General features: G+C 36.5%; 1 protein-coding gene across 2 annotated transcripts; it reads right to left on the minus strand.

Annotated features, from left to right (window-relative positions):
- Window positions 1-88,228: 88,228 nt before the first annotated feature.
- HHIP (hedgehog interacting protein) lies at window positions 88,229-221,889 on the minus strand. 2 transcript variants are annotated; one of them, XM_074229225.1, is made up of 14 exons: window positions 221,150-221,889; window positions 214,788-214,983; window positions 205,642-205,798; window positions 204,794-204,995; window positions 134,188-134,339; window positions 133,640-133,813; window positions 131,751-131,894; window positions 129,201-129,322; window positions 126,854-126,977; window positions 125,474-125,604; window positions 123,835-123,916; window positions 97,958-98,106; window positions 94,978-95,106; window positions 88,229-94,033 (listed from the first exon to the last, which is right to left on the minus strand). In XM_074229225.1, exons 1-14 carry the CDS (start codon window positions 221,429-221,431, stop codon window positions 94,023-94,025), a joined length of 2,055 nt encoding a protein of 684 aa, XP_074085326.1. In that variant the 5' UTR covers window positions 221,432-221,889; the 3' UTR covers window positions 88,229-94,022. The 2 variants fall into 2 exon arrangements, with proteins under 2 accessions (XP_074085326.1, XP_074085325.1); XM_074229224.1 differs by having other exon boundaries at window positions 88,229-95,106.
- Window positions 221,890-288,358: the final 66,469 nt, after the last annotated feature.

Raw genomic sequence — 288,358 nt, forward strand, 5'->3', positions numbered from 1 at the left:
TTTTTTCCCCCAAATTACAGACTTTTAAAAAATATTTGAGTAATACTTTCTTTCACATCACAATCGGTTCCCAATAGCTACTCCCCACAAGGAATCCTTATTTATGTAACCCTAAAAATCACTACATTAGACTTGAATCTAATGGTGCAGATTTAAAAATCCCCAAGTTTTTAATAATTCTGCCACTGGAAATAAATTTATGAAACATATGAATAGCTTGTATTTATGCCCCTAGCTACATCAGGATGTTTCTAATAAGCGACTAGGATATTGATATCTCAGTCCTGGGTTAGAAAAAGGCAGTCTCTCATATGGTTGTCTCACTGCCTTATGACACTAAGGTCCCCCAGAAAATACAAGGATAGTGTTAAGCACAGATATTTAGGAGAAATAAAATTAGATCATCAGATGCAGTCTTTAACAGAATTAAAGGACACCACACCCATATGAAATAAGACAGGAGGTTGGGACCACCAGTTGCTCCATGTCTGTTTTTTCCCCCTGAGCAGTTCAGTTACCTGAGCAAATTTTTAAAAAAATAGTCACATACCACTATGCCCATTTTGTATTTACCTCTCATGAACTCTGATGGAGGCATGGGTTTGAAGAAGAGAAGTTCAGGGGCTGGTCATGCTACTGTTCCAAGTGTCAAGGGTCCACCCCTACCTCTTGTCCTTATGTCCTCTCTTCTCACTCTCAAGAGATTAAACAAAAACTCCCACTGTAGGGGGGAAAACTGGCAGACCAGTTCTGATCTTGGTTAGTTTCCTGTCTTCCCACACTGGGAAGAACTGCAGCTCTGAAGTGATATTAAGTCCCTTTGCAGACAGCGTGCCCAACCCTTACTTAAGGACTGTTACAGTCATAACAAAGAAAAACATTTGAGTAAAACCAGTTGCCAGTGGTCAGATCTGATAATTTGTGGTACTTCATGCCTGTAATCTACCATTTTTCTATGGAAAAAAAGAAAGTGTATTTCATTATCACTCTTTTGGGACCAAAGATGTTGACAGTTTTAGAGAGACCTAAGTGTGATGGACAAATACTTTGACATGTGATGATCTTTAAAAGTTGAAAATTATTCAAGGAATACATAAAATAACACTTGGCAAAAATCAATGTAACAAAAAAAGGAAATCTAAAAATACCTTTCTCTTTTATATAACTGACCTGCTTTTGTCCTTCTAAGTTCTATATGAATCCCCTTTTCCATCTCTGTCCCACTCTCTTGGTGATCTCATCAATCTCCATGGGTTAATTGATCATTTTTAGGCAGATGAAATAAAAAACTATCTCTACTCTAATCTTTCTCTTGGATTTTAGTCTTACATTACCATTTAGATGTTCTGTAGTCATTTGTGGTAGTCTGAACTTGACTCAGACTGGTTTCCTGATAGTTAAAATAAAATGAGATGATCTTGGTCATTTTAATACTTTAAAAAAAGGAAATTTAATTCTCCTTAGCATAGAAGGCTATGCAACAAAGTCACAGTAGCTTTATTTCCAAAGGGAACAATCTGGTCAGCAGGGAAGACTTTGGTGACTTGGGCAATGTGGGGATATCCCTCACATCTGAAAGACTACATCTCTATGTTGTTGGGCTTTTTTATACCTCTAAGTGAATAAGAAGCCATGGCCTGAGACCACCAAGAAACTGTATTAGAAATTGGGTGGCTTACACCTCAGCCCAGGGGTAAATTAACCCTGGGGACAACTTTGGCTTTTAGGAATTGAAATAGGGTATCCTACCTGGCAGGATATGAGAGGAAACCCTAGTTTAATAACGTATCTCAGACACATCAAAAATAGAATTCATTTTTATTTTCCCCTAAAACTTTCCTTTTTTTCATTGCAAATTGACTCCTCTATTTCTACTGTGGGTACAACTATCTTTCCAGTTATCCAAATTTGTCACCATGGAGTCATTCCCTTTCTCCCCTCTCTCAATTTCTCTACACAATTGGTGTCCAAGTCTTATTGATTCTATTGTTATAACACTTCTCATGAAATTCTTGTCTCAATGCTAGTTTAGGTTCTAGAGTACTGCAATTGACTCCTAATTGGTATACCTACTGCTTTTTTCCTTTCTCCAATTCATTCTCTAAAGGGCTACCCATTGACATTCCTAAAGCATCCATCAGACCAAAACTATTGCCCTACTCAAAAATCTTCAGTCTCCTATTGCTTCCAATTTAAAATATATGCTCTGCTGCCTTGCTTTTTAAAAGTCCCCCAAAATATGGCTCTCACCTACCTTTGTAGGCTTTTTTTCTTATTTTTTTCCCTCATCTATTTGACAAAACATTTAACTGACCTACAAGTTCTGGACAACATTCTGTCTCACCCTCACCTCGTTCTCTTGTAATTGCTGACTTTCTTCAAAACAGCACAAACCTCATCTCCCACATGGGCCTTTCCTGATCTGTTCTCTGAACTAATCTTCCCTCTTCCATTGATTAGAGTTGTCTTAATATTGCCATTTATATACTTTTTATTGTACATATTGTATATTTTCCCTTTCTTCCCAATAGAATGTAAATAAGGGCATGAATTGATTTCATTTATTCTTTGTAGCTCCAGTGTCTAACATTGTGACTTTGCATAGTTATTCCATAATATGTATTTGATGAATTTCAATGAATTCAAGGATGAAGATCAGATGGCAACAAAAAATTATGACATTGCCCTGATATTCAGTGGAATATACACACACAAATATGACTAGCTAGGAAGGCATGTGAAGCAAATGAGGACTTCTCCCTGGAGGAATGGTTAGATGAGAACAATTTGTTCTGATGACCATGAAGGTGACTGAGGCAGGATTGTGGAGTGCTTAGAGTTTAGTCAGATGTCGAAGAAGTAAAGGGCATCCACTGCATCTTGGATCATTGCCATTCATCTTGACTTTAGTTATGCTACTGGACTTCATGACTTAGAGGAGAGAGTAAGGCTGCCAATTTTGTGCAAATCTACCTCACAAATCCAACTAATGGTGAAGCCTATGATGTCATTGATGCTCTTTGAAAATGAAGAACAGGGGCGGCTAGGTGGTGCAGTGGATAAAGCACTGGCCCTGGAGTCAGGAGTACCTGGGTTCAAATCCGGTCTCAGACACTTAATAATTACCTAGCTGTGTGGTCTTGGGCAAGTCACTTAACCCCATTTGCCTTGCAAAAACCTAAAAAAAAAATGAAGAACAAACAAGCACAGATAGAAAGGCAAGGTGGTATAATGAAGTTTTGCCTCTGACATAAACCAACTGGGAAATTCTCAGGAAATCGTTGAACTTCTCAGTCACCCAGGAAGCTCTTGAAGACCCTAAGTTTCAGAGAAGTTATCTATCTGCCCAGACAGAAGAAACTTCCTCACTGAGCAACTCCTTACACAGATGAAATCTTGTCTATTGTACAAAAAAAGAAATTAAATTAAATTAAAAACATTATCTGAGTATGTATCTATTTAAAACTCCTAGAAAAATATAGATAGAAGAATATCTATTTAAACAGTTCATATAGTCTGGCAAATAACAAACTTTTTTCCTTATTCCAAATTTCACTCCGTGCTGTGGTTTAGACAGCTGATTTTTTGACAATTCTGAAGTAATCCACCAAGTTCCCCTGTGGAACGCACTTCACACATTATCATCCACATTTGCATATGACTGAGACGGAAATTTTTGGCAAGAGTAGAAGTTTTCATGGCGGCCTTGTGTGTTTTCTAAAAACAAACAAATAGAAGAAATGAGGCCTCAGGTCTTGGTTCAAAGATTCCAGGCATCTCTGCATCATTTTAGTGGGCGTAGGTCAAAGGCTGCATGTTTTGATAGTGTTTTTCAGAGAGAGAAAGGAATGACTTCCCCCCCACTCCCCCAATGCTGAGTGAGAAAGAAAACTCACAGAGGCACTTTATGGTGAACCTTGCTCCAACAGCAAGCCATGGGGTGAGAGGTTGCTGTGGCAATGACCTGTATTACATAATGCCTCCCATCTGTCCACAGATGTGTGAGTTTGCTTAAATGTTTTATTAGGTTTTTATTACACTATAATATGGCTCTAGCCCTTCTGCTGCTGCCAGTTTGGTCACAAATTTTAAAATACCTAATCCTTTAGCTATTCAATATATACAGATATATGTTTTCTGACAAGGGCCCCAGTACCATTTGAGTATTGCTAAGATCCTATAATTTTGAGTATAGGACTGGGTGGAGAGCCCTGTTAGATTTATGATGATGATGATTATGTTGATGATGATGATGATGTCTGTCTGGCCCAGTTCATTGCCAAGAACACAGGAAAGGAATCATTCTTCTGTTTTTGATATTTTTTACTCCATCTGTCATTTGAGTTATAAATATAAGCAGCCCAGCAAACAGGAACAGGACACTGGGTTTGTGAGGTCTTCATTCTTTATTTTTTGGATCAGTAATGTTATGGAAACATTGGTGGACTGAATTCATAATAATAGAGACCAGTTGACTTAAGAGCCTACTAGAAATTTTGACACCTAGACCAAGCATTACAAATTTTATGCTCATATTAATTTGGGGGATAGGGAGACATACTGGGCTGCAAGATCCTGTGGAGGGGAAGACAGAGACCATGAGACATCAGGCCTTGTTGGTGGAGATTATAGAACAGTGTAAGTTGTTGCTAGGAAGGTCACCTCTGGAGAGAGAGTGGAGTAAGGTCAGGGAGTAGTTTCAAGTACATAACTGGGGGTAGGAACTATGCCATTGTCTAACTTCTTAATTTAATTAACTATTCTTGATAAATGGATACTGTGCTCCATAGTTTCTAAGGGACTGATGGAATGAAAATGTCAATACCTGTTAAATATTGATGCTCTGGAACAAATCCCAACGAACTTGCAATGATTTTAGCTCTGATTGGAATGGTTGGCATTGTGTTTTCTAATTTCCGTATTAGAACAGATAAAATTCCTTTCTGATTCTAAAATGTTAGCGCCATTTTGAAAATGATATGTGTGATGATGGAAATTAAACTATTATAAAGTACATAAAGTATGTTTCCATAAAGAGTCCTAGATCTAAAGTCAGAGAATCTGCCTTAAAATTCAAGTTCATATTGTTACATATTAAATCTTTGGACAATTAATTCAATCAATCTTTCTGGGTCTCAATTTCTTCATGTGTAAAATGAAGGAATTAGACTAGGTGATACCTAAACTCTAAGCCATATTACCCTAAATCTATGATCCCATGTTCTATTGCTTTCAAGAGATTTGAACTTTAAACTCTCTGCTGTGCTACTAAAATTTAAATAATTTTAAGTTTATAGAACTCAGTTATTTCTATGTAAATTTTTATTTCTTTCCCAAAAGTTGCCAATCTGATTCATCTAAAGAAAAGGTTGTATTACATAACTTAGGATCATGGATTTGAGATCTGTGGTCTAGAACAGTGGTCTCTGAAGTGGGGGTTTGTTCATCCCAAGTGATCATAACATCAGTTGAAGGAGAGTATGTGATTAATTTAAGAATGAGCAGTTGGATCGCATCCCTAGGTCCTCTTGGAAGTCAATGTTTTGCTTGTCTCTAACAAAACTCCATCCACTCATTCACCTATTATTTTTAACAGCTTCTCTTCTCCCATCCCCCAAACCATCTTGTTCTATTTCTGGTCTCTTCTAGCTCTACCTGCATATTGATTCCTTAGGGTGAATGTAACCTAACCTCACTCCAGAAACCTGCAACAACTGCTCACTCAGGTAAAATCCCCTGTCAGGGCAAAATCTCTTGTCCATTCCTTATTTCCACCCCAGCAGTACCCCCCCACCCCCGCAGCAGTGTGTGTGTGTGTGTGTGTGTGTGTGTGTGTGTGTGTGTGTGTGTGTGTATGTGTATGTCTGTGTGTCTGTGTGTTTATTTGGTGGTACGAGAGGAGAAGGTGGTGGGTACTAGGCTCTATGGCCAGGGGGTAAATCTGTCCTTTCTCTTCTCTTTTTGGTAGGATGGTCTGCTATCATGGATCACCTTACATTATCTTTCCTTTCCAATTCACCTCTTTTAAACTTCCCTCTTACTGCCCAGGCCACCATCATCTCTCCACTTATTCAGGTCCTCAGCCTTGCTGCCATAGCTTCCTCATTTGCCATCACCATTCTCCTGCCAAAGACTCCCATAATAAAGGGTGCAGAATTTTCCAGTCAAATTCTTTTCCCAACAGCTGCTCTGCTTAGTTTTGACTCTACAGAAACATTATGGCCCTGCAGCCTCAGTACCCTCTTATGACCCCACACCTTTTCGGATTCCTTTCCTGTATTGTCTTTCACCATTAGATTGTGAACTTATGGAGGGCAGGTATTGTCTTTTTTAAAATTTATATCACAGCCCTTAGCACAGTGCTTAATAAATATTTATTGACTGTATCTAGTAAATTGTCAAATCCTGACATTTCTCCCTTCAAATTTCTCTACAAGTATCATTCTTTTTACTCAAATAGTTACCTGCCTAGCCTATCAGATCTTCCTTAGACCTCAGACCTTCTAGCCTGGACTTTTGTAATAGCCTCCAAATTATTTTCCTTGCCTGAAGTCTAATCACTTCAATCCCTTTTTCTCACAAATATCACAACAATTTTCCCGTTAGCACAGGTCTTACCATGTCACTTATCCCTTTTCTTCACCCTACTCAGTAAACTGTAAGAGTTTCCTATGGAGTTGAATATTATTTCATTTTTATCATGCTAGTATATACAAATAGTCATATACATACTGGGTGGATGTGTTCAGTTGTTTTTTTAAACAAAAACTTGGAGACCACTTACCTAGAGAATACTTTCAGGTCAATTATATGGATTTTATCTCTGTTCCAATAATACAAGACCTAGATACTTAGGTTTGGTGTTAGGCACACCCTTTAACCCCCTTTCTTTTGGAGGTGTAGGAGAGACTGAGAAGTAGACCTTCCAGGAGAATAACTTTATTCCACTAGAATGTAAACTTTTTGAGATCAGGAATGTTTCTTTTTTATCTTTATATAATACAATTAGTCAAGTAGGTATCTTGCATTAAAATAAATTCCTTGATTTTAGCTGAAAGACTTTTGATTTTTGAAATCTGTTTCTGACCTTCTAATGTCAATAGAAATTTCTCTTCACTCTTAGTCATGTAGGTACTTGTTTTACTCAGACCTTGTGTGCAAAAGTAATATATTTTCAAGTTGTTTGTTCCAGTACAAAATGTGTTTCACATATATTGGATGTCAGGAAATAATGTCTTTCCATTTATATTTTAGCATGTGCTAAATTCATTGTGGTGTTATCCTGTGATTCATTAGTTCATTTTTACTTAAAAGGAAAACAACAATAACTTGAGACATCCTGAAATAGCTGTTGTTTGGTGAATATGGCCCCAACTTTCCAGCTCTCATTCCATGATCAACTGTGCCAAGGACAGCCAAGGGGGTGGGGGCAAGGAGAGAAATGGTTTGCAGGTGCCATGGAAGCCCAGAGTTTCATTGCTATTCAGTAACTCTAGGAAGGAGAAATTCCATAAGGGAAGCCAGACTTGATGTGTCCAAAGAAAGCAACTAAGAATCTCAGACACTGAAAATACAAGTATTTGGTTTTGTGAGAGGATGAGTCTGTATTGGGTCACTTAATTGGAGATACAACACTGGGAAATTGTGACTACATACAAAGACAAGGAAAGACAAATAGATGAAGTTTCCAAATCCCTGTCTTTACTAAACATATCCACCAGAAGCAATCTACTTTCATCATAGAAATAGGGTCTAAGGAGACTTAGAAGATATGCTTTTTGAAAACCAACCCTCTTTCCCTCACATTTATTCATATCATCTTTTCATGAATATAATTTGTACTCCCAATCTCTTCTTTTTTTATTTGTTTGCAAGGCAATGTGGTTAAATGACGTACCCAAGGTCACACAGCTAGGTAATGATTAAAATGTCTGAGGTTGAATTTGAACTCAGGTCCTCCTGACTCCAGGGTCAGTGTTCTATCAGTACCACCTAGCTGCCCCATACTCCCAATCTCTTAATCAACAATAGTGTCTAAAAGTCTTCAGACTTACAGGATGGGGTATTCTGAAGGGCTTGAGGAGGTTCAGAGAGAAAGGAGACAGCCATTATGATCAAATGAACAGTTCTGCCCATTTATTACTCCAAACTTGATTTACGTCTGGATGAAATTCTGTAATGTTACTTTTCTGGAAAGTCTTTAACTCATTATGAGGTACTCATTAAGATCATTGTCATTTTTGGTATAAAATCCAATATATAAATATCATATATAATATGTAATATAATATATAATAAATTATCAATGGTATAACATTATATTAATTTTATATAAAATATTAATCTTATTAGTTTTGGATGACCTAAATGTCTGATTAACCTTATACTGATTAATCCCAGAGATTGATTTGGATCTTGACTCTGAGGAGGTCTTAGTATATTTCTATTTTTTTTTGTCCTTTAATTTTTTTTCAGTCACATGCAAAGGTAGCTTTCAACATTCATCCATTTACAAGTTTATGAGATCCATATTTTGCTACCACTCTTTCTTTTCTCCCTTCCCCCCGACATCAAACAATCTGGTAAAACTTGTATATGTGCAATCGTGTTTAACTTATTTCCATTGATATAATTCTTGACTCAATGGCCAGCTACTGTTTTTCTTCCTTCTCTATTCTTGAATACTTCACTTACTTTTCCTTCTACCTTCCACCTTGCTAATGTCAAATTCTGGGTTATTCTCACTCTCTCCATTTTCCTTGCTGTTCCTTTAATGTATTCCATCAATCCTGTTTTTGACTTCCCATCTCATACTTCATTGTCTGAACTGTATAGGTCAACAAAATAGTCTCCTTCCCTCTGAATTTCTTGTCCTCAGAACGTTCTCTGTTTCCCATCCTGATAATTCCTAACACTAAGTGACTTGGACTCATCTTTACCCAATCTACTCATTGAGTAGCAGAGCTACTGGAAAAAAGTCACAAAGCCATGACGATGTTATCCACTTACAGATTCATATGATCTACCCTCTACTGAGTAACCACTCATTTTATAACTATTCTTTGTTGATTTGTTGGTTATATTCCCATAAAAATTTACTCAAAGTTTCTTTTCTGTCCTCAAGCCTTCAACTTCATTCCAATTCAACTCCTTAGTAGAAAATCTTCCTACTTTAGAGACTAAACTTAGACAACTTTTTAATTCTCCTCCTCCACACCTTGGAATCTATCTATGTCTTCCCCTTCCCTCCAATTTTAGGGGATGCAATAGCCTTACTCCTTGCCAAGGTTAATTCTGCTTCTCTGTACCTTTATTCAAATCCCCCTTTTTCCCTCTCTGAGAACATGATCCTTCAATCATCCTTCTACTTCTTACATTTTCATCCTTTCCCTTTCTACTAGATCCTTCCTCTGACTACAAACATGCTGGAAGATCTCTTTTCTCAGAAAACAAAACGAAGAACTTTTCTATGTAGACTCTTCTATATTTTCACCAAACTATTATCCTTTATCTTCTCCTTTGTCACTAAATTTCTTTTTTTTAAATTTATTTTTATTAAAGATATTATTTGAGTTTTACAATTTTCCCCCCAATCTTGCTCCCCCCCCCCCCCCCACGGAGAGCACTCTGTCAATCTTTACTTTGTTTCCATGTTGTACCTTGATACAAATTGGGTGTGATGAGAGAGAAATCATATCCTTAAAGAAGAGAAGAGAAGTCTAAGAGGTACCAAGATCAGACAATAAGATATCTGTTTTTTTCTAAATTAAAGGGAATAGTCCTTGCACTTTGTTCAAACTTCACAGCTCCTTATCTGGATACAGATGGCACTCTCCTTTGCAGACAGCCCAAAATTGTTCCTGATTGTTGCACTGATGGAATGAGCAAGTCCTTCAAGGTTGAACATCACTCCCATGCTGCTGTTAGGATGTACAGTGTTTTTCTGGTTCTGCTCATCTCACTCAGCATCAGTTCATGCAAATCCCTCCAGGCTTCCCTGAAATCCCGTCCCTCCTGGTTTCTAATAGAACAATAGCGTTCCATGACATACATATACCACCTAAGCCATTCCCCAAATGAAGGACATTTACTTGATTTCCAATTCTTTGCCACCACAAACAGGGCTACTATAAATACTTTTGTACAAGTAATGTTTTTATTGCTGGGTCAAAGGGTATGCACATTTTTGTTGCCCTTTGGGCATAGTTCCAAATAGCTCTCCAGAAGGGTTGGATGAGTTCACAGCTCCACCAACAGTATAATAGTGTCCCAGATTTCCCACAACCCTTCCAACAATGATCATTATCCTTCCTGGTCATATTGGCCAATCTGAGAGGTGTGAGGTGGTACCTCAGAGAAGCTTTAATTTGCATTTCTCTAACAATTTGTCACCAAATTTCTAGAAATATTTGTCTTATATTTTTTACCCTCCTTTTTCATATCACCCACTCATTCTTTAACTCAAATCAATCTAATACATTAATCTGTTAATCAACCAGCACACATTAATTAAGCATATTCTATCTGGTAGGTCCTGGAACCCGAGTCCATGTCTCTGATATGCTTACATTCTCTTGGCAAGGAAATAACACATTCATGTATCAATAAGTATTAAGTATAAACAAGGAAAATACAAATATTTTTAATGGGTGGAGACCAGGTAAGGTCTCAAGTAGGTAATACTTAAATCAAGTCAACAAGTATTAAGGATCTACTATGGGCCAGGCCCTTGCTAAGTGCTGGGAAGACAAAAAACCCCCCTAATGTCAAAATGCTTACAATCTAATGAGCTGAGATTTGAAGGGAATTAGGGGATTCTAGGCATGGGGTGGAGGGTATAATCACCCCTAATACTTGAACGAGAGAGGTGGCCATAGGAATAAAGAGGAGATAGATGTGTTGTGATTTGTCCTTTGTTCTCAAAGAGAACATCAGGGAGGTGAAGCCATGACTTGAATTTAAGTGAGGGAGGCCTGTGCAAAGTTGCCAGCTTCATTTTCTCCTCCAGAGTTATCTGGGATGGATGAAGAAAGAAAGAAAGAAGGAAAGAAACAAAGAAAGATCTGTGTTACCCAAATGGTCAGTTGGGTCCCCCCAGTGGACAGCTTCTTTTGCTAGTCATAGAGTTTGTTACATTGTGGAAGGAGAATATACAACAACTCATTGAATAGGATGATTGACAAAGAGAAAATAATTGACTGATTTTGGGGTTGAAACTGGGTGACTGAAAGTATGGTGATCCCACAGCACTGAACAAAAACTGGTGTGTCTAAGCTTTCCATTGGTAATGGAAGAGATCACCAGTATAATAAGAAAATGATTGTATGGTAGAATTTCCTAGGACAGGGGATTATCAGTGTGGAAAGTAGGAAATCTTAATTAAGCAAAGGTTGTGGAGAGTATATTGGTGAAGTGTTTCTCATTTTAGCTTCCCTATTTCTATTCATGGTACAATCAGACCCCTAGTAACTTAGGCTCAAAAGCTTGGCATCATTTTTGATCCTTCTCTTTCTTACCTCTCATATTCAATGATTCCCAAATCCTGTCAATTCTGACTGAAATATTTCACCAATCCATCCACTCCTTTTCTACTTCCAAAGCTGCTACCCTTCTTTAAATCCTTACTGTCTCTTACCTGGACTATTGTAATAGCCTTCTGATTAGACTTACTGCTTCTGCACTCCAGGTGTCCTTCATACCACTGTCAAAGTAATTTTCCTCATGCTTGGAGTTGATTGTACATGCTCAGACCACAGATGTAGCAAACAACTACCATTAGTGTTAGAAGGGGCTAGTTCACTTAAGGTTGAACCCATCAAAATGTCTGGCTTGAGCAATCAGCTTCAGGGGACAGAAATGGATGAGGTGAGAAAGGTGAGTAACTTCTGTCAGGGTTAGAATGTACAGGTCTCCAAGATGGAAGGAGGGAGATGCCAAGGCTTAAACCTGGAAAAGATAGCACTAAATGAATGAATTAAAGAGAATTTAGTAGGCAGTTAAGTAGTATAGTGAATAGAGGGCTGGGCCTGGAGTTAGGAAGATTCATCTCCTGAGTTCAAATGTGATTCAGCCACTTCCTAGCTGTCTGGCCACAGGCAAGCTTACTCAACCCTGTTTGCCTCAGTTTCTTCATCTTCTAAAGAAGAAAATGGCAAACCACTCCATTGTCTTTGCCAAGAAAACCTCAAATGGGATCACGAAGAGTCAGACAAGACTGAAACAATTGAACAGGGAGTAGGCATTTACTTCGAGCTGAGTACAGTGCTAAGAGATGTAGATGTAATGGGCTTATATTCTAACTGGAAAGACCACATATAAAGAGTAGTAGAAAAGGGAGTTTTGTTCTGGGGAGGGGGTGGTAATCAAAACAAGCTTACCTTTGAGATCCAGGTGAGAAGATTAATATTAAAGTTTTATTGATGCTTCTTTTGTTTTTTAATATGACAGTCCTTTTCTGTTATTTCCCCTCATCCTTTGCACATCGAACCCTCACTTGTAGCAAAACAATATAGTATCACAAAAATGTTTTATCATTAGAATTTATTTCTAAGATGATGGAACAAAAACTGATTTAATATCAAGATCTAAATGAAGAATTTTGGCCAGAGGGCACTAAAGGAAATAGCAAATCAATCAATCAGCTAGCATTTATTAGGTGCCCACCACACTTCAGGTCCCATACTTCATTCTAAGGATACAAATATAGTACATGAAAGAATCTCTCCTTGCAAGAAGATCAAATATCTTACAGTTGCCTTAGGAACAATTTAGTTGTAAGCCAAACTTAATCTTTTCATCTGCTCATCTGTTACTGTTAATTCTTCCTCCCAAACTCTCATTGTAAGTTCCTCTGTGGTACTTTAGAGTAAATCTCCTTTATCCATGGTGTCCCCAAATTCTTAGTACAGTTTTAAGTGGTAAAAGATTAAAACTGTTCTAATCCTTTTGGAATACTCTGTGAACCTAAAAGATTGGTTATGATCAATCAAAGAAGAGGGCAGTAAGTGGAATGAAGGAAAAGCTGGTTTTTTTCCTCTCCATAGTGACCTGGAGACTTGGGATTTCTTGTTTGTGAATATATTTTGTAGTAGTTTGACTCTTGAAGGGGAAATCTGAAAATTATTGGTGGGGAAAAAATAGGATGGGACTGCATGTTAATCTAAGGGGTTCCTAGGGGCATGCATGTCATGTTATAATGCTGGCTACTGAGCATTCCTTCTAGGGGACAGAAAATTGAGCTCTGAAAAAATCAGATCATCTGATACCTAATGTGTCATTGGATTCCACGTAGACATGCCATCACCACAAGAATCAATTTTTGATTTACTTCCTGTACAAGTTTTTAAAAAGCTCAATTTCAGACTTATAATCAATGCACAGACATTCAGGGCAATCTGGGTATAGTCTGCAAATTTCTTAATGCCTTTCCTATAAGATTAGCAGCAAAAGTGCTACAAGTTTAGGAATAAACTAAAGGAAACAGGAAGGAATACAATATTGTCATAGCCAAGATATTGTGAGCTCCACAGAGCCTGGTCTGGTTGTTTATTCCTTTGTTTTCCCACATACTCAGCTAGTAGAGTCTATTCAGCTTATGAGAGATGATTGTTAAATTTTTAGAATGAGCATTTATGCACTGGAAATTGGTAAATACTACAAATCAGGACTTGATTTGCTGTTTTGTTGATTATCTGATGGAGAGAAAATTAATAATGCTGATTAAATTTAAAAATTGTTTTGTGTATACATTTCTTTTCCAGAGAACCAGCTGTTAAAACTTTTACCAGATGACCCAGCACACACTGCATAATAAATGAGATATTTGCACAAATATAGGCTATTTGTATACCAGCACTAATCACCACATGAATTTACTTAAATGCTATAGTAATTTCTCCTTTCTGATATATGTGTAGGGGGAACTTCCAAAACTCATTTTTGGGCATTGATTCAGCTGTATTCTTTTTTTTTTTTTTTAAATGTTTTTGCAAGGCCACACAGCTAGGTAATTATTAAGTGTCTGAGATCGGATTTGAACCCAAGTACTCCTGACTCCAAGGCCAGTGCTTTATCCACTACACCACCTAGCCGCCCCTCAGATGTATTCTTTTACCACCACTACCCCCCTCCATACCTATTTTTAATGTAGTGGATTCAAGATAAGGATTCAAGAAGGGTTAGGTTTGAGCTGAATTGAGATATAAAGAGAGAAAGACAGGCAGATAGAAAGGGACAGAGCGAGAGAGAGAGAGAAAGAGATGAGACAGAGAGATAGAGGAGAGAGGATAGATAGACAGAGACAGAGACAGAGACAGAGACAGAGGGATAGATAGAGAGCTGAAGAAAATAATTTATATCTATTCTAGTGAACATTCTGAATAGTGGAGATAAGGTTGGGAGACAGGAGGAATTTGAGTGAGTTAGGGTAGAGGAAACACCAAGGAGAAATCAGGTAGTAGAATGAATTGTTTGTAATATTCTAGATAGAATACTATATACAGTGGAAAGCCCTGCAGATTATATCCATTAGAAGCCTCTCCATAGGTAAGATTACTGTTATCTTAACTTGATGGTTTTAATGTGGGAGGTGGCTGACTTTTAAGGACCACCATTCTTATGAATTCCTGTAGCTAATCACTCATTGTCAGGAACAATTTTTGAATGTCTAACTTAAATACTTCATGTTTCATTTTTTTTTTTTTTTAGGTTTTTGCAAGGCAAATGGGGTTAAGTGGCTTGCCTAAGGCCACACAGCTAGGTAATTATTAAGTGTCTGAGACCGGATTTGAACCCAGGTACTCCTGACTCCAAGGCCAGTGCTTTATCCACTACGCCACCTAGCCGCCCCTATGTTTCATCTTAAGACCATTTCCTCTTGTTCACAATCATGAGAAATAGCACTTACACATTTGAAGACCATTGTTAAGTTTTCCCTTCAACTGAACTTCATCAAACTACATGATATTGCCAAGACAACACTCCTTACAATAATTAGCACATTTAAAGCCTGTAGGGCAATATAATGACTCCTAAGGATCATGTGATTCTCTCCTCTCCAGCTTTTAGGGAGTTTATTTTAGATGAAAAGTTATGATTTCGGTCATAGTTGCTCCAAGTCCCCAGTTAGGAAAACCTCTAACATATAGGCAGAAATTGGGCTTTTTGCCTAACTTTACATTTATCTCTAGTTAATCCTTGGCCTCTTTGTGGTAGAGACAAAATTCAATTTACTGAAAATGTTTGGGTAATGAAACAGCAGATTCTGTTATAGTTTTTTGTGGATAGTCAGCAGTAGGGGAAATTGACAGAAAATTTTGGAATTTTCCTCAACCTGAGTTTTCTGTTTTAAGATACATATAGAGCTGATGGACTTTTATATCAGCTCAGTTCTACCTTTCTCCTAAGGGGTGTATTAGAATGACAATTCTTGTTCTAGCTTCTTGAATAAATATGGTTCTAGTTAGCTTGGTAATTTGTAGGTAAGCCCTGTGTGTGTCCAAATTTCCTCAGTATGAACAGGATTTTTCTAAACATCAGGACAATTCCATATTTAGGCCTGTGAGTGAGAATGGTTGATTGGGAGTATTATTACTTCCTTTAGGTGAGGTAGAGTTTGGTTAATTAAGTCACTCCACCTTTACATCAGGAAGACTCCAAACTCTTTCATTTTTCTGGGGAAATAAAAGACCCAAATTTGGCAATATTAATAGATCCTTTTCCACCATGGTCAAAGTATCCTCATGAGAAGGTAGAGATTCTCTGTATGTCATTTCTCTCCAGCCAATTTTATAATTTTAATAAAATGATTGAAAAGTAATGGCATAGTCAATATTACAGCATCCTGTAAGAAGGTATAAAGAATAATCATTCTTATCTCATTGTCTTGTCCACAATTATCAGCTATGAAAGGAGAGCTTTTCATAATTCTCATATATTTTCAGTTCTTGATATGACTATGCTCACATTTGCCAAATGACCTTTGGATATTGCACTCTTCTATACATGGACTATCTTTGTGGTTGGATTGAGACTACCCTTTTATACTTGTTTTGGTGGAGGATGATCAGTAGGAACCAAGAACTACATATGAACTTTAGTTCCATCACAAAGCAAGACTGGACAGCCTGAGTTAACCCAGATCTGATTCTCAGTTGTAGGGGTGTGGAATTAGTATTGGTTTTCAGTCTCTTCAAGAATGTTGCTCCAGTAAGTCTTGTCCCCGTCTTCCCACCAGTGGTATGAATCATACATACAAAAGGTAGTGTTAAGCCAGTTGATATGCAGCCAATGAAGGGCCCATTCCTCCCCCCCAGTACCCCCCCCAAGGCCTCATCTCCCTTATAACCTTCTTCTCCAGTGGGGTAGATATAAATTCTATTTGGAAGCAGGCAATGCAGATGGCACTCTTGAGGGAAACAGGGAGGTTCTGAATCTGATCAAATTGGACAGCAAATTCGAGACTATGATGGGAGAGTGAAAGATTACATCAAATGTTTGCTTAAGGATCAGGAGGTTGGGCCCATCCTCTTTGTATAGCCAAATGTTACATGGAGCATTGTAAAATCAAATTCTCACATCTTATTGTCCTCCCATTAGATCACATTAAACTCTGGCAGGATTTTCTGATTTGTGGTTTGCACTTGGCGCTCCTTGCAGGCTTTAAAACCAATTTTATTTTGCAAATAGCCAGTGATAGTCAGAGTCTGGAGTAAACTTGCCTGGGCCAAAATTTTCAGTAATAACATTTCATATTATCAAGAGTTTCTTGAAGGACAGTAAAAGAATGAAAACAAAGATTGACACAGAATCTACCAGCACATGTTTTAAGAATAGGCAAGTGTCCCTGGGGATTGATATATTTTTTTCTTTTGCTTCTGGTGAATTTTGGATCTACGATATTGTGATCCTCACAAGGAGATGCTGCTTCTTGTTTTTAAGGACAGGAAACAAGAGACCAACTAGTGATTAGGAATGTGGCAACATTTCAAGATTTTCTGTTTATCTGGGACACAAGTGTCCTATCCTGACAGAAAGAGAACTACTACACAACAGAGAGTAAAGAGTCCTTGGAGGAGGATGCTTGCAGAAGACTTATAACTCCTTCAAAGTGATGTTGGGATGTTGAATTCTGAGGAGGTACTGTAGAACTGACCACAAAAATATAGCAAGTCAGGGACGGCTAGGTGGCGCAGTGGATAGAGCACTGGCCCTGAAGTCAGGAGTACTTGAGTTTAAATCCGGCCTCAGACACTTAATAATTACCTAGCTGTGTGGCCTTGGGTAAGCTACTTAATACCAGTACCCTGCAAAAACTAAAAAAAAAAAATAGTAAGTCACATTAAGGTTTAATGTAGATAGGGACTTTTCCTATATTTTGGTAGGGGACTATGATTGGGGAGGTATTCTCTGTTTTGGGGTTTTTTTGCATCAGGATAGGGAAAATGTATGAATAGGAGGTATGAATGAAATTTTGCATGCATGTATGAGAAGGAAGGTTACATTTGATTGAAATCATAAGCATCATCCTTCCTTTTATAAAGGGCTTCTGCCTTCAACTTTTGTAGCTACCTCTTTCTATGGGCATTGACTGTGACTGGAACCAATGTCAGGGTTCCAACTTCATTACTCAAATCTGGTAGTCTAGATATGGAAGCCTTGGTCAGACTACTGGTCAATTTTAGACCACAGGCTCTAACTCATTGAATATGAGCAAGGAACTTACCTGAACCTGTTTTCTCATTTGCAAAATAAAGTGTTTAACATGTTAGATGGCTATTATCATCTAGTTCTTAAATCTGTTATCCTATGTTTTTATGAACTGTCTTAAGGCTTTTTTTTTTTTTTGCTATGTAATCCATTCCCCTTTATTTCCTAGCCAAAATGTGCTTTTTTGGTATTGATTATCTTCATTCTAGAGGGGGGAAAAAAAGAAGGAAATGTTAAATTTGTGTTGGTACAACAAAATACAAAATACAAGATGCTACAATCAGGCATTCTTCCAATGCTTTGATAATTAGATATACTGTTTATAGAAATAGTAGGAAAGAAAAAGTCACATTCAAAGTAAAGACCATAAAAGAAAAGAAACAATATCCATTTTAATTGTTTCCTGAATAAAATCACAAATCAGTTAATGGAATAAGTAAACCAAAATTCTGGTGTGGCAGAAAGCATTAGAAGTCAGTGCATATTAGGGGCCAGCACAAACTAGTTACAGATAGCTGATTGTTAAATTTTCAGTTTAAACATTTGCATCTTGGAAATTGGCAAACTAAAATCAAGTTGATTGCCTAAACTTAGGAAATTGATGGAGAAAATTTTAATAAATGCATATTAAACTTAAAAGTGTGCCTTGTGAAATTTTTTTTCTCAGAAGGCTTGTTGGTAATATTTACCGGAATACTAGTGGCTAGATTCTAGGTTCAAAGGGCTAGAGGTAAATTGCAGGAAAATCTCTTGGGACTTCTAAAGTATCCTGGAAATATCTATTCATCTCTCTGTGTCCTTGTATTCTCATGGGTAAAATCAGGGAGTTGGAAGAGAAGACCTCTGAGCTTTCTTTAAGTTCTAAAATTATGATCCTATGACAATTCAAGATACAAGTATAGTATGTTGCAGATTCAGTTTTAGAAGCCAGATAAGGATAAGTGATTGCTTAAGTATTTCCAGGTTGAATTTTCTGGAAATATTTTTGGCAGATTAGATTTTGTCAATCAATTTTCAACAGCAAGAATTTAAAAAGTCTCTCCTATCTACTAATAACTATGTGATTTTTGTTTTTTAGGTTTTTGCAAGGCAAATGGGGTTAAGTGACTTGCCCAAGGCCACACAGCTAGGTAATTTATTAAGTGTCTGAGGCCAGATTTGAACACAGGTACTACTGACTCCAGGGCCAGTGCTCTATTCACTATGTCACTTAGGCGCCCCTAATAACTCTGTGAAATACCAATACAAAATAATATGGAGAGGGAAGCATTATCAATTGGGGAATACAGTGAATATTCATTATATATTCTAATTAAAATAAAAATTCTGGTCTTCTTTGGTGAACAATTCCAGTATGTTACAATCTTTATAACATTTGTTCTTTTTTCTGTCAGTCTCTCCTCTTGTTCAAAAGGGCAGGAATTTAAATGTCATGGTAGATGATGCTTACACCAAGTGCTGAGAGACTTTAGGGTTGTAAAAATAGCATGTGTTTCTTCAAGGATTTAAGGATTTTGGATCTCTCTCTCTCCGATTGTCAAGAAGGGGATGATTTCTAAACAAAGAAAAAGGAAATGACTCAAATATCTTCTTTCAATACCATCTTTTCCTGGTTGTTAGAACTAGCTAACATTCATGATTAAAGCTAAAGGTTTCTAACCCTATTTGAATTTTGTAGAATGCCTAGCTATCTTCAGGAAGACTCTCCAAGTTAATAACTTCTTAATTTCAACCAAATCACTTGGCATAATAATTGACTTGACTGAAAAAAATGGATCTGTCATGTTAAAGAAAATAATCCCATTTGCTTGTCTAGACTCTGTGGATGCTAAGGAGTAGTTTCTAAATTCGCTGTATGTTGATCTAGTTAGGAAGAAAGGACAAAGATAAATTGAAAACAATGAACTTTATTTCAGAGGCATACATGTAATAACTATTGGTAGGAGGAGTGCTTTTGCAATTACTGAAGGGTTTGAAATGAAAACAAGCAAGGTGAGTTCAACAAAATTTCTGGGAATCACAAGTCTAGTGGATCTAGAGTGGAAAGGGATCTTAGAGGGTCTTCTCATTTTAAACATGAAGGCTCTGGGACCCAGAGTATAGGCCTTAGAGTCAAGAAGACCTGAGTTCAAATCCAGTCTTAGATACTTACCAGCTATGTGACCCTGGGCAGTTAAACCTCTATCTGCCTCAGTTTTCTCTTACGTAAAATAAGGATAAAAATAGGACCCCCAGGGTTGTTTTGAGGATTAAATGTGATACTATTTGTAAAGTGCTTTGGCAAACCCTTGATGACTTACATAAATGCTAGATGGCTATTATTATGACACAGACTAGCAGTGAAGTCATAGGCAAATAGCCTTTTTGTTTCCTAGGCAGCTCTTAATTAATTATTGATTAATGGCAGACTGGTTGCTGGTCTGCTTGAATTGAGGCTGTTTCCACACCTCCCCTGTTTTCCTTATCCCATCCCTCTCTTCTCATTGTTTTCTAGGGTAAGATAGATTTCTATACCCTATTGAGTGTCATAGATGTTTTAAACTAAATATGTCCAAACCAGAACTCATTTCTCTCCCTAAATCTGAACTCCTTCCTAATATTCCATTTTTATTAATGATACCATTATCCTTTCAGTTACTCGGGTTTATAGTTAAAGTGATTCTAGATTTTATTCTCCTTCAACCCCCATTCTGCTTCTATTCAGTTCTTAGGTCTTTTTTTTTAAGGTTTTTGAAAGGCAAATGAGGTTAAGTGACTTGCCCAAGGCCACATAGCTAGGTAATTATTAAGTGTCTGAGTTTGGATTTGAACTCAGGTACTCCAGGGTTGGTGCTCTATCCACTGTGCCACCTAGCCTGCCCCCGTTCTTAGGTCTTCTTGATTCTCCCTCCACATGTCTTGCATATATCCCCTTCTCTCCAAGCACAAGGCCACTATCTAGTTTAGGCCTTTCTCACCTCTTATTTCCTTACCATGGACACTCTTCTCTTACCTGGGCTATTGCTGTAGTAGAAGATTGATTGGTGTCTCTGACTCTAGTCTCAATCTTTTTTAATCCATCCTTAATAATTTGCCAAAGTGATATTTTAAAAGCACTCTGACCATGGACAACTACTTTGTTCAGAAGAATAGAGTGGTTGAGGAAGATCTGAGTTCAAATTTTACACATTTTCTTAGCTATGTGACCCTGAGCAAGTTATTTAACCTCTTATTGGTCTCATTTTCTTCAACTGTAAAATGAAGATAATAATAATAGCACCTGCCTCACATTTTTATTGAAAAGATTAAATGAATTAATGTATGTAGAGTATTATATAGAGTATGGGCAGCTAGGTGTTACAGTGGATAGAGTAGATAGTAGAATGGACAGAGGGCTTGAAGTCAGGAAGACCTGAGTTCAAATCTGGACTCAAACACTTACTAGTTGCATGACTCTCAGAAAGTCACTTTACTTGTTTGCCTCAGTTTCTTCATCTGAGAAGGAAATGGTAAACCACTCCAATGTCTTTTCAAAGAAAATCCTAAAAGGGGTCACAAAGAGTTGGACATGATTGAAAGTGACTTATCAACAACATTTTTTTTTGCACTTTATGTTTCAGCCAAACTTATCTAGGTGTTGTTCCCTTCACACCACATTCCATTTCCTCCTTGAATCTTTGCACAACTGTCCCCTAGAATGCATCACCATCTTACTTCCCTGAGTATTCTTTGAAGCTCAACTCAAATTCCCCCTCCTGCAATAGGAGGCTGATCCTGATTCCACCTGTTGCTATTGCTATCTATGGTACCTCTCTGACCCCCCCATTACTTTATATATATTTTGTATTTGCTTTTCATGTTCATTTTGTTTTCCCAGAAGTAATGTTAGATCCTTACATGGACTATTTGTGTTTGTCTCTTATATCACAGACACTTAAACAAGTACATTTAATGTGTTCTTAAGAACACCTCAAAGGAATGCTAAAAACTATATATGTAACTGTAGAAAAAATAATATATATATATACATATTTTTAAAGTAAGATTTTATTTACTTTGAATTTTATAAGTTTTTCCCTAATCTTGCTTCCCTCCCCCCACCCCCCACAGAAGGCAGTCTGTTAGTCTTTACATTGTTTCCATGGTATACATTGATCTAAGTTGAATGTGATGAGAGAGAAATCATATCCTTAAGGAAGAAACAAAGTATAAGAGATAGCAAGAAAAAATAAAATATTATAAAAAAAGAATGCATCAAAGGACAAATATGTTTTTTTGTAGTAGTTATGGGGTCAGAACCATGTGAGTAGAGAGGAAAGAGATATTATGGGGGTAGGAATGATGGGGTTTGCCAACTGATAAGATGAGGTGACAGATCAGAGAAAGGGGACCAACAAGATAAAACAATAAAAGTCACTGTCACTGGGGAGGATGGTTCAAAAACATTTTGCTTCTCCATTTTCTAATCTCAATCATTAGGATTTAGTTAGTAATGTTATTTTCTGCCAGTCATTCAAAACCTTCTCCCATATAACATCATCCTGCCTCTCTAGCCTCTTCACATGTCAAATGGAAGAGCTCATTTTCTTTTTTCCCTCCTCCATGTTTTTGTTCAGGCTGTTCCCTATGTCTAGAATGACCTCCCTCTCTGTGAATTGAATTCCTACTCATCCTTTGAAACCCAAATAAAATATCCTTTTCTCCAAGAAGTATTCTCTTTGAACGCCCCACATTTTTGAAATAACCTCTCCACATCTTATTTATTCTCTGTACTATACTTATATGATAGTATATATTTATATATATGATAATAATCTTTGTGTCTTGTCTCACTATAAGACCAAAAAGTACCATTTAGATCTCTTACCTAAACTTTGAATCCTCTCCAGACTCTAGCACAATGCTTTGTACACAGCAGGTGCTTAATAAATGTATATTGTATATTTTGCTCCATTCTTCCCTGTGCCCATCTCATTAGCTTCCAGATGTTTATCTAAAGGAGAACCAAACTCCCAACTTCTTAGGAGGTCACCAGTCTCTAAATACAGGTGTGACTAAAAAGGCTGACAAAGCTGAGCCTTCCACTGGGCCACCACTCTTGCTGAACTCTCATTAGGCCCCTGCTCTGTTTGCTTTTCATGGCTCTCTGGAAGTCTAACAGGCTTTTTAGAGACACCTGTGGAGACTGCTGATTTTACATGGAGACCCACGTTTTCAGAGTGTTTTTAAGTGTACCTTGGGGTAAAAAGAGGAGGGGAGGGTTGGTGAGGATGACAAAATCCATGCCCAGATAAATAGAATTATGTCCACCAGAGCAACGAAATCCAACATCCACATTGCCTTCTATTTTTGCACTGATATGCCCAGTTGCAATACCTACACCATCTCCTTCATCTGCAGGAGCCTCTGTGCTAGCAAAAGCATTATAGTTGGCAAGAGCTGAATTGGCAGCTGCTCCTGAAATGGTTTTTAATTTATGTTTAAATGTAAAGAGCTGTTTTCCAGGTCCCCTCTGAATACTTCACAAAGTGAAGCTTAGTTTTTCAAAGCCCAGCCTAATAAAAGAAGCTCTCTCAAAGACTTAAGAAAATCTTTCCTTTCAGTTTTTGCTACACTAAAAGAACTCTTTGCTTCCTACCTACAGGTCTCAGCTATCTGGTTAGCAGTAGCAAAGACTGTGTTCTGACTGATCCTGGGTTAGAATCTAGAACTCTGAGACCTTGTTCAGATTTTGTTGTTATTATACTTTATCACAGACATTCAGCTGGAAGGGTGAATAGAGGTCATTTAAACTAACATGCCCATAACTCCAGTTTACAGATGAGGAACTGAGACCCAGAAAAGTTACATGACTCATCCACAGTCTCATAGCTAGTAAGTAGCACAGCTAGGATTTTGAGCCAAGATTCTCTGACTGCAAATCTCATTGCTCTGGAGTCCTTGAGAAATAACTAATTTAATGCTAAGTGATATGGAATAGACCATAAACAGTGCAGAAGCAGGTGAGATCAGTATGGGGGGGATGTGATTCATGGGGAGATTTCCCGGATGAAATGAGGTTTGAGCATGACCTTGAAGAATGGGATAGATTAGGGGAGGCTAGGTGGTGCAGTGAATAGAGCACCAGCCTTGGAGTCAGGAGTACCTGGGTTCAAATCCAACCTCAGACACTTAATAATTACCTAGCCATGTGGCCTTGGGCAAGCCACTTAACCCCATTGCCTTGAAAAAAATCTAAAAAAAAAAGAATGGGATAGATTAGGTCAAGAATAAGAGAGAACTTGCATTAGGCTAGGGAAATAGCAAAGGCAAAGGTGTGGAGGCAGGAATTAAAGACTCAAAGAATATCAGAGTTGGAAGGGACCTCAGATACTTTCTTCAGTCTATTGTTGCTGTTCAATCATGTCTGAGTCTCGGTGACCCCATTTGAGGCTTCCTTAGCAACAATACTTCTGTGGTTCATCATTTCCTTGTCCCTCTCATTTTGCAGATTAGGAAAGTGAGGCAAATAGGATTAAGTGATTTGCCCAGAATCACAGTTATTAATTGCCTGAGGTCAGATTTGAACTCATGAAGATGAATCTTCCTCATTCAAAGCTTACCACTCTATGAACTATAGTACCCTATTTCAATATGTACCTGTAAAAAATCCAAAAACCAACAAAACTCTAAACATACTCAAAAAGATTCATTTGACCTTCTCTTGAAATAAAACAAGAATAAGTTAGCTTTGTGATCCTGGGCAAGTCACTTAATCCTGATTGCCTTGCCAAAATACAAAGAAAAACACCAAAAAGAAGAAACACTATGGTAAAAGGAAATTCATCCTATTTCTGGATATTTTCCAATATGAGGAATTTCTTGCTATGTAATTTGGCTTCCACTCAATCCTTGGGGTTCATTAAGGGAGTTTCCTGACTGGTAGAGAGATTGCTGGATAAAATAATAAGGACCTGTGTAAGGAACTCACTGGATTTGTTCTAGAGAAATTTATCGGAAAGATATGTGAACAGAAGGCTCTCCAGGGAGGGGTCACAATAGAGACTTTGGAATATCATATTTATATATATACAAATATATATATATATATATATATATATATATATATATATGTATATGTCCCATCATGTGGATTTGCCTGAAATTCTAGAGACTACTGAAAATGGGCACCCTCTGGAAGAGATTCCTCCTCCTCCTCTTCCTCCTCCTCCTCTTCCTCCTCCTCCTCCTCCTTCTTCTTCCTCTCTCTCTCTCTCTCTCTCTCTCTCTCTCTCTCTCTCTCTCTCACACACACACACACACACACACACACACACATCTTTTTTTGTCTCTGACTCTCTCTTTCATCTCTGTTTTCTTCTCTATACCCCATTCTCAAAATCTCTCTCTCTCTCTTCTGGTTTGAGTTGGGATTTTATCTTCCTCCAATTTGAAGAGTTAGTTCACTGTGTGCTTTTTATTACATTCTAATTGTATAACCTTTCCAATTTCTGTTTTCTATTTTGCTTGAAAAAATGGGTTTACTCCATATTTGCTCTTTGTGATGGTCTTTTGCATAGCCAGCATTTGTTGGGAAGGAGCCAAGTAGTGATTTTCAGCTAAGGACTCTCTTTCTCCTTAAGAGCAATCAGGGAAGTAGTTTTTGTTCAGAACCTTTTATCCCACACTTCCATAAATGAACACTTTCTGGTAAAGAACTTGCATTCAATTCAGCAAACATTTATCTAAAATTTCTTCCGTTCAAGGCATTCTACTAGAAGACACTAAGGTAAAAATACAAAAATGAAAGATTCTCTATCCTTGAGGACCTTACCTTTCTAATGACTGTAAGGAGTGGGTGGTTAATAAAATGCACAGATAAGTCCAAAATAAATTCGGGAGGAAGCTGGGAGTATCAGATAAAGACAAAAACTGTTGAAGTTTTTGTCTCCCCTTCAAAATGTTTTCCTGAGCTATGTTAATTCTATGGCCATAACTGTTGCTATGAATTCCTTCTGTTGTTTGCCTAGACCTCAAATTTGGTTGCCCTGAGAACTCTGGCTTGACCAAGTATTGTTCTGTTTATTTTCCCTAATCACATCAAAAATATTATCTCCCCCAGGCCCTGATAGTGCCCTAAATAACCAACATGGATTTTTTCCCCTATTCTCTCAATTTCTCAAATCTGGATCAGAATTCATTTTATCTTCCTCCTAGTCCTGATAACAACCTTCTTGTATTGGTTTCTACCAAAAAAAAAAAAATCCCTTTTGTTCATCCCTTTGAGCAAACATCCTTTGGCATGCCACTCAATGCAAAAATATCAGCATAAGTTTGCTTTGCTTTCACATGAGATGTGCCTTTTTTTGTCACATTCAATAAAGGTACCTAGACTGAGGAAAGACAAATGAATACCGATTCCTGGACAGGTTAATTGAAGAATATTTTCTGAACTCTTAATTGTTCGATTATGCATCAAATGCTGGGAAGAAATAAAAAAGAAAGTCATTAAGTAGATCATTGATTGACAATATCATTTTTCATCTCTGGGATACTTCAGGACTGATAAAGTAAAGTTTGCTTTATTGCCTCTGACATTTCAAAATAGCAGGAGAATATGTATTGTATTCATGTATATAGAGTGTCCTCCACCCATTGAGGGGAACCAATGCAAATTCTGTGGCCAAACAGAATTTCTGAAAGACTTACATAATGCCTCGGTCCTTTGAATTCTCTTTACATAATTCTTGTGACATTATCTTATGGTGATTCCCCACCTTTAAAATAGGGATCAGAAAGTTCAATAACTAATGCAATCAAAATATCATCCCTCTGTCACCATTTTCTTCTATGCTGTTTCTTTCCATTATGTTGTAGAAGAAATCCAAGTTTATCACCTCTACTTCAAAATTTTCTGCAAAATTTTTTGGATGTCTTGGGATTTGTCATTTCTTATCTTTTCTTCACAACTATTTTGTATTTGTATATCTTTTAGCCTTTCATAAACATTCTCTTATGCATCTTCATATTAATTCAGTGAGATACACAGGGCAGCTCTTATTAACACCCTTGAATGAATTAATGAATAAGAAAGCAGTTATTAAATTCCTACTGTGTGATGAACTATGCTAGGCAATAGAAATACTGATATGAAAAATGAGGGAACCTCAAATTCTAATAAAGGCATTAAAACACATACATATAGGGGAATGGTGGCTATGGAAAATAGTTTTGATCTGGAGAGTTGAAGAATATCTGAACCATTGCTGGTCATGCTAGAGAATATTAGTGGATTGATCTCAAAATCTAAAGGGATATTTAGTGGACAAGGAAGGCAAATAATGTTTACAAAGCCAATATGGCTTCCTCAAGAATTGATCATGCCACACCATCAGCCATTATCATAGTTTCTTCCAATAATCTTTCCCTGACTACTGTCTGCTTCTCTGCTGCCTACTAACATGCCCTTGTATCCACTTTTTCCAAAACCATTCACTTGATCCTTTTCTCCATGCTAGCTATTGATTTATATCTCCCTTTTAATGGATGTTGCTGTTTATTCTTCAGTTTTGAAAAGGATCAATGATATTTTGGGACAATGTTTTGATGTGTGTAAATCGGATTGAAGTGAGACAGAGTTGCATATTTTTATGACTAAAAGTCTTAAGAAGGTTTTCTATAATTGACACCTTCAATTCCTTTCCTCACTTTCCTTTGAACTTTGCAGGCTGGCTTCTCACCTCATCATCCAACTGAAACTCCCCTTTCCTAACTGCCAAATCTAATGATTTTTTTTTCAGTCCTCAACCATCTTAACCCCTCTGTAGTCCTTGACAGTGCTGCTCATCATCCCTTCCTTGATACTCTCTTCTCTCTAGGTTTTTGTGGTTACTACTATCTTCTGGTTCTCTTCCTACCTGTCTGATTGTACTTTCATTCATATTGTGCCTACAACTTAAGTTCTGTATAACTGTTGAGGAAACCATTATCCAGTCACCTAGGTTTGCAGCTTAGGGTGTTCTCAACTCTTCATTCTCTCTCACATCTAATTTGTTACTACATTCTCTCAATTCTTCCATTGTATAATCTCTCACATGAACCCTCTTCTCTGATATTGTGAACACCATGGGGCAGGTCCTCACTACCTCATACTTGGATTATTACAATAGCAGGCCTCCCTGCCACAAGTCTCTTACCATTTTAGTTCATCTTTCACTCAGCTGTCCAAGAGATATTCCTAAAGTATACATCTGATCATGCTATCCCTCTATTCACCAGATTCCCATTACCTCTGGGCCCCTTCCTACCTTTCCAATATGCCTTACTCCTTCCATGGGGTCTACAATCAATTGACACTTACCTTGCCATTCTTAACACATTTTCCAACTCAGAGGTTCCTGTTTTACTGAAAAAGTTGAGGCTATTTGCTGAAAACTCTCTTTTTCTCACCTCTTCATCTTAATTATCCAATGCCATTTGCTACTTTCTTTTCCTTCCCCTTAATTCCTTCACATAATTATGTTAAAAACTTCTTGCAAAGATTAATCCCTCCTTGCAAAGATAAATCCAATTCCATTTCAGAAGTAGATTGAAAGAAAACTAGAGAAGACTCCAGTTGATTGTCCCTTCTATCATCCTTACTCTCTCACTTATCTTTAATTTTTCCCTGACTCAGACTGTATGCTTCTTTACTGCCTTCATGCTCATGTCTTTCTCATTCTCAAAACCTTCTCACTTAATCTATCCCTACTTACTAGCTATAACCCATATATCTTACCTCCTTTGTGTCTAAACTCTGAGAAAGTTTTCTACAATTAATCCTTTCCTCTCACTTTCTCTTTTTATAAAACTTTATTTAAGGCAATGGGGTTAAGTGATTTGCTCAAGGTCACAAAGCTAGGCAATTATTAAATGTCTGAGGCTAGATTTGAACTCAGGTCCCCCTGACTGCAGGACTCTGTCCACTGCACCACCTAGATGCCCCCACTCTCACTCTCTTCTTACCTTTCTACATTCTGACATCTGACTTCATAATTCAACCAAGACTGCTCTCTCCTAAGTTACTAATGATCTCTTAACACCCAAATTTCAGGGCTCATCCTTTATAACCCCTCTTTAACATTTGACATTGTTGATTATTCTCTTTTTTCTTGATATTTTCTTATCTCTAAGTTTTTATGACCCTGCAATTTCCTGGTTCTTCTGTCTCTCTGACTGTTTCTTCTCAGTCACTTTTGTTGGATCTGGATCCAGCTTCTCCTATCCACTAACTGTAGTTCATGAATCCTACTTACCCTATTGTTATTGCAGGTATACCTTAAGGCTTTGTTCTAGGCCCTCTTCTCTTTTTTTTTCTACTATTTCACTTGGGATTTTGTCAACTGCCATAGTTTCAATTATTATCTTTATGCATAAAATCTTCAGATCAGCTTTTCTAGCCTCAATCTCTCTCCTGACCTCCAGTCATAAAGATCTTAAACTCACTATGTCCAAAACTGAATTCATTATCTTCACCTTAAATTCTTCCCTCTTCTTACCTTGCCTATAAGAAAATTGTGTATCCATGTATTGAAGTTATCTTTGATGAATAAATGAAATAATTTAGTATCAGGAGGCTTTCAACAATTATATTTTATAAGAGATCAAATCTTTCAACTTACCCAATTGACTAAAATATGTGCAGGACACAACATCCTGTTATGTTTGTTTTTTCTTTCTTTCTGAAGTTGTCCCAAATGAAGCATTATTAGACCCTTATCAGATCCTTGTGCAGTTTATTGTTTTGTCCTAATTTTTTCTGCATCTATTCTTATTTAGTATCATCTTATTGGTAAGGCTCATTATTCCATCTTGTTGAGATTTGTTTAATTCTAGTTAGATTATTTGTCATATTAGCTATCTTATGATTGTGTTATCATTTGATAAACTTTTCATTTGTTATATAAATTGCTTAAAATAATATTAAATAAGAAAGATGACCTTGGTCCTGGAAGTGAGGTAATCAAGGTTAAGTGACTTGACCAAGGTCACACAGCTAGTAAGAGTCTGACACTGGAATTAAACTCCTGTCCTCCTGACTCGAAGGCCAGTGCTCTATTCACTGTACCACCTAGCTGCCCAGGGCCATCTCCAGTTGTCCTGATTCATATCTAGGCACTGAACCCAGTTGACTCTGGAGAAGAAAGTGAGGCTGGTGATTTAGCATAGTACCTCTTCACTCAAATCCAATTCATGTGCTTGTCATGGCATAATTTCCTGATGTCACAGTCTCCTTCGAGGTTGAATGACAAACATCATTAAATTAAAAAAAAATGGTTTTTCACTAAAAACCTCTCTCTCTCTCTCTCTCTCTCTCTCCAGATTCATATTAATCCTTAATTAGATAGAATTGTTTAACTAGCCATGCATTTACCTTAATGCATTAACAATTCACATTTCTTCTTTTCCTCTATGATTTTATTAGATATATTGATGAAAATATAAATGACACCCTTGTATTACTTTGTTGAAAACTTAGATGATGTGGAATTTTCTTGATCTGACTGTCTCACCTTATAAAAAAGAGGAAATAATTTTGATTTTCTATTCTTCTGGCTTGAGAGGCAAAAGCACTTAGGGACTCTCTTATTAATGTCAATCATTTAATTTTTTTCTTACTTATGTTTGCCTTATCTTCTCCAGTTTGAAGAGTAGAGTAGTTCTGCTTTTTTCCTTTATTAATTTTTAACATTCCACCATTTACTACTAAGCAACCTTTCCCTGGTTGCATTGTTCAGAACAAAATTAAAAGAACTCTTGTACTATAGTACAGGGTAGGATAAATTTCTAAACCCAGTTGGGAATGTATATCATTCCCTTTTTGAATTGAATCTGTTGAGAGTAAGATTTACTCAGTGTTTATACTCTCCCTATTTTCCCTCTACTATAATAGGTCCTTTGTACCTTCTCATGTGGTGTTGATTATCCTCTAATGCTTCTACCTTCTTTTCCAAGTATAATCCTTTTTCAAGTCTTACTTGTTTTATACCTGTCTTGTACCTACTTCCTTTGACAAAAACACCTTTCAACAGTCTTGATAGAAATACAATTTTCAAGAGCTATAAACATCATTGCATCATAATAATTTATATCTTAACCCTCTGTTTGAGTACCCTCCCTCTAGCTGTCCCAATAGAAACACCATCTTCATGAGCTAAAGAACATTACATTTTGATCATTTTATCTCTTCCAGTACCGCCTTCCAGTTCTCAAAAGAAATATTCACATTCTCTAATTATATTTCTTTCAATTGTCATAACAGAAATATAGCTCTCAAGAGTTCCAGGTATTGTCTTCCCATTTAGTCTTATTGATTAACAATTTTTTAGTCTTATTGACTTATTTTTTTCTTTTCTGTTTACCTTTTTATGCAAGTGTGAAGAGCAAATTTTCTGTTCAGTTCTTTTTTTTAAAAAAATTAGGTAACTTTGAAAGTCTTCTATTTTGTTGAAAATCCATCTTTTCCCCTGAAAGAATATGTTGAATTTTTCAGGGCAGGTGTTTCTTGGTTGTAATTCAAGCTCATTTGCCCTCCAGATTATCATATTCTAGGACCTTCCATCTTTTAATGTTGTAGTTGATAAGTCCTGTGTAACCCCTGACTGTGGTTCCCTGCTATTTAAATTGCTTCTTTTTGTCATCTTGCAGTATTGTCTCCTTTATCCGAGAATTCTGAAATTTTATTATAATATTCCTTGGAGTTTTTATTTTGGGAGAGCAGCTAGGTGGCATAGTGGATAGAACACTGGCCTTGTAGTCAGGAGGACAGGAGTTTGAATCCATCCTCAGACACTTGAAACTTACTAGCTGTATGACCTTGGGCAAGTCACTTAATCCTGATTTGCCTTGCATCCAGGGCCATCTCCAGTCATCCTGATTTATATCTGGCTATTGTACCAAGGTGACTGTGGAGGAGAAAGTACAACACCCCTCACCCAAATTCTTCATGTTCTTTTGATGGCATCACCTTCCCAGTGTCATGATTCTTTTTGAGAATGAAAGAGTAACACCATCATTTTGAGATCTTTGTCTGAGAGTGATCAATTGATTCTTTCAAGGACTATTTTATCTTCTTGTTCTAGGATATCAGGGCAGTTTTCCATGATAAGTTCCTTCATAATATTGTCCAGGTTCTTTTTGTGATCATGGCTTTCAGATAGACCAATAATTTGTAAATTATCTCTTCTTGCTCTATTTTCCAGATCAATTGTTTTTCCTAAGAGGTACTTTGCATTTTCTTCTATTTTTTCAGTCTTTTGATTTTGTTTCATGGAATCTTGTTGTCTCATAAAGTCATTAGTTTGCATTTGTTAAATTTTAATTTTTAGGGTTTTATTTTATACAGTCAGTTTTTGTGTTTCCTTTTCCAGTTGATCAATTTTAGTTTTTGATGACTTAATTCCTTTTCCCATTGGTCAGTTTTGCTTTTTTATGAGTTACATTCCCTTTCCAATTGGCTCTTTTTAGTTTTAAAGGAGCTGATTTCTTTTTCCATTTGACCAATTTTACTTTTAAAGATATTTTCTTCAGTCAATTTTTTATAATTCTCCTGAATGACTCTCCTATTTTTCCTCTATTTTTCTTCTTCTCTTCTTTGGTTTTTAAATTTTTTTCTAAGGTCTTTTTAGATTTAAGACCAATTTGAAAACCCCTATGAGTCTTCACATGTAGACATTTTGTCATTGCTTTTCTCTTCTGAGATGACATTTTTTTAATCATTCCTCTTAGAATAGTAACTTTTTATGTTTTTCATTTTTTTGTTTTTTGCTCTTTTTGATATTTGAACTCTTCTCCTGGGGCAAAGAGGGTACAATTCTCAAGCTTTTTGTGGGTTGGGTTGGGGGTCTTGCTGCTTGCCTATGGTATTGCCTGTGGTGTTTCAGGTGCTAGTGGTTTGTTCTCCAAGTTGGGTAATCCAACCCAGTTCCACCCATTGCTTCACCATTCCTAGGCCTTGAACTTATCTTCCAAGCTGAGTTGGGACCCTCACTGTTGACCTGCTGCACTGATGGTTTGTTGAGGCTGAACCTAAGCTGTACTGTGGCCAAGAGTCTCCTATTAGCTTTCCAGCTTTCCCACCTATACTAGCTATACTCTTCTTTTACCCAATGTGTTACAGACTTTTACTGAAGTTCCTTCTTGATATCTTGAGTTGAAAATTTGTTTCACTCTGTTTTTTTATGGGTTCTGTAGCTTTAGAGTCTATTTAGGGTCTTCATTTAAAGTTGTTTTTGAAAAAATTCTCAAAACTTTCTAACTTCACACTGCCATCTTGGTTTTCTTTCATGCTGTTGTGAAAAATAGAGAAATGTAGAGCAGACAATAGTTTAATTAAGTATATTTTGAAATGATTGACTGCCCAGTCCTGAAAAATGATCATTAGTGGCTTGATGTTAGCTTGCAAGGATGTCTCTTGTGAAATGACCTAGGGATATGTGTTGTTGAACATGTTTTTTCAATGACTTGGATAAAGGCATAAATGATATGGTCATAAAATTTGCAGATAATACAGAACTGGACTGAGCTTAGTAGCTAACAAATTGAAAGATAGAATCAGAATTCAAAAAGATCCTGATAGATTATTACTGGTAGATGGTTTTTCCTGAAGAAAGATCTGGGAGATTTAGCTCAATGTGGGTGAACAATATGATATAGCCCAGAGAGTCAGTGTGAATTTTGGCTATATTGGCAGAGACATTTCCAGAGGTAAGAAGCCAGCTGTATTGTACCTTGATCAGTTCTGGATAGGGCCAAAAGACACCAATAAATTGGAGATTTTACAGAGGAAAGTGTTCAGGATATTGAGGAAGCTAAAGATTATAAAATATGAGGACAAGTTGAAGGAACTAAAGGTGTCTAATCTGATTAAGAAAAGTCTGAGGGAGAAAATTATAATCATCATTGAGTTTTTGTCATGAAGAAGAGGGATAAATTCTGTTCTGTTTGGTTTCAGAAAGCAAAATCTTTAGCAAAGGGGAGAAATTACAAAGGGGTAAAATTCAGGCTTGTCATAAGGAAATTCTCAGCAATTAGAGCTATCCCAAAGTGGAGTGGATTGTTCTAGTTCATAGTGGGTTCTTCCTCATTGGAGTCCTCCAAACAGATGAATAAGCTAGGTGATCACTTGCTGGATATTTGTAGATGGAGTTTTTGTTCAGATACAGGTTGGACTAGGTCATCTTTAAAATCCCTTATACTTTGAGATTTTCTTTATCTTGGATAGGTACTATGGATGGATAATGAATGAAGAACAAGATTTAATTGTGGTAGGTTCCACCGCACTGGATATTTTCAAGCAGAGATTCATGGACCACTTGCCAGGTAAAAAGTAGTGGGGACCCTGTTTTGGTATATAAGATGTCCTCCAAATCCTTTCAGTTCTATATGTTATTCTATTCCTGCCTCCAACTTTGAAATAAATCAACAAACATTTAGTAAGTGCCTATTATCATCTTATATGTCAGATACTACACCAGTTTGATGGTCCAGAGAATTCAACAGGTGGGAAGAAGATACCTGGGATGGACAACTGGACATCTAGTGGTGAATGCTACTAAAATAGTAAATCTAGCTCTGATCTCTCTCTTAAGCTCCAGAAGTGAGATTTCAACCATTAAGTAGGATCATTTCTATGTATAATCTTAATATGTCTAAAACCTGTGTTATTTTCTTTTCAAAAGCTCTATTCTTCCTTTAACTTTGTTTCTCATGTTTAAAACCACTAAATTGAATCATTTGCCAATTTCTGCCACATTACTCTCAAAATATTGATTATCTGCCTCTTTTCTGTTACTGTTGCTACTACCCTAGATGCTTTTATTACCATATTCTTGGGTTATAATAATGGCCTGCTGATTTTCATGATTCTAGACTCTTCTCTTGCTAAGGTTAAAGATTTATTAAACTCCTATGGGCTAGGCCACTGGGAAAATGCCACTCACTTATGTGTGTCAAGAAAGGTCTCACCTAGGAGATGGCAACTGAACTGTGTTTGGAAAGCATCTAGGGATTCTAATAGTTGAGGTGAGGATTCAGTTCAATTCAGGCATCAAGGACTCTAAATCATGGGTGTCCAATCTTTTAGCTTTTCTGAGCCACATTGCCCAACAAAAACTTTTCAAGAGTTGCATATGGAACTTAGTATTTATTTATTGCTGCAATGTAATTCATATTACAATCAGGTATAATAATAAAAAGTAATTATTTAATAAAGTATAATAATGAAAATGAGTATAAAAATAAAGCATTTATTTTTAAGTAAAAAATAAGAACATGACATTTTTATTGTGAATACTGAGCCTGTTTCTTCAATATCAGTGCATCTATATCTGGTATAACAGGTTGTAACAATGTGAAGAATGTTTTCCTGATGCTCTTCAGAAATTTTTGTTCTATTTTTCATTTTTGAAAAAAGTTGCTCACAAATATACATAATCCCCCAAAGAGACATCATAAACAGGACATGTTCTTAAAATGCTAGAAATTTTTTCTTTTGGCAGTTACAATTTATGAAAGATCAATAATAATATGTGAATACATTTAAGTTGCATATCTAATTGCAACTCTATGCATGCTATCTGCAAGTCTGTGAACACCATATTGCTATCAGTTGAAACTGCAATAGCAAATATACTGTAATGCAATTGGCATTTTTATAAAATCTTGAACTCTATTATAAAAGTCCTGTGAAAAAATAGCAATTAATGTTGCATATTATACAGTTATCTGTTACAATTATGATGAGTCAAATAACATTTCAAAAAAAGATCCTAATTCCTATATACATATCTTTTGTAAAAAAACAAAAAAATTCAAACAAACACAAAAAACTCTGGACCATCCAATATTAGTTACATGGAAAAGTTGAGTTGTGTTAGGGGCTAAGCTGGTCTGTGGTACATTCACTTATCTGTTCCTTCATTTTCCTATTAGGCAATGTCTACTGCATGAATGGGCTTTAAGGGTGGATGCCGTCTGTGGTTCAAGATTGGACACACCTGCTTTAAATAAAGGTACAGATAATACATCATGTGGGCAACAGCTAATAAGTTAGTCTGACTGGAAAGGAGAGTGCGTGATCCTTGGAGATAATGTTCTGTTAAGTTGGAGCACTGGAGCTAAACAGAGATGTATTATCTATACATAATGTATATCATATTATACCTTAGGAATAGATCTAGCCATATCTCTCTTGTGCTCCAAAGTTCTGTACTTGACTCCTCACCTGTTGTCAATTTAACAAACATTAATTCAGCACTTACTTTGTGTAACAACAACCATGTTATTAGGTGCCAGAGTCATGGAGATGAAGAATAAGACAATTCCTGTAGTCAAGGGGCTTGTAATTTAATAATGTTTTCCTTTTATTTTTGTTTTCTATAATTTAAAAACAGACATTTTTTAAATATATCCAGTGTGTAAATTTGACTTGCTTGATTGTGTATATTTGTTATGATGTTTTATTTTGCTTTATCCCCTCTTCTCAGTGTGTTGGGGGCTGGTGGGAGGAAGAGAAAAATGAATGCTTGTTAGTTGGAGGAAAAATAGATGGTGAAAAGACAATAAATTGGGACAGCTAGGTGGCACAGTGGATAGAGCAGTGGCCTTGGAGTCAGGAGTGTCTGAGTTCAAATTTGACCTCAGACACTTAATAATTACCTAGCTGTGTGGCCTTGGGCAAGCCACTTAACCCCATTGCCTTGCAAAAACTTAAAAAAAAAAGACAGTGAATCTTACCACAGTACTTGCACTCAGAAAAAGATTTGGGTCCTATCATGCTACTTAGCTTTTTTTGCTTGGAGTCTTCCCAAAGGGCTAGATGGGAATATATCTATGTAAAGAGTATCCCTGTGGTTGGAGAAGACTCACAATTTTTAATTCAAACTGCTAGCATGACCTGATCTCATAGATCTTCAATTTTCTTCCTTATGGAAGTAAGACTTGAGTTCCCAGTTTTCTGAGAGCATGGGGTATTTTGCTTATGAATGATTATGTTGTAGGCTTTGAAGATCAAGTGTTGGGTTAGAGTTAAGCAATGACAGCCTATTACTATACAATTCTTGTTTTTTGTTCAGCCATTGTGTCTGGCCTCAGAACACCACTTAAGTGGGATTTTGTTTTCATCTGGCTTTTCTTGAAGTCTTATACACATCAGTCTCCTATTAATTCAGAAACCATTAACACCACATATTCATCAGGGAAAAACCACAAAAATTAGATTTAAATAAGTCTTCCTGTTGATTCCCTCTAATCTTCGTCCAGCCTTACTATTTCCTTCTTTTCCCCTCTCTTTTGTTTGTCTCTGTCTTCTTTTCATTTTGACATGATTTCTTTCTTTTTATTTTTTTCTTCCCTCCTCACACGTCCTCTTGTACATTCCCTGGTCACTTGGGCATGATTTCTCACATCTTTATTTTCTAGCCTCAAATTCTTCCCATTCTTGTTCTTTAACTTCTTGAGGAAGATTTTTTTCCTTTTGCAAAACCAGAGAAACCAAAATCCCTTGATGTCTTAGTTTTGTCTGTCTCCAGATCCAGGACTGTTGAAAAATGTCAAAATATGAGAGGTGGGGTAGTCTGTCCTCATCTCTTCTAAAGTTGGTTTTATATTCCTATTACTCTTGTGCCCTCTTCTGCCTGAAACTTATTATTATTAATCATAATTTTAAAAACTTTATTATTATTAACATAACCTATGATCTCAAACTAAACTCTTGGTTTTTTGGACCTGATTCAGTCTTGTAGGCATCTCATTAAATCTCTTTTTAGCTCATGCTTTGCTCTAGAGTGTTCCTTAGGAGTATCAGACTATTTACTCATAACTTAGCACTACCAAAATACTGTGTATCCTCAGCTCCCTAAAAAAGACTCAAGCTAATAATACATTGAATATAGGATAGAGTTTATTTAATTTTTCAAAAAATGCAGAAAAGGAAAAGATTTTCATATGATACTATAAATAGATATAGCAACTCTTTTTCTCATTTTGTTGGGTCTCTGCCTCCTCAGGGAGCTGTACAGTATTCCAGACTCATATTACTACTCTAGGGTTACCATTATTCTCCTTATTCGATTTTACTCCCCTTCCCTCCTGTACCGCCTTTCCACCCCTCATTCCCCACCTCCCCCCCCCCACTCCCCCAACCATCACCATATACATTCCTCACTTGTTAAAAGTTAGAAACTGGGAAGCTAGGTGGCATAGTGGATAAAGCACTGGCTTTGGAGTCAGGAGTACCTGGGTTCAAATCTGGTCTCAGACACTTAATAATTACCTAGCTGTGTGGCCTTGGGCAAGTCACTTAACCCTGTTTGCCTTGCAAAAACCTAAAAAAAAAAAAGTTAAAAACCTTGGGGTTGCAAGAGATTGCAACCTGACAAATACTAATTTCTTAGTCATTTCCAGATTCACCATGGTACCCTGGGTTTAGGTTCCCTGGTTGGGAAAAGCATTCAAGGTTGCTAGATAACCAAGCAACTTTTTCTTCCAAGTAATTTTAACTTACCAGGGAGTTATTTTCCTTCAGAATTAGAGCTCTTGAGATCACATCCTCTGGACATGAGCAGTTTACAAATTCAAAATACTAAGGTAAAATCTATGAGTTATAAAGTGACTTCTACTTGGTCTGGGAACTCCTCCTCTTGGTCTATGAATTCAGTATTGTCTAGGGATTGCTCCATTATTTCACCACTGCCCTGGTTGTGGTTCACAGATTGACCCAGAAACTTCTTGTTATTCTCCTGCTACCTTTGACCATTGTGACCACATGATGCCCATGAAGGACTTTGAAGACACATAGAATTTTGTTCTCATCCAAATTGATGCAGAGAAATCTGGGCATGGGAGTGATGAGATCAGTAGGAGACAAACTTTGTAAATCTTTTGTTTGCATTGTAAAGGGAATCTTCTTTCTTCCTTTATCATCTAATTTAGACCACACCTGAGGGCCTGACCTTCAACCTGATTTGGATTGCATAGTCTTCTGGTAGTACAGCCTGGAAACACCCAAGAGCACCCAAAAGAGACCCCTCCTTAAAGACAAAATCTCCAATATGGGCCTTGGGTCACTCCCAGGTCACCACCCCCTCCCATAGACTCTGAGGGAGAATTTAAGGAGGGGCTCTTCTCTTTTTACCTTTCAGCCTCCTGCAGAACCCTGGTCAATTCAATCAGCAATCCATGTGGTCTTCTCTTTAAACTCTTTTTAACTTTTCTATTACTTTCTTAATATGTTGTAATTTCCTTTAATAAATCTCTATTTTCTTTCCAAAACCTGCATTCATTGTGGGGCAAAACTGAACCCAAGAAACAAATCACCCACAACAAGATCACTATGGAGGGCCTCTCCTTTCTGGGCTTCTCTATCTTTGGTATTTTCTACCTGTATTTACTTTCCTTCATAAAGGTCTCTTGCCAAAATGGAGGATCCTCTGTGACTATAATAATTACATATACATATATATATGTATATATATATGTGTATATAATACAAATATATAATATAATAATGTATTATATAAAATACAGATGTATAATATAGTTATATATATATGAAAAAGATAAATAGTGATAATATAACAATCAATAAATCCTTCTCAAATGTGGTATCAGTTGAGGTAGAGAGATATCACTGACATTGAACAAAATTCTCATTGGTAATGGGATGCAGGATTTTACCAGGGCCCACTCCCCATGTTATAGCTATTTGAATTTCTAATGGTTCTGATGGTTTGCACAACTCTGAGGGATAGCTATTACTAGATTCATTATTCTTCATTTTAGAGATTAAACAATTGAAACACAGAGAGGTAAAGTCACTTGTCCAAGCTCACATGGATATTAAACAACAGAGCTGGAATAGACATCATGTCCTTTTATTACAAATTCAGTGATTTCTAAAAGTCAAAAGGTTCTTAAATTGGGTTGTACATTTAAAAAATATTTTGGTAACTGCATTTCAAAATAATTAGTTTGTTTTGTGATCTTATGAATTTTATTTTGTGTATTAAAATCGTTTTTTTTCCCCTGAGGAGTCTATAGGCTTCACCATATTGCCAAAGGGTATATGACCCAACAAAGGTTCAGAATTCTAGTCCTAGTCCATGCTATGTCTACATGGGTGACCTTTTGCCTCTGTTGATCATACTGGGAATTCTCTCCCCTCACCTATCTTTTTGAATTTCTAGCTTCCCTCAAGACTAATTTCATGTGTCAGTCTAAGAGCCTGGTGCTCTTAGTCTAATCTCAGTGCTCTACCATCACAAATTATATTTCATTACATATATGGGGAAGTATGGCATTGTCTAATAGAACATAAACTCCATGAAATTGGTGACTGTTTACTCTTTTGATCTTTTTATTTCTGGCATGAACACTACTTGGCATGTAATGGACATGAAACAAATGATTTTTGGATTGAATTAAAAGTTTCATAATGATACATTATACCCACCATAGACACAATAGTCCATTGGTGGAGATAGTGGAAACTGACATACCTTTGCATTTTTTTTCCTGATTTTACTTTTCTTCTGACTTGTCTCAAACACCAGAATTGAATATATTCTCAATTAAGGGTTAGCGGTATTGTTGATGCCACTACAATCTGTTCCTGGACATAGCTTATGTAATGCAATGATTAAATTATTTACCAATTTTTTTTTCATAAAAAATAGCCATGCCCATGTCTTCTTTACCTTCAAAAACATTTATGTGATCCATCTATCTACATTTTTATCTCTCCTTTCTTTCATAGCCAAACTTCTTCAGAAAGTCAACTACAATTTGTGCCTTTTTTTCTTTTCTGAACTCTGCAGTCTTACTAACAGTTTCATCATTCAATTGAAACTACTACCAGTGTTCTCTTAGTTGCCAGCTAATGGTCTTTTCTCGATCCTCATTGTTCTTGACCTCTTTCATTCTTTGACTCTGTAAATCTGCCCTCTCCTGTTTCTTCTTTTAGCTGTTTGACTATTTCTTCAGTATCTCCTTTGCTTAATTTTTTTTTTTTAGGTTTTGTTTTCTTTTGTTTTTGCAAAGCAAATGGGGTTAAGTGGCTTGCCCAAGGTCACACAGCTAGGTAATTATTAAGTGTCTGAGGTTGGATTTGAACTCGGGTACTCTTGACTCCAGGGCCGGTGCTCTATCCACTGCACCACCTAGCCGTCCCTACCTTTGCTTAATTTTTATTTAGGTTGTGTCTGCTAACCTGAAGTATCCCCCCAAACTCTGTTTAGAGCCCTCTTTTCCCTTTATATAATTTCATCAGTTCTCATGGACTGTATTATCTTAATGCGAATTTTTCCAATCTATTTATCTAGCCCTAAACTTTTGTGGTCATGGATCTTCAAATGTTTATTGGACATTTCAAATTGATGTTCATGGAGATCTTAAACTTAACATGTCCAAAACTGAACTTGTTATCTCTGACCTCTATTCCCTATTAAGTGTCAAGGATATCACCATCCTTCCCAACACTCAGGTTTCCATCTTAAATGTTTTCCTGGACTCCTCATTCTCACTTCTCTCCCTAGATCCAATCAGTTGTTAAGAACTTTTGATTTAATTTTGATAACATCATCACATATGCTCCTTTCTCTCCTTTAATACTGACTGTAAGTATCTTACCTCAGATACTTATTAGCTGTGTGACCCTGGGTAAGTATCTTAATCCTATTTGCCTCAGTTTCCTCATCTGTAAGAGGATCTTTGTCAAAAAAAAAAAACCCTAAATAGGGTCCTGAAGAGTCAGACACAACTGAACAATAATCTTGGTGTAGGTATAATCTTTCCTAAACTGTTAGAGTAGCCTGGCTAGTATCCTTGCCACATGTTTTTCCTCACCCCAGTCCACCCTCTACTCAGTAAGCAAACTGATCTTCTTAAAGTGTAAATCTAACAGTGTCTCTTCCCACTTCATTCAGCAAACACCAGTGATGCCCTATTGTTCCAGGATCAACTATAAAACCCTCTGTTTGGTTTTTGTAGTCCTCTATAACCTGGTCCTTTTCTACCTTTCTAGTCTTCTTACACCTTGCATTCCACCTGCTATACTCTGTGATCCTTTAACACTGATTTCTTCTTGTTCCTTGTACATGCTACTCTGTCTCCTAACTAGGCATTTTAACTTGCATATTCCATGTTTGGAAAGTTTGGATCATGAAGAGTCAGATATAACAACAAAGGTAAAAAAATAATACATCCAATGTACTAACTTCCAAAAGTATTTTTCAAGGAATGTTCATGTGAGTTATTTTTAAGATAACATCTTTTAAAAGATGATTGAGTAAAATTCATGCACAAATCTACAATTCCAGATGCAAAGTCAGTACTGTAAATTTGCCCATTGTTAACTTTTAATGTCACTGACAATGTTTAATGCAGGATTTTGAAGTATCATCTTTGCAAGGTCTATTCTAGGATCATTGATTTTTCATTATTATTCATATAATATTTATTGATCAAGCCCAAAACATTTTTTATAATCTATAACATTTTCTTCAAATTCTGAAGAGTACTATTCTTTATTCTTTAATTTAAAAAAAATTTTATTTATTTGTTTTTTCCAACTACATGCAATGGTAATTTTTATCGAACTTTTTTTGACAAGGTTTTGAATTGTATATTTTTCCCTTCTTCCCTTCCCTTCCCCCTCCCCCTGACAGAAAGCAACTTGATAGACGCTCTACATTTATAACCATATTAAACATAGATCTATATTTATTATGTTGTGAGAAAAGAATCAGATTCAAATGGAAGAAAGAAAACTTTAGAGAGAAAAAAAATGACATACAACTACATAAGACAACTTTTAAAAACTGAAGATACCATCTTTCCCCATGTATGAGACATAACCTTTTTCAAAAAATTTGGGGTCTAAAATTGAGAGCTTCTTATATGGTGGTTGTAGATTTTTTTTTTTTTTACTTGCCTTTCCCACTTTTTCCTGCTTGCTGTCTTTGTGCTCATCGTTTCTCATTTGTCACTGGTACATTAGGTTATGTTTTGCCATGTTCTGCCCATAAATGGCTTAGAAAAGATTTTCAGTGCTGAATTCAAGTTCAAAGTGATCCAGTTTGCAAAAGTGAATGGAAATCGAGCTGCTGAAGATCAGTTTGGTCCTCTTCTAACTGAGAAAACAATCCAGACTGGCTATGGGAAGAAGAAATGCCCCAGCAGAAGGAGGCCATGAGAGACAAGTCAGCAAAATGGCCTGAGTTAGAGAGGGAATTGAAGAAATGGATTGAAGAGCAAAGGGCAAAGTAGAATTCCTGGGTCCACAAAGATGGTTCATCATGAGGCAAGAAGAATTGCTGATGAAAAAGAAGTAACTGATTTCAAAGGATGACACAACTGATGTTTCAGGTTCATGAAACAAAATGAACTAAGCATGCATCCATGCACTAGACTTGCCCAGGGAGTGCTTGTGGTCAACCAGAGACCAAAGCACAGGTAGGAGAGCAGGCAGAGCCTCCCCTATAACAGGGATTCTTCATCAAACAGCTAATGGATGGGAGTTTTGACAGTGATGAGGAATTGAATGAGTTTGATGATGAATAAAACTTGAATTCAAAAACTTTATGTAATAAATTTATTTCAAATTATGGGCCCCCAAAATTAAGGTGCATTTTATACATGGGAGTGTCTTATACATGGTATGATAATAAACTTTGATCTTCATTTAAACTCCACCATTCCTTCTCTGAATATGCTTGGTCATTTAAAGTTGACTTTGAATATTGTATTACTGAAATGAACAAATCCATCATGGTTGATCATCACTCCATGTTGTTGTTAATGTGTATAATATTCTTCTGGTTCTGCTCATTTCATTTAGTATTAGTTCATGTAAGTTTTTCCAGGCTTTTCTGAAATCCCATTCCTCATGATTACTTATAGAATAATAGTGTTCCATCACATACATATAACACAATTTGTTCCACTACTCCCCAATTGATTGAAGAGTACTATTCTTTAAGCGTAATAGATCTTAAGAGAAAACAGGATAATATACCACATTTATTAAGTCATTTCTGAGCCACCACAATAATCTAAAGTGGACTTAAAAACCCCAGGAAAAGAGGAGGAAAAAAATCTGTAATAGATGGCATGAAATCTGTGATGCCACAGGCTCACAGACAAAATTTTTGAGTGAGAAATTAGATACCATATGACCGAAACTTGTAATTTTATAGACTCAGAAATGGAGGCTTCTGGGAGACTGGTGATTTGCTCATATTCTAAAACTGACTTCAGTACTCAAATATCCTCATCTTCCAACCTCACCTAAGGGTCCTCCCCTATATTACACAGCCTCCATTTTATAGAAGAAGGCTTCATCCAAAGCTAATTGACAATTTTCTAAACTATTCTAATAAATTTGGTTATCTGTTTTCTCAGTCTAAAACAGATTAGGTGTCACAAACTTGAGGGAAAATGCTAAGAAGAAAAAACCACAACAACATTCTTAAGAGCTAGAAAGACACCATTGTTAAAATCAATTTACTGGAGAGATTCCAATATTTTATGGCCCAGGACAGTCCCTGATGCTTGTAAAGATGGACCTGAGCCATCAGGAAGAGATGAAATAGAATGGAAGCATCTAAAGGGCTGGGTTAGATCTCCTTTTTGTCTTTGTATCCCTTTGTATATTGTCTAGATCAGGGTCGGTACGTAAAAATGAACTGAACTGACTTCAAGCTCAGCTGGGACATTCACTTAGGCTCAGAACCCATAGAAGTTGAAATACCTGGAAGTTGAGCATACCCCCGCGTTCAGAAATGGGTGGAGGAATAGACTGGGGAGGGACTGAGTTAAAATAGCATGTTGGGAGGTCCAGTGACAGAGGCTGGCTACCTTCCAGTGAAATAAATGATTACAATGATTTGTAGCAGCTATTACTAATTATTATAAAACAGAACAAAACAAAGTCCCAAACCTGAACATGAAAAAATCATGACACACTGCTCAAGTGTGAGTTTAGTTTTTGGTGGAACTGAACTCTCATCCTAACAACAGATCCAAACATAATGAGGGAAATTTCTCCCTTGCCCCAACCTGTTAACCGCAGGGATTTTTATTTTTATCTTTATATCCCTAGCATCTAGGACAGACCTGACAGATACTATGCATTTAATAGATGATTTTTGAATTGATACCATTGAATAACTTGGTAGAACACATGAATAATCTTAGGAAGATTTGTACCAAAAAGGCAAAATAAACAAGAAAACAATTAAACAAGTAAATAAAAATAAATGAATAACTAAATAAAACGTGTTTTTTTTAAAAGGGTACAGTTATAGTTATCTGGAAAATTCAGTTATGTGTAATATATTTTCATGTGCTACTGAAGCCTGAAAAAGGAAGTACTTCTATAGAAGACAATATGGCAGCTTCTTTTTAGCATTTCACATCTTTGATACTGCTGAATAATAATTTTTAATGGTGCTGGCTTGCTTTCTTGACATTTGCACAAAGAGATTATAAAAAAAAGCTCTAAAACAAACTGTGGTTTTGACTTTAAGGGCCTAGTGAATTTACTTGCCCCTCTGGGAAGTTTGCACAATAGACTTTGACTCTGCTCTTGCCCAAACCTCAAAAGGATACAGCTATGGGTTGGGATCGAAACTTGGAAGTGGCTCATTCTTTGGGCCAACATGGGTGAAAAAAGAAAAAGCAGAGTAAACTCAGTTAGGGTGGATATCGGGGTGGACTGACTTAAGAGGGGCATAGGGGTGTGGTGGGGGAAAGGAAGAGCCAACTAAAGGGAGTGTAATTCAGAGCAGGTTTCTTCTAGAGCTTGCCTTGGTATGGAAGACAAAGGGGGTGGCACTGAAGGGAATTGTGCAGTTCAGGAAAGCATCCAATGTACTGAAAATAAACGAATAAGCAACAACATCTGGAAGTTGACGGAAAAGAGGAAATGACTGGAAGTGTAACTGGGGGAAAGGAAAACAGGATCCAGATTGTGTCCGATCTGGAAAGATCAAGAGAACCCTGAAAAAGATCTTGCAGCAGAGTGACATGTAATAGGAGGCAAACAAATGCTGTGGGATGTCCAGGCCAAGAAATTGGATCGTGCATTTCACCATGCCTTCACCACCATGAAATAAAGGCAAGAATGACGGCCCAGAAGAGCCAGAAATTCTGGTGATTAAGCAAAGATGGCAATACTGTAACAAAAGAGGAAAATCTGCTGAGATGAGTGGAGATGGTCTATGCAAGCAGCAGATCATTTGTTAAATAGGGAACAAGCTGATTTCATTGCCTCTTTAATCATTGTTTCATGTCTTCACATTCTGCACTTTCCACCATGGAATCTTTTCAGGAGGCCTTGGGTCACAACATCTCTGAGCCATTTAGATGACACATGACACACTTGTGTGATGTGCCGCTAAAGAAACATCTCACAGAACCCTTTAGCTAGAATAAAGATAGTACTGAATAATGGCTGCATCAGCACAACCAGTCATAAATCATGCTATCATCACACTTTCCAATCATATGGAGCCAATCATAACTTTCCCTCTCTGTTTCAAAAGAATGCAGAATGAGTACTTCAACACAGTCCTTCACACATGGGTTTTGAACATTACCCACTGGCTTCTTTCCTCTGTCTCATTAAAATCACCAAAGAATGAACCCATGGTGGTATCTGAAGCTATAATGGAGATCCTTGTCATGTACAACTTACTAGTGGTGAAAAGGCAAAGACTACTAGCATTATTGGCTAGATCTTTTAGTCAGAAATGACATAAATTGTTAGGAAAACTATGGGCCATTTGTTTTGCAACAAGCCATGCATTGTGATTCCTTTCTCCCTCTATTTTCTTTCAAGACCTGTTACTCAACTCTTCCAAGAAAGGTAGAACTACACATGCTTTGGTGGGTTCATTTAGCAGGACTGGATCTTGGAGTCTGATGATGATCACCTTTTGTGAGAACTAGTTATACTGATCTACAATGGAAGCTGGTCATTTCTAAGAATGTATCCTGCATCTGGGAGAAAAGAACAGGAAGCACTAGCTTGACTTTAGCATCTGTCTTGAGCATTCTTAATCGACTTTAGTAAAAACTAAACTCAGAACTCTTCAATCTTAAAAGAGGAAAAGTGTCTCCTCTTGCATCTTCAATTTCCTCAGCTTTTTAAATTTGATAATAAACATTAAGTACTAGTATGGTGAAGCATTATGCTAACCACTTGAGATAAGAAAGATAGTCCCTACCCTCAAGGAGATTACCATCTAAAGATTAATGAACTTTACCTAGTTTTCTATAATCATGCCTTCCCCAACACTCTCTTCAACTTCTTAAAATATGAATTATCTATACTGTTCCTAGCATTTTAGATCTGGGCTGAAAGGGATTTCTTAGGTCTCCCAGTTCACCCTAATACTATCCAAAATCCCAGTTTTCCAGATGATGAAACCAAGGTTAGGACAAATTGAGGACAAATAACTTCCTCAAAGTCTCATTATATAGTATATACTAAATTCAGGTCTGTGTATATTTGCTTCAAGGATTTTTTTTTTCTTATTTAGTTGAGGGCAAAGGGGAGTGTGTATAAGGGTATAAGAGAGGGAAAATAAAATTAAATTTTTTAAAGCAGTCATGAAAAATAGATCTTAGACATCTATAGAGGTTACAAGCCTTTAGCCTTTTTCATTTCTTGATACTAGTGCTTGTTCCTTCCACTGATTCCCCTTTGCTCCTATCTCCATTGAAGCAAAAGATTTTAAATAGACCAGTCTTATCTTTTTGGGTAATGATGTGGAGAATGGATTTATGTTGCATGTTTAATGGTATTTCACTCAGCTATCAATAGCAGGATAAAGGGTAGATTTCTACATTACATGGAGGAAAAAACACAGAATTTTTGATTTTTTGAATATATCGGGGGCATCCTCAAAATCTTAGTGTAATTTTAATAGAACTTTGAGGATTCACTGTTTTTAAACTAATCTGAATGATTTTATTCACTTAATTTACATATTTCAAATATTTCTTATATTTTTCCACTTTTTTGTTGTTTCAAGAATTGAGGTCAAAGATAGCAATAACTACAATACCTGCCTTCAGAGGGCTTATAGTCTATTGGAAGGAAATAGCAAATACACAGATAAAGAAATACAAAATAAATATAAAATGAAAGCAAAATAATTTGGGGGAGAGTGGGAATACACTAACAATTATCTCACTTGATAACCTCGGTACAACCAAAATTTTCTCAAGAGAAAGAAATTTTCAGGCTATTGAAAAAAAAGATCATGTTGACTGATTTTTTAAAAACTGCAGGTGCATTAAAAAAATCTCTTAAGGGACTGGAAAGTTGGTATCTATGCAGGATACTAGGTTTTCATTTGTCTTTTCCCTAAGAAATGAGAACATGAGGCAGAAGTAGTTGTGCATATGATCATGGATTATTATTTGACAAAATGAAAAAAGCACAGAAGGATTTTCTACTCTTAGCTCATCAAAAACTTTCATAGTGTTTTTGAAAGATTCTAGATCTTTTCTTAAAGTGGCTTTCTTTTTTGTTTTGTTGTCGTTTTGGGGAGGTGGAGTGGGTTGGTGGAATTCTTCTTGTGTGGCAACACTAATAATTGAATTATGAAAAGCATTTGGGTCTGAAAATTATGAAATAAATTCTTTGTGAAATCAGATCTGTGCCTATAAACAGTGGTGTTTGTTAAATATCTTTATAAATATTAGAAGACTTGGATGAAGGCACAGGACATTTCTGGACTAATAAGTGGCAGTATTGACTTTCATAACTCTTTTCACTGGAAAAGCTCAGAATGTTTTATACACATGACTTGAACCTCATGTGCAAGTCTAGCCAAGAGGCAGGAAATAAGGAAATACAGTTGAAAATGCAACTTAAGAATCAGAGAAAATTAGAGCTTGGAAGGGTCCTGAGAAATCATTTTGTTCAACCCCCCTCATTTTACAGACTGTGGAAAGAGTGGAGTGGGCTGGGTTCCTGCTCACTGGAGGTCTTTTAGCAAAAACTTGATGGCCACTTGAGTGTGTTGTACTGGGGATTTGTTTTTCAAGTATAAGGCCACTGAGGTCACTTCCAGATCTATAATTCTAAGATTCTGTGATGATTCTAATTTTTTATCCAGAAGTAAATACCATAGCCTCTAAGAAGGTCTAGACTTCTCTCAAGGAATCATTAAATATTTTATCTAATGGCTAATCAGGTAAAATGTACCTTTTATACTTGAACAGAGACAAAAGTAGATATATAACTGGCTAATAACCATTGAAAATTTTATGTAAATCAAGTTATCAAGTGTTTGATAATACACTTATTTGTGCAAGGCACTATGCTAAATTCTAGGAAAACAAATGCAAGCTGAGAGTCATCCCCAAGGAGCTTGCATTCTAATTTGTTGTTTGGTCATTTCAATCGTATCTGACTTTTCCTGTTCCCATTGGGGATTTTCTTAGTAAAACTACTAGAGTAATTAGCTATTTCATACTCCAGCTCATTTTACAGATGAGGAAACTGAGACTTGCCCTGGATCACACAGCTAGTCAGTATCTGAGTCAGTGCTCTATCCACTGCAACACATAGCTGCATAATAGGGGAAGACAGTTCAAAAGGAAGCTGAAAAGGGGTTTGGGACATGGGGTACCTTCATGGGTGGAGGGTTGCGTACAGAGAAAGTTGGAAGGACTTGAAGAAGAGAAATGAAGACAATGCTGTCTTAAAATGGCTTTCTCTAAAATGGAGATTCAGTGAGAAATTAGCCAATCAGAGGAAGTAAACCATAAGGGCAGAATGAATTTCCAGAGTAAGGTGGCCCCTATCAAATTGGAGTGAAAGTCAGAGGAATGAGATCTGCTAAGGAATGAAGTTCTGATAGCTTTACATCCTATGAAATATGCCCAGGCTAGCCTTATGGGGGTAATCATACATTATTTCTGATCTTACTCCACTGGGTTCTCATTTCTCATTTGCTTTACTCCTACTTCCCATAAATTCATCAGAAATGGAGGCAATTTACTCTTTTAGATAACTGAGGAACCATCTGGTGCTTTTGTGGGATAATAAATAAAGTCCTAGGAGTACCTGGTGAATGGAGATTGCATTCAAGTATCTTGGTCCAGATAAATGCTTTCCTCAAAGCCTTCCTTGTGCCTAGTGAATATCACTGATTACAATGACTCTACTGTCTGATGTGCCTGGAACTTATCTCAAAATTGTGGATATACCTAAGAGACATCCCTAGGCTAACATCACTTTTTGGGAGCTAACAGACTACAGAAATGAGCACTGGAAGTGACTTTAGAAATCATCTAATTTAACATGATAATTTTACAGATGAAGAAGTGGGTCCAAAAGGAGATGAAATAACTCACTGACAGAGCTGAGATCAAACCAAGATTCTAATATCCAAATTATGAGTGTCCTTTCATAAAGAGATCCCGATGAAGAACTCTTAATTAATTAATCAAAAATTAATCAAAAAGTTTGCTTTATTCATTAATTTAGGACATACTTCTACTTCATTTACTCTTTACTGATAGCATTCTTTTGCTCCTCATTGTTCTTTTCCCACCACCATCCCCCAATATCAGAAACTCCTTGAGGGAAGGAACTGATTTTTTTTTTCTGTCCTTAAATTTGTAATGCCTAGCATATGGGAGTAAATATACACTAAAATGAAATGAAAAAAATTGCACAAAGTATATGAACCTCATCTTTAGGTTAAGCCATTTATGGATTCCATTAATATTCTGAGGGTTAATGACAGCAACTGTTATTTGTAATGGCTTTTTACAACTATTAACCCTTTGGAGTTTTTTTAAACAGTACTGTAAGGTCAATACTAAGGGCTCTATTATCTCCATTTTCTAGATAGAAATTGAGATTCAGGGAGCTCGATAGAAGGTCACACAACTTGAACATAAAAAAAATGGCAGTGTGGTCAATTAGAGCATTGAATTTAGAGTTAGGAAGATGGTTTTGAATCTTGCTTCAGATACTTGCTAGCTGTGGGCAAATGACTTAATGTCTCTGGACCTTGGCTTCCTTGTTTGTACAAGGGTGGGATTGGACTTTGACTTGTAATGTGCTTTCCGATTTTAATGCTGGGATCCTATGAAGGGGGTATGGTGTGAGTCAGGGTGTTTCTGACTCTTAGCCCTGGATGCCATCCGTTATACTAAATAGCTTTAATTTATTCCTCTTCTGAAACAAAGGCTCGAGGCAGAGAGGATCAGAAGCCATCCATTTGAAATAATTCAGGGAAAAGAAATACCTTCAAAAGCTACCCTAATCAGGTTAGGCGGGGCAGCCTAACCCTGGCAGGAGGGAAAAACTACCAACTACTCTGGTTGAACTAAGGGGTCCACTAGGTGGCAGGATTTTTAAGCAATCGGAAACCTCATGTCCCAAAACCTGGAGAGGGATTGTCGGGAATCCTCTCCATGGACTACTTGGAGAAGGTGTTTAACAAGCACATGTATGGGGTTCCATTTGATCACCTTGTTACTACTTTCTCCCCCACATGAAGTTTATTTTTCCAAGCAAACAATGTATTAAGAATGTGTCTTAACTTTTGGCCTCATGTCCCAGCTGCAGAGATGATTTTAATCCTAGGTCTTTGAACTGAAACACATGTTGCTCCTTGCCTCTAGGAGAGAGAAAAAAAGGGGTATGTTCCAGCATTTAAACCTAAAGAGATTGGAGCTTCCCCAGCTGTATGAAATCTTTGAGTATCACTAGAGACATGGCCAGGAGACATCTGATTAAGACACTGTCACTATGGAATTAGGTATTGACCTGAGGTAGACTGGAATTCTAGAACTGGGTCTTCTCTTGAGTGAACATTAGTCCAGCGTTTTCATTTTGCAGAAGGGACTGGAGTGAGGGAATTCATTCAAGGTCACACAGTTATTCTGTCATTAAGTTCAAACTAAGACCCAGGTGGATCTTTGGCTCCCAGTTCAATAGTTCTTTCAATATTACATACATAGCCATCCATATCCTATACCCCAATCTTCTTGAATCCAACTCAAGAAGAAATGGGGCCACAAAATCATATAGAAAGATCCATGAAGGTCACATAGTGACTTGGAAAACTATATCTTAAAATTATCTGTATTTTATTATATTTTTATTTATTTTCTTAAATATTTCCCAATTATATTTTAATGTGGTTTGGACCAAATTTGGAAATGTCAGTGGTGTGCTATCTCTGTTTTAGCTCAATGTATCGTATCCCTTTCCTTTCAAGGAAATGGGTGCAACCTTTAGAATTGACCAAAATATGAGGAAAGAAAGATGAATCATTGCCCTTTATTTCTGTAAAATCGTATTAAAAGGAAAATACAAAATCCTTAGTCTTTCATTTAACCTGATTCTCCCCTCCCTTTCCAGTCTCATTTTATCTTACTCCCCTTCACGTGTCCCTGTTCAAGTCAGATTGGCCCAATAACTGGTCCCCATTGGTGATATGCCATTCCTGTCTTCATTTCATTTTATAGGCTGACTCACATGATTTGTATGTTCTTTTTCCTCATATTTACCTTTCAGAATTTCTGTTTTCCATCAAGGAGTAGAAAGGACCTGCTTCCTACAAGAGGCATTTCCTGATCTTTTATACTTCTTGAAATTATATTGTATGTACTATGTATATAATTGGTATTTATATGTCAATAGATTGTTTCTCTTTGGAAGCATGGAAGCCTCATGAGGGAAGATATTGTTTCACTTGATATCTTTCCCTAGAACCTACTCATATGCTGGTGTACCTTTCATAAAATCGACATTGAATATATCTTTATTCAATCAAATAGTGTTGAATTGTGGTCCATTCAAGCAGTCGGTAGAGAGGTCAGTTTAATTTCATTGCTTCTCTAAACAAGGAGAACGTGCAATTATTGGTTTCTGAAGCAAATGGCTTTCTAGGAGTAATGCAGAGAAATTCCAAATAAATCAATTAGATTGGATGGAAAGAAAACATTTCATAGCAATGAGAATTGTCCCAAAAGGATAATGGGCTGGCTTGGGAGAGAATAGGTTCTCTCTCATTCCTCTTTCAGAGACTGGATGACCACTTTTCAGCAAAGTTGTATTAGGGAATCCTTTTGTATATGGAGCATTGTAATCCATCTAACTCTCAAATGCTGCAATTTTGTGATGGTAGTTTTAAAATTGTAAGGAACTAGGTCTAACATCATTTTACAGATAAGGAATTGAGGCACAGAGAGGTCAAGTGATTGACCCAAGTTCACACAGGATATGTTTGTGAATAGAAAACTTACCTCAGAGGTAGGAGAAAGATCTGGGTTCAAGTCTCACCTTTGGCACATACTCGATATGTGATATTAGGCAAATCACTTAATCTTTCTATGCTCTAGACAACTCTCTAAGATTAGAAATTGCAGAAAAAAATACCTACCTGCTTTGGTGAAGGGAAATAACTCATCATGAATTTCCTTATGCCTCTGAAATCATTAACCTGGTCTTTCTCTTAATCCTTTTTCCTTTGAGACATGTAGCACACTGAGTGTGCCATAATTAATTCAATACAAGATTGGTACATCTGATAAGTCTAGGTAAGTTGGAAATTAGTTAAAGAAGCATTTGAAGTGACTTTATTAAGTACAAATGAAAAAAACAAAACAATTTTTGATTATCTGATAATAACAACACAAAATGACAGGCAGATCCAGAAAGAGACTTCAGTTAAAAATATGTGGATTCAAATTCTCCTTTTGGCACTTATTAACTGAATGAACATGGGCAAAATACTTTATCTCTTCTTCAGTTTCCTAATCTGTAAAGTGGAAGTAATATCACTTGTCTCTGGGGGTTATTTTAAGGATAATGTATATATCTCTATCTTTATCTCTATCGCTATCTCTATCTCTATATCTATCACATTGTCAAATTTAAAGTTCTGTACAAATTAGCTATAAATAGATTGATATTAGGGCAGTTAGGTGTGGCAGTGAGTGAAGAGTGCTTGGATAAGAGTCAGAAAGCCCTGAGTTCAAAATGTGACTTCAGATATTTATTTGTCATCTGGTCAATTAACCCTGATTTCCTCAGTTTCCTCACCTGAAAAATGAACTGGAGAAGGAAATGGCAAACCATTCCAGTATCTTTGCCAAGGAAACCCCAGATGGGGTCACAAAGAAGTCAGACATGACTGAAACGACTCAACAACAAAATTGATATTACTAAAGTAATAATTGTAAATAGATCTAATAATAGCTCAAAATAATAGGATATTAATAGATTGCTATAACTGTGTATGTGTGTGTGTGTATATGTATGTATTATAGGCCACAATGACAGGTCCTAACTGTTTATATTACGTTAATTAAGCCTTTGGAATAAAATTGAAGGGTGATCCTCACTTTAGCTCACCACTTCCACCTTTTGGTACTGTTAATTAATATTCATAAATAGATCCAAGAAAAAGATTCCCACCCAGAAGGTGACTTCTGTTGAGAGAAGGATCCCTTTCAATTGAAAGTGAAGAACACAATGCATATAACTCCCTCTTCCCCTTCCCAAGTCCCTCTGTTTTGGATTTAGATATCAAACACCATGAAGTATTTACTTTTTGGCTAACCTGACTTTTGGTATTGAATAGAATGTGAAGGATTTGAAAGATATGCTTCCAGGTTGAAGACAAGGAATCAATCTTTTCAAAACCAAGGAACAAATCATCATAGGAGTCTCCCAAGCCTGTCTCTGGTAGTAGGTTGTCTTGTTCAGGCCATGTGACTGTCTTATTGATACTATGCAAAGCATAGCCATTCTAAATGCACTTCAAGATTACAAAGGGAGGAAGGGAATACTGTTAGGCTGAGTGATGATTGCAGGGTGAATGGGCAAAGTGGTAGAAGTGGCAGTGGGGTTGAAACCTGAGTTATTCCAGTCCCTTGGAGTAGGACACCTGAAGTGGCCCATACTTTCCAACTTAATACTTCTTTGTTTCTGTAGTTGAGTTGTTTCAGGCATGTTCAACTCTGAGATTTCATTTGGGGTTTTCTTGGCAAAGAGAATGGAATGGCTTGCAATTTTTTTTCTCCAACTCATTTTATAGATGAAGAAATTGAGACAGATAAGAGTTAAATGACTTGCCCAGAGTCACACAACTAGTTCATATCTGAGGCTAGATTTGAAAGCAGACCTTCCTGACTCCAGATCAGGTACTGTGACACCTGGCCCTCCATATCCTTTTTTGTGTACTGTTCAGTGTGCAGTATCTCTTTCCCTCTGCCTTCTTCCCTGAAAGCTATCTTTCTCCTCCCTGATTTTGTTCCTCATGATGGACTTTTGATAAAAACAGAGGAGAAAGGTTGCTCAAAAGGATTTTGCATCTGATAGGGCCTTGCACTACTATTGGTACACTATTATTGGTGCAAGGTACCATCATGCTTTGCACTTATTAAGGACTCAACGAATGCTTTTTGAATTGAATTGAATAAGAGTATAAAAAGGAGGATATAGTGCAGTGGAGAGATTGCCAAATTTGAAGATAGAAGAACTGAGTTCAAATCTCAGCTCTGGAAGTTACTAACCATGCAATCTTAGAGTAATCACTTCTCAGGTAGTATCAGAGCAAAAATATGCATGCAGACCCTCTGATTTCAGCACCTTTTCTGCTCTAACACATAACTTCTGGAAATTTGTTTATTAACTATGAATCTTTAGAAGATACAATGGCATCCTGTGTGTGTCAGACTAGAAAAGATGCTGAAATCAGAGGGTCTGCATGCACATTTTTTGCTCTGATACTTATTGTCTATGTGACTTTGAGAAAATCTTCAACTCTGGGAACTCAATTTTCTCATTCCTAAAAATGAATAGAGAAGCAATATGGCAAAGTAGATAGAAGGGCAGACTTGGAAGTGGGAAGACCAGGGTTCAGGTCCTTCCTTTTCCTCCTCAGAAATTTTTCCAATGACTGGGTTGCATTATACAATACATGAGTTCCCTTCTATCCCTAAATCATATGATTGGATTCTTAATGAAATTGGTGGTAAGATGGAAATATGAGTCCAATATGATTTCCTCCTCATTTTGCAACAACTTAGGATGATATTATGAAGAGCTAGACAAGTGATTCTCCTGTGGAAACATTTGACCCATCCAAACCTAGCATCTGACCTACTCCATGTCCAGGAAGCTGATCTATCTTTACAGTCTTTTTCACAGATAATTCAATTCAATAAGCGTTTATTAAAGGACCAAGTAACCGTGCTAGATGCTGCAAGATATAAAGACAAAACAAAATGATTCCAGTCTTTGAGAAACTTCTATTTTATTGGGGGGGAAATATAAATACCACAGTTTCTATTGAAGGAGGGAGGAGTACCTTTCATTCACATTCACAGCAACTAATATGTCTTAGGCATCTAACTTGTGACCCATGGAACAAATTTTTTTCTTACTCAACAAATAGCCATGGTCCAGGAGGGCACAATACTTCCTATGCCAACTATTGAATAAAAGATTACCACTAGCTGTCATGCTACTCTCCTCCCCTCATTCTATGATCTAGTCCTACTAGACTGCTTGAGTCTTCTAGTCTTGGTGATTTTTGCCCTCATGGGCTCCATTGACTGAGATGCACTTCCTCACTTCCAGTTCTTAGAATCCATCTCTAGAATCCTTAAAAATTCTACTGAAGTGTCATCTTCTACTTGGAAACTATCTTTCTCTACCCCAAGCCATTAATGCCTCCCCATTTTCTTATTTATCATATATATATTATACATACATATAAATTATATTTAAAACAAATTTGTGTGTCTATGTATATTATTTTCATATATACACATACATATAAATTATATTTTCCACATATTTGTGTATCTATGTATATTGTTTTCACACACACATATTTTGTTCTTACCAATAGAATGTAAACTCTTTGAGGACAGGGACTATTCCATTTTATTTTTATACCCTTAGATGATCATCCTAAAATGTGAGAGATGGGAAGCAGGTAATTTAGTTCTGTGAGAAAGGGATAGTCAAGTATTATCTTCCCAGTTTTGAGCTCTAGACCAGCATAGGTTTGTATGTCAGGAACATTCATCTGAATAATGAATCTGGAGTTTATAATTCTTCTTTAGCAGAGTGTAAGCATCACAATGGCAGAGACAGTTTCATTTTGTATTCCTAACACATAGTAGATATATGGTAAGTACGCATGGGATTGAATTGAATTTTCATCAGGTATCCCAGAATACCATGGCCTTAACAAATATCCTTTATTAGTAATCCATAGATAAATGTTTTGGGTTAGAACGCCTGAGGATCTTTGAAGTTGGACTGAAGCTCAGACTTATAAAACACAGGGAACCTTCTCTGTCTCTATGAATGTGAAAAAAAAAGTTAAATCATCTCCAGCCACAATCTCCTGTCCAACATGCACTCTGATGAATCTTGTTCCAAGGGTAGGGTATATTGCCAAGCATATTGGATGGGAGATCTGCTATGCGGATTGGAAAGGACAGTTTTGTCCTAAGTTGGGAGGTGTTATTTTTCCCATGGTTTGATTTGCCTGGCATTCTTTGCCTGGCATTTTTCCTCCCTTTTCCTTTGCAAGGAAGAGGAGAAGAGAGGAGGGCAGGTTGCTGACGAAGTCAAGAGGGTGCTTGGGCTGGCTGGGTTTATTGCTTTTGGCAGATGGAGCACATGATGTGGTTTTACTTCCTATTTGTAGAGCCTTTCTAGAAACCTATACTCCAATCTTCATTGAATCCTCCTTGTTCATATATATATATATATATACATATATATATATATATATATATTATGCATGTATGCATGTTTATATCCATGAAAACACATGAACACACACATTTATGTATGTTATACACAGTCATTTTGCATTTTATCTGCTTCCTGGCAAGCACAAGTAGGCCTCATGAGAAAATTGAGCAGTTGGATGAGGGAACAGAAGGAGGACTTCACATATGATGACTATCTTCTTTAAATTCAGACTCTGCTTTTCAAAATGGTACTCTTGAGTAGGGTCACAGATTTAAAATTGGAAGGGTCCTAAAAGATCATCAGGTCCAATCTCAGTCTCTCTCTCTCTCTCTCCAACTTTACAGTTGAGAAAACTGAGACCCGAAGAGATTTGTCCAAGGTCACATAGTAAATATCAGAAATGGGGGTTTAAATCCTGGTCCTCTGACTCCAAGCCATCTTCTTTCCAGTTCATCTGCTTGCCTCTTTCCTTTGGTTCCCAGGTAGTGAGAAGAACACTTTGTGCACATTCATATTGGAATGTTGGATTTTTTGAATCTTAGGAAGATGGTTTAGACATTTGATTGGGTTAACTTCCTAACTTTCACAAAGGCACAATTTCACAGTCAAACTGGTTGATTTCTATTCCCCAAGAAAGCATCTCATTCAAAGGTTCACACTTGGTTCACAAAATCATTATCTTTGCAAGCATCCAGCTTGCTGGGAAAATATTGCTCTTTTTGCCAACATTTCTATTTTGAAAACAGAAAAAGGCTCTAGGAAAAGGTTGAAATAGTTGTGTGGAGTGCAAGTATTGTATAACGGCCCCACTGTGTTACAAGTCTAAGGAAAACAAGAACCACTTACTTAGCAAAGAGAGAAATGCCAAAGCTTGAATGTAGCTTTAAGCCAGGAATGTCTCCAATTTGCACACGAACAAAAAAAAGTGTCCTGTTAATTCAAGGGGAGTTTCTAACAGGCTGTGGAAATAGGGGAAAATAAAGAAGAGGTAACCATATCTGCAGACAGGAAAGAACCATTTAGTTATGTTTAAACAATGATCTGATGATTGGGAGTCTGGGTGGGGTGGGGTGGTAGAAGACTGAAGAGGGTAGGAATGGTTGAAAGCACCAGTGTTTAAGCCAGGCAGATTTTTAATGAAGAAATGAAATGATGGGAATCATGTTTCTTCAACACACAGTCCACTTTCCCACACACCTTCCAGCAGGGGATTGTCACTGGAGAGGGAGAGCCAGGGAATGGGAAAGTTGGGGCAATGCAGGGGAGGGGAGGGGTCCTTTGAGGTCTTCAGCCTCAAGGCTCTCATTCCTTTCAGGGGCCAAGAGGGTGTCCTTTCTTAGTTTCAACATAGCATTGTGGAGTACTGTGTTCCTAGGACCACTGGACTTAGAACTGGAAGAGATCTTAAAGATCATATTTTCTTTTTTATATTTTATTTTAAAATTCAACTGTATTTTATTTTCAGACTCAAATTCTTCCCACCTCTCTAGCATCCATTGAGAAGGCAAGAAATTAAAAAAAATATTATTACAAACATGAAGTCAAGCAAAACAAATTTTCCCATTAGATATTTCAGGGAGGGGGAAGAAAAAATGAAAGGAAAAAATATCCTCAGAATATATCTCTTTTCATCATGTATCCTTTGGAATTGTGGTGAATCATTATGTTGATTAGAGTTACTATAATTTTCACAGTTAATTATCTTTATAATATTTTTGTTACTATGTAAATTGTTTCCGCTTCTGCTTACTTCATTTTGCATCAGTTTATATATCTAATCCAGTTTTGCTGAATCTATCCCCTTCATCATTTCTTACAGCACAATAGCTTTCTATAATTAAAGTCACATACCACAAACTTGTTTAGCCATCCAAATGAGGCGATCACCTCAGTTTCCAATTCTTTGCTACCCCAAAAAGGACTGCTAAAAGGATTTTTATACATATAGGTCAGAGATAAATTTTTTAAAAACCCTTCCATTTTAGAGCTAATGAAACTGAGACCCAGGTAAACTAAGTAATTTGCTCAAATCACTCAGGATTTGATTTCAGGTCTCTGAAAAAAGCATTGGATTTGGAATCAGAAGACAGGTTTGAATTTCTCTCATGTGTATTATGATTAAGTCATTTGACCTCTTGAGGTCTCAGTTTTATCATAAAAAATTGGAGATTGGGTTAGATGTCTCTTCCAGCTCTAAATCCAATGCTCTTTCCACCATATATCACATCAGAGACACTCAACACTGGAATTATACTTGGGCTTATATGGTTTCCTATAGGAATTGGGACAATGACCTGGAATTGGAGTGGGGAGACCTCATTCAAAGTTGAATAAGTTAAAAAGAAAAGACAAGATGTAACCTGGCCAGAAGAACACCAATAGAGGCAATGAATGCTATGGTTGGCAAAGTGAGTGTTTCTGCAATGACTTCTGCCTTCAAAGTCCCCACCCAGGTAGTGGCTCTTCCCAATGAGGTCAAGGGCAACGTCTCTCCAGCTGAGCCTGTTGGGGGGGGGGCTTTTAGTTCCTCTCAGCTGGAAGTTGCTCTTCACTATATCACACCTGGCTGTATTTCAGAGATTAATGAGCAGCATCTTGTCAGGTTTGATATATCACACGGGGGGTGTGGACTTGGACGATGTCAACATAAATTCCCTGAGCTGCGAAATCTACCTTAAGGACTTTACAGGAGGTTCGTTCGGGTGAGAACTGAAGAAGCGGGAATGACCGTAAAATGTGGAAAGTGCCAGTTTTGAGAGAAAACTGTAAATTTTCTAGGACATTAGGTTTCAAAAGAAGGATTACACACAGACTAAACAAAGTAGAAGTCATAAAAAATTTAAAGACACCACAAAACATAACAGAACTAAGATCCTTTTTAGGTATGACAGAATCCGAAGAGGAAACTTATACCAAATTATGCCACCCAGGCAGGGCCATTAATTAACCTAATGAGAAAATATGTTCCATTTCCATGGGCCTAAGCGTGTCAGGAAGCTTTTGACATTTTAAGACGGAAAAAAAAAGGCAATTGCTCCATTCTGAAAACTTCCAAATGTTAAACTTATCGGTTCAAATTCCCTGAGGTACTCCTGATAATGGCCTTCTGGGTTCTCTAGGGGGATATGGTAATTGGGGCGTAAGTAGAATGGGAATTAGAAAAGCAGGGGAGGGAAGAGGAAGTTAGAATTAAGGGAAAGATCAGGGAACCAGGAATCAGAAATCCTGAGTGGAGTTAGTTGCCGATTTCCCAGCCTACAGAGCATCCCCTGAATAATCCAGTGGAGGGGAAAAGTGTAGACAGACAAACAAAATGATTCTGGCTCTTTACCACCCCTTCCCCCTTTGTTGACCTAAATTAAGCTGTGTTGATGTAGGCTGAGGTAATCATTGGATTTTTTTAGTCTAGAAGAATTTGTCTGAATTATGCAGATGGTTTCTTTGTGGGGGAGGGCAGGGAATGTGATTTTTCTTTGGATTTAATTGTTTATGGGTTCTCATAAACAAGAGATCTGGAAGAAGTCCCCTCCTCACTCACTCCCTTGGGATTTATGAGATAGTATGGACAAGGAAGGAAAGAAACAAGTATTTATTAAGATCCTACTCTGTGTCAACCACTAAAGTTAAGTCCCTTAAAAAATATCTCATTTGATTCTCACAACATCTCTGGGAGGTTGGGAGGTATGTATCCTCATTTTACAGATGAGTAAACTGAGGCAAAATAGAGGTCCTTTGGTTTTCCCAGGCTCCTGCAGCTAGAATGTTTCTGAGGTTGGATTTGGTCTTCCCAACTCCAGACCTAGAACTCTATCTACCCCCCCCCCCCACACACACACAAGGGTTGCACTGATTAAGCAAACATGGATGGATTACCATCAATATTGATGAATGGACTATACATTATCTTCTAGATCACAGTTGTACTGGTGTTTTTAATTGTTGGATAGTTCAGTTCATTATTTCACTATGCATGTGTGGACATGACCTTCCAAAAGCTCTCCAATTAGCATTATATTCAAATTCTTGGTTTTGGGGACTGGTTTTCTATAGTATTAGGGCTCATGGTGAAATTGACAACCCTCCTTTCTTGTCTTCTGGAATTTTATCTTCTTTGCTTGTTGCATGCAAAGTCGATGCTACATCAGAGTTCATCCTCTACCTCATTCCTTTTCCTTCTCATTGGGACCATTCTAAAACATAAATTAAGCCTATGCCTTCTGCCTGAGAATGGTCAACTCTGGATTTCACATTAACTGTGTAGTCAAGGCTTCTAGGTGACTACTCATATAAACCCTCTGTTCCTCTGTTTTTTCCATCTGTGAAATGAAGATAATAATCCTTCCCATCTTTTTCATTGAAGTAATTTCAAGGATTACTGAGATTATGTGGGTAAAGGACTTTGAGGTCTTCAGATAAAAGGGACTGGAGATGTACAACATATTATTAATCAATTTTATTTAAATTGTTGCATAGTCTTGTAATACCAAAGTTGGAGTTATAGGTGAGAAGGTAGTAGTCAGTTATTTATGTATTTCCACCTCATATTATTTTCAGAGCTGAAATTTCAGTTTTTCCAGGTGCATAGGAAACTGATGGTGGTGGTGTGGAGTTTTTTGCTCTACTCTGGAGCTGTCCTAGGAGGGATTATAGCTCCAGGATTAGGTGTCTGCCTGACAGCTTGTAGGAATGACTTTTTACATTTCCAGAGGTGACAGAAGGGTTCTTGAGGCCCTGGGGATGGATCCAGTCTACTTTGGGGAGGTGGGCTAATCTTGACTGGTTTTATTAATTCTGAAGTTCTTTTCCAAAGCTCTTCAGGTCACCAGGGAGAGAAACTGAGTCTCCTGGGATTCACCTGGTGTTCTGTCTCATCCATATTGTGAAACCCAGCATATTCTTATGCCTCTGGAAGGCCCTGGTATTATGTACCCTTATTCCAGTGCTAAATAGCTTGTTGCTCACTGCTGAAATACGGAGAGCCAATTTGAAATGTGAGCTCTTTAAGAGTACTGAAATACCATTTCAAAGCTTCTGGGATCTGTGATTTCTTTGGTGTGAATTTTCCCTCTCCCTACATAGATCAAAACCTCTCTACAATTTCACTGACTTGTCTTTAAGAATTATTCTGGCCAAAAAAAATAACCCTTGAGCCAAGCTGGTGATGAGCTTCCTAACTTTCCCAGACTATTATTAGGTGATATCATTATCTCCATTTTACAGATAGCACTGAGGCAACACAGAAGTGAAGTGACTTACTCAGGGTCATCAATTCATTATGCTAACTTGCATTCCTTTCCTTCACAGACTCTACTTTCCAGTCAAACTGGGCATTCTTATAGGTCCCCTAACCATGATGTGAGAAATTCCTAGCTTCCTTCAAGGCTTAGTTCAAGCACTACTTTTAACATGATCCATAGCCTCAGAATTTTCTTCTCTATTTCTAAGTATCCTCTTTGTTGATCCTCCCCAGCTGGAAATCATTTTGAATGGGTTTTGTATTTATTTGTTTATATACATTTTAACATTTTTATATTCACCTGTAGCCTCCTTGAAGGGTATTTTTTTCTGTTGTTTTTCAGTAGAATTCATCTCTTCATGACTCCATTTGGACTTTTCTTGGCAAAGGTACAGAAGAGTTTGTCGTTTCCTTCTTCAACTCATTTTACGGATGGGAAAACTGAGGTAAGCAGAGTTAAGTGACTTGCCCAGGGTCACATAGTTAATAAGCATCTGATACTAGATTTGAATTCATGAAGATGAGCCTTTCTAACCCCAGGACCAATATTCTTTTCACTGTATTAACCTAACTGCCCTTCATTAATACTTTAAGAATAAGGAAGGCTGGTATTGTTTTATTTCCATCTTTGTTTCAGTATTGTTTAGCACAGTTCCTGGTAGATAGATGCTTTAGTAGCATTAGCTAGCATTTATACAGCACTTTGAAAATATCTGAAAAACTGAGACAGAGGCAAATGATATATCCAGGACAAAATGGCCAATAAACATCTGAGACAGGATTTGAACCCAGATCTTGTTTCTAGGTCTATTGCTCTATCTACTTAGAAGCTTCATAAAAGTGACTGGCTGACTGACTGACTGAATGAATGAATTGCATCACCAGGTCAATGCTGTGACTCTGAAATGATATGCTAGAAAATAGAGTGTTTATAGGAAGACATGAGAAATTTGTTTTTCTTGAAGAAGAAGATAGGATGAGGGAGGTTGGGGGAGAAGAAGAGGACAGGATCAAGGATTTTATCATAATGAAGATGTGTCTCTCTGAATCAAGGATAGAGAGATGAAATGGATTAAACAATGGGGCACAATATTTAGGTTAAATTTGAAAAAGTGACTTGATCCAAGAGGTCATAAATCACTTGAACAGATTCTGATTATTGTTGCTGGAGCCATTTAAGGACAGGGACCAATCCATCTGAATGAGTGAAGCCTGTCAGAGGCAAGGAAGGCAGATCTCTGGGGGTCCCTTGCCTCCCTGTGATTATTTCATAGCCTGAAGGATTGGACTCTGAACTCTGAAGTAAGTGGCACTCACCTCTGAGAGTCCTGTGGCCTCTAAACCTCTGGCAGTTCTGGGGCCCCTAACTTTCAACTCTGCTACAATGCTGGATGAATGTGAGAGCCAGGTGGCCAAGTGGGCCTCACACTGAGACTCAGCTTCACATATTGCCATCCAGGCTTTTACTGCCAGCTGCTCATCAAAACAGCTACAAAAAGTGGGAGTGAGTGAAATTAAGCGGAATAAACATATGAACACACTTCCTGCAGGAACTGGAAGGACAAGAGCAGGAGGGAGAGACAGACAGATGAAAACAGAGACAGAGGCGTAGGACATGAAGTAAGAGAGAAAGAAACAGGAGCAAAAAGTGAGAAAGAGTGAACTAATGGGAAACATACAAAGAAAGAGAAAATGAGAAGCAGGAACAGACAGAAAGACAATCAGAATCAGAGAGAGAGAGAGAGAGAGAGAGAGAGAGAGAGAGAGAGAGAGAGAGAGAGAGAGAGAGAGAGAGAGAGAGAGAGAGAGAGAGAGAGAGAGAGAGAGAGAGAGAGAGAGAGAGAGAGAGAGAGAAAGAGAGAGAGAGAGAGAGAGAGAGAGAGAGAGAGAGAGAGAGAGAGAGAGAGAGAGAGAGAGGAAAGGAGAAGAAAGGAGGAAGAGTGAAAAAAGGAGGAAAGGAAGAAGAGTCATGAGAGCATAGGAGACTTTGTCCCTGCAAGGCCAGAATAAACAAGAGTAAGCATAGAAGGCATCCTCTTTTTGGACCTTTCGAGTGTTAGTAGATAACCTAAATATAAATATCATATTTGGTGAGGTTTGCTGCATTACTCAACCAGGTGTCCAGCATCAAATTACATTGCCCTTGATCTAAAAATATTAAATAAAATTTTAAATTTTAAACAGTTATGATAAGAATAAGTCAGCTATCTTGCTTCCCCTACAGGTCTCCTCTCCAACCCTGAGGACCCTGGGCTTGTATGAATAACTCATAACTTTCAGGAACTAAAGCAGAACCATTGAAATCTCCCCCCCTCCCCTGTGTTTGTATATCTGTAGGGTTGAACTGCTGTCTATGACTCCACATGCAAAGTAAGTATTCTGTGGGTCAGGTGTCTCATCTATAAATTGACCCAGGCTATACCACCTGATCTTTAAGGGTCCTTCCAAGTTGAAATCCTATGATCCTGTACAGTCCAGAGCACATTTATTAACTGCCTAATATGTTCAAGAAGGAATTGTGACATAGAGGCTGGAGGACCAGACTCGGAGAAAGAAAGTCTGTATCTGGGACATGTTTGCTGGGTGATCATCAGCAAGTGTCAGAACCCTAGAGAACCCTCTAATATTTTTAAATCACAGAGATATTTCTATTCTACATAGGTAGATGGGATTTCCACAAGAGGAATTTCTTACAAGTTGAAATAGATGTCTAAGACCCCTTTCTTTTTCCTCCTACCTCCTCCCCCCAAAGTAAAGCCAACTACAAAACACCATGCAAGGCACTGCTCCAGTGTTGGGAATGCAAACAATATACAAAACAATCTCTGTCCTTAAGGGTCTTACATTCCATTGGAGGAACCCAGTAGGAATGCAGATAAGTATTTACTTGTTTTGAAGAGGGATAGAACAACCATTTGATGGATAAGCATCATATATATATGGAAAGATACTAGGTGCTGGGCATATAAAGTAAAGAATGAATCAACCCCTACCTTCAAAATAATCCCATCCTATGCAAAGAAATGAATATGAAGTATCTTCTCAGGATGGTACCAGCCTTGGAAACAGGCTTTATTTTGAAGGTAGCACCAGAACTGAATTTTGAAGGAAACTAGGGATTTTGAGAAGTGAAGATGGAGAACACTCGCTGCAGGCAGGCAGCCTGTGCAGATAGCAATGTGGAATGCAATGTTATGAAAAGATAATGAAAAGAACAGCAGAGAGGCTAATTGGGCTTCAGATGGTCTGTGGAGCATATGAAACAGATTATTGTATAAGATTGGAAAGGTAGTTTGTAATTCAGCTGAGGACTTAAAATGCCAACCAGAAGACTGTGTTGGATACTAAAAGCACACTTATAGAAACATGGGGAGCTACTACAGTTTATTAAACAGAGGAGACATGGTCAGACATGTGCTTTAGAAATGCCATTTTGACGAGTGGTATAGAGGATGGATGGTTGAAGGGTGAAGAAAATTGAAGAAGGGAGAATAATTTGGGTACTTTTGCAGTAATCCAGATAAGAGGTAAATAGTGATTTACACAGGGCAGCTGTAGTGAAGAGGGAGCAGGGAATATACATAAAAGATGTGAAAATAGAACCTACAACATTTGGCAATGAGCTGGATACATGGCATACATGTGAAGAACAGAGAATAATTTCTGGGTAGTGAGCTGTCTTGCAGGGAGTATGGCAGTGCCCTCAAGAGAAATAAGGAAGTTTGGAAGAGGGATGGATTTGAGGGGGGAAAAGAATTAATTCTGTTCTGAGTATGATGATGATGTTTATGATACTGATGGGGCATCCAGATCAAAATACCTAATAGGCAGTTGGTGGTGTCAGATTGCGGTTCATGAGAAGACTAGAACTGGAAATCATCTTCAAAGAAATGATAACTGAACCCATGGAACTTAAGAGATCATCAAGAGAATATGTAGTGAAAGAAACATCTCTAGGATGGGAAGTTTGGAAGATGCCCATAGTTATTAAGGAGTTTGAAGAGCACACAAAGTTATATTCCCGTTTCATTGATGATTATAATCACCAACTTATCACTACTGAATGTTCCATTTTGACATGAGTTTTGTACTGTTTTGCTCTTTGTTAGGGTAATTAATGACATCCTGAGAGTACTGCATAGTATTCCTGCAATTAATGACCTTCAGAGAGAGGCAAGCACAGGCTTTCTAGATTCTGTTTCTCCAGGTTGGTTGGCTTAAGTCCTCCTTGTGAAGAAGACTTCACTTTTAGCCTTTTGGTGGCACCAGAGGAAAGCAAGTTACCATAAATATTGACCAATGGTGATATCAATAAATTAATTGATTCACAAGCAAATATCGAAGATACTAAGTGTCAGTGCACAAATCATCATATTGGGGATACAAAGACAAAAATTTAAATGTGTTTCCCCTCAAGAAGCTATATTCCAGGGAGGCATAGCATGAACTTAGGCCAAATGAGCTGCAGTGTAGCGATAGAAAGTGCCTTAAATCCAAAGAAACTCTATGAAAGAATTAAGGGGTGGGGTGCAACTGGGTGGATAGAGCACTGGCCTTCAAGTCAGGAGTGCAAATTCAGCCTCTGACACTTAATAATTGCCTAGCTGTGTGACCTTGGGAGAGTCACTTAACTCCACTGTCTTAAATAAATTTTAAAAAATTTTTAAAAAGAGAGAAAGAATTAAGGGGCCTTTACTCTGTATCCCTAAATACTAGATGGGCTCCAGAAATCAGTCAGAAGTAGAAATATTATGTAATATATTCATTCAAATTAATTTCATTTTTTTCTTTTTGTCTATTAATACTATTTTGGATTGATATCTTATAGATAAAGAAAATTTTGAAGTTCACAGTAGTAGCAAGATATAAGAATAGCTTTTTTGTTATTGATTTTAAATTGTGACTTTTCTCTGAATCTTTTCCATTTTAGGCAAAGTTGTAACTAAGGTGGAGTGATCAGACTTCTGAATTTAGAAGGCACCGATTTCAGAGGGTGTCAATAGTATTTTCAGTTCTTTAAGGTCATAAAAACACTAGAATTTAGTAGTTATGTTAGTTAGTAAGAGTAATCAGTTAAATTAGCAAGCAACCAGATGGCAAACTGAGGTGGGCTCCACCTTGACAGCATCCAGCTCCCCAGAACCTAAAAGCCTGACCCCATAAATGGCCTTAAGAAAGTCCATCTTATCCATCATTGGGTCCTTGGGATATTTGTCTCTTCCTCCTCCATATTTCACTAAGGACTAGCTTCATATTGTTTCACCTGGGTTATAATTCTGATTCTGATTATTTAGAGACATTCATTTGGTGATTGTTAACTTTGATTTCATTCTGTAACCTGGACCCTTTCCCTCAGATCTAATTATTGCTGCTACTTACTGAGATAATACATCATTTCTTCCATTTCCCATCTCCATGCCTTTGCATAAACTGTTCTGAAGGCCTGGAATAATTTTCCTCCTCTTTTTGGAAACTTGAGCTCACTTCAAGGCTCAGCTCAAGTAGCAACTCTTATAAGAAGTCTTTTAAGCTTCTGTTGGTTTTTAGTACTCATCTATTTCTATGTATTTTCTATTTCCTTATCTAAATAAATGTTCTTTTTCCCATTTCCCTCCCTCTCCAGAATGTAACTGCTTTGAAAGCAGGCACTGTCCACTTTTTGTCTTTATATCTCTAGCACCTAGCCCAACATTTGGCAAATTAAAATAACTACTTACTTAATTGAATAGAATTGAATTCCATTCCTTATTTCCCTACCCCATCATACACCTCCCCCACCCCAGTCTTTAATTATTGTAGAATTTTTTCTCTAGAACTGTAGGGCTGAAGTATTGGAATAGGAAGGGAGCCCTCCTCCACTAATTCCTAATAAAGCAATGCCTAATGGACATTGTAGAAAGGCAGAGTGAGACATTGGGTCCTGCTAACCTACAGAAAATTTCAGGCCCTGATCTTAAAGTCTACGGGAAATGAGTATGATGTTTTGGCTCTTTCTGACCCTGAGTCTTCAAGTAGCTGAATTTTCTGTTGCATGCATCTCATCTGTTGATTCGACCTGCTTAGAAAAACGATATTAGGCTAAATGGAACTAGCTTTAATCGTTCCAGACTTGGCTTTCTCACTGGGCCTTTTTTCTGTGAGATGGGGATTGCATGGGCTGCTCCTCCGGAATGCCTGTAATGAAATGAACCCTGTCTGTCTCCTTAATGAATAGCAGTGATGTGCCCTCACACAGAGCTTTTCATACGAAGATTTCTTCCAAATATGAACCTCCCCACATCTCCTCTATAACGAGGGGAGAAGTGAGCTGGATCACGTAGTGAGCCTGGCAGAGTATGCTGCTCAGTCCCCCAGACCAATCGCGGGAGCCCACATCCTCCTGTTTCAACATCTGTAACTATCTTCAGTTTGTATCTCGGGATCCATGTGCCAGAGATCATTGACTGGGCCTATTATGCTTGAACTGCATTCTCATCAAATGCCATCCTGTTCCTGGCCCAGGGTGGGCTGGGGGTGGGGGGGTTTATGAGGCAGTTTCTAAGTTTGGGCCTGTTTTTTGCTACTACCACTGGCATGGAGTTCAATTAGAACAAAATGGAAGCAATGGACCAAAGGATTTAAAATGAGGAGTTTTGTGACATCAGCACTGGTGGTAGAAAGATATTGTATGATAGATATAGGAATTTGATAAGGGCATATATATATATAATATATCTATTATATGTAATCATATATATCTATATCTATGAGAAAACAATGTGGTGGAGTAGATAGAGAGCAGGATAGGAATGAAGATGACCTGAGTTCATGTCCCACAGCTGAACTATACAGGTTGTGTGACCCTGGGTCTTCCCCCTTTCCTATTCCTTTTCCTCTTCCTCCTTCTCTTCCCTCCTTTCCTTCTCTTCTTCCCCCTCTCCTACTCCTTCTTTTCTCCCCTCTTTCTTCTTCTCTTCCTTCTTCTCTCCTTTTCTTCCTCCTCTTCTTTTTCTCTTTCTCTCCCTCCTCTTCCTTCTATTTCTCCTTTCTCTTCAGCTCTACTTTTCCCCTCCCCCTTCTCCTCTCCTCCTCCTCCTCTTCATCCTCTTCTCATCTTCTTCCTCTCTGTCTCTTCCTTCTTTCTCTTTTCTCCTTTTTCCTCTTCCTCCTCCTTTTCCCCCTCTCCTTCTCTTCCTCTCCTCTTTCTCCCCTTCTTTTTGCCCTTTTCCTCCTCCTCCTCTTCTTCTTCTCTTAATCCTTCTGCTCTTTACCTTCTCCTTTTTTACTCCATTCTTCTTCTTTTCATCGATAACATTTTTAGAACAACTATTATGTAGAAGATACAATGCTTTACTAATATGATTTCATTTGACCCTCACAAAACTCTGGGAAATCAGTTCTACTATCCTCATTTTAAAATTGAGAAAACTGAGGCAGAAGGAGTTTAAATGATTTAAAAGAATCATATAACTAGTAAGTGTCTATGCTGAATTTGAACTCAAGTCTTCCTGAGTATAGGTCCAGCACCACTTAGTTGCCTCTACTTTAGTACTACTCACACTCATTATCTGTGTGACCTTAGACAACTCACATTACTTCTCTGGGCCTCAGTTTTCTCATCTCTAAATGGGGGGATTGGACCCAATTATCCCTCAAATTACTTATCGACAATGATTTTATTCTATTCTCTTTTAATGGATTATGTAGTAATTCCCATCCCTCTCTCTCTCCCCTCCCTCCCCCTCTCTCATCTATTTCTCTTTCATCTATGTCTATCTATCCAACCATCTATCCATCCATTCATCCACCATCATCCATTCATCCATTCATCCATCCATCCATCCATCCATCCATCCATCCATCCATCCATCTATCCATAAAGTTGACACTGTCTCAAAGTCAGATGCCCAGATTTGAGCTCGTTGTTATTTTATCCTACCTAACCAGGCAGGAATGAAAAATGTGTTTTTCTTAATTTTCCAGTCAGATTTTAGACTCTCTCAGGACAGGGACTGTGTTTTGCGTTTTATTTGTTGTTATCTACCATTTTCCTCAGCTTTCATAGTAAATACATTGATTAGGTACCCACTGTGACTTGGACCTAGACACACAGTAGCTGCCTAAACAATGCATTTGCTTCTTTAATGGGTCATTTTTTATTCGCTTTATTGGTGACAGAAATGGTAGATCTAAATAGAGCTATAACTAGAAGAATTTTCATTTAAGATTAAAATAATTTGAGGAGAATGAAGTGGAGGGGGAGATGATAGTGATAGTGGTGCAGAAGATAGTCCAACTGTGGGAGGTCCTTCTCATGACTATGTAGACATAAAGGAAGAAAGACATTGATGTGGGCCTATGAACTGAGACACTGGGATGATAGTTCCCAAGGTGGAGGAAGCACACTTACCCCCACCTTGGTATCAGTACCCTGGGACAAAGTTCAGCTCTCCCTACTAGTTTGAACTAAGCTCTCATTTGTCTCTATTGTTTGAATGATGAATTTCCAAGCATATCTAGAGTCTGTCCAAATTGCTTTGGAGCAGTGTAGACACTGTAGACCTATAGTGCCAGAGAGACTTTTACGAATTTTGAGAATCCAGCTCCCCTGTCACATTAGTAATTGCCATCACACATTTGTAAGACTTTCGTGGTCAGTCTAGTTAAGTTTTATAGGAAATCAATTATTTTTGTAAATTGTATAAAACATGAAATGTTATATGTTGGATCAGGATATAAATCATAAAACAAGCACTTAAAAGAAAGTATGAAGGAAGAAGTGTGGTTTTTATTCCATTAAATCTTAAAATTATAGGATTTAGCACTGGAAAGGATTTTAGAGATTATTTCATACTAACCCAATCATTTTACAGAAAAAGAGACAGTCAGGTGGTGCAGTAGCTAGAGCACTGACCCTGGAGCCAAGAAGATTTGGGCTTAAATCCTGACTTCAACACTTCCTAACTGTGTGACCCTGGGCAAGTAACTTAACTTCCATCTGCCTCAGTTTCCCTCTCTATAAAAGTAAGGATAATGTCACCATTTCCTAAGGTTGTTTGGGAAATAAAATGAGATAATATTTGTATCACACTTTGTAAACTTAAAGCATTTAAACACTTTGATGATGATTGATGATGATGATGATGATGATGAAACAGGCTCAAAAATGTGAAAATCCTGCCTCTGTCACTTAATAACTGTATTACCTCTTGAAGTTTATTGCCTCCTTGGGTCTCAGTTACCTTCTCTGCAAGATGAGGGGTTTGGGTTGGATGGTCCTTAATGTCCTTTAGGACCCTATGGCCCTTATGATTTCTATGAAAACTAGCTCGCTCAAGGTCATATACTCAAGCTCCTATCAGAGAAAGAGCTGATATTTAAGTCCAGGTTCTCTGACTCAACTTTCTTTTATGGAGAAGGAATCAAAGCTCAAATATATCCATTGTAAGGTTAAAAATATGGAATTTTCATGATATCAATTCATCTAAAGAGAAGCCATCAGTAGGAGGCAGCATGGTATAGATAGTAGAAAGTATAAGGAACTTGACAGTTCAGTTTTGAGATCTAATCCTGCCTTAGTTGGTGTGTGACCTTGGGCTAGACATTTACTCACTTTGGGCTTCCAGTTCATCACCTATAAAATGATTAAGGTGAACTTGATGAAACCAAAAGTCTCTTCCATCCCTAGGTCTCTGATCCTAAGAAATGGTCCTTAGATTAGATAACCCATGGACATATGGCAACTCTCTATGGACTTATTTTATTCTATTTTATTTTTACCAAAGTTAGTAGCATATTGAGTCAAGCTCAGTAAAGACGTGCCTTCCTGACAACAGTAACAACATTGTTAGGCAAAGTTTTAAAAATAAATGTTTGAAAACAAAATGGGAATAAATATTACCATTAACTTGGCCATCCCATTGTTGGAAGAAACACAGTCTTGGCATTTGGGGAAAATGAAGTCACTCTATAATTCAAATGTTTGTTTTTTAGGAATGTATCAACTTAAATGCATTCCAAAGTTCCATTTTCCATTTGCCTATTTCTTAGGGTTATGGTAGTCATAGCTATTGTCATTATTGTTTCTTTTTATGGTTATTCAGTTGTTTTCAGTCATGTCCAACTTTTCATGACCCCATTTAGAGTTTTCCTGCAAAAGGTACTAGAGTGGTTTGCCATTTCCTTCTCCAGATTATTTTACAGATGAGAAAACTGAGGTAAATAGGGTAAGGTGACTTTCCCAGGGTCACAAAATTAGTGGCTGAAGTCAGATTTGAATGATTTCCTGATTTTAGACATCTAATTGTTCTGTAATTTTTTTTTAATAGCCCAACTCAAATACCTCCTCCTTTGGAAGGTTTCCCTGATCTACCTTGTTTACAATGACCTTTTCCTTTGTATATTTCTAACAGTCTTTAGTTTTCATCTCTCTCGGTCTTATCATATGTTAACAGTTCTCAGCGTACATTCCTGATTCTGCTACTAGACTGTGAACTGCTTCAGAGCAATGACTGAGTATGTCTTCTTTAACATATGTATCTCTCTCAGTATAAGTCTCTAGAGTAGGAAATCTAATAATTATTTGAAGCCTAGCTCTACATCAACTGTTTATTGGCTATTTATAATTAGATATACATAGGCATCTCAAAACTCAACATGTCCATAAAAGAACTCATGCCCTTTTCTCCCAAACTCATTCCTGGCCTTTCCTTTTCCTAATGAGGGTACTATCATTCTTCCAGACACAGCTTCCCAGTCTTAGAGTCGTTCTCAACTCCTTAATTTCCTTTGCCCCATATATCCTAATGTTTGCCAAGTCCTGTTGATGCAACTTCCACAACATTTCTCCCATCTGTTTCCTTCTGTGTACTCACATGTCTACCACTTAGTTCAAACCTTTATTACCACTCACCTGAATGGTCTCTCAGACTCTCCTCCATCTGACATTTACATAGCTATCACAAACTCCAAAAGCATAGATCTGACTATGTACCTTCCTTGCTGAAGAAGCTTCAGTGGTTCCCATATTTATTCTAATATAAAATACAAACTCTGTTTTGTCATTTAAATTACAAATCTAGTTCCAACATATCTGTACATATTGTTTTAAGCAATAAATGAGAGAATGATTACATATCTATTAGATGCCTACTTTGTGCCAAACACAAAATCAAAGATAGCCCCTGCCTTCAAAGTTTATATTCTAATAGAATAGGTAATTCAGAAAGGCCAATAGTAGTTTGATAACAATATTTTAGAATGCTACAGGGATGATTATAGGGACTACAGAGGAATATAACTGACTCACTCCATTTATGAACAGTGGCAAAATTGATCTGATGATAGTTTATGATTTTAGAACTAGGGGCAAGAGCTGGGGGGGGGGGCGGAGCTAAGACTGCTAAGACTGAAACTCATTCCTCCCAAAACTCCAAAAGCTGTCAAATTATGACTCTAGCCAAAATTTAGAGGGGAAGAACTCACAGAAAGACTGAGTGATACAAATTCCCAGTCCAAGACAAATTAGAAGATCTTACAGGAAAGGTGTGTTTCACCAGGGCTGGGGGTTGGAAAAAAGCTGGGGCCACAGCACAGCCCAGGAATCACCAGAAACAGCTTGAAGGGAGGGTGAGAGAACTCTGCTGCACCAGAGGACTACACTGGCTTCAGAACCTGCAGCCAGAATTGGGGAAGCCAGCTGGCAGCCCACAAATGGTAAGAAGGTCAGAGGAGATTGCAGAAATCTCTCTACTCCCCCTGGGGCAGAACTCAGCTGTTTGCCCGCACTCAGATCCAGGTTATGATTTGGGCTTCTATACTAAGATAGCTGAGGTGCGGCTAGGTGGTGTAGTGGATAAAGGACCAACCCTGGAGTCAGGAGTACCTGGGTTCAAATCTAGTCTCAGACACTTAATAATTACCTAGCTGTGTGGTCTTGGGCAAACCACTTAACTCCATTGCCTTGCAAAAATCTAAAAAAAAAAAAACATACTAAGATAGCTGAGTAGGGATCCTCCTCACAGCTCTAGGGCAGAGGAGAGGGCTTATGGTCATCTACATATCAAAGCACAGGCAAGAGTCCATAAGACCTTGAAGGAATAAAGGTCACAGTGGGGTGTCCCAACCCCCCCCCCCCCAAACCTGGGAAGTGTGGTAAATTAGTCTTGGACTGAGTAAATGAGCAAACAACAGAAAATGAAGAATTTGACCATAGAAAATTACTTTGGTCCCATGGAAGATTCAGAAGATGACAAACTTGAAGCTTCTGTATTGAAAATCTCTAAGAGAAATAGAAAGTGGGCTCAGGCTATGGATGAGCTCAAAAAAAGACTTTGAAAAGCAATTAAGGGAGGTGGAAGAAAAATTGGGAGGAGAAATGAGAGTGATGCAGATAAATCATGAAAACCAAATCAGTAGCTTGGTGAAATACAAAAAAATACTGAAGCAAATAATATATTAAAAACCAATTTAATGGGGGCAGCTAGGTGGTGTAATGGGGGGCGGCTAGGTGGCATAATGGATAAAGCACCAGCCTTGGAGTCAGGAGTACCTGGGTTCAAATCTGGGTTCAGACACTTAATAATTACCTAGCTGTGTGGCCTTGGGCAAGCCACTTAACCGCATTTGCCTTGCAAAAAAAAAAAAGAAAAAACTAAAAAAACCCTAAAAACCAATTTAGGCCAAATAGAAAAAAGCAAAACAAAAGTCAAATGAGGAGAAGAATGCCTTAAAAAGCAGAATTGGCCAGCTGGAAAAGGAGATAAAAAAGCTCTCTGAAGAAAATAATTCAAATGCAGAATGAAATTAAAAGAAGTTGATGACTTTTCAAGAAATCAGGAAGAAATAAAACTCTTCCAAAAAAGCCAAAAATTAGAAGAAAATGTGAAATATCTCATTGTAAAAACAACTGATCTCGAAAACAGATCCAGAAGAAATAATTAAAAAAATATTGGGCTACCTGAAAGTCATGACTGGGAAAAGAAGCTAGACTTCATTTTTCAAGAAATAATACAGAAAAATTGCCCTGAGATCCTAGAAGCAGAGGGTAAAATAGAAATTGAGGGAATTTACCAGTCACCTCCTGGAAAAGATCCCCCCCAAAAAACTTTGAGGAATATTATAGTCAAATTCCAAAACTCCTAAGTCAAAGAGAAAATACTAAAAGCTTCCAGAAACACACAATTCAACTACTGTGGCTCTATAGTCAGGATTACACAGGATCTGTCAACATCTACATTAAGGGATCGTAGGGATGGGAATATGATATTCTGGAAGACAAAAGATCTCAGTTTACAACAGAGAATCAACTACCCAGCAAAACTGAACATCCTCTTTCAGGGGAAAAGATAGATTTTCAATAAAACAGGGGCCTTTCAGACTTTCCTATTGAAACAACCAGGGCTTAACAGAAAGTTTGATCTCCAAGAACAGGACTCTGGTGAACCATAGAGGGGGTGGGATAGAAGGACTAACTATGAGAAACTTGATGTTGAACTGTTTGTATTCCTCCATGAGAAGAAGATATTGATAACTCATATGAACTTTCTCATTTATAAGAGCTGTTAGAAGGAGCATATATAGACAGGGCACAGGAAGGAATGGAATATAATGATATAATATAGTAAAAAGATGGAGTCAGTGGGTGATAAAGGAAAGTACTGGGAGGAAGAGAAGGGAGAGGAAGAAGGGGCTAAGGTATTTTACATAAGAGTTTAGAAAAAGCTTTTTCAATGGAGTGGAATAGGGGAAGGTGAGGGGGAATGAGTGAACATTCCTTCTCATCAGAAATGGCTCAGAGAGGAAATAATATACACACTTAATAGGGTGAGGAAATCTATCTTACCCTAGAGAAAAATAAGAAGAAAGAGATGGGATAAGGGGGAAAAGGGGGGGAAGGGAAGGAAGGGGGGAATAGGTGATAACAGAGAGGGAAGACTGAGGTAGAGGGTACTCAAATACAACACATTTTTGGACAGGGCCCGGATGAAAAGAGAGAGAGAGAATAGAGTAAATGAGAGTGGGGAGGAACAGAGTGGTGGTAAATACAGCTTATAATAACAGCTGTGGGAGAAATATTGAAGCAACTTTTCTGGTGGATTTATGATAAAGAAAGCAACTCACCCCAGAGACAGAGCCTTGGAATTTGAACACAGACTGAAGTACATTTTTTCTTTCTCACTATTCTTGAGGTTTCTCATCTTCTTGGGGGGAGTGGGGTTTATGTTTACTCTTATAACAAGATTATTGTAATAATATAAAAAAAAGAAAGCAAAAAATCCAACCAGTTTTACTTATTAATTCAGTGGGTTTCAATTAATTCAATTGCTTTCAATTTTGTTAATTCCTTTTCAAGATTTCTTTATTGGTGTTTGATTCAAGGTTTTTAATTGGGTAAGTTCCTTTTATTTATTTGTTTGGTCAATTCATTGATTTGTTCTTTCTAACTTTTATCGCTGAAAGTATTTAGAGATATAAATTTTCAGCTAAGCACTACTTTGACTGTATTCCAAAAAATGTCTCATTTTTGTCATTATCTTTAATAAAATTATTTATTGCCTCTAAAATAAAGAGGTGAGTCAGGAAAGGGAAAACATGTGGTATGGCAAGGTGGATTACAAGGAGGTGATCATTAAAGAGTAGGAGATGAAGTGCAATATGGAATCTGGATCTTTCCTGATACAGTGGTCTGAAAGAGGCAAGCATCAGTAAGAATAGCAAGGCCACAGTGTGGAGTGTTTTAATCTTACTCCCCATCTTGCACTTTATGTTCAAACCAGTCTCAATGATTACTTTCATGACTTTGTAAATAGCATGCCTGATTACTGAAATTTTATACCTCTTTAATTCTGCTTCTCAGAATCACTATATCATTTCAAGGCTAACTCAGGAACTAGGTATTTCTTGATTTTGTCAATTGTTAGTTCTCTGCTCTCCTTTACTTTGTATCTTTGTATATTTATTTGCTAATTTGCTATTTGCTAATTTAGTTTTGTATATAATCTATATGTATGTTTGTTTTTTCCCTTATAGAATGAAAGTTTCCTGATGGCAGGAATAACCTCATTTTTTTAAGAAAAAATAATTCTATCTAGTACAACAGCACTTGGTAGGTGCTTAGTAAATATTGGCTGAATTTAATTTAAATTGTTACCACCATTTTCATTTTTCTGAATGTTTTGTGATAACAAAGTTCTTTTAAATATGTTATCCCAGCACATTTTGCCAAGAGGTAGCAGTGAAAAAAATGGACATAAAAGTCAGTAAACCTTATTGGCATCAAAATAGTACTTTCCACTTTTCCAAGAACTTTCACACACACTATTTTATTTGATCTTCACAGCTACCCAGTGGGACATTTATTCATTCATCTATTCAATAAACATTTCTTGTGTCTACTGTGTATGGACCTTTGTGTTAGGTGCAGAAAAAAAATAATTGCTAGAATTTCTATAGAGATGGTCTGGAGGGATAAATCAATAAGACAGGGCAATGGACTGAATATGGGGGTGGAGAGGTGGAGACATTAACATTTAAATCCCTAAGGAAGGGATAAATCAAGACATGACAACTGATTGAAGGTGGGGGGGTGATGAGATGGAGACATTAGCATATTGAAACTCTATGAGATAGACTGTGTAAGTATTATCATTTCCTAGTTTTGCAGAAGGGGGAACAAAGAAGCATCCTTAGATTACTCATCTAAGATTTCACAGTCATTGGAATTGGAACCCAGGTCTCCTGAGTTCAGAAATCTTTCCAGTACACCTTGATATCATAACCTGGCTTACCCCACTTTTCTTTTGCTCTTTTGCTCTTGTTCTCTTCTTTTGTCATTTAATCTGAGGCAGACAGTAAAGTCTAGTTCAAGATGTTCACGCATAGGAAGGGTGTAAATTTGTATAGCAACTTTAATTACCAGATATGTGTGCATATTTTATATAAATAGATATATGTAATGCCAGGCAATATGACTTACAAAGAGCTTGCCTTGAAGCTAGGAAAATCTGAATTCAAGTGTTGCCTCTGGCATATATTGACTGTGTGAACCTGGATAATTCTTTTAACCATGAAAAACAACACAATTCTAAGATTATCAGTTACTGGACATCTGATTTCATTATCATAAGAAACTCTACCAATGAAATCAGAGGTCTATTCCTATGCACATATGTTTATATATACTGAGATTAAGCAGAGGACATTGAGGTCATTTTGCTGAGAAAACAGTCAGTTAGCCCATGGCCTGCAGAGGGACAATGGCATCCTCATCTTGCTTGATATCATCCAACCAGGCTAGCTCTGTCTTTCCCAGCTTTTCTTCATAACCATTTATAGCTCTCTCATTCTCGAATTTGTCCAAATCTCATTGAACTGGGATGGAAGTGACTTTAGTATGTGTTGAATCCTTTAGCCAGAACCTGAAAATAGTCTTTTCAAATAGGCTATAGTAAGAATTGGGGAAATGAGGCAGTTGTGTTAATGCAGGGGAAAGATGAAGAATGTAGAAATTGGGTGGAGATGTAAATTGACTACCATTAACTCTTGATATGTAAATTATCTAGATGTAGAGAATTATAATTGTAACAGAAACAATTTGTAATCTCAAATTGGGTGGAGATCACCATTATCAATGATTCATTGTTTAATACAAAATTTGTATCCTGATCTCCTTAGGTTTTACCCTGTACCTAATTCTGGGTCCAATATAGGGTAAGGGAGCTCACCTTTTGCCCTCTGGATGAGAGGCAAGACAGAAAAACCTGGGTTGAACTAGAGCTCAGTCTTCTCTGGCCATGGCCCAGCCAACATTGCTTGGCTGTTCTTTAATCTCTCTCTCTCTCTCCCTAGCTCTTCCTATGTCTTGTAACCTTTTAAATAAATTTTTGTTTTATTTCCACCCCTGCTTTCCTCAGTCTGAACAATGATTCCTCTAGGCAGAATTGAACTCAAGTAGCCAGTGGCTATAGTGTCACCAGTAGGAAAAATCAGTGGGCTCATGTTTACATGATCTTGGTCTGAGTCCTCAGATTTGCTCCTTAGTAGCTATGGAACCCTGAGTAAGCCACTGGATCTTAATGATTCATTCTTGCATTTTTTCTATCTTAGTATTTCTGTGAGTAGTTGCTTAAGTAACTTCTCAGAAGTATTTTAGAAACTATACAGTACTCTTTCAATTTCATCTTATTTTTATACTTCCCAAGTTTGTTCTTGGTTTCAGTGTGAAGACAAAGGCTTTTCATTTATCTGGTTTCTGTGGTGAATATTTTTATATCCCTTTCAGATTTACTTAGACCTGGACCTCAGTTTCTTTAAGCAGCCTGCAACACTTCTTGAGTGTAAGAACCAGATTAGAATGTAGTATTTGGGGAAATATTTAGCAAAATAAATAAAAATATATCAAAACATAGGTAATATTAATATGTGGTTTTTCTAAGTCATTTTCCCACAACCTACAGGGATCCTTGTGTATGTTTTATGGCCCTATTTTTTTTAATTTGATGCTATTCTTTTAAATATTAAAATGAGGGGATTGTATTAGATGACCTTTGAGCTCTCTCATAGCTCTAGGACTATGGTCCTTTGATCTTGTGACTTCTGATAGTTAAGGAATCATGACAATTTTTAATTGTTGGTGGATTCTAGACTTAGAATAGTTCTGAGATTTACTGCAAGGTTTTAGAAAGGAGAGAAGGCAAAACAAAAACAAAATTGCTTTGACCTTGGCCGGAACTCAATTAAGGTAATAATGAAATATTGACTTCAATGGCAAATAGAATTAATTAGTTCCCATTAGTTCTTGAGGAGAGAGGTTCTACTCTGGGATTTTACCACAGTGATGAAATCACACATAAAGGCCAAAAATTGCATGTGATTTTTTTTAAATGAATGCTAGGCCTCATGGTTTAATTTAATGTATAGGCCTACCAACCAAAGGTTAGTAGATTAATGTTTGTCAAATTGAATGATTGTAAAATTTTTACCCAGATATATAGACTCTGTATCAGTATAAACTGTGATTCCTTTTCTTTTTCTCATTCTTCCACAGCTCCCAAGTAGTACTCCAAACTGGAAAGTCATCAGTCAACACCTACATAAACCACCCAAGCATAGCTGTCCCAGGGATCCTATCTCTGGGTGTTTGGGAAGGTGAAAGTGTCTAGTTATATAGTCCCTTCTTCATGGAGTCCATTAATCAATCAATCAATCAATCAATATTTATTAAGTGCCTAGGTACCAGGCACTGTCAAGTTATACTATAATTCTGTGATAGAAGGTACTAAATAACTATATTGATAGAATTGTAATTAAGGCAGTTGGAAGACCACTAGCATTTCCTCCTAGGGAATTGACATCTATCCAGGTGTATTTCTGTTGGTGGACCCTAATCAATAAAACTCTTGTTACCTGGTCTTAGGCCTGGATCCTTTTAATGACCCATTTCCTCCTAGAGGTTAAGGTTTTAAGGTAATATAACATGATATGGGACTTGAACATGGGCTTTTCTAGAGCATCAGCTTTTCTCAGTGGGACCACACCAGGGTCAAACTGTCTTCTGCCCCAAATCCTTACTCAGTGAATTCATCTCAGACACCAGATTCCTTGTTGGCACTACATGCCAATCTTTCTTTGGATGAGTGGAGACTCTAGTTGAGACATTTCCCTTCTGAGCCTGTCACTTTTCTTTTTTCTATCATCATTAATTGTGACTAAAAAGTCTAGATGTTTATATTCCTGTGCCGATCAAGATAGATTTTTTTTTTTAAGATATCATTTTGGGGAATGGCAGAAAGATATATAATCAAATGAAAATTTCAGTCAAAGATGTGGAAATAGGAATGAAGAAATATTTTAGGTTAGCTCTCTTGTGTTAACAGTTAATAAAAAAGCATATGGTATCATAGGCTTAAGTTGGCTGCCAAGTATTATCAATAATGATTTTTCAGAGTGACATAAAAGATATGGAAGATATGCATATCTGATGCTCCAGTGGCTCCCACTGCTTCTAGGATCAAAAACATATTCCTCAGTGTGGCTTCTAGAACTTCTAGCTTATCTTCTTAGATTTATTACATTATTCCATTTGAGCTCTTAAGTCAGCCAACTTGATTTACTTATTGCTGCTCACATATGACATGTCTCCTGTCACTGTGTCTAAAATGCTATCCATCATCATTTCTGCCATCCCATAGACTTTTAAGTGTCCTGTAGGGCTCAGCTAAAGCACCCCTAAGTGTTAGTGCCTTTCTTGTTGAAATACCTTGTATTATATGTGTGTATAAATATATACATATATATATATATAAACAGAAAAATACATATATGCATTATACATACACACACATTTGTATCTATTCATTTTTGTGAATATTATTTCTCCTAAAGGAATGTAAATTTCAGAATAGAAATTCTTTTGTTTTTGTCTTTGCACACCACCTGATTCTCTGCATGATCCCTGGAAAATGGTAGGTGTTTAATAAATGCTTATTAGTTGATTGTAAAAGGAGGTGGGCTCATCACAGTCAGAGTGATGAGACAATCTTAGGGATACACAAAGAATATTAAAAGGTCCAGTGAAGGGGCTCCAGTCTTTTGGGTAAATACTCCAGGAAGGATTTAAGTAATGGTGTGAACAAGAATAATGCAGAATTAGAAGGTACATAGGCTAAATCAGAGGAAGGGCACCCATACCAATGAAGTGATAACTTTTTTTGCAATTAAAATATTAATAGAATAATAGAGTTTCAAAACATGAGATCATATAGTCTAAGTCTTTTTTTAATGTAAAGGAAAGTTTCCCTTCCCATAGCCATTGATTTAACGTCTCAAAGGCATTCTCTCCCTCTTGCTCTCCATTATTTCTTTCCCTTCCTCCCTCTCTCTTTCTCTTGCTAGTTATCTGTTTCTGTCTCTGTCTCTCTCTCTGTCTTTGTCTGTCTCTCTGTCTCTCTTAATGTGGGAATTGCTGTAAGATAAGAAATAGGTCATTCATATATAGTATCTGAAAAGGTCCTTTCATTACTTTTCCTAGATATTGTATTTTCTGTTTTAGGTACTGTTTTAGGAACTAGTGTCCCAGATGAGGATATACCCTAACCCTCAGTTTCTTCATGCTCTCTCAGACTGTGTTCCTCCTCAAGGCAAACTCATTCCTTTGTGGGTCCATACCTGAACACACCCACATCTTGGGGCTCTAGACTCATTTAGACTTGGTTAGGAGTCAGCACCAAAGGCACCTTTAAACAAACACATGGATTAACTCACACAGCTTTAGCTCCACGGAGTAGAGTCACTCTAGTGATTCTCTGACTCAGCCCACTAATTACAGATCCTAACACTTACTGTCTCCACATCATTCTCTGCACTTTGTAGATCACATAACTAGAGAATAATGTCTTAGCCACATCTACTATATTGATGACCAGTGTCAGGAGAATGACTTGACCATTCTTTTTATATCCTAGGGAGGGAGGATAATTAGCAATTGTTTTATTCTTCTTCTTGGGCATAGTGGTTTTCTGTTGTTAGGATAATAGATTGAGAGCTAAAAGGGATTTTAGAAGTTTTCCAGTACAAGCTGTTAATTTTATAGAATAGGGAGCCAAGAGCCCAGAAATTAAGCGGCCAAGATTACATTGTGGCAGAATTGGGATCTAGACCCAAGTCTTCTGAGTCACAATCCAACATCCACTACCCTTAATTAGCTGATAGTCTCCAAGTTTTGGTAGTATTCTCTTGATCTTTTTGTACAGTAATCCTAGCAAAAAAGGAAATGAGCCAGTCTAGCATGACTGACTCTAAATAAACCCATCATGATGATCACTTGATGATCATTCTTGTTCTTTTGAAATATTCTGAAACCATCCATTTTAATAATTCTTTATGGGGATTTAAGGTTTCTTGGAATCCAGTTTTTGGAAGCACAGTATTCTGATACTCACTTCTTTCCTCTGCCCTGCAAAGATTACTGAATGTGTTTTGGGACCACATTTGAAAATTCTTTAAGTAACTTTAGTTATTATTCATCTGGACCAGGGGAAATGAACTTTTAGAACAGTTAGGTGCACTTTTCCTATCTCCTCATCTATCTTGGAATGCAATTTGAAATCCAAATGAGCTTATGATACAATCTCCTCTGTGAAGATCATTTGCTTTGTCGACTAAATAGTTTTGCTTTTTCCCCATCATTTCCAATGTGTGCCCCATTCATTTGGGTTTTCCATCCTTTTTCTTCTGATTCTTGTTTAAAAAATGAATTTATTTTAAAAATTAAAATCCTTCTTGTCCTTCCATTTCAAACCCCTTCCCAAATGAGAGAGAATACATCTTCATTTTACTCTTAATGTATCTTTAAAAATGCCTTCCTTATTGTTATCCATTAAAGATGATCTTTCATTAGCTTTAATGCATTCTGGGTTTTGGATTTTAATCTTTTTGTTATTTTTTACAGAACCACATGAGTTTTTTAGTATTTTATTTATTTTTAGTTTTTGCAACGCAGTGGGGTTGTGATTTGCCCAAGGTCACACAGTTAGGTAATTATTATGCATCTGCAACTGGATTTGAATTTAGGTCTCCTGACTCCAGGGCCAGTGCTCTATCCACTGTACCACCTAGCTGCCCCTGGTATCTTTGGATATATATATATGTCTCTGTTTTTACCTTTTGGCATGTCCATTAAAAATTTAAGCTAATCTGGCAACTTTCCAATGAAACCCCATCATTTTAAAAGATGTTTTCCTCCTTTCCCTCATTATAATCATTTCCTTTTTGCGTACTACTTAAGTCATCTTCCGTGTTCAAATTTCAGGCCATAGGTTCACACCTATACTTTTTCTTAACTTTCTCCTGTCACTAATATAATATGGCCATTTTCACTCAGCTTTCTTGCCACTTGCATGTTAAACATTCTGTATGAACTGAATATTGCTTGTCCTAGTATCTTCCTTTAATCTTTGGAGAAGCGATGCCCTTCAGTAGAAAACTTTGTTCCATCGATTACTTGGCCATAGAAATGGGTGTCCATAATGTCCTCATGATTGTACATGAGCCACATGGATTTTGAATCAGGGACTAGTTTAATTATAAGACTATAAATGTGTCAAAGGAATCTGGCAACATCTTACTAAGTTACAAGGGTGAGCTCAAGCACTTTCTAATGCTGGCACAGCCACAAGAAGAACAAATTTTTATAGTAAAGAGCTACACAGGCTTTAAAAAGTTTTTTGGGTATTCATGATACAAAATGCTCTATGGAAACATGAATATAAATCAGGTTGTGAAAATATAGAAAAAAAACATTTAATGTGTCTTGTTCTTCTGTACACTGTGTACTGTTTTTCTTATAAATGCCTCCCCTCATTTCTTTGAATAAATGCAGAATTAGGCTTCTTTGGGACTTTTTTGGGGTCTTTAAGTAGGAGAATCAGTGCTTGTCCTGAGGAAAGATGAAGTGCAGCTGTTACTTTAAGAAATCAGTATTGAAAAATGGCAAAAAGTAAAGCTCTAAGATTCTAATGCAATGAGTAAATATGTCATGAAGTTCTCTCCCTCCCTCCTTCTCCCTCCCTTTCTCTCCCTTCTTCCTTCCCTCTCTCCCTCCATCTATATCTTTTTTCTCATACATACAAATACACACACAGACATACACACAGACTCATACAGACATATCCCTTGGGACTGATTGAGCAGTCTTAGCCAATTACCTGGACAGAGATACAGCGAATTCAGTCTCAGGATGACTAAATCACACTGATGTACTTCGGCCAGAGAATTGACTCTCATCCACCAGAGAGATTCCCAGCATAAGACATATTGAGAGAAGGGAAAAAAGACCCATCATTCTTTTCTTCTAATACTCTGCCCCCTGATTACTTTCTCATGGGTCAGAATTAAAGAGTAACACTAGTTGGATCACAAATAGTGCAGATATAGTCTTTTTTGAGGCTTATTTGGGTACAAATTCCTCTTGAAAATAATCAGCTATCAAAAAGTTCCTCAGCTGAGGACAGTCTAATTATTTTCAACCACCAGTAGCAATTACTTCTACCTCTTAGCTACATACACCACTAATTGTGAAGTGTAGCCCAATGCATTTCACTGACTCCAGTGTATTTTACTAGCCACTGTACTGACCCCTATAGATCCTAATGGCTCTCCTGCCTTCCCTGACCTTGGTGCTGACAGTTTATGAAGGCTCAACTCCACCTCCCATCCCTACCCCCAACCCCGCAATTAATTCCTTACTCATCTGCCTCATTATTCACTAGTCTGAGAGATCAGATTTCTAAATCTGGAGCTCATAGCACTTCAGAGTTCATCTATTCTAACTCCTTCATTTTACAGATGAAGAAACTAAAGTCCCGCACACTTTGTTTATAACTGTGTATGAGAATAATAATAATGGCATATTTATGGAGAATTGTAAGATTTCCAAAACACTTTCCTCACAAAAGTCCTGTGACGTATGTATTTTTAATCCTCATCTTATGGTTGCGGAAACTGTCTCTAAAGGCTATGAGATTTGCCCCCAATTTAGTAAGCATTATTATCTTTTCTTAGATTTGAGTTAACAAAATATTCTGATAGCATTGATTGCTTTTTTGATTCCTAAAAAGCCTGAATATTACAGACTTAATATGAAAGTCAGATTCCTGTCATCATGCACTTTACAGAATATAACATAAGGGGGATTTATAAAGATTATACTTGCAGTCTTTAATAGACTTCATCCTGATATGAGTTGCTCGATCTCCTGAATGGTTCATTCATCCAATCAGTCAATTGGCATTATTAAATATGTATCAAGTATTGTGCTAAATCCCTAGCTATACCAAGATGGCAAAAGATAGCTCTGCAGTTCAGAAGATCACAATATGGGGGATGAGGGAGATAACATACGAATGACTACATATAAACAATATATACATATATGTATATTCACTTGCATATATGTATAAATGTGCACATTTATGTAGATATAAATGTTATATATGTGTGTGTGTATACACACACACACACACACACGCAGGGTAAATTGGGGGGTAACCTCAGAGGGAAGGCACCAAGGATAAGGGAAGGTTTTTTGGGAAAGGCTGAGTTTTATTTAAGACTTGAAAGAAGCCAGGGGCACCAGGAGGTAGAAATTAGGAAAGTGTTCCAGGGATGGGAAACAGTTTGTGGAAAGCTTCTCATTTGAGAATGCCTTTCACTAGGGAAGGCTGAAATCATTCTATTACTTAGGAGATAAACCCTAGAAAGTTAATCAAGCCACACAGAGTTGAAGTGCTTTGTCTAGATCACAAAGCTTTTAAGAGAAGGGACCTGAGTCTAGGTTTTCTCAGAACTAGATAACTCTTTATCAATTGCTGTCTGTACATTTAGTATAATTGATTGCTGGGTACTCTAAGGGATATCAAAGAAGTAGAAAAACACAACCCTTACCTTGCAGGAAGCTTACAATCTCTTTAGAGAAAACAAGATACTATAGCTAACTCTGTATCTGTGTATAAATACAGTATATGTAAACTATATATATATGTATATATAATATACATATATTTACAGAAACATATAAAAAAGGAAACAATACAATATAGAACTAAATTGTGTAGCACATAACTCCAAATGTTAGGAATATAGTTCAGGAAATTAAATTCTGGTACCATGGAGGTCTATGTAATGGTACACTTAAGTGATATCTGCAGGAATTGGGAAAAGTGAAATTGCCTCACTTGTCACATAGCAATTCTTGTTGTACATGAAGCAACATTTACCTACCCCTTACAAGGACCTCCCATTATCCCCAATTAGATTCCTAGGTTTAATCCAAATTGTATTTTATGACTTAACTGGGAATAAAGGAAAAGAGGTTAGATATTTTACTTTTTCAAAGAATGGATTTTGGATTCATGCTTATATGAACAATTTTGTCTTATGTCCAACCCTCTCATCCATTCCTTCTCTTTTCCAGATCTTTTTTCTCATCCATGTAATTCCTGGTATTTTAGGCATTCAATACTCTACTGTCTTTTGTTCTACACTTCTATCAGGTATGACTCTTGTGCAAAGATCTCTTAATGACTAAATATAAATCTCTGGGTGTTTCTCCCATTGTATTTGCATTTTAAAAATTAAGCTTAATTGTGGATGGGAGCACTTTATTTTCCCTAAAAGGAATCTTAGCTATCAGCTAGTAGGTAGGGAATGTCTTTTTTGAGGGATTAAAGAAGAGTCAGGGGAGGATGGCAAGAAGGATCCTACCAGAACCTTTAAAACCATATGATCTCTACTTTAGATCTACTCTACCTAATCACTAACCAGCTCTCAATGATGGTAACCATTTTTGTGAATAAAACTTCTAAGTTTGGGCATGAAAAATAATTACATTACAGAAGGCAAGGATGATTGTGAAGAAGTAAATTGGATATAGACTACTTTCAAAATGGTTGTTTATAAAGTTGGTGCAAATAGGAAACACTTTAATGCACTTCAAATTATTCATTTTACCAGTTTTTAAAATTACTGGAACAAAAATAATTTAAAAATAGCACATGTACATTAGCTCATAAGATAAAGTTTAATACATTTTATCAGTTTAAAGGACAACAACATCACCAATCTAACCAGAATTCCAGGCATGCATTTACATAAATATATTAAATTAAGGAAAGAAATTATACACTTAAACATCCTTTTTTGTCCAGAAATCATTAAATCCACAGATCAACAATAAAACCAGTTCTCTGCATTTACCACTTCAAGATACAACTGTTCCATTTTCCAGATAACACAAATACAATTGTTAGAATTTATATGCATTATACATATATATTACATAGATAGTGTGTATACATATATAGTGTTTGTACAGGTAGATAAATACATACATATACATGGGTGTGCGTCCGCATACAAATCCACACTGATGTACTGTATGCAGTATATACTGGTCTTGCTGGATGCTAATAGAGAGCTATAGTGGAGATAGTTGGATGTATATTCTCAATCTTTTCCAATGGACTTTTGAGCATAAGAATCCCAGCCTCTATGATCTTACATCTCTTCATCTCCCCTATAGGGCTTAGCCCTGTGCCTCTTCCAATAGTAGGCACTTAAGAAACACTTATTGAAAAAAGTAATGCTGTTTTATGGAATATTATGCACACTATTTTTCCTTGATTAAATTTGAACAACAGACGCAGAAGTTGAAGTAATGAAACTGTGGGGTTCTTTAAAAAAAAGTTGCATCTTGAGTGTATGAACCTTGATCCCTTCAACATGCACCTGCCTTCTCTGCTGTTGTCACAGCTGTCTGCCTTTTATTGACAAAGATGTTAACGTGGATTGGTAACCATAGCTTCTGGGAAAAAGAGTCCAGAGAAATTATTCTCACTACCTCTGTTTACTCAAAAGAAAGTTAAAGTGAGGAAATATGTTAGAAGAATTATGAAACAATCATTCTGTAATTCAGTAATAGTGTAACAAATCTGTCAGTTCATAGAGAAAGCTAGGAGACTCAAGTAATATTCTTGTCATGATTTCATTTTTATGTTTATTAATCCTCATCACATTTTGTGATGTTTACTTTTAAAAAAACTACTATTTAACAACTGAATAGTCAAATGTCACATTGATAGAAAAAATACAGTAGGATCCCATTAGAATTACCCCTGTCATATGACTTTAAATACCATATAGGACAGACTGTCCCTTAAAGTATAATTATCTATTGATGCCTGTAGTTTGAATGTTGGTTCTGACTCTTGTAAATAGTCTTTAAAAAGGGCTCTACTGCTTAAAAATTATGATTTATCTCAAGAAATGTATGATTGAAAACTGCTGAATTAATGACATGCCCAATCTATATCACTATCCAAATAGAAAGGTTGATTTTATGGCAGAAACTGAAATTGCACTCACATTCCTCTTGAGAGCAGGATGTTGCTGACTGATTTTTCATAAATGGAAGAGGAGAAAAATAAAGGGATCTGGTCTCTCTTGTGGAGAGAGAATTTTGTCTCTTATCTAAATCATTTTGAGCCTCCTACTCTTACCCTTGGTCCCAGAAAATAAGGTATATTTACTACTGGGTCATAAACAAAATTCATCACTGTCCACACTCCAACATTGATACTTAGACTTTCTGAGGAAAACTATTGTAAAGAGTTGCAACTGCTCATTACTTATATATATTGTCTCTTACTTATGTATACTCTGCCTACATATCTATACACACATTTTGGAATCTAGTGATATATCATTCTTATCCCATATGTAAAGAAAAAAAGAGCATTTAATTGGCAACTTCATATGCCAGCCTTTACAATTCATGACAGATCTGATATCACATCTATGTTTTGGGCAGAATTTATGAAAATACTGTTGGATAAAGATGGTAGGCACTATGGTTTATACTGATAAAATGGGACCATTCTTCTTTGAGTATTTTTCTGTCCCTATATCCTCAATATCTTACCTCTATTTTTTAAAAAAGTTTGAGGAATGAAACTAAATAAGTATATGTCAACTTCATGCAATTTAAAAGATATATTTAATTTTATAAACCATGAACTTGATAATTGGATATATCTGGTCTAGAAGCTTTGAAAGAAATACACTTGTAAGAACTTGTGCATTGCTGGAAGGCAAAATAAGTCTCTTTTCGTGGCCTAATAGACGAAAGTATAACTCTTTTCAATTGTCCTTAGAATTTCTTACTTTTCAGCAGGTCTCATTTATTACCTGTGTGACTAGTTTGTATGTGAAAGGTAGAGGAAAAATCTGAAACGAAGTGCATTCATTCATTGCTCCCTTTCCCTCTTATTTTAAGGAAAAGTATTTTAACTATTGCAAGCCTTCACCACAGCACTCTCAAATTTCTGGGGTTGTACTTATCAATACAGGAGTTCATTGATATACCTGAGTGTGTGTTTTCCTTTCCCCCTCAGATGCCTTTGTAATCCAAAATGTATCTATGAAGTTCCTACTATGGAAACACTTTCATCTCCTTCTCCTCTTCTTTCAATGTCCATACTTATTACTCTTGGAACAATATTCTTTAAAATTGATTCCTGTGTGACAACTGCATTTTAGTTGGGAAACAGCTGGTAATTTTTCTTTCTGTAGCTTCCTCCAGCTGAACCCTATAAGTAGAATATTTGAGACTGTTGCCCTTGACCTAGAGGATATGGATCTGTGGTGAAATGACCAGTTGAGCTAGGACATCAAGACTTCATTTCATTCCCCAAGCTTGATTGGCTACAACAATAATCTTTTAAAATGACACTTGACTGCTATCCTTCATTGTGGAGAACTGACTTGGGAATGCTGAGCTTGCCATCACATATGGGATAATTTGTAGTGAAAATGTTGAATGAAATTAGATGCAGCAAAATTTGGAGCTGAAGACCCTGAACTAAGACTATGGGGAGAAAACAGAAGAGAGTGAAGAAAGGATGGAGGGCAAAGAAGAGAAGAAGATACTACTGGTAGATTTCCACATAGGCTTGCAATAAAAATCAACTGCATTGATCTGATGCCCAACAATTGACTACAACTCACCAGTACTGGTCTGGTCTGTTCACTTCTGCTTTGTGGTTGATTTCTCTTTTGGTTTGATGCATACCAAAGACAATTCTATTTATATAAGTTGGCCCAGTTCAGGGGTTTGCAAGCTAAAATCTGGGAACTTGTTTTTAAAAAGTATTTTAGTATCTGAACTTTAATAAAATTGGTTTCTTTTGTAATTCTGTATGTTATTTAAAAAGATCATTTGGAGAAGAGATTGGTATGCTTCACCAGTACTCCAAAGGGATCCATGACACTAAAAGGGTTAAGGACCCATGGCTTAATGGGACAAATAAGTAAACTAATATGTATTTCACAAGACTGAACAGACAGCTCATTGGATGGTGCCATAAATATTATAAAGAACAGATGGTGTAAAAAGATAACTTAAGTACTGGGTAATTATTATGTTAGTCATCTTATTACTATGAATTTTGATTTTTTTAGATGGGAAAGAAATGACAGGAAATAATACCTTTAATTCATGTGATGAGAACTAGTGTGTATTAGCTCAGGGTAAAGTTCTCACAAATTGGAAATTTTGTTTGTCAATGTGGGAGGGTTGGATGGCAAGGGGATGTTAATAAAGTATTGCATTTTTTTCCACATTGGGCAATTGCAATACTAGACCCTCAAGTCAAACTTATTTTAAGTTAAAGTTAATGACCTGGGAGAAATATTTGATATATAATTATTTTCATATAGTTTTTCTTTATTTGTAGATATTTCCTCATTTCCCCTTTAAAATATGAGCTGCAGGAACAAAGTGATGATTGACTTATATAGGGTAAACCTTTTTATGACATACCTCTTAACCACCTCCAACCTGCTTTCTACCATAAACCAGATGAGATTTCTTACAGATATTTATGAAAAGTTGCTCTAAAAGAAATGTCCATTGGATTAAAAAAACCAACTGAGTGGCAAGTTTAAATTTTTGGTCATTAACTAGTTATTGATATCTCCTCCCCCACAGACAAAAAGAGGTGACAGGAACTTGATGTGTTTAAATTTGAAATCCATGAGACTTAGGGACTAGTTTTCTTTTAGAGTTTCATATTCTATTCTGAAAATCCACAGCAAACAAGGCAGCGACAACTGGGACCTATGGGGATTTCTAAAGCTACTTGGAACTCTTTCAGCTTGGGGAAAAAGAAACTCCCTTCATTTAATGGAAATTTAACTGACAGAAGTGTTGACCAAATGATATCTTTTTGGAAATATGTTAAATATGTAAGAAGAAAGTTTGAATGATTCACATTTTGCTGAAAATATGGCAGTGTTCCTACTGTTTTTTAGCAAAACCTATGAAGAGTTTAACATGAAATAAAACTGCATGATTTGACAGATTTAGACAGCTGGTTTATTCACGAGAAGTTCACATTTTGTTAATGTCACCCACGTTGACTAGGGGAAGATTAGATGGTAAGGTCAATTGACAAAAAAATGGTTGTCAGGACATTTTCTTAATTGTCAAACTTTTTTTGTGATGGAATTTAGCACAGGGGCTAGGAAGAGAAAGCAACAGAGACAAAAGACTGCTCTTAACCTACAGATGCAAGCCGCTGCAGGGTTCATTGCAAGATTTGTCACACCACTGGGCCAATGAAGTGTTGGTGAGACTAGCGAGGACCACCCCTTTTCTGGGGTAAGAGGGCAATTTGGTCTCCATGCTCATTTAATCCCAAGACTTCTTTGAATAGACTGTCAATTGAATCTAAATCGTGCAAAATTATGCATGCACTTTTTAATGCAGGGTATTGTTCACAAAGCACTGGACCAAGATTTCTCAACCAATTTCCATTTGCCATGAGGTCACTGGAAACTGAAGCAATCATATATGGAAGACAAATGTGGTGGACTTAACGCATCCTTTTGCATTGTGGTCTGGTTATAAATGCTCCCTGGCTTTAATTACAGAGCTCTCACTTAAAATAACAGTGAAATACCGCCTACTAAGATACTGTTCCTCACTCTCCCCTCCTCCTCCTCCTCCTCCTCCTCCTTCTTCACTACCCCCTTTCTACCCCAATCAAGGCTTATTTTTCTAAAGGTGAGAAATGGAGCACATTTGAAAAGCCAGTCTGTATTGCCTAATTTACAATACTGTACGCAGGACTCAGAAGGAACAGGTGTTTGCAAGAACACCAAGGTGGGAGAGTGCTCATCATGAGTAGATTTTTTTTTTTCAGTAGTGCAAAGAAACCTAATCTATTATTACAATCCAAACATGGCAAACCAGCCACTTAAAAACCATTATGAAAAGGCCAACCAGTCAGAAGATGTCTGTCTCAGGTTTAAATTAGAGTATTTCATTTCTTTAAAAATCTGAACAATACATTTACAGAATATTTCTTGATACATTAACCAAAGTGAAGGTTTCCATGGCATCCTGGAGGGACACTTAGATGAAAAGTCATATTTGGCAAGAATTCGTTATGGAAAGAGCTTTCCAAGACTGGTTTCAGGACAAGCTCTTCTCCAGGAGAGTTCCATGCAGGGTGAAATCGGCACCATTCTAATCCCATACAATCTGGGCAGTCCTGCTATGGTGAAAAGCACTTTACAAATGTTTAATGCTGGATTTTTATAATAACTGGTTGTTTTCTTGCTTTTTTTCATCCCGTCGTGAATGATTACATGTTGACCCAAGGATACATGGCTAGCTTAGATCCACAGCACATTATAGAGCGTGCTTGCTCTCTCACTCCCCGTCATTCCAATTAAGTTGGTGAAAAATGTAACTTTAGTATTTTACAGGACATGGGAAAGCGGTTTCATCTAGGTGATGTCTATATTATAAAAATAAAATAAAATAATATAAATATGTAACATGAAACCAGTGCCTATTGTTAAATAAAATATACAATAAAAACAGACCTTTTAGGATGATTGGTTTTGAAATATGCTGATATAATTTAATTATAAAACACTGGAAAACAATCTTGAGATTAAGCTGGGGGGTAACCCGATTTCTATGCCAATAAAAAGGTAAGTGCATAACATTCTGTAATGCAAATACATTGATGAAGGTGAAGATTACAATTTTATATCAAGTCGCCCAGTTAGAAATACATAAAGGAGTTCTGAAACATTATCGCATCATATAGTCTTTCTATTTTAAAATGTTATTTTTTTAAAAAAGGATTAAATCCAGCAGTTTATATACAGTGTAATGTTTCAAAACTCCATCTTAAAAATTGTTCTTAATTATTACAGACACAAAATGATTGGGATGTCAATCTATTCTGGTGACATAAAAAATGTCCTTTCTTGGTGTACAGTGGATTCACTGTGTAAACTACTCCAAATAAAGAAAATGTAGTTTAAAAATCCACCAGGAAGCAGCCACACTTGTGGGGATGAGAGTAGGGGATAGATGAGTGTGTGTACACACATGTATGTGTATATATATATGTATATATACATAGACACATATATTATAACATATATAACATATATTATATATACACATACACATACACAGACAGGTCTACATACACACAGTATCTGCAGGTTTGTGGAAATGATTTTTAAATTAATAAAAAAGAAAATGAAATCACAGGAATTTGTAGCAGGATAACAGTCTTTTCATTTTGTTTCTTTTTTTTAAATGACAGGATTAAAAATAAATGCCCATCAGGAAGGAGAATCCAAAAAAGTCCCCGAAACTATACAATGTAACTTGTTAGATCCAGCAAATAGGATGTCATGTCAATGATCTGATCAAGAATACCTGCCCTGGTCACTCTGCGGATGTTTCTATCCACTTGTTCACATTGAGGTCCCAAGTATCCTTTTTTACATAGGCACTTATTTGGTCTAACGCAAACCCCTCCATGGCGACAGGCTGGTTCACATTTTGCTAGAAAATAAAAGGAAGAAAAGCAAATTCTATGAATGTAGAAATTGAGGAACAGAAACTCACTGTTGATAACTGTATGTTTTATGATTTGAAATTATTTTACCTTTTTTTTAAAAGGCTGGATCTACAGGGACTACTCATAGGCCTGATACCCCTGATTAGTATGGGAGCTTTAATCTGCTACTCTCTTCACTTCTCTTTAGTAATCCGGTGGCCAACTGGCCACCTGGGACTTTCCATATTAATTCTCAACTGACATAGGCCACTGTAGCTCAGAAATCCTTAGCTCAAAGGATTCACCAGCCTCAGCTTCCCTAGGTAGTGGAATTACAAGACATGTGCCACCATGCCCAGAAAAAAAAAAAGTATTTAAGAGACACAAAGCTATTTCTAAAGAAGCAAAATTCACTGAGGAACCTCTTTCCTCCTAAAAAATAAATCCCCCTAATAACAACTCCTTTTCTTTTGTTTTTCAACTTTTCTTTCTTCTTCTTCTTCTTCTTCTTCTTCTTCTTCTTCTTCTTCTTCTTCTTCTTCTTCTTCTTCTTCTTCTTTTTTTGCAAGGTAAATGGAGTTAAGTGGCTTGCCCAAGGCCATACAGCTAGATAATTATTAAGTGTCTGAGGCCGGATTTGAATTCAGGTACTCCTGACTTAAGAGCCTGTGCTCTATCCACTGGGCCACCTAGCCACCCCCTCAACTCCTTTTCTAATGGGGGGTTTAGATTTCCTTCCCAAATTCCTCTTTTCTCCCTTTTGGGACACTGAGGGACTAGTTAGGTGCTGATTTTTCACATTAAATTTTAAAGCCCAAAGCAGAGGAGTTTATATATCTTCAGACTTCTGTTCCCATTTCCTTTTGGGTAGACAAAAATTGGCTGTGATAGGATCATCTAGCCAATCAGTAACATACAGAATTAACTTCTTTCTGTATCCTTTCCTAACCCTGATCTTAACCTTCAAATATTTCACTATTCATAGTTAATATGGAAAAAAGGTAACTACTTCCTTCCCCCAAATTTGGAGAAGATGAGCATATTGGGTCATATTTATACAAACTTTTTCTCCTTGGAACAAGAATATGCAGGTTTGTTTACATATAACAGCTGAATATAACTGGTTCAGCCTATCAGTCTTTTAAATACTATTTGTCATTATATCTACAGAAGTTAAATGTTTTGTGGATAAAGTCATAATGATGAACTTCACTGGATGAATATATTAACTAAAATTTTGAAATTCATGACTTTAGGCATTCTAAAATTTAGAATTTATTCCTTCTTGTTTTTAAAACAATTTTGAGGTGGTTTACCACTATTAGCATGATGTAAACCAGGGAGATAAAGGGAGCAGAGCCAATATATCCTAACAGACACTGAATATAAATGAATTACTGCTATAGGTAGTGAAACTGATTCTGACAGAGAAAACAAAATGCAAAATATGGTGGCCAATTTAAGGTTGTTTTGAATATCAGCTTAACTGTATAACCTTTATTAGTTAGTCACCAAGCATTTATTAAGTACTTTTTTGTTTGCCAGGGTCTGTAAGCCTATGGAAGTCAAGAATGTAGGATGAAAGAAATATTTAGAAGAAAAAAAATTTTAGACAGAAATGGAAAAATCAGACTTTTGTATCCTTGTTGCTTATTAAGTCATTTGTTTCTGCTTTGTTAAATGCCAAGAAATTATGCAAAATTTTCTTTCTTACTGTATATTTATTTATTTTTATTAATAGTAATTAAATTTATAATGTATTTAAAAATAAAAGTTATATAATTCTAAATATTAGGTTAACATTGACTGAAACCAAAAGGATCTTTAAAATAAATGAAAAAGACATTCTTTGAGGTTTTCAGTAATAGGAAATTTCATGAGTTTTCTATTTGAAATAAATGTAAAATCCAATTTAAATTAGGAACTTTCTTTTTGTTGGCAAAACTTAATATCAATATTTGGATTCCTTTTCCCCCTTGTAGTTTGTTTTTCTTTTCTAAGTCATATATGACTTCAAGTCTAACATAAATGCATACATTTCTTCAAATCTCTGAGTTTTAGCTAATTTATCCTTGCACATAAATTAAAACAAAATTAAATTAATTTGATCAGAAAGAAAGAAGTGAAATGCAGGAAGGAAGGTAAGAAAGCAGGAGAAAAAAACCTATCCAGAGGCAACCCTTTCTCATGTATAAAATCACAAGATATCACATTTGTGAATTTTCCCTCAATTTCCCACCATTAATATTAGCCCACAACTTTTAAAACTTCTTTATGCAACTCCCCTTCCCACACCAACCCTCTCCCCAAGTTCAAGTTAAATATCACTTTGTGGCAATGAATGATTGGATTTATGGGAGGGTCAATTTAGGGATGTACCATTTGTGCTCTCTCTCTAAATCTCTAAATGGAAGAGAAACTAACAGGTAGGAAATTGGCAAGTTCACAGATGAAGGATGCTATGCCAAAGTATTGAATTTCCTACCTTTTGAAGTAGAAGTTGACCTCTATAGGAAATATTAAAATTTGTAATGGAAAAGACTTTAAAAGTCATCTTATCGTCAGATTCCATCCTCTATAAATTCTCTCATAATACATAAGGCTAGCTTATAGAAATGGAGAATTCAGCACATGAAAATAAGGGGAAAAGGTTCCTTTTAAAGTTTCGAAAATGAATGTCCTTTGATGATTTTGAAATCGGCAAATGTCATTTAAACTTTTGAAATTTCTAGGGAAAAATGATTGGAGTGAAATTATTGAGTATATGAGAGTTCTGTTTCCCACACAAACCTCACCTATTACTCCTACCCCCCAATTCCTATTCCAAACACTTTGCTGTTATGATGAAATACTAACCAATTCTGCAGAAGTCACCCTCCCAACCTGGACTACAGCAGCATCTTCCTGTGGGAGTACAGTAGCCATTTCGACAAAGCCGAGAACATTCTGATGTTAGGGGCTCTACAGGCTGGATGGTGGTTCTGCACTCTTCAGGAACTAAAGGTCTGTATAAAACAAATAAACAAATAAGAGCCAAATTTGTATTTCCTTTACAGAGTCAGTCTTATAAAGAAAGCCAATGATTTCATAACTCCAAAAAAATAGGACTTTTAAAATTTGCTCTCCATAGAAAAAACTTTGTTTTCAGGAAACTATTCATAAAGATTTAAAGCTTTTCATTAAAAAACAAATATACATACCAGCAGGGAGAAACAAAGCTGTTTTGAAAAATATGAACATTTTTTTGTAAATATATTAAGAATTTTAAAGATTTTTTTATTCTTGTTTCATTTTTCATGTTTTAATGGCATATTCATGGCATCATATTCATACATTTTTATTTAGTAACCAAGAACATTCAGGGAATTTTACTTATTAAAACTGAAATTTGGAGAAAATTAGAAAAATAAAACCCCAACTTCAGGCCTCCAAGTATCTTGTCTGTATCCTGTGAAACTTTTACCAGTCACTGTTACCTTAATGTCTAATAAGAAATGAAAAGTAAAAATGAGCCCTGTATGTTTGGATAAATTTTGATTTGTTATCTTTGAAAATTACTTGCTTTCTTTCAGTCTCATCATGGTTTAACTCAGTGGGGTATCAGGTCTCCACTAACTTGCATGATTATTTTTAACCATGATCAGGCAATGCAAAAACAATCAATGGAAATACTAACTTGTTTCAGTGTTAATACTGTATTATTATATTTATGTTAAAAGGCAGTCCAATATTAGTCATAATGGGTATAATATTATTTCACCATTCTGGAATAGAGAAAGATCTGTGGTTTTATAAGTGCAATGAACTTCTGGGGTGAGAAATTCCTTCTCTAAAGCAGATTACAATCTTTTCAGCACTTAGCAAATAGTTCTCTGAAGCTGCCTTAGGCACTTAAGAAATAAAATGACTTGCTGGGACCTGGTAAACTTCAGAGGCTGAATCTGAACCCAGTTCTTCCAGGTGTCAAACCCATACTTTATCTATATTGTTCTAATATTAATACCACATAATTATTAATTATTATAAATGATAGCATAATTACAATCATTCAAGCTATATGTACTAGTTAATGGTTACTATGATTAATAATAATAACAGAGGCAGGAGAATTTTGGGAGTAAGAACATTTTTATTTCTAAAGTTGTAGACTTTTTTTGCATTTCTCAGCCATCACCTTTATTTATGGATAAAACCAGGACATCTTAGGAAAACTTTTTAACAGAAAATCCCCCTGCTGCTGAAATAAGATGGAGTCATCGTCTCTGAGTCAGCCTTGGAATCATCTTTTATAACTACCTAACCTTTGAAACAAAATAAGCAGCCCTCTTTACCCCCCCCCCCCTTATCAGTCCCTGCAACCTGGCCCCCCACTCTGGTAAGAATGCGGCATTCATTTAACTAATATAAACAAGAAGTTTTCATCACTCTCCCAAATGACCACCCCCGGGATGACCAGCCCTGTTGCCATGACTCCTGGAGTACCATAACAAAGAAAACACACAAGGTGATAATTATAGGTCAAAACTCCCACAAGAGGTAAATTATAGAGCCGTGCAGAGATAAGCAAGCCAATTAAACCAGGCCGACTCAGTTCCCTTAAGACATGTTACTTTTTTATGTTCCTGTGGCAATATTAACAGCAGCGATAATAGCACTTCAGAATAATATGGAATTTAAATGATGCCTCTGGGCTATTTCTTTACTGGCTCAGAGGATTGTATTATTTGCAAAATTGCTTAAGATCATGGGGCTCTTCCCTTCCCCCAAATGTCCACCACATTGAAGGCATTCTATTTCTGGTGTGTTTTTCAAGTAAAATATTTGATGTTCTTATTGGACTTTTAGATCCTGTGCTTTTACAATTGGAGCTCTAGATGAAAAACACTAAGGAATTCCCTAGCATTAATTACATTTTCATTCTCAAGTCCTTCCTAAACATTTTCTCTTTGTTGTTGTTATTGGCAAGGCAATGGGATTAAATGACTTGCCCAAGGTCACACAGATAGGTAAATATTCAATGTTTGAGTGCGAATTTGAACTGAGGTCCTCCAGACTTCAGGGCCAATGCTTTATCCATTGCACCACCTAACTGCTCCCCAAACACCTTCTCTGTGATTCCTCAGAGAAGCAACTTCCTATTGGGATGGAAAAAGAATAAAGTGCCCATTATGCCAAGAAAAGATTTGGATTGGCCAATAGAAGATACCAATCATATGGTTTAATATTTGAGATATTTTTCTGTCTGCTGAATATCTCAAGGGGCTTGTGAACTACTGGAATACAGTCTGAAATCTTTCTTGACATGTTGAGCACTCCATCCTCCTTTGGATTTCTCTTTCTTCCTTCTCCAGTCTTCTTTGCAGGTTCATGATCCATGTCCTTCCTCCTATGTGTGGGTGTATTCTTTTCTTCCTACACTTTCAGTATCTCATCTGTCCCTATGGATTCAATTCTCATCTTCATGTAGATTATTCCCACATAAACATTTACAGCTCTTATTTCGAGCCAGAGTTCCACATCTCCATCTACCTGCTTGATATCTCCATCTGAGTATTCCATAGACATCTGAAACTAAGCATATCTTAAAAAAAATCCCTCATTATCTCTCCCAACAGTCAGTAATGTATGACTTTTTGAGATCCCAATTGAGGTTTTCTTGGCAAAGGTATCAGAATGGTTTGCCATTTCTTTATCCATCTCATTTTACAGATGAAGAAACTGAGGCAGACAGGGTTAAGTGACTTGCCCAGTCACACAGATAAGTGTCTGTGACTGTATTTGAACTCAGAAAGAGTAGTCTTCTTGATCCACACACCAGTGTTCTTTCCATTGTACTACCCATTAGTCCTAACTATTTTTTTTGCTGAGGGTGTCACCTCTTGTCCCTCAAATTCATGAACCTAGGGTTAACCTATAGTCATCACTTTCACTTACTTATTTCCCACCCAACCTCCAAAATTGTAGTCTTATAGATTCACCCTCTAATGCAATCTCTCACATCTGTCCCCTTCACATACTCATTTAGACCTTTGTTCCTTACTTTCCTGGGTTATTGAAATAACCTCATAAGTGGTCTCTCTTTTGTCTCTCCCTGCTTCGATCCATTGTCCACATCTGCCAAAAAAGTGATATCCCTAAAGAACAGGTCTTTCCCTTGCTCAAGAAATTCCGGTAGCTCCATCTATTTCCAGGATAAAGTATATCCTTCAGCTTGATGTTTAAGTCCTTCACAATCTGTCTCTAGCCCACCTTTACAGGCTGTTCAAACATTGTTTTTTATGTACCCTAAACTCCAGCCAGATTGGTTCACCTGCCAGTCCCTGTTCTCTTCATTCACCTTCCACTTCTGTGCTTTTGAATGGCTCGTCCCTTAAGGTGGAAATGCTCTCCATCCTGATTCATACTTCCTGAAACCCCTCTCTAGCTTTCTTCACAGTTTAATTTAAAGGCTACCTTGATCAAGAAACCTCTTTGGATCCTCCCAGTTTTTAGTACTCACTATTCTCCATTAATGTATATTTGTTTTGCATATAGCTTATGTTTATCTAACTATGGAGATATGTAGTAGACCTGCAATAGAACATAAGACCTTTCAATCAGTGTCAAACAGCCTAGAAAAGTGAACCAGAGAATGTTAAGTTGAAGGATGTATTTGTATATCTAGCATAAAGCACAGTATCTGGATAGGAGTGTGATATTTAAAAAGTTCAAAAGACTTCATTTCTGGGTAATTTAATCAATTTTGTTAATAATGCCAGCATGTTTATTAATAATAGGGTGATCATTTGACCGTCTCTCTTAGATCAAAATTCCCTCATGGTGATGGGTTCACAGTTTATATGTCCTTGGTAAAGTGTGTGTTCCAGAGGGTGGCCATCAACTCTGATTGGTTAACAATTGAGAGAGTGGATATTACAATGAGAGGATGGCTATATTATCATGAGTGTCTTGGGTCAGTTGACTTGGATCACTCAAATCTTGGCTAGAGACTTCTCAATTTTTACACCAACTGACAAAATTGAGAATCAATATTTACCCAGATCTGTCTGGGCAGAGAGAAATAATGACTTTTCTTAGCTGGTACTTAATTGACATGTTGAAGTATGGTTCTAATGAAGATTCTTTTATATTTGTTATAGAAGAGTAATTAGAATATAGACTATGATATCTTCTGAATTATCCCCCTCCCTTTTTTTAATCTAAAAAGACTTTCCATCAGTCCATGATTATCTATCTTTATATATTTAACCTTGCAAATGGGAATCCCCCCAAAATTTATGATTTCCACAGTTTAGGGAATTTATTTAATAATGGCCTTCTTAAAATGAAAATAATCTGAGAGAGATTTACAGTACATTGGATGGGTCTTGTGTGATGAACTCATGGTAAGACATGGACAAAATTTGGAAAGGAGAGGTAGGGAAGAATGAGTCCTGTACTGCTGGAGGGATTACTCTTGTCACTGAGATCATAGATGAGACTACATTTAATTAATAATCACAGACTCAATGAATTCCTAAAAAATTACTAGAGTAGTCCTAGGAATAGTCAGAGGCATGCTGAGGTTAACTGATTTGCCTAGGGACACAAAGGTATAAGGAGAGAAAGCTGGACTGTAACCCAGGTCTTCCTAGTCCAAGCCTGACCACTCTATCTCCCATGTCATTGTGATCTTTTAGATATATTTGTCTCCCACTAATATCTTTCTCTGATGCTTCATCAAGATGTAGAGGATACCATGGATTATAAACTCTGGCAGGTCCTAGCAAGCAAAAAGAGCTTTGAGTATAGAACCAGTAATTGTCTTTATGTCTGTGACCAAAAGGATTAGTCTAGCCAAGTGTGGATAGGTCCAGCACTGTAATATTAAATCTACTATTATTAATAATAATAACAAATACTAATAGCAGCTACTATATCTGAAAACAATTAAGGTTTTGCAAAGCCCTTTATTAAGGCTGACATCTAGCAAAACACAAAAGACAGCTATGCAAGTAATTTATCCAGGCTTATACATCTAGTTAATGTCTGAGCACAAGGAATTGAACTCATCTTTCTGACTGAGTTCAAGGGGGCGGCTAGGTGGTGCAGTGAATAAAGCACCAGCCCTGGAGTCAGGAGTACCTGGGTTCAAATCCAGTCTCAGACACTTAATAATTACCTAGCTGTGTGGCCTTGGGCAAGCCACTTAACCCTGTTTGCCTTGCAAAAAAAAAAAAACTGAAAAAAAAAACCTGACTGAGTTCAGTGTTTTCCATCTAATTTGCCACCTAACTGCCTATATACAAATCATTATATTTGCATCATACTTAAAGGGTGATTGCTCTAATCAGACCTGGGGCAAGTTCCAAACTCTTTATGACTGGATACAATTTAGTGCTATTTTAGATGAGTAGATGTTGTAATGGCCAAAAAATATTCACCTTTTCATAGTCAACCTTCTGGATAAGAACTTCTCTCCTCATTTAAAGAGGCCCCAGGTTAGCTCAGAGATTAGGTATGGTCTATCGTCAGAACAATATTGGAAAAATTTCTGACTTGGTAGGACCTAGTTGAACTTGTATTCTGCTAGAGTAGCCTTCAAGAATCCAGTCACTTTCTTACCTAGAAAATTAGATGGTCTAGTGGATAGAGAGTGATAGGCCAGAACTCAGAATGGCCCAAGGTCAAATCCTACCTACCTCAGACATTTTGTAGTTTTTTTACTCTGTGAACAAGTCACTTCACTGCTCTCAATTTTCTCATCTGTAAAATGAAGTTAATAACAGTGCTGTCCTGACAGGATTGTGATGAGGGTCAAATAATATACATAGGGCATTTAATGAACTGCTATTGCTAGATCTTTGTTTTTGAAGACCAATGACTTCCCAGGTTGATGTTCTGACTTATTCGTGGATTGGATTTAAGTAAGCAGAATTGCACAAAGTCATCATCCTCAATCTTTTTTTCTGGAGTCATCAAAGTCTGGTGGCAGAACAAAAGTCAGGACAACTGGTGATGGCTTTGGCATCTTTGATACCTGACCAGGTGCTCTCCACAGTGGCTACTTAGCTGCCTTCATGACTGTTGGCACAAAATATCTGTCCATTCCATTTTGTGAAGTCTTTACATGGTTGGGATAGACATTTCCCTACCTTACCAATGGTTTCAAGGTCCTATAAATGGTGACTAGCTATGTAGCACCTAGTGGGATTTCTACGGGGGTGATCAATAAGTCACATACATAGTTGGCTCTTCTATATTTTCCTAGATGCATCATGGCCAAAGGTGCAGAGTAGATTACAGGTGATACTAGATGAGCAATCCATTTAGCTTGTGGTACAAATAACATTTTAAAGCTTATACCTGAGTGAAGCTCAGGGGATATAAAGCATCACTTAGGAGATGTGGATTGTGGTGGGAGATCATGGATGAAATCAAACTAGATAGGTTTGTAGCATAAACTTGCAATTGTGGTTGGAAAGATGAGATTAAGTCAGAGAGAAAGATGGAATCCCACAGAACATTTTCCTGTAGAGTTCTCTTGTCTCTTCCAGTATCCTGATCTTCCCTGATGCTTCATCTGTATCAAGCATCCAATTATTTAGATTCATACAGGTAAGTAAATAATTTGTCTCTGATTTTGTCTGTTACTTAATGCCCAAGATCTGGTGAATCTACACCCATTTGTATACATAGGAGCATAAATTTAGAGACTGTGAGGACCTTAAAGGATATTTAACCAGCCATCCTCATCACACAGATGAGGAAATTGAGGTCCAGAGAAGAACAGCACTTAGGTAGTTTAAAATAAGAGGTCCTCTTATTCTTAATCTGGTGCTTTTCCCATTGTATCAAACTGTTTCTTCTGTTCATAAATTTTTATTTATGAAAGTGTGGCTTCCCTTCTTACTGATTGGTGCCTCATCATGGCTATGGCCTGTGGAGTAGAAGTCTTGGAAGGTCCTACTAAGATGGAAGGATTTTAAGAACAGCAACTGCTGCGGAGAACTCAGTTCAACATGGGTGGGCTCACCAACAGGTGATCAATTCTTTGGCTATGACAACTCATAAAATAGAAAAATGCAGAATGACTCTCAGTCTTGGGTGGCCTCTTTCCAGTTTTGAAGTGATAGGAGCAGAGTAGTAGAAAAAAGATGCAGAAGTACTAAGAATAACAGAATTTTTATACAATTTATACATATTAATATATCTAGTTAGGGGGATTCTTAACTTTTTCAGTGTCATGGAACATTTTAGATGTTTGGGGAAGCCTGTGAACTCCTTTCTTAAAAGTATGTAGAAAATTCATATAATATTTCAAAGCAAACCAATTACATTAGAAAAGTAATGGAAATATTTTCAAAATTTAAGATATATATATGTATACATATATATGTATATGTATGGCATATATCTAGCAACAGGTCTAATAATTACAGTAATTTTGAAGTAGTGATGAGCTTAAATGATGTTTTGAGATCTCTGACAACTGACAATCTTGATTTCTATTTGTTTGATGCCTTTGTTCAGAATAGAAGAAAATGCTAAATTTCTGTTTGAGATTAATGAAAATAAAGATTTTTCCTTCATCCATGGAACCCTTGTGGATACCAGGTTAAGAACTACTAATCTGAGGTAAGTCCTCTTAGCACATAGGATAGACACCTTGTGAAGGATTATTTGTGAAGGATTAATAGGAAGACATGGGTGAGAATCACACAGGATAAGGAAGCAATGGATGACCTGTTTATATCACCACAATTCTTTTTCATAGAATGTGATTCAATTCAATAGGTATAATTCAACTCAAATCAATTTAGCTCAACAAATGCTAAGCACCCTACAATTTGCAAAAACTTGGTTCAAAAAGATTTTAAAAAATGATATGCTTCTTGACATTAGTCCCGGGTAATAATATTCCTTCCTTTCTGAGATCAGCTCCTGTCTCTCTGGACTTCTTTCTTTCCAATGACCTGGCAAGCAGCCTTCTTATTCTTAGCCTCCATTACTCCCCTGCAGTTCCCTTCCTCTTCTTGAGCCACCATTTCAAGGAAAGTTCCCTGGTCAGCCTTGTTCACATATTTATTCCTTTTTGGATTCTCTTTTTTGACCCTAAATTTCTTGTTTGCCTCACTCTTTCCCTGCTGCTCATATTTCAGCTTCCATTTATGTTTAATCTCCCCACGTTTTATAGTAAGCTTCTTGAGGACAGAAACTGTCTTTCTTTTTGTTTGAATTTGTATTCCCTTAGGACATTGCCAGATATATAAATACTTAATAAGTGTTCATTGACTTGATTGAACATGTACATGACTAAGTACACTTAACATGTAGTTATACTAATTTATATTTCAACATTCATTCAGGGACTGGACCAGGCTGAATGGTTTAATGAGTATTATGGTCCAATGAAAAACTCTCTTTTAACATTTAAACAAAAGCCCCTAAATCTTTATTTCTATTATTTGAAATCATTAGACAGTTTTCTAGTCAGACATGTTTCTAGACTTGAAGTCTGATGTCTAATAGTTTATTACTACCCCTATAATCCTTACATTTATTACGTCAGGAATATGTTTTTCTTAATCTCATTGAATATGAAAAACAGACAAGACTTTCTGTAGAAAATTGTGCAAGTCTCTTATTTTTTCTCTCTCATTTCCTTCCTTTCTCTCTCTCTGTTCTTGTCTACCTTCCTTATGTTTTCAATAATTCAGATCTCTCTTTTGAGAAAACTTGTCTTGGACTGCAATGTAGAGGATCAAAGCAATTGTAAAATTTTTTTTGAAATGAGGGAAGTGACAGTCTTCTAATTTTTACCATGGCCATGAAGAGGAAAGACTGGAAACATGGAAAATATAGCAAAGTATGTGCTCAAATGTATGTATGCCAACACAGAGAGATCTCAGCTATTGTGTCCTTTTTGGTAAAGACAAACAAACAAACAAACAAAACTAAACTACAAACCAAAAAAACCCCCAATTCAATTTCATTTATAAAGATTTTCATTAAAATATCTAGTGTCCTGGATCACTGGATTAAAGTTAGCAAGGACCTTAGAAGCCAATATGTCCAGTCACAAACTGAAATCACTGAGATATTATTTATCCAAGGTCAAAGACAGTAAATAGGAGACATGGGATTTGAACACAGGTCCTCAGGCTCTGAGCATTCTTTCTCTGGAACCACATTCCTTCCCTAGAATCATTTCCTAGCAAAGTTATTAAAAACAGACATTGTTATAAAGTAGTTGGAAATTTATTTTTAGTAATGATTGAGAAATGGCAACTCACCTTCCTACTTTACTTCCTCTTTTTTGGGATATGTTACGTTATTCTACCAAAAATATCAAGAGGTTTATAAACAGTTTAAAGGAAGAAAGGAGAAAAGAGTTATAATCAAATGTAAAATCTATGGAAAAACACCAATATCATCATAAATACTGACTAAGCAGAATTTACAGTACAGAATGAAGCATAAGGGGTGAAAAGATGAAACTTTCCCAGAACTCAAACTATATTATAATGTAGCTCTCACCAAAACCATCTGACATTAGTTAAAATATAGGGAGATAGATCAATGGAAGACACTAAATAAGGGAGAATTACAAACAATGGAATTCAAAAACTGGGTTTGATAAACTGAAAGACATAAATTACTCAGGAAAAAAATCCCTATTTTATTAAAAACTTCTGGGAAAACTGGAAAGTCATTTATCAAAATTGGGCTTAAACCAACACCTTATATCATTTCTACAATATACTCTAAATGAATAGATAATGCTATTTAAAAAGTAGTTAAGAAATAGATCATATGCCACTCACAGCTATGGTAAGAGATGTGTTCTTCCCCAAACAGAGGATGGAGGCAATTATAAAAAATAAAATAACTTTTATTAATGTGAAACTAAAAGGTTTCTACACAAGTGAAATTAATGCACCTAGGATAAGAGTGGAAATGGTCAAAAGGGAAAAAATTCTGTATCGTATTTCTCTGGTTATAGGTTTGGTATCCAATTAGAATAATTAATAAATATATATATATATATGCATATACACATACATAAATGTGAATTTCCTAATAGATAAGTGGTCAAAGTGTAGGAATGTTTTCAAAATAATTGCAAAATATTAGCAATTTTTATAGATGTTTCATTTTCCAAGGAAGATAGTGAGGTAAAAAAGCCATTCCTACTATAATAAGGAACATGAAATGGTCACAAGCACAAAGAGAATTCTTGCAAGAATTCAAAAATCAAATAAAAGAGATTGAGTAAAATTAAGGGGAAAAATAAAAGCAATCCAAGAAAATTATGAAAAGAAAATTAGCCAACCGGAAAAAAGAGATTTAAAAACTCTTAAGAAAATAAATCCTAGAATTGGGCAAGAGGAATTGAATGACATTATAAGGCACCAAGAAATAATAAAACTAAATATCTCATTAGAAAAAAACAACTGATCTGAAGAATAGAGAGAGAAGAAACAATATAAACATTGTTGTATTACCTGAAAGTTATGGTCAATTATTACTTTTTAATGAATATGAGTTCAGTATTAAAATGTGAAGGGAAAAAAAAAACTTTCCCAGGATGACTTCACTGTGGAGGTCACTATCACAGCACTTATTGAGTGACAAATCTTCCTTGTGTTAATTTTATTTCCTTTCTATCTAATACATAAGGTGAATTCTATCTGAAGTTCTTTTCATCTCTTCTCCACCTCTTCCCTTGGGATTTTATCAGGTCTATATAAGTCTTGCCAAGTTTTCTTCTTGTAAATCATTTACCAGTGAAAATAAGAGTTTAGGAGTCCTCAGCCTTCACATTTTCTATGAGGCCACTTTGTAACATCCATCAACTTTCTTTTGGCTGTCAGAAATCTTAGCCATTCTAAACTGCTCTAGTGGAGAGGACAAGGTGACAGCAGGGCTACCTGGAGAGCTGGCCATGGTTATGTGACCTTGGATTTGCACTCATCTCCACTGTTTGATCTTGTTATGATTTTGTAGTACAGTACCACAAAACAGTTTTACTGTCAGTTTCTTTCAAGTAATATTTAAAATGCCACAAGAAATTCAATATTTCCAAAGGCACTACATGCATTCTGCACTTGTGGAATGTCCTACTTTTCATTGTAGTTCCTGCATAAAGTCAGAGTTAAAATGTTTTCTGTCATGTCTTTAAGGTGAAGATGAATTGAAAATCCAGGGTATCTATAAATTACAGGGATTCTTTACCAAGGGTCTTTGAACTTGTCTTTAAGATATTTGAAAAACTACATTTCAAAATAACTGCTTTCCTTCACAATCCTATGTGTTTCATCTTATACATATAAAATCATTATTCTGGGAAGAGGAGTCACAGACCTCACCAAACTACCAAAGGGGTCCATGACATTAATAAAAAAGCCAAGGATGATTAAGAATGTCTTTCCTGCTATGATATTAGAAAATCTTTAAGTATACAATTAAAGATGAATTAACTCACATTAAACAGAAAGATTAGTTTGTTATATAGTTCTTATATAGTCATTTATAATGTGTTATGTTACATGATATCATATTATGTTATATTATAGTTAGTCATAGGCATTCTATAACTCCATTCCACTGAGTGGTATAGACTTATTCTTCTTTGTTTGAACTATATAATTTCTGTGTTCTAAAATTGCATTGCAGCGCCAAGCTAGACACCAGTTTGGAGGCACACACATAAAAGTTATTGCTTAATGGTCTTAAATCACAAAATCTCTTGCACTGAAGTGGTGTTCAGTCCCCAGCTCATGCTATTGTCTGACAATGACCACTTATACTTGGGCATGTAAAAGGAACTTTATAAATCCTAATGATGGAGAAAACATTCTCAAAAGTAGAGAGCTTGGGCGCTGACTATGGTAGTAATAAGAAGGAGGCAATTTGGCAAGAGCAAATTATATACAGATTTAATGCTAAAATGCAGGGGTTTGATAAATATATGCAAATGAAATAAGAAATTATTAATATATGTGACTACAACTTCAGGATCAGGCTTAAAGAATAAATGGAAATATATGGTGATACAGTCCTAATGCTCATAGCTACTCCATAGACAAAAATGTAACTAAGGATTTTTGTACTTAGGGAAAATAGCATGAAGCATTTCCTCAGTAGAAATAGAGGATTGTGAAGCCTTTGGTAAGCACAGAGACCTCAGAACACCATTTGAAATTGCTGCTGGGGAAACTGAGTGAGGGAGGGAAGAGGAAGAATACTGTTGAACAGGGAAGGAAAGTAGGAAGCTTTCTGCTTTAACTGAATTATATTCTTCCAAACTAGATACCAAACTATTCATTGTATGATAGTAAAAGACTGCAAATGTTATCAGAGTCCTGTAACACAGGATGTGGGGCAGGCTCTAAATTCAGCATTCTGGGACAAAGTTGCCTTTCTTCAGCTATGGCTCTGAATGTTGACTAGTGAGTTTCTGAACCAAAAACATTAGAATGATTTTTTTTTTAGGTTTTTGCAAGGCAAACGGGGTTAAGTGGCTTGCCCAAGGCCACACAACTAGGTAATTATTAAGTGTCTGAGAACCCAGGTACTCCTGACTCCAGGGCCAGTGCTTTATCCACTGCGCCACCTAGCCACCCCAGAATGATTTCTTAGCAAGATGAGAAACTGCCAAATACTTTATTTTAAAGTTTTCTATTTTATATCTTATATAAATTATCTAGAAATAGATGATCTATTTCTATTTTAACAAAGGTTTCAGTAAATACAAGGATGACAATATTTTATATTATATAATAATCTCTGAAATTCAATTCAACATAATACAATTAGATGGATATTTATTAAAATTGTCTATGTGCCAGGCACTTTGCTAAAAGCTGGAGATACAAAAGAGGCAAAAAACAGTCCTGTCTTCAAAAGCCTTATGGTTGAATTAGGGAAAGCAGAAACAGATTTTCAATGTTTATATCACTTGATTATTCTCTAGTAATTCATTATTGCTCATAGTATCATATCCTAAAATTAATGTTAAACTGAAACTAGCAATAATTAATTTTAAAAAATAGAATTATTTTAATTATTTCACATAAAAATTTGAAAACTTCAGTTGCAGTGGTTATTTTTCTTTCTGAAGATCACAATGCTAGGATTCTAACAGATAATTATGATTAACAGGTAGTATGTTGCTGTGGAAAGTATATAGATCTGGATCCTATCTTGGCTCACCTCTCTGACTTTGAGAAAATTGTTGAGCTCACCAAGTGCTTCAGTTTTCTCCTTTTTAAATTGGGAGTGGGAGATTGGATTTATGGTCCACAAGGTCCTCTTTCCATTTAAAATATATGAAACTATGGGGGAGGGGACTGGAGGAAGGAAATTTTAGGGGACTTGATTTGAAATTTTTCTTTTTATTATGAAGGAAAAATAAAACATTCTGTCTTTCACCTGAATGAGCTCTCTGGAACAGATTTTTATAATCACACGTTCCTATGGATGTTTTGTTATTATTCTTTTTTTTTTTTTTTTTTGGTTTTTGCAAGGCAAATGGAGTTAAGTGGCTTGCCCAAGGCCACACAGCTAGGTAATTATTAAGTGTCTGAGACCGGATTTGAACCCAGGTACTCCTGACGACAGGGCGGGTGCTTTATCCACTGCGCCAGCTAGCCGCCCGTTTGCTATCATTCTTAAACTGGCTAAGAGTAGCACAAGGGCAGCTAGGTGGTGCAGTGGATAGAGCCCTTGGCCTTGGATTCAGGAGGATGAGAGTTAGAATCTGGCCTCAGGTACTTGCCACTTGTTTGGCAAGTCACTTAACGTTGACTGCCTAGCATCCAGGGTCATCTTCACTTGTCCTGATTCATATCTGACCACTGGACCCAGATGGCCCTGGAGGAGAAAGGGAGGCTGGTGACTTAACTTCATCCCTCATTCAAATCTAATCCATGTACTTGTCATGACATCACCTTCCTGATGACGTGGTCTTCTCTGAATATGAAGAACAAATATTAAAAGTAGTTCATTTATTCACCAATAGATAAATTAAATTTTTTTTAAAATTTATGGCCTACTATATCTCAGATACTGAGCTGTGTCCTGGGGATGCCAAGTCAGAAATAAAAAAAAGTCCCTGATTTCAGAAGCTTACTTTCTATGAGAGGAGGGAAGGGGAGAAAATTAACATGTGCATAGAAAAATACAAGGGGTAGGAAGAATAGGATAAGGATATAGGAGATATTAGGCTGGTGTAAATGAGTAAACATGAACTGAGAGTGAAGGCCAGAGAAAGGGAGTTTGGTCTCAGCAGTCCATGACTGAATTAAGAGGATTTCGAGTGGAACCACAAGGCAGTAGATTGAGCCATCCTTTGTGGAAGGCAGAGGTAGAACAAGTTGTTTCAGATACGGCCTAGTCAAAATTTACATACATTGGTATGTTGCAAGAATTTATTCCACTTTAAATGGAAACTCAGTACTCCTGTTTTGAGTCTGCTCTTGTTCCAACAATGGCCAAGAAAAGTTCAATGACTTTCCAGTTTGTAAGCAAACTGATTCTGAATGAACATGTTTGACTGAGCAGTCAGTTCAAAGAATGACCAAACAGGTAGACCATGACTAGTTGGCTGTGACACTTTTGATGGATAAATTATCATATGGAACAAGACAGTAATAGGAGAAAGGAGAAAGAAGAGAGAGAAATTTCTTGCCCAGATAGAATTATGTATCAAAAATTCACAAAATAAGATAAGTATCAAAGTGGTTCTTAGGAATGGAACATTATTTAATTATTTTGTTTTGGGAGACATAAGCCAGGCAGAGCATAGTCCCCTATCAGAGAGGCTGTGAAGCCTTATTAAAACCAGTGGAGAGACTGCGAAGCAGATATAGAAAAAGAATACTGGGACTTTATTACTGGTAAACTTCATACACAGAATTGGAAACATTTGTCTGAAAAATGCTTTCTCTCCATCCTGCAGATAGAGCAGCAGATTTCAAAGTGGATTAATCCTTGGTTGTTTAAGACTTCACTGATATTTGCAATAGGAAATAAAAACATTGCCTATAAGTCACAAAGAAAGGAAGCAAATGACTATACTTGAAAAAGGCACATAAATGTATCCCAAAAGCCATTTTTAAAGTCCAAAAACACTGTTACAAATCCTCCAATTTTGAGACAACCCTCTCAGTTTCATTTGATAATATTAGCAATAATAAGCCATTCACTCAAAGTATTTTCTCTTATTCCTCCAGGGAAGCAGCCTGAAAAGAGATGGTTATGTGCCTTAGGACTATTTGTTTTCCTTACTAAAAGGTATTTTCACAAAACATGTGGTTTACTTTCAACGTGTGGGATGGAAAGGCAAATCTGCACTCCAACCCAGGGACTGCATTGTCTTATGATGCGTTGACTTCCAGTATAATCCCAAGACATTCAGGGGGTGTAATACCAGATTTTCTTTATTGTACCACAAAGAGGAATCATGGCAGGTTCTTTATAATGCTACTAAGAGTTCTGAACAATGAGGCCAGTTTTCAGAACACCAATGGGGCCTCATTTGAGAAGGAGAAAATTCCCACTAGCATCATGTTCTTCATTTCATGCCCTCTTTAACAAATGCATTTTGACAAGAACAACTCAATCATATTCACGTAGTCAGCCAGACAATTACTATATGAACCAATGTCTTCTTATAGAATTTGAAATGAATGAGATGGTTGAAAAGAACCTCTAAGTGGTATGAAACAGTGGTTTCACCCTTCGGCTGTGATGGTCAGATGTCACAGCTCCAAGAAATCAGATATGACCTTGAAAAGCTTCACTTTAACATTTCTCATAACCTAATGGACATGCATGGGATGTCTTTCTTTGAAACTGGGATGTCTTTGTGTAAATAGTCTAGGCATCTCAGCACATACATGCATACCTATATGTATAAATGAATATACATAAAAATTTTAAAATAGATATACTACTATAGACATGTATGTTATTATATATGTATAATAATTCTTAGGTTATTATCCCATTATAGATATATAAACACACACACATATATTATATATCTGTGTAAATTTATATCTAAAATCTACCAACAGGTATGACTATTTCATTAGAGATACAGACAGACACAAATATATATATATATATACATTTAATATGTATATCTCATATATATGTAATTCATTCATGCAAAAAATTCTGATCTGTTGGGGATGCAAGTCAATTATTCTGAATGTCAGAAAACATCTGGAGAACATTTGGTTCCTTAGAACAAAATCTTCCTCATGGCATCATCTCTATTTTTAAAAAATAAAACTTTATGAACTGTCAGAGATGCTAAAAGAGATTTCGATAGTTGGTGAAAAGAATAGTGAAGCACACATTCTTTTGCCTTTTAGACCTGAAATCGACCACTCTGAATGTATTCTTATAGGATCTATATTTGCTTATGACCTCTGGTCTTCAGAAATCCTGTCATGTTTGAAAATGAGTCCCTCGTGGACCCTGTATCCCTGCTAATAGCTGAGAGGTCAATGGAGCTGTGAAACAGTTTGTATTACTGCCAGGGTGGTCATGAAAACAACACCTGCTGCGGGAGTCCTTGGCAGCTGGGTCAACAGGCACTGTGGGAATTTATCAACCTAGGGGAGGCCACTTGCATAAAACTTTGACTGATGAATTGGGAGAGACTGGCTTATTGGGCTAAAGCTGCTCTATTATGTATGACTTTTCTTTAGGATGGCAGGGCTGCCTGCCTGCCGGCCCCAGATCACAGAAACTAAACTGGTTTCCCCTTGGAAAATGAAGGGAAAAAAAGTGCTCTATTAGTGATCAGCCCTGGGAGCAAGTATAAGATGAAGCAAATAGAGAAATAAGTCAACTGCAAACTGGTGGGCTTTCGTGAGAGAATCCATTTTCTATATTGGTCACAAAAGGCTTTTGGGATGCAGCATTTCTGTTAAGTGAAATTCAAGCCTCAAATGTGCAAGGAGTTAATATCTATCCATCTTATGGGACTGGTCATTGCAATAAAGTTAAATAACAATAGCAATATGTTAAAAATTTGTCATTCTGAAAATAAAGCAAGCACAAGTTAAAAAATAATGCTGTTTTGCAAATGCTGAAAAAGACTAATAATGAAAATATTTCAAGATCAAAGATGATCATTTGGTTTGCCTAGATCTGTCCATCTAAAACAGAACAAAGCAAAAATACCATAAAGTGTATTTTGTCCACAGCTGTGACAAAATCTTGCTCTGAAGGAATGCCTTTGAACAGTTAGTATTGTGCCGCAGTTCTTCTGTTTCCATTCTCCAAGAACTTGACAATGGTTTCATGTGATATTTGTTTTAATTTAGAAAAAAATCTGTAAACTGTGAGACTTTGGGCCATGGAAAGGTCCTTTTAAAAAATTATGTATTCTGAGGGGCAGCTAGGTGGCGCAGTGGATAAAGCACCGGCCCTGGAGTCAGGAGTACCTGGGTTCAAATCTGGTCTCAGACACTTAATAATTACCTAGCTGTTTGGCCATGGGCAAGCCACTTAACCCCATTTGCCTTGCAAAAACCTAAAAAAAAAATTATGTATTCTTAACTACTCAAAACTCTTTTGCCCTAATTTCAAAACTTTTATTAAAAAGGTGAGGAAAAACCACCTAGATTATGATCTTTGAAAGTTTGGCCTGACAATAATACTTCAATCTTGGATATGTAGAGTGTCTTTCTTCTGCAGAATTCAGGGAACTCAAAGTATATTATTTCACCGACAGTCACAACACATGGTAAGGGGAGGCAGGTGCACATTTTATAGACTGAGACTTGAAGAAAGGGAAAGGTAAAGCAAAGTGTCTTCATCTGACTTCTGCTAAAAGCATCTTTAATTCAGAAAAAAAATCCTATGTACCATTTGCTTCTCATTAAGAGCTTTCTAGAATAGAGAAGCTAATTTATGTCTTATCTAAGACTTTTAAGCATCTCATCATTTATTGTCTTCCTAAGGAATTTGATGACAAGGAAGGTATATAAAGAGTTCTTTGAATGTTCATTCAGAGGAGCATAAATTTAGGGCTGGAAAGTCAGGTGATCTAAACCTCTCATTTTAAATTTGAGAAAAGTAAGACCCAGTACAATAAGCTAAATGATTTGCCTGAGATCATATAAATGGCAAAACTGGCATTCAAACCCAGGTCCTCTGCCTCAGTACGTTTTCTGCTGTATATGATGGACATTGAGTAGATAAGATGGTATAGAAAACAGTTAAGACTTGTAAAATTCGTTCTAATCAGCTTTCCAGTTTACCACTTTGTGGTGGTACTAAATTCAGAAGCTCAGGGTTCAGTTTTATTAGAAAAGACAGTTTTCCATTTTCAGCCAAGTCCTTTAATACAAAATTAAGGAAAAATTCAAATTGCTACTCACCCTTTAGAGGTGAGGGTCAGGAAAGAGCTTTTGTGCTTGATTCAGCTTGTTTTCTAAGATTGCTGGACTTGGGAAGCTCCTACACAGGCCAGGGCTTGTCTGATGGTCTTGGAGGCTGATGGGAATCCTAAGTGTGGTCAGACCTTATCCCTAATACTTTTGGATACCTTCTTCCCTAAGTCCATTTGGTCATATATCATCATATGACATTTGAGAATGAGGGTGATTCCATTGCCCACCAACCAGAAGTATCCTGAGTTTTTTGCTCCAGAAAGAGCTTTTGCTTAAAGTCAGAATTGTACTGACCATGACTAATAAAACTGAGAGGATCCTTGGTGCCTTATATCACTTCTGGGTGCACTGCTTCTATCTTTCTGAGGTAATTCTGGATTTACTTTTACATTGAACTTTATAGTTTAAATACAAAATAAAATTAAGCAATTCAATTTTAAATCTTAGAATTTTATAGTAAAACATTTAACCAGTATTCCCTTCTGTGGTAAAACTCTTCTTTTTTTTTTTTTTAAGGTTTTTTTTTTTTTTTTTTTTTTGCAAGGCAATGGGGTTAAGTGGCTTGCCCAAGGCCACACAGCTAGGTAATTATTAAGTGTCTGAGACTGGATTTGAACCTAGGTACTCCTGGCTCCAGGGCTGGTGCTTTATCCACTGCGCCACCTAGCTGCCCCTGGTAAAACTCTTCTAACCCTTACCAAGGAGTCACTTGATGGTAATCATTTATAGACAAAGACCTAAGAATAGTCTATGTAGCCTGTTGTTTGGGAGGTGGGCTTCCTATTTTTTTCTGATGTAACTTTAAATGTTGCTGTAGGTTTAGAGGTTTTCTCATCTTTTCTTTTTTTTACATGCATGAAAACATGAAAAAAGAAGCTTACCTATCATTTAAAGTCACCATTTTCCTTTGAAGACATTGACCATTGTTTTGTGGAGGTTAGATTATACTGATAATTTAATGGGGAATGTGGGGTTGATGGCCAACCCACTTGGAGTCCTGGGGGAATCTGGGTGCCAGTTCTGCTTCTCACATTTGCATATTAGTGGAGAGATCTAATTATGTTCATGATGCTGATGAAATCACAAATCTGGACCAAAAAATAAAATAATCTACATCTCATTTTTATCCAGAACTATTTTTTTTGGATTTGCAAGGCAATAGAGCTAAATGACTTGCCCAGGGTCATACAGCTAGATAATTATTAAGTATCTAAGGCTGAAGTTGAACTCAGGTCCTCCTGACTCCAGGGCTGGTGCTCTATCTATTGTGTCACCTAGCTGCCCCTATCCAGAACTATTAATCAATCTTCATTTAGAGGTTATTCTGAAACTATCAGTTACTATAATAAGCCAAAAGATAAAAGCTGTGTAGCAGAAAAATGGCAAGATCTAGAGGAAGGAGAGATCTGGCTTCAAATTTCACCTCTAGAACTTCCTCTCTGGGTAATGGTTTGCAACTTACTTTATATCTGTAAGCCACAGTCTCTTCCTCTGTAAAATGGTGATATTAATATTACTTCATGGATGATCTATGATTATCAATCTCTTCCTCTGAAAAATGGCAATATTAATATTTATTTAATGCATAGTCTATGATTATTGAATGGAATAATGTCTGCAAACTGCTTTGTAAATTGTAAAGCACTGCAGTCTGATAATTATAAAGAAAACCAGACAATGAAGTTGATGGAACACTGGACCTGGAGTCAGGAAGACTTGAGTTCAAATCTAGTCTCAAGATACTGAGTAGCTATGGGTTCTTGGGCAAATCATTTAATCTGTGCTTGCCTTGAAGTTCCTCATCAGTAAAGTTGAGATAATATTACCTACCTCAAAGGGTTGTTGTGAAGATCAAATGAAATATTTAAAATATTTTGAAAACACTAAAGCACTATGTAACTGTTAGCTCTATAAATGTCAGTTCTTATGATTACCTACTAGAAGCCAATTTAAACTAAGGCTTTAATGTGGATAGATTTCTGTGGTAACAAGAGAGGCCACTGAAAAAAATAGCCAGGTTTTCTTCAAATTTTGCTAATAATGAATTTCTCAGTGTGGGGTTTTTTTTCTTCCTAGGCAGGAAACCTGTACAAGACAGTGCTGATGATTAGCTAATGTTTCAGGGGTAATGCTGAGCACATGCCGAAGTGTATGCTTATATAGAACTTCAACTCCTCAGCAGAGAAATACTACAATAATAAACTTCTGGCCCCAAATCAAAACAGCATGACGTTTCTGACCGATGTTTATGCAAACGAGGGTACTGTGCCACAAGCCAGGGAAGTTTTAATTGATGCCTTTGCCTAAGTACAAGGACAGTGTCTTTCAGTCTCTGGTTACTTCCCTCCTGAAACCAAACACACAACTTAACCCTGGCCCCACACATGAAAAAACTCACCAGTAACAGCAATCTAATGGGAAGGCAGGCCTTTCAGGTATGTCACTTGGAGACCACCCGACTAGCAGAGACCCGAAGAACACAAAACCAAGGTCACACTGGTAATTAGATACTAATAATGGATTTAAGGTGTAAAATTCACTTTGACTCACACACCAACAGACTAAACAACCCAAATGAAGAGCACAAGATCTTGTTTTTCCCTTTGGTATGGGAGAATATTACATGAATACCTGCAAGCAAACATGGACTCTTAAAAGGGAGCAGGAACATCCATCAAGAATTAAAATTGATCTAAAAGCATAATCATTGAAATGACAAAGAATAACAGAACTTACATCTCTAAGTAATGGATATATTACTACTAATTTATTCTGTCTTAATCATTTCCTCTACTGGAACAGGTTACCAAGAAGCTGATTTTTCAATTCTATCAAATGATATGCTGCTATTCCCCTAAAAAGGGGGGGGGACAAGAGACTTTTCTGCTGCAATAGGGAAGCAATCTCACTGAATGTACAGTGACTGACAAATTAAGCATGCCAACAGATGATAAATGAGTGATATTACAGATGTTATCAGTACCATTAAAATGGATTAATCAGGACCAATTATTTTCATTAGCCATATCCAAGAACTTCCTGGCAAGCAGGGCTCTATGCACCTCTCTTTTTTTTTTTTTGAGAAAAGGTGCTGTGGATTCATTATGTTAGCTTCTTTCTACACCAGACCTTGCCCAGTGCCTCAAGTTGCTAAAGCCAGCCCACTGAAACTGTATATAATTTGCATACATTTTCAATTGACTTACCAATAATTATTTATACTAGCACAGAACAGACATTTCTTGAAGGTAGGAAATGTTTCTTCTTTTGTCTTTACATTCCCTGTGTCCAGTGCAGTATGTGGCACATGCTTACTAAATGTTATTTAAATAAATGAACCAGTGAATGAAAAGGAAGAGAAATGCCCATCTTGTGAACAGGGAAATATCTTTAAGTATATACCACTTTTTTCTTGTGAGCAGTTATTCAGAGAAGAGAAACTAGTCAATATTTCTATGAGATTTGTCGGTTTCTAGTCATTTATTGTCATGTAAAGAATCTTGAAATTGAGAAAGGTAAAAGACAGTTCTTCCTCCATTTAGCTGAAAGGTCTATACAGAAAAGATGATGCAGAATGCAGAATAGGTATGTTCTAGCTAAAATCTGTCAATCACTGAGGCCCAACAAGAATTGGCTAACTAGGGCTTTGTGCTTTTGTTGCTATTGGTTGTTTTGTGTTATGGGCTATTGTAGTGATCTGAATAACAAGGTTAGTTAGGAACAAGGTCAGGAGTAAAAAACCCAGAATGATCTAAGGCTAGTGAGGAATTCTAAGGACAACAAAAAGGGGTTTTGAATTGTTGTTTGTGTTAGGTTCAAGACAAGGATCAGATTACAGATAGGATCACTGTTATTGGATGATGCAAATGGACAAAGTTAAGAAGGGTGAACTACTCAAGACTTTTTTTTCTATTTTCTCTGAGGGGAAAATCAATCTTTGGACTGGGAAAGATAGAACAAAAAATGTTTAGAAAGGAATGAAAACCATAGGTAAGAGAAGAGACTATCTTTGTTGTTTAGTCATTTTTCAATTGGGTCTAACTTTTTGTGAACCCATTTGGGTTTTTCTGGGCAAAGATACTAGAATGGTTTGCTATTTCCTTCTCAGCTCATAGGATTAGTGTCTGAGGTCATATCTGAACTCAGGAAGATGAGTTCCTAATTACCAAGCCTAGTGCTCTGTCCACTGTACCATCTAGCTGTCCCAAAGAAACTATCTAGTTGCACACAATAAGAAATAGTAACTTGGTTTGGACAAACCATGTCTTAGAATGCAGAGATCATGGCAAATTAAAGAGCTTTTGAAGATATGGAAAAGGACAAACACTACCCCCATTTTCATAAAATGGAAAAGAGCGGAGTCTGGAAATTCTCATCCAGTGATTTTGACTTTTGATTCAGGGAAAAAATTCTAGAACTCATCATTAGAATGATGGTCTGTGAACAACTAGAAAAGCAAGGCAGCAGAGATATATCAGCAAAATGTCATGTCAGACTAATCTCACCTTTCCTAATAATAGCATTGTAGACAGAATATACTTGAATTTTGGCATAAAACTTTGGTGTTTCTTCCACATTATGTTTAAAGATAAGATGGAGAGATATGTAAATGAATGGATACAAAAATCATCCATAGTGGGTTAACTTCAGCATGGAGTGAGTTCTTCAGTAAGGCAACGTTTTCCTTAGGTTTTTCAACTTTTTTTTAATCAGTGAATTAGATGAAGGCATGAATGACTTATTGGTTTGAAGATCACACCAAATTTAGAGGAACTGCTAATGCAATGAAGATTAGAGTTGAAGGGCCAAATTTCATGAGATGTAATAAAGTGAAAGTTAAATGTAAAGTTCTGTTCTTGAATTAACTTAAAAAAACAATATCATAAATACATCATGGGGGGTATTGATATTTGAAGATGACAGTTCATTTGAAAAGACTTTGGAGGTATAACCACAGGAGCAACATGAGTCAAACAATATGGCAGCCAAGAAAAGCTAATTCTATCCAAGGTTGTATTAAAAGTCTACAGTGTCCAGAATGAGGAAGCAAGAGATCCATTTTACTCTGCTCTAAGCAGACTATATCCAGAGTACTGAGTTCAGGTTGAGAATAATATTTTAGGGAAGACTTAGACAAGTTGGAGAGTATCTAGAGAATAGTAACCAGGGTGGTAAAGAACCTTGAAATATTTTCATGTTATAATTGGTTGAAGTATAAGGGGGTGACTAGCCTGGAAAGTAGAAGGCAGACAAGAAATATCAAAGCTGTGTTCATCTACTTAAAGGCTGTCACATGAAAGAGAGATTAAACTTATTTTCTACTAAGTATAGAACAAGGACCAATGGGAGGAAGTGGCAGAGGTCAAAAATATTGATGTGAGGGGGAGAGGGAAGACATCTATTGATTAGAGCTATTCCATGATGCCATGGGTTTCCCTGGGAGCTATTAGGTTCCTTCTGAAGTAGTTGTATAATGACTTGGAAGGTATATTGTGAGAAAAAATTTCATTTTGGGTAGGGGTTGGAATGAATGGCCTCTGGGGTCCCTTCTAGCTCTTTGTTTTTTATGAGTAAATTTTCTTAGCACATTGAAAGGATCTAAGAAATGTCTGACTCAGTTTTCCTTGAAACCAAAAGCAAGCAAGCAAATCATTTATCATTTAATTAGTTTGGATAAATAATCATGTGAAAGGCAGATTATCAGAATGGGTAGAGATGGCTTGGAGTCAGTAAAATCTGGGTTCAAATCCCACCCCTGTCAATATACTAGCTATTTGACACTTGGCAAGTGTCTTAACCTCTCAGTGAACTACTGTAGTTGGTTCTCTAAGGCTATGTAACCATGGTCCAATCTGCATTGTTTCTTCACTAGGAATTCTCTATACCAATAAAATCACAGTTAGTTAAAAAAAATAATTACTCTTGGCCGATGTTCTATCCTATACCCCACTTTTCGTAAATATTACACTGTACTCATGATCGGTGTTTAAGTATATAGTCTTAGTAGCTTTTTAAAGTTTGGATTTCATCCATCAAATTAACCAATAACTAATGGTTATTTGACTGACTTTTAATTTGCCCTGGAAAGTCTTGGCTTACTGAAAACAATAACCAAACCCACACTTAAGAGATTTAATAGAGTTCAAGTCTTCCCTTGCCAGGGGAAATGAGAAAATCCTTCTTTTGTTTTCATTCTAGTCACAGAAACCACACAAATGCTTTCAGGAGGTTTTGGGACAAGGCTCTGATGCTGAGGTATGAAAAGCAATTATTCTGATTACTTTTTAAAAAGTGATACTGCTAAGAAAGACCAACCTCCTGCTGGTGACTGTTGTTTCACTATTGTGTCAGAAAAATAGAAGGATAGTTGTGTGCTAGCTGGGAAGTCTTCTAGGAGGGAACAGAACTTGCCAAATATCTACCTCTGCTCTATCTTCAGCTTCCCTTGTCACAGTTTTATGTTCCTTTTTCACTGTCACTGTATTTCTCATAATCAGGATGCTCTAATCTTGAGACCCTGATCATTTAAATGTTGGTAGCAATCAGGTTTATTAATTTGTTAATGAAATTGTGAGATTCTTTTCAGTACAACATGATTACATGTGAGAAAGGCAAGCACTCAATCAATAAGTATTTATTAAGCATTTATGTTGTGTTAGAGAATGTGCTAAGTACTAGGGGTTACAAAGACAATGAATGGAAAAAAAAATCTCCACTCATGAGTTGACATTCTAATGGGAGAGACAAGGACACACACACACACACACACACACACACACACACAAAAGACAAATATAAACCCACCTATATACACATATGTATACAGCCAGGCCCTATTTGGTGCAATAGTGAATCCCCTGAAGTGCTCACTTCAAAATCACACAACTTATTTCCATTTGATTGGAACTTACTGCCACATTTTACATGAGATCACTTCAAGGTACTAATTGGGATATATATATATATATATATATATATATATATATATATATATATATATACACATACACACATATGAGAGAGAGAAAGAGAGACAGAGAGAGACAAGAGACAGAGTGACAGCTAGAGAGAAAGAAAGAGATCAAGAGTGATAGACAAAGAGAGATAATAAATACAAATAAATTCTAAATGACTAAATACAAGGTAGTTTGAGAAGGATACTAACTGCTAAGGGAATCAGGAAAGGCTTCATGTAGAAAGAAGTTTGTGAAGATAGACATGTTATTATTAGAGCTTACTTACTTCAATTACTTCTCCAGAGATTTAAATAAACTTAGACAATGATTTAGAAAAGTGTAATTTTTTTGGTTTAATGTTATATCAAGAAATGATTACCTTTTGGGGTCCACAATTTTGTAGAGTTTTCCATTGTGAGCCTGGGTCATGCTTTTACTACTTGATAAAATGTACACTTCACCTATTGAAGAAATAAATGCAAAAAGGAAATCAGAGTTATTTTAAGTTGTTACCTAATCCCTAATCATAAATGTATATGGTAAATATAGTATAAAAATATATAAATTCTCATTTCAGATCAGCTAGAAGTATAGGAGATAGAGTACTAGAACTAGAATCAGGAAGATCTGAGTTTGAATTTGGTCTCAGCTATTCATTAATTGAATGATTGAGAAAAATCACTTGACCTATGATTACCTCAGGTGCTTCATATTTAAAATTGGGGTAAAAGTACCATCTACCTTAGGGTTATTGTGATAATAAATGAGCTATCTGTAAAATATTGTGTAAACCTTATACTATTGTCAAAGAGCACAAAGTATAAAGAGATTATTTCCAGATACAACTGGAAATTTGTTTGCCTCAGTTTCCTCATCTGTATAAAGAAATGGCAAACCACTCCACTATCTTTGCCAAGAAAACCTTAAATATAAACCTCAAAAACCCCCTCAAATTGGACATGACTGAACAACCACCACAACAAAGAAAATTGTGGGTTTGTGGAAAAGTGTCAGACAAAAAACGAAATCTTATTTTATTTCTAAATTGACTCAGATCGCCTGTGTGGTCCATTTCAGTTAGGAAAAAATCAATATGCCTGCACTTTTAACTAATCAACATGCAAAAGAAATTTAATACATCTCTTGAAACATTTCTCTGACTTGGGAAAAAATCTCTTTCCTTTCTTTTCAGGTATATACATTTGTCTTCTATTCATATTTGCAAAGTAGAAAGTATTTTAAAAATAAAATGGTGAGGAATATGCTGAGTTATATAGTTATTCTGGTACTTGGACCAAATTCAGTTGTGGGGAATAAGGCATTCAGAGGACAGTTATTTTCATTGGTTGCAGTGTATTACCACTTTATAGCTGGTGAAGGAGAAAAATATGGGGGAGAAGATGGTAAAGAGGAGATTTTTGTGGGTTAATGTCTACCCTGGTTCTGTAGTTGTCCAGACAATACCCATGAGGACAGGATATGGAGGGAGGGGAAAGATTTATGTAAGTGATGGAAACATTTTCCTCAGCTGGGTACTGGACAAATCTGAGAGGAAAGGCAACAGAGAGAGGTAGAGGAAGGGGCTATGGCAGGGATGTGGGGGAGCTGATTTCTTAGTCCTTGGCAACTTCAGGAAAGTAGGGTCAGGGAACAGATTGCCCCAGTGAGAAAGCTGCAGTGGAAGCATAGTGGGAGAGGGATAAGACATTGGCACAAGGACCATATAGGACCATAAGGAGCTGAAAGGGTGAATTGGGAAAGAAGTAGAAAATGGCATCCTGTGACAAAGTCCTGGCTGACCCCCACCCCCATCCTAATTATAGATCTGGATATGTTGTAAATGAATCTGGAAGTGGGCTCCCTTTCGCCTCCATGGCAGGTAAACAGGTTCATCTTTACTAGAGGATTTAAAAGTCTAAGAAATGGAGGAAAATGATGTCAAAACTGCTCTTCTAATCATGTCAGTAAATATCTCAAGCAAGAGAGTCAAGAGATAACATTATTTATTTGCACAATACCTAATTCATCTTCTCCAAATCCCAAGATGTGACCTGAAAAGAAGCCCCTACAAGAACCGCCATTGCCGAGACACAGGGGTTTTTCTTGCCACTGTTTGGTTCCTGGGTTCTGCTGAAGAGTTAGAAAATTTCTGCAGTGGAAACAAATCGAGGGATCTGTCATTGCTTTTTGCCAAAGGAACATGATATAAAAGCAATGAAAAGAAAATCCTTTTTTTTTTAAAGAAAATCCTTAATGAATGTCATTGGACCCTGATGGCAGAAGGTGACATAGAAAACAGTGTTTTTCACATGGTAGATGCTTATGACATGTTCATTGAGTTGAATTTGATACAATGGCCCTTAACTTACATGGAACTAGGAAATGCCACTGATGAAGGAAAATAATATTTGCAAAATACTCTGCTTAAAGGAGGGCACTTCAGTATGAAGAAAGCCTCTTCTTTCATTCAGAGCATGATACTTCCTCTCTGGAGGTAGAATCCATGTTGTTTTATTAATCAGAGAGAGATACAAGCAAGATAGAGCTTGGGTCAGGATACCTCTGTAGGTCATTAGTGAACTATTGTCATCAGTTCTCCATTTGCCAGGAAAACTAGAGGTCTCAGTTTGGGGTCTCCATGGTGTCTCCCATAATCAACTATGCCATGATTAAGAAAATCATTTAACCTTGACTAAACTTAAATTTGTTAAATTCTATTAACTGAGAAACTTGTTTACCAAAGTCCCAGAAATTTAGCAATCATTTTATTTGGCACAGAGAATAAAAGCCCCACATTCCTCCAAAGTAATTTTTAATATTCATTTCTTAGAATTGATAATTTTTTCCTTCAAAGGATAGTTCAAGCACTATCTTCTAAGAGAAGCCTCTCCTGATGCTCTTTCCCTCTTGAAATTACATCATAAATACTTTGTCTTGATTTCTCTATGTCCTGGTTGAATGTAGGTTTCATGAGGAGAGGGACTGCTTCACTTTTGCCTTTGCATACCTACCACCTTGCCCAGGGGCTTTCATATTCTGGGCAGCTGTTATTGTTAGATGAACCCATTTATAGTATTTTGTGAAAGTGAGGGGAAGAACCAAAGAAACTCATAGGATGGCCAACAAGATTTCCCTGTTTGTCTTCACACATATTTTATTCACTGAATAAAATATCTTTTTTAAGTTTTTGAAGGTATATGTGATTATGTCTGTGTGTGTATGTTCAATTGAATCAACACTCAAAATAGAGATAGAAGGAAAAAAAATCATAGTTCTTATGGCTTGTGTACCCCATTGTCTTACCTCTGAATTCCATCTCCTTTTCTCAGAAAAGAAAATCCTATTAGAAAATATGACTATTCATGCAGGTTTTACCAGGTAGAATAAATGAAACCTACCCATTTCGGTCTCCAAACACATAACTTCCATAGAGTCTTTCCGACTGGCATCCTCGATAAATAAATCCACCAACCAGGGGCCCATTACTGAATGGTTTGAATTCTAAGAGTGATGGCTCACTTTCTAGAAAGAAACTATCACAGCATTAGATCAAATGAAATGCAATTTCACTAAATAAAAAGAATGTGTTCCACAGTGGAAACAAGTAATGAGTTATGTAACAATGTTCTTTAACTCTGAAGTAGACACCAGGCCTGGTAAAATAACATAGGTCTTTAAAAATCCAATATGGAAGAATGGCTTCTCTTCTTAAATTTTACCAGGATTTAAGGGAATTTATGTAGATCTTGTGGTAAGGTCTCAATGAAACCAGAACTGAGTCATTTCTATAATAGCATTTATTGAAATATAACCAAAAAGCTTCTTAGTTTTCTATAATAGTGCTTTTGTGTATGTTTTGGATATTTGACAAAACTTTGTGAAAATGTGCAATATTTAAAATCCCTAATAATACTAAAATCAGACTAGATATAATGATTACTATGATTAATGAGTGTGGCTTTATTCAAAATCAACACTAATAAGCAAAAAACACTGTTACTTAATCAATTAGCTTCCTAATTTAAAACAGCTGTTAAAACTTTTTGGCTTTACATTCAGTTCCAAATTTCTTAGTGGGGTTTCTGTCGTTGTTGTCATCATCATCATGGCGCCACAACTATAAACATAAGCATGCTAAACACTGTATGTGTGTGGGGTTGGGGGAAGTGGGGCTGGATCAATTAGTTCAACAAACCCTCTCATTTTACAAATGAGGAAATGAGCCCAGAGATATGAGGTGACTTGTTCCATGTCACTGGAAATGAGCCAAAAACAAATGATCAACCTCAACATCAATTCTTACCAATTTCATTTTTGACTACTGGGAGACAGTATTTCAGACAAATGTTATTTTAATTCAGTAATATACTAGTATAAACGTCTTCTTTGAAAATAGGATGAGTGAATTTTTCTATCATATTAGTTGTCCAACATTTATAAATAAGGAAGGAATATATATATATATATATATATATGTACATACATACATATATAGACTCACATACATACATGCATATGAGTGTATACACATATACATATTTTAAAGTAGACTTATAAAAGCCTAGTCAGTGTTGGTATATAGTTTCAGGTGGACTTATTAATATTATAATGAAAACCAAGTGAAGGCTGGATAATATAGATGGTTATGTTACCTTAAAACCAACAAAGTTATCAAACTTAGGAAAAAATAGTCTATGGAGATTATATTTGGTCACCTTCCTCATCCAAAAATATAGTTGTAAATATAACTCCACTCTTTTGGTGAGAATAGCACTGATGTTCTGTATCACATATATTTCTAAAAAGGTCCTGATGCTATCTAATGCTTTGATTTATACAAGTATCTATTCTCATGGGGTGGCTAGGTGGTACAGTGGATAGAGCACCAGACCTGGAGTCAGGAGTACCTGAGTTCAAATGCGGACTCAGACACTTAATAATTACCTAGCTGTGTGGCCTTGGGCAAGCCACTTAACCCCATTGCCTTGCAAAAACTAATATATATATATATATATATATATATATATATATATATATATATATATATATGTATATATACCTATTTTTGCACATAAATATGTTTTGCTAAAGCAGTCACTCAAATTGTGTCCCAGATTGACTTATCTTCTACTTATTTTTGCGTATTTGGTGAGACTTGTATATTTTATCTTAAATGGCTCCTTGGGGCAGCTCAGTAGTGCAGTGGATAAAGCACCAGCCCTGGAGTCAGGACCTAAGTTTAAATCTGACCTCAGACACAACAATTACCAAGCTGTGTGGGACCAAGTCATCTAACCCCATTGACCTTGTAAAAAAACAACAAAAAAAGGTTACTTGAAAGTGATATCATGTTTGCCATAATTATTTTTTCATTAATATAAAATGCCAAAACAAGTTTGTCCATCATATACTAAGTAGATAAAAATTACTAGACTTGATTTTACTGATGAGTAAGTTCTAAACTGCTAACTTTTTGCAGATTCATTAAGCTTTTTTGGCCTTCAGACATTTGGTGCATGGAAAAGGTAATTAACTAAATTGAACCCTTAGAGCCTATGAGACTCATTGGACCTTTTAAAAAAGGGGGGGGGGAGGGAATGTATTCTCTTACCACTGATAGTTAATTAGGGTTGCTATTCTCAAGCTTTCTCCTGTGCTTATTGGGCAGAATTTCCTTTTCATTTTTATTCCATATCTTCAAATCATTGAAAAAAGAACAGAATCTTTAAGTTATACTGAACTTACCATAGTCTTTCCCTTTTATGATCTGTAAGATTCTGGCTGATGACCTGTTCTTTCCATTTGAATCTGAGCAAAGTATGGTTAAGTTGATATTTACATCTGTAGGGTGTCGATCCACTGCACACCTGTATATCAAAGAGATAATGAATTCACTTAAAAGTTCCTTATGACCATAATGTAATTCTGACCTAGGATTACTCAATTGCCAAGGACCCAAAAGCCAAGTCCTTTTCTCCAGGGAAGGATGTCAGCTTAGATGTATATTCATATATCTTAATTAACCTTAAAGATCTTTGGAGAGGGACATTTTTCCTCTTCTCTTGGTCACCTGCTTCAATATAGTGAAATAGGGTATATATAATTGGCTAGGGCCTTGGACCCAGTGGGAAGGTTTTGGTGACAGTCCTTGCTCTCCTCCTGTGATCATATGCAATTATACACCTGTGATTTTACTACTTTTTCTCTGAGCTCCATTTCTTCTTCTACACAACTGGGAGTAACAGTACTAGCATTACCTTCTTTACAGGGAATGTTGTAAGGTCAATATTTTATAAACTTTAAAACAATACATATAGGTACATGAATATATATGTTCCAATTAAGTATTTATTAAGAAACTGTTCTACATACTAGAGAGTCAAAAACAAAAAAGAAAATAATTCTGCCCTCGGGAAGCTTATATTTCACTAGCAGGAGTTCATATTTTAATCTAGAAATTTGTCTTTTTTTGCAACCTAATTTTTTTCATTTTTTCAATTTGATCTTTGTGTGTGCATATATACATTTTTCTATTTTCTTTCATACAGATTATCTTTAGGTAATCTCAATGATGTCACCCTCAATGAGAAAATGCTAATTAGTCTTTATTAGTCATGTCTTTGTCTCCTTTTTAAACAGATTACATCTTTGTAGCATTAGTGAAATCTTAATTTATTGATTTGATGAATCAATGAATCTTGTCTTTCCAGCACAAAGTGTAGACTCAGTTAATTAAATCATCAGGATTCCATATTTTTCTGTTTATTTTTTTTTCACATGTCCAAGGATTAAAAGAGCTGATGGATGCCAAGTTTGAATCCAGAAGGAAATACCATGTCTTTCTTTGCCTCACTGATTATGGACTGTGAAATGGAATCAGAGGTGGTCATCATTGTCTTACCCCAATGCCTTAGAGGGGAACCTGAACTCAGGTGCTTTGGGTGCAGAAGGAAGACAAGCTGCTATGTCTTGATGGTTCAGCAGCCTTCCTTAAGAGAAGACCTGGGTTCTTGGAAAGTTTCTTAGATGAGCCTCTTAGAGTTTCAGATAGAAGTTATGAGCAATAGTTCACACTTATAGTATCTTAAGGTCTAAACGTTCTTTACAAACATTTTCCCATTTAATTTTCACAAAACTGTGTAATATTACACTATTTTCCCATTTTGGGAGCACACTGAGGCTTAGAAAAATTAAATAATAATGCTTGGGTCATATACCTAGTATATATCAGAAAAGGGATTTGAATAGAAGTTTTCATGGTCAGAATAGGGCTTCAAGTCCAATTTTCTACCCCTCCTCCCAAGATTGTGCTTTCTAAGCTTGGCCATGGTGGCTCGCTCTTTTTAACTTACCACCTATTCTTAGCCATAGTGTCATTTGGGTCAGTGTATATTGAGAATTTTCTTAAGGAAATGTATTTATATGGCTGTATTTAGTGGTGTAGGGGAGGGGGTAGAGGCGCAAGATAAAGAGAGAATTAGAGGAAACTGACTTTTCTTTCACTTGTATAAGAATGCTCCATAATTCTAAGTGATAGCAGGTTTCTTATCAAAGTCTACTTTTCCAAACTAACATGTTTCTGGGGTGGGACATGAATCCAGGATTCCAGCCATCATGCTACACTGTTGAAAAGGAAGGGTATTGTTAGAGGGTAACAACAGATGATGGGATGTAAGTTTGGGAATCACTATTATTTCATGTGATAGTAATTCAGTTAATGTGCAAACAACTAGAGTGGGGCAGCAGGAAAAGTAATAACTTTGGAGTCAGAGGAACTGAGTTCAAATTCTCACTTGACCATTTACTAGTTGTGCGACTTTTGGAAAGTCACAGTCTCTCTGAACTTGAGTATCTTCAACTGCAAAACAGATTGTTCAAGATGACTGCTCAGGTAATTTCTAGTTCTAAATCTATGTGATGCTCTGATCTCATTAGTTTTAATCGTATTGCTAAATACCTCCCTCTCTGTGGGTTAGACAACTGCCTTTTTGTTCTTCTGGACTGGGCTTGTAATTTCATTGGTATAAGGAACTCCTTGTGAAAAATTCCTGTTATCAGTGAAGATCAGCCTCACAGAAAAGACAGGTATGAGGCTATAAATTCACATAGTTCCAAAAATCTTCCACAGTCAGATAATCCAGAGGAGTCAGAAGCAGGATTTGAATCCAGAGTTTCCTAGCTTTCCTCCCCATCCATCCCTTTTGTGGTTATTTTATGGTTCAAATGACCAGTCTCTTCTCCCAAGCCAATGTTCTCCTTCTTGTAACTAAAGAGCCTTGGGGTTCATTTCCTTACCTGCCTGGATTGTGGAGCCCATGTGCAAACACTTCAGGGGGCTGATTGGTGCTGTTAAAGTGTGGATTGCTCTTCGGAATGGAGTAGGGCACATTGCACATATCAGTATCTACATCCAGTCTCAACACTGAACCTGTAAAATCACTGAGAAAGTTGGAGGACAATATAATTGCTTAAAAGTGCTTTTGTAACCACAAATCCCATAAATTCCTGGTGCCACGATTATGTGTGCATGCATACTCCATGCCAAGTCAATGATTTGGCACCATTGATTTTCATGAGCAATTTGAAAATTAGATATTTCCTTTTGAATTTCTAAATCATTAATTATTGACATTATACACAAACTTCTTTGAAAAATAAAATGTATTTGTTTCACCTAAATTACTTTGAAGAGGTGACTGGAGGGGTAAGCTTAACCATTTCCTCATTGGAGGTAAATTTATCAAAGTTGCAAAGTGAGAAAGGAAATGAAAGAAGGGAAAAAAAGTTTGTTTGAAAGCTATGATATATAAAAAAAGCATTACAGAATAATAATGGGTAAAGGGAGATTTTTTTTCTGCTTTATGGGTGGGCAAGACAAGGGCAAATGGGTATGACACTGAGGAATTGCAAAACAGAACCTGCTTCTTTCATTTTTCTTCCAATCCTTATAACAATGCAATCAGAGGTCTAGATCTCACAGAATCACCTGAAAACCTAAGTAATAATTAATGATGGTTCTAATTTGCTAACTTTTTTTTATTCAAAGATTTGAAGAAAGCAGTGTGATGGTATAAGGGATAAAGTTCTGGACTTAAGAGTTAGGAAGATCTGAGTTTGAATCCTGCCTTAAACATTTACCAGTTCTGTGACTCTAACCCAATCTGGCTGGTGTCCTGGGAAAGCTGATTGCCCTTTTAAAAATCTGAGGCTAAGATGGGGAGTTGAAGCTGTCACTATTCTAAGAAGGGGAGCAGACATTCCTCCCTATTCACACTTGAAGATCTAGGAGGAGAAACAAGGGAATGCTAACAGATGGTTAGAAATGAATATGTTTAGAAGAATATTTGATCTGATTTATTAATTTTTTTCAGTGAAATCTATGTTCAATCATTGTGTGATCAGAGCATGTATTTGGTAGATTGCCTATTCCCTGGCTTTATTCAAATTCTGGCTGCTGCAAACTGCTTTTCCTGATTCTGATTAATCTTAGCGCTCTCTTCCTTCTGAGATTATTTCTAATTGACTCTATGTATCGTATTTACACATAGTTGTTTGCATGTGATCTACCTTCTTAGACTGTGAGCTTTTGGAAAACAGGTACTGTTTTTTATCTCTATATTGACAGCACTTTGCCTAGTGTTCAGTCATTTCAGTCCCATCTGACTCTGAAATCCCATTTGGAATTTTCTTAGCAAAGATATGGAGCAATTTGCCGTTTCCTTCTCCAACTCATGTTACAGATGAGGAAACTGAGACAAACAGGGTTAAGTGATTTGTCCAGGGTCACAAGGTAGGAAGTGTTTAAGGCTACATTTGATCTCAAACTTTCCTGATTCCCATCCCAGCACTCTATCAATGCCTCAACCTGGTATCTTGTAGTAGTTTAATAAATGACTATTGGCTTGATTTAACCTCTTTATGTTGTTTCTTCATCTGAATAATGGAGGGGTTTGGACTATACATCCTCTAGGGTCTTTTCTGGTTCTAAATCTATGATTTCAAGATTTGCTGACAAATTCAAGTCTTCTTTTTCCTATTTTACAAATGAAAAAGATGAAAGACCAGGTGATAAAGTGATGAACAAAGGAAAAGAGGCTAAAACTGCAGCTTTTCTAACTCACTGGCACTTCCAATCAGTGTAACCCAAATGCAGAAGGGCATCCTCATCCTGGCAGTCTCTGTACCTTAAACCATCCATTTCTTCCATGTCATCCAAGGTGATCATCCCATCCCCGAGGAATATGTACAAAAAGCCATCTGGGCCAAACAACAACTGTCCTCCTAGATGCTTCCTGTGCAACTCGGCTACCTCCAGGAACACTCGGGCTGTTCTCATATCGACTTGTTGGGGGTTTTTCCTGCATATTAGAGAGAGAAACAATGCTAGATTAGACTTTCTGTAGTTGCACAAAGAACAACCAGAACAGTGAGCAGAATCCTTGAACTGAAGTTAAGAAGAATGGTGCAAAAACAACATTACTTTCTAGGTCACAGGAAAAGCATTTAATTTTTAAGATATAGCTTGTGGGGGGGGGAGAGAAGAGGAAAATGCTAAAAATATAAACTTTTGTGTTCTCTTTAAAGCTACAGGTAGAATTTCTGCAAAACTACCTATCTGTGTTAGATGCTTGAAAGCTTTTGATTGTTTTATTATAGGCTTTTAAACAAAAATTGCAAAATGAGGAGAAACACAAAGGTTTTGATGCTAATGCCTTAACTCTTTTAATGGTACCTGGACACTGTATATTCCACGACCCTAAGAATGTGGTCATGAGGTCCAATGGCCCATCGTTCTTGGTTGGTGGTATAAGACACATACAGCTTTCCATTTTTCTTGTAATTGGGATGGAATGCAAGGCTTAGCAGTCCTCTTTCATCTCCTCCCTGCAGTCAAATGAAAAACACAAAGAATTGTGAAGTTAATTATGTTCTTTATTGTGTTTCAGCTGGAACCCCAAAAGAGTCCCTTTCTTTCTTCTGGATAATCTTTGCCCAAACTCTTTTCTATTCTTCCTTGACTACTGCACAAAAAAGGATTATAAAACATTTCGCTTTGTGGACTCTTTAAGGGTTGGAACAAGACGATTGTCTTGTGTGGTTATCTATGCCCAAGACTCTTACCCCACTTTTGTCAAGTGATTTGTGTATGTAATCTTGGGAAGCCATGAAGACAACTTTAAAGGCTATGCAAAATTCTTTCCTGGGTTACTAGGCTGCTCGTAGTTCATGGAAGACAAATAAAAAGGTCCACAATCGACAGTCACTTCAAATCCAAGTATCCCAAATCTGAAACAGTGTGGACTGCCAGCTCCCACCATCTTGGCAAGATGTTTAGAAAACAGTGAAATTGCTTGTGTAATATACAAACCTTTGTTTTACCCCGAAGGCATCTATATCAGTTGTCACAACCATGGTGGTCTGTTCATCAGAGCTAGTGCACTGTAGGTAATAAGCAGCCGGAGCCTTTCTGCATCCAAATAATATCTTTTTACACGTACCACCCTCCTTTTTTTCTTTTCTTTCTTTTTTTTTTTTGCAGAGGGTCTTTCTTTAGGGAGGGAGAAAAGAAAGGAGGGTAGCCTGCTGAAAGGGTTGGGGAGGAGACATGAAGCTAGGGAAGAAAAAGAAAATTCCCCCAATAACTTGCTTTTATTATTATCAAAACCCACAAAGAGCACTTCTGGGCACATTAGGCAGCATGACAAACAGGCTCTAAAGCACTATCAAGAAGAAAAAATAAAAACAAACAACAAAATCAGCCACTTCTTAAATGAAAGGCAATTTATCTTCATTTTCCTGATATTTCAAGCTTACATTTTGCTGAACTAAATTGAAGTTCCACTTTCATTTTATGTGATGAATAGTTTTATAGAACTTTCTATAATTAAGTAAAAAGTAACATATCTCAATTGGGACATGGCTATCACTCTGTGTCTGGCATATACCATATGGATATTCTTATATAGTTGAGAAGAGGTACAAACCCTAAAACTATTGTCAATAGAACACTTGATGGCCAGTGTTTCTTAGAAATATTGCCTTAGGAAATAAACATTCTAAAATCCCAGGGAAAACCAGGGCAAGTCAATTCCCTTTTTTGCAGAAAGGGAACTGAAGGTAAAAATGAGCAAGTTTGTACTGGGGCTATCAAGGGAGCTCGGGACTCCTACAAATCCTAGTACTGAGAAGCCTTTTTCCCAAGTCTGTGTTCTATAGGAACTAAAATTCTCTCTGGCTTTTTCCCCACTAAGAATAAAAGCTATTATCAAGTTGGTAGTCCATGTTTTACATAACCTTTGAATAGGAAAATTGACTTTCAGGCATAAAAGTATGCTTTCTCTACATATACACACTCAACTCCTAATTTGATTTCTAGCTTAGAAAAAGGAATTTATACACACACACACACACACATACACACACACAAAATATGAATTTAAACTATTATATTTCCTAGCAAATTTACTAGCAGACAGTCAATAAGGATTCTGGGCAACTAAGTGGTAGTTAGGAAAACTTGAATTCAAATCTAGTCTTAGATACTTACTAGCTGTGTGATCCTGAACATATCACTTAATTTCTCTGTGCCTCAGCTTCTTTGTTGCAAAATGGAGATAATAATGGGACCTAACCTCCAAGGGGTGTTATGAAGATGAAAGCATTAGCACATAGTAAGGCACATATTATATATATATATATATATATATTCAGCTATATAAGCATTAGCTATTAACAATGTTATTTGCCAGACATTTCGGGGATAGGGAGAAAAGCAAAAACAGCCCTTACCCTCAAGGAGCTCACTTTCTAATGGTAGGAAAAAACATGGAAATGAGTAGGTAAAGATAATAAAAATGGTTATCAGTGTGTCAGTAAAGACTTTTTAAACTTCAACTTAAGTCACAGAAATAATAGAGAGTGTGAATGTCTTTGGATGACAAAAGCCAGATGAACATGTGAACCACAGTGATGGAATGTTGGCTTCAGATATCAAGGGGACAATCTCTTTTTCTGCATACCACAAGAGAGTTCATTTTTAATTTTATCCAAAAAAAAGACAATTTACTAGTAGATTATGTTTGATATTATCTCTTATTGTTTCAGTAGTAGCAGTTACCCCTTTCCCTAGAGATTTTTTTTTTTAACCTAAGACACCACCATTTTCTCACAAGAGGTGTTAGTAGCTGAGATGTCAGTTTAATACAATGCAACAGGCTGCCCTGATCCTCTGCGATGTTTTTAACAAGGAGACTGAGAGGTTGAGGACTGGATCTGTGTTTCATTTCTAACTATGAGTTCATTTCATTCTATGATGGTGGGAGCAGATCACTGTTAGTAATTCCATCTCAGAGATGGCAACTTGTCTAAAGAGTTCTTCAAGTTCACCTCATAATAAATGGTTCCTATATTACTAAGCACTGAAACACCTTTGATTTGGACATTATGTCATATAGAAATGGAGAGATTATGCATGAAGATCACTTCTTAGATCATCTAACTAGAATCTATGGCCAACATCAACACAAATACCTTTCATTACACACAAAGAAAGGCACATGTAACACAGTGGATGGTGTTTTGGAACTGGAGTCAAGAAGATCTAGGTTCAAATCTTCCTAGTTGTGTTACTATGAAAAGTCAGCCTCTCTGAGTCAGTTTTCTCATCTGTAAAATGGGACTAAAAATACCTAGAATTTCCATATTAGAGAGGAAGCATTGCATAAGGAGATAGAGGGCTGAAGACTCAACTCAAATGGGATAATATGAGTAATTCCTTTTGGAAGGAAACTACAGAATTCAAGTACATTCAAAATGTACAAATGACCATTCTTTATTATCTACTGCACACTGAGTGAAACTTTAGAAATATTAAGGATGTTATTAAAAATGCCTGAGATTTGCCAAGCCTTGAATAGAGACTGATTTGTTTGCATATCTATCCACCAAGAAAGAAAATTTCAAAATTGGATTGGTTTGTAATACACAGTTGGTGTCTTTGTGATGTATATGTGGAAGGTGGGCTACAAAAGATTACAGAATAAAAGCTAATTTAGTTTGTGAATTTTGCCTGATGCCTTATAAATTATGTCTGGCTCTTCCAGATCACTTGGGGAAAATAGAATTATTATTATTATTACTATCTTGCATAATATTTTAATTAATAAATGTACTTTTAAAAAACCCAACACTGCAAAAATCCTGAGAACAGGAGAGAACAATGATCTTGGAATCAGGGATGTCCTGCTTTTGGACCTAGCTCTCACTAGCTTACTTCAGTTCCCTCAATTATAAAAATGAATGAGCTAGAAAGTCTCTGGAATTCCTTATGATTTTAACATTCTACACTAAGGCCCAAGTTTCTTAGCTGTCCTGAATTATTTGCCCTCAAATTATTTATTCAGTCTCAATTTTTTTGAAAAAATTTTTTTCAATGGTCAACATGACTGTCTAAATTGGAGGCAGCCTATACAACTCCCCATATACCTATTCTAGCAAAACCCTCAATTCATGCCTGACCAAATAATGATTCAAAAATCCAAAGAGAAACTATGGTGACTTTTTCTATTTAGAAATGCCCTCCAGTTGCACACAGACAAGAGGGAAAGGATCCTCTCACTCCCAGTAAAGCTAGACTCAGTGCCAACCAGAGTAAGACGTCAAGGACATTTATATTCTGCAAGTCCCACAGGGTGAGAACTTTATGGAAATGGCAGCAGTCAATAGCACAGTGCTGTAATGCTATGATCTGGTTGCCTAGAGGTCCCTAAAACTCCGTTCTGAGGTGTCATAGAAGGTTGTGAATGTCTAGTTCTTTAAACTTCAAAGACCCATGGAGGAGTCAACCCTGGGAAGAAGTCAGTACTGGAACCCAGGTGATCCAGATCAAGAATAGTCAGGGCTTACCAACTGTACCTTATCCCACCCCCTCCCATCCTCATCCTCCCCAAGGGGAGGAGACTGAGCTGGCATCAACGCTTGATTGTAAAAGCACTTGTAATGGGAGTATGGAGTTTGCCCAGAGTGTATGGGATGATGTCTCTTCATGAGGAGAGTCAAGGAGTTTGCTTCTGAGAGAGTTGTAATGACATGTAAAGGAAATGCTTTGGAGAGGCGGTAAAACACATGTAGACATTCTGTAACTGGTTCTAGCTGGCTAACCATGGGGTAGGCAGCGGTTATTTTGTTTTTATTAATTGGCTGCCTAGCTGAAACCTTTGGCACAGTGGAAAATAAATACTCACAAAATCTCTTAAGACTACCCTAAGACCCTGATGGGCAGATGTAGCCTGGCTTTCCAATAGAGAGTCAGCTGACTCTTGCTGAAGACTTTATATGGTAGCAAAGAATTGCAAATAAAATTGATGTCCAGTAATTGGAAATGGCAAAACAAACCTAATACAGACATGAATTGAATATTAATGTGTTATAAGAAATAATGAATAGAATGAATACCAAGAAGGGAGAGGAGAAAAGCAGAATTAAGAAAACAATACACACTTCCTACATGAATATAAGTGGAAAGTACAACTATAACAAAACAACCAAAATTGAATGTGGTAAAATTACAAAGAATAAGCATGACCCCAAAGAAGTAATATGAGGAAACTCTCCTTTCTACTCCTTGGCTAAAGCAGGGGGTCTATGGGTTTTGTAAGTTATGTAAGTTTTTATATTTTATCAATGTATTGATGGTTTTATTGATTTTTTTGTTAAATACAGGGAAATTTTGGCAATGTGATAACTAAAGATATCAACAAAATTTATTTTTAGAAAATTGTCAATATAATTTCCACTGAAAGTCAAGAAAGACTCATTCCTTTTGGCTAGCCTTAATGTAGACAAAGGAAGCTAAAACCAGTTCTCATATGTCACTCATAAGTTATAGTGATATAGTTAGGAATGGACTTTTAAACTTCACCAAAATAGAATATCACAAAAGCCAATCACCCAAATTTCAAAAAAATCCTTTATTTGATATGGGTCATGTTTATCAGGACCTTGATGGATTGGACATGATAGGCTTTACTGTGTAGTCAAGTATTTTGGGGCTCTAGAAACCCTCTATTGTTTGCAGTGTCCTTTACATTTCCTACCTTATCAGTTTTAACCTGAAAAAATAGTATGGAAACCACTGTAGAAACAATTACTTCTATAGTCAAGGTATTCATTACTTGGCTTGGCACCTTAATTCAGAATCTATGAATTGGTATAAACCTAAAGAGGCCATATGGTTTAATTGTCTCTGAACAGCGTCATCCACGTAATTCCAACAAGTGGTCACCTAACTTCTTACTAGTCTTGAAAGCCTCCAGTAAAGGATAACCTACTACTTCCTGAGGTAGCCCATTCCATTCGAGGATAGTTCTACTTATGATGAAGTTGCTCCTTACATTAAATCTAAATTTACTTCTCTATAACTTCCACTTACTAAAACTGTTTAAACCAGTTGGGCTCATCCTCTTGGCCTTTCAAAACTAGTTCATTCACCAGACACAAATAAGCAAATGTGGCAAAAATCTGAAGTTGAGATTGACAGGTCTTTCCAAATACCTTCCCAGTCAATCAAAGGTCATCTCCCCCAACACAGCATCTACAAAACCTCTGCCATCTCTTTTCAAGAAACTTTCTTTACATACATCATTATTCTCCTGGAAACAGGTTTGTCCACATGGAGATGTATATTGCAGTACTTTGCATACATGTACCAGATCTGCATTAAACATGAAAGCATCTATTTATGCCTCCTCACCCTTAAGTCTCCTCCAAGCTAAACATCCTAGGTCCCTCAACTGTTATGATATATCACGCCTCAAATGGTATGAACTTGAGTTTCATTGTTTTAGTATCCTTCTCTGGATACTCTCCAATTTCTCAATGTCTGTCTTAAAACAGGGATCTCAAAAATTAGGCAAGTCACTTAATCCCATTAACTTATCAAAGTCAAAAAAATGTGGCTCCCAGGACTGAACACATAATGTTTTTGATCTGGCTGCCCAGAGGTACTGTGTCTTCTAGTGTTCTTGACCTCAGAGAATGCCAGAATCAGAGGCTCAAAGTTGGAAGAGATCTTCAGTAGCATCTAACCTAATTTATACTTTAACAACATATCCTCTAGAATATCTCTAACTAGTGGTCATTTTGACTTCAGTTGAATGCCTCCTAAGATGAGAATCCCACAACCTCTGGAGGCATTCCATCGAACTTCTGGTTACCCCCCGCCCATTTCCCCTTCTATTTAGCACTAATTGTAAAGGAATTTTCTGTCAAAGAATCGAAAACTACCTCTCTGAAAATGCCATATGATATTCTGGTTTTGACCTCAGATCTATCAGAAACAAGTTGAATGTATTTGTTTACTCTTTGTAAAATAGTCTAATGATCTTTTCCCTGACCCTAGCATCTGATATACCTAGACCACTTGACTTTAGCATTCTTGACTTTGGACTTTGAACTTTGCCCTAAGACTAGTGAGCAGCTTTATGGAAAGGGACCAAAAAAGATTACCCTCCTTTGATGATATTAATTGGTTTGAAAGTTCTCATATTATCTACCTCTGAGAACAGATTATAGTATTGCTTTCTGATATTGGAAATAATGATTCCATGACATGAGTTTTTGAATCAATTATTTTTCTGTACCTTAGTGGATTATAGAACATATATAATTGAAGTCACATAGACCCTCAAAAAATTTTGGAGTAGAGTTACTTCTAGTGAATATGTTAGGAGAATTGAGGTGAGGGGACTTATTTCAATGGGGGGGGGGAATGAAAAGCTTTTCTAAGTGGCAATTAAGTTATTGCCAAGATTCTAGGAGCCCAAGCCCTGAAAAATCCTGCTTCAGACATTTACTGGTTGGGTGACCTTGTACAAATCACTTAGCATCTTGGATCCTCAGTTTTCTTATCTTTAAAAGGGAGCACCTCTTAAATTCTACAAACCTATTATAAATCTTTACCATAACTATTTCACATGGTTGAATTAGGGAAGGTATATGACAAACTTAAAAATGCAAAGGAAATATGAATTGCAGTTTTATTATTACATCCCTCATATTTAAAGACACTGGCCATTACCCAGGCATAACTGAAGAGACTAAGGAAGAGACTAATGAAGGACTAATTGCTGCATGCTTCCTTCTTAACATCAAACCTGACCTCTTAATCATCTAAGAATTATGTCATTTGTATTATGATTAAGACATCCCCTTTGCCATCATGCCTGTGACTTGCACTTTGACAGTTTCCCAGATGTCATCAGCAAGAACTTAGTTCTTTAAATTTTTTTTTTTTAGTTTAAATGGAAAAGGGAAGAAGGAACTCCACAGTCTAAAGTATATGGGGGGGGGGGTTCCTTATGATTACCTGCTTTAACCTAGGTGCATTTTCTGTTCTTTTCTTTTCAGGAACAACAATCAACTTTATCTGTTTTGTAGATTGGTTTAAATATATCACTCAAAAATACACTGATGGGGGCGGCTAGGTGGCGTAGTGGATGAAGCACTGGCCTTGGAGTCAGGAGTACCTGGGTTCAAATCTGGTCTCAGACACTTAATAATTACCTAGATGTGTGGCCTTGGGCAAGCCACTTAACACCATTTGCCTTGCAAAAAAAAAAAAAACCCTTAAAATAACCTAAAAAAAATACATTGATGGATTAGACTTATTATACTTTCCCCCAGATAGAAGCACCAAGGGCAGGAGGTGGAAGATAGAAATGAAGACTTGATGTCAGAAAAAAATTTTCCTAGGAAATAGAGTTGTCTCAAAGTACAATTGGCTAACTAGTTTGGGTCTATTGGAGATGGGATTATTGCTGGCCTAGTGGCCTTGGAGGAATAGACTAATCCTGGAATTCTGTTCTCTTTTTGGGAACTACAGATTGATAATGAATGGGAAACAGAATTAAAAGACTGGTGGGTTCCCTCTCATTAAAGGTCTTCAAGCAAAAACCGGATGACCACTTAACAGGCAGTGTGGTTTGGATTATTTTGTTGGTTATGAGTTGGACAAGATGTCCTGTGAGCTGTCTTCCAATTCAAAAATTAGATGATACTATGACCACCATGTTTCAAAATCAATCAGCAAGAACTAATTAAACATTTTCTATAATCCAATGGGTGTCATTGGGGAAACAAATAGAAAAGTGAGACAGTCCCTCTCCCCTAGGGAACTTTTTCCTTTTAAAAGATCTATTGTAAGCTTTACTGAAATGAAAAGTCTACGTAATTTTAATAGAATATTACATGTTACATGTTAAATTACAGTTATTTATGACTTGAACTTTATCCTCAATTTCATGCAAGTCTTTAACTTAAACCACTTGGCTCTCCTGGTTCTCCAATAGTTCAAATACAGATGGTTAGGCTAATCTTCTTCAAGGCCTTAAGTCCAAGTTGTTTTAAAGAAAAGATACTAAATTGACAAATTCTTCCAGGACACAAGCTGCCATACTTTCCTCCATCGCATTCCTTTCAGTTCTGCTATAGAAAAAAATTAAAAACTTTGAGAAGCTAACTGGTAGTTCAAAGATTCTAGAAAATATTTAGAGTGCAAATTCTAGGTGGTAATTGTTCCATTTCAAATCAGGGACTAAACTTAGAAACTTTATGTACCTTCAAAAGAAAGTATGAACATAGATAAGCTAGAAAAGTCAAAATAGGAGAGCAAGGGAGGTTATCTCTTTACAAAGTAGACTTATCCCCATTACACATAGCAACAATATTGTTACATTCCCATCTCTGTTCACCTCACTTATACACACACATATGCACAACATACATGGGCAAATAATACATCAAAGGATTCTGTCATTCCATCTGCAAGATTAATTCCATCTTAGAAACTAGGTCTAATATGAATGTTCACTTTTAGGTAGTCCTCATTTTACAATGCCTTCTTAGTTCCAATTCATCCTTGTTCTTCTGTTATTAACTCACCACAGGAATGGAGTTGTGGAGTGGAGAAATAGGTGTATAATTCATAAATCCTTACATAAAAATATTTCATTCCTGTTAGATTTGCGTTTCTGTCATTTACACACATGTTCAAATTTCAAAGGGACCCTGAAATTTTTTGATTCTGTGGTTTGTCTACAAATACATTCATTTTTAATAAAATAATGATAACTGACATTTTAACATTTTTGTGAAGCTCTTTACATAATCCTCTCATTTGCACCTCTGAAATGGTAGGTACCATGAGTATTGTTAACTGTATTTTATGATTAGGAAACTCAAGTACAGAGAGAAGGTCACAAGGGTAATGAGTGTTAGAAATAGGAGCTGAATTATCATCATAATAATGATAATGATAATATATTAATAATAGCAATAATGATGATAACAACCACTAACACACTGAAGAAAAGGAATTGGGGCCCTGGGTTCAAATCCTGCCTCAGCCACTTACTAGCTATTTAATCCTAGGTAAATCAATTAAACCTTTCTGACTCCAGTTTACCTATCTATATTAGACTGGTGGCATCTATGGTAGCTCCTGTAGTTCTCATCTATGACCCTAAGCATAATACTAAATGATATTTGCATAATACTTCAGTTTGCAAAATTGAATTGCTTTATTTGATCCTTATGACAATACTGGGAGGTTAGTATTGTTATTATCTTAATTTTATGGATAAGGAATCAGAGGCACAGAGAAATTAAGTGACTTGCCCAAGGTTACATGGCAGTGTCTAAGGCAAAATTTGAACCCAGTTCCTTAGGAGTTCAGGTCCAACATTTGCTTCACTATCCCACAAAGCTCTACTTCATGTTACCATATTAATATTTTCATTATCTATATTGTCTGCATACTTTGTATTCTCTGTTTATTTAATATACCATTAGAATACATCTACACATTAGAAAGAAGCTTGATTCCTGTCTTTTGTGTGCAGGTGGGTGTTACCACTAGACTATAATTTTGTAGTCATGTTCATTGTTTCTTAGAATAAATGCATCTTCCAAAGAACTTCATTTCATACTAGGAGATGATTGGACACTGGGGAAAATCTGGCTCAAAATGCGTCAAATGTTAATTTTCAATTTTTTTTTATTGTAACCTAATTTTCCAAAACAATTTCTTTCTCTCATGGACAAACCACTACAATAAATTCAAACACAGTGAAAACTTCAATTTTAAGAAACAAGAAACTTCCATCTACTAGGGTAGTTACAAAAAAGTACAAATTATTACAAAATATTTTTCATGTCAACTTTGTCTTGGAAACACAAAAATGTATAAATGCTCTGACAGAACCTTAGAACCAGTAAAATGAGACAGGATTAATTGAAAATAATAAATGAAGTATTGCTGCAAATCATTTGCAGAGGAATTTAGGGAATTTGACAGACTAATTATTATGAAAAGTATTGTTTTGGCAGCTAGTTGACAGAGAATGGAGTCGGGAAGATGGGAGTCAGGATGACTTGAATTCAAATCTGACTTCAAACACTTAAGCAGCTATGTGACCCCTGGACAAGTCATTTAACCCTGTTTGCCTCTGTTTCCTCATTTGTAAAATGAGCTGAAGAAGGAAATGGCAAACTACTCCAGTATCTTTACTAAGGAAGCCCAAGTAGGGTCATGAAGAGTTGGACACAAGTGAATTTGACTCAACAATAACAGACTAATTATTATGAGTAATATTACTATTGATTTTCTTAAAACCATAACCAAATTTTTCTGTACACAAGAAGAAAATTCATTGCTTAATGGAGGCTAAGAGGAAAATTCTTTTTTCTTTTTTCTTTTTTGGCAAGGCAGTGGGGTTAAGTGGCTTGCCCAAGGCCACACAGCTAAGTAATTATTAAGTGTCCAAGACTGGATTTGAACCCAGGTACTCCTGACTTCAGGGCTGGTGGTCTATCCACTGCGCCACCTAGCTGCCCCTACTGCGCCACCTAGCTGCCCCAAAAATTCTTAATAAGAATTCAAATCCATTGGAGTATTCAAAAATTGAAAACAGGCATTTTTAGAACACATGCTAAGAAGGGTAAAAAGTTGGAAGCAGACAGGACTCTGCTGAAATTGCCACACCTGAACCTGAAAACAATATTCATAGCAACATGTACAAAAGCTAAACCAAACAAAACTCAAAGAAAACCCAGTGATTTCCTCTCCAAACCACATCCAAATTAAAAGTCATATCTAGAGTGGAAGTCGAGTTCCTTTGCAAGAAGCCCTGATGGGGCAGCCTAAGCTGAGCAATGGATAGAAATCTGGTCCTAGAGTTAGGAAAACCTGTGTTTACAACCTATCTCAATACCTGTCAGCTATGAGACTGAGCAAAGCACTGAAGCAAATGTGGTTCACTTTCTTCACTATTATAATAGAGAAGTATCATCTTCTTTCCAGAATTATTTTAAGGATAAAATAAGATATTTATAAAATTCTTTGCAAATCTTAAATTCTTATATAAATGATGCCTTTTATTATTCTGAGTATTTTGAAAATTAAATACAAATAAAATATATTATCATCAACATTTATAATGAGGGTGAGAGGCCCTCTCCCTTTAGCTGTTTTATTTCAGGAAGATTGGCTTGCTATATTGCATTGTTGGATGGAACCTTCAGTTCTTGAAGAGCAAGTAATCCAGTAAGATAAGCAAAATTGAACCTTTGACCCAAAGATCCATTTGTCGTTGAAAGGGAACTGGATTTAGAGTCTAGGACTTGGGTTTGAATTCTATTCAGGCAAATCATTTTATCTCCCTGGCTTCAGTTTTTTTTCCTTCTATAAATTGTGAAGGGTGGGCTAAGGCCTCTCCTAGCTCTATGATACTAGGATCCTAAGACTTTGTTCTACAGGAATTATTCAAATGAAAATAAGACAACACCTCTATATTGCAAAAACTCTACAGCCGCTTTATTTAGAACAAAATTATTTGCCATGGCAGAATAAAATAAGGAAGAAGGAATAGAGTGAAGGAAATGTGGATATGGCAAAACATTCTCTACCTTTTCAATAGATAAGGAATGTGTGCCGGAATGTATTGGCGGAAGTAGAATGCGATCTCATTGTCTATCATCCAAAGCACTTTTGGACTGCAGATAATTAAAGGCATTTCTTCCTTTATTTAGCATCCAGCATACAACATAGATGTGATAGAGATCTGTCTCTTATCATTTAGTAGATTTATATGGTATAACTTAGAAGTACACTGCTATTGAATGACTTGCTAAAGGCTGGATATGATCTAGCTTTTTAATCCAGGGTTGGAATCCAATGTAGGCTAGACCATTTTAACAACAAAGTCCTATTCATAGAAAGAAAGAAAAGAGCAAAGAAGTGGGAGGCAGAGCAGAATCCAGGGGGTGATGTTTCTGTACTATGAAGGTAAGCTGAAAAATTCTTTATATGATGAACATGGTAGGGCAAAATTGCCTTCAACACTCCTAGTAGATTGATAATGGTGGGTGATTGAAGGCAGCAGCCCCAAGCCCAGCAGTAATGACATTTGCACACCCACCAAAAGACAATTTTATAAAAATGCATTCCAACTGGGTGGGGTTCCAGGCTTCCCATTGTCAATGATAAAATGATCCTGGACTGATGTAAAGGAATGTAGATGACCACAGTACATTGTTGCTATATAAATAAGCAAGAAACTAAGCCGGAAAGATGACTTAGAAGCCTAGGATTTTAGAGCTGCTGATAATGAGGGAGGTTATTATTGGTATGTGTGGGTGTGAGGGAGTCCATGTAACAACTATTAGAAAAATATTCAAAGGACGAGATAAGAGTAAGAGATAAAGAGGATGGTGTAATTAATATCTTTTACTTGTGTTTTGGGAATTATTGCTTTCTTTGTTCTGTAGATTAGTTAATGAATGAGGCTTCCCTTTTTTCTCACGCAATTCCTAAAAACTAGACATTCAGTAACAATTAATTTGAAAACAAATTTTGCTGAGGTTTGTTGTCCCTTAGGTACAAGTCTGCACATTGAGGAGATGTGTTCATTTCTCCAAGCTACAGTTATTTGCTTAATGAGAGAATTTGGTCCGTGATAAGACATTTGTATGTGTAGGTGTGTATTATGGATATACACAATAGCAGAAGATTCCTAGATATGGAGCCAGAAGGGAAGTAAGAGAGACCATGTAGTCTAACCCTTTGGCTTTATGCTAAGGAAACTGAGGTCCAGAGAAATGAAGTGACTTGTCCAAAGTCACGGGAGTAGTAAAAGAAAACTAAGATTAAAACCAAGTCCCACTGACTCCCAAGCAAGCATGCTTCCACAGGAATATGCTGGTTGCTTTGTTTTTCTAATTTTTTAAAAATAAGGGACTGCTGAGAGGGGGATACCATTGATTCTAAAAATGAAATTTTTTTACAAACAAAAAGTTATAGAAGTTATAGAAGTATAGAAGTATTATGAGAGTTGATATAGAAATTCCTGGTCAATCTGTTTTTCAACAATGTACAATATTGTCTTTTTACTCTCGTTAATAACAAAATATTTGAGGCATAAGATCTGATTCCAATTTTTTTCTTTGCTATTTTGGCCAAATGTATGTATGTATATGTCTGTTTTTCTGACAACATTGATCTGGAATTGGAAGGCATCATGGAAATCATCTGATTTGACAGTCTGTAATCTAATCTGGAAAATATTTATTAAATGTCTTCTCAGTTCAAGGCATTTTGCTAGGCAGAGGGGTTACAAAGACAAAATGAAAAAGCAAATCCCTGCCCTCAACCCCAAGTTCATGTGGGGAAGATGTATAAGAAATGGAATTTGAACCCAGATTTTTCTATTCAAAATTGAAAAGAAAAACCCCAAACCCAAAAACCCTTCCCCACTACATTCTGAGCAGATGTATATTTTTATTTGACATACTCTTCAATCTTGTTTTAATAAGAGCAAGAAATGCAATGTTCTCTCAAAAGAACAAAGCATCTCCCTCCCCATCAAAAACCACCCTCCCTTATTCGAATATTCAAGTCCCTGCATGGCTGCAGCAAAGGGTGCATAATTGCTTTTAATGGATTTGACCTCTTGCTTTCATAAAGATTGTTTTATGGTGTGTAGCTAATATGGTGGTCATGCAGCTAAAGGCATTATCTTCACATCATTATAATGAAACATAACACTTGAGATTCTTGATTTTCCTAGTCAGGTTTCACTGCTCTCTGACATTATATATTTCCTATTATAAATCTAAATAAGAACTTAAATTGACCTATATGAAAACAAACATTAAACAATTTAGTAAGATTATTGCTTTGAAAAGGAACTTAAAAAAAAGAAACCTCAAGACCACCAAGAAACAGTAATAAATTTAAGGAAATATGAGGTTTCCACCATGTGACTTCTCCAAAAAAAGTTATGCAACTTAAAAGGTCATAGAAAAAAGAAGCCATGGCTCCTTCCAAGAAGGATTTGCTGAAGAGTTTCTAGTTGTACCACTTAAGTGTTCCTTGGGAAGCTTCATTAAAACTCTTTTTATCCCCCTCCAGCTGAAAAGGAGGCTGGACTTGTGCTCTTACTTCAGCTTCAAGTCTCAGAGCTGCCTGGGATGCTTAGAAGTGATGAGACTTCCCTGAGGTCCTGCAGCCAGCTGGGATGTGGCACCTGGACAGAAGTGATGAGGAAGGTCAGCTCTGTAGCTAAGGTACTATCCTGCCCCTGGCATTATTAACACACACTTTTCCAAAGTGAAGAAGGAGCATGGAACAATTGAAAAACATGCTGCATTTGAAAACAGAAGGCTGAGTTCTGATCCCACCTCTGCTTTTTACCACTTTGTGATCATCGGCAATTCATTTAACTTCTCCAGGTCTCAGTTTCCCAATCTATAAAATGAGGGGATTGAACTAAATAACCTTGTAGGCATTTAAAATCCTTCATAATCTTACTCCCTCCTAAACCATATTCTCTCTCCTCTCTCTTTCTCTCATCTTTCCCTCCCTCCCCTCCCCCAATAACTCCCACACATTTCAATCCAGTGACTGACTTTTTTGCTATTCCTTTCATAAGACATTCCATCTGTCTGACTCTAGGAATGCTTACTGACTGTCCTTCATGACTGGAATTTTCTACCTCCTGACTTCCTTTGCATCCCAGTTTAAATGCCACTTTCTTATTTTTTTTAAATCTTTTTGATTAAATCTTTTTAATTAAAATTTATTTTAATTAAATATTTTCTTAATTAAAATTTATTTTTTTCCAATTACACGCAAGGATGGTTTGCAGTTAAATTTTTGAGTTCCACATTTTCTTTCTCCCTCCCTTCCCTATCTCCACCCCATGACAGTAATTTGATACAGGTTATACATATACAATCATGTTGAACATATTTCCATTTTAGTCATGCTGTGAAAGAAGAATCAGAACTAAAGAGGATAAACATCAGAAAGAAAGAACATAAAACAAGTTTTTAAAGTGAAAATAGTATGTTTTCAGCTGCATTCAAACTCCATAGTTTTCCCCTCTGGGTGTGAATGTCATTTTCCATCACAAGTCTTTTAGAATTGTCTGAGTCTATCATAGTTGATCATCACTCAGTAGTGCTGCTCATGTGTATACTGTTCCCTTATTTCTGCTCATATAACTCAGCATCAGTTCATGCAAATCTTTCCAGGCTTTTTCTGAAGTATGCCCTGCGTGATTTCTTATAGAACAAAGCACTCCATCACATTCATATACCCTAATTCCCCAATTGATGGGCACCTACTTAATTTCCAATTCTTTGCCACTACAAAAAGAGTTGCTATAAATAATTTTTTATAAATAATTTTGTACATGTGGGCCTGCTCTTTTTGGGAATACAGATCTAATAGTGGTATTGCTGGATCAGAGTATTCACAGTCAAATCCCACTTTCTGCAACAAACCTTTTCTTGTTCCCTTTAACATTACTGCCTTCCCCTTGAGACAATCTGGAATCTACCAATTCTGTTTCTTGGTTGCGTATTGCCTCCTCTATGTGGTTGTGAGTATCTTGAGCTAGAGACTAGCTTGGCTTTGCTTTGAATCTCCAGCACTTAGCACAACAGGGATGGGTAACTTTCAGCTTTGCTGCATAATAATTAACCTTAACATTTTGTAGTGCTTTATGGGTTTGCAATGACAGCTGATATTTAAAAAGCACTTATGGTCTGCAAAATTCTTCAAATGCCTTATTTCATTCTATCTTTATATGAACCCTGTGAAGTATGCATGACAGGTATTACTATCACTATAAGCCTCAGAGGGGGTAAAGTGACATATTGAGTAGATTTAGGTAGTAAGTCTCAGTGGTGGGATTTGATTTCCTGACTCCCAGTAAAATTCTCTTTCCACTGTACCTACCACACTGCTTTTCCTTTCCTCCTCTATCCTAGCAACTGAGACCAAATGATCAACTGTCAACTCACTAATGGAGAAAATATTCACTTTATTGGAAAAAATAACCACCCTTCCACAGACCATTAAAATGATTAAAGTCGAAGATAAATTTCGATCAAATACACATGGGTTTTGATTTCATTTAAGCAAATTCATCTTGAGAAAGATGCCTCTTTAATATATTTTGACTCATTCAAATTTCATTGGCATGAATATGCCTCTCCAAACAATTGCACTGTTGAAACTTGAAATCATCTACTATTTTATGAACATGCACTCTGGCAAACTTCAAATTGAAACAGTGAATATGAACCTAAGGTACATTTTTATTTGTGTGATGGGAATAGATTCAGGATCCACATATTAGACACACAAGAAAATGCCAGATAAAGTCCAAAGGACTTCCAGAAAGGAAAAAAATAAAATTATAAAATAGGATTTAATAGAAAGACTGAAGATTATACTTAATGATTTCCCAACCATTTATTTATTATTTTATTCATTTGAGGCAATGCGGTCAAGTGACTTGCTAGGCAGTTATTAAGTGTCTGAGGTCAGATTTGAACTCAGGTCATTCTGACTCCAGGACTGGTGCTTTACACACTATACCACCTAACTTGCCCCCCACCACTTATTTATTTGAAATATTATTCAGTAGTTCAACTTTATCAATGAACATACTCCAGTAAGAAATGGTCTTTAATTAGAATATTCAGAAGGATGATCTGACAGAAGAGTTAATTATACTGAAGCAAAAAAATCAGTGGACAAAGGAATTTTAAAAAATTTTCAAATTAAAAATTTTTCAATGGACATGCATTCACTTTTCCTCCTTACCACCTTTTCCCCAAACCAAGAAATAAAAGAAACCTTCATAAAAAAAACGTACAGTCAAGGAAAATGAACACTTGACATGTCTGAAGATGTCTCACTTAGTATATCCATTTATCACCTCTCAGTCAGGAACAGGATAGCACTGGTCCTCTGGAATCATGGTTGGTCACTGTATTGATCAGAATTCTTAAGTCTTTCAAAGTTGTTTGTTTTTATCATGCTATTATTGTACATTTTTCTTTCTTGGTTCTACAAAATTTCACTTTGATTGAATTCATGCAAAATCTTCTTAAGCTTCTTTAACATTGTACCTCTTGTCATTTCTTTTGGTTCAATAGCATTCCTCAAAAAAAAGAGCTATTACAAATATTTTAACATACCAATTTCTTTGATATTTCTGGGAAATAGATTTTGGTTCAAAGAGTTTGCTTATTTATGCATGGAAGGTAGACCTCTACTCAGGCATGTGTTGGTAGATATAAGTTTTATGAAAAAAAGTATGTATGTAGTACTTTTAAGTTTAACCTGTATCAATAACATTGTCCACTACTTTTTAAATTCAGACAACAAAACAAAAAATCAAGGACTGATTGTCAGTTTGTTAAATTATACTTATCAACTTCTAAAATATAAATACTTATTTTCAAATTTTAACAGAAGGTTCTCAGGAGCCTGTATGAGCTAGCTTCAGCACACCCATGACTTTACTTGTAGTCATCCTCTCTCTGCTTGAACACCTGAAGTATTGAGGAACTCACTACCAAATGTAGAAGCGTGAGCCCATGTGTGTGTGTGTGTGTGTGTGTGTGTGTGTGTGTGTGTGTGTGTGTGGTTCAAACTTTTAAAATTCCTTATATTGGGTTGATAATGTTTCACTGATCGTTCTTAGGTTTGAAGGAACTATATCTGTCTTTTTCCACAAGACAGTCATTTCAGTTTTTGAAGATAGCTATCATGTCCCTTCTAAACTTTCTCTGGGCTAAATATCTCCAGTTCCTTCAAATGTTCCATATAACATGGTCTCTAGCTCTCTCTATATACTTGTCAACTTTTAATGGATACATGATAGAGAAAATATCTCTCTTATAATGAGATATTTAGAATTAATGCCCTTTTAGTGGAGCTGCAAATTGATCATGAACTGAATTTAGGACTGCAATTTGGAACCCGGAAAAAATCACTAAATTGGTTATATCTTTTGTTTAACAGTGGTACCCCTACTAGGTGTATTGCCCAAAGATAGAAAGAAAGGATATGTACAAAAATGCTTATGAGTAGCAGTTCCTGTAGTCAAAGAGAAATGAAAACAAAGTGAATGACCATCAATTAATTGAGGAACGACAGACCAAATTATGGTATATGGGTGTCACGTTATATTATGTCATAAACAGCAAAAAAAAGTGAAAATACAGAGTAAGAGAAATTTGAGCAGACTAGTATTAACTGATACAGGATAAAGTGAACAAAACCAGGAGAATATACATTGGACACAATATTGTAAAGGAAAGTAACTTTGAAAGATTTAAGAATTTTGATTAATTCAATTCAAAATGAACTATGATTTCAGAAGACTGATGCATAAGCCTGCCTCCTACCTCTTGGTGGAGATCTCACATATTGTTCATGCAAAATATAAGACACATTTTCAGATAGGACTGTAATTATAGTGTGAATTTTTTTTTTGCTTGATTATACTTCTGTATAAGAGAGAACTTTTCAAAAAAATTTTATTTAAGGCAATGGGGTTAATGACTTGCCCAAGGTCACACAGCTAGGCAATTATTAAGTATGAGGAGGGATAAGAGATAACTTTTTTATTTTATTTTTTAGAGATAACTTTTAATGATCAGGAAAATAATTGGGGACAAAGTGGTGGAGAAAATACTAATCTAAAAAAAATGAAATGATACAAGACAGTATACAAAAGAGCAGAATGAACTATATGAACTTTTAAAGAAGCAGAGCAATGTTATCATATTAAATTTAATCCATATTAGAAGTTATAGATCATAGATTCATAATTTCATATAAATTTCCATTTTGACCTTATTTGTGGAAAAATTCATGTTCATGATTTTCCATTTCATAATAAAAATAAATAAATAAAAATTTAAATGTGAAACTCAGATCTGGGCACAATACTGTAGGAACAGGGATTGTTATCTCTTTTTTTTTTGCCTCATGAAGCCCTTTGGTTAGTCTGGTAAAGCCTATGGACTTCTCAGACTATAGTTTTTAAATAATTGAAGGAAATGCTAAATTTAAGCTAGTGATTATTAAAGATGATGATGTAATGTTGTTCCTATCCAAATTCACAAACTTTCTGAAATCTATCCTTCTACCCATAAGGAATCTGTGAATTCAAAGTTAATCATCCCTGCTCTAAATGTGGTAGGTCCAGGGCAGGTTACAGTGGGACTATAAAATCCTTTGGTTTGGATTCTATCTGTCTAGTAGATTAACATTTGGGGAGGCTGTATCAAACATTCACTCAAATCTCAACATCTTTTCTACACAAACTGATAGCTTGTCCATACGATCCTTATATATTTGAATTTTTTTTAGCTCCAGTGGAGGATTTTATATTTAATGTTCATTAGATTTCATGGTTTTGGAGTTGGCCCATGTTCTTGCATGCTGAGATTGTTTTGGAGTCTGATTCTGCTCTCCAACATATTAGCTATCCCTCCCAGCTTTATTTCATCCAAAAATTTGTCATCAATGTCTTAATCCAAGTTGATGATGAAAAAAAAGTCAAACAGAACACAACAAAGAATGGAGCTCTATAGCACTCCATAACCTCCTTCCAGGTTGACACCAATCCATTAATCAACACTTTCTGGGTGTGGCAATTCAATAATCTAGATTCTACTTAATTGGGCAGTACACTTCTTTCCATCTAATCCAAAAGGATTTCGAGAACAACTTTGTTGAATGTCTTCTTAAAATCCCCTAAGCTACCACTTGCCAGCTGCTCAAATTCCACATTGCTCGGACTCAGCTCTATCCAACAGGAAGTCAGCAAATCCAGTGAACAAGTACTCTGCAAAACTATGCCAATCATAGGCAATAAGAATTGAATTGTAAGGAACAGAGAGATCCCTTAAGGGTGGGGTAGGTGAATGGTTGTATAGAGGACTTAATTTCTCACTTGCCACTAACCTACTGGGGGATATTTGGCTATCAGACAGCCAAAGGCAGAGATGTCTCTGACTCTTCATTTTTGATCACTTTCCAGAACCCCAGGGTTTCAGATTTGGAGGACAGCTTGGAGGGCATTTTGCCTGATCCACACCTAAGAAAATGAATTATCACTAAAACCTCAAATGAGGTCCCTCTGCATCTGGCCATTTGGAATTAACTCAAGGGAAGTGTATCTTGCCTATGAACTCCAGGGAGATTGATCTGATTCTAGCATGGAGGTTGAGGGATAAGTGGTAGCCTTGGGTGATGAGAACTGAACCCAGACTAGTTTTACTAAGGTCTTGTCTGATAGTACAACTCTCAGGCTCTGTCTTCACTCTTAAGGAATTATACCAAAGGGAGAAAGCAGTATTTTTACACTCAGTCAGAAAGGGAATTTGGGTAATCCTGCATGAATTAAGGAATTCTTGCTGTCCTATTGGCTAGTGCTTCTTTTCCAAGTGCTTTCAAGCTATATGTCTAAATTTCTCTTCAGATATTAGGTAAGGATGGATATTACGTTTGTCAGTTCATGGTTTCTATAATCTGTTTATGAGATTTACTCACTTTTTTATCCTTTTCCAGCACAAATTCATTTCTCCACTATTTCTCAAATACAACTGGTATTGGTTCACAGTTATTATTGCTGTTTTGTCATTTTCAGGCATGTCCAGCTCTTTGTGACCCTCTTCTTAAAGTTTTCTTGGCAAAGATATAAAATTGATGTGCCATTTTCTTCTCCAGCTCATTTACAGATAAGGAAACTGATGCAAACAGCGTTAAGTGACTTGCTCAGGATCACACAGTTTGTAAGTTTTGATAGTTCTCCACTAATTCCTCAGATAAAATTGGCATTGGTTCACATGCTAATTATTTCTATACCCTGAAGTCTAAATAAGCTGTGTGCGATTGGGTACTTGAGCTTACTGGGATCAGTCTGATGTTATCCTGTGTTTTTTTTTTTAAGATTTTATTTGTTTTGAGTTTTACAATTTCTCCCCTAATCCTATTTCCCTCCCCCCACTCCTCACAGAAGGCAGTTTGTCAGTTTTTACATTGTTTTCATGGTATACATTGATCCAAATTGAATGTGATGAGAGAGAAAGGAAGAAATACAAAAATCAAAGAGATAGCAAGATCAGACAATAAGATATCTGATGTTATCCTGTTGTCTCATTTTTGAGGTGGTGATCTTGGGTTCTCATATACTCTAATGGAAGACTGGAGATTCTGCAGTTCCTATAAAATTGTATGGCATCAAATACAAGTGTAATGATAGACTTTGTTTGAGTTCTTAGAGTCATTCTTAATGAAATCAGAGTCTCACTACTAGCAGAAGGCTGACCTTTGGGGGCTATAGCAATTCATAGAGACTTTCTTTTGAGGTACAGAAGGGGTTTTCATTCCTATGGGTAAAGGAGCTACCCCCTATGATAAAATCACACATTTCTTCAGCTTTCTTGGCACTGAATTTCTTATTTACTACAATAGAAAGAACATTAGTCAAGAGTCAGAGGCCACGGGGTCACACACCACCTTACTACATGTGGACCTTGGGAAAATTATTTTAGTCTTCCCTTTGACTAGGTAGTCTCAGAAGTCCCTTTGGCTGTACATCTCTGAGCCTAAAAAGACTTTTTTTTGATGATTTCTGACAGAGAAGCCAACAGCCAAGTGGAAGCTGAGCTTTTCCACTTAGTCTGTTCATATTTCACTATCCTCCCCAAGCAGCAGGGCTTGATTTTCTTGTACTCAACCCTTTTTAAAATTAGATTTTGTTTAATGAACCAAAATCAATTTTCTTTCTCTCCTACTTTGCACTATTGGGAAAAATGCACTTATGAAGCATGTACAATATACTAGTACTTTGCTAAATATTGGAGATATAAAAAAGGCAAAAATATTGTAATTCTCAAGGAATTCATAGTACAATGGATGAAGTAACATGTAAGCAACTAGGTATAAATATTAAATAAATATAATTTATATATGTTTATATATTGTATAATAAATATATAATATAAATAAAATATAAAATATATATATTTACTCACAGGAAAAAATGGGGGATAACTTCATAAGAAAAGCACTAAGATTAGGTAGGACTGACTGGGAAAAGGTTCTTGGGAAAGTTGAGTTGAGAAATGAAGGAAGTGAGGGAAACTAGAAGTCAGAGATGAAGAAGGAGGGTTTTCCAGGTATGGAAGATAGCTAGTGAAGATAATTGGAATCAGGAGATGGAGTGTCATATACAAGGAATGGAAAGGAGACCAGGATTACTAGATAGAATATGTGGAATGCTGGGGGAATAAAAAGATTACCAGTGAAGACTCAGTTGAGATTATGTCACATAAACTTGTAAGGGACCTAGTCCACAGTGCTTCATAATTTGGTTCAGCTTGGTTTAACTGCATGTTGAGTAGAACAAAGGTAGGGAATGATGAGAGTCACCTAAAGCTGGTGTTTGTAATGGTAAGATCCTTGGTAGATTAAAAAGTCAAAAGCTTGAGTGGCAAAGACTATAGAGTTGAACTGGTTTACCATGGGGTCAAGATAGGGAAGAAAGAACTGAGGGAGGGAATGATTGAAAGTCATGGTGAGGATAAAGATTGGGATTTGAAGTTGTGAGGGAGAGGGAAAGATGGAATGAGAGATTACAATCAGATAAAGGAATTTCAGATTTGAACATGAAATCCTTGTGTAATATTTGTGGGTGGTGGCAAAGTCAGGGAAAGTGTATGACCATATCTATATGGAGTTCTGTGGGGTTGAGGAGTACATACATCTTGGAAAATGAATTAGATGCAGAATTAGAGTTCTTGAAAGAATATCAAATTTCCACCTTGGGTATGTCCCAAAAAAATAAAGGTTTTGTTATGCATCTTGAGTCCCTCATTTCTTCATCAGGAGGTAGGTAGTATCCCTCATCATTGGTCTTCTGAAGTCAGTGTTTCATTGAAAAAGTTCTTAGGCTTTTCAATGTTATTTGTTTTTAAATTTTTTTATATAAAATAAATTGTTCTCCTGATTGTACTCACTTCACTCAGCATCATCTCATACAAATCTTCCCATGCTCAACATTTTAAGAATCATTTTTAGGTGATATTTTTTCATAGATGTCAGGTCAGGCTGGACTTTGATCTTTTTTTTTTGTGGGTGTCCTTATATGTCTGTTGCCCTTTTGTATTCCTCTTTAGATACAAGTCCCAGATACCACATTTTGCAAATCTATTCTAAATCTATATTCCTTGGACAGCTCCCTTTGAAGGCACAAAATTATTCTTAAGTTATTGACTTCTTACTTATTTTCTTTGTCAGAATCTCACTATTTCCCATCCCTTGGAAATTATCCTTTTTTTTTTTTTTTTTGGAGAGTCTTGGGTTCTGTGGTATATTTCTATCTCTTCTAAATCTGCAGTGGCTTTTTTTTAAGTTTAGTTTAGTTTTTTAGTTTTTGCAAGGCATTAAGTGTCTGAGGCTGGAATTGAACTCAGGTACTCCTGACTCCAGAGTCAGTGCTCTATCCACTATGCCACCTAGCCACCCCCTGCAGGAGCTTTCTTTACAAATATAAACAATCATTGACATTTCTCAAGATGTGGTTCTTTGTGCAAGTTTTCCCTCCTTACCTAACATCTCTGAGATGACATGGGTCCTTTTCCCCAAGGTTCTATAACTTCCATATCCCCAACCAGCTTATCCTTTTTATATAGAATTAGACTAAGAGTAACCATTGTGTCTTCTGGAATTTCCCTTTGCCAAATGGAACTATCTGGTGACAGACTCATGGCACATTCCCATTTCCCACTTCCTGAAGTCAATCACCCAACATGTAAAATAAATTTTTATTAAGTACTTGTCAGGTGCTGGGTCTCAAAGGCAGAGGTAAAAATCATATCTGCTACCATAGATTTTAGGTTGATGCTTCCATATGCATATATGGGAACTAGACCTTTTGATGTCATTAATAGAGTGAGCTCCCAGATGATGAAACTCCCTCTAATAATACAAGTTAGCATCTTCTACCCATAGGGCTAAGAGATTAAATGATTTATTCTAGATCCCCAAGCCTGTGGATGTCAGAGGAGGATCTTTCAGTTCTTTCTGACTCAGAGGTTAGTTCTCTGTCTACTATACCATGTTGTTCATATATGTTCCTACAAAACTATCAGGTAAAAACTAACTAACCTGTCTGATATACAAACTCAACCATCCCTCCAAATAATCTTGTATTTTTTCAATATAGCATTCAGTTGGATTACCATTTAGCAAAGATGAGGCCCAAACAGCCATGAAGTGGTTGAAAGTCAAATCTTTTGAAGACAAATAGGTGAAATTAGTTATAGACAACTATTTCCTTGGATAGGGTTTACATAGAAGAAAGAAATGTAATGGATGACAAGGAAAAAAAACCATTTCAGCTGTGGAGTTTAGCTTTGTAGACTATTGTTATTCTAACTTTCATGCATATAATAGCCTTTCACAACTCTATTGAAAGAACACTTAATAAAGTTCCTAGTGACCTCTTTATTAATAAACCAAATAACTTTTTTCAGTCGTCTTGCTTCTTGAATACTCTACAGCCTTTGCTATTGTTTAATTATCTCCTATTTCTTGATGCTCTTTCTCCCTGGTTTTCTGATCCTACACTTATCATGGCTCTATTTCTACCCTCTTAGCTCCTTTTCCGGGTCCTTTTGCTGTCATTATCTTTATTGCTTTAAGTTTGGTTGATCTTTATTCTTCTCCTACACCTCTTTCCTCTTTCTGCCTCTGATTTTTTTTTTTTTAGGTTTTTGCAAGGCAAATGGAGTTAAGTGGCTTGCCCAAGGCCACACAGCTAGGTAATTATTAAGTGTTTGAGACCCGATTTGAACCCAGGTACTCCTGACGACAGGGCGGGTGCTTTATCCACTGCGCCAGCTAGCCACCCCTGTCTCTGATTTTTAATTGTGTTATTTTGGCTCTTAAATCTGCATCTCTAACTCCCTATCTCCTTCTAGAGATTCAGTTCTTTATTTCTAATTATCTCTGACTATATCTTTCTCTCTCTCTCTCTCTCTCTGGATCTACCACCAGTACCTAAGATTTCCCATGGCTCACCAAACACCCCTGCCTTCCCACTTGTATATTGCTATTGATGGTAGCACCATTGATAGCTTTCTATAGGTCCCTCATGCTCATAAACTTAAAATCAGTTGCTGTCTCCACCGCCTCTGATATCCCATCAGTTGCCAAGTTCTATCAATTTTGTCTGTTATTTTGTCTTATAGCTATCCCTGTCATTACACTGTTATTGCAAACCACTTCTGCTTGTCTCTTAAATGTTCTTCCTGATTTCAGTGTCTCTCTTCTGCAATTCATCCTTCACATCATTCTTCAACTATTCTTTTTAATAACTTTGCTTCACATCAGACTTCTAATATAATCACAGACTTCCCTTACTGAGTAACATAAACTTTGAACCTGTTCTTCAAGGGTCTTCACAATCTAGCTCTGGTTCTCTTCTCCAGCTATATCTCATATATTCCTTCAGGCATTCCAGACACACTACACCACTCCCAGCTCTATTTCTAATCCTCCTCTCTCATGTCTGATTCAGGAAATTTTATTCAAGCTCCGTTTCATCCTGGCTATTACAGAATAAAACTGTGTTGCTCTATGGCTTGGATTTACATAGTCCAAGAAAGTGGGAATTATGAAATTTATTTTATCCATATATTTGCTCATGCTATCTCCAATGTCTGGAAAAGATCCTCTCTCCCACCCACTTTGATCTCTTCCTTTTGAAGTCTTTCTTTCCCTGGAAGATACAACTCAGGTGTCAGTTCCTTCATGTAGTTTACTAACTTCTCTCCCCAGCTGAAAGTGAGCTCTTTTTCCCCAAATTACTCCTAGCACTTTGCCTAGGTCTTTGCACTTACAACACTCTCTCCCGTAGTATAGTTATCCTACCCAAGTACTCTTCTTCTCTACCACCCATACACATTAAACTGGAAGTCTCTCAAGAGCATGTTCTCTGTCTAGGCAAGGTTTATTTGTGTATTTCTAGCACCTAGCAGACTCCCTTGCACCTTTTAAGCCTTTAAATATAACCTGGTTCTTTGCACACAGACTTGGCCTCCCACAGAGTCATCCATTCATTCATTCAATTTACAATCCAATCTAATACTAAGATTCCAGCAAAACAATGAGTAAATAACCAGTTCCTTTTTCTTTTGGCACTTAAAATGGAGGCTTTTCTTCCTCTAAAAGTCAAGTCCAAATGCATTATTAATTAAAATATTTTTGAATCCTTGATGACATTTTGGATTAAGCTAGCCTAAATTCCAGAACCCACAGAATATATTAACATGGGCTAAATACCATTCTCAGAAGTTCCCAAAATGTTAAAAGTCCATTATAAGGAAACAGTCTTTTAAGGAACAATCCAAACACAGACATGAAGAAGCTGAGCCAGGAGTTATCTAAGAAATTCTGATGAAAATACTCTGGTTAATGTTTGCCTCATTCACTAGGTTAGTCCAGGACAGAGATTACTATGATGAGTTTTTTTCAGTCAGCTAGTTGAAAGGGTTGCACCTGGAAATTGGAGAATCTGACAAAGTAAATTATTTGGCAGAATATATGTCCGTATACCACTGTTTCCTCTTCTACTTTTCTTGAAAACAAGAAGGAATAGAGATGAGTGGTGGATTCTTCCCATAATGGAAAGTAGTATTACTAGAAGTGATATGAGAATGAGACAGAAAGTACATACTCAATTACATATATTATAATAAAAGAGTAAACTCCTTTAAAAGCAATGATGAATTTTAATTAAATATGTGCTTTCCAACAGAGGTCTTGTTTTATGTTGAATTTTAAAATAGGTCTGATAGCATGGCTGGAAGAGAGAGTCTGTCAATGTATAATATTAATGTATTCAACAGAAAGAAACAAAAGCATGAAAAGATATAATTTTGCAACCTCAGGGGAATTTTTATGTAAGCATGTTAAAGTTATTGATAAATTAAAAAAATTTTCCTTGGGGAAATTGAGATGGACAGTGGGGCTAATTCTGTATTCATATGTGGTAGTAATACCTCATCAATATTGATGCACAGGAATCATCAGGCATCCCAAAGAACAATTTACTCATGGAATGAATATCTTTTCATTCATCCTTGGAGCCTAGAAGTAGGGAACAATCTCAGAGGGAGCAGCTGCCCATGGGATGCCTGCAATGGTTCTTATATGGACATTGCTTGATACTGCTACATAAAACTAAAGTTGAGTTATCTGGGAAGGAGAAGAATGCAAAAGAAAGGATGGTGATTTTGGAGTTCGAGGACATATGTTCAAATCCTGGCTCTGATTCTTACAATGTGTATGACCTTGGGCAACCTCTTCAGCTCTCACTTTCCCCATCTGTAAAATGAAGAGTGGAAAAAGTTGGGCTAGATGATTTCTAAGACCCCCTTCTAGCTTTAAATTTTTGATCCTATGATTCTACTGGTGAGGACAAATTCTCCTTTCTTGTCCAGACATAAATCTGTCTGAAAGAAAATAAAACCAGGAAGAACATAAGATAACTAGGCTCCCCTTTGGCTAAGAGAATTTTTGTCTTTAACTAGCATTCCTGAGTTTAAAGGGGAAAATAAAGTTTGAGCTACATTCACTCCCATATCCTTTTTTAACTCGGGCTCCTGCTGTTCTTCTCAAATTCAAGACCATAGATTAAGAACTTGGAAGAACTCTGATAAATCATCCAATCCAAGCCCCTTATTTTACAAATGAGAAAACTGTGGTCCAGACAGGGGAAGTGAATTGGCCTGGATTACATAGCTAGTAAGTGGCAGAGCTGGGACTGAGACCTACATCATTGCACTCCACATCTTATATTCTTTCCATTCCACTATGATTTAATCAAATCAATCATTGAAATGATTGAAGACAAATAAATTGTAATCAAATCAACACTACCAGTGCCTCTGGAACAGGGGTGTCACTTGAATACCCTATTATTATTCCATTCACTACCTTTGCAACTTCCTAGACCACAACTCCTTTTTCCTGGGAAAAGATAGAGGAATAATGCTTGAGTCATAAAAAGATTCTTGGTATTCAAGCAATAGCCAATGATGGAAAATTCTGGTTTTGAGGGTAAGGAATGATTGTCTACATTAAGCTGGTCCAAAAGAGTCCCTAAGCATTCAGGCTAATCCATGTGGCCCATTGGGACAAAAAAATAAGATGTGATCATTTCCTATTATTTTATGAGCTTTAATTAAGTTTGTGCTTTCCAACAAAGGTCTTGTTTTATGTTGAATGTTTAAAAGAGGTCTGATAGCGCGACTGGAAGAGAGGGTCTGTCAATAAATAATATTAATGTTTTCAACAGAAAACAGCAGCAAAAGCATGAAAGGATAATAGACAGAGAATTTGTTTTTCTCCAATCCCACTTGACTAGAGCTTCAGAGCAAAAACACTAATAAAAGTCAGTCATTATTATGATGTCATTCTCATAATTTCCTTTGAAATAAATGAGTAAGTACAAATAATATTTGTAATGTGCGACATCATCTATGTAGCTTTCCATTGCCCAAACTGTGGGATATATTTAGCAATGTTTCCTGTTTGTTAAGAACACCTTCTGAGTAGAACTCATTAACAGAAGTTCTCTGAAGTTAAACTATCTTTGTAAATTACTGCATGTGTGGCTTTTTAAAAAAGACACATCAAAAAAAATCTACAGACAGGAATTATAAAGGGAGTAAACTTTAAAATTTATGCAATCTTTGTTAGAAAGTTGTGAAATATTATAAACCAAAGTCTCCAAGAGAGTTTCATCTCCTATTGACAGGGTTTTGGTATCCATCCTCTGAAGTGAATGACTAGGAGAAAGTCAGCCTCTGGATGACATCTGTTGACTGGTATCACATGGACACCAAGATAAGGGCTTTATCTATGGAACTTGTAGCTCCTATCTTCCATTTCAAAACTGTGACAATCTTGCAGCTTTTATAATGCAAATTATCATTGCTTATTTGGGCTTTGCCACTTAGAGCCTCTGTTACTTGGAGGTTGGTAAGGGGAGGTGTCTCAGTTTCCTCAACTGTAAAATGAGGGGCTTGATTGGTTGACTTCCATCTAATATAATATAAGATGAAGCTATGACTAATATTATGATAGGCATAGGGAGTAGACCTGTAATTTCTTTGACTTAGGAAGCTCCCAGGAAACTCCACCTACTAGTTCAGGTCAGTGATACATAATCTAAAAAAAAGTTGCCTAGAGCAGAGGTTTCTGACTCAAATAGAAAGGGGGAGCTAAACTATGCTAAAAGATCCCCACATATGGGGGGTATGTATACTTAGAAAATCACATTAACATTATCCATAATCTATTGTATTTTTGTTTGTTTATTTATTTAGCAAATCACTTACAAATTACATTTTAGACTCAAGTAATCAGGACCCTAGACAGCTTTCTAAGACTTCAGTATAATCTGCAAACCTGTAGTGATGAATTAAGATTCCACTTTAAGAATTTCCTATCTAGATGAAATTCCAGTTTTAGGGCTGTCCCCCTCTCCTCCCTAGCAATAATGTAGGTTAGGCATTCCTCCTTGAGATGCTTAGAGGAGTCACCCTTCTTTGTGGCTGCCTGGCATTGTGTGAAGAGAATTCCAAGCTAGAACCAATTTTTGGTTGTCATAGAACTCATGTTCTAGTGAATGAGACATTAATATAGTTACTATAATACTCAATATTGTATGTACATTCCAAAAATTAAAAAAAAGTGCTGAGTGATCTATTGAGAAACTCATTATCAAGTAAGCAGTGCAAGGAAAGCCTCCTGGAAAGGTAATCTTTAATCTGAACTTTCAAGGGTGGCCAGGGATTCTGGTCAGGGCTCTCCCAGAGCTGAGTGTACTGAAACTGGAAACATATTTTCTTTTGATGTTTTTATCATTTAACAGATAAAATTCACAGCCAGAAGTGAGACCTTGAAATCAATTCCTACAGGCAAAATTCCCTAATGAACTGGTTCCTACCTTGGATTCTGTCCAGAGGTAAGACACGTCAGTTGAGGACTAACAGGTGAATATCAATATGATTGAAGATATGGGTCTAAGCTTTGGTAGTACAAGGCTGAACTCCATCACATGGTTATTTAGTTGTCTGAATGCTCAATTCCATAATCACACAGGAGAAAAGGACAAGGAGATCTTAGATAAGAATAAGAATGATACTTCTACCACCAAAGACTTAAGAGGAAGTAGCATGGTCTGGGAGAAAGCAAGCTTGGGGAGTCAGAAGACTGAAATTCAAGTCCTGGTTTGGTCACTTACTAATTGTGACATCTTAGGTAAATTATCTCACTTCTGCATGTCATCAATAAAATGAAAGGACTAAATTAGATTAACTCCAATGTACCTTACCCCTCTAAATCTACGATATTATATTAGAATGGATTTGACGAACTCAGTAATAGATTAGCTTGCTCTCAGAATTTGAGGATATTTAAGGTCATGGAATTATTTGCACCAATAAATCCTACCCATGGCCAAAAGTGGAATGTGAAAATCAGTACCTTTGCATGCATAAGCATTCTTAAGGCAGGATGTAGCTATAATATACTACAAAATGTTTCTTGATATCTGGGTCCCAATGCAGCATACAGATAGTCCATCTGTTTCCCTTTGTCTAGCTACATAACTGGCCCAATTTTTTTTCCTGCTCGTACATTTTCTTGGAGATATCTTGTGTACGATTTATCATTGATAACATTCTACCGGACTGTCTGTACACATGATACTTTTCTTCATTGCTCTTGTGTAATCCACAGTTTTGATTCATTTGAGACATTGGTGTTTTCTTGATTCTCAGCCATACAGTAACCCACTTGTGAACCATACTTAATATTAAAATACAAATCAAATACTAAACAATCCATTATGCATACATACACTGTGAGTGTTTGATACATATCTATCCAAGTGATCCTCCCTCTCCACCCCAAGAATAACTAAAAGTTGCAAAACAAATCTTTTCAGTAGGGCATATGAAATAGTTCAGTGGCTCCAAATATTTTTCTATAACCCTCACAAAAAAGTATTGTGAACCTCCAAGGTAATTTAATATGATACTTATATTAATCACATTTAATTCTTTATTGCTTTGGTGCTTTTAAAAAATTTTTAGTGTGAAGGTCTTTGATCATTCAGTATGAACACTTCCAAAGGGTTTGCAAATCAATATTGAGGAATTCCTGAAGTAGATAAAAGTTAGGGCTGTTTGCAGAGGTAATGTGGTCATCCTTCAGCTGACCAAAAGAAGGCTGGACAAAATAACAATCTGAGATCACAATGAAATACAACTAACACTGCTTTGGAACAATACAGGAAACTACTTGAAGTTAAAAAATAACCTATCCTTGGAAAATGTATAAAACTCATTTTGAGCAAATCCAAAAACCTGAGTGGAAGAAATATGATTTTAAAAAAATGAACTCAAAATGCAAACCAAGAGACAATCTCCATCTTTCTTTTGGACTATAGTTCCACCAAATGCCTGCTAAAATTCTCCACCTAAATGTCCCATAAGTCTTCTCAAATTCAACATGCCTAAAAAGGAATGCATCGTTCCTCTACAAACCTTCATTTCTATTTCTGTCAAGTATACCACCATACTTCCAATCACCTAGCTTCATGACCTGAATCATCCTTCACTCACATCCTTCCATCTCTCTCATTCCCATGATCCATTTAACTGCCAAGTCTCACTGGTAATCAATAAATCTTTATTAAGTGACTGCTATAGGACTGGCACTCATTCATGCATAATTCTACCTCACTTTACCTCTTGCATCCATTCCTTTTTTCTCCATTCACATAGCCATCACCTTGGCTTAAGTCCTCTTGCCTGAACGAACCACTGCAGGAGCCTTCTATTTTTGTCTCCTCTGTTCCAGTCTCTTCTGTCTCCAATTTGTTCTTCACACAGTTGTCAAATTGTTACTCCTAAAGTACAGGTCTAATTTGGTCACTCCATTGTTCCAGGGGCTTTATTGGCTCCCCATTCTAGGATGGAAAATTTGAGATCTAAAGTTGTTCAGAATCTCAATCCCATCTACCCTTCCAGACTGATTTCATATTCCTTCCCATTGAACACTTTACATTCCAGCCAAGCTGACCCAGCTTCTAGCCCTCTAGAATGTTCTCCCTCTTCAACTTTCACATCTTGGACACCCCAGTCCCTTTCAGAGTTCTTGGCTCAAGGGCAAACCTCTGCCTGAGTGATGTTTTATCCTTAAGAATTACTTTGTATTTGTTTATCTGCATTCATAGTTTCCACTCTGTAGAATGTAAGCTCTTCAAGGGCAGAAACGGTTTCATTCGTGTCATTTGTATCTTAAACACATAATATAGTATTTGCCACCAGATAAATGTTTGCTCAATTCAAAGGATCATATGGAGAAGAATTCTGATTCAACAAGTTATCCATTTTACAGCTGTTTCTTCTAGGGTTTGCATTATTTCTTGAGAGTGGTTAGTTATTGTTCAGTTATTTCAGTCATACTTAACTCTTTGTGACCCCGTGGAGCTTTCTTGGCAAAGATATGGAGTGACTTGTCTTTTTCTTCTCCAGCTCTTTTTACATATGAGGAAACTGAGGCAAACAGGGTGAAGTGACTTGCCCAGAATCACAGAGCTAGTAAGAGTCTGAGGTCAGATTTGACCTCAGGATGAGTTGGCCCAGCACTTGATTCACCATATCACTGAGCTCCCTTGAGAGTAAGGGAGGGCTAATATAGTCTGATTACTATTCAGGTTGAGAATCATCTGGATTGATTTTAGAAGTAGCCTTCTATTCCATGTTTTGTTTTATTCTTCCTTCTTCTTACCCATCATTATTTGGGTGTTTAATCATCTCTGAGAAGCCCAAGCAGTTGGCAGTCACTGCAGCCTTTTAATTCAATTTAATGATTTTAAAAACAGAAAGTGGTTCAGTACTTTTGGTGATGAGGCAGGGATTTACCATTTTCTGAATTATCAATAAACCGTCTTCAGAACCCTCAGAAAGACTACTAAAGTCTAATGATCTTCACCCTCTTCTGCCAACAACCCCTTTAGATGTCTTACAAATGTCCTCTAAAGTCCCCTGCTCTTTCCCTAAATTCTCCCCTATGAAATACCATGCAGTATGCTTTCTGAGCACCCACCATCATCTCTCTAATCCCTAATGGTATTTCTTTCTACTTCTAGTAGCATCTTCAGCCTCAAGACCCCTCAGATTTTGGAAATCCTGATTTAGTGCTCTGAGCAAATTGCCAGAGCCTTTTAGCTTAAGGAGCCTTAAGCAATTTCCCAGCCATTTTTACTTTCTCAAAACTCCTCACGTTTCTGTCCAAGCTATTCCTTACTAATTTTCTCCACTTAAAATCCTTTTTGCTTTAAGTTTTGTGTCATAACAACTTTTTAGTGGGACCCCTCAGGGAGGATACTGAACTTAATTATATTATAGCCACTATAATTTGGTGGGTCAACCACACCAACTTCCTTAACCAATCCATGTGCTCCTCAGGACTAAATCAAGAACGGCCTCCCTTTCTGCTTTAGCAGTGAGCTGTTCCAAGAAAGCAGTTGTTTATAGTATTGGGAAACTGTTTCTCCAAGCCACATCCCAGTGTAATGTTCAGCCGGCAGAAAAGAAAGAGAGTGTGTTGTTTAACAGGGGAAATTGGCCTTATTCGACCACCCAAGAGAGCAGCAAAAATAAGTCACCTAGTAGAGGTGGTCTTTAGATATGGGTCAAATAGAGCTTTACTGGAAACCTTAGGCATACTGGAAAGTGGTTGCTTAATATAGTGAACTGCATACTTTTAAATTTATTCAAGTTTGACTACAGATGCAAAGCCTGCTTCTTTCAAGATCAACGGACACCTGCTTTTGCTTCCCCCCCTCCCCAAACAGGGTTTCAAATGGGGAAATCATTGTGGGACAAAAGTGTGGTACTGAGAAAAAACTGAGGAATCACTTGTATCAGAGGACCTAGGTTAATATTCCATCTCTAATGCATAGGAAATATTACCCTAAGCAAGTCACTTAACTTTTCTGGTCTCAATTTTCTTATCAGTAAAATGAAGAAGTTGAACTAAATGTCCTTTGAGGTCTCTTTCAGTTCTAGATTTTTTTGACCTTATGAAGATTGGCTGAATGAAAATTCTGATTTTCACCTTAACCAGATCCCACTTCTCATCCCTATATTTCTCCCTATCTCCAACAATGACACTCTCTCATGGCACTAAGTGAATGAAAAGGCATTTATTTAGTACTTACTGTGTACTAATCCCCAAGCTAAGTCCTAATGATACAAAATAAGAATCTAGATGGTCCCTGCTCTCTATGAGTTTGTATTCAAAGGGTATGTGTGTGTGTGTGGGGGAATACAATATGGAAAAATAATCATTTGGGATGCCATCAAGTTGGTAAATAGATCAATAGGGCATTCAACTAATACCCGCTTTCCAGAGGCAATGTAAGTGTTGATTTCATTACAGCTTGCAGAATAAGAGGCACAAAGGTAGGAGGGTATCTGGAAGCAGGATGGAAAATGGATCTGATGAATAAAGAGCCTAGCAGCATAGCTCCTCCCAGGCAAGGCTGTTCATGATCTGGTTTGAAGGGTAGAAAGGTAGCAACAGGGGTAGCTAGGTGGGGCAGTGGATAGAGCATCAGCCCTGGAGTCAGGAGGACCTGAGTTCAAACCTGGCCTCAGACACTTGGCCTTGGGCAAGCCACTTAGCCCCATTTGCCTTGCAAAAAAAAACCCCCCAAAAAATCAAAACGTAAAAAGGCAGCAATATCATCTGACTCCAGTCCCCCTGTATGAGATAAGAGACTTTTGAAAAGAAGTGATAAGGTGGTCCAAAAGAATAAAGTTGTAATTAGAAGTTGTAAAGTGAAATAGAGGGTAAAGATTCAAAATAATCTCTACTGATGAAAAACATTGGACCTAATAAAATAAAGTGAAATCTTATTTTTGGGCTAAAAAAAATCAACTTTATAAGTATAAGGTGGGAGGGTAAAGAGAAGGGGTTGTAAACTCATTATGATTAACAGTATGATTGGCAGCCATGCATATGATTTTCATTTTAGATAATATTGAGAAAGGCATAGAGTTCTCTAACTAGAGAGGAGATATGCCTGCTGTTCTACTGGTTAGATCAAGACTGGGCTACTGTGATTAGTTCTCCATATCACATTTTAGGCATGGTTAAGAATAGCATAGAAGGGCATTTCAGGAGGAGAATCAGGATAGTGAAGGACCTCAACACTATGGCATATGATAATTGGAAGATATTGGGGGCTGTTTGGTCTAGAGAAGACTTAGGAAAGATGTGATAGTTGTCTTTGCATGAAGACCTATTACATGGAAGTGATTTGATAAAGTAATAAGAGTATTGGAGCAGGAGTATAAATGAGTTCAAATCTTGTCTTAAACACTATAACTGTCTCCATTAGTATGAATAATGAATCTTTTGAAATTATGGAATGGGTTTAAATTTGAATTTGTACTATTCAAATTTATAATTATGTAAAATATGATAATTGGTTCCAGTTCAAAGGAAATATGCTGAAATTCCTAATAATGGAATTACTTTGGGGGATTCATTATTCACAATAATGGGGACCTAATTATAGTTATCCATGCATGCAATCTCTGCCACCCTTTAGAGAGATTACTTGATATCACTCAGCCTTTGTTTTATAATCTGAAAAATGAGAATATAGTAGCATCCATTTTACTTTTGAAGGTCAAAATATATCTATCTATCCATCTGTCCTATTATCGTTCTATCTATTATGTTGAAAACTTTAAATGACTATGTAAACACCAGCTATTATTATGATTATTGGCATTTCTGTTGTTGTTCCAACTGTGCTCCTTGAAAGTAGGGATTTTTAAAAAAACTTTTCTTTGAATCCCAGTGCTTAGCACAAGATTTGGAACAAGAAATGTGTTTAATAAATGCTTGTTGACTGACTGACTATAGTGCTGGACCTGGAGTCAGGAAGATCTGAATTTGAAACTTGCCTCATTGTCACTTAACCTCTGTCTGCCTCAGTTTCCTTATCTATAAAATGGAGATAATAATAGTTACTCTCCCAGAGTTTATAAGATTTAAATGAGATATTTGTTCAATGTTTATAAACTTTAAAGTTCTATATAAATTCTATCATTATCATTAATCTCATCCTCAACCCTTTGTGCTCAGTCCTAGAAATAAGTGTTGTGAATAGTGAGTAGAGATTTTGCTGCTAACAATCCCTAATATCCTTGGTTAAATCACTACCTCCCTAGTGTTAAATTTTTCACCTATAAATTAGTTAAATCAAATCTATAGACATTTTATTTACTGTTAATGTATCCTTTAAAATCTATATAATCTAAAGCAGGGATTCTTGAACCATTTTTGAACCAAAGACTTTTTTGAAATGATCATGTTTATAGAATCTCTTATCAAAACAATGCTTTAAATATACATAATAAAATGGGAATACAAAAGAAATAAATAAATTGAAATTCAGTTAACAAAATATTCTTAAAATTCATGGTCTTCATGTTAGAAACTGATCTAAAAATGAGTAATTTAACTTCTGGAGAGATTATTAGTAGTTTGAGAGAAACTATGAGAAAACAAACAAAAAGGATGAAAGAAATGTTTTACTTTTTAATCTTGTGACGAAGTATTTTAAAGACAATTGCTTGAAGAATCTATGAGGAGCTAAGCTATTTTGTTTCAGAGCGACAGAGATACAGAGTTTATTTCCTTAGAGAATTGAGTTTAACCCTTATTTTGTGAATAGGAAATTTTCTTAAGAAACTTTGGCAGGGGGTGGCTAGGTGGTGCAGTGGATAGAGCACCGGCTCTGGAGTCAGGAGTACCTGAGTTCAAATCCGGCCTCAGACACTTAATAATTATCTAGCTGTGTGGCCTTGGGCAAGCCACTTAACCCCATTGCCTTGCAAAACTAAAAGAAAAAAAAAAACTTTGGTCGCAATGATGTGACTATCAGAAGTCCAAAGAGCCTGGTGAGAGGTGATAGGTTAGGATCTTTCTCACAGCTAAAATATTGTGAATAATTTTTTATGTTTTGGTGTTATTATTTGCTATACTACTAGTGCATTTTATAGCTGGTAAATTTGATATTTGTCTAAATCAAAGTAATTACAGTTTTTGGTATATATGGAGAAATTAGCTTAATGCCACTAAAATTCTTTGATATAAATCATAAATGAAGGAATTACTTATCTCATTTACATTGACATAGAACCATGATTAAGAAAACTGTTTTTTCTTTCTGCTTAAGCTATCTGAACATGTATGTATGTATGTAAGTATACATACATAAGCAAATTCATTCTTATATTTCAATACTTACAAGGATCAATGATTTTTTGTCATTGTGTGTACCAAAGGTCCCACTTCCCCCATTAACACAAATAGCAACTCTTGGTTTTAATATGTTGCTGATTATAAGTAATTATTTATTCTATGGACCCCAAAAGTCTGGTCTATACAAGAACATTCTCTACCATGGCAGAAACTGCCAGAATCTGTTCTCTACTGGATTATCTTTCAAAAACCAGGATCAATTCTGGGTTATGATAAGGCATCCAAATTGGATTTTAGTGGAGTTTAAGTCATACTGGTTTACCAAAAAAACAAAGAAAACTTAGGGAAACATAAAACAACTTTTGAGAAGGATCTTTAATTAATATAGTATGATAATTCAAATGATTAAATCAAAAGTATGTTACAAAGTTCAAGGACTGTTCTCTTTAATTTGGAAAAAAACATATCTGATCTTGTTATCTCTTATACTTTATGTTTCTTCCTTAAGGATATGATTTCTCTCTCTCATCACACTCAATTTGGATTAATGTACAACATGGAAACAATGTAAAGACTGACAAATTTCTTTCTGTGGGGGGGGAGAAATAAGATTGGGGGAAAAATTGTAAAACTCAAAATAAATAAAATCTTTAATTTTATGTTACATAGTATTAGAGGACTTCAATTGTCCAGACTTTTGTTGGAGCTGCCTCTCTGTCAAAAAAAAATTGCTGGTAACTTCTTAGCTTACCTTAATGATAAAATTTATCCTTTGAAAGGCAGAGAAACCAACAAAAGTAAATTTTATCTGAATCTGACTTTCCCTAACTGGGAAGAATTGGTTTCTAGGATGGAAATGATTAGAACCTTTGGGAAAAGTCATCATTTCATCATGGATTTTGTGACAGAGGAGAGGAAATTTATTTGTATAGTAGGGTTTTGGCATCCCTCCGAATGTTTCAATGGCTCAGTGAAAGAGTATTTTGATTCCCCAACCAAGGAAAGGGAGGAGAAAAAATAATTGTGGTTTTCACCAAAGGTTACTTTCAAGCTGTTGTCAGTGTCATGAAGGGCATGGCCCAAAGTTTGACACCATAAAATATTAGAGAAGTAAAAGAAAACTATTGTGACAAGCATTTTGACAGATAAATGTTGACCAGTATGGGATTGCTCAAAAAGGGCATTCAATTTGCAAAAGAAATTAATAAAGCATGTAATATGCTTATTATGAAGCCAGAAAGTATTAGGACAAAAACTTGACCAGCAATTTTCTACTCAATATTTTATATTAACATCTAGGTTAAATGAAAAAAATATTAAAGATCAAAGTCAGACCATTGTGCAAATTCCCATACAATGCAAATTCAAAGAATAAGCTACCAATGAAACCTCAGAGACATCCAAATCCTTTGTCATTTGATGATTATGATCCTTTAGCCTCAAGAAAGCTCACTTTGTGCATGTGTGTGTGTGTGTGTGTGTGTGTGTGTGTATGTGTATGTGGGTTTGTGAATTGCTTCATTTAGCCAACATTGTCAGAGAATGAAGTATTCTTCATATTTCAGACTATTAATTCATAATTGCCAGTCTACTAATTCATAATTTTAAAGTACCACAATCCTTTATTTTTATACAATTTTCACCAAAACATTTCTAAAAGACATTCTTTTTCAAGAGGTTCTACTAAATAGAATTTAATCTTTTCTTGATGACTTAAAACACCGTACTTAAATTGTCTCACATCCAGGGCCATCTCCAGTTACCCTGATTCATATCTGGTCACTGGACCCAGATGACTCTAGAGGAGGAAATGAGTTTGGTGACTTAGCACAGCAGCTCTTCACTCAAATCTAATTCATGTGCATATCACAGCAGCACTTTCCTTTGAAAATGAAGGACAACCATCCTCATCTTCATCTTCACTTTAATAAAGAGATGCCTTCTAGGGCAATTTTCCCCTGCACACAATGGCCCCAGGCTCTATCACAGTGGTGCATGTTGCTAGATGTTTGGTTTCACTGTTGTTAGTGCTCATGTTGTCCATGAGTAGTAGATTTCTCTCACCTACTATGTCAATTCTGTTATGGACTATAATCCAGAAAGAGTTGAACGTTATCTGGATAAATTTGTTAGTCAAAGGCTATTAAATCCACAAATACTGAGTCATCTCTGGTCACACTTCTTTGGTATTGTGAAATGGATGGGTTTTGTGGTAGCTATATTGCTTTTTATCTTTTTAATTTGAAGCTATGTTCCATATGGTGGGAGATATCCCAAGCCTGAACACCAGTTGAAGGTACTGTCTAATAAATCAAAAACTGATATTTGTAATGTTGACCTGGAGGGATGATAAGATCCTAAAGGTTTTTTGAATCATCCTAAATCAAATTCTGTTGAATATCATTTTAATGTAGTTTAATCCACTACTGAGGTAATTTTTTAAGAGTAGTAATTCACCTATTTTATACATGGCAGCTGTTTCAGCATTAGTATCTACTAATTATATCCTATCTACTAATTCGTGTCCTATCTATTAATTAGTGTTCAATCTACTAATTAGTGTCCTATCTTACTAGGATAGGTTCTCCCTCCAGGGGTATAGGTGGCAGCTCATCTATGCCTTTTTTGTTCTGTTACAACTATTTTGTGACTCCTCCAAGAAGACCTGGGATCTTGATTTATGCCTCTAGACATTATTTGTATAACAATATGATTCACAGGTTGCCTACCTTTTATCATCACTACCCCAATAGTCCACCTTCTTTTCACCTTATCAATTTCTTTGATGAAATTTTTATTCTGATTTTCACATACAATTTATCTATGGTAATCAGTTTTAATCTATTTCCAATTATCATGTGTCTCTATTGCCCTGTGGGTGAACTACAATTTTGTCTTCTTGGAGATTATTTTTGTTAGTTTACTTTGTTTCACAGCCATAGACAATTGCCAAAAGAATATCAGTATTGAAAAGGTTTCAGGTAAAAATTTGGGACTGTTGATAATGCAATATAATTTTCTAAATCCAATGTAGCCTATTTTCTGTATTCAATTCTGAGTTCAGTTCATTGTCAATCTGAAATCTTTTCTTGAGAGTACTGATGGGTCAGCTTCATGGATTGTTTATACAACTACAATAAGTCTGTAGTTAGAGGACCTGATTTCAAATCTTTGTTCTTCCTATGTGATTTTAGAAGTCACAACTTTTCTGGGTCTTTATTTACATATCAGTAAAATGGAAAATTGGTACTAGAACCTTCTATGGTCCCTTCCTAGAGCTATGGTTTTAAATTTCTCTTAAAGATAATTTTCAGCTCTAAATTCTTATGATTCTCATCTTTCAACATCAAAGTCATTGTCAAAGTCTCTTACTGCTGCATCTATAGTGTCTATAAAATTTTTATCTTTCCTTCAGTTTTTTACTCCTAATACTTCTCTTGGTGTGGTGTATGTTTTTTCCTGTTTGCCTCCTCAATCTCTATTTGCTAATTGGTTAAGAAGTCGCTTCTGAAATCATATTTGTGCCCAACCCTTTAATTGTACTTCCTCTTTTGCTCAAGGCTTTCCAATGATTTCCAATATATACTTCATTTTAACTAGAGCTTAACTTCAAGAAATTTTATTGTTTCTTTTAATATATCACTAGAACCGATTATACATATTTGTACCAGTAAAATCCCATGTTAATAAATACCATGTTTACTTCATATTCCTTTAATGAAACCTCTCTGATGTCTCAGTAAATGGCTCCCAGAAAGGGCCAAACTTTTGCTGATCTGGTTTCAGCAAATTTTATTAAATGAGAAATTCTCTGGAGCATATATATTCATCAATCTTTGTCCATGCAATGGTCAATGTATTTTTTTTTTAAAGAACATTGTTGTTTTGATCCAGCATTTCTGTTTATGCCTCATTTCATATTATTTCTTTTCACTCTGTTCCTGCCAAACTGGACCACCGTTTCTTCCCTGACCTCCTCTTTCCTCCTCTTTCCTTCAGGCATCCTGGATATTTGTCCAGATCATCCTCTATTGCTGGAACACACTCCCAGCACATTTCTGCTTATTGAAAATTTTTAAGGTTCAGTTCAGCCTCTTCACAATTGCCACATCTCAAATCTTACCTTCTATAGGTTGCCTTGTACCTGTCTAATGTCATCTAAGATCATCTCCTAGTGTCCCTAGATGATTTATCTTGCATGGTTGTTCATATGTCTTCTTCCCCTTTGGTAGGTAAGCCCCTTGAGACCAGGTACTATGTTTTTGTCTTTATTTGTACCTCCATCACTTAGCATGGTACTGGACCCATTATAAACCAATAATACATGCTTGTTGCTGATTGCTGTCTTCGTGAAGCCTTCCCTTACCCTCTCTAAATAAAAGAGAGTTCTTCTCAAAACTTATTTTAAAAAGTGTTTTTCATTTCTTAGCAATGATTATATCAAACTAAATACATGTTTGTTTTACCTAATAAGAAATATTAAGGTCCAGTAAATAAAAAAATCAAATATGCTAGAATTTGGGAGTCTATGTTTAATCTTTCTTGTAACCTGCTTTGTATCCTCTTAAAGTCAATAATGATATAAGTTTTTTTTTAAATGAAGCCAAAGAGTAGAGGAATAGTTTGAGTAGGTCTGGGGTAAGTCTACATCTCTCTTTCTATGCTATGTGCAAAATAGCTAATAAATTCTAATGGATGGGGGTCAGGTAGCCAAGGTTACACATCTTGCTAAGCTGTAAACAGTAAAGCATATTCATTATATACTTTCCCAGTGGCAGTTTTCTTTAATCAATACCATTTGGAGGGTGGGCCATTTTGGCTTTGGCCTTTGTTTTATGGGTTGCCATGGGCAAAGAATTCATCACCTGGTGGTCAACTCAACTATCGGCAACAGACTCATTCTATTGCTGGGATTTTTAGTAAATCCCTTCTAGTATGGTTAGGTCTTGTCAGAGCTTAAATTCATAAGGCATAAATTTAAAAAACCCAGTTGTTATTCATTCATGTCTGACTCTTTGTGACCCAATGGACTAGCATGACAATGCTGTCCACAGGTATTTTCTTGGCAAAGATACTGAGTACTATCAAGAACCCAGGATCAGCATCATAACATCACCAAAGCAATGGACCCCTGTGTTTCATTAGCCATTTATGATTACTTTGGGGAGAGGAAACATATATTAACTATCTATTCCATCACATTGTTAATAAGATTTATACTTTGGTGAACCAAGAACTGGATAAGATACCAATCAACAAATCTTTTAGAGATATTTGATGCTAAGCAAAGTGAGTTCAGATAACAGTTCCTTCATTTTCTGAGCTTGTGCTCTCAGCTAGAGCACACTAACATGCAGACTAATGTATTTTTTGAAAAGATAGTAAGTAAACATTATATTGAGAGCATTTAAGTTGTGTGAAGAAAAGGAGCAAGTCATTTAGGGTGGAGAGTGACATCTCAGACATGCTTGTTTAGACAAAGTATTGCTAAGAACAGCTGTATCTTATATATTACCAGTGTTATTTCCATTTAAGACTAAACCACCTTCTACAGCCACAATCCAGAATAGCTTTTTGCTCTTTCTGATTGCAGATTTGTCTGTGAGTCAGTAATCTTTTTTAAGGACAAGGAAAGAGTGCTTATAAAAATCACTCACAACTTTCAAATACCATCGGGAATGAAAGGCTTTTTCCTTGTTGAAAATGAAAGAATATACCCAAAGAGCATTTGGTGTCAAACTTCTTCAAATCACCATTGAAGTGTAAAGATGGCTCCTTAACATCCATCTTAATTGAAAGAATTTTACTGAGAAAGAGGCTTTCAGGTTATAAAAGGTTAGGACATCTGAAACTATAGATGAGAAAACTCTTTCCACAAGTGTCCACTTTCTCAGCAACTTCTAATCGTGGTTGCTTAGAGCCCATGGGGTTAAGTGACTTACCCAGACAATCTGTGTCATTGTGGAGCTTAAATCTTTGGACTCTGAGGCTGGTTGTCTATCTACCACATTGAACTGCTTCTTCAAGTTAGGAATAGTTTTCGAAATGTCTATTGCATGTTTTAAAAAGGGAAGGGTCACAATATTTCTTGCTTGGGTGCTCCAGTGCATTACAGTCTCACTATTGTGTCTAATAGTGTATTGCAACATGCCCTTTGGATTTGCCCAATTAATTAAATTGTGCATGATGGGAGAAATAAGTTGGAAGAAGAGCAAGAGTTTTCAAAGAGTAAGCAATAGGGGACAAACTCTTGATCAAATAGTAAACTTAAACTTAAGATGACATTTTTGGGTCATGGGCTGGAAAGAGTGAGTTGTCCCTCTCTAAGAGCCATAGAGGACACCTTTTTTTCCCCCTAGATAATGATCATTTTGGTTTTGATGATGTAGGCCAGTGGTGTTAAACACATAGCCCATGGACAGCAAATAGCCTGCAGCACTCCTCAGTGCTGCCTGAACCAGATGAAAACACAATGGGAAAATATTTAACAAAATAAATAAAAATACAATAAACCAGAGATAATGTTACTGTGTGGTTTTCTTAATCAATATGCTGCCCACAGGGATCTTTCTGTATGGTTTAGTTGTTCCTATTTCTATTAAGAATTTAACATCACCGATGTATACAATGGCTCTTAAAGCATGAAGCATTTTTATACCAAACCACCCAATTCAATATCTGTGACCTATATAGTCTAGTAACCTAAAAAAGGTCATGTCTCAATCAAGTCAAGACATTATCCAGAGTGACCAAAAAAAGAGATTTAGGTAGATCTTTTAAGATCCTTATTTCCAACCAAAGGAAGAAACTGTCCCACAGAAGGGGTTCTTAAACACTTTCTATCATGTAATCTGTGAAATCTATGTAATTCTTGCATCTGAATAGTGTTTGTAAATACACTAAAAATCATAGGATTACAATGAAATTAAATTAGATTCAAAAGCCGGACTCAAAACATTTTAAAAAATAAGTTCATAGACCTCGGCTTAAGAACCCTTTGTCATACATAGGGAATAGTGATGAGAATGGGGAGGAAGAACAGAATATGACAATGAGAAGAATTTATGGTATGGAATAAGTTTTGGCAGTAATAGCCAGGAAACCTGAGACCAATTCAGGAAGGTAAACAATCTAACTCCATTGTTATCTGCCTTCTCTCTCTGTAACCATGCACTGTTTTCGGTATCCAGTCCCTGCTACCCAACACTTTCTGATTTCTTCCCCAGTCAAATAGAGGGTCATAGTTCCTCAAAGGCCTGGAAGATAGAACTGGTCAGGTTCAGGAGCCAAACCAGTTTAATTTTACTGCAGAGGGAGGTAAGAGAGAGTAATTGGCTAAGAGATCCTATTTGTACAATTAGTCATAATGACTCTCATGCCTTGGTAGATCAGTTATCCACCATTACACCATTAAGACATCACTACTCACAATTCTATTAAGAGTCTAGAAGATACTAAATTGTTTTAGGAGGAAAACAGCACAAAAGTATTTGGCTATCAGTGTCTTGATGCCCAAATTGCTTTAATCCTTTTATGAACCTTCAATTCCAAGTGAATTCCCAAAAAAATGAGGAGCACTTTCTGAGCTGGAGTTCTTAAACTTAAGAATTTTTCAAAACATTTGATAGCACATTCATCATAATATATTTCTATGTACTTTATGCATTTAAAGTTGTGTTCCTGAGAATCCCATAGACTTCACTAACTGACAAAGGGATACATAAAAGAAAAATGATTTAGATGTCTTGTATCTAGTCATCTCCTGACTATGTCACTGATTTGGATTATTGAATACATATTTTCCCAAAATTTATACTGATGAATAAGATTTGAGAAAGAACAGGCTTTACATTAAATGATAAGAAGCATTTATCCTTTGGGATACTGCATTTAAATTTAGTATCTTTCTCCCTTAAAAATTTTGTTCAGGGGTGGCTAGGTGGCGCAGTGGTTAAAGCACCAGCCCGGGAGTCAGGAGTACCTGGGTTCAAATCCGGTCTCAGACACTTAATAATTACCTAGCCGTGTGGCCCCCATTGCCTTGCAAAAACCTAAAAAAAAAATTTGTTCATTAAAAAAATTCCTGATTTTAATATCAATATTTTGCTGTCCTTGTCTTGGGTAACATTTTTTTTTTTTTTAGGTTTTTGCAAGGCAAATGGGGTTAAGTGGCTTGCCCAAGGCCACACGGCTAGGTAATTATTAAGTGTCTGAGACCGGATTTGAACCCAGGTACTCCTGACTCCAGGGCTGGTGCTTTAACCACTGCGCCACCTAGCCACCCCTTGGGTAATATTTAATATACATTTAGGGTGTGTGTGTGTGTGTGTGTGTGTGTGTGTGTGTGTGTGTGTGTGATTAGGAGCCTTCAGGTTATGGAAGACAAATGTCCGCCAAATGTCCACTGATCTCTTTTCAGCCAAACAGACAATTACTAGGGTTACATAAATTGCTTCTATAATAGTATATTGCTGATTTGCTTGGAGGGGACTGGCTAACCTGCCAACTTCTTTGCAGGGCCTTGCACTTTAATCTGAAATACAACTTAAACAAACCTTAGAAGTGGTCCACATTTAGTCTATGCCATTAACATGCCTAAACACTGTCTGATGCAAGACGAAAAGTATCATTTTTTGTAAAATCACATCTTCAATTTACTCCACTGAGCACCCAATGTTATATACATTCTTATCACACATTAGTTACACTCACCACTAAAACTGAGCTGTCTTGCTCTTCTTTATTAAAAAAGTACAAAATACTAATGAGTCAATTTCTCCTTATATTTATAGGAGAGGAAAAGTACAGTTGATGCCATGCATGGAAAAGAACTAGGAAACTTATCCTTTCCATAGAATCTAGTGATTTAATTTTAGATTTGCTTATAATATAAAATGGGAAATTAGCATATTGTATGATCTGTAAAAGAGGCACTTCACAATTCTAAGGGCATATACAATGAAGCAAAGTGACAAGGCAACTGCTTAATCAAAAACTAAACTTAAATTTTTATCTTTGAGACATCACACACACACACACACACACACACACACACGTGTGCTCACATGCCACACCATTATTGCTCAAAATATTTTTTTAATTCATTTTAGTGAGTTTGCGATTCTCTCTTTAGGGACAGATCTCAACTCATTCAGACTTTCTTGTCCTGTGTGATTTTTGCCAAATGTTCTCTAATAAGTCCTTCAAAGAGGTACTACTCAATGTGTTAGAAGTCTTTCTCGAATTCAGAGGTTCTCAACTTTTAGCATGGTTCCCACTGGCATCTACATAGGAGGGGGAAGATCCCTTCTCAAAATAATGCTTTTTAAATACACCAAATAAATTATATAGGATTACAATTTATATTAAAATACAAGTTTCTCTCCACACATATATACATATATATATATATATATATACACACATGCATACATATATTCATTGATATATATTATCTACCTATCTCCACACATACATATATCAAGTTCATGGACCACAGCTAAAGAACCCCTACTCTAGATCTCTTTTCTACTTCCTGGCTATCAGTGAAGAGAGCTCAGTCACTTCTTCTATTATGCCCTACTTTTCACTTACTTAAATAACATATATATATATATATATATATATATATATATATATATATATATATATATATATATATATAACAAACCTTTTCTCCTTACTTATTTTCTTCACCAATATCTCTCTGCTTTATTTTTAGGTTTCAATTCATGAAACAAAGGATAGATAAAAATTCTTCAAATTATAAAACACTCAGGTGATTTTCCTTTTGCTCTTTCTCTCTGAAAAGGATATTTTTCCTGTTCAAAATCAAGCTGTTCAGCCCCCTCTTCAGCTTTGTCTTTCTCTAGTCAAGCAAGGAACTTCTAAAGACTACCAAACAGAGATGGGTTCATTATGAGTAAGATGTGGACAGAAGGAATTTGAACATGGATTTTTATTCATCAACCTATTTTTTAAGACAATCATACAGGCTACAATGCCAAGATTTCCTAATTCAACTCTAAAGAAATTTTCAGTAAGTATCTAAGGTGCTCTATACTGCCATTTAGTGAGCAAATTACAGGGGTATTCAATGAGTATTCATTAAAGGAGTCATTGTTTTGGTTTATATCTTTGATTTTATTAGTATAGGGAATTCTTGATGAGGAAACTCCACTGATAATAGTTTAGCAATTTTTTCTGTAATTTAGAGTTTTAGAGTTGTCTAGAACATTTGAAAGAGAGAATGACTTCTCTAGAGTCACATTAACCAGAGTGTCAGATAGAGAAATGATATGTACAAAGACAGTTTGATGTAGCTCGGCCCAGGGATTAGGAAGATCTGGATGAATAACATTAAACTTCACTAATAAACTCATGACTTATAAAATTAGTATCCATTGAAACATCCTTTCCTAATTAACATTAGCTCTATTCTCTACCCATCAGATCCATTTCTTGTTAGGTAAGAATCACTTGCTACTCATAAGAAGATATTTCAAAAGCAAATGATCTGAAAATAAAAAAGAGGCCTTTGGATTGATTAAGTCCTTGAATAACTTTGCATTAATGCCCCTCTCTGTGCTCTTACTGTCAAAGCCAAACTGAAGGATATAATTTTGTGTTGTCAAAAAACTTTCAGAAAAATAATTCTCCCCACCTCAAAAAAGAGTATTGGAAAAATCCTCCATTTGAAAAATTAGTACAGTTATCAGGAAGACTCATGCTTGCAAGTTCAAATATGGTCTAACTGTGTGATCATTGACATGTTACTAAACCCTATTTGCCTTAATTTCCTCATCTGTCAAATGAACTGGAGAAGGAAATGGCAAACCACACCAGTATCCTTACCAAGAAAACCCTACATGGGGTCACAGAAAAATGGACATGAGTGAAACAACTGAACAACAGCAACAAATTTCACTAACTGTAAGATCAAAACTTATTTTTCATAAGTTTTTAGTTTTATTTTTTCATGATAAAGTTTTAATGTGACTTTTCCCCTCTTCTAGTATTTACTGTGAAATGAGGATTACTATTTTAAAGCAGATTCACTTTAAATGGTCTTTTTCTGGGACTGATTATCTTTAGTTAATGAGGACCTTCTGTACTTGGATTTTACATTTTCTTTGGTATTTCTCAACCACCCCCCCCCAAGGTCTTACTCTGTCATGGTATGGAGGTGACTCTGGGTTCTGGAAGACTATCAAGTCTAAGATCTTCCTATTCAGCAAGGCCTATCAAGCTGGAAAGACTTGAGAAGCATGTGCAAGAATAGACCTCAGACTTGTTTTCAAAGAGCAATCACATACTCTTACCACCAGAGTTGAATACCAGGTGATTAGTTTTTTTGGCCACAGAAACTAACAAAAATAATCTATTGGGGTATGTGGGATTGAAGCCTTTATCACTGGGAGGAATACACTTGGATCTTTTGATATAGTTTTTCAGCTATTACCCAAAGAAATCATAACAAGAATTTACAGAGTCAACACATTTTAATTGTCTATGTACATACTGAACTCATTTATATTGAAGTCTTTCTATTGCCAGTTTTTAAAATGTAAATTGTAGAACCAAAAAAGCTAGAAATAGCTTCTCTCATTCTATATGTTAGGATGCTTATGACTAAAGGACTGACTGATGGTAGACAGGAGTGAACTAAGCAAAGGAAAAAACCAAGTGCAACTAAATGCTTACAATTCCTCCCAGAGATTTAGGATTAGAAATTAAAAGTTTAAGGGTGTCTTCACCTGCAAGCAATAGGGGAGTAACCTCACAGAAATTCTTCCTTCTCCTTGACTACCACTCCACCATATTCAATCTACAGATTCTACCTCCACCATATTTTCCACATCAGTTCCCTTATCTCCCTTCAACAGTCATTACTCAAATTGAGACCTAATTGTCTCTCTGAATTCATCCTCTACACAGCTGACAAACTCATAATTTTAAAGCACAATCACAGTCACATCCAGACTACATTCCTCTACTTAAAAAAATTCAATTGCCTGCTTGCCTCCAGGTCTCCAGTACAAACTCCTATGTTTAGTAACTGAAATTCTTCACAATCCATCTCTCATCTATATTTCCAGGTTGACTTTGCCTTACTTTCCCCTCTTGTATTCCACTTCCAGACAAACTGTCCTACTGCTTCCCAACATCAGTCCATCTCCAAACTCCAGATCTATGTCCAGATCCAGACATAGGCTATCTCTCGCATCTTTTATGTTCTCCCTTCTCATCATCGTCCTTAAGAATTCCTAGCTTCCTTCTAGGTTTATCTCAAGTACAACCTCCTTCTAGTCATTATTACTGCACCTGCCATAAACATGATTGTGTATTTTTATATATCTATGTACAAATAATTATCCCCAGTAGAAAGTAAACTACTTGACAACAGTGACTGCTTCCTTTTTGTTTCTGTATCTCTAGTGACTTGCACAATTACTGAAGTCCTATATGTCCTTAATAAAAAAAAGTTTTACATTTAATTTAACTGGAGGAAAGGATCAAGTTTTTGGTATCTTTGATTGTCCTACACATCATTTAAAAAATCATATAATTGACAGCTTATGTTACTAGGGTCATTCAGGGTTTCATAATCTCTGGAATTCATGTTTAAGGATCATTATTAAGTGAAAACAAAATGTTGACCCTCAAGAATTTTTGATGAGAGCAAATATATTTCATGAATTACTTTCCCTTTGGGTAGTGGATGGGGATGATAGAGAGGAGAGAAAAAAGGAGGGAGGGAAGGAGAAAGGAAAAGAGGGAAGGCTTCAGTGCAGAAAATATTAGAATATTAGAAAAGAATGCCAGTTAATTGATTTATGAGGTATTAAAAAAAAGCATAGACACTGAGTTTAACAAAAACAAGTTTCCATTGAATATGTGGGTTTCATCTTAATTGTTCAATTACTTCTATGACTATTTTCCCATTGTAGGGAAGGAAAATCAATTCATATTATTTAAGAAGAAAATAAAAAGATTCCATCTCAACCAGAAAGCTACAACTAAACCTCTTTCTCAATCTAATGATATTTTTTAATGGGAAAAAAAACCTGATTGTTTGATTTAATCATTTTGAAATAAATTGCTTGGCTTTAGTAATGAAGGTTTTTCCACTTTTAAAAAATGTAAATATGTGTTCAAAAAGGTACTTGTGCATATAACAAAATTAAGACAAGGATTATCTAGCACTGTGTGTGGGGTCTGGCTATAATCTATACAGTACATGGAGAGGGAGCTGGCATTCTCGACTGTACTGCACACATCTCCGTAATAACAGGGTATGAGGCATACAATTTCAAGGAACACCCACAATGAAAATTATTCTTTCCAAACAGAGAATTGTTTTGGAATAAGTTAGGTTAATTGGCACCATGGGATTCCTCTCAAGGAAACACAGAACACTGAAAATCTACCCTGTGTGCACTATGATGATAAACTCTTATCTTCTCTCCCTTCTCAGCTCCTCAAATTGGGCTCACCAGGCCCACAAACAACAGAGAGTGGACTGCATTGCTTCAGAATTCTTTAACAGGAGCAGACAGTTCTTTGCCTACTAAGTTTGCACTCTAGAAAACTTGGATTAAAAAGGGCTAAATTCAGCTTTGGTTCCCAGGACCAGTCAAAAAATTCCCTTTGGGAAATCAGGGCTTATCTTCTCTTTTGGAAAGGAATAAGGAGGTGTTGATAAGCAAGTCATATCAAGAAGCTTTTGTGGTTCCTTCCCCCCTTTAGGAAAAAAATATACAACCAGCTCTGGAGTCAAGAGGACCTGAGTTCAAATTGGCCTCAAAGACTTAATACTGTGTGATCCTGGGCAAGTCACTTAATCCTGACTGCCTCAAAAAAAGAGAAAGGAATGGAAGAAGGAAGAGAGAGAGAGAGAGAGAGGAAGGCAGGAAGGAAGGGAGAGAAAGAAAAAAAGAGAATCAGAGAAAGAAAAAAGAGAAAAAAAGAGAGAAAGAGAAACAAAGTGAGAAAGGAGAGAGAAAAAGAAAGGAAGGAAGGAAGGAAGGAAGGAAGGAAGGAAGGAAGGAAGGGAGGGAGGGAGGGAGGGAAAGAAAGGGAAGCAGTAAGGAAGAGAAAGGAAAAAAAGAATGAGAGAAAGAAAGAAAAAAGAGAAAAAAGAGAAAGTGAGAAAGAGAAAAGAGAGAGAGAGAGAGAAAGAGAGAGAGAGAGAGAGAGAGAGAGAGAGAGAGAGAGAGAGAGAGAGAGAGAGAGAGAGAGAGAGAGAGAGAGAGAGAGAGAGAGAGAGGAGGAAGCAGGAAAGGAAAGAAAAACAATAAATTGCTGTTTAGCATTTAAAACCCTTCATAATCTGGCTCCAGCCAATATTCCCAGTCTGATTACACATTACTCCCAAGAGTTCTGTGTTCCAGTCAAAGGGGCTTATTTGAGGTTTCCTTTGTGTGATATTCCACGTCTCATTATATGAAGTTCCATGCCTAGAATGTTCTTCATTTTTACTTCTACTTCTTAGAAACTTCTGAATCTCTTTAAGGCCACCTTCTACATTGCAGAAGGGATGGGGAACCTTTCTTCTGCCAAGGATCATTTGGATATTTCTAATATTCAACTGTTATGTTTGGTCAAAATTTAATTCAGCCCTAAATATCACCTAGATTTATTGAATTTTGAATCTTGCCTGCAGCAGCCATGGCAGTGTCAGATCTAATGATATTCATGTTCCTTGCCCCTGTTCTACAATAAGCCTTTTTTTTATGTTGTTGATTCTTTTGGTTAGTAGTTCTCTGTCCAATTTACTTTCCATTTATTTTACCTTTACTATTCCATAACATGATATTTTTCTTGTATCTAGGAGAATGTAAGCTTCTTGAGCTTTTTGCTTTGTCCCCTAGTGCCTATCATTGTGCCTGATATATATATTCGGTGACTAATGTGAACTTTTGCTGAATTGACCACATGTTATTATGGCTATCATACAGAACCCTTACTAAAAGTCATTTGTTCTAAAGATCGGGGCAATAGTAGCAACATTCTAATTTCCTAAGTACTTGTGAATTGCTCACAATTCATAGTTCAGCTCCTGACTTTGAATCCAAATATGGCTATTCTTTAAATCTGAGGTTCCAAGTACATGTAATGTTATTGATATCCATTTTAACATTTCATTAGTCTTCTGTGAAGACTACCATTCAACTCACCAAGTATTTATTGAGTACTAGGTGACAATGGAAACCCAGTTAAAAATTAAACAATCCCTGTCCTCAAGATGCTTTTATTTTTAGCTTCATGAATAATCATTTGCAATTTACATCACCATATACATTTCCTTGCAATTTGCAATTTTTTGCCTGAATCCACTCGAATCTCCTCTGCTGTCAATTCAATGAATTTCCAAAAGTTGCCCCTCATTTTTTTGTGTGGGTATGGAAGTGCGAGTTTTGGGAATTCAGTACATAGATTCATTTCAGTCTGGATAATTCCTAAATTGTCTCATTCTTCTACATTAAACAGACCTCTGGAACTCTTTCAATTTTAAGAAATGGGTTCTGAGGGAAGACATTGAGGGTAAATGTGGTAGATGTGAGAGGGAAAGGCTGACTAGACATTTACTAAGTCTTTAAACATGAGAAGAGATGGCATTGAACAGCTGTTTCCATTGAAAGGAGTTTAAACTGCCGCAGGAGGAATTTAGGGCTGAAATTAAGAAGACATCTTTTTTTTTTTTTTTTACTCTGACAGTCCAACCCTCTAGTAGTATGAAGCATCTAAAGTTTGTTCAGCTATCATTTTCAAGCTACCTGTTTAATTTAGCATAAATTGGAAAGAACTAGTTTCATCTCAACCTCTGCCTTATCTGTTAGGATCACAGACCTAAGCAACATCTAGCTGTATTCTTTTATTTTCCAAATGAAGAAATACAGAAGTTAAGTGTTTTACTTAGTAAGGTCACATATGTATTAAGTAGCAGACTTGGGATTTGAACCCCTCAACCCCCAAATAAATACTATTTCCACTACTCTATGCTATTGATTTACTCAGAGGTTCCCAAACTATTTTTGGTCCCCATGCACCCTGGTTTTTTTAGTTAATCTTTGTCTACTCCTTAACTTGAAAGGGAAGAAATTTAGAAATGTACCATGCAAAATTCTGGAATGAATCATGCATATGGCACCCCAAATAACCAATCAAATTATTTATTAAACATCATTAGAAACATCAAGGACCAAAAATTCAAAAAGATTACTTATTTTCATTTCAAGAAAATTTTTTTGAAATAAAAAAACCCCCAAATTTGTATTTTAATTGAAATCAATTCAGGGTTTCTGGAATATTTCAATAATATTTTCAATAGTATGTTATTGTTATGTGACTCCATACCACATGACAAAGTTCTCATCTCCTGTGTGTAGGAATGTCTTAGGTAGGAAACTCTTGATTTAATGATTAACTAAATAAAACTGACTGATAATTATTCTTATGTGGTAGAGGTTGCCAATGAACTTTTTCATTTCAATTGTTAAAATAAAAGTAATAATGAAGTTTCATGTCTATGGCTTCACTCCATTAAGTATAGCTGTTTTATGGCTTATATCCTTCATCTATGTGAATCTTTGACAACTCATCATCCTTTTTGTCTTAGACATAAAATACTTGGTTTTTGTCATTAAACTTCATTAGCATGCAGAATGATTGTGGTTAACCCCCCCCCCCACCATATTCTTGGATGTTATCATGAAAACAGAGAAATGAGACTATATCTGTTTGTAAATGTAACTCATCCTGAGATGGTGACCCTAATAGGGGGTATTCTGAAGTCAAAGTAGGCACAGAACTCTTTTACTTTGTTTATTACTCCAAAGTGAGTGTTTCTGTTTCTGTAAATGAAGGAAATGAGACGGGAGCTGAGCAGGTCCCAATGAGACTTCACTCAATTGGGGTCATGAGACATTCTTCTTGGAAATAAGAAATGTTATCTCCAGAGATGTTGTAATTTAAGGGATCAGAAAACTACTCCAATCAGTAGGTCTGACTTTTTCAGGGAGATGAATACTCCAGAGAAATCTGGTATACTTTAGTTCCTAGGGTGATATTGCTGATTTATTGAAGTAATTTTTTTCTTCTTTAAAATTCTCCAAAGACTCAGAAAGAGTGATGGTGGCAAAGAGAAAATCATATACTGACTGAGCTGGATCATGTCAGTTTGAAGTCTGAATATAGCCTAGGAGAGTAAATGATACCTTAGGCCCAATGTTTAGTAACCTGTGCACAAAGCATAAGGCCAATATATTTTTGACCATGGCCAATGTGGGAATTTGTTTTGCTTGACTATGCATATTTTACAAGACTTTTGCTTTTCTTTCTTTTTCAAAGAGGGTTGGGGAGTGGTAGAAGGGAGAAAAAACAAAACTTTTCTTAATTGAAAAAGTTAAATTAATTTGAAAATCAAAGAGTAAGTCCCAGTTTCACTGGTCTAGTCCACTTGGACTGGACAGGTATTCATATCAATAAAGACATTACCATCACTGGAAACCCATTATAGGCCTTTTCTAGAAAGAATTTAATGTACATGGAAACTAAAGTGTAGTTTTTACATTCTTGAAAGATTTTATAATTACTTATTTCTTTATAAACAATATATATAGGGAAATTATTCAGTGAATATTCAGTAATTATTAATTTGATAGTTTCTCCTTCCCCTAACATCAAATGTCTTCCACTTTCAATAACTGTACTTCAAGGTTTACTTTGTTATCCACAAACTGTTTCCTTTTCCCAACTCTTTGCTGGCTAAGAACAGATGAAGTCTCCCTATCTAGAAATAGCCAAAGGACATGTGTCATTTTGTTTAAATATGTGATCCTCTGAGATCAAAGATACTTCAACATAAGAGGTTAGTATTAGCATGCTTATTAGCAGAAAAGCACAAAAGAGTTTCATCCGTCTCAAAGAGGAGAGCAGAAAACTTTTCAAAATTGGGGGCAGGAAATTATTTTCAGAAGGCATTTTGTGGCCAAATATAAAACTTTTCATTGGTCGCAAGGGCCCTGTTTCATAATATTTTATTGTATCTGAGGTTCAAGTTCACTGGATCCCATTCTATTGAAGTTATTTAATAATTTCATTTCAACAGCTAGCAACAATGAGATTGCTTTAGAACATGCTTTAAAATGAACTTGCTCTTTCTCTCCTCATGCTTGACCAAATAAATGCCTTATAGAGCAATTAACACATTTTCATCTTAAATAAATGAAGGGAAAAGCAATAGAGCTCTGTTCTTTTCTATGGATCTTGAGATTAAAAGACCAAAGAGGAATAAGGTCATATTTTAGAGTATAATTAGAAAATTAGATAAAGACCACCAGTTCTCTTATGCATACTATGACTCAGATGAGAAAAAAATAAAGACCCTTCCTCATGTATGTCATTACTGTGTCCATTTAAAGATGGTATGCCATTTAAAGTTTTTGAGACTGTATTTCTGACTACCCTTAAAAAATTCCAGAATATTCCAGTAAAATAGATACCTCCTGAGAGCAGGTACTCTTTTACTTTTGCATCCCTAATGCCTTCCACAGTATTATAAATTTAGAACTGGAAGGGACCTTAGAATCCAATGAATCTGCCCCACCCTCATTTGACAGATAAAGAAATTGAGACAGAGGGAGACTGAGACGTAACCGGGATCACATAGCTTCCTGACTAAATCCAACATTTTTTCCTCTATCATTGTTAAATGTTTAATATGTTTATTGAACAGAAAGCTCCCTAGCACAGGACCTTGCCTATACCTTATTGGTGTGAGGAATTCCTGTGAATTTCTTCCCATGCCAAATGAAAATTTTTTTCTGTCTGCAATTTATTTTCTGTCTCAAATGTCTGTGATAGTGATCTGTTAAGCTATTTGCCTATGGTCACATAGTTCATATGTTTCAAAGGTAATTCTTGAACCAAGACTCTGGCTCTGAGGACAGCTCTCCAGGCCATTCCCTCTGTCACACCATTTCTTTCTTTCTTTTTTTTTCTTTTATTTCTTTTTAGATTTTTGCAAGGCAAACAGGGTTAAGTGGCTTGCCCAAGGCCACATGGCTAGGTAATTATTAAGTGTCTGAGACCGGATTTGAACCCAGGTACTCCTGACTCCAGGGCCGGTACTTTATCCACTACGCCACCTAGCCGCCCTCTGGTTTTTGCAAGGCAAACAGAGTTAAGTGGCTTGCCCAAGGCCACACAGCTAGGTAATTATTAAGTGTCTGAGACCGGATTTGAACCCAGCTACTCCTGACTCCAGGGCCGGTGCTTTATCCACTATGCCACGCGGGTGTCTCAGACACTTAATATTACCTAGCCGTGTGGCCTTGGGCAAGCCACTTAACCCTGTTTGCCTTGCAAAAACCTAAAAATAAATAAAAGAAAAACACAGAAGGTGCTTACTGTAATCATAAGGTCTAATTTAGAAAAGGATGTTATAAAATGAAATGAGTAAGTAAAATAGAAAGAACATTGGGAGATGTGAGTCCAGTCCATTTGGTGCCAATTTACTTAACTCTGCATTTTGACAATTAGCTTCTCTGACCCTAGTTTCTGCCTCTCTTAAATGAGATTACCTTTATAGTGTCTACATCTCAGGAGAGCTGAGAAGCTCCTAGAGAAATTGAATGTGAAGGTTGTTTGTAAACTGTGAAGCTAAAGTATTATGATAATTATTTAACCATAAGCACCATCATTATTGTTTTTGTTCTCAATCTGTGAGTTGATCACTATGGGGATTTTACAGTAAGGGGCCCTCCACAGCAATGAAAATTCATGTATGCCACAGTCACACAGTTAGGACACATTGGAGGCAAGCCATGACCTGAAATTTTTCTGACTCTTGGGCTGACCCTCTAACCATGATATGATCATTGAATACCCTTTTCCAAACCCAAGTCTCTAGTTAAACTATCTGGTGTGGTTTGTACATTATTGTACAAAGCCCATTTAATGAGAAGGCCTGAAGGTAACCTTTATCCTATAACCAATGATCCTGTTTTAAAAGGACTTATTTTAAGTGCTTCAGATATTAGCTACCTCTATAGGTGATGATCCAACATAATCCCATAATTACAATGCACTTTCTATACCCAAATTAAGGTGCTCTGACTACTCCCTCTATGATGAATATTTAAAATTAGAGAAAACATTATCCTAACATTGGAAGGAAGCAGAGGGACACATTTCATTTGTACTTACAAATCTCCCATGAATTTAGCTAAACTTTCATCGGAAAAAAAGGAAAATGAATTGATTAAAACAATTTGAGAAAGCAAAGACTTGCAATGGAGAAAACAATATCCAGAGAAGGAACCGTGGAGTTTAACTGCAGATCAAAGTTGACTAATTTCAATTTTTTAAAAAAGTTCTTATTAATTATGTCATTTTTTTCCTAATTTTTTCTCTTCATTTGAATGGGATTCTTCTTTTACAACATGAATAATATGGATCTATGTTAAGTATAGTTATAGATGGAGAGTTTATATTACATTTGTTTTCTGTCAGAAAGGGGAAGAAAAATGTAAAAAGTGATCATTGAAAACTACTGTTACATGTAGTTGGAAAAATAAAAAATACTGAATCTGAAAAAAAGCAAGAAAGAAGTATAATGAAATCTGAAAGAGTGAAAAGATGATAAATAAAGACATTAAACTTTAATGCTCCAGAATAACAAAAAAAAGTGGGAATTTTTTTTTTGGTGGGGTTATTCTTTCGTGGCTTTTTGGAGAAGAAAATCAGGAAGAAAGAAAAGAATAGAAGTAGTTTAAGATTTAGAAAACTTTCTATAAAATGTTAAGCCAAAATAATGTGACCAGGAAAGGAATATGGAGCTTGGGGTAGAAGATGGCTTAAGTCACCAAGTCTCATATAGGCTCTTAAAATTGTCATCAATATCATTTCACTGACATGTTTTCTTTCTTACCTTCTCACCTCCAACCCAACAAATCTCAGTTCTGGCTCTTTCCTATTCTTGATACATTTTACTCATTCAAGACTTTTTTCTGAAATTAGATTTTATAATGTGGCCCAAAAGACTTCATGCAGTTTTAAGCTATTTAACCAATTATTCTGTCAGTTAGGAAGACTTAAAGTCAAGACCTAGGTCCAAGTGACTATGGAATATATGACTGGTCAATCTGCATAACTGAGAAGGGTATCATATTGGAAACTTCTTATACTGGTGAATTCACAGATCTAGAACAAAATATTTAAGTTATTAAAGCTTCAAGTATGTACTATTTGGGGATACCTCATATAATTTAATATTTTTTTAAAGCCTTGAATTAAAGCCTTAAAACCAAGCTAAGACTTTTGGAACATCCTTCATTTTAAAATATTCTTGGGTATCACAATTGGGTATCAATGGATTGACATCCTTGAATCTAGGTCTTCCTGACTGATCATCTTATCTTGAGTAAGTCACTTAAATTTTCAATATCTGAGGCAACTCTCTTAAGTTCCCAGAAGAGCTTCCATCTGCATTGGCAGGGGCACTTTCTCATTGGGGAAAGATTATGACATTGATAAATAACTCCAGATCAAAAACGTCTGTGTATGGCACCAAATTAGTTTGAAGTCTGAAGCAATTTTCTAATACTTTCTAATTGTCTCTCTTTGAATAGTGCTTTCTCAGTGAGTAAAAATAAATAGTCTCAATTTTTATTGTTGGTACATTTCCCTTTTGTGATACAATATGGTTGAAAGAATGAGGGATGTGGTACCAGAGGAACTAGGGTCAAAACCTTCTCTGTTACCACTTATGTGATCATGGACAATAAACTTGACCCTTTCAGGCCTGTTTCCTTATTCATAATGTTTGTGTGTAAGTGTATTAAAGAGATGACTTCTGAGGTTCATTCCAGTTCTAAAGCTATGATTTTTTGACATACAATATATCTAAAGTAGACTGATACTAATAATATGACAACCTTCACCTATACTGCCTGAATATTCTAGTGGGGAATGACAATGATGCAAACACAAAGCTAACCTGTAGGAGGGTGCTAAAGGTAGGGTAGGATTCCTGATTGGGAGTGACATGATCACAATTTGAGCAGTATTGATGGTGAGGTGAGTTAGGAAAATAGAGGTCAGCAGTAATATACTTTAATGCATTCATATTATAGTTTCTAATTCTGATATGCTCAAAAATGTGCATCAATTTAATTACATGATGATCTTGGTATCATTAGTTGTGCAAAACAAATAACTACTCATTTTCCAAAAAATATCAAATTACTGCATTAAAAGAAGAGATAAACATGAAGAATTCAAAGTAATAAAAGAAGTCTTGTGTGACTGAATGAAGAGCAGAGAACAGAACAATATATATGATGACAAGAATAACCTAAATGAAAATAATACCAAAATATATAGGTGCTAAATCAATGCCTAGCAGAGAATTAGCATCCCCAGCTGTGACCTGATAAAATGTTTATTAACTATTTTAATGGTGTAATAAATGAGGATCATTATCATGTCAAAGAAAGACATATCAACAGACACAAAGTGTGAAAAACAGAACCATGAAAACAAAATGCACAATGTCTATCAAGTAAATAGAAAGAGCAACAACTACAGAGCAATGGAAAATGAAGTTTGCGAAATTATAAAGAAAAGGTTTTTTCCTAAAGAAGATATATGAGGGGACGGCTAGGTGGTGCAGTATATAAAGCACCGGCACTGGAGTCAGGAGTTACCTGGGTTCAAATCTGGTCTCAGACACTTAATAATTACCTAGCTGTATGGCCTTGGGCAAGCCACTTAGCCTCGTTTGCCTTGCAAAAAAAAACCCAAAAACCAAAAACAAAACCTAAAAAAAAAAAAAAAAAAAAAAAAACCACAAAACTTAAAAGAAGATATATGAGAAGACAGAGATAGAGGATCCAGAGTTGTAGACACCGTATATCATGTCAGATTTTTAAAAATGTATTGATTTTTTCTCTTTTCTCTTTTTTTAAATAAATATTTTTTGATAGGGAATAGCTCTCTGTGAGTTTGGAGCAAAAGGGGTATGGGGAATAAATCTAGGTGATAAAAAGTGAAATATCTACAAAACATAAATACCAAATTATATAAAAGCAGACATAAAAAATTTTGTTTTTTAAAAGACATGGTAATTAAGGTATTATTTTTTCAAGAAGATAGAAAAATTAAACATTCCTTCCTCCTCTGGGTAGAAAAGGTGGGCATTTTTGATTTTGAACATGCTTTACATGAATAGACATGGATTTCCTGACCAGATAAAGAGTACAGAAAGTAAAAGCAGACCAACATACAAAATAATATATAACATATTATATAATAACAATATAATATAATAACCTAAATGAAAATAAAACATAGTAGCTAAGTCGATACTCATCAATTGAGGAATGTAAGTAAATTGTGGATGAATGTCATCCCTAGCCATGGTTTGGCATAATAGGCACTTAAAGTAGGTTTGTTTGATTGTCATACTTTACTGAAAAGTAAGATTTAGGGTAGAGGGGTAAAGAATACAACAGGAAACATTTGAGATTTAAAACAAAGACATCAATAAAACTTTAGAAATTATAATTTAAAATTCACAGAACCATTTCTAGACGAGATCCTTGAGATTATCTAGTCCGACATCCTGTTTTTAATTTGTTAATTAGTGTTTATTGATGCCTTTCATTTAAAAAAAAAGTCTTGCCACCCACCCTTCCTTTGTAACAAAGAAGAATAGCTAACCAAAACCAAATGACCCAGTAACCACGACACCAAATGACCCTGAAGCCATAGACTGTACAATGTTCTACAACTAAAGTTCCCTTTCCCTCCAAGAAAAGATACATCCTCATTTCTTCTCTAGGACTAAGAATGGTCAATACAGTTGCTGAGTTTGGCTTCTCTACTTCCCAGGTTTACTGAACGCCACCAGGACTCACTTGAAAGTATTGGGTTTTCCTTAGTAAATGAAAGTTTTTTTTCCTTCAAGCAATCATAATTCTTTCCCCTTTACTCCTTTAAGGCTCTGAGTAGCTCTGATATAATTCATACTTCTATTACTTACATGTATACCCCCCCCCCACCTTTTTTAGGAGAAGCTAATGCCAGAGAGAGTAAAACTATTTTTTATAGGTACCTGTTTAAGACAATGTTGGTCCTTGGAAAATATTTAAATGTATGGGTGCTTTTCCATGAGCCTTTCAATAAAAAGGATTTCATTGAGTGAACTATTCATGACATTACACTCACTTATGGTCCTCTCTCTCTCAGCACAATAGATCAATGAGTGATGACTTGATTATGATTCTCAATATTGAGCAACCCAATTAGAACACAGAGATGTTTGTCATGATATCAGAGATTTTCAGCTAGAAGAGACCTTAGAGGCTAGCTATTCCAATCCCATCACTTTATAGATGAGGGACTGAGGACTAGAAAGGCTGTGATTAGTTTGGACAAACAGTTATTAAATGTCAGAGGCAAGATTTGAACCCCAATCTTCCTGATTCCAAATCTGATGCTTTACTACTCATATTGTTCCTCTAAAACCTAATATGGTATTTTCTAAAGACAAATTCACCAGTTTCCATAAGCTCTGTGAGGGGCAGGGATCTTATTCTGTCTAACTTGGGTATCTCTTCCAGGTTCTCACAGTCATCTTTATGCATGAAATGGATGTTGAATAAATGATTATCAAAATGAATTGAATTACTCAAGAAAGATACCTCTGTTCATAATGAAGTTTGATAGAAACCAGTATAAGTAGTTGGTAAAAGTTTCTATCAAGTTTCCTACCCCCCTCCAAAAGCTTCTGCATTCCCCTCTTTTGAGATGGTTTTGGGATACTTGTCACTTTTTTTTTCAGTTCTGCAGTCTTAGAGTTTTAACCACAAAAAATCAATTGATTTTTGTGGAAGAGAAAGACCAAAAACTATCCTCCATTGTTTCTTTTGTTCCTCTTTACTTTTTAGGGAGAAACATGGCTCCAGGAGCTCAGAAGAGAGAATTCTTAGGTGAGAGAAGGCAGGGAGTTTTAATAGCATTTTCAAAGGCCCAACTTTCCCATTTCAAGGCCTTTTAATATCGATGCTAGTAAGAGTTCTCAGATCAAGTAGCTTTTTCCTTTGTCCAACTTTTGAGAGAAAAAGATGAAGTCAATATTAAAATATACTTCATCTGCCAGTTACAGCTACTGAGAGCAAAAATTTAAAAGGAAAAAATATTCCAGTAGTAAATGGTACATAAATAATATGGTTGAAACACTGGACTGGAATCAATCTGAAGTCTTTTCCCAGACCTATTAATATCCATTGGACCTCAGGCAAGTCATTTCATCTTCTCCTTGTGCCTCATCTATAAAATGAGTACATTGATCTACTCCACTGGGTTTCTATGAAGATTTATGAATAAGTTGTATATATTTTTATATATTTTATATATTTTTATGTATTTTAACATTATAACACAAATAAAAGTCATTCTTATTCTCCATGTCTAGTTAAAGAGAGAAGATCTAGAACAATGTTTGAATGAATATTTGCCTACACCACTCAAATATATTAATCATGTGCAAAGAGCAAGGTGTTTGTTTTTATAAAATTCTAAGATCAAATCCCAGATCTGCCACTTACATTTTTCCCCCCCTGTGTAATTTAGGGTAAATCACTTAACCTTTCTAAACCCCAGTTATTTCTCCTATAAAATAAGGGGGTTAGACTATATGACCTCCCCTAGCTATCAGTTAATGACCCTATATCTGCATGGATACATACAAACACTATTCTCTTCAATTTAATAACAACTACTAAAATAAAACAAATAGAATATTACATAATGTTATAATATATGCATGCCCTGATTTATGGTAACTCAATACATTAAAAACTCAAACATAAGAAGATGAGTAAGAGTAAGGATTATTCAATAATAAATAAATTCATTTGAGGAAAAAAGGTAACTGAAGGGGAAATTTCTCATTAATTTAAAATTAGCTTTTATAAAGTAGGTCTTATTTTATATCATTCTGCTGTTATCCTTTATACTCAAAGAAGAACAAAATGACATCACAATGGTGTGGTCAATATAAAGTGTGTCTGACTATGGTTGATTAGATTAATATGAGCTTGGAAGGCTCTAACACATGTTGGCCACAAATAATCTATATAATTTAGATCAGAGTACAAAGGAGTGGCAGCTAGGTGGCACAGTGGATAGAGCACCAGCCCTGGAATCAGGAGAAACTGAGTTCAAATCCAGCCTCAGACACTTAATTGCCTAGCTGTGTGACCTTGGGCAAATCACTTAACCCCACTGCCTTGCAACAAACAACCCCCCCCCCAAAAAAAAAACCCCAGAGTACAAAGGAAAGAATCCTGGATAGGGAATCAGAATGATTCAAATTCTTCCTCTGATACTTACTACCTGTATGACCCTGGGAAAGTCACTTAACAGCTGTCTGCCTCATTTTCCTCATTCACAAATTGACTAATTGATTCAGGAACTTGCTTAAAGAAAAGTACACCTATAAATAAAAAAATCTAATAAAATATTATTTATTATTTGGAATTGCAGTTAAATAAAATGTTAAAAATCATGTTCGTTGCTACATGGTACTGTGGAAGGAGTAAAGAACTGAAAGTCATGAAGTTCAAATTCTGCCTCATATACTTACTAGCTGTGTGATTTTGGACAAGTCACTTAAGCTGTCTGTCTCCTCTAGAAAATAAGACCCATAATAGTACTATACTTTGTAATTTTTACATTTATAAATATCTAATATTATCTTAAAATAAAAATAATACTGTATTTCACATCTCTACCATCTGTCTTTGCCTGCTTAAATCTTTCCCTTCTTTTAAAGACCCAACTTAGGTGTCACCACCTCTAAAACTTACATTTATCACTGATATACATTTCTCCACAGATTACAAGTGATTTTTCCTTCTTTAAATTTTTCATAGAACTTTGTCTAGACAGCTCCTTTACACAGCACTCATACCACAGCTATTTGTGTGTATAGATTTTGCCTCCTCTGTTCTCTCCCAAATGGTCAGTTGAGAGGCTTCCAAAGCAGGAAGACCTCTGACTCTCAAAAAGACCCTCTATGGAACAGTGAGAAAACTACTTCATTTCTCACTGCTCTAGGCAAATTTCTAAGCCTAGAAATTGCAGAGAAGCTGACTTGGTAGAAGGAGCTTCCAATACCAGTAAAATCAAACTCATTCTCCATTTTTATCACATTATAAATTCCTTGACATCAGAATCTTACACATAGTAAGCATTTAAATATTGAAGAGAAGATAGTAAATAATCAACATCTTTGCTTGGAGACATTCAGTTTATCAAATTTTAAACCTGTGTAATTGGTAAATAGGTATAATTTTTTAACACATACACATGCACATAAACATACAAATCTCATCCAGGAAAGTTTTATGACTAAAAAAGACTTAGTTTTAAGTGGCTTATATGAGTATATTGATGTTGTGTGTGCTAGATGAAATGTCCATCCCTGAAGCTCTTGTCATTAAGCTGAGATCCACTAACGCATATGTATAAACACACACATACCACATACTTACATATATGTGTATGAACACACATTCACTAATATATATGCATACAAACACATACACACAGTTTATACACACATATGTGTATACACACACATAAATAATCAGATGTCTTCATTTCATTTAGCTGACTAGACCATTTTCTTATTATTATTAGATTCTATATTCTCAGCTTTTATCATTTGGAAGTTATCTTAGCTCATCTTATTGAACTATTAAAAAGAAGCAGATAATTTTGCCCTCTCTCTAACCTGTAAAAGTTCTGAATCATATTGCATAAAAGATCAATCTCAATCATGAATGTGGTGATGCCAAATCAGAATCAATGACTTATTGCTTGCTCTTTGCATTCTCATCCTTTCACCAAAGAATCATTCACAAGTCCTTCTCTATCAAATAGCATTTTATAGTTAGGGGGAAACATGAATAAGCTAGTCTGGGTATAAGTTTCTGAAATGTTTACTGTGCATTTATCTTCTGTGGATTGAGGAGCACTTGGATTTCCCCAAACTTATGATGCTCAGTCACTTATAAGATTACAAGCATGTGAGACAAGAGGCTGCCCATTAAGGGCTTGCTCCTGGGCATGAAGGAGCTCTCCTCCACATGCTCCCATGACTCTGGGTCACCCTGACTGGCGTATCACCAGAGACCGGCTTCAATGTGTGCAATCACCCGGACAATCAACAGCTTTCAGACATACGTCTTCTCCTTTCCAGGGTAAATGGGCTGCTTCGAAAAGCATCTTTTGAAATGGGGATCTGTGTCGATGGAGAGGGATAGCTAGGAGTCCAATGACACTTATGCCAGTTACAGACACATCTTTCAGCATTGTCTGTTGTATGATCTCCCTGAAAGGGCAAGGATGTGAGCTAGTGCACCTATCCTCTGATTGCTCACGATCACTGAGGGTGAAAGAAATTCACTCCTTAAGTTTCTCAGAAGCGCGACTGCAGGTGACAGGTGCAGACTTGTATCCACTTCTGCATGCATGCCAGGCTTAGGCTAGCCTTCAACTTTAGTACAGTCAGCCATTCAAAGAGATGCATCAGGAAATTCCATTAAAATACCACCCAGGAGTCCTTTCCAGTTTTTACAGGAACTGACGTGAAATGCCAAACAGGGAAGGTATGAAAAATTTTTTAATGGTTAAAAAAAACACAAGAATTTTCATCCTGCATGGCAGAAAGGAATTATTCTCATTATAAATGCATTTTAGTCTGTTATCTGGTACTATAAACAATAAGGGTCAAATAATTGACAAACTAATTATCAATTTTCAGACATTAAAAATCTATTTGTTAATTTACATCTTTTTTTTTTCAAAGCTATCTGTGCTAAGATTATTAGTCTGTCAGAGTGTGGTCACTCAAAGCAATCTAGTATATAAGAAAAAGATATAGATATAGAGACATATGTACACACAGTCATATTTTTCAAATGTATATAAAATATGTGATATAACATTAAATATTATGTATATGAAAAATATAACTCTATTAAAAACAACTGGATGAATGCTACAGCAATAACCAGTCCACTTGGTCTCAGATGCCAACATTAGTTCCACAGGTGAGAGCTCACATTGAGGTGCATTAAGGATAAGAAACTGCTTTCTTTTGTCTGAAACAGAATCTTGTACAGATCTTTCCAAAAGATTTCTGGAAAAAAGAGTTTCTAGAATGTTTCAAGAGATCATACATGAATATTTTAACGATTTAGATTCATTTAGAACTTTCTGTGAGAGACAGGGTCCCTTCAGGTCTCCCACTGGAGAGAAAGAAAGAGGGTGGGGTGGGGGGGAAGGAGGGAGAGGGAGATAGAAAGAGGAAAAAGGCAGAAAGAAAAGAAAAAGAAAATGATCCTTCCAAAAATGTTCAAAGGATCTATGATTCCCCCAACGTAAGGAAGTCCCCCTACATAAGCATACATTCATCTATAACTTTGTAAAAAAATTCCTTGAGTTCCTAAGACATTGTGACTTATTACAAAAAAAAAAGTAAAAAAAATATCAGAGGAAAATCTGGACCAGGTTTCCTTGATGCCTATCCCACAACTCTTATCTGCTTCACCATACTTGCCTATCTTCCTATTATCAGACCTCTGAAGAACAGATTCGGTCTTCCACTAAGCCCTTAAATGCTAGAGCAGCATCTGTCAGCTGAGAGTTTTATCAGCCAGTAGTTCAACTCAAAGATCTCCAGGAATGGTGTTAAATTGTGATTCAGTTTCTAGACTCTCCAAAGCTCAACATTTTCTGAGATGACAAGTTAATCACTTCTACCATATCTTTAAAAATGGTGATCAAAATGTACATGAGATAGATTTTTCTAGAGGGTCTCCCTCCAACAACACATTTTTCTGCTTCTTCTCATTTTCTTACCTGGATTCCTATACTCTACACATGAAGAATAACAAGTGAACAGCCTAGAATAGGAAGTGCTTCCCCAGATCAGGTGATAAGAACGGTGGATGATTTTTGTTAGTTTTTCTAAATCTTCCCATAGCTTTTTTCTCTTCATAGGGATATTCTTCCATATATCTGATCTCGTGCATTTTTATTGTAGCATGGTTTGGAGAGCTTGCCAATAGATATAGATTCTCTATTAGAAGAAAGGATCTTAGAGAGACCACAAAAACTTACAGTGGCACAAGTTCTATACAGAACTAGATGAGAAAGATGAACAAAACATAGTTCCCAAAGCAAGAAAGAGGAGTTAGATAAGAGGCTGTTACAGTGAAAGAAAAAGGAGAAATCATGATCTAGTTTTTAAAAAATTCTTCTAAGTAAGTTTGATGTGTCTTTTTTATTTAACCACAGTGCTTTCTAAATTTACCCTCTTCCCAAAGAAATTCTTACCTTGAAACAAAGATTCTTATTCCTGCTAACTAGAAATGTCCAATTATTGCTCTATGCTATAGAATATAAATACAGCTAGTGCCCTCTAAAATCTGGCACTAGTATAAAGCCCCAATTATGCCAGCCTAATTGCACTTCTGATGGCACATTACTGAATCATTCTTGTAACAATTTGATTGTTGAAAAATATCCTTTGTAACTTATTACATAGGAATTTTTTAAATGCTGCAGGTACCATTGTACATACTCTTAATTTGGTTGAAATTTGGTAGGTTTTATTTAGAATGTGAATTCTTTTGTGTTTCAAAAGCTAAAAACAATAGAATTTAAAATACACACCCAAAAATATCCTTTAGCTATTTTAATAATTGAAGTGGACCATTATTTTTAAGATTTATGATAGAGGTTGAAAACTTGAAATGTATCAAGAAAACATCAAAAGTGAGAACATTTGAAGTTAAAATGCAAGTGTTACATGGGAAAGATGTTAATCTAGGACCTGAAAACCTGGGTTTAAATGCTATCTCTGTCCCTAGTTGTATAGACCTGGATCAACCATTCAGTTTCTCTGAACTTTAGTCTGTTCAAATATAATATGAAAAAGTTGACTTGAAGGATTTCTAAAGACCCTGCCAGTTCCATTATTTTCAACAAAAATTAATGGTATTAATCATCAACATTTCACATGAATCAAATATTTAAGTATAGAGGTGGCTGTGGGGTATAGGCTGGTAAAGCAGTGAATTGATGGATGACTATGTTAGCTTCTCTATCAAAATTTGCCACTACCAACTTATGTTCCTCCTCTGATCTATGTCTATAATTTGGGAAATATAGTGCCAGGTAAGTAAGTCAAATAGCTGGGGCATAGACCAGTGTGTTAAAGATTCTAAATATTTCAATCTCCAACTTTTTTTCAAATAGAGAAATCTATATGTCTTTTAAACCTATGCTAAACTGAGGTCTAGAAAGCTCAAAAGCTTAGATTTTAAAATACATCATAACCAAGCCCCTAGATTGCTGAAACTTTTATTATTTTAATACACTTAAAATTTTTAATTTGTATCTATGATGCTACCAAACTTCAGAAACAATCAAAAGAGAATTAATTCAGTTCAACTAGAATTCAGACCACCTAGAAGGATCAGCTAGTTTTGAAGGAAACTACTTTTAAAAGTGGACATTCTTTGGACAGATATCAAACAACAAATCAGAAAAAGAATTTTTTTGAGTTCTAATAACAAATTGAGCTTGAATATTTTATTGTTCTTCCTTCATAAGTTTACCTCATGTTAGAATGACTTGTTATCAACACATGCACAGACATATATATATATATACACACACATATATATGTACACATAGACAATATCTTAGGGATTCTAGTTTTTCTCTGTTACTTAGGAAGATGGCATCCTCGAACTAGAACTAGAATGAACTTTTCTCATTCTAATTGGACCCAACTACTAAACAAACCAGACATCTTAACTGAGGAAAGCATATTGGTGTAAATGTACTACTGTATAATAAATAAAAGAGAAAGTTTAAAACTTTGAGTGGTAGAAATTAAGATCCTAGTTGGGTCCAGATCAATGATGCTCTTGATTTGTTTAACCCAGTGTAAAGAAGCCTGTACATACCTTACCTATGATGAGAGGAAATACACATGAATGATTTTGATCATTTCATCTCAAAATAGAGAACTTGAAGAATGCTGCTTAAATAGCCCAAAGCACTTACTCATACAGATACAAATATCTTATACATGATCATGTACAATCTCTTGTACCTTTAAAGTTGTCGGTTCAGCTACTATGGGTTTAACAATCAAGGTGCACAGTGCTTGACTCTAAGGGACAGCTAATCATATACATCCTGTCATGTAACTTTCAGTCATTAGGAAATTCATTTTAAAGATAAATCTCTACAAGAATAGGAAAACAGCATAAGTTTCTGCCCTGGGACTTTCCCACTCTCAGCAACCTCCTCTCATTACTGTTACATTATTTAGTTTCTCTCCCTTTTCTGACCTCCTTATTGTCTCCTAATATAGCCATAATTCTCTCTCTCTCTCTTTTTCCTCCTTAGGAAAATGAATAGGGTTGGTTGGGAAGATAAATATTGACAAAAAAAACAAATATAGCAAGAAATACCACAAAATATAAAGAAAAAGAATGCCAACCTTTATTCCACTCTGAACAAGTTTGTGTATGTCCAAAAAAGGCTCCTTGAGAATTTCTCCTTCTGGGGTGAATATCTTCACATAGCCTTCCTTTTCAAGGATGAAAAGACGATGGGAACCATCCCCACAATGTAGGGCTCCAACAGGCTGCCTCAACCCACTCACAATTTCTTGGGCACAGAAGCAGCTGTGTTTGTGCTTTCTAGACAAATTAAAGAAAACCAGTCAGTGTTTTTTGATGGGAAATAGAGGCAGAAATGTAACACCTCACCCCTTTTTCAAGACATAGTTCCCAAGGAACCATTGTTTGGAGAGTGGTAAATGGCTACTGTACAGAGTCACAATATGTCAGATAAAAAGATTTTTAAAAAATCAAAGTAGTTTTATATCAGAGAGCAGGATAAGGGGGAAGTAAGCAAAGGTACCCTAAATGCATTTTAAAGTTTCTTTATGTTACCAAGTTTTTTTTTAACAAACTTAGCTAAAGTTAGTTCTATTCATAAGTCAAAAATTATCAAAAAAAAGTATCAGAAGTCTATCTTTACAAGTGATTTGTTAATCATAAATAAATTCTACTGAAAAGTTCAACAATGAAACTCAAGTATAAAACTATACCCATGAAATATATATGAATCAGAGAGAAGCCAAGCTTAGAACACATGATTAGTAACCTAAATATTAAAAAGGCATTTACACTAATGTGATTTTTAAGAAAGCAAACTAGCAGAAGAATAAAACATCTGGAGGACACAGCTGCTGAGCATAAGCACAGACTGAGTTGATTCACTGTCAAAACCACAAAGATTTGTCAGTTTTTTTTAGATTAAACAGCATTTATCTTTATGAACCTGCTGATCTCGTCCACTTTGTCATATTCTTCCATCTGGTCCAAATAGTTAGATGTTGGGCCTCTCACTTGTTTTCTTGGAAAATCTGGAAAGCACAACCCACCATCTCTTCTTGCGTAGTAAAAGCAAAACTCATCAGCTGTAGTTTGAAGGAAACCTTTGAAGTAAATGTAAAAAGAGATTATGAGAAATATTTAGCATCTGAAAGCTTGTGAATTTTTATATGTATCCTGAGTAGAAAAATAATACTCCACTTAAATAAAATTACAAAAATTTTGGAAGAAAGAGAATGCACTGAGGGAAAAAACCTACCATTCAGCAAAAAGCACCTTGTATGATTTATGAATTACTGTCCTCTCAGAAATCAAATCATAACTTTTAAGAATTGCAGATACAATGAGAAGCTCCTATATGGAAGTCTCCCCATCAAGTTAATGCAAGTTTCCATTGCAACTCAACAATAATCTGAGGATTTTGATGAGCTGGGAGAGGTGAGTTGACTTGCCCTGGGTTAGTTAAACAGAAAGAGTAAGTGTCAGAAATGGGATGTGACTCCAGGTCACCCTAACTCTAAGTCCAGAATTCTATAATCTATCATGTTCTATCTTGGAATAATTGAAATAATAATAGGAGATATGGGGGGAATCTTCTAAAGAGGATCTTAATATGAATTATCTTGCAAATGGGCTAGAGTTTCTCTAGGGTATGGTGTCCAACTTTCAAGTTCTTCTGGGATGCATTGACCAACAAAAACTTGTTAAGGGTCATATAATAGAATTTAATTGATATTTATGACTACAGTGTAACCTATATTACCAATGAGTATAATAATAAAATGTAATAATGCCACATGAGTGTGTTTTGAGGGCCCCATGTAGTTCATGGTTTGGACACACTTGCAAAGGGAAAGTATACTCCAACAAGAATTCTTCTTTTGAAGTTGTACTGTATAACCTAATACTCAATAACTTCTAAAGAGGAGCTACAAATTCAAAAAATCAAGATTCTGGTAATTAAAATCTTTCTAAAATTTTAATGAGTAGGATGTATCTTGATTTGTTCAATGACAGGTGCTCAGTATAGTGTGATCATTTATGATTAAATGGTGAAAAAACAAACCAGTCTTGTCCCATCATGTCATTATCAATAAAGGCTTTGCTTCCCTTTGCAATAAATGACAATTGAACAAGTAGCGGCAGCATAATGTCATGAATGGAGTACGGAGCTTGGAATCAAGAAGCCCAAGACTCAAATCTCACCTCAGTCACTTATTATTTTTTTGACTCAGCAAATCACTTAACCTCCCTGTGTGTCAATTTCATCCCTGGTAAAATGATGGTATTGGACTGATTGGCCTTCAAGGTACCCTCCGATTCTAAAGTGATGATCCATAATGAGTGGATTTCAAGTATAGAAAGGCCTGGTTTCTATTCTAGTGACTTTTTATACAGCAGATGCTTAACTGGATGAATTTTTAATTGAGTTTCTCCTCCACTTCAACTACGATTCTGTAGCGAGTAGAACATCTTAGGGTATTTATTCCTTGAAACAATTTTATAGCCTAAGTCAGTCTTACTGTTATTTTGTGATTGAGATAAAAGGCAAGTAAAATCAAATACATCATGACCTAGTTACAGTTGAAATGATTAGGTGCATATCCTTGGCACAACTAAACTCCAAATTTGTTCTAAGAACAAAAAGCTTGCTCTACCTCCAAGATGAAGCAGATCTCTTTCCTCTATCCAACATTTAAAGCTCTTTCAAATCTGACCCCTTCTAACCTTGCCAGTCCTCCTACCTTTCACCCACTGCCATCCCTACCCCCTTTGCACACTCTATAATTCAGCTACTTGCAGTGTCTCCAATACAGCATTCCATCTCTTTGCATTGGTTAACCCCATGCCTTGAATGTTCTGCTCTTTCACTGCCACCTCTTGGTTGCCCTGCCTTTTATCAAGATTCTTGTATCACCTTCTTTAGGCTTCTCCCAGTCTTCTCAGTTGCTAATGCCTTCCCGTCTGAGGACCCCTCTGACCTTTTAAGTATTCCATATATTTCAGATTGTACCAGTCTTCTTATATATGTTATCTTTTCCAGTAGAGTGTTAGCACCTTGGGGCAAAGAGTGTTTTGCCTTTCTTTGTAAGCTCATGCTTAATAAATGCTATTTGATTGATGGATTAACTGGTTAAGACAATCATGATGCCCCAGTTTTTTACCTAGCTTTTCATGATCTTCATATGTTCTACATGACTAAAGAAGACTAACACTTAAAGGAGACCGGGGAAAGAGTTTTTATTTTAACCTGCCATATACTGACCTGTTATAAAGACATATAAGTGACCATAAAAAAGGTCTTTATAGTATGAGAAAGGTTTTGACAAAACTTTCTATAAGGTTTTTGAGTGAAATGTTCTATTATTCTACAATAAAGAAGTCCAAGAAGCAGAGTAAAATGTTGTTTTAAAATATATTTTAAAATATATTAAAATGCATGTCTGGCATGTCATTTCAGATTCTGATTGTGACTTTGCAAAATAGTTTGTCAGCATTATTCTAGAGGTTTCTTAGTTATAGGTGAAAGACTCCTACTACCTACCTGAAGCAAAAATGTGCCCTCAAGTGAGCAGTTTTTAGGGCTGCTTTTAGAATTAAGAAACTGAGGTCAGTCAAGTTGGACTTGCCATTGTAACAAGCACTTTCTACCCAAAAAATGGATATTAGCCTAAGAAGTTACTGGGTTTGATTCATTTGTGACATCAGTCCCCTGAAATCTGAAGTTGTTTTTGGAATTTGAAAAAAAAAATCTTGCCCTGGGCTGTCTGAGTTAGCGGATGTGATAGATGGATCCTCCCCAGTCTCTGAAATGTGCAGTCACTGGCGATTTCCAACTAGATGACTGACTTGGAACTGGCATTTGGGAAAAAGGCAAGTGAGAGCAGATGTCTGGGTGGGGGAAGGGAAAAAGTTGGAATGACAGCTGGGGAGGGGTAAAGCAGCTGAGAGGAGGTTAGCTCTTTTGTAAAGGAAGAGAGGGATTAGTAAGTGGGAAGATGACTGAGGGATAAGGCAGATACTCGAGAGAATCATAGAGTTTGAAATCTGGAAAGGACCTTGGTCTGATGAGATTGGTTTACAAAAGCTATTCTACTTCTCTATGCTTAAGGGTTAAATATTTAAATCAAAAATACCTAAGAGAATTGAAATAATTCTCTTCCAGGGGGAAAAAAAGGGAAGATCTTGAATTGATAGTTCACATGCAGACTTTCAGCTCTGTGGTGGGGCTAGGTTTAACATTTGGATGCCCATGCCTGGTTCCTATCATCTTTGAAGTAAATAACTTCAGGTAGAGATATTTTTGTACAAATGTCAAGAATCTTAGACCACTTGCATACTAGGAATACATTTGTGATTGAGTATGTAAGTTATCATTCCATAGTAGACTAATGAGAATTTAGCTTTAAGTTGATGTGGCCTTTACAGAGAATAATTGAAAGCATAATTCATAAGAAAGCTAAGATTAACTTTTATAAAAATAATCTTGTTTTATAGTTCAGCATTTCAGTATGCAAACAGAGACCATTAAAAGGAGAAAATTAATGAACAATGCTGGTGGCTGGTTCTAATTTATATGGAACTAGCAAGGGACAATCATGAGGAAATGAGAAATAATTTTTAAATGGAAGATCTGACGATTAATGAGTTTAAATTCATAAAACTTCTTTCCAAGGTCCTGGAGGTACCATGCCTCTTAGACAAAAAAAAAAAAAAACCAAAACTTTTTAAAGCAGGATTCTAATACTGAATCACTGTTGGAGCTTTTATGAACTTCGAGAAATTTGATAATAGGAATATGATGATGTTCAAAAGAAAGGGTCTTTTCATAATAGGAATTTTAGATTTAATCCTCTTCTAATAACTATTAACTGTGACTTTTAAAGGACTTGACTTTGTGGGGTGGGCAGGGGTGAATTAAATCTCTTTGGTTGGAAGATCACCCACAGAGGAAAACAGAATTCTTCCAGGGCATCATGCTCTCATTTATGGAAGGGGAAGAAATAATTTACCAAATGGTACCCTTATGCTTGAAGGAGTAAACGGGTGAGTATTTTTACTGCCAGAGAGTGTTTTGCTCACCCTGGATCAGCATAATAAGATCAGGTCCACTAATGATGACCATATGGTGATTACTCTTCCAGCTGCATATTTTTAGTCCAGATGTCTTATCAAATGTCCATGACCTATAACTAATAATACTCCTGAATCATGAACATAGTCCTACTGTATCACAAGACACTCTGTAAAACTTTGACCCATAAAATAAATACCTCTGCAGGAATCTTAAGCTGCTCTGCAAACACAAAGAAGAAGTGACATATTCAGTCTGCAAGTAGCCATTCCAGTTGCTTTTCTAGTAGAAGAATTACATGGAACTCTCCACATTTTGACCTGATCACCTTGGGACTACCCTGATACATTTGCCAGACAGTTGAAGGAGATCAGTGACTGATGATTGCCATGGACTAGAGGAGAAGCTAACTGCTATCAGACAGATACATGAGCTTGACCTAAGTACTTAGCACTAGCTTCAACCAATTGTGCTATTTAACCCTGGTCGTGTGATAACCCAATGACTTATAATGAGAAGACAATAGGGGCTATAAATATGTATATATACATACACACATACATATATATCAATATATATATACATAAAATATAATGAAAATAGCTAACACAGTAGGCAGCCATTCTGAGAGACTAACTTCACCATTTGAAAGGTTTTATTTTAGCATTTAATGCAAAGCAAGGTGTATACAAGCAACCGACTTGTTCTCATTGAAGACAAAGAATGAATTGGCAACATGATATAGTGGAAAGGGAAAAATATTTTTAATAAAAGGCTATATCATATAATATGGCAGCTAGAATATTGCAATGGGGCGGACTTCCTAACCTGGAGTCAAGAAGACTTATCTTCCTGGGTTCAAATCTGGTCTCAGACATTTTTTAGCTCTGTGGGCAAATCACTCAACTCTGTTTGCCTCAGTTCCTCATCTATAAAAATGTGCTAGAAAAGGAAATGGCAAAGCACTCCAATATATTTGCCAAGTTCTTGAAGAGTTAGACACAAGTGAAAATGACTGAATGACTACACTATATGGTCTATATTAGAAACTGAACTTAGTTTGGAGTCAGAGAACTAGGCTTATTAGATTTATTATCTGTATGGCTCCAAGCAAATCTCTGATCTCTCTGAGCCTCAGTTTCCTCATGAAAATGAAGAAGTTGGACCATATTCATAGGTCTAAGATGTCCTATGACGTCCACCTTTAGTAGTCCCTCTGATGTAGGTTTGAAGACTCTACATGGCTTTAAATCATATGAGCTGTAGTAAGCCCCAACTATTCTGGACCTCTGTTTCCTTATCTGCAAAATGATGGGGTTGTACTGGACGACTTCTAAGCTTCCTTGCATCTAAAAGTCCTATGACTTGTTCTTAGGTTAAATTTTTTTCCCTAATATTTAAAACTATTCTCTGGTTGCAATTAAGTTATGCTTGGATCCTGGCTATACTACTGTGGATTCTTAGGTATACATCAGTTCACTGGTCCTCAATGACCTATAAGGTTTTTTTTTTTTGAGTCAATTTGCTACTTGGGAATAATTTGAGAAGTGAAAAGTTTCCTTGCATCTTTAATCACTATTGCTTTACTGGTTGTCTTCTCCCTCTTGGAAGTAGTCTTACTCGTATAAAGAATCTTTCTGCGTAATTGTTGAAAACTCCCTTTGAGAGATATGCTTGCTAACATAGAGCTATTTCTATAGGCCTCTGAAAGGGCAGCCATGGTTCTATGTCCTCATCTCCCTTTTCTGTGATAAATTTTATTACAGTTAAGATGATCCCTAAGAAGAAGAGCCAAGAAAATTCCAACTGTTCTGATGAAATTGGTTATCCCACAAATAAAATGGAAAATACTGTGCACTGGATTTCTCATAAACAACTTTGGTTATATGGGTTATAATTCTTTTTTTTTTAGGTTTTTGCAAGGCAAACAGGGTTAAGTGGCTTGCCCAAGGCCACACAGCTAGGTAATTATTAAGTGTCTGAGACCGGATTTGAACCCAGGTACTCCTGACTCCAGGGCCGTTGCTTTATCCACTGCTCCATCTAGCCGCCCTATATGGGTTATAATTCTTTTGATTTTTCATTGTATTTTTTCTTTTAAAAAGTTTTCTTCTGTAATTTTGAGTAGTAAGGAATAGAAGACATAGAGGTAGTTTTGGGAAAGGAAGAAATGTGCTCAAGTTCTATTCTTGACACCTAGAAGATGAGTGACCCTTGTCAAATCACTTAACCTCTCAGTGACCAACATTGCCCTTTTAGATAGAGCAGTTGATCTGTATTACTGGATAGAGTTTCCTCATTGGAAGTCCTCTCTACTAATAAAATAATAGACCCAGACTGTACTATCATCCTTCTCCCCACCCAAAAAAATTCAGCAATCTCCCTCTCAAACAGATCCTTTGGGCTAATTTTATCTTAACTTTACTGACTTTTAGAGTATTAAGTTTTAATGCTTTTTAATGGTGTATTGTGATTTTTAAAAATCCAAATGATGAATTGTCTTTACTAAAAGATATAAACAGGGAGAGTATTGTACTACTCTAGTTTCCTGGTGAATAATGAAAAAAAAACCCACCACCACTTATTTCCTTGCAATTAACATTTGTGTGACCCTGGGTAAATTAGTCCACCTCCCTGAGCCTCTGTTTCCTCATCTGTAAGACAAGACAGTTAGACTCAATAGCCTCTAAGGTCTCTCTAAAGTTTAAACCTATTATTCAGTGAATTTAGAATAGTAAATATTTTCTTCTTTCCTACAGAGGAGGAAAAGCTGATCATGAAATGGACTTGTGCAGGGGGAAAAAGCCCAAAAGAACATTATATATTTTCTTTTGGTATTTTAAAGAGATTTATGAATGTGCTTTTTGGACATGGCAAGTGTGGGAATTTGTTTTGCTTGACTTTGCATATTTATAGTAAAGGTTTTCTTTTTCTTTTTTCTTTTCTTTTTTTACAGTAGGGAAGAGAAGGTGAGAAGGAAAGAAAATAAATGATGGTTCATTTAAATTAAAAAAATTAAAAAAACTCTAGGCAGCCTATGATCCCAATAATCTCTGTGATCTGGGGAGCAGAGATGGGGGCAGGGGACAGAGTATTACCCAGCACTTTATATTTCCAGGAAATCTTAATCCATGTACCCATGCTCATGCTATCCAACAAATCAATTAACCATGTTGGGGATAATGAATGCAACATCTTTTTGTTATTACAGTCCACTTTCAGAATACGTATTTAGAATGATTATTAGCATCTGATTGATGTAGGAAAGGCGCCTATTGGAGTTGGTGCTAAAGCATGCAGGCTGCTCTGTCCAACACTAAAGTTATGCTTTCATCTGGTTATCTTTCAAGGCAACCTGGGTGGTCACAGAAAGTACTTGACATCTTGATGCACTTCAGCGGTTTTACATATACACAAACTTTGTAGAAAAATAAATTTGTCATTCGTCACCACATATGTTGATCTGGGGAGTGAGGGTCCTGCAGCTCGGGCTCCTGTGCCGTGGTACTCACTCTTTCTCCAAAGATGTTTCCTTTGGGAAGTTCAAATCACTCCCAACATACAACAGGGGAAAAAAAAAACCTCCTCTTCTCCCCAAGGGCATTACTGCTTACTTTTCCGTCCCACTTTTGGACTCAAAGATATAAATATTAAGTAGGATCCTGAGTTTATAGACTATTTTTAACCTATATTAGAAAAGGCAAACCTCATTGAATCATCTTGGATCAAAAATTTCTGATATCTAATCTGTTACTTCTTCTCAGCAGGCAGTCTTGGCAGCTCTGACCTAGTCTGCTGTGCTTTGGAGAATGTGATAAGGAGTAAGAAACAGCTGGCTGAAGAGAACCTTACAAACATCTCTGCAGTTTATAAAGACAATAATAATATTTTCATATTTGAATGAGTTTAGAGACATGTTAAACCACACCAAAGGGAACAAGCAACTCTATCCAAAATGTTTTCTCAAGTCAGTAAGAGAGCACTACAGCCCTATCCTCCTCATCCCCTATCCTACCCCCATAACAAAAGTACCCAAACTCCATGTATTTGAAAGCATTTTTTTAAAGAAAAGAGTGTACCCTAATTATTTTAAAGTCTTTCTCTAATCTCTATACAATTCAGGAGTTTTAAAAATAAGAATACTTTTGAGATTGTGAATAATGGTTTGTTTTCTGTGATTTTAGTTAACTGGTCAAAATGCCCTCCAGTAGATGTTATTCCATCTGTAAGAGATGATGTTCATTCCATCGACTCTAGCAAAATAAAATGTTAACATTAGGAATGGAGGAAATTTATCAATGCTCTACAAGGCAAGCTTTGTACCTTAAGTGTTTCATACTCAATGAGATCATAGGATCATGGATTTGGAGCTGAAAATGGAACTTAGCAGTCATGTAACCCAACCCCATTATTTTGCCAATGAGGAAACTGAGGCTCAGACAAATAGTTACTTATCCAAGGTCAAAGGAGTAATAAGTGGCAGATAAATATAATCCTGCGATTAGAAATTCTTAATGATCCAGCAGAAAGAAGACTCTCTTCTTCACTAAGAAATGCTTCTAAACATACTATATTGAGAGAAAGAATAAAGAACAGAAGATAGCTGCTTTTTCTTTGGCTCATGTGTTCTTTTTAATGGCAGCTTTAGTTTCCTATCTTATCTGTTCTACTAAAATTGGTGGACAATCTTCAGCCTGGCAAAGGGGAAAAGTGTCTTGGGAGCAGATTATGAGGAAGACAGTCTGTCTAGCATTAAAAATTTGCCATGCATAATCCAAAGTAACTAACAAGCTGACCCTCTGAACAGCGTGACAGAAAATACTCAGAAGTCTGAATAAGGTCAATTCATTATTTGGATGGCTGAAAAACCCAATCACAATACACCATTAAATCTTGATGCCCTAAAATAAACAAAAGAAGGTAAAAGCACATCTTTTGAAAGGTGAGAAAAATCTTAGGCAAGCAAAAGCATACACTGCAATGCAGACATCTGATTTCAATATTCTGCAGTTTTTTACCTGGAATGTGGCCTCTACATGTGTAATAGAATTCTCTGCAATAATCTTCGCACAGCAAGGGCAAGGCTAGGTCTCTTTCAGAGGTTTCCCCTCTCTCAGGTGAATGGAATAGATTCTGAGAATGTGGTGAGCAGTGAGCGCATCTGATCTCCTCCAAGAGTTTCACACACTCAGTGTTGTTGGTAACAGAAAATATCTGCAAGCCAGAAATCAGAAATAAATACATGATTTCTTTTTCCTTCTCCAGGAAAAGCTGCTTTGTAACAACAACAGAAGAAAAGTATTCCCAGTCAAGGAGAAAAATTATTTTTTGGGACCAAGGTTATCATGAGAAGTAATACTATAGAGAAAGCTCAGCTGGAAATTTAAATCTTGCCTCTCTTTGACTCAGTTTATACATTTGTAAAAAGGGGATAATAATACCCATGGAACCTACCTCCCAGGGTGGTTGCTAAGGCTCCAACAAGATGATGTATTTTAAATGCTTTGTAAACTTTACAATCCTATATAAACGCCAATTATTATTCCATCATAGAAAAACCTGGATATATGGTTTGTTTGAAGAGATAGGAGATGGCCTAAAATGCTTACTTGTACTAATAAAAACAGTGTATTTGTCTATGACTTTCTCCTTGCCTTGTGAAACACTGGGGAACTAATCTGAGTGTTTTAAATACCCTGTGACTATCATTTATTCAGAATCACACATTAATTGCAAAATGGATGTAAGAGTATCTCCTACATACATTTTAAGTTCTATTATTGGTTTTTCTCCTGAAATTCCTGGCATAAACTAATAATTGTTGATTCTTTGGATGCCCAATTGTTTGGTTTTTTTCTTTGTAAGGTCCTTTACATGCATTCTATGGCAGTTAATATTTAGCTGTTCTTATTATAGAGTACTTTGCAGTTGATTAAATTCTTTTTCATAGTGCATAAAGGAAAAAAAGTTTACCAATAAAGAAAAGGTAACCAGACCCCCTCTCATTCTCATGGGAATAATATCTTAGGCTTTTAAGTACACTTTTTTTATTTGATCACTGTATCTTAACCTGGGGGGAAAAAATCTTCATATTTTCATAGGACTATGATATATATGTATATGAAAATAAACATGAATGGATTTAAAAGTTACAGATCATGATGTGTACTGAATTTCACTGGGAAAATGGATGATATTTTTCATTCAATATTTTGTTCTTTGTGTCCACTGAAAACTATTTTAGATTTTTTTTAACCACTGAAGAAGCTAGCTTGTTATTTTAGGTTAATATTTTAAACTCCTTTTCTTCTTTTAAGAAATCCAGAAAGTAATATAACCACAATAGAAATATCTGAAATGTCAAGAACAGCCTTGTCCATGCTCAAGCATCAATATCACTATTAAAAAAATGTTTTTTTCTGTATACTGGAGAACACACACACACACAGAAACACATATATACATACATAAATCTATATTCTTACAGAAGAAAATCTAAAGACTGTTTCTGTACTTGGTTCACATTTCTATATAATTATGAATACTTTTAATTATATATTTTTAAAAAGATTTTTTGAGGGACAGAAGAATAAATAAGCAGTTATCAACTTATTCTATTCTTGAGTTTGTAAGTAATGTTCTAATTTGAATAAATCACGATGCTCCTTTAAAAAAATTTTCTATTTTATCTGAGAATTTGCTTCTAAAAGAGCAGAGAATATTGTTTTTAGATAGTTCAATATATAGATGTGCTAAAATGTTAGTGAAAAGAATAGCATTCACAAAACTTCAAAAACTATGATCCTATTTGGGGAAAAATGAAATAAACTTCATAATTTATTATAAATATTTGATTGAGATTAAATGTGTAAACAACTGTGACAAATTTGAAATACAAAATTCCAATAGAAATCATCTCATTGGAGGGGAAAAGAAACAAGATTAATCATTTATTGTAAATCTCTGCTTAAATAGGAAAAGCTTATTGACCCAAATCATTTTAGCTTTTTGCCCACTTTACTTACATGACAAGTGGTTAAGCAGTTAGGATTTTCAAAAAAGAAACATATACAAGACACTCAGAATTTGCATTCCAAGAATTTTTAGAATGTCTTCATTTGTGCATACTTTGCCAGACAGCACCAGATCTATGTATTCTATATTCTATTTTTCCATCTCTGTAGCCTATACAATGCAGATCACTGCAGTAAAGCGTCAAGAGAATGAGCATTAAAAGAAACTAAAGCCACTTCTTTGGTTTTGTGGGAAATGGGTGTTTAATTACATCTGATTTCATGTAGTCCATGCATACTTCCATTTTTAATAACTGAAATAAAACCCTGCCAGCTGCCATCCAGAGGGAGCTTGATTTTGGTGCTTGAAGAATTTGGTCCTTTACAATTTTTGGAATGTGCCTTTGCCACAAAATAACCCATCAAAAGATTAAGGAACAGGATTCAATAAATTATCTGAAATCAAGTACGATATTATTCTTTTTTAAGTTTCATGCTGTTCCAACACAGCAGGATGCTAACATTTTGCTCTGTGTGAGGTCCGCAGTGTAAATACCTATCTGAAGATAGATAGAGCCATCATTCTAGCTTAGGTTTCAATGAACCAGTGGTCTTACTGAAGTCAATTAAACTGACTTAGCCCAAAGCTGAAACGCTGTTTTGGACAGATCAGTATGGGTGTGAGCTGGCTATTTTGTCTTCTTTAACAGCACAGACACAAGTACACAGACATGGACACATCTTTCTCTGAGCCTGACAAGGTCATTGATTTTAACAAGAAATAGAAGCTAATTTCCTTTCCTGACTCCAAAACAAAAAAAAAATATCCAAAGTCACTGACAGTGGCCTAAACTGGACTTTGGGAAAACATGTAAAACTTGGAAACATTATTATAGCATGCCTAGTAATGATTATGCTTGCAGCTGACTAATTTATAACATCTGGAAGGTCATCCTTTAATCTCCAGCCACATGAAAGTAAAACTCATTGAAGAAAAGGTAAGCAAAACACTGGAATCCACACAGAAAAGTGTGGCCTACCAGGAAAGCTTATCAACAAATGGTAAAAATCAGTGATAGAGACCTTCTGTATTGCTTTCTTTAGCAAGCAGCAAAGGAAGTAAACTGGCATCCACATGGGTCTGATGAGTTACAAAAGTGGGGATAAAGTCTGACAGTATATTAAGATGTTGCCTTAAAAATTCCTGGGTGTACCCAAATTTACTTCTAAAAATCCTATGTCCGCAAGGTTGTTCAGCTGTTGGGTAAGACACATGTGTCTTCTGGATCCTAGTGCTGGATTATGTCATTAGAGAGTTCAGTTTCAATTTTAGGCTAATATGTAAATAGATCATTGTATTAAGGCAGCTGTTAAAGGGAGCCCAGGATGAGTTATTTGTTTAGTTAGATGTGTCCAACAATAGCCTTTGTTCCTGAAAGAGCCAGAGCAAACACAGGATTGTAAAGGGGCACACTTGAAAACAATTACTTTTCACCCATTCCTTGACAGCCTTGGCTGTGAAGCCACCCAAGGTAGCTCACACACACACACACACACACACACACACACACACACACACACACACACACACACACACACACGGCATTTTAAGGTTGGAGTTGCTGATGCTTTTGGATGATGTTAAATGGAATATTCTGGAGGTTGTAATGAAGTTAAAGAGTTTTGTTAAAAATAAAGTTATCCCAGTTTAACTTCACCTTCTGGCAAGTGACTGATTGGGAAAAAAAAAACATTGTTATCAGAAGTGCCTTGATACACTGATATTACTATAAAAACACTTGTTCAAAAATGATATTGAAGAACATCAACTGAGCATGCTCAATAACTTTAATATTCTGATCTTTTGTAAAATGTATGACTGCTACTGTAATTACAGAAGAGGAGGACTTTGAAGTTTTTTTCTTTCTCTTTTGATGCAAAGATCTATAGGCACTGCAAGTTGAACTTTAAAGATAACTTTCTAATGGCTATCATCTACTCTGAATGTGATTATTAAAAATGACCTAGCCATATTTATGATAAGCCAGTAAGCCTTAGAATAAACATTAAGGTTTAATGGGTAGATAAGTTTTAAAATGTCATTAAAACCTTAAGACAAAAGTCTTAAATATATAAGAAAATCTCTATAGAGTAGATAACTTTTATTCTTTACTTTGAAAGTGGTTTGAGAATGGTGGATTTATAGACTATTTGTAATAGAAACAATTTCAGGGCTCCCAGGATAAGATTCAACCCATAAATCCATTTTTAAAATGAGGTAGGGAATGGAAGTGGGAAGGAAAGAATTCTGACTTTGCCAATTTTTTGCTACTTGTGAGACCTTGGGCAAGTCACAGCAGTTCTTTCAGGCCTCCATTTTCTCAAGTACACAGTTAAGAACAAAATGACCTTTTAAGGGTCTCTTCCAATTCGAAATCTCTGATCGTCTGAGTATGGATATACCGGAAAACTTGGTAAATGTCATGCCCATCTAAAGCAAGGGAATAATTTTTACATTGTGATTAAGTCTTTGGAGACACTCTACTGCTCCCCCCCAGCCCTTTCCCCATATTCAGTCAAGTGCATACTCTTATTTCTCAAAGAACTCAGTGGATACATTGGCTTTTACAGCTCTTGGAGCCCCGATATTGTCCATTGCAAGTGAGGTTAGTTAAGGATGCATCGCCAGTCTTTCTGCTGAAGTTCTTGGCTTTTCACTATTAACTTTCACGACTATTACCGTTATCAGAATGTAGTTACTTTGCCATCTAATTCTATTATAACCAAGGAGCTAATGCCACTTTTCTGGGGGGGGGGGGAAGAAGAAAGCAATATCCTGCTTAGAATCTCAGACTCTCCTCTTGCATATGGTAAGAATAAAAAGAGAGGCTGTAGCTGAAAACCTGTAGCAAGACAGTTCTCACTCATCTGGGAATAGAAGGACTAGGACAAATGCTCCCTCAAAAGCCATGAACATTTGGACAGAGCTGGGGACTGAAGGAGAATGATGTTCTCTAGTTTCACCCATTAGTGAACCAACTAACGACACAATGGTGTTGTTGTTATTCTTTTGCCATAAGCAACAGGGCTCTGTGTGTGGGCAGCAGTTTAGTAGGGAGGAGGATAAGTCGACCCCTTTTTGTCCTATTGATTTTTTCCTATTTGCATGACTTGAGCAAATTAAATGATGCAATATGGCTTTTTGTTACAAAACAAAGTGAGAGATACCACCCAGACACATATGTTGATTCGTAAGAGCTGTTTACATGAGAATAGAGTGAAATCTACCGTGAACTAAGCATAAAAATTAGATTCAGCCTGGGTATTTTTTTTTTATTATGCTTGGGCCAGCAAGACTGAAACACAAGTTTTCCAAGAGTCTCAGACCTTGACAACTGCAGTGTTGTAACAGAGGAATTCTTAATTAAACCTAAAATGGAAAGGGGTGGGGGCGGTAAGACACCTGATTGTTTACTTCACGTGCTGAGATTGTTAATGACGTGATCCCGGCTCTTTGCCCCCCCCCCCCCCCCCACCCCCGTGGAGAGTAAATTCCCCCACAGAACTGCAGCGCACGCCAAGAAGAGTTTTTTTTTTTTAACCAAGTTGAAATGGGGCGTTCTTGAAATTAGTATAGCAAGCTAGTAAGCGAATGTATATTTTATAGGGACAGCAATGGAATAAAATGAATAGTCTTGCAAAGTTCCAGGAACTTAGCAAAAGGAGCTTTCTTTCCAAGCGTCTGCGATCCGGAGGCTGGATTTACAATGACATGTGGGGGGTGGGGTGGGGAAGGGGGAAGCGATAATGAATCTTTTCCCCATTTTGTGTGGGGAATGTGACAGCGAAAACCTTGCCCTGGTTTTCAAAGCTCTCCAGCCTGCTTGGACTTCACGTCCAAGACCCCCCCGCCCCCCCCATGGGGCTGGAGATCCGAAGCCACCCAGGCTTCTCATCCTCTCCTGAGACAGTGCAAGCTTTCCCCAAAGCCAGCACGTGGAGAAAACGGCACAAGCCTTTTCTATCCCCAGAAAAATAAACCGGAAACCACAGTCCCCTTAATTTACAGTTTTCCCCGTGAGCCGGGGCTCGCTTTAATACGAACCACACGCTGCATCCCGAGACTTTTCGAGTGTTCACCTAGGCGAGGAGGAGAGAGTCGCCCGAGTCCAACTTTACCCAGCCGGGAGGGGAGCTGCGGCAGAGCATCGTGCCTCGGGGCGCGCCCCCCATCCAGAAAAACCAGCATTTACGTTTTAATCGGAAGCCAAAGGGGGGGCTGCACCCAAGCCTGTCCCGGGGAGCCGCAGCCCCCCACCCGCTCTCCCAGCCCCTCTGCCGCGGCTTGCCGCTGCTCCGGCGCCTACCTTGGACTCCGGGTGCAGCAGGGACTGGCTGTCAAGCCGGGAGCAGCAGGAGAGCCGCGGGTAGAAGGCGCCGCAGCCGGCTTCCGCCCCGCTCAGGGCTTCCAAGTGGGACATCATCCTCCGGTCCCTCCTTTTCAGGCGCTTTGGGGGGTTCCCGTTCAGACACCTCCTCCTCCGCGCCCCGGTGCCCTCGTTCCTTTCTCCGAACTTGGCGTCTCCTTCGAAGAAGCCCAGCGCCACGGCCAGCAGCAGCAACTTGAAGGACCACATCTTCAGCATCATCTGGCCGGGAGCAGCGGCGGGAGGCGCAGGAGAAAAGGGGCAGCTCCCCTCGGGGTCCGGCCGCACAGCCCCCGCGGGGGGGAGGAGGAGGAGGAGGAGGAGGAGGCCGGGGGGGGGGGCGGGGGGCTGCAGAGGAGGGACCCGGGCACCTCGGGGACAAGTTGGGAAAAGCACCTGGAAGAGGGGGCCGAGCCCCGAGGGGAGCCCAGGGATCGAGAGCGAGTCTAATCAGTGCCAGGGACGCCCTCCGCGGTGGTGCCGGCGTCCGATGAGTCGGGGGGCTTGGGGGTGCGGCCTGGAGGTGGGAGGAAGAGGAGCAGCGGGAGGATGCGGGGCGGCCGGCGGGCCCCGGGTCCGAGAGGTGAGACGGGAGGGGCGGCGGCGGGATCGGGATGATGCCGAGGTCTCCTCTGCCCGCGGCTGCCGCTCCTCACGCCGGCTCTCATGTTTCGCTCCCTCTTTTCTTCTTCTTTTTAACTAGCGCGCGGGGAGGTGCTGCCACCGCGCGCCCCTTGACGTCACCGCTGCTCTCCCGCGCCCCCGCCCCGGGCAAGAGCAGGGGAGGGGACGGGGCTGGGAGCGGGGAGGGGGCGGGGCGGCCGGAGGCGCGTGCCCGCCCGAGGGGTCCCAGCGGCCGGAGGGGGACCCCGAGCCGCCCGGGCGGCCGGGGGCTCCAGGGAGGCGCGGGGGCCCGAGTTTTGTCCCCCCCCCTTTTTTAAAGCAAGATGACCCAGGCAGTGCTCCCTTCTCACAGGAGCCACCGGGGTGCTTGGGGGTTCGCCCATCAGGGAAGCCACTAACCACACAAGGGTGGCGGTGTTAGTCTTTCGCCCCCCTGGGCGGGATCGCAGTTTTACAGCTCACGGTCCTAGGCTGCAGCTTCCTCCGAGTTTGGGGGGACGCGGGCTGCAGGATGCTGCAGATGCAGACAAGTGACTCCTCTCTCGGGCGCGTCCTCTGCCCCCAGCTCCTGCGAGAAACCCAGGGAAAGGGCTGCTCGCAGGGGAGGGGCGGGGGTCGAGTTGAGTGGATTTCTTCCTGCGCTTCCTGCCCTGCCCCTTACTACCTTTGACTGGGAGCAAAGGTGTGTGTGGGGGGCAGAGGAGGGATGGAATGGGGTCTGTGGGGGGCAGGGCTCAGAGAGACAGGAAGGAGGTCGAGTCTCTGTCATCCTTGTCATCCTGGGCTCGCTGAACTCTTGGCGGATTTCAAAACTCTGAATCCGATCATTTTTCCAGGGTCCTCTTTCCACGTTGTATTTGTTTGATGGTTTTGTTTTCCTAAAAGAAGATGGGAGGTCCAAGTTGTGGCATACTTCTCAACAGTCATCTCTCTCCCTATTCCTCTCTCTCTCTCTGTGTCTGTCATGCCTGTCTGTCTGTCTCTCTGTCACCTTATCTGTCTATCTGTCTGTCTGTCTCTCTGTTTCTGTCTCTCTGTCTCCCTTTCTCCCTCTTCTCCCTCTTCCTCTCTCTCTTCCTATTCCCCTTTCTCCTTCTCCCTATTCTTCTCTCTCTGTGTCTGTCATTATGCCTATTTGTCACCTTATCTGTCTATCTCTGTGCTTTTGTCTCTGTCTCTGTCTCTGTCTCTGTCTCCCTCTCTCCCTTTCCCCCACCCTACTCCCATACTCCATGCTAAAAAAACTTTGGAAGTGTTTTGAACTCTCACCCCTGAAGGAACATACACCTTACAAAAATGAGACTTTGAAAGATCTACCGACTACATACAAAATAGCCTCCAACCCTTTGGAGTTCTGGACATAGGAACCTGAAGTCTATTCAGGTAGTTGTGTTTTGTGGAAGGGTATCTCCACGGACTGCCTATTTGCAGAAGTAACCTTGCTGTGTGAATGTCTATTCTTGCATGAGTCTCAGTGATTTATTCCTTTGCTCCTAATGATAAAAGAAGCTCTGAAAAATTAAGCTGCTGTATAGCCAGCTTGGCACAGCCTGGTACAACTTGGCAAAAGAATGTTTTATTGACACCTAGATGACATTGTCCAAGACAAACCTAGTGTTACATCAAAGCAACCACAGAATCCCAAAATCTTAAGTGACTACCAAAATAGGAGGCAAAAATTGAACACAATTGGTAACCACTACACGACCCTGATTCACTCTATTCCACTTCAGAGTAGTGGGTCTTTAGTTGTTAAGGTTTGTGCTTACCATTTAAATACGGTCCATGTAGTTAATTTGATCTGTATTTCAGATTAATATAAGAATTTGTTACACATATTCAGGCTATAAGGAAAGAGCTGTCAGTCTATCCCATCAGAATGTAAGGGACAACATAAAGTAATAAGTATAAGATGACTTCAGAGTAGATGGAAGGTGATCTTAGAGCAGAAGACTCTTAACAGCTTGGGGGGTTGGAGGAGGAGGAACCAGGAAAGCCTTTCTTCAGTAGATGCCATTTGAACTGTTTTGAAGGCAGCCAGACATTCAAAGTGGGGATATAAGTAGGGAAAGCGTTTGAGGCTTGGGATTCAGCCAACATAAAGGGCAGATTAGATGGAATTTGATGTTCAGTTAAGACTGGAAAGGCTTTCTTTCACTCTGGCTGTACGAATTACTATTTGTGTGACCTTGGGCAATTTATTGACTCTTTCAAACTCAGTTTCCTCATCTGTAAAATATACTAGTTGAATTAGCACCAATTCAAGGTTTCATCTAACTTTAAATACCAGATTTGTCGAACTCAGATAAGAATGTTCAACTGGAATTTCCTTCTTGACTAAATAGAAAGACTCTTATGTTAACATATGATGTTAAAATTAGTTTTATAGGAAATTTGCAAAATGTCAATATACATGCAGAAATATGATAAATTCCCCTTGGTGGGTCTCCTATTTTTTCATTAGTAGTCTTTCATTATAATTTTGTCCTTTTAATTATTATGAACCTTACAAATATCAATATGATTGTCAAAAAAGACAATCTGAAAAAGGAGACTGCATATTAAAACATGAATCTTTACTGCTTGCAGCATATGCATTTATTTATTAAATTTAACAGGATCATTTCATTGATTCTTTGCTTGTCTGTATTCCTTTTTGTTCTTTCTTCTGCTCTCTCTGTGTATTTTTAAAAAGATACATTTTTTTGGTTATTTTTGATGACACTATCACTACATCTCCCTCTTACATAAAAAAATGCCCTTCTAAAAATTAGACGTATAGAAATTCAAAACAACCCATATACTACTCATGCGTGAAGATGAGTATCTCATTCTTCACCTATAGTCTATCATCTCTCTTTTAGAAAAGTAGGAAGCATGATTCTTGATTACTATTTTGGAACTATGATTAGTCATTGCATTGACCACAATTCCTCTTTCACAGTTCTTTTCTTTTGTGGTGTTTTGTTGATTGTAAAAAATGTTCTCCTGGTTTGGTTTATTTCACTCTGCATCATTTCACACATGATTTCTATACTTTCTTATGTCAAGGGATGATTAGCAAAAGGAAGATGCATCAAGACATCACATTAGATGAAGTACATTGAAAGAAAACAAATTCAAGTGTTGGAAGTGAGGAGACATTTTAAAGACATTTTAAAAATCATTTCAGTTCCATTAATATAAACATTTAAGAGATTTTTTAAAAAAATTCAATCGTATTTGTAGATCTTTTTGTAAGTTTTATGATCCCAGAGAACTATTTTGAATATTTGATAAGCACAAATTATGTATCAAGTGAACCTACATATACCAAAAACAACTATAGACACATATTTGTGTTTCTTCTGTCATATATTTACATTCCTTCTATATTTCAGGTTTGGCACTGAAACTAGATTTAGAGATATTTATTTCATTGCAAATATTGAACAATGATAAGATTTTTGTTTTCTTTTATCTTTAATTTTCCTTGTTTTTATTAACCTATCTGCAATGAGCTTTGTAAATTGCTTTGCAAATCATAAAGTATCATACAAGTACAAATAATAATAGTGATTATTATTATTGATACAAAACTATTTCTAGAAAAAAACAATGTCCAGAAATTAAAAACATGATGAACACACTATTTTACATTTTCTTTGTTGAGGCAAGCAATCAGCTGGTTGAGCCCTGTATATTATTCATGAGCTGGATGTGATTGATAGTAGACCATAATCCAAGATGACCCCCAGATACAATGGAATGAGTCGAGCCCATTCCTGAGACATTTGCTATCTTGAGCACGTTATTAAATTCTCTGAGTCTGTTTCTTCATCTGTAATGAAGAAAATTGATTATAAGACCTTCTAAGTTCCCTTCTGACACTAACTCTATGATTGTATAATCTAGTGGTCTGTCAACTGAAAACACCACGTTGCATGTGGTTTAGCTATGTTTACTTGTTATGAATTCACACTCTACCTTAAACAAAAATTTTGGGTTCAGTAAACCACTGTTCTACAAACAGTGGTCAGTATAGTTAATTTCTTTAAGGTGGTATTTCATTGAGTCAACATGTTGAAGTAGAGACAGTCCCAGACCAGAATTACCAGTACCTGTGTTTGAGTCCCACCTCAAAATTTGAACAGGTCACTTAACCTCTTGAATCCAGTTTTCTGATCTGTAAAATAAGGATAACAATACTTGGAGCAGTTTTCTCCCAGGGTCCTTGTGAGGTTCAGATTAGTCAATATATATAAATATATATAAATCACTCTGCATATTTTGAAACACTTTATATGTTTCTCATTGCAGTTGATTTATTTACTATTCATGATCAGACCTATATAATGATAATAAATATTTAAAATAAAATTCTGTGACTTTTCTTTAGTGATTAGTGAAATTACTATTGACTATATATTTTATTTGAAAAAAGATTGAAGTAGCATAAGAAATGTTGACTGCAAATAATAAATACAAAATTCAAAATCTAAAAAGAGAATAACCTAAAAGTAGAACATCACAAAAGAAGTTCAAGATAAGTCACAACTAATGAGTGACAGAAGTCTGAGAGCATGAATTTCTTGAAAATGCTGATAAAAGATATGAAATATTTAATATTCCAGTGAAGGCAGCATAGTATAGTACCTAGAAAAATAGCTATTGATAACCCAGAATCAGTCACCACCCACACACTGCCTATGGCATAGTTTAAAATTTGAAATATCAATTTCACATGCTCATAAGCACTATTACATGACTTTGTATTATGTTTGTATGCATGCATACATACATACATATAATATGCATGACTATATTACCATTAAGCATACAATGTATCACTTGGATCTTCCACCTCTGTAAAAGAGTGGGGTGGAGGTATCTGCTAACATCCCTTCTTTGGAGCTATGCTTGTTCTTTGTAATTTTGCATCTTTCATTTCTGATTGCTTTTTGGTTGTTTTTTTCAATTTGAATGATTGTAGTTATTGTTGTTTTGGTGGTATATGCTTCATCTTGTATCAGTTGATGTGAATCTTCCCATGCTTCTTTGTGCTGTTCACATTTATCATTACTACAATAAATTAATATGTTATTGATTTCATTGTGATCATTGAAATCATGTATCATAATTTGTTTAACCATTCCCAATCATTGGGAATCCTCTTTGCTACCACAAAAGGTACTGTTATGAATACTTTAATATATATGAACATCATCATCGAAGGAAAGGAGGGAATCTGAAACATAGAAATGAAAGAGGATGCTCTGAATAAAGGATCTTTCTGATAATTTCAATATTCCTTTAGTTTTGTAAAGTTTTTTTAGGTTTTTGCAAGGCAAATGGAGTTAAGTGGCTTGCCTAAGGCCACATAGCTAGGTAATTATTAAGTGTCTGAGAACAGATTTGAACCCAGGTACTCCTGACTCCAGGGCTGGTGCTTTATCCACTGCACCACTAGCCACCCTGTAAATGGGTTTTTTATAGATGTTTTCATATATAACCTGATTGTGTTTTGGTAAGGTAACTCCTTGATATTTAAAGTATTTCGTAATTACTTTGAATTACTCTATTATTTTTAACAATTCCCTTATAGTAGAATCTCTTAGTCAAAGAGTATAAGCATTTTAGTTAATCATTTATTGAATGTATACTATGCTATATACTAAGAATGAAACATTTGCTACAAGGTTGAGATCCCCAGAGACAGACCATTGTCCTGTGCCTAAGAGCCCAATCTCTTAAGGTATTAGAGGGCAACCCTTTAATGGTATTATTCACTACTGTAACTACTAGTCACCTCTCCCCTTCCTGTTCACAATAATGATACTATTAAGCTTAGCATGTTTAACAAATATGGGGAAAAAAAGAATAATCATAATGTTACTCAGGATGAGGAAAGTGAAGGAATAATTAGAAAAAAATAGTTTTCTACAAACACGAACTCCACTCTTCTACCTATGCATGCAGTTTCTGTTGGGTTCTATACCAATCATGAGGTACATGGGGGAGAAATTCATGGGCTTGAAGCATTCACAACTTTGGACTGCAAGCCATAATGTCCTTGGTCTCTGCAGAACATCCTACTCCACATAAAGACTTCTTTGCTACCTTTGCCCATTCTGATCCACACTGCTCCCTTGCTAGGCAAAATCTCTCTTATGATCTCAAGACAATGAGACAGTCATTTTTTTTCCCCATTCACACTCACTGAAAAGAAGTAAGAAGTTGTTCTTTTTTTTGTTGTTTTGTTTTTGCAAAGGCAGTGACTTGCCTAAACTCAAATAGCTAAATAATTATTAAGTGTTTGAAGCTGGATTTGAACTGAGGTCCTGCTAGCTCCAGAGCCGGTGCTCTATCCACTGCTAACACTTAGCTGCCTCTACAAGGTGTTCTTTTCAACAAGATTCTGCCTTTGACCAATTAACTTCAAGACCTCACATCAAAGCTCAGTTAATACTTCTTTCAATAGACTTCTGCTTTGTCCAATCAGCTAGTCAAGTCTCTTCTTGTAGAGATTTTAATGCTATTCATTTGCATCCAATTCTTTATGATCCCATTTTGGGATTTTCTTTCCAAAGATAGTGATTTACCATTTCCTTCTTCAGTTCATTTTATAGGTGAGGAAACTAAGATAACCTAAGACTTGCTTCAGATTATACAGCTAATAAGTGTCTGAGATTGGCTTTGAACTCAGTAAAGAAGATGAGACTTCCTGATTCCAGGCCCAGTGCTCTATTTACTGCACCACCTAGCTTCCTAGCTTGTAGCAAAACAGATACAAGAATCTATTTTTTCTTTTATTTCTTCCTCTCAAGCCAGAAAAGGAAGTAGAGATAAGCCAGTCTCTTCTAAAAGGCACTCTTTTTCTTGAGGATGCTGATAATGCTACAGGACAATAAATCAAATGGCAGCAGAATTCAGCTCTCTTCCAATGAATTTTAAGCATGTCTCCACCCACTTGGCTAACTGAACTCAACAGTTAAAACCATTCTGTCTATTTCCTTGGGGTAACTAGATGGCTATGTCCTGCAATGAATAGAGTCTTAGGTTTGTTTACAGATATTAACTTCATGTAACTAGGCAAGTCACTATTTTTTTTTTTGGTTTTGTTAGGCAGTGGAGTTAAGTGACTTGCCCAAGGTCATACAATTAGGTAATTATTAAGTGTCTGAGGCCAGATTTGAACCCTGAGTCCAGAGTTGGTGCTTTACCCATGGCACCATCTAGCTGCCCCCTTGGGCAAGTCACTTGCCTTAGTTTCTTCATCTGTAAAATGAGCTCGAGAAGTAAATGGTTATTATTCCACTATCTTTGCCATGGAAACCCCAAATGTGGTCAAGAAGAGTTGGATATGGCTGAAAACAATTGAACAAAAAAAATTTGTTTACTCATTTGCTGTTTCATCTAATTAAGTTTCTTGACTGATGACTTTGTCATTCTAATCCTCAGATAAGAGATTCCTGGTAGTCTGTGATTCAGCTTTACATTATAATGTAAAACTTAAGACATTTCACTTTCTGACAGATATAAACACAATAATCCTTAATTACTTTTTCTATAGTTTTTAAAGTTATTTGATGTACTACTAGTTATAAGTGTTAAAATTCTAAAAATAGTCACATGCAAATGAACTGAGGGACCACAATGCCCTGTAACCCTCATTACTTGTTATTTCTATGTCCTTAAATAGATCCTTTCAGGGCATTCATCAAGGGACAGTTCTCTATCTGTTTCTCTAACAGTATGTATCTTTTCACACTTTATCAGAGAGACTTTCTTCACTGGTAGATTTTATCCTTTTTTCTTACAAAAATTATTTTTTCCATTCCTTTTAGCCTCTAAGTTAGTTACAAAGCAAAAAGGACAATAGCCTCCATAAATATGTATATGCAGAACAACTATAGACAGACTATTGCATCAATGCATTAATGGATTGAATGAGTTGTAAAATGGTTAGTTCAGTGTCTGGCACCATCTAGCTATTCTCTTCCTTCCCTAATGCAAAATAAATACAAAGTAGTTAGGGAGGAGGAAGGACATTAGCAGTTTGGGGTAGATAAGGAAAAAATTGTTGTAGAAGGTGTCTTAAAGGAAAGGAATTTGGGGTAACTAAGTGGCACAGTGCATAGAACACTGGCCTTGGAGTCAGGAGGAGGAGAGTTTCAATCCATTCTGAGACACTTGACACTTACTAACTCATCTTGCATAGAGGACCATCTTCAATTGTCTTGATTATCTCTGACTGCTAGACCCAGATGTCCCTGGAGGGGAAAGTAAGGCTGGTGACTTAGCAATCATCCCTTCACTAAAATCTAATTCATAGGTTTATCATGGCATCATCTCCCCTATGTCAAGGTCCTCTTTGAGAAGGACAAACATTATCATCAAAAGAAAGGAGATCTATAAGATAGAAATGAGAAGGGAAGGTCTGAATAATGGATCTTTCCGATTATTTCAGTATTTCTTTATTTAGTTTTGGAAATGGTATTTTATAGGTGTGTTCATATGTGACCTGATTGTGTTTTGGTAGGTTAACTCTTTGATATTTAGTGTATTTTGTAATTACTTTGAATGAATTTATTTCCTAGTTTTTTTAAGTAATGTATAAAAAGGATGGTGATTTGTATAGCTTTATTTTGCAAACTTCAGTAAAGACAAGTTACTAATTCTTTTTCTGAATCACTAAAATTCTCAAAATATGCCACCGTTTTCTTAGACAAAATAAAAAGGGCAACTAGCTGCTGTAGTGGATAGAGCACTGACCTTAGATTCAAGATCATGGGAGTTCAAATCCCAACTCAGACATTTGCCATTTACTTACTAATTGTGTGACCTTGGGCAAGACACTTAACCCTGATTGCCTCACATCCAGGACCATCTCCAGTTATCTTGATTCATATCTGGCCACTGGACCCAGATGGATCTGGAAGAGTAAGTGAGACTGGTGACTGAGCTAACATCCCCTCACTCAAATCTAGTTCACGTGCTTGTCATGGCATCACCTTCCTGGTCTTCTTTGAAAATGAAGGACAAGCATTATTATTAGACAAAGTGAGTGACCCCCATACAAACAGATAACTCCTTCACTTGTTCCATTTATAGATTTAGAGACTTAACTATTAGTACTTAATACACATTGATTGAATTGAATTAAGCTTAACTTGAAGAAATAAAGAAATTTACTACACTTTAAGCTCCCTAAGTGTGGGAACTGTGACTTATTCCACCTTGTATCGCCTGTTTATCTCATTGCCTTATATTTATTTCATCAAATAAAGTTATCTGTGGCTCTCTAATTATTCCGAGTAGTCTAACTGAAAGTTTGTGCCAACCTCCCAGCCTTTAGGATTTTACTCCATTTCAGAAAACACTTATTTCCTCCTTTCTGATTCATTGACTTGCTATTAGCAAAGGTTTCCTACCATGAAGGGGAAGGAAAGGAAGAAGAGAAAAAAGTCCTTAAAATTGAGAGGAAAAAGATGGAAATAAATGCAAATAATTATGGTTCCTATAAATTTGACTTTAGACCATCATCCATTTATTGTTCTCACCTACAAATAACAGCAGTCTATTCCAAGGTCTGATCTGTTCTCTACCTCCACATGTATGTAGAATGCTTTTGAAATTTTGGTATTTCAAATATTATCTTTTGTCAGTTTTGGTGCAAATTGACCATACAACAAAACATTTTTAAAACACTATATGCTAGGTACTGAGGAGTTTATTATTACAAATATTAATTATTATTATTATTAACTATGATATCCAACTTCCAGATGAATAATTTTTTTTTCTCTGTTCCCTATCTCTCAAACCTCTCCTATACAAGCTGGCATTTATAGTCTTAGAGAGTTACCTGTAGAACTTAAAAGTTAAATGACTTTTTCATTATCTTATGGGTATATGTATCAAAGGTGGGACTTGAACCCAGGCACCCCTCATTACAAGTCTATCTTTTCATCCATTATAATAGACTGGCAGTTTATATAAAAACTCAGTGTATTTGGAATACTGCTGTTATTGTTTGTTCTTCCTGCTCAAAGAGGACCAGTGACAACATGAGATTGATGTCTTGATTTACTAATTATTTGGATTTAAGTGAAATAGAGTTGTGCAAAGGTCAGCCTCACTCTTTCCTCCAGAGCCATCTAAATCCAGTGGCATGACAGAAGACTGGTGATGGTCCAAGGTCATCCACTGCAATAGATTACCACAGTTCCTGCCCTCAAAGGATTCACATTCTATTGGGGGGGGATAGTTATACTTATTAAGAGTTGTATTAGTTAGTTGTAATTAGTAATAAGTTTTATTACCTTACCAAGATGGTGCAACTAGGTTTGTTACTTTAGTATAATTGACTCCATTTTGTTTTGTCTCCATTTTGTGATTGAGTTGTTTTGAAGAAGTTATAAGTGGTTGTCCAATAATAAGGTAAATAGTGCTATGGTACATGTCTTATTAAACAACTGATAAGCCTAGTTGAATCCTCTGATAGAACAGAACACCAATAGAAAAATATTATAAATAGTTTTATATGTAGCTTATGTAATGAACTACCAATCAAATTATGAGGTAAACACATGAAGAACACCCATAGCCAGAACTATAAAAATCTCACTGGGGACCATAGTCATCAGTCAGTTTTGGGTGGTAATTAGGACAGACTACATTCCACTTCTCCCTCTTCCACTTGAGACTTGAGCAGTTCACATTTACTCAAGGACAGTGCTGATGGAGTTCTGCCAGAGGGCAAGACTTGCCAGAAGGAAGGGGGAAACACATATGAATTTCATCTCTGGCCAGGCAAGGAGAGAACTTTGATGTGAGCATTGATATTAAGATACTTAACTGGAGCATCTTAGAAGCAGGTTGACAGTTTACACCAAGATGGATTTTAGGCAAAGTTAAATATAAATTTTTTTCTTTCAAAAACTCAAGGAAGGCGCGGCTAGGTGGTGCAGTAGAGAGAGCACCGGCCTTGGAGTCAGGAGTACCTGAGGTCAAATCCGGCCTCAGACACTTAATAATTACCTAGCTGTGTGGCCTTGGGCAAGCCACTTAACCTCGTTGCCTTGCAGAAAAAAACTAAAAAAAAAAAAGCAAAGAAAATGGTCTTACATGGAATGATACAAATTGAAGTAAACAGAGCAAAGAAAATATAATGACTATAACAATGTATGAATAGAAAGGAAAGCAATAATAAAACCACCAGGATAGAATATTTTGATATTATACAGAACAATCCTTGTCTCAAAGGAGAAATATGAGAGACACTTCCCCTTAGACCTATACAGAAACTTAGGGCCTGTGGTTATGGAGAATTGCATATCGTGTCAGGTTATTTCCTCTTAAATTGTTTGTTATACCAGTGAAACTCTTAGAGAGGTTAGAGAAGGGATAGGAGAAATTTAGGTAATGTAAAAAAAATCAATAAAATCTATTAAAATAAACAATTGGATTAAAATCTCTAAGATATTCTGTAGCTCTAAAATTTCTATAATTCTCTATCATTAATTTCAAATTATTTAAAATGTATGTTTCATTATTAGTAACATGAAGCCACTTCAAGCCTTAAATGATTTGGGTTCTGAAGTAGCTGAATCCAATGTTTAATAATTTGCCACAATACAAGAAGTTTAATTTTCAAGCTAATTTACTAACTCCCTATATTTTACTAAATTCAAATTTTACTTTTAATTTTGGTGAAAGCCTATTTATTTGATTTACCCTTCATTTTAAAGGCTCTTTTCTTTAACTAAATTCAATATTTATTAAGCTGCTTCATGAAAGGTACCTTGCTAATTTTTTTGGCAAAAATAATACTATCTTGAAGTATTTCTAGTCCAAATTAAAAAACAACAACACAAAACCCCTTTAATTCCTGCCCAAGCTTCATTGAATATGATTTCTGTTAAAGCTATTTATCCTCTATCTTTCTTCCCATAGACTTTTGGAAATTTATTTTATTTTTATTGATACCTTGAATCCAAGGCAGGATAAAAGAGGGGAAAAGCTAATGTCTTTTAAAATCTCTAACAAACATGACTACAGTGACATGAGATGATTTATAGTCATCTTTAACTTAGTTTGATAATATCTTACTTGAGATCTTAATAACCATCAACACCAGATCAGTTCTGCAGGAGGGATGTTTATGACTGACCACCTAAGGGTAGTTGATAGCCTAAAGAGCCATAACTCCAAATAAATTAATCCCTTGAAGTTGTCCCAGTCCAAAGTGATTCCAATGAGAGAGAGAGAGACTGAAAAAAAATCACAAACATGTCGTAAAATAATATAACTTCTCATCACAAACTCAGTGCTATTTTAAGGAAATGAACACCTTGCTAACTGCTTGAGTTGTTGTCCAAAAAGCTGCTGCAGGTAATTATTCATGTTTTCAGTAGTATAATATGTCGGACCACTCAGAATACTTTCAGCTCTACAATAACATATTAGCAAATAAAATTAAAGTCAGAAAAATGTTACAAAGACATTTTTCTTGTTATTCCCCAACATTATGTAGTCAGAATTGTAATTCTTATTGGCCTTTGTTTTGTTGTATTTATTGCCTAGTCAATGGGAATTGATGTCATCCTTTTTTGGATTTTGAGTTTCTTAAGGGCATACTTTTAAATGGAATGACTACTACTTAGGTCTTGTCTCCTGATTAAACAAACTCATGATAAAAGAAGATTAATCCACATAAATAGAGTCATGTAACATAAACTAACACAATTGAGAATTTGCCCAGTACATAAAAAAGAGCCACAATTACATCTATACCAGAGATTAAGTGACTATCCAAATATTAATATAAACAGTAGAACTGGCCGTACTGAAACCTTCTTTGATGCCTCATCATGGCATGGAGGTGACCCCATCCTCTCCAGAGGAACCCAAGCTCTGACACAGCCTACCAACCTAGGGAGGCCTCAGAAATGGCCTGCCTCTGAACTGTGTCCCTGCTCACTAAGGAGTATGAGTTATTTTTTTAAGCTTCAGAAATTCAAAATTGTCTACTAAGGTAAAAAGAGAAGATGGCATTTGTATCAGTGAGGAAGAATACCCAAAACAACCGAAGCCTGTCTTCTAGAACTATTGAAGTAATAAATAATAACATAAATCTTGTCATACCCAGGGTGATGGAAAAAATCCTGCATATGGAGTCAGAAAATGTGGATCTAAGTCTTATCTCTGTGACAGAAAGGTATCTTGAGGTCATGTTGTAGAGAGAAAATTGAATTTTTTCATATGAGATTTTTAAGCGGGTGATCACAGAATCATAAATTTAAGGCTATAAGAGATCTTAAGAGGCTCTGAAATCAGCCCTGTATTTTACAGATGAGGAAACTAAGAATTAGAAAGGTTACATGACTAATCCAGGATCAAAAGTCAGAAAATGTCTGAGGTGAGTTTTGAATTCAGGTCTTCCTGAACTCTATTTACTATGTTACATTATTTCCAAGGACGAAATAGAAAATAGAATAGAAAATTCGGTAATAGAAAATATTCTATAAAATGTACAATATATTCTAAGCTAGGAGAGCACCAAATAGAGATCTTAAATCAAATCACATAAAATTTCATTTCCCACCTAGCTGCACTATATTTGGACTCTGACTTTTATACTGTACTCCAGGAATCCATCACTGGGAAACCTCACCATCCAGTAAGATCAAATCTTCACTTGCCTCTGCCCTTCTGATTGGAGAGCAAAGCCACGACCTCCCAAATTCCCATTTAAGGAAGAGCACAGGAAGGACAGATATCTAATTTCCCCCTTGGCTTCACTACTCTGAGATTTCCTCTGATTTCTATCTTATTTCTGATTCTGGATCCCAGAGGCAGCTGCCTTGCGACTTGCCTATAGGGAAGGGAACCCAGTCTGCATGAAATATGAGCAGCTGCTTGACTGCTTGGGGCATGTTAACACCTGAGTCTATTTGGAGACTGGATGCAATTATGATAGCCTCACTCCATTCTGAAAATTTCCATTTCCTCTTTAAACTTACAACCTTCCCAAATGTTTGATGACACTAGTTAAGTTCTCTTTTATTTTTTCTTTGTAGTGATGTTGAACCATTTTCCCAGTCATTTACATTTTTTCTTTTTGAAAACTGTTCAAAGAATAACTATTATATACATTTGTGTGGATTCCCTGTAGATTTTGTATGCTGATTTTTAAAAGAGATTCTTAATGCAGATATTTTTACTGGCCTATATAATGCCTTCTAATTTAAGCTTATATTGATTTTATGTGTGCAAAAGTCTTTTTAATATTATCAAATCAAATCTATTTGTATTGTCTTTTATAATTTCTTTTATTCTCTACTGGTTGTGAACTCTTCCTCTTACCTTCTATTTTTTTACTGTTTTAAAAAATTAAGTTTATTCATTTTTTAAATTTTTAAATTTATTGTAGTATACAAAATTAAATAGAAAACTATGTTCGGTTTTCTCAGCAGTTCTTATGTAATAAAGGATCCCTTTCCAAGTAGTGATTTGGGTTCATCTAACACTATAAAGCAGTATAGTTCTTGCTTCTAGATTTTGTTTAATTTATTCCATTGATTTGCTTCTATACCTTTTATACAGCACCACATTTTTTATAATTATTATTTTAAAATAGAGCTTTAGTTTTGAGAAGAGTGGATTACCTTTCTCTCTTTTAAAATTTGTTTCCTTTATATACTTGACCTTTTCATATCAATTATATTATTATATTTGACAAATTCCAAATGTCTCTTTGATAATTTGATGGCTATAGTATTAAATCTGTAGAATAATTTGAGTAGTATAATTTTTTTTAAAAAATTGTTATAGTCATCCATGAACTCCCAATTTTAGTTTTATTTTTATTAAAAATATTTTATAATTATTTCTTAAGTAATATTTATGTTTCCAGATAGTTAATATATTTTTTATTTTTAAGAAAATGAAACTTTTTTCTCTTCAAATTTTTTGTTGATAACATCATTCAAATGCATGCAAATGCAAAGAAGTGCAAATGTGCTTTATACCTACACTCAAAGATGTGCTTTATACCTACACTCAATATAACTAAGATGATCCAAGCCCTGATAAGAAAGCCTTTCTGATTGAGTTAAAGAATCAATCAATTAAAGGTGAAAAATAATGTAGACAATTCCTAGACATCTCTATTGAATCAAGTATACAGGTATAAATCCAGTTTTTAAAAAGTCCTTAACTAATTGGAAAGATTGAAAACCCTGAGCCATTGAATGAGGATAGGATGACCAGACATATTGTTTTATTCTTTTTTTTTTTTTTTAGGATTTTTGCAAGGCAAATGGGGTTAAGTGGCTTGCCCAAGGCCACACAGCTAGGTAATTATTAAGTGTCTGAGTCCAGATTTGAACCCAGGTACTCCTGATCCAGGGCCGGTGCTTTATCCACTGCACCACCTAGCTGCCCCCTGACCAAACATATTGAAGAAAGATCTTTATCCATTCATCCATCCATCCATCCATCCATCCATCCATCTGGCTGTCTATATATCTCTACCTATATAAGGTATACATAATACAGATGGATATACATACATACACACACACACATAAATTTCTGGAAGAGAAAGACTTCTATTCAGGCAGAAACTGATTTACTTTTTTGCTATAGAGTAAGAAAGCAAACTCTGTCCTAAATTTAGTTTACATTGTGGGAGAATATTGATTTATTTATTTTTTTTGAGGGGAAAGGTATAGTTTGATGCTGGTTTCACTTTCTCAGTAAACACCTTCTTGTAAAAGTTAATTGATGACAATTAATTAATGGATATGGTTGGTTGATTTTTGTCCTTCCTTCTCTAAGAGGATCAAAATGATATATGTCACTTGGTGAAATTTTTTAACTTGAACATAAATTGAGTTTAATTGAGTCAGAGCTGAGCACAGTTGTTGACTTCACTCTTCCAGAGTCATCAAAGTCTAGTGGCAAGGCAAAATAGTCAAGATAACTGGCAATGACTGGGATGTAGTGAATGACCATGGCATCCTCCTAGTCACTCCACAACACCTGTTTTGGTCACTTTCATGGTCTTTGGAACAAATTGTTCTCATCTGCCCATTTGGCTGGGTAAATATTCACATGGTTAGGGTAGACACCTCACTAACTTACCAATGGATTTGAGACCCCTCAGTTATCTTCAATGTGTTTAGCCTGTCTGCTGAAATCTTTTACTGGGTTGTGGCTACTGCTTAGGCTACAGCCACAGGTGAGAGTTGGGCAAATCAGGTGCACACCGAAGATGGAAATGAATCTTTTAAAGGGCTCAGCAACCCTCATACCAAAGGAACTAGTCCTTCTAGAACATCCAACACTCCACTTAAATGATATTGAGAAGTATACTGGAGGGTGTTGGTGAATGATAGAGTCAGAAAGCAGGCTCTGATTCTCTCAGAGGCATCCCTAGAACTCTGAAGGGAGAAGGATTAGCTGCCTTCTGTGGAACCGGCTAACCAGTTCAGGTGGGAGATGAGAAAGTGTATCTAGAATCTGGATATACTATTTTATTGAAACTATTACCTTGATGAATTTTTATTGCTTCTTTAAGTTAAACATTAAATTTCATACAAATTGGAATATTTTTTACTACTTCTTTACTCTTGCTTATTTTCCCAACTTATTTTTCTTGTCTTATTACTCCTCTACAAAAAGTCCTCCTTGTGTCAATTCAGTTAAATTCAATAAACATTTACTAAACCACCAAGCATCAGATATCATATTAAGAGTTAAATGGGGATATTCCTGGGTGGCTTTAATTTATATCAGAGGGGCCATAAGGACAGTTTTACTATGTTGGAGCTTTATGTATGGACACTTTTTTTGAGGACAAGCCTAGCTAATCACAGAGAGGCACATCACCAGTAGACTGGTCACCTCATGATGATACTTTTTTGTTCATAGACCTTTGAAAGAGAGGGACAACTTAAAAAAAAGATTCAGTTCTTTATAGCCCCCTTCTGTTTCTTCAGGGATGGTAGCATAGTGGTGAGAAAGGTGACAAAGGGTTCTAAAAATTACACACTTTTTAGACCATTAATGGGCAGCTAATTGGGGCAGTGAATAGAATGCTGGGCTTGGAGTCTGGAAGATTCATACTCAGAGGTTCAAATCTAGCTTCAGAAACTTACTAGCTAGGATCCTGGGCAAGTCATCTAACCCTGATTGTTTTAGTTTCCTCATCTGTAAAATGAACTGAAAAAAGAAATGATAAACCACCCAGTATCTTTGCCAAAATAATCCCAAATGAGGACGTGACTAAAATAACTAAACAACAACTAGACTGTCAACACACTTTCATTTGACTTTTGGCATTCTAACTGTGAGATTCTTGTTCAGTGACCGACAAGGGACATAGTACCAGAGGAGCTAATATATCAAACTTGATATTCTTGTTATAAAGGAAACCAGAAGAAATAAGGAAGTTGAGCTAAATAGAAAAATGACTCCTTGGAGAAATGAAGGGGAAAAAAATCAGCAGAATGAATTTTGTCATATGATCCAAGGTTGCAGGAAATATTCTATCATTTCCCTCATACGTGCACATCTTTACATTCCTTCATCATTTACCAGAACTTTTTTATTGTGTGAGATCACCTCATCAGTATTCTCTGTCCCTGGGACTTTCTATTAGGAGAGCAGAGAGAAGATTGGAGATACAGTGGATAGTGACTGGGTCTGGATTCAGGAAGACTCTTCTTCATGAGTTCAAATCTAGTCTCAGAATTTACTAGCTGTGTAACCTGGGCAAATCACTTGACTCTGTTTGCCTCAGTTTCCAAGATGTATAACTAGGCAAAATCCAAACATAAGATAGCAAAATGTTATAAATAGTATTACAATTTTTTCCCCATTAAAGATCATGGATTCAACATTCTTGGACCTTAATATCATAGTACCAGAGGTATTTGCAAAGGAAGTAGAAAAAAGCACAAAAGAGAGAAAAGATAGGAAAACCATCTAGATTTGATTAAGTATTTACAGAGGGGATTGTGGAAAAATTAATAACCAAAACTAGCAACAATAATAAAACAAATAGTATTTATATGGTGCTTTGAGATTTGCAACACACTTTACAAATATTATTTTATTCTCATGACAATACTGGGAGGTAAGCACTATTATAATTCCAATTTTAAAGTTAAGGAAACTGTGGCAGGTAGAGGTTAAATGACTTGCTCCATGTCATACAGCTAGTTTGTGTGTGAGGCAGAACTTGAATTCAAGTCTTCCTAATTTTAGGTCTAGCATTCTATCCACTGTGTCTCTCAGTTATCCTTTGTGAAAGCAAAGTTCACATTCTACCTTCATAAAACTGAAGTCTTCCCTAATCCTTCCAACACAGGCTGATCTCTTCCTCTTCTGATTCTTTAAATTCTTATTGCTCCTAATTGTTATTTGAAACAATTATATAAAAGTATTGTTTTGTAGAAGACTAAGTGTTGTAGAAAAGCATGGGATTTGGAATCAGGGGAGCTGTGTTCAAATCCTTATTTTTGCTAATTTGAGTGAATTACTTGATACTGAGTTTCCTTTTATCTATTTTTCTGAAAATAAGACCAGGTCATACATTAATTTTTGCTCCAAAAGTTGCATTAGGATTTATTTTTAGGGGATGTCTGGAGAGAGGCAGTCATTCCTGTGGCAATCATTATTTGATCTATTCTTCTCTCTGCAAGGAACTTCTTTCTTTATCATGGTGAGTGCAGGCTAAATCCTAGACTAGTAGATCTCTTTGGTCACCTTGAAAAACAAATAACAGGGGGCAGCTAGGTGGTGCAGTGGATAGAGCACCGGCCCTGGAGTCAGGAGGACCTGAGTTCAAATTCGACCTCGGACACTTAATAATTACCTAGCCATGTGGCCTTGGGCAAGCCACTTAACCCCATTGCCTCTCAAACAACAACAACAACACAAATGACAGCATTAAATCAACCCACTTCCTTATAACTGCTTGTGCACACCAGGCTTTTTTGGTTTCAAAAATACAAATGCCTTTAGTGATGATTAGAAGTGGAACTTTCTTTCCATTCAGTTCCCTGATTGGTTGGTCATTTGGCAATGTTTCAGGTCCATCTGTTTACATAAGTGCTTACCTCTCATTCAAAGACACCCATTTGGGTATTTACACACACTTTATTATTTATTTTAAATATTAATGTCAATAGTATTGTTTATATTTAATTATATATGAATATTATTATTTTATAATTCAATACATCCATTGTGTATTGCAATGAACATTTTAAATGTGACCATCTGGCTGGTGATCTTAACTGGGGTTTATTTTGGGGGTAGGACTTATATTACAAGTATCCTGGAAAAAAATCATACTAAGGCTTATTTTTTTTGGGGGGGGGGGGATATGGGATTACTATCATATCTTATTTATCTTTGTATTTCTTCCCAACCTCCAGTGCATTGCACATAGTAGGCACTTAAAAATGTTTGTTGGATAAAAGAATGAATTTATCTTGCCTATAAGATTCAAATCTTGACATGGTGATTATGTTGATTTAGACTTCCTTTGTTGCTCCCTACAGCATTTTGCAAAATTCTATGTCCATTCTGAGAGCAACTAGGTGGCACAGTGAATAGACTGTGTGTCCTGACATCAAATCTGGCCACAGAAGTTCACTAGCTGTGTGATCCTGTGCAAGTCACTTAATTTTGCCTCAGTTTCCTCATCTGCTAGAGTAGGAAATGGAAAATTGCTCCAGTATCTTTTGCCAAGAAAACTCCAAATAGGGTCACAAGAGTTGGACATGACTGAAATGACTAAACAATGACGACATAGTAGTTCTAACAACTACTATTTATCTAGTATTTTAAAGTGTGCAAAATACCTAACCAACATTATCTCATTTCTGCCTCCTAACAACCTTTGTGAAGTAGATACTCTACAATTATTTTCTCTATTTTGCAAATGAGGGTAAGTGACATGGCCATGAGTACTCATCTAGGAAGGATGATATTTGTAACCAGGTCGTCCTCATTCCAAGCCCAATACAACAGTATTGTACCTATACCAAATTAGGAATATTGAGTTAGAACTGGAAGGGACCTCAGAGGTCATTTAGCTCAATCCACCTATTTTACAGATGAAAAAACTGAGGTCTAGAGAAGTGTTTTCTCAAGACTGATTATGTAGCATTGGTTTTTTTAGGGTTTTTTTTTTGCAAGGCAATGGGGTTAAGTGACTTGCCCAAGGCCACACAGCTAGGTAATTATTGAGTGTATGAGGTCAAATTTGAACTCAGGTACTCCTGACTCCAGGGCCAGTGCTCTATCCACTGCGCCATCTACACACCCCAAGCATTGATTTTTTTAAAAAAAAGAATTGGAAAGGCAAATTTTCCACAGAAAAACATTCCCCTCTCTTCCCCACCCCCTGCCAAGTGTCTAATGTGGAATACATAGGCATAAATGAGTTTTAAGGCTAGAGAGGATCTCAGTCCCTTTTTATGTCTGAATTCAATGAATGCTGACAAAACATAAATTTCTGGTTCAAAGACAAAAGTCTTTAAAAACCTCATAAAGGCATCATGAACACCAGGCAGCTCTTATAAAACCAAGTGTTGTAAGAGGGTAAATGAGTCAGAAACATAAATATACCTGAATTTAAAAAAATTGAAGGAAGCCAAACTGAGTAGAGAGATATATACATCCACATATATTATGTTCCCAGTCTTCAAGTGTTTAAAAAATAGGTCAAATTAAACTTGACAGAATGGAAAGCCTAAGAATAACTTCTAAGAATGAATGAATGCAAAAGAAGACACCTCCTCCCACTCCTTTGCAGAGGTAGGAGGTCCAAGGATGTGGAACATCACATATATTTTCAGATCGTTTTTCCATATATTGATCATTTTAACTGACTTTTCTCTTCTTCCTTTTATTTATTTTTTTCTTTTATAAATATTCTTTGCATTGTAAAGCAGTTTCTCTGAGAGAGAAGGGAAGAGATTTGGGGAAAATTTACATTATGTGAAAACAAAAGATATTAATAAAATTTATTTTTAAAATTAATGAATGAAGTCACAGTTTCTAGTAAGTACTTAAGGAGTTGAAAAAGTCATGCTTTGCAGTTTTATGCCTTGGCTTCCATTCATTCTAGCAATCTACAAAGCTGGTTAGTATGTGAATAGAAGCCTTATAAATAATTTCTTTTTAAGCAAAGACCATAGATTTAGAATTGGAATCTAATTTAGATGCTGTCATTTTATAGCTGAGATTGATTCCCTAAATAAATTAAATGAGTTGCCCAAGGTTATGCAGGTAGGATGTGACAGAGCTGTTGTCCCTAGCCATGACCTGTGACTCAAAAATTAGTACCTTCGGCCAACCCTATCTTTGCAATGTTTCAATCTAGGTTCTTTCTCCAAACATAGTCATTAGACATTGCCTCCAGTAATACAATCTGTTGAATCATTTTTTTGGTATCTATATTTAAATTTACATGTAAGTTTTTCTTATCTTTGAAAAAGCAGGCTAACATTTCCTCCACCAAGAGTGTGTCTTGATGACTGTAAGAAAATAATAACTTTTATATTTTTTTAAATGGTGACCAACTTTGTCAATTTCTGTCACCTAAATAAAATCAGAGAGGATCATTTTTATTATTAAATTCCTCCTCCCCTTTCAAATATTGAGCTGGATGTCTAAGTCTCAACTAAATAGCTGACATCCTCGAGACAGATTTTCCAAAATTTTCTAAAAATATGCCTTTCATTTCTTGAATGTCTCTGTCTCTGTGAATGGCGCCTCCCTCGACAGCAGCTGCTATTTTACTGCTCTGTCCCAGCAGGAGATCAGGTCCAGTTCCACTAAGGGGTCAGGTGACTTCAATGAAAGCTTGAGGAAACTGGAATAGCATGAAAATATGAGCTTTTGGGGAGTCCTTTCCACCACCTGAAAAAAGTAAGCCTGGCAATTACTAATCATTTTTCTAACATCTGAAGCTGAAAAAAATAGTAAACTTCATGTAGCCCTTGTCTCCTTATGCATTTGATATGGATCATCTTCATGTCCCTGCTGTTATATTTGTGCTTCACTAGGGGAAGCCATGAGGACCCTTTTCCATATTCTTAAAAACCTAACTCTGGCTATGTCTCTTCCTGATTCAAAAATTCTTCAGTTACTGCCCTAAGCCTAGCATTTAAAACCCTGAACAATCTGATTCCCACCTGCCTCTCCAATCTAATTTTATATTACTCCTTTTTATACATTCTATGTTTTAGCTACATTGGTCTATTAGCTGCTATGAAAGTAAATTCCATCACTTGACTTCATGTTCTTGCTTAAGTGGGTCAACCTAACCTGGAGTATCCTCCTTTCTCATCTTCTATTAAGACTCAATTTCAGGGGATGCTTCCTAGAGAGCATTTTTTTTTTATTCTTTTAAGTTTTTAATGCTTTCTCCCTCCATAATTTACTTTGTATATACTCTGATCTATGAATTGTAAAGTCCTTGAGGGTAGGACTGTTTTGTCTTTTGTTGTTGTTGTTTGTTTCCGATCTCTTACTTAGTGCCTCAACGTGCCCCAGTGGGTGCTTAGTGTTGCTGAATTGTGCAAATAAAGGCCAGAAAAGAAGAGAAAGGGAGAAGAGTGTACAGGGATGAAGGGCAATGTATTAGGGTCATTATCAAGTGACTATCATGAGCTCACAGTTGGAGGAGTGGAAGGAAGCTGAGAGATCACTCAGTCTAGGGTCTCTTAACTTTGGTGTATCAGGGACCCCACTGGAAGCCAAGGGACCCAATTTGGGTATTTATAATAGAATGAATTGATCACTCAAAGTTATTCTTAAAACAATACTACTAGGGGGTGGCTGGGTGGCAGCTAGGTGGTGCAGTGGATAAAGCACCAGCCTTGGAGTCAGGAGTACCTGGGTTCAAATCCGACCTCAGACACTTAATAATTACCTAGCTGTGTGGCCTTGGGCAAGCCACTTAACCCTGTTTGCCTTGCAAAAAAACCCAACAATACTACTGTTACTGTATACAATGTTCTCTTGGTTTTGCTCATTTTATTCTTCATTATTTCATGAAGATCTCGCTATGCTAAAATCATTGAGCTCATTCTTTCTTAGAGAAGAGTAATAGTCTCTCATGAGTATATTACAATTTCTTTGGTCATTTGCATAATTGACAGGCTTTCCTACAATTTCTAGTTCTTTGCCATCACAAGGAGAGAGGCTATAAATATTTTAGAACATATAGGTTCTTTGCCTTTTCCCCTTATCATCTTGGGAAATGGATCTGCTGGTGGTATTGCTGGATCAAATGGTAGGTAATTTAATAGCTCTTTGGACATAATTTCAATTCTTTCTCCAAAATTGTTGGATTAACTCACAGATCTACCAAGAATGCATTAAGGTTTCAATTTTTCCACATTCTTTCTAACATTTTTTACTTTCTCCTTTTATCATTTTAGCCTAACTGATAGGTATCTCAAGATTGTTTTAAGTTGCATTGCTCTAATCAGTAGTGATTTAAAGCATTTTTTCATTTGACTATAAAGTTTTTCAATTTCTTCACTGGAAAACTGCCCATTCATATCCTTTGACTATCAATTGAGGAATGACTGGCATTCTTATAGATTTAGTAAAGTTCCTTATATATTTGAACTATGAGACCTTTATGTGAGGTACTATCTATAAAATTTCCCCATCCCAGTTTTCTGCTTGCTTTCTGATCTTGACTACATTTGTTTTGTTTGTACAAAATCTTTAATTTAATCAAAATTATCCATTTTACATCTCATTACAGTCTCTATCTCTTGTTTGTTCATAAATTTTTCACTTATCCATAAGTCTGCTTGGTAATATGTTCCATGTTCTTTAAATTTTTTTGTATATTTTTCTTTATATCTAGGTCATGAAGTAAGGCAAAAGAGCTAAGACTACAATGAAGAATTGCTTACCTGGAAAAATTAAGCATGATATATCAAGGGAAAAACTGATTATGTAATTAAATAGAAGGGTTTCAAGTTTTCCTAAGGAGAAGATCAGAACTAAACCAAAAATATAACCTCTAATATCAAGACCCAGGAGAATCACAAACAGGTAAAAAAGAAAAAAGAAAATATAAGGTATTTAATAGAACTAAAGTATTTACATCCTTTTACAAGAAGATGATACTTGCAATTCTTAAAAATGGAATCACTACTAGTACAGATAGAAGGAATATACAAAGAAAGGAGGTATATGTACATAGAGGAACAAACAGAATTCGAGAAAATGACATATATCTAGGTCATGTATCTATTTTCAGGATAATGTTTTTAAATAATTGAAGGACATGCTGAATTTTAGTTAGAGGGTAGTTAAAATAAAGTTGTGATTTTTTTCCCCCCTATTCAAACTCACAGACCCTGTGAAATCTATCCATGGAACTTGTGAACTCTGGGTCTAAAAAGCACATGATCTGGTTCAAAGCTCTCCTTTTTAGATGAGCAGCCTGAAGCCCAGAAAGGTTAACTTAAATTTGTGCTGTGCTTTTTAACTTACAAAGCATTTCCCTATATTACCTTAGTTGATCTCTTGTCAGGAGGAAAGTACAAATTACCAAGTATTATTATCTCTATCTTACAGTTAAAAGAGAACTGAGAACTTGAGTAACTTCCCCAGGTTGACAAAGCAAGGAGTAGTAGAAGTGGGACTAAAATCCTGGTTTTCTGAAATTCTTACCATTATACTACACTTCTCTCTGGGTGAAGATAAGGGAGCAAGTAGAGAACAAACTGAGGTCAAGAAGCTAAGGAGGGTGAGATAGTCACTTATTTTTACACAGAGGGGGCCTGACTGACTTCAGAATACTTTCTCTATACATACTTCCTTCCCTGAGGTCCTTTCCCTATGGATGACTGTAGTCATGGTTATGTCAAAACATTTTAAGGCATTAAGTGCTTTTTATTTGACTTGTAAGCTTCTGCCCTGTGGCTCATGTCCAGTACCATTATGGTTTCCTCAGTTGCCAGTATTGTAGTTCTTTATTCTCTTCTGTTTGACTTCTCTCCAGGTAGAGAAACTGGACAGAAGCTCAGCCATGGGCAGTGGAGAGATAAGGCTCAGCTGTATTTGACTATATCACTCATCACTACCTGTTGCTTAGATTGGTGTTCTAATTCTGAAGCAGCACATGCCAAGAACTCAGATCAACACAGATGCCAAGATTATATTCCATCTACACCCAAAGCAGACATCTTCTTTGTATCTAATTATTTACAGGTTGTCTGCATGTTTAGAATGTGAGTTATTTTAGGGATCAGGACCAGGGTTTTTGGTTATTTTTTTAGTCATTTTTGGCATCTCCAGCATTTAGTAGAGTGTGTGGCAAAAAGCAAAAGGTTTAAGACAGGGTTCTTAGTCTTTGTCCATGAACATATTTTTTGAAAAAATATTTATATAATTATATGTAATTTATTATTAGCTTTTGGAATTCTATGTGTTCTTTAAGCATTTTAAAAACATTTTTTCCCTGAGAATGGGTCTATAGGTTGCTCCAGATTGCTAAAGGAGGACTATGATACACAAAAGGTTAAGAACACCGATTTAATTAATGGCTGTTGACCAACTGCCCGATCTCCCTCATATAGCATGATCAGTCAGTCAGATCATAAGTATTTATTGAGGAACCTACTATTTACCATGTAATTTGCTGAGCATAGGGATACAATGAAAGGAAAGGACCAACCTAATGGAATTTTTCTCAGGACTAAAGGTCACTGCTGCCAGATTCCTGATCTGGAGGAGGGTTCACTTACTCTGAGCAAACACTCATTTTTAAGTGTTGGATGCTTATTGCATGACACCAAACCTTCCCACATCAGTCCTTTTCTCAATAATAATAATAAATAGAAACTATTAATAAGATAAAATCCAGAAACTTGCATCCTGTTTTAAAGCTTGCCAAGTACTTTCTCATGGGAAATTCACAACAACTCTAGGAGTTAGATACTACTGATGTATTTATCCCCATTATTCAGATGAGGAAACCAAATCTCAGCTATTTTCAGCAACTTGTCTTGATCACAAAGATAATAAAAGTCAGAGGTAGGGTTTGAGCTGAGACTGTTCTCTTTCTAAGTCCTACAGTCTATCCATTGTAGTTGGCTTTCTTAAATCCCTTGATAGAAATGTGATTATCATCAGCTACTCCTTGTTTTGACTGTTCCCAGCAGTAGTAGGAAGGAGCCCTAAAGAAAATATTCTTCCCACCCCCATCATAGGTTGCATTGCCTATGTTCCCTTCTGTGTCTCTACCCTTCTTTGTTCCCTCAACACAGCCTAGGCATAGCTAGCACATCCTAGGCATTGAAACAAGAATAACCATCAGATCATCCTAACTCCCTAGGTATATATACCTAGCAGAAGTGCATTGGTAAATGTCTAACAACAGACTTTCTTGGTAGTGGATAATGCAGTCATAAATACTTTTACATTTAATCTCTATTATTATCATTTTCACCATCACTTTAAATCTCAAATAATCAACAAAACAATGAACCAAACTTTGATTTGTAGTGCTTTCTATTGTTGATTTGCAAATGCTCAGAGTCAAAATTTAACAATTGGAACTTGTGAGCCTATTTGAGCTGTCTCTAGCAGCTGTTCATTGACTCACGTCCAGTCTCAGGATGTTGGCTTTCATCTTTGTGGACAATTCCTTGCTCTCTATATTCAGCCCTTACCTCTCTTCATGGTTCTTATATTGCTTACCAGAGAGACAATAGTGTTGTCTAGTGCAAAGAGAAGACTGGGTTTGGAAAAAGAAGACCTGGGTTCAAATTCTAGCTCTTCCATTGATCAACTGGGTACCTTGTGGAAATTTTGATCACTATTCTCCTAGGTCTTAATTTCCCTCTGTATAAATTAGAGGATTGAACTAAGACTTAGAACTGGGAGGGAACTTGTAGATCATCTTATCAAAACCCTTCATTTTACACATGAAGAAAATGATACCCAGAATGGTTAAATGACTTGTCCATCATCATGGAGAATGAGAATGGAAGGTATAGATGAGAAATATGGAAACAAGGTTGGATACCTAGGGTAGGGTCTTATGAAGTAAGCAGAGGAGTTGTGATTTGATTTGTTGAAATAGGTAGTCACTGAGAGTTCATGAGCAGTGGAATGATATGGAATGAGAACAAAGGACCTGGATTTGTTAAGATCATGTTCAAATTAAGAAACAGATAGATAGGAGTAAAAGTGACATGACAACATGACAACAGACTTGTTGGGGCTTGGGATGGTAGTACCATTTCTTTCTCTTGCTGTTGACTATGTACAATGGCTCCTAACAGATTGTTGTTTTTCAGTTATTTTCAATCATGTTTAACTCTTTCTGACCCATCTGGGATTTTCTTTGCATAGATACTGGAGTGGTTTGCCATTTCTTTCTCCAGCTCATTTTATGAATGAGGAAACTGAGGCAAACAGAATTAAATGATTTTCTCAAGATCACATAGCTAATAAGTGTCTAAGGCCAGGTTTGAATTCATGAAGGAGAGTCTTCCTGACTTCAGGTCAGGTTCTCTATCCCCTGTCCCACCTTGCTGTTCATATCAGGTACTAGGAATCAAACCCAGGTTCTATAGGCTTGAACGAAATCAAATCTAGTCTTCTTTCTGCTACTCCTGTCTGAATATCTTAGAAGATCTCTTAAGGGCCTTGCTGATTCTGACATTGCATATTGCAGAAGCTATCCCTTCTATTCAGCCATGACAACTTGAATATTATAGGACCTACATGGACATCCATTAACATGACACCATTGTTTTCTAACTGCCATTATTTTGAAGTTAACATAAATAAACTCTCATTCTGAAATGACTCCTTTTTTAAATTTTTTTGGACAAGGCAATGGGGTTAAGTGACTTGCCAAAGGTCACACAGCTAGGTAATTTATCAAGCATCTGAGGTAGGATTTGAACTCAGATCCTCCTGACTCCAGGGCTGGTCTCTATCCACTGCTCCCCCTAGCTACCCTTCTTTGCCTAAAATTTACACTTCAGTAAATAATACTTCATGTCCAGCTTTGACTCAATTCTCCCTTTTATTATTTATATCTTTTGAAATTGCTCCTTTCTTTGCATTTTCACTGCCAACACCAGAACACTTGTTCCTTTTGTCACTGGAATACTATAGCAGGCTCCTAGAGAAAAATCTTGAATCTAGATCTTTTTTTTTTTTTTTTTTTTTTTTTCAAGGCATATGGGGTTAAGTGGCTTGCCCAAGACCACACAGCTAGGTAATTATTAAGTGTGAGATTGGATTTGAACCCAGTTACTCCTGACTCCAGGGCCAGTGCTCTATTCACTGTGCCATCTAGCCACCCTTGAATTTAGATCTTTCTCAATCTATTCAGCACAATACTGCTAGATCAGTTGTCCAAAAATAACATTGAAGTAATATGCTATGATCAAAAGTGTAAACCTGGGTTCTAGCTCAGCTATGCCAATCATTAACTATTTCCCCTCAGTCTTTTTGCTCTACCTTTACTTTCCAATCATCTCCATACTGCAAGAAACTTGGATAGAGGGATAGATGGATCTACAAATGGATAAAGCACATATTAAATACTTATCATATCCTTGGCATTAACCTAAGTGCTAAGGATATTTTTTAAAAGCAAGCAAGTAAGCAAGATAGTCAAATACAAGAAGAAAGTACAGATAGGGGAACTAGAAATCTGAGGAAAATGGGGAGAAGTTTCTCATGATGGCAATTTGACAAGCAAGGAAAAAGAAGAGGAATTCAGAGTGAATCAAGGCTATGATAAACTAATCATGAATTAAATAGATTCTATTTAACTTTTCCTTCCCCCTACCAAAAAAAAATCCCAAAACAAGCCTATTGACACCAGCCTTGTTAATTAGTTGCTAGTTCCTGAGTTGGAGTGTTTTCTTTTTTTCTTTTTTGGTTTATGATATATATATAGCCTTGGGGTGGAACAGTGAAGTAAGATAGGTAGTTTTTGAATATTCTTTTCTGCTTATTTTTGTTAATTCCAAATATATTTGTTCACAATAAAAAATTTTGAAAAATTCAATGTTTAACACATTAATAGCATGAAAAAGGGTTTTGCATCATTACTCAGATTTATCTTACATTACTTATCTATCTTATCTTAATGCTATCAGTTGATTCAGTGAAAGCATGTTCAAATATTAGGTGAAACAACATGACAGAAGACCATTGGTTCTTTTGGAACACTGTTAGAAATGAGTAATGATTAAGATGGTTCATAGAATGTAAGGATCCTGAGGATAAGGGTTGACTTTAATTTTTTTTTTATTTGTGGTATTCTAGTGTCTAGCCTACTCCTAACTTACCTTAGACTCTTAAACTTTTGTTGAATTTAATTGAACTGAATAACCTCAATGATGTTAGAAAGGATTATTTTTGAAAAGGATCATAGAAAAACCAGTGTGATAAAGAGTATTACTGGACTTAGACTCAGTTGACCTGGGTTCCTATCCCATCACTGATCTTTTCCCCCTACATGACTGGGAAAGCTCTTTCATTTTCTTAGTTTCTTCATCCATAAAATAAGAAGATGAGATGATCTCTAAAGTCTGATCAAGCTCCCAATTTTGTTATATTATAGTATCATGCATTGGGTTGGGAATTAATAAATATGATTTTGCACAAGCCCCTTAACTAACTCTCAATTTCCTCATCTGTAAGGTGAAATGGTTGAATTAGATGATCCTTAAGAGTTCTCCAACTTCTGTGAAATTGTGGGGGTGAAAATGGGCCTATTCCATGCAATTGAGGATTTTATTTTAAATAACAAGAATTTTGTACAACTTAAAAATTTTATTCTTCTTGTTATGCTGTCACTTAAATGTGTCTCATGTATCTTCTTGTGGTAGACTGCTTTTAAGACTGAAGAGATTAGTTAACAGGCAATGGTACAATCTAAAGAACAATGACTTTGGAGTCGGAAAACTAGGTTTACATCCTGCCCTTGTAACTTCCTCCCTCTGGGACTTTAGGGTAATCACTTAAACATCTTAAGGATCCATATTTCTCATCTACAAAATGAGGGGATTGGACTCAACAGCCTCTGAGCACAAAATAGATTTGTGATTCTGTGCTCCTCTCAGTAGACAGGAATGAGAAGATATCTCATGTTCCTCTTCTTTAAGCAAGATGGCAGAAAAACCATAACCAGGAAAGTTAAAAGATATAGTGACACTAATAAACAATGAAGGGAATATGCCTTGGGAGTCAGTGAGTTTACTATCTTTCAAGGGCTCCAAGCAAAGGCTAGATGGTCATTAATTGGATATATATGGCTATAAGGCTGCTTTTTAAGGGAATAGATTGAATTGAGTGGCCACTAAGTGGCCAAAATTATATATTTTTGTATTAGCCAATCAAATTCAAAAGTCACATGATACTTTCCCCCACTTCTAAAATCCCTCCTTTTCCTTCACCAGGATTAAGGACCCTCAGGGACTCTACTTAGAGGGAGAGAGAAATTCCATTCTGGGTTATCATTAGAATCTTTACTCCTCTATTTAGAATCTCATTCAGAAACCAAAAAGATGTCTCTCCTGTTCAGATGTAGAGGCTTAAAGTGACACTTATATACCACATTATATAATTTTCCTTTAATAACCATCAACATTATACAATACCTGAATCAGCAGTGAGGCTCTTACTCCTAGTATGTTCACCTTCAGTGTAATTGAACTAATGAGTTAATTTGACCAAATGAATAGTATGTACAGGAATAGCATTTAATTATAAATTCAGTAGAAAAATGTCAACAAAATGAAATTAGCTCATAGACAGCTCAACCCTCATTATGAAAAAAAATTAGTAATTAAATAATATTCCAATTAAATTATCTTATTTATAATCTCCTAACCTTTCACAAATGCTATGGGGAAGGAGAACATTTTAAATATGTAAACAATGAATAAAATATGAGCCATGTTATGTATTCACAACACTGACAACCCACAAATCTATAGAATTAATTACTTTTGTGTACTGTAGGTGTTTTGGAAAGTAAGTCATCAATTTTCTGGGCTTGACTCACATTTGACCACCCTGAAGAAAACTCTAATGGAAACAAATCCCCAAAGAGTATCTATTTATTTTTTCTTTAAAAGTTTGGCAACAAAAATATCCAAACAAGATATGCAAATGAAACATTTATTAATAAGAGCATGAAAACATGTTTTATTTCTAGGTATTTTCTTTTCAAATTAGAAAGTTATGCTAATGCTTGAATAGTAAGAACTCTTCAAGATAATTTATTAAAAACAGTCTGTCCTGACCAAGACAAAAAAACTAATCTTTTCAAATCTTCAGCCCAGAATTTTGAATATTATCTAGCAAAATATTTCTTGGGAAATAGGAAAGATAAGTTAGAGAGTTAGAAAAGTAACATCCCATCAATGTGTGTATCATATAAATGGTTTCTTCACATTGAGCCAAAAAAAAATTCATTAACTATTGTTTGGGAAGGAAAGATAGATTGTAAAAATTTTAATTCAACAATCAGTCTATAGAAAGTAACAAATATTTCATAGAAAGGAAAGTTAGGCTGTGCTAAGATAAAAATCAATGATTTTTATTCTTGAAACAGAAAATCCTTAACTGAAATTAGTTAGTCAACTTGATTTGATAGAATGCTTTTGAATGAAAAGTTCTTTGTACATTATAACTACAAACTCTGGCTGACACCCAAAATGAGGGAGAACAATTATCAAGTTCACAACAACCCTTCTCTTTCCAAAGTAACTATTTGCTTTCGTTGTGAATACTTCTGCCTAGATTCCAACTCTTAGTATTTGAGACTCTATAAATTTGTTAAGAATGTTTTATATGTCACAAATCTTGCATTTTACCTTAAAGAATCAAGTTCAACATATATATTTAATTGCAAAGATCTGTAATCACTTGATATTCAGTCAGTGTATATGTCTAATTCTACTCAAGTTGGGCATTAGGTGCAACAATGGATAGAATACTAGACCTGGAGTCAGGAAGACACATCTTCCTGAGTTCAAGTCTGATCAGACACTTACTAGATGTATGACCCTGGACTTGTTGCTTAACCCTGTTTGTCTCAGTTTCCTCATCTGTAAAATGAACTGGAACCAAGAAAATTCCAAATGAGATCACTGAGAGTTGGACAGGACTGAAATGACTCTACAACAAGAACAACTCAAATCAAGTCAACTACCTTTTATTAAGTACCTACTCATATGCTGTGCTAAAAGAAAGACAGGCTCCTCAGGAGCTCACACAGAATAAGGATGGAACTAACATATAACCAACAATATAGGTACAAGATATATACAGAATAAATGGTAGCTCTCCAAAGGAATGCTCTAAGATTAAGAAGGAGGAGGAAAAGTTTCCTGCTGAAGGTAAGACTTAAGCTGAGACTCTAATGGAGATAGAGATGCTAAGAGGCAGAAAAGAAGGGGAGTGTTCCAGGAAGAACTACGTTTGGACCAGCTTGAACTGTTTGATAGGAGCTGATTGTTAAATTTTTTATATAAGCATTTACATTTCAGAAATCCACAAATACTGGCAAATACAAATCAGGGTTTGATTTATTGTTTTGTTGATTAGCTAGAATGGAGAAAGTGATAGAGAAAATATTCATGATGTATAATAAACTTAAAAACAGTGATGGGTATTTAGAGAACTAGTTGTTGAACAGCTTTTAGCATACAATGGTGGTTTCAGTTTGTTGAGTTTTCATAATATGTAATTTTGGGTAAGAAAAGGCACCAGTTGGACAAGATGAAGAAGAAGATGTTTATCCACTTTGGAATTTAGAGTCTTGCAGTTGGGAATAATAAAATTAATTAATTAATAAGGAAATAATTTAAAGAATAATTTGAGATGATTCATAAAAACTAGTCCTGGGTTTTCTTTTTATTAGCATATCTTTTTTCAGGGACCTATGATTTTGTTTAGTGTGGGTGCTCCCTACACCAATGCAGATAGTAACTTCTTTGTAAGTGAATAATTGCAGACTTTTAGAGTAGTAGTAGTAGCCAAAAAAAACAATTTTCAGACAATCTGTTGATGAACCTTTCTGAGACTAGCTAGGGTAGTCCTCAGCCAACAAACTGAGAGATTCCATCCCTGGGTCTTGTTGAAACCTTTTTAGATTGGTAGAACCAGAAAGAAGTTACTCTAGGTTTGCATAAACTTCAGACTTCCAGGACCAGGGGAAAGACTGAATTAAGACCTAACTCCAATCCAAATCCTTTAAACAGACCTAAAAGATGCACTAAATCAAATCCTGATTTGGAAATCCAAGAAAAAATTAGACATTTCCCTAGCCCAGATTGGACAAGGGAGACAGAGAAGACTTAGTATCCTGGGGACTATTTATTTAGGAACTGTTAGAGGGAACTTTTTAGCCCAGGAAGCAACTGTTCACTAGGAAAGTGAAGGGTTCCAGATCCAGCATAGAGGGACCCAAATCTGTAAGGGTATAGGAAAAGGTATCATATGGTAGCTCTTATACTCACTACTCAGCTCTGGATCCAGGGTGTACCGAGGACGATATCTGTTCTTAGGAAGGGCATTCCAGGGTGAGAAGACATCTTAAGCTCTAGGTTGTATATCAAGCAAAGACCAAATTTAGCAGAAAGCAGCAGCTTTTTGGCTTGGATTCCAGAAAAGTAGCAGTCTCAGTTACAGACTCTAGTTTTATCTGAAGCCTATAGTAGACTAACTAACCAAAGGGGATTTTGCAGTTCTGCTCTCTGAACCCCCTAAAATTTCTGTACAACTAAGAGTAGCTGAGTACAGAGCAAGTGTTTTCTAAAATGACAGATAAGGCAACACCACAGGTCTATTGCTTAGATCCAAATCCATGTCAAGAACTTGCAGAGCTCAGACTAGTGGTAGTGATAAGACTTTGCCCTGGATTAGACCATTTTGGAAGCACTGAAAGCTTGCAGGTCCCAAGCCTGAACTGTTTCCTGGAGAGTGGAAGAACACTCAGTATCCCAACAAAACAACAGCAGAACCAGCACAACATTCTTCCTAGCATAAATTCCAATTTCAGGAAATAGAGTGGAAGAATGAGCAAATAAACAAATGAAAAAGAATCCCACCATCAAAAGCTATTTTGGTAAGAGGGACACTCCCCAAAACATCCTCAAGTAAAGTATTAAAGGAAAACATAGTTTGGGCACAAATTCAACTAGAATTTCTGGAAAATATAAAGCAAGAGTTTTAAAAAACTGAAAAGTATTTTTATAAATGATATGAGCTCACCAAGGGAAAACATGGAAGAAAGAAATGGAAAGGGAATTAATTAACAGATTGGCATAAGAAGTACAAAACTTTCCTCAAGCTGTAAACTCCCTGAAAATTAGAATGGACCAAATAGAAGCTAATGATTCCATGAGATAATAAGAAATATTAAAACAAAGTCAAAGGTTTGAAACATAGAAGAAAACTTGAGACATCTCTTGTCAAAAGTAATTAATTTGGAATCTGATTTAGGAGAAATTATTTAAGACTCATTGAACAACCTGAAAACTATGACAAAAAAAATCTTGGAGAAAACTGTTCAGTTCTCTTAGAACTAGAGGACAAAGTAGAAATAAGAGCATACAAGTCACTTACTAAAAGAATCCTCAAAATGAAACATTATAGCCAAAATCTAGAGATTATAGAACAAAAGAAAACTACCACAAGTAAGCAGAAAGAAATATTTTAATGATAGGGAGCCCCAGTCAGAATCACACATGATTTATCAGCCACTATAAGGGTATATAATGTTCCAGAAGGCAAAGTATATAGCTTACAACAGGGAATAACTTATCCAACAAAAATGCTTATAATCATGCAGGAGGAAAATGAACCTTTAATAAAAAGAAGACTTCCAAGCATCCCTAATGAAAAGACCAGAGCTACATAGAGACATTGAAGTGCAAATACAGGCATCAAAGGTTACATAAAAAAGTAAATATGAATGAAAAACATTCTAAACATTCTAATTCTAATATGGGGAGATGATACATAATTTCCCCCTGAGCTCTTTCATCATCAGAGGTTGTAGAAGGAGTCTAATATTAGACAGAAAACTTGGAAGTGGATCTGTTATGTCTTAATATTCTTAAAAGAAGAGTGGGAGGGAAAGGGAATGGATGAGAAAATTTAAGGAAAATGATTTCATAATTACAAGTAGAACTCTATAAAGGAGGAGGAAGGAATGTGGGAATCCTCCCATCTGAAGTGAGAGGAGGGAATAACACACATACAATTGAATACAGAAATACATTTAAGTCAACATGGAAACAATATGGGAAAAGGAGAAGCAGGAATAAGAATGAGAATAGATTAAAGGAGGAATTAGTTCTAACAAAACAAATTCTAAGGAGACTTTTTTTTTGACATGGCCAAGTAGAAATTTATTTTGCTTAACTAATATGTTTAATACAATTTTTTGTTCCTTTCTCAGTTGGTTATGTTGTTGTGGTTAGGAAGAAGAAAAAATGAATTTTTGTTGGTGAAAGAAAATAAAGAAAAAAAGAAAAGAAAAAAGAAACCAGGGTTACCTTCACACCTTAATGTTACACTGATTTGTTGAAGGCTATAGTAGAGGTATTTGATTTTTAAGAAACAATAATTCATGGATGTTGAGTTTTAAAATTTACAAAGTATTTTCTACATAATGATGCTGCAATATAGCAAAGAAGGAATAATTATCACCATTTTACAGAAGAGAAAATAGGTTCAGAGAATTAATGTGACATAGGTTTATAAACTGAAAAGTATCTTAGCGATCACTGAAATAGATAAGAATAAGGAAAATGAGGCAGGCAGAAGTTAAGTATCTTGTTCAGGCCAATACCTCTGTGCAGTGTCTCATAACCAAGAAGTCATAGAGTCGGAATTTTAACTGCATTGTTCCACCTACCACTTTACCATTTCACTCTCTAGGTTACTTACATTTTTTTAGAATGTAAATTCCTTTAGGGCAAGATTATTTTTGCCTTTCTTTATATGCCCTAGTATTATACAATGCTGGGCATATGGTAGACTCTTAATAAATGTTTGTTGACCAAGCCTGACTGCTGGTGCTAGTTTTTCCACCGCTTATTATTTCATTCCATAAAAGAGAGAGATGACTGATGGGTAACCAAGTACATACAGCCTATGGAGATGGACATAAAAATGTACAAAATACTTCTTTCTCTACATCCAGCCATCCATCCAGACCACCATATTAGCTTCCTTATTGCTGCTATCCTGCTTTTCCCAATCTGGATTGGTGTTCTCTTCCAATGGTAATAAATTCACTCAGCTTTGGGCTTCCTGTCCTGGGGTAGAACCATCTTGATTGATGACTGAGTGCACACTTACCTAGTCCATTATAAGAAGATCGTCCCATAGCATATTTCACATTTCAGACATTTGTCTACCCATGTCATCTTGCCATCATCAGCCTTCAGCCAAACATGCTTGTATCCCTCCCTCCCAACATCCCTCCCAAATTTCTACTCTCTTGCTCCTATCACAGTAAATCATGCCTAATATTTAATCTAATAAATATTTAATGCATTTATTATTTAATGACTAATATTTAAAGCATTACTAATATTGCTTCTGAAAAGAGTGTGACAATGGACTGCCTAGTAGATCAACTCTCTTTCTGGGTAACTGATAGAAATGCTCTTTCCTGACCCTTACTCCCCTAACTTCTATAAGAATGAAAGCTCCTTGCTGATAGAGATTGTTTATTTTACTCTTGCTTTTGCATTGCTAACACTCATCATAGTGCCTGAAACATTTTAGGTATTTAATGAATGATATTTCCTCCCTCCCTCCTCCCTTCCTCCCTCCCTCCCTTCCTTCCTCCCTCCTCCCCTCCCTCTCTCCCTGCCTTCTCCTTTCCTTCCCTCCTTCCTAGCTTCCCTCCTTCCCTCCTTCCCTCCTTCCCACCTTCCCATCTGCCTGTCTTCCTTCCTTCCTTCCTTCCTTCCTTCCTTCCTTCCTTCCTTCCTTCCTTCCTTCCTTCCTTCCTTCCTTCCTGCCTGCCTGCCTTCCTTCCTTCCTTCTTGCCTGCCTTCCTGCCTGCCTTCCTTCCTGCCTTCCTCCCTGCCTTCCTGCCTTCCTCATTCTTTCTGTCTCAGTTTCTCTTTGTCTCCCTCCCTGTCTCTTCACCCTCCCCCATCCTTGGCCCCCTCCACACACACACACTAAAAGGGAAAGGTGCCCTTTCCTAAAAGATCTGACTTTGCAGTATGGCTTAGGGAGAAAATGAGATCATGAGCCTTGAGTACATTCAGCATTTTAAAAGTTTGCAAGTCAGCTTTGCCTCATTTCTTTTAACATTGGAAATTGCTCTTTCTTCATCTCAGGCAAGGCATGATTACCTCTTCACATTCTCTACCTGTGATTCTGATGATGTGAGTTCTTTTATATTGCCTTTCCTTTCTTTTCTCTTGTTCATTTTTTTTTGTGGTTGGTCTATGTGTGACTAAAGCAGAGGCTCCCCCAGTTTTCTTTACTTATAGAAATATTTCAGCCAGTGCTGCTAAAAACTGCCCTTTGAGCAGGAGATCTGTAGCAGGATTCTGACTCTTCCATTTTATGTGTGAGCATGGGAGGACATTAGCTCTCAGAGCCTCAGTTTCCTTATTGGTAACATGGCAATGATAATCGTATTTGCACCAGTTTTCTCAGAAAAATACTTTGAAATCCTTCTAGTTCTATATAAGTGTGAGTTTGGATGATCTTAAATTCCAATTTTTTAGGACCTTTCTAGTTTTTGATTCTATTTTTGATCTTTTGAGTTAATATCTTTCCACATCTATATTGTGGTTAATATTTTTGTAGCCCTTTCCCTTATTTCTGTCTGGATCTATCATTTCACAAGTGTAAGAAGCTGCCAGTAAGGACATCTCCTCTATCCAGGAAGATGGCAGTGATTCCCTAACTTCTCTTCTTTGAGGGTTGGTGCCAGAGCATTAAAAAGTTAGGTGGCTTACCCAGGGTCACTCAGTTATGATGTGTCAGAAATAAGATTTCAACACAGATTTTCTTGGCTCCACAGTCTGCTTTCCTATTCAGCATGCCATGCTGTTACCCATTTCTATAGCACTTTGTGGGTTGCAGAAGGATGACATCTCATCTGAACCTTTGAGTCATCCTGGCAACCACTACTACAGTAGATTGAATGCCAGACTTGAAGCAAGAAGAACCCATTTCAAATACTGTCTTGGACACAAGCTAACTGACTCTGGGCAAGTCATTTCACTTTACTTTTCCTCAATTTCCTCAATTGTAAAATGGAGATAATAATAGGATTATTCTCTCAGGGTTGATGTAAGGATAAGGTGAGATCAAATTTGTAAAGCGCTTTGGAAAATTTGAAATAGTATATAAATGCGACTTATTTTGTTATCCCCATTTGCAGAGGAGGAGGAATCAGTGTTGGAGAGGTGAATCTATTTACCCCTAGTCAAATAGTGTGTAAAACTCACCTGTGATTTCATTAATGTAAGGAACCTCCAAATAGGAATTACTCTACCATTGAAAATGGAAACTCTTCTGGAACTTACAGTTTTCAAGAAATGATTAGATTAGAGGTTAAAAGACTTGGTCAGGGCCACACACAGGAGGTTCTATGGAATTTAAACTATCTTCCAAGACACTCTTTGTATTAGATGTTCTCAAGGTACTGGTTTCAAGCTTACTGTTTTATACACTGCAGTGAGTGCAGCACCATATAGTGTGTCCCTCCAACCCCACAGATGCAGTATTTCACCTGTTAGTGATGAAGAGAGCAATTGCTCAAATATATAAAGGGAGAATCTGAAATCTCTCCCTTTACTCACTCTCCATCTTCCCACTCATTGTTATTGCTTTGGTAGTGGAATAAGGAAGTGTTTATTTATGCAGAGTTGCCATATTCATTTCATGTCCTTTCCTTAAGAATTCCTGGGCTAAATCTGATTTTATTTCTGGCACTTCATTTGAAGAACCGTTTCTGCTTCTGGTTCATCTTGTGATGAACTCCTTGTAAATGACTCAGATCCTTTCACTGTTCTTCTGGCTTCATCCATATGAACTTGGCACTTACCTAGGAGCTCCACAGGGTTGACAATTAAAGAGATATTTATGCAATCTAAGAGAAAATATTTGTAGGCTTTAAAAAGCTTTTTTAAAAATTTGAACTTGAAAAAAAAGAAATAAAAGTACTTACTATATACGTATAATTCATGATTTTATCCAATTTTGTGAGTCATTTGAAGACTAATTGGATTAAATGTGCCAAGACTACATATGTTAAAGTACAATTTAATATAGTAAATATATACTGTGGTTTTATTTTCTTTTTAGTTCCCTTTTTCTTTGCTCTCTAGCTATCAATCTTTGAATTTATTGTTATGATTAATATGTAAAGCTATTATTCTGTATCATTTAGAAAAATAGATTTTATTGTCATATTTTATTAATGATTTCAGGTTTTCCTCAAATTTCTTTGATTTTGTATTTTCCATGATTTCATTTAAATTGTATTATTTTCTGAGTTATTTTTAGAACTTTTCAAATCCTAGATTTTTATTAATAGATTTATTTTGGACTTCAATCTTAGAATATATGTTAAAATAACAATACTAGAAGTTTTATTGTCATTGTTTTTAACCTATTATCTATGAGGAAAGTCCTAAAGTTTTGATGCTCAAAGGCCTCAAAGAATGTCTTAAATTATTTCTATCAAAAACACAAAGAAGTACAGGATTGAGAATTGAAAGTTCAATTACGAAAATCTTCTGGTTTAATATCTCTTCTCTCCTCTCCTCCCCTCCCCTTTCTTCCCCTCCCCTTCCCTTCCCTTTTCTTTTTTCCCCTCCCTCCCTCCCTCCTTCTCTACCTTTTTCCCTTCCTCCCACCCTCCCTCCTTTCCTTCCTTCCTTCCTTCCTTCCTTCCTTCCTTCCTTCCTTCCTTCCTTCCTTCCTTCCTTCCTTCCTTCCTTCTTTCCTTTCCCCATGAGAGATGGGATGATTTGACCAATGTAATGTAAGAATCTGAGTATATCATGTTTACTGATGAAAGAACTAGAAGGAACCTTGGAGATAAAATGAAATAGCAAAGAAATAGAGAAGTTAAATAATTCCTGCTTTCAAGAAGCTCACATTCTAGTGGAGGAGATAATGCATATGGAAAGTTTCAACCGCATCAGATAGAAAAATTCCATAGTTCTTTGGGTGCAGCAGCAAAACAGATGGTAATGCCTTTTATTTAATATCATTTCACACTGATAAAATCAAATGGGTTTCGGTTGTTGGATTTCTTGAGAGTGGCAAGGTTACTTTGGTGGGAGGAACTTTTTTCCCCTGAGACTTTAGTAGCTGTGACTTCCTAGGATGAGGATGGCAAACCCTTTGCTAAAATCCTGGTTATTCCCAAGGTTCTTGGGTTAAGGGTCCAGAGCTGTGTCTATCAGTCTCCAAGTGGGGATTATAAGATGGTGATGATGTTTTGACTAGACTGAGACATTTTGTCTTTCTCTTTTTTTTTTTCTTTCTTGTTCTTGCTGCTGCAGCAAGGCTAACTTGCCTAATGAAGATGAAGAAAACTTTTTCTTAAAAATCACTGGCATTTCAGCAAACTCCTTCTTAAGTGGACTCAGGGGTAGGGCTGCTTTTAGTGCTGGGACAAACTGCTCACTATAGGGCAAGATCCCCAGAGCCTCTACTGGTTTACCTGGACATCCCCCTGGCCCCTAAGTACAGAAGGAGGCGATTTACCACCTAACCTTGGGGCACTTCTCCAAGGACTTGACCAATGATGAAATGCCCCATAGATGGCTTTGCTTTCATTTTCTGCCTTGGGAGGGCATTCTCAAGGGCAAATAAAATACTTTGGCTTCCCTATTGGGCTTCCATACCTCTATGTTTTCCTGCTTGCTGTGAGGCAATTCTCTGAGTCTCACAAGACAAAAATCTCCACCTTCCAGAAGGCTAAATCACAAAGAAGGACCTCCATCTATTCTCATGTTTTCCTAAAAGAACTTTTCTTAAACCACTAATACTCTCCCTAGACTCACTGTTCAGTAGTTACCACTTTTACTGATCTTGTTGAAATGATCCTGAAACCTCCCCTGCCCCCATCTGCAAATTTCAAATTCCATCCTCAACTTCTCACCTATCCCCAGAAACTTTTATAGTAACTAAAATATTGATTTTATGTCATGCCTTGTCAGATTCCAACCTACATTAGTCTCCTTATCCAAATCCTTCATACCTATTCAAGTGCTACTGAATGAAATTGGAAAACATCATGATACTTATCCCATCTCAAATTTATATTATCATATCTCTGCTTGACCCTTGTTGCAAAAGGCCAACCTTCTATTCTTCACTGATTACTTTCAATTACTCTGCATATGTCTCCAATAGTCCTGTTTCCTATAAATCAGACCCTGGGTAAAGGCAAATGAGAAGGACACCTCGCATACCATACCCTTCACTATAATAAACAACTAATGCCTCAAATAATTTATTTTTTGGTATGATCCTCTTTGATTCTGAAGAACTACTACTGATAGAGGTACCTACTTACTTACATGTTGATCTCCTCTCTGAATGTATTCTCTCTGAGGCAGGGGCTGTTTTTTGCTTTTCTTACTTAGCACAGTGAACATAAAATACTTAAATGCTTGTCAATTGATTGACCTAGAAGGGTGATTCACATAGTAAAATATGTCTCAATCCTGGTAAAGAAAAAACCTATTTAAATATGATAGATATTTTGTCATCTCTTTGCCAAGTATATTCATGGATATGATCAGTTCTATATGTCTAATAAATGCCATTGAAATAGAATTTTACAAATATTATTTTATCCTCACAAGTATCTTGGGAGGTAGGTATTATTATTCTACATTTTTAGAAAGGAGGAAACTGATGCAGTTGAGTGATTTGCCCAATATTACCCAGCTAAGCATTAATGAGGTCACATTTGAACTGGGTTCCTTCTGATTTGAGATGAAACATTTTTCCCACTATGCTGCTGCCTGGCTATCTGATCCAAAGTCACATTGCTACCAATGCCTCTCTTAGAGTACAGAGTCTATATACCCATCAACAGAGGGAATGCAATGTGGCAGTGGCCTTTAAATAACGTTTGCAAAGAATTTAACTGAACCTCATAACCATTAGAAGGAGCACTAGGATACAATAGAGCACTTCTCAGTTCTTATAACAGAATGTTGAATTTGAAGTACAGGATTTAAATTGCTGCTGCTTCAGAGTGACAAGGCTATTCTTTTTTTTTTTTTTGCAAGGCAAATGGAGTTAAGTGGCTTGCCCAAGGCCACACAGCTAGGTAATTATTAAGTGTCTGAGACCGGATTTGAACCCAGGTACTCCTGACTCCAGGGCCAGGGCTTTATCCAGTGTGCCACCTAGCCGCCCCCTTAAGGCTATTCTTAATGACAATGAAGAAAACCTTTAGGGGAGTTTATGATTTCATGTTAATAATAAAAAGAATGAAAGTTGACTTTTGTGTAACATTTAAAATGTACATAATATTTAGAATATACTAAGTCTTTGAACCCTCTCACTGCAATCCTTAGAAATGCCATATTTCCCCATGTATGGTTACACCTTAATTTTGGGACCCAAATTTGAAAAAAATATATTACATAAAGTTATTGAACTCAAGTTTTATTCATCACAAAATTCATATAACTCCTCAATACTGTCAAAACTCCCATCCATTAGCTCATCTTCATCTGTGTTTGATGACAAATGACTGTTTTAGGAGTCTCTGACTGCTCTCCTGCCTGTGCTCTGGTCTGTGGTTGACCACAAGCACTTTCTGGGCAAGTCTGGTACATGGACATATGCTTAATTCATTCTGTTTCATGAACCTGAAGCACCAGTTTTGAACTCCTTTGAAATCAGTCACTTCTTTTTAATCAGCAATTCTTCTGGCCTTCTGCTGAATCATTTTTTGTGGACACAGGAATTCCAATGGCCCTTTGCTCTTCAATTCATCTCTTCAATTCCCTCTTCATCTCAGGCCATCTCTCGTGTTCCTTCTTCTGCAGGGGCATTTTCAATAGGGCATGATTTTTCTGTAGCCAGTCTTGGATTATTATCTCAGTTGGAGGAAGACCAGACTGAGGTTTAGGAGCATGATTTCCATTCACTTTTGCAACGTGGATCACTGTGAACTTGAATTCAGCACTGGGAAAAAATATTTTCTGAGCCATTTCTGGGCAGAATATGGCAAAACATCACCTAATATAATGGTAACAAATGTGGAAACAATGAGTGCAAAGAAGAGTGTGAAAAAATGGGAAATACAAGTAAAGAAATCTTCAAGCACTGTATAAGAAGCTTCCAGTTTTTAGATCCAAAATTTTTAGAAAACTGTGTCTTATACATGGGGAAATATGGTAGTTCCTAAAGATATTGTTATTCCCATTTTATCTATAGGGAAACAGAGAGGCAAAATGATTCACCTATAATGAAACTGCTTTTTAAGTGTCAAGTTCTAAACTCTTCTCATTAAACTATGCTGTTTCTTATCTACATTAAAGTGTAAAATGAAAAGAAAAATTCTCTTTTTCTCCTTGACTTCCTGAAGATGGGACTAAGATAGCACTATGCTAACTAAAGAACTGAGAGTAAGTTGCATTTTGCAATACCTCTCCAAGTATTTTTCAAATGTTCCGGGTTAGGAGAAACCTCACATGCATTTTCCCAGAATGCTTTGCCCCTTTAATTTAAACCCTTGGGCATCTTGAAGGAAATGGAATAAACAAAATATTTCTGGGCTAGATGGAACAAACTCTCTGCTATGCAAACAATGAAGAAAACCATGAAAGAAGACAGGGAATTCCTGACTGCTGCTCCAGATTTTAATTCCCTTCCGTCCTGGATATCTTGTCCACATATGAAGCTCTTTGGAGGTCAATGATTTCCAAGGAGAAATTAATGTGTCGCACAGAGTAGCCAAAATGACTCTGATTTGGATCAAAGATTTTGAATCATGAAAGTCATCTATTTAAAGAAAAGTCTTTCCGTATGGGCACCAGTCAGAGCCTGGTTGAGCTTTCTCTGTGTTTTCTTTTGCACAGAGAATGATGCTTTCTCTCTTCTTGTGAACAAAACAAAACAACCTAACAACCCATTGTTAGTGCCTTCCCCCTCTCTATGCTCCAATCTGTCCTTCACATGACTTTCTTATGCATAACTCTTTTCATGTCACTCTTTTGCTTGAATTCTTATATTTATTTCTTATTGCTTAAATTCTTTTTTTTGGCATTCAAAGTTTTCCACAATCTGGAATTCACAACTTTATCTCATACCGTTCCCCTCCACATCTTTATGTTCTTGCCAAAATAAGCCTTAGATCTTTCATTTATTCCCTGCCTCTTGTCTATACTTACACCATTTCCCATACTTGGAATGTCTTTCCCATCTTACCTGTTTAACTCTTACTCCCCCATTAACACTTCAGTTAAATACTACCTCCTTTATTAATCTTTCTCTGATTTCCATAGTCATAATGGGCTAGTCCTTCTGGGCTTTCACTTACTACTTTAGTTGAGCCTGCCTTATGTGTCTCTTATGTGGTATTTTGTATGCTATTCTGTATATGTATGTCTATGGGAGTACTGAAAAATTTTCTTTATATGGGAGGTGAATAGGAAAAAGGTACTTGAGGGATGAGACCCTTTAATGAGTTAATTACAGAGTGATTAGTCCTTCCTTTTCTACAAAAGGGTTGAATATATCCTTATTACCTATTGACAGACTCAGAAAAGAGCTATAACATTTCCCTATATCCAAAACCACCCACCCCCTCCCCAAAGCAGTAGTAATAAAGTGACAGCTCCAGCAGAGAAGCATCAACTTGGGAGGAAACATAAAATGGTAGCTTTGGAGGCAGAAAAGATTGGGAGAAGGTAGAACTTCAGCAAATTTTGATTATAGAGGTTGAATGAAGTGGTAGTGACAAGTGTAGCTCTGGGACAGCAGCAAAAGAGCAATGGGGGATAGATCTGAGAAGCAACAAATGCAGCTGATTGGTTCTCCAGTAGAGAAGACCTAACTATAGTGTAACTTTACCTCCCCTTGAATCATGAGTTTTCTGAGCAATATTCCCTTCCCCAAGGACATGGGAATTTATGGAAGATTGTAAGGGATGAGTAATTCTATTGCTTGAGTTTTCTGTTATTTGGTCTTTTTGCTATTTGGTACTTCTCTTATTTTTGTTATTTATTTCTCTGTTTTATTTATGGATTCTACCTGGTCTTTTGGGGGAGGATGCATTGAATAGTGACTTGTATCATGTTTGTACAATTACGATTACCTAAAACACTTCATAGTCAATCTGAGATGCAAAGGAGTGTCCTAATTGTATGTGTCCTGTACTACATGATGTATTCCCTATTCATCCATAAACTTTATTAGGGTATTGATCATATCTTTTATAAGTTTTCTATCTATCCTTATACCTACCTCTGCACACTACATATCAAAAGGAATTCTGAAATTTAGAATTGTTTGTTGAAAGGAAAGTAATGTCTCTGAATACACTTAGTACATCTTCTGAAAAATTACATTCCTTAATTATTTTTATATCATTTTGCCTTAATAAAATCTTAAAAAACCTAACCCAACCTTGTAGTAAAGAGACTGAAGTTTTAAACATGTATACCAGAACTTCTCCCAATAAAACCCTCTTGTAATACTGCATTGTTCATGCAGAAAGATAATCCTGGGCTCTTGAGTCCTGTGCTGGGGGTAAACAGACTCTAATAGGTCATGTTTTCTGCCTGAAAAGCAAACTAGTTGAGTTCAGAAAGACTGATCACCAGAAGATGAACCTCTAGGAACTAAGATTTTTGAAGAGTAACTCATGTTGTGTTGGGGACTTTTGAAATTAAAAAAAAATGGGAGAATACCATCTCAATGAAATAACAGATCCTTGATATATTCTAACCTTTTTTTATTTTTACAAAATAAAAATGCACAATGTCTTAAGTACAGTGAAGCATGAGAGGATTCACAATATAAAGCAATAAGTTTTAATTTCAATAAAGCCTACAGGGGGGCGGAGCCAAGATGGTGGCAATAAGGGATCGAGTCTTAGGAGCTCTCTGATAAAATTCATCAACTAAGGACTCTAACTAAACTTTCGAGAGACAGAAGCCACAAAGGGACCCAGTGAGGCAGTTCTCCTATTCAAGATAACCGGGAAAAGAGCAGAAAGGCTCTGCTCCCTGGGGTTGGAGAGGTGGCACGCCAGAGGGGTGGCCTGCCAGAGCCAAAGAACTTCAGCTTCCCAGAGGCAGCCCCAGGGCGCACCGGGCACAAAGTGGAGGAACAGCGGGGGACCTCTGCCAGAGCAAGCACATGGAGCCCAGCCCTCAGGGCACACAGCAAGCAGCACCATCTTTCCCCAGCCCTGATCCAGGAAAAAGAAGCAGGTGGAGCCAGTAAGCAGGAACACCCAGGGCATGAGCCCATTGAGCTGAGGGAGGGGAGTGAAGAGAGACTGCAGAGCTCTGTCCTCTGCCCCTGAAACAGGACTCTGATCACATTCAGATCCTGATCCCAGTCTAGGCCCCCCCATAGAACAGCAGCGGCCTCCCCACCTTGGCCCTGTGGCAGACAGGGGCGCTTATGGTCATTCACAGACCAGGAGGGAGGACAGAGCCGCACACACTGAGACCCTTGTGGGAGTGTCCCAAAAGCTCAAGAAACACCCCAAACCAGGCCCAGGCTGGGAAAATGAGCAAGCAGAGAAACAAAAGGAAGACTATTGAAAAATATTTTGCAAATGAGCCCAAGAAGGATCAAAATACTCAGTCTGAAGATGAGGAAGCACAAGCTCCTGCATCTAAAGACTCCAAGAAAAACAGAAATTGGGCTCAGGCTATGACAGAGCTCAAAAAAAGACTTTGAAAATCAAATGAGGGAGTTGGAAGAAAAACTGGGGAAAGAAAGGAGAGAGATGCAGGAAAAACATGAAAATGAAGTCAGCAGCTTAGTCAAGGAAATCCAAAAAAATGCTGAAGAAAATAGCATGCTAAAAACCAGCTTAGGTCAAATGGATAAAACAGTTCAAAAAGTTATGGAGGAGAAGAATGCTTTAAAAAGCAAAGTTGGACAGATGGAAAAAGAGATAAGAAAACTCTCTGCAGAGAACAAATCCTTCAGACAAAGAATAGAATTCAGGGAGATTGATGAATTTAACAGAAATCAGGAATCAATACTTCAAAACCAAAAAAATGAAAAATTAGAAGAAAATGTGAAATATCTCATTGAAAAAACAACTGATATGGAAAACAGACTTAGGAAAGATAATTTAAAAATTATTGGAATACCTGAAAGTCATGATCAGGAAAAGAGGCTTGACATCATTTTCAAAGAATTACTACAGGAAAATTGCCCTGATATTCTAGAAGCAGAGGGCAAAATAGAAATGGAGAGAATCCACCGATCCCCCAGAGAAAGAGATCCCAAAAAACCAACCCCTAGGAATATTATAGCCAAGTTCCAGAACTCCCAAGTCAAAGAGAAAATATTACAAGCAGCCAGAAGGACACAGTTGAAATATCGTGGAGCTGCAGTCAGGATCACATAGGACTTAGCAGCAGCTACATTGGAAGCTCGTAGGGCTTGGAATACAATATACCGAAAGGCAAGAGAGCTTAGAATGCAGCCAAGAATGAACTACCCAGCAAGGCAGAATGTCCTCTTCCAGGGAAAAAAAGATGGACTTTCAATGAACCAGGGGAATTTCAAAGGTTCCTTTTGGAATGGCCAGAGCTGAACAGAAGGTTTGATCTTCAGATACAGGACTCAGGTGAAGCATGGAGAGTGGAGGAGAGGGGGGAAATATGAGGGACTTAATGAGGATGAACTGCATGTATTCCTGCATAGAAAAATGAGACTGATAATACTCATATGAACCTTCTCAGTTAATAGAGCAGGTAGAGAGAGTTTTTATAGTTGATGCACAGGAGAAAGCTGTATTCGCAGATAAAATATGGTGTAAAAATGGAGTCAATAGAAAAAAAGGGAAATGGAATGGGAGAAAGAAAAATGAGAGGGGGAATAGTCCAAGATATTTCACATAAGATTTTTTTTTTTACAATGAGCTATTGCAATGATATGGAAGGGGGGAGGCAAGGGGGAATGAGGGAACCTTTGCTCTCATCAGAGATGGCTAGGAGAGGAAACAGCAAATATACTCAATGGGGTATAGACATCTGGAGTAAGAAGGAGAGGGGAGCAGGGGGAAGGGGTGGGGATGTGAAGAAAGGGGGAGAGTGGCCAGATATAACACATTTTCTTTCTTACTTCTTGCAAGGGGCTGGGAATGGAAGGCCTGCCCAGGACCACAGGGCCAGGTGGATTCTGGGCCTAAGGGGTGGTATGGGGGCTCAGGGCTTCTTGGCCCCAGGACCAGGGATCTGTCTGCTGTGCCACTCAGCGACCCTACATCAGAGTCATACTGAAAGGAGAGAGAAAATAGAGTACATGGTAGTGGAGAAATAAGAAAGGAGGGAGTTGCAATCAGCAATGGCAACAGTGGAAAAATAAGGAAATAACTTTTGTAATGGACTTATCATAAAGAATGAGATCCACCCATGACAGAGTTGTTGGTGTTGGAACAAAGACCCAAGCACATTTTTTGTTATGATTATTTGGGGGAGGGTGCAGGGCAAGTAGGGCTGGATGGCCTGCCTGGGGCCACATAGCGGGGTGACCTTTGGGTGCCAGATTTGGACCCAGGTGCTCCTGGATCAAGGGCCAATGCTCTGTCTGCCACCCAGCCACTCCTACGATTATTACTATTTTATTTTATTTTGGGTCTTTTTCTTTCTTTCTTTCTTTCTTTCTTTCTTTCTTTCTTTCTTTCTTTCTTTTTTTTGCAGGGCAGTGGGGATCGGGTGGCTTGCATGTCACATGGCTGGGTGATTGTTGGGTTTACAAGGCTGGATATGGACTCGGGTGCTCGTGGCTCCAGGGCTGGTGCTTTGTCCATTGCGCCACCTGGCCATACCTACAATTATTACTATTATTATTTTTTTATTTTAATTTTTTTCTCTCCCCTTTACTTTTTTCACCCAAACAAGTCTATCTATATTCATGGTGGAGGAGGGGTATTTTGTTTACTTGTAAACAAGAATATTTTATTAATGTAAAAAAACATTTGTACAAAATGAGAATAAAAAATAAATTTAAAAGAAAAAAATGAAAAAAAAATAAAGCCTACATAATAAATATTACACATTATGTACAAAGTTATCCACTTTGCTTCCTTTTAGGTTTTATTCTGTTCTCTGCCATGTACTCTTCACTTAATTTTTTCCCTCCCCCCTCCCTCAGGACAGCTATGATTAAGCACTCTGCTTCCTGCTCTTCCCTACTAATCTCCAAGATTAGCTGACATCCAACTGATTTCTCTGGTTCTATCTCTGGGCTGCTAACCATTAGAGAAACCAACTAAATAAACAAGCCAGCACTTATAAGGAAACTACTTTGGTCTAGGCACTGTGCTAAATGGTGGGGTTGCTAAGACAAAAACAAAACAGTCCCTACTTTCAAGAAGCTTACATTACAAGGCTAGTGCTTGGCACGTAGCAACTGCTTAATGAATTTTTTTTTTTATTTAGTCAGTCTAATGGGGAGATCTTATACATATATATGATACTTATATGAATGCATGTATGCATATCTATAGATACATATAAATAAAAATTGATCTAAGGTAACCTTGAGGATTGGGGAAGGAACTGACAGGTGAGGAAACCAAAAAGACCTGATGAAGAAGGCACACCATGACCTGAATCTTGAAGAGAACTGGAGGTTCTTAAGAGGTTGGTTGGGAGAGGGGTGTTATATGTTCCAAGTATATGGAAAATGTGTCACCAAGTTTGAGGAATAGAAAGAAAGTCACTTTGAATCATAGAGTGCATGGAGGGGAGTAATGTGCAATAAAGTAGAAAGGGTAGGATGGAACTAGGTTGACAACTAGGGGAATATACTTGAGGCTAGAGGTACTAGAAGTCCCTGGAGTTTACTGAACAGGGAGTGATATAGTTTGTGGTTGTTTAGTCCTTTCATTCATGTCTGACTCTTTATGACCCCATTTGGGGGTTTTCTTGGTGGAGATACTGGAGTGGGCTTGCTATTTCCTTCTCTGACTCATTTTACAGATGAGAAAGGACCCTTGCTGAGGCTGATGATCATGAGATCATCTACCTTTATATTGGGAAAGGTGAAATAAATAAAGATAATAAATTATATGTCATACTGAATGAGATATATAAGATGTCCCCAAAATTTAAGTGCAGTTTTCAGCTATTAAAGCTTTGTATGAATGTATGTACATATATATGTATATGTATGAGTGTATGTATGTATATATGTATATCTATCTATCTATCTATCTATCTATCTATCTATCTATCTATCTATATATTATATGTGTATGTGTGTGACTGTTTTGGAATCAGGAAAACTGCTTCAGACTCCTGGTCTTGGACTTTTTTCCTTGTGCATCTTCATATAAGTTAGTGTGATTGTTTGGAGATTTTCTTCATAGGATCAGGAATGTGGAGGAGTCTTTCATCCTACCTGTGTGTGTTCTGGAAGCACAGAATTCCTTAGTGGGGGCCCCTTGAGTTTTGTCAGCCCCTAAGCAATACGATTATGCCAGGGGCATGATCTTGCCTTTCAGGTCACCATAGGAATCTATTCATGATGGGTTATTGACCCTAGACTCTTGACAAAGCATACCTGAAAACTCTTGGTCTAAAACTTTCCCTTTCATTAGCATTGCAAGTAATTGAAAGCAAAGCAGGGAGTCCTTCACTATTGCAATCACCTCACAATCATCAGATGACAAACGGATGCAATATCCTGTCCTATTTAGCAGTCTATAAACAAGGTGATATTAAAGTAATGAGACAGAAATTTTTTAAATGACTCAGCACTTGGTAGGTGTGTTTCATATTATGTACCTACCCACCTTGTACAGAATCTTGTACTAGACAAGTAAGAATGGAGAGGCCAAGAAAGATAATCATTTTTCTTCTTGAGCATCCTTACAGTCATGAGACAGGAAATTGGATGAATTTGTGCAAAATAGTAAAAAAAAAAAAAAAAAGGTTATGTTGAGAGAAAATCTATAAGTGAATGCAACCTTTTGACCTATTTTCCTTCTTTGTTTTTGGAATTCCTACCTTAATATTCAGTTATTTTCCTAACTCCCTACCTCTACCTCCTCAGATCTAAAGAACAAAATCCCTCTTTTTTCCTTCTGTTCTAACTCTATTCTCTCCTTAATTATAGATTTAATTTGTTGTCTTGTTGCTTCCCCCAGCAGGGCTTATGCTATCTCTTCTGAGAGGTCTGTCATTGGATTCAATAACTCTGCTTCACCCTAATCCCTAATTGATCTTCATATATATATATATATATATGTATATATATATATATATACATAAATATATATATATGTGTGTGTGTGTGTGTGTGTGTGTGTGTTTCCGTTCACATATCTTGCCTTCAATTTGATAACTTGAAACTGGAATTTTTTTTCCCTTTCCATTTCTATTCTCTTTCACTTCTATTTTTGTTCTTGGTGTCACCATGCTGTCAATACTCCAGGTGGGGTGCAGCCTAGGAATGGTTGAATGAATAAAGGACCTATTAAAATACTTAGTATGTGAAAATCATTGTGCTAAGTGACAAAGATAAAAAAAAAAAGACATTCCCTACTCTCAAGCTGCTCACATCCTAAAAGGGAAGACCACACATACGGAAGTCTTCAGATGGAAAAATCCCACAAATCAGATGGAAAAATCCTACAGTCCTTAGGGTTCAGATGGTAATGCTTATTTTGAAAATGTGATTTTCACTGGTAAAAATCACATCAAAATCTGATATTGAATCATTTGATAATGTTAAGGATCTTGGTGGCAAGGATTTTTTTTCAACAGCAGTGACTTCTACAGCTACAGGAACAAGGCTCCATATCCACAAGGATTACTTTCCAGGATGATGGCTGAGGACAACAAACTGAAGCTATGGTACTTCCAGTGTTCTTGGCTGTCTCAACAAGACTTGAAAGGATCCCAGTAAGCATGGTGGTCTGACTTGCCTGGGACATGAAACCTCCTGACTTTCCCTTAAGCTACCTTTCCTGATCTTAATAAATGTTCATTGATTGATTGTTTGTCTTTGGATAGCAATTGGTTGACAGTTGGTCAGGAAGACTGACCCTCTTCTTCCTAGGAATTGCATCCCATGAAACAGAACTAATGTTTTGGGTGGTGCTGCTGCTTCCAAGACTTCTATTCTTATCTGCCTATTGGAGGCATAATTTGTCTCATCACCTATTTCCAATCTAATATTATATTATATATATATATATATATATATATATGTCCCCTCTTTCTTTTAGTCTCCCTTCACCCTCTCCTATCTTAAAATCTTTCATTATATCTTCTGTCAATACTCAATTCAGATGCCACTTTTACAATTAATCCTTTGCTGATAATCCCTCACACCTCTTTCCACTATTCTAAGGACAGTGATTACTCCATTCGAATTTCTGGTTACATTTGGTCTATGTTCCTGCTCTGGACTTATCTTTCTCTCTTTTATAGTAAAGTTATTTGTATATATTTTTTATTAGATTGAAAGCAGGATCTGTATTGTTTTTTGGTTCCCTAGTACAGTACTATCACTATCTCTATATCTATCTGTATAAATAATATATACATACATCTTTATTTGTGTGCATACACACACACACACATATATATACACAAATATATATTTATATTGTAATAACTGTCTCTTATACTGAATCATATTTAGTCATATATGGCAATTATATTGCTCCTTGCAACTTATCAATCATTATATTAATCCTTCAAAATATCTTCTCTATTTGTCCCTTTATTTCTGCTTGTACTGTTTCCCTCCTGGTTCATTTCCTTATCACAGCACATCTAGACTGCTTCAATAGCTTGATTCATTCATTTCCATTCTCCAGTTCCCCACCTCCCATGCCAATCAACCCTGCCTGGTACTGCCAGTCCAGTCCCATTAAATCTTCATCTTTATCATGTCATTCTTCTGCTCAAGAAACTTGAGTGACTCACCCTCTAAAAGAAACTTCAAACTTCTGGCATTCAAGGTCCTTCATAATTTGGTCCCTAACCAAGTTTCTTGTCTTAACTCTCACTCCTGTGTGTTCCCTTCCCTCCTGCCAAACTAGTTTATCCACGGTCCTCTAAATCTGCAGTTTCAAATTCCAGGCATTTTGCTCATCATTTCCATCTGTCAGGAATGCCCTCCCTTCTCCACTTCATTGATCGAAATTCTACCCATCTTTCCAGTTCCAAATCTGATTTCCCCCCTTCCATCATGTTTTTCCTATTAATCACTTACAGTCTACTGAGTAGTGTACTAAGTGCAGGCCAAAAATACAAACAAAAATGAAGATAGAATCTGCCCTGGAGAAGCTTACATTCTAATGAGGAAAGACAATCTATAAAAGGGAGGAGGAGCAAGTGGACTGAGGATGGGGGGGACTGGGATCTTGTAGGAAAATGATGTATAAGAGTCAGAAACACAGCTAAAAGGGAAATGAAGCCTAATTGGGGAGAGGGGGCAGAAGGAGCTCCCCAATAGGAGGAAGAGACAGAGTCAGATGGAATGTTACTGTATGATAAGGCAGTGAGTCATGGTGGCAAAAACCAGAGAGAGCTCAAGGACAGATGGGGTCCTTCCATTTTGATGTGATGAACTTGATTTAGAATTAGAAAACCTGGATGCAAATCTTAGCTGGGAATTTACTTCATTGTGACCTTGCTTAAGTTACTCTCCTTTGGAAGTTTTAGTCTTTCATCTATAAAATGAGAGAGGGGAATAAGCTTTATATAACATCAAGCACCAGTCTAAGGACTTTGAAAATACTATCTCATTTAATTCTCACAACAACCTTGAGAGATGGGTGCTATCACCATTCCCATTTTATGGTTCAGGAAACTGAGGGAAACAGGTGACCTGTCCAAGGTTCCACAGCTAGTAAGTATCTGAGGATGGATTTGAACTCAGGGTTTTCTCAGGTTTTCCATTGTACCATAAAGTGGGATACCTTCCATCTTTTAATTCTGTCATTGTGGTAGCCCCTACTGTCTGTAGAGTTCCTTTCCCTATTGAGACATCAATGTTTGATTGAATTAATCATATGCTACCTAGCGACATTTCTATTATTGATGCTTCAAACTTATATTTAAATCTTTTTTTTGTTTTGGTGTTTTTTTAAACCTTGTACTTATCCCAGAATAAACCCTCAACCCTCTTCTCTTCCCTCTAAATTTTCTCACAGAGGTTTCATTCCAATCTATACCTTCAGCTATCATACTCATAAGGATGACTCCAATACTTTCATCACTTGGCTGATTTTAACAAATAACAAAATTTAAAATAGCTAGATGTACATGGGACTTTTAAAGTTTTAGAAGTGTTTGATGTATATTATATAAATTGATTTCAGATCAACTCTGTGATGTAGGGGTCATTTTGCAGATGATAAAAACTGAAGCAGATAGATGTTAAGTGCCTTGTTTTAGAATTCCAAAGTTAGTAAGTGTCTGAGGCAGGACTCAAACTCAGGGCTTTCTGATTCCAATTCTATCTATTGACTGCAAATTTACTTACATATTTGGAACTGCCTGCTAATAACTTCAAGATATAAAGACTATCTAAATAACAATAACATAAATAATGCATTTTCCCATCTAAATCTCAATATATCTAAAAGCAAACTTGCCCACTTATTGTAGCTGCCTTTTGAATCTTTTTTTTTTTTTGGTTTTTACAAGGCAATGGGGTTAAGTGACTTGCCCAAGATCATACAGCTAGGTAATTATTAAGTGTCTGAAGCCAGATTTGAACTCAGGTCCTCTTGACTCCAGGGCTGGTGTTCTATCCACTATACCACCTAGATGCCCTAATTTTTGAATCTTGAAGGATTTCACAGAAGAGGGAAGACTGTTCAATGATCCCCAAAGTACAAGAGATCTTTATTCAAGAGAGTTTAGCTTGAGCTACTCTATGAGCATGAGGAGAAGGGGCAAGGAGACATCTGAATTTCAGTCGAGAGAGAGAGAGAGAGAGAGAGAGAGAGAGAGAGAGAGAGAGAGCAATACAACCAGATTTCTGGAGAAGTAGGTTATATCTGGGAATGAAGAAGTGTCCAAACCTTGATGAAGTGATCTTCAGACTCTAGTAGGAGGACAAGAGTCTCCTTCCTGTCCAAAGCTTCCAAGTCATGCCAGGTGATCACTCTTCTTAGCTCAGGTCAGAGTTTCCTGGGTTGTCACACATAAGTGGCAGTCATCAGCCAGGCATTTTTGAGGGGAGGGATGGGATCTTGTTCAGGTATGTCTGATTGGTTTTCTTTCTTTGGTGTCATATGTACCAATTATCTAGGAAGCTAGAGGTTCCAGCATGGAGTCCAGACATAGGAAGTACAAGAAAATGACAGGGCTAGTGTGTTAGAAAAGAAGTAGATTATTGTAAAAGATGCTAGCTCCTAGCCCCAACAAGATTTTTTGGTTTACTATATCAATTTGATCCTCTTTCTTCCTGCCCCGTTTTTCCAGATAAAGAAACTGAAGTTCAGAGAATTGAAGTAATTTTTCAATGGTAGTTAGTAAATGGTTGAATTAACTCCAAGAATTCTTTCCACTTTACTACATAGTAGTATATACACAGTACATGTATATGACTACATAGAATCTGTATATGACTCATTCATATTTGTTTATTTGAATTTGATTGGGTTTCCCCTTTTTCACTCCTGTATTTGTATTTTTGATACAGAGGGACTTAAAACTCAGATTTGGATCCATTCCCACTTTGAACTCTGCTTCAGCATCTGGAAAAATGAACATCAATTGCCACAGTTTTCCTTTCCCTCCCTCCTGCATGACTCAATCCCATGCTGTCATCATTCTTATTATTTGCTATTCCACATATATTAATGACTCAAATGGAAAGATAGAAATGATGCCCTACCCCCTGTATTCTACTGCATCAAACAAGACAACGAAAACATGACCAAACTGCTGGAGATAACACTACATTGAGGACACAAAATTAGGAATGAAACTGGTCAGTGACATGTCTAGGAAAATTTGACTGATGCAGAAGGCTGGGTCTGAATAATTTGTGTCAATAAACTCTGACTCCCACAGAATCAACCCACATACTTTTTCATATGGAGAAACTGAGACTCAGAAAAATGGAGTGGTCTGCCTCAAATCACACAGGTAATGAATGGCAATGCCAAGATTTGGACCTCGGTTCTTTGATTCCAAATCCAGGATTCTTTCCACCCTACTACAGCACAAATACTTTTCTTTCCTGAGGCCTTTTTTAAAAGTATGGGTGAGTAGCACCAGGGTGGTCTTGGTTGGGGGAAGACTTTGGAGTCAGTTATCATAATGTTACTACTGTGTGTGAGTGTCTTCTGGCATAGCCCTTAGTCATTATGCCATAAGCGGGGAATCCATTAGTATGCACAAATGTCATATATATAGTCAGTCATCTTGTTTAAATTAGCAACTTGTTTAATCTAGCAACAACCAGATTGTTTTATGGGCCAAATTACTGCCAAATACGTGTATTTCTGGTCAATTTACACTTAAGTCATACAGAGATGTATTACGATGACTACTCTCAACCAGACCAGGAATCTTCTATCAAGATCCAGAGAAGGAATGTTAGAAAGTTATTTATTTTGCTATAAGTATTCACTCAAATATTATCCATCATTTTAATTTTCAACAGGTAAAATTCAGCTTTGTAGTCAACCTCCAGAGTTACTGATTGTTTAAAATATGTTTTTCATCTTGCCTTGGTCAGTTCATTTTTCTTCTCCAGATATTCTAGACAAGATCAACTAAAACACATGTTTTGCTGATCTTTAACTTCTCAGCTCTGTAAATATAAGCACATTTATAACCAATAATAATGACAATAATAGCTATATTATTTTAAGATTTTCCAAATTCCTTATATATTTGCCTACTCTGGTCCTTACAACAACTTATGAAATGAGTGCTATTATTTTCTTCAATTCTCAGATGAAGAAACTTGTCCTAGGTCAGACAACTAAGTGGTGACTGAGGGAGAATTTAAACTTCTGACTTCAAATCAGTTCTTTATCTACTATACCATTTAGCTAATATTATTTATATTCATAGTAGGTTAGGTAGATTCCAGCAATGTGTTTCTGGAAGCCTAACCAGGAGTTATTTTTAGGAGGATCTAGCCTCCATATGGTTCCCTCGTTTCACATGGAGTGACACATTATTCCAGCAGAGCAAGAGATGAGGTATAAGTCAAAATAAGGATATTCCCCCTACCCCCACCTGGTTTTGGTTGGAGTAAAAACATCTCTCTTTTGCATTTCTCTATGAGAAGAACCTGATTCTGCTCAACTGTTATTCTGGGAAGCTCCTTGTTCCCACGAGTTGCTGGAACTCCAGTGACATCCTTTTTTTGGTATTCATCCCTACTATCCCTTACTTCTATTTTCTGAATTTTATCTCTCTCTTTAATGCATGATTTTGTGGTGTTCAACTCAAGATTTGCTCTGATGTTTTGGGGAGAGACATGACCCTTGAATTGTAGTCATTTAGAGGAGTATTTATTAGGGTGTCAATGGAGGTACTAGCACTGGTGATATCAAAGTTCTTTGCCATATTTTTTCCTTACAAAGTAATCCTTTTGTGGGCAGTTGGGTGATACAGTGGATAGAGTACTGGGCCTGGAGTCAGGAAGACTCATTTCTCTGAATTCAAACCTGCCCTTAGACACTTATTAACTGTGTGATCCTGAGAAAATCACTTAACTATGTTTGCCTCAGTTTCCTTATCTGTAAAATGAGCTGGAGAAAAAAAGGGCAAACCACCCAAGATATTTGCCAAGAAAACTCCAAATGGACTCACAAAAGATAGGATATGACTTAACATTCTCATTTAAGATGGATTTGAACTCCTTTGCTGACCTGTAACTTATCAACAGCCTCCCTACACTGTGGGGTTGAAAAGTAACCATAATGTGTTAGATGTGGTCTTGCCAGGACAGAGCGTAGAGGAGCCATCATCTCTCTAGTTCTGGAAGCTTTCAAATACTCAAATGACTGTTATCCCATTGACTTGGATATTCCTTCCAATGACAAAGCCTAATCTATTTAGTTCTGATCATGCTCCTTATCTGTGTCCTTTCGAAAGTTTACCAAGTGGACTCTGTCTAATGTTAAACCTTCTTTCCTTTTCTTAAAAGAGAGTGTCCTGATGTCATGACTCTTTTAATGCAGTCCGAGATCACTGTAGTCTTTTTTTTTGTTTGGAGAGGGTCATCATATTACTGCTGATTTATATTAAGCTTTTGGTTCACTTAAAACATTTTGGTCTTTTCCAGATAAACTTCTGTATACCTGTTTCCCTATTTTGTATTTGTGAAGTTGATTTTTTAATTTATTTATTTATTCTCATTTTGTACAAATAATTTTTTATATATTAATAAAACATTCTTGTTTAAGAGTAAACAAGATACCCTCCCAAAAAAATATACACTTGCTTGAGCAATAAAGTAATGGGGATGGGGTGGCTAGGTGGTGTAGTGGATAAAGCACTGGCCCTGGAGTCAGGAGTACCTGGGTTCAAGTCTGGTCTCAGACACTTAATAATTACCTAGCTGTGTGGCCTTGGGCAAGCCACTTAACCCAGTTTGCCTTGCAAAAACCTAAAAATAAATAAAGGGGAGAGAAAAAAATTAAAATTAAAAAATAATAGTAATAATTGTAGGTATGGCTAGGTGGCGCAGTGGACGGAGCACCAGCCCTGGAGTCATGAGCACCTAAGCCCACATCTGGCCCATACAGCCAACAATCACCCAGCTGTGTGACATGCAAACCACCCCAACCCCACTGCCCTGCAAAAACCAAAAAGAAAAAATAAAAAAAAAGACCCCCCCCCAAAATTAAATAGTAATAATGATAGTAGTGGCTGGGTGGCAGACAGAGCACTGGTCCTTGAGCCAGGAGTACCCAGGTCCAAATCCGGCCTCAGACACCCAACAATCACCCCGTTATGCAGTCCCAGGCAGGCCACCCAGCCCCATTTGCCCTGAACCCCCCAAATAATAATAATAATAATAATAATAATAATAATAATAATAATAATAATAAATGTGCTTCAGTCTGTGTTCCAACACCACTGACTCTGTCATGGATGAATCACATTCTTTATGATAAGTCCATCACAAAAGTTACTTCCATATTTTTCCACCATTGCCATTGCTGATTGCAACTCCCTCCTTTCTTATTTCTCCACTACCGTGTACTATATTTTCTCTCTCCTTTCACTCTGTCTCTACTGTAGGGTTGCTGAGTGGCACATCAGACAGATCCCTGGCTCTGGGGCTAAGAGGCCCCGAGCCCCCCTACCACCCCTTAGGCCCAGCATCCACCTGGCCCTATGGTCCTGGACAGGCCTTCCAATCCCAGCCCCTTGCAAGAAGTAAAAAAGAAAATGTGTTATATCTGACCACTCTCCCCCCCATGGTCCATCCTCTCCTCCATCATTCACATTCCTACCCCTTCCCCGGTACCCCCCTCTCCTTCTTACTCCAGATGTCTATACCCCATTGAGTATATATGCTGTTTCCTCTCCTAGCCACCTCTGATGAGAGTGAAAATTCCCTCATTTCCCCCTTGCCTTCCCACCTTCCATATCATAGCAATAGCTCATTGTAATAAAGAAAAATCTTATTATATGACATATCTTGGCCTATTCCCCCCTCTCCTTTTTCTTTCTCCCATTACATTTCCCCTTTTTCTATTGACTCCACTTTTACACCATATTTTATCTTCAAATTCAGCTTTCTCCTGTGCTTCATCTATAAAAGCTCCTTCTACCTGCTCTGGTAATTAAGAAGGTTCATATGAGTATTATCAATGTCATTTTTCTGTACAGGAATACATACAGTTCATCACCATTAAGTCCCTCATATTTTCCCCTTCTCCTCCACTCTCTATGCTTCACCTAAATCCTGTATTTGAAGATCAAACCTTTCTGTTCAGCTCTGGCCATTCCAAAAGTAACATTTGAAATTCCCCTGGTTCATTTAAAGTCCATCTTTTTCCCTGGAAGAAGACATTCAGTTTTGCTGGGTAGTTGATTCTTGGTTGCATTCTAAGCTCCTTTGCCTTCCAGTATATTATATTCTAAACCCTACGAGCTTTTAACGTAGTTGCTGCTAAGTCCTGTGTGATCCTTATTGTAGCTCCATGGTATTTGAATTGTGTCCCTCTGGCTGCTTGTAATATTTTCTCTTTGACTTGGGAGTTCTGGAACTTGGCTATAATATTCTTGGGGGTTGTTTTTGGGGGGTCTCTTTCTCGGGGAGATTGGTGGATTCTATCCCTTTCTGTTTTGCCCTCTGCTTCAAGGATATCAGGGCAATTTTCCTGTAGTAATTCTTTGAAAATGATGTCAAGGCTCTTTTCCTGATCATGACTTTCAGGTACTCCAATAATTTTTTAAATTATCTTTCCTGAATCTTTTTTCCATATCAGTTGTTTTTTCAATGAGATGTTTCACATTTTCTTCTAATTTTTCTTTCTTTTGGTTTTGAAGTAATGAGTCCTGATTTCTCATAAATTCATCAATCTCCCTGAGTTCTATTCTTTGTCTGAAGGATTTGTTTTCCTCAGAGAGATTTCTTATCTCTTTTTCCATCTGGCCAATTCTGCTTTTTAAAAACATTCTTCTCCTCAACTTTTTGAACTGTTTTATCCATTTGACCTAAGCTGGTTTTTAGCAAGCTATTTTCTTCAGCATTTTTTTGGATTTCCTTGATTGAGCTGCTGGCTTCATTTTCATGTTTTTCCTGCATCTCTCTCATTTTTTCCCCAGTTTTTCTTCTATCTCCCTCATTTGATTTTCAAAGTCTTTTTTGAGCTCTGTTGTAGCCTGAGCCCAATTTCTGTTTTTCTTGGAGTCTTTAGATGGAGGAGCTTGTGCTTCCTCATCTTCAGACTGAGTGTTTTGATCTTTCTTGGGCTCATAGGCAAAGTATTTCTCAATGGTGTTTCTCTTTTTACTCTGCTTACTCATTTTCCTCGCCTGAGCCTGGTTTTGTGGTGCTTCCTGAGATTTGGAACACTCCCACTTGGATCTCAGTGTGTGAGGCTCAGTCCTCCCTCCTGGTCTGTGAATGGCCATAAGCACCCCCCTCTGTCACGGGACTGAGGTGGGGGGGGGCCCTGCTGTTCTATGAGGGACCTAGACTGTGATCAGGATCTGAATGTGGTCAGAACCCCAGCATCCTGTTCCAGGGACAGAGGACAGAGCTGGGCAGTCTCTCTTCACTCCCTCCCTAGGCTCAGTGCTCTCATGCCCTAGGGGCTCCTGCTTACCAGCTTCTACTTCCTGTTCCTGGATCTGGCCATGCTGCTGGGTGAGCCCTGAGGGCTGGGCTTCAGGTGCTCGCTTTGGCAGAGGTCCCCCTGCGGATCCCCCAAGTTGTGCCCAGTGCTCCCCGGCATAGGTCAGAAAACTCCCCCACTGCTGTGAGCTGTGGCTCCCAGTGCCCTTGGGCTGTCTCCGGGAGGCTGAAGTTCTTTCACTCTGGCGGGCCACCCCTCCAACCCCGGGGGAGCAGAGCCTTTCTGCTCTTTTCCAGGTTACCTTGAGTAGGAGAACTGCCTCAGTAGGTCCCTCTGTGGCTTCTGTCTCTCGAAAGTTTAGTTAGAGTCCTTAGTTTATAAGTTTTATGAGAGAGTGCCTAAGAGACGATCTTCTCTTGTCGCCATATTGGCTCCGCCTGTGAAGTTGATTTTTTGAGAACCTTCCAAGAACCTTTAATTTTAACTTTATTGAATTTAATTTTTGAGTTTTATTCCAATATTCTAACTTGTCAAAGTCTTTTTGGATTCAAACCATATCATTATTCAATTGATCAATGAGAATTTTTAATGCATCTACTATGTGCCATCCATTGGGCTGGGTATCCCTCTCAGTTTATTTCATTCACAAAGTTAATTAACCTTCTAAATATAGCTTTATTTAAGTGACTGATTAAAAACAAAATTAAACAGTGCATTTCCTTGAGGCACTTCATCAGAAGTGTCTTGTCCAATTTACTTTCAATCATTAATAATATTTTGAGACCTCCCATTCAATCAATTCTATCTAATTTTATTAACAACTAGTTCTTATCTTTCCATATTCTTTACAAGAATAATATGGAATACTTTATCAAATTGTCAAACTATATTTACCCTATTCCCCTGATATTTAATAATTCTGTTTAAAAAGGAAATAAGGTTATTCTGTCCAGCCCTCTTCTAGGAGCCTCCTGTAATCACTGCCTCCTATAATCACTGCCTTATTTTTCTATTTCTTCACTAATTGTCTCTCAAATGATTCCCTCAAGAACTTCAATTGAAATTAAACTAAATTACCTATGGTGTGGAAGTTCTATTTGCTTTCCTTTTCTGAAAATCTGGAAATTTACATTTTTCCAATACCAGGGTACCCCTTTTATTTCTCACAACTTTTAGAATGTCATCAACAGGGGTTACCACTCTAAATTCTCTCAGGATCCAAGGATGTAGCTCATTTTGGATAGGTGACATGAATTCATTAAGACATCCAGGTGCTTTCTTATGACTTCCTTATTTATCTTGGATATCAACTCCCTACCCTGTTAGTCACTTCATGCCACTCCACCTCATAATTTCTGGGGTATGTGATTCATTTTGGCAGGGGAAAATAAGCAAAATAAGAAATGAGCAATTTTACTTTTACTCTGTTGTCAATTATCAATATCCCCACCCCTCTAAATAGTGGTTCTATCCCTTTTTTTTATCTTCCTCTTTCTACCAAAATAGCTTAAAACCCTCTTTCCATTGTCTTTCATTTCCTTGCCAGATACAGCTCTTAGCATTCCTGATGCTATTTTGATCCTGTGAAATGCACATGTATTAATTGCTTCCCTTTTAATTCATATTTTGAAAAAATGTCTATATTGGTGGAAATGAAAGGTATATCCAGTAATTTGGAAATGACTGAACACATTATGGTATATTAATGTAATGGAATGCTATTGAACTTACTAAGAAATGAGCAAGATTTTAGAAAAACTTGGGCAGACTTGTATGAATGGATACAAAAAGAAATGAGCAGAACAAGAACAATCAATACAATAACCATAAGACTGTAAAGACAAACAACAAAGATCAAAGAACTCTTTTCAACACAGATTAACATGAAGCTAGTAGAATGAAGATCAAACATCCTATTTACCTCCAGAGAGAGGTGACAGACACAGGTTGCAGAATGAGGCATATGTTTTCTGAACTTAGTCAATATGGGAACTTATTTTACTTGATTATGCATGCTAATTATAATAATTTTATTTCTTTCTTTTTTCAGTGGTGGAGATGAGCAAGAGAAAATTAATTTTTAAATTAAAAAATAAAGCTTAATCTTAAAAAGAAAATCTATATTGGACAACGAATTGTTTTTCTGTGTAGTCATACCAGTTTCTCAGGACAGTTCCTTCTTTGGAATTGTTTTCCTTTGTGTTTTACACTTAGGAATTTTTCATTTTTCATAGAGTGACTTCATGGTTAGAGTTTTGGTCCTTGGGATCTTATTTATCTTTTTTTAACTCTTTGAAATCTTTCTCAAAATCTAGAGTTTATGTCAGAATATGCATGAATATCCTCTTCTTTCTCATCAACTCTTAAAAATAGTGTTTACTACCCCTCTCAAAGCATCCATCATTTCTGCCTCAGAAACTAGCCCCTCCCTTTTAGGGAGAATCAGATGCATACTAGAATTTTCTTTGAATTAGATCATTGAAAGGTTTGTGATTTAATCGACATAGGGAACTCTTGGGTAAGGAAAATTCCTTTATTACAGGTCAGCACTTACTCTGCAATTTATAGTCTCAGAGATATGGAGAGCATTTAGAAGTTAAATGACTTGCCCAGAATAACTCAGCTAGTACATGTCAGAGGCAAGACTTGAACCTGGGTCTTCCTGCATTCCAGACCAGCTCTCTATCCACTAATGATCTGCTACATATAATTAGCTAATTAAAGTCATGTTAGTTTATGCCTCTGGTACAGACTCCTGATCATTTTCCAAACTCTTGATCTAGTTCCTCCTTTTATTCTGGTGTCTATAACATTCTTGGATGACAAAACTGCTTCTGTATATTATCTTTTCACTGATTTTCAACTAAGCACTTTACCATGCTTCCTCCCTCCTGCCCCCAATAGTCTAGTTCAAAGGTTCTTCACCTTTGAATAACTCCTGAATGAACATTTTGCTTCCCTTCTCCACCGTTCACCATCTTTTTCATTTAAAATTAGGTAAACCCATTCAGAGTCATGTCTTTCATTTAATCAATTCTCAGTGATAACTTTGAGCTCATATTTTCCTCATTGCATTAGATCTTCTCATTCAACTTGATTGTTTCATAAACTTTGAGCATTTGTTGACAGAGAGTTGAGACCATAAATTATTTTTTAAATTGAATTTAATAAAACACAAATAAGATGGACACTTCCATGTGCATAGAACAGAAAAAGAGAATTATCCTTGAAACTTCAAAACTTTATTACATGTCATTTTTCTTTAAATATAATAAATTTAGCATGCAACTTTCAAACTTTCCTGTATGTCTTTTTTAAATCTCTTTTGTGCATTTAAAAAAAAAACATTTCATTGACCTTCCTTCCTCCCTCCCTCTCCCTCCCCTTCCCTCCTTCTCTCCTTCTCTCCCTCCCTTCCTCTCTCCATTCCTTCCTTCCTTCTTTCTCTTCTCCTTTTTTCTTCCCCTAACCCCCTTTCCTTTCCACCTCTGCTCCTCCAAATGAAAAAGATAAAGAAAAAGAAAACTCTTCTTAGAAATGGGTATAAGCAAGCAAAACAAATTCGTGCATTGTCTCTGTCCAAAAATGTATGTCTTTATTTTGCAGCTTGAGTCTATAATCTCTATGTCATGAGTTGGACAGAATATTTCATCGGAAAGTCCTCTGGAATCATGGTTGTTCAGTACATTAATCCTAAGCTACTTCTTAGTCCTAGAAGGCTTTCCCCACCATATTTGCCTATTGAATATTTATCAGTCTCTACAGGCTCCATTCAAATGCCACTTCCTCTAGGAACTGTTTTTTGTTCTTTCTCCAGTTCTTAGTGGCCTCCCTCTAGTACTTGCTAAGTCTCTGATATACCTATTATAGGATCTTACGGATTGTAGGGAACCATAGTGGTGATCATATCCTGGTTATAGACTTTAAATTCCAGGAAGGTTAGTCAGCATTATTCCTAATGTCTAAACTTTGTACCCTTCCCTGTGCCTAGAACTGTGGTCATGAACTCAGCAAAAGTTAATAAATGTATTTTGAATTATATCATAGTATTATGTGATAGACTTTAGCCCATTGGGAGTCTTAAAAATCTTCCATCAGAAATTGCTTGTTTTGCCTCTTAGAGCTGAGTCTACAATTAGAATGAGTGGATCATATAGACCTCTTTATTTATTTATTTATTTATTTATCTATTTATTCATCTATTTATTTATTTATTTATTCATTTATTCATTCATTCATTCATTTATTTGTTTGTTTGTTTGTTTGTTTATTTATTTATTTCTCTATCTATCTATCTATCTATTTATTTATTTATTTTTGCTTATGTAAACCTGAATTATTCTCTCTGTTAAAGCATTTCTTATCACTCCACAATATCCTCCTTTTCTCTCTCCCCAACCCCCCAAACTTATCTTCCATTTCTGGATCATAACCATATTCTTTTCATTGGTTTCTGGTCCTGTTTTTTTCAAGTTTCTTCTGGTGATCAGTGTATATATATTTATATATATCTTCCTTAGACCAAGTGTTGTCTCACACCAATTTACTACCTAAGGCATTCCCAGGAGCCAGGGGGCAAATCACAGATCTCTGCCAGGAAACTTCCCCTTTAGTGGCGCCTGAGCAGCTCTACATGTTTGGGATTGCAGGCCACTTGGGGATGATAAAGCCCAGCAGGAGAACTGAGCCCAGGAATCCTTCCCATTGACATAGTATTTTCCTTCTTTCAAGAGCCTGCATTTTAACTTTCAAAGTGAAGTACCTAGTTGTTTAATGGTCTCCCTAGGCAGTAGGTAAGTATTATTATGCCTATTTTATAGATGGATTGACTGAGTGACAGAGAGCCCCATGACTAGCAGAAGACCACACAATGAGTCTGAGACATGTGGGATGAGAGCTTTAGGTTTCTGATGTCTGTTTCTGCCTGCCTGCCAGAGAGTCACACTGTATGCTTGCTCTGGAATTCTTGGTTTAGAACTAAGATCTTGAGAAAGGAAGGGATCTCCCTCTCCTTGGAATTTTGTTTCTCATTA

Source organism: Macrotis lagotis, chromosome 3, assembly GCF_037893015.1.
Source record: "Macrotis lagotis isolate mMagLag1 chromosome 3, bilby.v1.9.chrom.fasta, whole genome shotgun sequence".
Taxonomy (NCBI): domain Eukaryota; kingdom Metazoa; phylum Chordata; class Mammalia; order Peramelemorphia; family Peramelidae; genus Macrotis; species Macrotis lagotis.

Excerpts from the sequence above, each read along its gene's own strand:
- HHIP (XM_074229224.1), bottom strand. The coding sequence starts at position 221,431 with ATGATGCTGAAGATGTGGTCCTTCAAGTTGCTGCTGCTGGCCGTGGCG. Across the intron at positions 123,917-125,473 it reads ATTTGGAGAAGATGAATTAG|GTGAAGTGTACATTTTATCA; the intron begins GTATTGTGCAAA and ends TTTCTTCAATAG. Across the intron at positions 95,107-97,957 it reads GGGTGACTTCTGCAGAATTG|CAAAATGTGAACCAGCCTGT; the intron begins GTTAGTATTTCA and ends TTTATTTTCTAG.